At 36.7% G+C, this 288,358-nt stretch overlaps 1 protein-coding gene and 1 long non-coding RNA gene across 7 annotated transcripts; one reads left to right on the forward strand and one right to left on the reverse strand.

Moving 5' to 3' along the window:
- Positions 1-17,256: 17,256 nt before the first annotated feature.
- Positions 17,257-169,742, forward strand: LOC129048245 (uncharacterized). 3 transcript variants are annotated; one of them, XR_010141538.1, is made up of 4 exons: positions 17,257-17,279; positions 99,362-99,498; positions 152,566-152,725; positions 157,210-169,742. It is a non-coding gene; the product is annotated as an uncharacterized LOC129048245 (long non-coding RNA). The 3 variants fall into 3 exon arrangements; XR_010141537.1 differs by lacking the exon at positions 157,210-169,742 and having other exon boundaries at positions 152,566-153,938; XR_008510438.2 differs by lacking the exons at positions 17,257-17,279; positions 157,210-169,742 and adding an exon at positions 96,371-96,842 and having other exon boundaries at positions 152,566-153,938.
- LOC129048244 (uncharacterized) lies at positions 27,953-210,553 on the reverse strand. Of its 4 annotated transcripts, XR_008510437.2 has the most exons (4): positions 210,324-210,553; positions 67,026-67,259; positions 39,840-40,045; positions 38,281-38,858 (listed from the first exon to the last, which is right to left on the reverse strand). XR_008510437.2 is itself a non-coding variant. In XM_054522344.2 (2 exons), exons 1-2 carry the CDS (start codon positions 40,150-40,152, stop codon positions 38,515-38,517), a joined length of 657 nt encoding a protein of 218 aa, XP_054378319.2. In that variant the 5' UTR covers positions 40,153-41,824; the 3' UTR covers positions 38,281-38,514. The 4 variants fall into 4 exon arrangements, 1 of the variants encoding a protein (XP_054378319.2); XR_010141536.1 differs by lacking the exons at positions 38,281-38,858; positions 39,840-40,045 and adding an exon at positions 27,953-28,174 and having other exon boundaries at positions 67,036-67,259; XR_010141535.1 differs by lacking the exons at positions 38,281-38,858; positions 39,840-40,045 and adding an exon at positions 27,953-28,174.
- Between the last annotated feature and the right edge of the window lie 77,805 nt (positions 210,554-288,358).

A 288,358-nucleotide genomic window follows, 5' to 3' on the forward strand; every position in this document is an offset into this window, starting at 1 on the left:
TACCAGCCTTCAGAGGGGAAAAGGAAATGTGGCAATTTTTTGGGGTAGTAAATGATTTTCAGGGGAATTGAATGGAGGCAGAAGGCAGATATTGTCTTGTAAATGATCTCTTTGTAACCTGAATGAGCCCTAGATACAGACAATGTCTTGTCACAAAATCCATCCAGATGTGGTTACATTCTTCAGTCTTCTTTCTTCAACAGAAATGAAATGTCATCAGATGAGAGCAGAAATCATTGGGAAAAAAAGATAATGAAATTTCAGAGAGGGGATGGAAAGCAATTGTATTTTCTTTGGCAGATCCGTTGTTAAAACAGATAAGGGAATATGAGAGTAAAATTTTATCCTGTGCTGGGTGGGTAGGAGATGGGAAAGACAGGAGAGGTCAGAAAATCCTTGATTCAGAGGCAGTTTCTAAGGTCTATTTTAGTTCAAACTTTTCACCATGCTAAAGAGCCATACTTATAGAGTATCACTTGTTGAGCCCTAACATTCTGTAACAATTGTAACTTTTCTGTTTCAAAGCCATTTTGTTACAAACACTGACATAATTTTATATAAATTTAAAATCACAAGTAATGACATTTTGGTTAACTATAAAGAAAAAATTCTCCAAGAATAATATAAGAATAACTAGACATATTTCTGATGCATTCTAACGTTAAATAGTATTTTCATAAAAACTCAAACCAAAGGCAACATAATGCAGTAGATTAATTTTCACATAGGAATGGGTAGGGCCTATTAGAAACCTAGGACAGGTTATTTATGATAGAGCCATTCTTCATGTACTGTTGAAACTTAGTGCCAAGCCTTAGAATAGAAATAAAGACAGAAAAACCCAAGTATATTAAAGGATTGTATGCATACAGGTAAATATATCTAATTTCTCTTTTTTTCCCTTTCTGTTTTCCATATATCATCTCTTGGTAGCAAAAAAAAATAAGGCATAGAATGTTGACGATTTAATGAAAATCATTCCCCCTGTTAGCGGAGTTATTCAGATCCCTCTAAATGCAAGTTCAGTAGCCTTATGTCCATATGAGAGCTATTACATGACTCTACTTACAAGGGCTGTTTGAAATTAGAGTGAATGGCTGAAATTCACTCATGAGGGCTGCCCTTGAGGATGCTACAGCTTTGACAGGTACAGAGACAAGGCCAAACTAAAATAGATATTATTTGTTTATTAATTTCACAATGGGTTGCAACAGAATGGGAGGGAGAAAACAATGATTGAACAGTCTGCAAATGAAGGCAATAGATTAAAAGTTAGGAGTGTGATATCCTTGCTGGGAAGGTATTCTGTTCTAAGAGAGCACTGGAGGTGAGGCACAATGGGAAGGCTTGAGATCAAATAAGGCCTGGGTGACGTGAAAGGAAAATAAATCTCAGCACCCCAAGTTCCCTAAGCCAAAGGGAAAACTCAAGCTGGGAACTGGGTCACCCAAACCTGCATACAGTTTTTTTCCTAATAAAATAGCTACAAAGATAAAAAAGCTACATACTTCCCTCACAATTTGCTCACAAAGAAATTCCTTGTAGGCCCCCAAGATCTTTCCCCTAAAATGGTTCTGTTAAATTTCACTCTGACAATGTAAATTGACAACTTATCTTCATAGTCATGTGGCAGAGGACAGAACTAAAAGTCATTCCTCCACTCACCTGAGACAAATGCCTATCTAACTGCTTCCTCTACCCTATATTTATTTTATCTTACATAAAAGTGCAGATTCCCTGAGCAAGAGACAATTACATAAGTGACTATTCCTCTACTCCCTTTCACATGTAAAATGTGGATGCAGTGAAGACTGAGCAGACTCAAAGAAATGCAACTGCTTGCCTCTTTTATCTACTCTTTTTTTCCCTCTTTCCCTTAATACCCACTTTTTTCCTTTAAATATTAAAGTACCAGAAAACACAGATGTTTTCTGCGGTCTGTGTTCCTTTTATCCTGCACTTATCCTTAACCTTGGCAAATAAACCTCTAACATGACTGAGACTCGCTGCAGTAATTTTCTTTGATTTACATTGGTCAGATACTTATTCCATCAACCCTTGTTAGATTCTGAATAGTCACTTTACAAGGGTCATAAGGACATAGGCTGTATTGTTACTGATGGGGTTCAGAAAATGTTTCTCCACATATGACTGTAAGAGAGCAGTATATGCACCCCCAATTCACCTCTATGGCACAGGATTATTTTGTGTTGATAATTTGACAAACCTCAGACACAGAAGCAGCTCTGAAAGTTTATCCATTTATAAGAAAAATTGACATCTATAAAGAGATCTCCTGTTGTAAAAAGTGTTTCCCACTTTGCACCAGGAAGAGAAGACCAACTAAATCACTAGAGACTTTAGTTAAAAGAAAGGGTATATACTTAAATCTGCATAACAGACCTTATCCTTGTTTTACAGTTAAAAGTCCTGTCCCCACACCCCTCTTTCTTTGATTTTGAGAATGATTGTATTTAAGCCTGAAGTCTGAAGACAACTTTTTGAGATCTACTTTAGAGGTTTACTCATTTCTCTGAGTTGTCTCTTATGTGTACTGTCAGTCCTCTGAGCCCAAGCCTGCACGTATACATCCAGATTGCCTGAGGCAACTGAAGAACCACAAAAAAAGTGAAAATGACAGGTTCCTGCCTTAACTGATGACATTAACTTGTGAAATTCCTTCTCCTGGACAATGATTCTCAGAAGCTCCCCACTGGAGCACCTTGTAACCCCTGCCCCTGCCCACAAGAGAACAACCCCCTTTGACTGTAATTTTCCATTACCTACCCAAATCCTATAAAACTGCCCCACCCCTATCTTCCTTTTCTGACTCCTTTTTCAGACTCAGCCCACCTGCAACCAGATGAGTAAAAGCTTTATTGCTCACACAAAGCCTGTTTGGTGGTCTCTTCACACAGACATGCATGACATTTGGTGCCGTGACTCAGATCAGGGACCTTGGGAGATCAATCCCCTGTCTTCCTGCTCTTTGCTCCATGAGAAAATCCACCTATGACCTCGGGTCCTCAGACCGGCCCAAGAAACACCTCACCAATTTTAAATCGCGTAAGCGGCCTCTTTTTTTACTGTCTTCTCCAACCTCTCTCACTGTTCCTCAATCTCTTTTTCCTTTCAAATTTGGTGCCACCCTTCAATCTCTCCCTTCCCTTAATTTCAGTTTCTTTCCTTTTCCAGTAGAGACAGAGGAGATGCATTTTATCCGTGAACCAAAAATTCCAGCGCTGGTCACAGACTCGGGAAGACAGTCTTCCGTTGGTGTTTAATCACTGCGGGGATGCCTGCCTGATTATTATTCACCCACATTTCAGAGGTGTCTGATAACTGCAGGGACATCTGCCTTGATCCTTCACCTTGGTGGCAAGTACCACCTCCACTGGGTGGCAAGTACCGCCCCTCCCCCAACCCTCGCCGGCCATGTCTCTTCCCTCTCTTTTCTCTGGGCTTGTCTCCTTCACTATGAGCGACCTTCCACCCTCCATTCCCACTTCTTCTCCCTTAGCCTGTGTTCTCAAGAACTTAAAACCTCTTCAATGCACACCTGACCTCAAACCTAAATGCCTTATTTTCTTCTGCAATACCGCTTGACCCCAATACAAACTCGACAATGGTTCCAAATAGCCAGAAAATGGCACTTTCAATTTCTCCATCCTACAAGATCTAGATAATTCTTTTCGTAAAATGGGCAAATGATCTGAGGTGCCTGACATCCAGGCATTCTTTTACACATTGGTCCCTCCCTAGTCTCTGCTCCCAATGTGACTCATCCCAAATCTTTCTTCTTTCTCTCCTGTCTGTTCCTTGAGTCTCCACCCCAAGCTCTGAGTCCTTTGAATCCTCCTTTTCCAAGTAACCATCTGACCTCCCCTCCTCCCCAGGCTGCTCCTTGCCAGGCTGAGCCAGATCCCAATTCTTCCTCAGCCTCCACTTCCTGACCCTATAAACCTTCTATCACCTCCCCTCCTCATACACACCCAGTCCGGCTTACAGTTTTGTTCCACAACTAGCCCTCCCCCACCTGACCAACAATTTTCTCTTACAGAGGTGGCTGAGGCTGAAGGCATAGTCAAGATTAAGCTCTTTTTTCTTTAGCCGACCTCTCCCAAATCAGTTAGCATTTAAGCTCTTTTTTATCATATAAAAACCCAACCCAGTTCATGGCCCGTTTGGCAGCAACCTTTAGACAATTTACCGCCCTAGACCCAGAGGGGCCAGAAGGCTGTCTTATTCTCAATATGCATTTTATCACTCAATCTGCTCCTGACATTAGAAAGAAGCTCCAAAAATTAACTTCCGGTCCTCAAACCCCACAACAGGACTTAATTAACCTTGTCTTCAAGGTGTACAATAATAAAGAAGAGGCAGCCAGGTGGCAGTGTATTTCTGATTTGCAATTACTTGCCTCTGCTGTGAAAGAAACCCCAGCCACATCTCCAGCACACAAGAACTTAGGATCTTGCTTCAAGTGCCGAAAATTTGGCCACTGGGCCAGGGAATGCCTGCAGCCCAGGATTCCTCCTAAGCCATGTCCCATCTGTGCAGGATCCCACTGGAAATCGGACTTGTCCAACTCACCCAGCAGCCACTCCCAGAGCCCCTGGAACTCTGGCCAAGGCTCTCTGACTGACTCCTTCTCAGATCTTCTTGGCTTAGCAGCTGAAGACCTATGCTGTCCAATCACCTTGGAAGCCTCCTGGACCATAACAGACACTTTGGGGTAACTCTTACAGTGGAGGGTAAATCCATCCCCTTCTTAATCAATACAGAGGCTACCCACTCCACATTACCTTTTTTTCAAGGGCCTGTTTCCCTTACCTCCAAAACTGTTGTGGTTATTGACAGCCAGGCTTCTAAACCTCTTAAAACTCCAACTCTGCTGCCAACTTGGACAACATTCTTTAATGCACTCGTTTCTAGTTTTCCCCACCTGCCCTGCTCCCTTATTAGGTCGAGACATTTTAACTAAATTATCTGCTTCCCTGACTATTTCTGGGCTACAGCCACACCTCAAGAAAAGGAGGTTTATCTTCAATAAACATTAAGTTAAATCTAGCCTATTAAAAGTATTTAATAGATATGTTTCATTAAACTGTGTGAAATCATGAATAAAGTGGAAAGGGCTGTGGTAGAATTTTTGAAACTGCCTTTGCAAAATTATGACAGTAAGAGAAATCTGACATAGTTGACTCCATTTTGCTTCTAGCCTCCACGTTGTCCTTGGTCATTCCCAGGGGTAGGCCAAGCTAACTTTGGGAGAAATTTAGTTTATAGTTTAACTTGAAAGCAAGGATGATATTAGGGTTTTTTGTTCTTTGTTTTGAGATGGAATCTTGCTCTGTCACCCAGGCTGGAGTGCGGTGGTGTGATCACAGCTCATTGCAAAATCTGCCTTCCTGGTTCAAGCGATTCTCCTGCCTCAGCCTCCCGAGTAGCTGGGATTACAGGCACCTGCCATCATGCCTGGCTATTTTTTTTAATTTTTAGTAGAGACAGGGTTTCACCATGTTGGCCAGGCTGGTCTCATACTTCTGACCTCAAGTGATCTGCCTGCCTTGCCCTCCTAAAGTGCTGGAATTATAGGTGTGAGCCACCCTGCCCAGCCATGGATGATAATAGTTATTCCCAAAACCACCTTTGTAAAACTAAAGAAAGGCCACAAGGTTAGAATTATGAGAGGGATCAGCCATTCTTCTGGAGGCTACAGGATTTGTAACATCACTCACGATTACTCCTGTAGATAGCATTAGTATTGTAGAACCTAAGATTGACATTTTGAGATGTCTTTTCAGACTTTTGCATTTCTGAGGACTAGCTAGCTCCACCTGGACTCCTGATTCATGATACAGCTGGTCCTGTGGCCCCACCCAGAGGCCGACCCAGCACCCGTGGACCATTTTCCATACCCCTATGATGGCATCCCCAGCCAATCAGCAGCAACCATTTTCTAGTCCCCTCTGCCTACCAAACTATTCCCTCGAAGCCTTCAGGGAAATTTATTTGTAATAACTCCATCTCCTACATGGCTGGCCTCTCATCAATTAAACTCCTTCTTTACTGCAATGCTGCAGTCTCAGTGAATTGATTTTGTATGTGCAGGGAGCAGGACGAACCTGTCAGGTGATTCCATTTTGAATGCTTCATTGGTTTTTGTTAAGGAACAGAGGTTGACTGGAAATGTGTAAGGGTATTTTGCTGTTCTGTTTGTTTGTTTGTTTGTTGGTTTTGGTTATTTTTGTTGTTGTTTTTTGAGACAGAGTCTTGCTCTGTTGTCCAGGCTGGAGTGCAGTGATGTGATCTTGGCTCACTGCAACCTCTGCCTCCCAGGTTCAAGCGATTCTCCTGCCTCAGCCTCCCGAGTAGCTAGGATTACAGGCACATGCCACCACCCTCAGCTAATTTTCGTATTTTTAGTAGAGATGGGGTTTCACCATGTTGGCCAGGCTGGTCTCAACTTCCAACCTCAAGTGATTTGCCTGCCTTGACCTCTCAAAGTGCTGGGATTACAGATGTGAGCCATCAGGAACAGCCTTTTGCTGTTCTTTCTTTGTCTGTTTTGGAATGTTACAATGACTGATTTGTTATTGGCATTTAATGGGCAGCTTTTAGAGAATAAGCCTTCTATATGTTCACGACAGCCCTACATAATTAATTTTACCACCTCAATATCAATAGTGCTCCACTGAGAAATACTGGGCAATTTAAGAAAAGTTCACAAGCTAAAAAAGTTCCTGAAATGCTCTTTTTGATCAGATCATAATAGATTATGACCCAAAGACCCAAATGGAAAATTATTGGATTGAAAAGGCAAAACAGCTTTTTCGTGTAGGGCTTTAAAAGCCCATGTTGAGGGAAAGGAAGAACGTCTAATGAATATCCACTGGACATATGTCGGGTGCCTTCTTCATATTGGATAGTTTTACCTTTTCAACAATTTTGTGAGCAAGGGGAGTTTACCCATTTTTACAGACAAGAAAACTGAATCCAGAAAAGAGAATAACTTGCCCAAAGGCACAGAACTAGTAAGTAGCACATCCCAAGGTGATGAGAAAACATGGCCTAAGGGCAGAATTCTAGGCACTTTCCACCCCTTTTCACCCAGGGAAGCCCACTTAACATACTACATGTCTAAGTCAGTTTCATTTAAAGAAGTAAAAAGGGAACGCCAAAGCTAAAAACTTACTGGACCATGTTGTCTTGACTATGTGAACTAGCTTTGAAGTAGGGTTGTTTTTCCAATGGGAAAGTTGTCAAAGCATTTTGACATTTTATACCCCCATGAGGGGAATCTTGTTACCATGAAATTATTCTTTGTGATTCTGTTTTCACAATAAGCCAAAGTCTTTTTAATTCTCCTTTTTTGTTAGTTTGTTAATGTTGGTCAACACCAAACACTAAGAGAATGCTGTAGTTTTTATGCCAATCCTATAAACATAGTTACTGAAGAATTAGAAATGATTAGCCTCACAGCCATCAGAAAATGCACTTTTAAACAGTGAGAACTGATTCTGAAAGCTAGAAACTCTCATGAACAGCCCTTTACTATAATTGGCTTTTGCGCAACAAATGGAATATGTTCTTCAGAGGTTTGTAGAGAAATGAAATAAATTGAATACAAACCAGATTACCATTCCTTAAAGTACTATTAAGCACTTTGTGTAGTCTAGTATTTCAGAGATATTTTCCAACATCATGGCCCTTCCCACGCCTCATTTGTGTGTTGTTTTCCTTATGAAAATCTAGTAAACAGATCATTGAAGAACATCAGAGAGCCCTTACTTAAGTATTCACATTACTGATTCAACTTTACACTAAATGTAACATTACATTTGCTTCTTTAGCTGAGGGATGTAAGCCATTAGTTTATACTAATGTAACTTTCAGAATGATTCTTTAATCTTACAGTTTTAAGGCATTCTAATCCATTTTTACCATATACATCATCAATAATGTTTGCATGGGTATTATCCCTTTCTTATGAACAATTTATATGTGTAATCTGATGATTCATAGTTCCATTATTAATGACCAGGCATTCAATTGTCTTATTAACAAAAACAAAATATCACAGATGTACCAAAAAAAGAAAAAGTGGAGGACCAGTGAAGGAGACAGAAGATATAAAGGAAGGGGATATAGAAAGAGTATGTCACTCAAGTGATTTTGTAATTTTTTGTGTTATTTCAAGTTGAATGTGTACTTTGTTATATCAATAAATGTGTCCTCTGACTTGAAACTTGACAGTGGTGGTCAGAGAAATTTATCTCAACACTTACCCCATTTAGTCCTCAACACCCACTCATGACAGGCATCCTTCCTGACATGTACACCTTTACACTTCTCCCTCATAACCAGGAAAGCATTTAAGTGAGATTATACAGAACACTTTATTTTTCAACTTGGTCTGGTTTCTTAGTGAAAATTTCTCTTCATATCAGTATAGGTAATTAATTTTCATCCTTTTACACTACTGTATGATATCCTAGTAGCATGGCTGTACCTGAGTTTATAGAGATAGTCTCTTTCCAATAAAAATTTGAGTGATTTCAATTCTTCACAATTAAAATAATTCCACAATAGGTATCCTAGTAAATATATATTTGTGTACACGTCAAAATTAATGAAGGATCTAATTTTTGGAAATAAGTCCCATGCCCCACTCCAGACCTTCTCTTTCAAAATCTACATCTTAATAAGAAATCCCAGTGACTCAGATTAAAGTTTAAGTAGCAATTGTCATAAAAATTATATGTATAATTAAATATGAATATTTACTTTCAACATGAATATTATCAATCACTTTTTAATTTTGTTCAGGCTGATACTGTCTTATTTTAATTTTCACTTACTTGATTGCAAATAGGTTGAGCATCTTTCTTCATATTTATTAGCAATTTGTTTTACTCCTTGAATAGCAGATTCATTTAATTTTCTTTTTATTTCTATTTGTTTTGTCTTTATATTTTTCTTTATGGTATAGAAATTCTGGATCATGTTTAACAGGTTATACATTTTTTTTTCCAGCTGACTGCTTAATTTTATTAATTTTGTTGAAACATCTTTTTTTCTGAAAAATTTTGAAATTAAAATTTCAAGCACAATTAATTTATCAGACTTTTTTTGTGGTTTCTGGATTTTGTTTCTCCATTCAGATGGCCCATTGTGTCACAGTAATTATAAGTTTGGGTTTATTATACAACTATTTTTAATATTTCTGAAAGTTAGTTTTTTAATTTTGTGAATTATCCCACTATATTTTTTCCAAATGTTTATCCAGTTCTTCCCAAGCATTTATTGAAAAATCTGTTCACTTCTCTATTGAAAAATCCTCCTCTGTCTTGTACTGAATCCTCTTATATGGGTCTATTTCTGTATTCTGCTTCTGTTCCATTGATCAATTGCCCTTTTTATATTTTTATAATCATGTAGTAAGTTTAGATATATAATATGGAAAATCTGTTTATATATGTTTAATTTTTGTTTCATGGCAAAATTAAAACATTATTTACTTTCAGACAGACTTTTTAATTACTTTGTCTAGTTTTATCAAATAATATTTTTGGAAGATTGGAATGATAATTAATATAACAATAAATTTAGAGGGATGAATTATATTCTTTTTTAATCTACATAAATATATAATAGCATTGGTTTTATTAAATCCATGCATATATCCATTTTAGTTACTATAAATGTAAAATGATAAACATAAAAATGTAAATGAATAAATAAAATCACTATGCTCTTCTTATTTAAATGTAAACTTTGTTAATATCTGCTTTTTTTCTTAGAATATTATTTTTTAAAGACGTCTATAATTTTATTTATAAATTTATGTATGATATGTTTTGGAAGCAGAGGAAAGTGTAGATAAAATTAAATATTATATCATGCAGTACACCTCTCAGTGACTTCCAATTTTAACACTTAAAAAATATATATATATACACACATATATATACTTATATATATATAATTACATGTATACACACAAAAAACATATATATCCATTCATAACCTGTAGAAATACATAAAATGAACTTCTAAAATACATAACATGAGGATAGTTAATCCAATGCACAATCGCAAAGGATATGCTTATTGAAGTTCTAAAGGAAGAAACACATATTCCTAATAAAAATTTGAAAATATATTTTATGTAATCTTGTTCAGATAATAACAAATAAAAACCAAATGGAGCTGCCAGCATTCTTTATGTTTTGTTTTCTTTAGGCAGGAGCAAAGCTTATTTACTTTTATATATTTATACAATCATTATGTTGAAATGAAGTATATATAAAAATAGTGCAGACCATAAGTATACAGCTTTTAATAATTATAAAGCGGACACACATGTAACTAGCCCCTAATTCAAAAAATAGCACTCTAGAAGTCTTCTTGATAGCTATCTTTCAGTCACAACCCTCCCTAAATTCTTTGCCAGTATTTCTATTACCTTATTTACCTTTTTTTCTCCTCATATAGAAATTTTAAAAATAAATCATGGATATAATCCCTTTGTACTTTAAATGTATACATCCACTTTGCAACCTGCCTTTTCATTCCCTTAATGATGTTTTTGCTGAATTAACATTTTTGAACTTTTAAAGTAATTTCTAAGTAATAAAGTTCTCCTATTTTTTTCTTAAAAGTATTATTAGATTACCTTTTATGCTTAGTTCTATAATCCAACTACAGTTTATTTGTACTTATGGTGTAAGGTAGGGATAAAGAATTTTTTTTCTTTCTCATAAGAATGGCCAATTAACCAAACACCAGATTTTGAAAACTGCAGCCTTGCCTCATTACAGCTAAGTTTCAGGTAATAATAGATGAATTATATTCTGTTCCATTGGCCTATTTGTCTTTTCTTGTCCATTTTCATGCTGTCTTTGTTACTATAGGTTTATAAGTATCTTGATATTAATAGTAATGTACATTCTCTGAACTTCTTCTTTTAATTTGATTGTTTAAACTATTTTAGAATCTTTAGATTTAAAAATCAATTGTCAATTTTGACTTTAAAAATCTGCTAAGATTTTATTCTAATTATGTTGGATTTATAAATAAAGTTGAGGAAAATTGAGACCTTTACAGTATTCAACTTTCCTACTATAAAAATGGTATATTTCTGAAGATGGCATGAGCAACATGGCAGAACATAAGCCTCCTGACATCTACACATGGATCAGTTATCTCCAAGAGAAAGCCAGAGTGTAGTTGAAAGACTTCTACAAACTAAATGACTGAGAACACATCCACATCAAAATGGGTGGGAAAGACTGGGATTCATTCATGTACTAATGCCACACTGAGAACAGAGCCTTTCAATCAGGAAAGAATTCCCAACTCTCTCAGCCAGAGAGAGAAGACTAGAAAAAATAACTAATCCTTTGGTGCAAAGACATAGATGCACATCCACAAGAAAAAAATAGTAAACAGGCAACCATGATCTCCCCAAACAAAATAAGAAACCAATAACTGACCCTAACAAGACAATATGTGAGTGAGTGCTCTAACCAACAATTCAATATAGTAATTTTAAGGAAACTCAATGATCTTCAAGATAACACAGAAAAGCAATTCAGAAATTTATCATGGAAGTTTGGCAAAGAGATGGACATAATAAACAAAATCAAACAGACATCTTAGAACTTAGAAATACATTTGCTGAAGTGAAAAATTCATTAGTGCCTCTCAAGAAGAGTATGAATCAAGCAGAGAAAAGAATCACTGACCTCAAGGACAGTCTAATTGAAAATACACACAGGAGCAAAAAAATAAATGAAAAGCAATGAAAACTGTTTATGAGATACAAAAAATTACCTCAAAAGACCAAATCTAAGAATTACTCATGTTCAAGAGGGAGTTGAGCAAGGGCAGGGGACAGAAAGTTTATTGAAATGAATAATAATGGATAACATCTCAAAAATTGGGAAAGATATAAATGTCCAGTAAAGGAAGATCAGAGAACACATGACAAATTTTATCCAAATAGGACAACCTCAAGGCATATAATAATCAAACCTTGTAGGTCAAAGATAAAGAGAGAATCAGAAAGGCAGCAAGATAAAATAAGCAAATATCATAAGACTTCTCAATGGAAAGCACACAGGAGGGAGTAGAATGACATTTTCAAAATACTTAAAGGAAAAACAAAACAAAACCCCAAAATACCTGTCATTCAAGAATACTGTATCCAGGAAAGTTATTCTTCTAACATGAAGGAGAGATAAAGTATTTCCCAGAAAAACAAAGGCTGATACCACCAGATTGGTGTAACTAGAAATGCTAAAGGGAGTTCCTCAATGTGAAAGAAGAAAACACTCATGTGCAAAACCAAAAAATTTGAAGGTATAAAATCCACTGGTAAATTAAGTATATGAACAAACCTAGAATAACCTGTTAATAGATAGGTAACATAAAATATGGAAAGTGAAATAATTAAAAGTCAAAATGTTGGAGGGATGGAGTTAAAGTACAGAAGTTTTCTTCTTTTGTTTCTCTTCTTTTCTTTGTGACCTAAGAGAAGTTTTCATCTCTTTAAAATAACATTATATATTAATATGTTTCTTGTAAGCTTCATAGTAACCACAATGCCAAAACCTGTAATAGACTCACTGGCAACAAACAGCAATTAATTAAAAGATACTACCAGATAAAATCACTTACCAACAAAGGAAGATAGTAAGAAAGGAATAAAGAAAAAAAGGAGTTGCAAAACAAACAGAAACCAGCAACAAAATGGCAGCAGTAGACCCTTACTTATTAATAACAAAACTGAATGTAAATAGCCTTCAATTAAAAGGAATAGAATACCTGAATGGATAAGGAAACAAGAACTAACTATATGCTGCCTATAAGAAATCCATGTCACACATATAGACTGAAAGTGAAGGGGTGAAAAATGATATTCCTTGCAATTATAAACCCAAAATGATGAGGAGTAGCTATATTTATATTAGATAAAATAAACTACAAATCAAACACTTAAAGAAGTCAAAGGTCACTATGTAATGATAAAGGAGTCAATTCTAAAGAGGATATAATAATGATAAATTTCTATGTTTTAATATCTAATAGCAGAGCTCCAAATTATATAAAGTAAACATTAATAGATTTAGAGAGAGATAGAGCACACTATAATAGCAGTAGTGGACTTAACACCCACTCCTAGTAATTGAATCATCCAGACAGAAAATCAACAGAGAAACATAGCAGTTAAACTACACATTAGACATGAGAGGCCTAATTGATAGTTATAGAATATTTTTCCAAACGGCTTCAGAGTACACATTCTTTTCATCAACACATGGAACATTCTCCAGAATAAACCATATTTTAGGCCAAAATCACGTCTGACCAAATTTAAAAATTAAAATCATATCAAGTGCCTTTTCTGATATGATTTAATTTCTAGTTTTAATTTCTAAATTAAACTAGAAATTAATAACTGGAACCTCAGAAAAACCCATAAACACATGGAAATTAAACAATATGTTCCCAAACAACCAATGAGTCAACGAAAAAACTAAAAAGAAAATTAAAAATGGAAATACAACATATGAAAATCTGTGGGATATAGCAAAAGCAGTACTAAGAGGGACATTTATAGTAATAAACAATTATAACAAAAAAGAAGATTTCAAATAAACTAGGTGATGATACACCTGAAGAAAGTAGAAAAGCAAGAAGAAACCAAACCTAACATTATTACAAGGAAAGATATAGTAGAGATCATAGCTGATTGAAACTAAAAATAATACAAAAGAACAGTGAAATGAAAAGTCAGTTTTCTGGAAAAGATAAACAAAATTGATTAACCTTTGACTAGATTAAGGAAAAAAGAGAGAGGGCCCAAGTAGATAACATCAGAAATACAAAAGGAGACATAACTGAGACCACAGAAATACAAAGAACAATTAGAGACTATTATAAACAACTTTGCATCAACAAATTGGAAATTCTAGAAGAAATTAATAAATTTGTAAACACACACAACTTACCAAGACTGAACCACGAAGAAATAGAAAACTTCAATATACTGATAGCGAAGTAAGAGATCAAAGAAGACATAAGGACCTGACTGTTTCACTGCTGAATTCTAACAAACATATAAGAAGAATGAATACCAATTTTAGTCAAACTATTCAGATAAATTGAAGAGAAGAAGATACTTTCAAACTCACTTTATGAAGCCAGCATTATCCTGATACTAAATCCAGATGAGGACACCACAAAAAAATGAAAACTACAGGCCAGTATTACAGATGAACATACATGCCAAAATCCTCAAGAAAATACAAACATATCAAATTCAATAACACATTAAAAATATTATGTACCATGATTAAGTGAGATTCATTTCCCAGGGATGCAAGAATAATTTGGCATATAAAAGTCAATAAATGTGACATATTATATTAACAGAACCAAGAACAAAAATGATAAGATTATTTCAGGAGATGCTGAAAAAGAATTTGATAAAATTTAATATCCCTTTATGATAAAAATCTTATAAAACAGGGTATAGAATAAAGACACCTCAAAATAAGGCAGGTTATATATGACAAGCCCATAGTTAATACCATACTGAATGGGAAAAAATTGAACACCATTTTTTCTAAGATCTGGAAGAAGACAAGAATGTCCACTTCCATCTCTTGCATTCAGTATAGTACTGGGAGTCTTGGCCAGAGCAATAAAGCAAGGGGAAAGAATAAAGGGCATCCACATTGGACAGGAAGAAATCAAGGATCAGATGGCATGATGTTGTATTAGACAATCCTAAACACTCTACCAAAAAGCTGTTAGAAATAATGACAGATTTATTAACGTTCCATAATACTAAATCAACATACAAAAATTAGAGCATTTATATATGCCAACAGTGAACAATCTGAAAAAGAAATCAAGAAAACAATTCCATTTGCAATTGTTACAGACAATATAAAATATCCAGGAATCAATTTAATGAAAGGAGTTAAAGACCTATACAAGAAAAACTATAAAACATGGATAAAAATACTTGAAGAGGACCTAAAAAATAAAAAGGTATTCCATCCTCATGAATTGGAATAATCGATACTGTGAAAATAGTAATACAACTCAAAAAAATTCTACAGAGTCAATGCAATTCTCATCAAAATACTAATTACATGCTTAGCAGAAATAGAAAAAAAAGCTAACATTTATATGGGACCACAAAAGACCCTGAATAATCTATGCAATCCTGAGCAAAAAGGACAAACTTGAGGCATCACACTACCTGACTTCAAAATTTATTACAAAGCTATAGTAACCAAATTAACCTGGTACTGTTATAAAAACAGATTCATAGACTAATAAAACAGAATAGAGAACCCAGATGTAAATCCATAAATTTACAGCCAACTAATCTTTGATAAAGGTGCCAGGAACATGCAATAGGGGAAAGAATGGTCTTCAATAAATGGTGCCAGTAAAACTGGATAACTATATGTAAAAGAATAAAACTAACCCCTCCCCTCTTTTTCACCATACACAAATATTAAATCCAAATAGATTAAAGATTTAAACCTAAGATCTGAACGATGAAACTACTAGAAGGAAAAAAAATGGGGAAATGCTCTAGGACATTGGATTGGGCAGAGATTTTTTGTTTAAGACCTCCAAAGCAAAAATATATAAATGGGATTACATCAAGCTAAAAAACTGCATAGCAAAGGAAATAATCAAAAAAGTGAAGAGACAACTCACAACATGGGAGGAAATATTTGTAAATTGCCCATCTGACAAGGGATTAATAACCAGAATATAAAAGGAGCTCAAACAACACAATAGCAAATTTAATAATGTTATATATTGACCTTTCAACTTTCTGTTTCTATGAGATCTAAATTCTATTTAGATTCCACATATCAGTGATATTAAACAATATTTGTCTTTCTGTGCCTGGCTTATTTCACTTAGTGTAATGTCAATTTCATAGAAACAGAAAGTGGGAAGTTTCTTGGTACAGAAAGGGATGGGGAAAGTGTAGATGTTAATCAAAGGGTTCAAATTTTCAGTTAGAATGGAAGAATAAGTTTAAGTAAGCTACTGTATTGCATGGTGACCACAGTTAATAATAGTGTATTTTATATTTCAAATTTACTAAAAGCAGATTTTTAATGTTCTCACCAGAAAAAAAATAAGTTGATGAAGTGATGAATAGATTAATTATCTTGATTTAATGTTTCTGAAATGTTAGGTCAAAACATTACACTGTACCCCATAAGTACATACAATTATTATATGTCACTTGAAAAGATTTTTAAGAGGGGATACTTCTCCATTTATTTAGTTCTTAAACTATTGTCAATGATTTTTATATATTTTCATAGTGATATCTGACACAACTTGGTTAGATTTAATTCTAGATATTTATTTTCTTCTAAAATGCTTTTTAAAAATATAAACTTTTGAATTTTTTTTATTTCTAGTATAGAGAACACACTTCATATTTTTGTATTGATATAGAATTCATTTATTAATTCTATTAGTTTTTCTAAATATTTAAGGATTTATGATAAAATTATGCCATTTGCTAGAAAAAATAGACTTTTTTTTTCTTTCATGTTCTAATGCCTCTAATTTATTTATCTCACTGGCTGCACCACTCACACTCTCCAGTAGAGTGTTAAACAGATAGAGTTGAGCAAATAACCTTTTCTAATTCCTAATACCAAGGAAACTTCTAATAACGGCAAATTTAAAAAACTTTTTAAATTTTAAAGCTACAATATTCACTGAGGGTGATGATACAGATAAAAAAGAACAATCTGATACAGATGGGAGTGAAAACTGGTTTAGATATAAAGATTGTAGCACATCTCAAAATTTACAAGTATAATTTCAGACTTAATGTACACATACAGGCACTGCATCAATACTGATAATAAGCATGAATGGCAAGAGTTATTAAAAGAAGTATGTTCATATACTAAATAACATATAATTATTTAAATGAATGAAGTAGATTCATAACTACTACATGGGTGAGCTTAATATATATTGACATTTATTTTTAAAAGAGAGAATTTGAAAATTGTTTCTGTCAAAAATGAGTAACACAAATTTTTTTGAATTTACTCTCTTTCTCACCCCCACCCTATTATATACAGAGTGAAAAGTTGGGGGTTACCCCCTTGGAAAATGGAAAAGTAAGAAATCACTTTTATTGTGTATACTCTAGCATAATTTAAATGCTTTTCCAATAAACTTGAAGTAAACTTTGAAATATGGTAAGAAACTTAAAAAATTTGCACATCTGGACAGATAGCTTAAAATGTACTTACCTTCTAATTGTTAAATGTAGTTCTTCTGAGGTAAATCCTAAATATACCAGGAGGTGAAGATAATAGTTTTTCCTTAATTCATATCCATTTATCTAAATTCAGTGAAAAATTTTCCAGATTTTGACATGGGTAGTCTTAGCATTTCTGAGTTTGCTTTGATCCTTCATAATCTTTATTAACTTATTCAATGTTTTAAAGGCAAGTTGGAAAACATAATCTTTGTTTCTTTAGCCAGAAACAATTTTATACTTGAAGTCTGTTCAATATGTTTCTCCAGATTTCCTTAATACTGCATATATTGTCCAAGTATTTGTTTCAAATTTTGAAGAAGACTTTCAAATGTAAATGAAAGTTCAATCGTGTCTTACCACCAAAAGTATAATATTAAGGCATAATGATAAACTATAAATGATTAGCAAAGTACCTGCAACCAAGAGCCAATCCCCAGGCTTGTGTTTTGAAGCCTGTATTGGAGAATGTGTAGGCAGTGGGTGTATATTAACTTCAGGACTTTACTTGTGTTCATTACAGCTTACAAACATTAGTATCTACCTGGAAAAGTATGGCTGAGCATATATGTATATATATACATATATGCAACTTTCTTCTGTTGCTAATTTTGTAGGCACCAAAGTTTTGACAGGGTGGCTCTATACAAGAAACTCAGGTACCATTCTCTCTCTATGATTGTTATTGCTTGTATTCATCTTTTACATGCAGATCAATCTGCTTATTGATCTTAGAATTTCTATGTAACATTTTCTCAATTTTAGTTGGTAAATAATATACTCATATTTCTAAATTTGATCCTTAGGCTTGGAAACCTAGCATCTTCATTTTCATTGTGTAAATTTCCACTTGCTTGCATAGCAGGCTGATAATTTGTGAGAAAATGTCAGAAAAGCTCTCTTCCTAATTCACATTAAAGTACCCATAAATATTTCCAAGAATAGAAACATCTACAGAAGGAAGTTTAGTGGATAAAAATTACTGAGATTATGCCTGATTCTGGACTTTACAGAGTTAAAAGTGAAGATAAGGTACTGTGAACCACTGTGCATTCACACTAGGGGCTTTGATATAGTGCAGTAAGTAGGCAGACTTTCCAAATTATATTTAATATAAAATTATTTAACAAATCATGAATATAGCATAAACAGTCTACATATCTGTCTAGAAGTAACTCTTCATTATATCCATACATATTTCTTTGGGGAAAGGACCAAAGGCCACAGAACAACAGCTATTAGGTTCAATTATTTGAAGCTGCCTAAGCCAGAAACTCAACCTTCAAGCAGTTGGAGAGCAGAGGGTAATCTGTCCTCCTGAAATGAAGCCATGAAGGCTTTTCATGGTGCAGAAGATATCCCCTTGTGATTGTTTTTTCCTCAGAAGTGTTATAGCCACATCTTGTTGTGATTATTTGTATAGAAACTGAGGAATTCTGTTATGTTTATCATATTGTGATATGTTGGCCCTTCTACCCCCAGCTGACTGTACATAATATGCCAATTAAACAACTCATAAATGTTGACAGTGATAACATGGTGTTATAGTGTTCTATGGCTATAACAGGGCCTTAATTCAAATACCCACATTTTATATTTCCACATGGATGGGGATAAAGTGTAAACATTGTAGTAAAAGTATTAAAAAGCAGGAAGAGGATGTAGTTAGATGCAAATATGTCAATGTCAAATCCTAGCCTTGCCCTTTGTCAGGTCTTTCACTTTGGTATCAGTTTGACCCACATTTTAAAATCTGTAAAATGAAGATAATATTCTTCTTTCCCAAAGGATTATATTGGTTAAAAATGTGTTTATCTTCACTGGCTTTCACATAGTAGCTGTTAAATGAATGCTATTGTGTATCCTGAGTTGATTCCAAGTTACAAACAAAAATGGTATTACTGGATCTTATTTCTGCACTATCATTAATCATTTTGAAGCAAACCTAGAGTTAATAATTAATGAGTCTATGGACTCATTAATTATTAATTAATTAATTATTAATTAATCCTAAAATTCCTCCAAATTCAACATTATAGTTCAAAGGAACGCCACATCACCTGAGGTTCTCAACCTATGTTGTTTCTGAAATTTATAAATGTTGGCTTATGTTTTGTTCTGAATAGAGATAGAATTAGCATACCAAGACATTCACTATAAAGTATACAATTCAGTGGTTTTTAGTATATTCACAAAATTATGAAACTATCCCAATTGTCTAATTCTAAACATTTTCATTAACCCAGAAATAATCCCCATACCCGTTAGCAGCCATTTCCAGCACCTGGCAACTACTAACCTACTTTTTGTTTCTATTGATTTGCTTATTCTGGACATTTCATATAACTGGAATATGATATGTAGTTTTTAGAGATTAGATTTTCTCTTAGCATGTTTTCAAGGTTAATCTATGTTATAGCATGTATCAATATATAATTCCTTTTTATGGCTGAAAAATATTCCATTGCATGAGCATAACCCATTTGTTTATCTAGTCTTCAGTTGGTGGACATTTGAGTTGCTTTCAAGTTTTGACTGTTAAGAGTAATACTGCTATTAACATTCATATACAAATTTTTGAATAGATGTATATATTCAACTCTCTTGAATATATATTTAAGACTGAATTTGCTGATTCTTATGGTAACTCTATCTTTAACTTTTTGAAAAACTGGCAAAGTAGTTTTCATATGCCATATTATTTTAGATTTCCACTATCAGCGAGGGTTTCAGTTTCTCCACTTTTTTCCCAATACATGATCTTATCTTTTTTTATAACTATTATAATTGTGTATAGTTGTATTTCATTCAGTTTTGAGTTGTATTTTCCTAGTAACTAATAATGTTGAGCATCTATCCATGTGATTATTGGCCATTTGTACATCTTCTTTGGAAAAAATCTCTATTCAAGCTCTTTGCCCACTTTTAATTGGATTTATCTTGTTATTGAGTTGTAAGAGTCCTTACATATTCTAGACTCTAGACTTCTATTGGATACATGATCAGCAAATATTTTCTCTTATTCTATGGTTTGTATTTTTAATTTCTTGATAGTGAATTTTCATGAATTTCAATTTAATTATTTTTTCCTTTGGTTACTTGTGGTTTAAGAAGTCACTGCCTAATTCAAGTTCATAAATATTTACCCATATGATGTCTTCCCATAGTTTTATAGTTCAGTTCTTACATATTGATCTTTGATCCATTTTGAGTTAATTTTGAATATAGTATGAGGTAGGTCTCCATCTTTATTCTTTTGCATGTAGATTTCCAGTTGTTTTGGCACCGTTTGTTGAGAAGACTATTTTTTCCTGTTTAATGATCTTGGAAACCTTGTTAAAAATTCATTGGTATAGTTACATAGATTTAATTCTGAACTCTCTTTCATTTTATTTGATTTCTATTTCTATCTTTATTCCATTATCACACTGACTTGATTACTGTAGCTTAGTAATATGTTTTTAACTGGGAAAGTGTGAGTTCTCCAACTTTCTTCTAGTTCAAGATTGTTTTGGCTATCCTATGTTTCTTGTATTTTCATAAAACTCTTTAAAAAGATTGTTAATTTTTTTAAAAAGGCAATTAAAAATTTGAAAGGTACAACAGTGAACTGTAGATCAATCTTGAGAATATTATCAATTTGAAAAATGTTTTCTAATTCATGAATATGGGATATCTTTCATTTATTTGGGTTTTCTTTTTTAAAGCAATATTTTGTTGTTTTCATTGTACAAGTCTTGAACTTCCTTGGTTAAATTTATTTTTAAGTATTTTATTATTTTTGATGCTATTGTAAATAGAGTTGTTTTTCTTTAATTTCATTTTCAGATGATTCATTGCTGTTGTCTAGAAATACAACTGATGATTTTTGTTTGTTGATTCAATGTACTGCAACTTTGCTATACTCTCTTATTAGCTTCAATAGTTGTTCTTGTGTATTCTTTATGGGTTTCTATATATAAGATTACGTCATCTGTGACTAGAGAGAATTTTACTTCCTTCTCTCAAATTTAGATAACTATTTTTTATTGCTTAATTGCCTTGGATAGCATGTTTAGTAAAATGTTCGATAGAAGTGGTGAGAGTGAACATCTTTGTATTGTTCCTAAACTTAAGGGGAAATATTTCAGTCTTGCATTACTAAGTATGCAAGTATGGTGGGTTTTTCATAAATACCCTTTGCCAGGCTAAAGAAATACCTTTCTATTCCAAGTTTGTTTTGTTGTTGTTGTTTTGAAATCATTAGATAGTATTGGGTTGTGTCAAATATTTCTTCTCCCTTTAGGATGATCATTTGTTTTTCCTCTTTTTTCTATTATTTATTATATTGATTTGATACGTTGAATCAATCTTAATATACCTAGAATAAATCCCACTTGTGTGTAGAGTATAATCCTTTTTTATATGTTGTTAGATTTGTTTTATTTTTTAGTATTTTTTGAGGATTTTCAGATCTATAAGGGATAAATGTAGTTTTATTCTTCTTGTCATGTCATTGTCTGGTTTTGAAATAAAAGGAACACTGACTTCAGAAAATGAGTTGGGAAGTGTTCTCTACTCTTCTGCATTTTGTAAGAGCTTGTGAAGAATTGATGTTAATTTTCTTTAAATATTTGGGAGAATCCATGGAGGAGGCCATTTTGGATTAGGCTTTTCATTGTGAAAAGTGTTTTCTTTGTTTTTTGGGAATTTTTACATTACTATTTCAATTTCTTAACTTGTATGAGTCTATTTTGGTTTTACATTTCTTCTTGCATTAGTTTTCATAGATACATGTCTTAGGAATTTGTCTATTTCTTCTGAATTTTTTAATGTTATCTAATGGTGTTCTGAAGGACTCTGGAGGACTGTACTTAGCATTCTCTATAAGGCAAGCAATGAATTCTGTCAGTTTTTTAAAAATATAGAAAGGTCTTAATTTCTCATTTATTTTTAAATAACAATTTTGCTGAATATAGTATTATTTGTTTTATTCCTGTCTTTTCTTCTCCCTCCCTTTATTCCTTCTTTCCTATCCCTACTGCTTTCTGGCTTCCATAATTTCTGATAAAAAATCAGCTGTTATTCCTATTGTAGATTTCTTACACATGATCAGTTGCTTCTCTCTTAAAAATGTTGTTTTCAAGACTCTCTCTTTGTCTTTGTTATTTGACAGGTTACTTATGACATGTTTAGATATGTATCTTTTTGAGTTTATCCTACCTGGAAGTTGAGATTCTTCCATGTGTAGATTAATTTTTTAAATCAAATATGAGGAGGTTTTGGCTATTATTTCTCTTTAAATACTCTCTTCAGACTCTACTGTTTTTGAAACTCCTATTATGTGATGTTTGTATAGTTTTGGAATCCTGGAGGACTCTGAGCTCTGTTTTCTTCCTTCCTTCCTTCCTTCCTTTTTCTTTTTCTTTCCTCCATTGTTCATGCTGGAGAGCACTGACATAATCATAGCTCACTGTAACCTTGAACTTCTGAGCTCAAGTGATCCTCCTGCCTCAGCTTCCTGAGCCCCTAGGACTACAGGTGCATGCCACCACACCAGGATAATTAAAATAATTTGTAGAAATATGGTCTTACTCTGTTGCCCAGGCTGCTCTCAAATTCCTGAATTTCCTATAGTTATTTGAACGTATTAAAATAACCCATTAGATCTTTGCCTAGTAAGTGCAATGTCAGAGTCTCCATAAGTGACAGTATCCACTGATTGTTTTTTGTTTAATTTATAGATCATACTTCCTTGCTTCTCCATGTGTCTTATTTTGTTGTTGTTGTTGAATAACAAAGCGAATGGAAATTTTCAACCATATAATTGCAAGTCTAGAAACCAAATATTCCCCTCCCAGTTTTGTCATGTTTGCTATTACAGTTTGTTTTTAATTTAGCACCTTTTTAAAATGAATTCTTCAAAAGTCTATATTTCTCATATATAGGCACCGAAGTCTGTGTTTGGTTAGCTTAGTGGTCAACTAATAAATAGAAAGATATTTCCTTAAAACTCTGAAACTAAGTCCTATGTTTGCTGAAACTTTGTGTGCAAATTGGGGCATGCCATCAACACTCAGCCTCACAATTAGAAATTTTGCCTTCTATTTTTCTAAGGTAAATGAACACCTAGGAGCAGGAGTTATGGATCATATGGTATGTTTAACTTTCTAAGAAACTTCCAAACTGTTTTCTGTACTGGCTGTACCATTTTTCATTCCCAGCAGCAATAAATGAGATTTCCAGGCACTTGGCATCATCAGTAGTTGTTGGTATTGCCTGTGTTTATAATTATTAAAATAATATCATGTAATTGCATAATGTTATTATGATTATCATCCTTGGTGTTATTGTTCCTTAAATAACTATTCTCATATGTGTGTAATGACATATTAGTGTGGATCAAATTTACAGTTCCCTAATGATTATTTATGTCTAGCATCTTTTCACAGGCTATGTGCCATCCCATCCACGTATCTTTTTTTTTTTTTTTTTTTTTGAGACAGAGTCTCACTCTGTCACCCAGGCTGGAGTACAGTGGTGTGATCTTGGCTTACTGCAACGTCTGCCTCCTGGGTTCAACCGATTCTTGTGTCTTAGCCTCCCAGGTAGCTGGGATTACAGGCATGCACCACCACACCAGGCTAATTTTTGTACTTTTAGTAAAGATGGGGTTTCACCATGTTGGCTAGGCTGCTCTTGAACTCCCAACCTCAGGTGACCCACCCGCCTTGGCCTCCCACAGTGCTGGGATTACAGGCATGAGTCACCATGCCTGGCCACTGTGCATCTTCTTTTGTAAAATATTTATTCAGATATTTGCCCATATTGTAATGGGCTTGTTTTCTTGCAATTGGATTTTGACAATTCTTTAAATATTCTATCTATAAGTCCTCAATGGGACGTGTCATTTGCCAACATTTTCTCCCAGAGAAAATATTTTCTTTTATCCTCTTACTAGTGTCTTTGACAGAGCAAAAGATTTAATTTTGTTTCAATGTTTCTTTTTATTGAACGTGCTTTTGATGTCAACTTTACTTGTGGGAGGCAGAATGTGATGGCCAAAGATGTCCATGTCTTAATCCCTGAAACTTGTGTATGTTACTTTGAATGGCAAAAGGGACCTGACAGATGGGAGACTGTCATGGGCTACCTGGAGAGTCCAATCTAATTACAAGGGTATTTAAAATCAAATAACCTTTCCATGCTGTGATGTCCAGAAGGACCTTTTAGTATGGAAGAATGGTCACAGAGATGCAATGTTTCTGATTTTGAAAATGGAGGAAAGGGCCATGAGTCAAAGAATGCAGGTAGCCTCTAGAAGCTAGAAGAGGCAAGGAAACTGACTCTTCCCTAAAGCCTCCACAAGGAAATGCAGCACTGCCAGTGCCTTCATTTTAGCTCAGTGAAACCTGTATTGGAAAGTTACAGAACTTGGAACTTCTGAGTTACAGAACAGTAAGATAACAAATTCATGTTATACAAAATCACTAGCTTTGTGGTAATTTGTTATAGCAGCAAGAAAAAATAAATATACTTCATAAATTATATTAACTTTTCCCACAGCATAATAATGTACATTTTACCAGGAGATATCACAGAAATGTGATCTTTGGATTAAGACAGAAAAAATACTGCATCTGTTGTTTATTATCTATTACTTTGGGAAAAATATTAATGTCATGAGATTTAATTCCATAGTTTGAAAAGCTGGGAATGATAATCTCCAATATTTTAGATTTTTAGGTTAAGTTTTGAAAATGTATCCAAAGTGCCTTCAATACTATCTGCCACAAAGTGGATAAGAAAAAACAACATCTATTACCTTTGCATATACTTTCCCATTTTAGTCACTATTTTAAAACACAATTAAACATGTATTGAGTACCTGTACCATCGAATTTTCTAAAGTCATTAATAACCGAAGCTGTAAGCCCAAACCTTTCATTTTACAGCTAAGGAAACAGTACAAGGATGAGAAGTATTTTGAACATCTCATAGATTTTAAGCAGCAGATTCAAGATCAGAAACCCATCTTTTGTGTGGGTATTTTCATCTCATCTATAAAGAACATTCTTCTTTCTATTTCTTCTACTTATAAAGATTGGTGAAAATATTGGCATCCACTTCATATGCATTATTGGCACAACAGTAACTAACATTTATTACATAATCTTCTATGAAGTGCTCCAACTTTCTTAAGTATCAATTAAATAATTCTGAGAACAGTTTCATCAGATTAAAAACGATTATTATTCTTATTTTACAAATGAGGAAACAAAGAAATAGAGAAATTGAGTAATTTGTACCTTATCCCATAAACACTAAGTAGTGAAGCTGGGATTTGCACCGAGGAAGTCTTACTGCAAAAACCATCCTCTTAATCATTATTATTTAATCCATCTAGTAGCTAATGTAAGTAATTAGTAAGTAGTGCTAACCCTTATTGCACCCCTCCTCTGTACCAGGCACTATGCTAGGCCCTTTCTGTGCATTACTTCATTTAATTTCATCAACCTATGGAAAGTATGAAATCTGTACAATTATTGTCTTTCATCAGAAGAAGAAACTGTGACTCAGAAAGGCTAAGTATCTTTTCCAAATTTATATAGCAATAGTTGTATACTATTCAGCCATAAAGAAGAATGAGATCCTGTCATTTGCAACAACATGCATGGAACTGGAGATCATTGGATTAAGTGAAATAAGCCAGAACAGTGACAAACATATTTTCTCACTTATTTATGGGATCTAAAATTCAAAGCAATTGAACTCATGAACATAGAGAGTAGAAGGATGGTTACCAGAGGCTGGGAAGGGTACTGGGGGACAAGGAGGATATGGGGATGGTTAATGGGTACAAAAAATGAGAAGAATGCATAAGACCTACTATTTGATACCACAACAGGGTGACTGTAGTCAACAATAATTGTATATTGTGTATAGTTTCCAGGTACAGTACAATATTGTACTGTATACATCCTTTTCTTGATTCCATTGTACTTTCTTCCCCTTTATGCAATTGACTGCATATATTTGCTTATCCTATTACCACTAAAAGAGTTACATCACATCTTGGCTTTGAACAAGTTGATCGAGTTGATACTTTCTTTAATGACATCATCAGTGTATTTGGTATACAAATTCCAAAATCACATTACAGAATAGTGCAATCCTAATCAATACTTTAATTAACTTATTTGGAAACCTAAATATATACATATATACACACACACACACATATATATATATATATAAACTGTATTTGAGGAAAAGAAATAAATCAGAGGGGTGACTTCTAGTGCAAAATAACGTTTAGCTAGCTGACCATAGATATACATTCTGCTCCAATATTTATGAAGCTTCTGAGAAAGATAAAAATAAAACAGCCCCCAGGAGTAAGACCCAACTGCTTGTCTAAATCTGGGAAAAGTATTGACTCTACAGCTATGAAACTGAGATAAGGATTGCAATCAATCCCTTCAACAAGCCGTGTGAAACAAAATGGCAGGTTGAAAATTTTGTAAAAATGGTTTTATCCCTCGTTTCTGCCTCCACAAGTTGTTTCATCCCCAGAAACTGAGGGCTTGTACTAAACAGAAAATGGTAGAACTACCCCTACTTGCATGAGTGAGTGCTTTAGAAGCTGTTAAAGTCTCGCTATCTACTCTCATCTTCAATTGAACAGTTTTTATATTACAAATGGAACGCACAGTAGTGACATTAACTGAGATGCAGAGTATTGGAGAAGGGCAATTTCAGGGGTTGGAGGGAGAAAAAAGACAGAGACAGAGCAAATTTACTTTGGGATGTATTAATTTTTGAGAAGCTTATATGAAATCTAAAGGTGATATACAGTAAGATTTGTATGCTTGTTTCTGGATTACAGGAAAGAACAGGTATGAACTCCACAATTTATTTTGTATTTCTGCCTATATCAATCTGCTACATTTTCAGTCCTATCCATTATTCTACTAAAACTCATCTCATAAAGGTTATCAATTATTCCCTATGGATGAAATCCAATGACTGCTTCTCAATTTTTATCTTAATTACTGTCTCTTTTGTTTGTAAATTTTAAGGTCTCCCTGCCATATAAAACCCAACACTCTTTTGACCTACAAAATTAAATTACCTATTTCTAGTAAAGTTTACTCTGTGTGAATATAATGTATGCATGTATGTTGGTGTGTCTATATGTATGTGCATAGACATATGTGTACGTATACATGTGTTATAAAATATTTCCTTTCAACCTCTGTAGTAGCTGCTGTTTCTGCCACTGAAATTTGAAATTTTCCAAATTCTCCCCATATTTTTATCTTCTACTCTGGATGATTTTTTTTACAATAATTTTATTCAACTTCATGATTTTACCTATGTGTTATAATCTGATAATTTCCCAATCTATAACACAAGACTTCTTTCAAGTTAATATATATTTTCCAAGTGTCAGTGACATTTTCCTTTATATTTATATTTCTGGGGAAGCAAAAGCTTTTTGATTTATCCTGTTTGGGGGAACTGAAATAACTTTGGTTATTTTTCAGACCCAAGTAATGACATACAAGAACATTTTCTGCCCTTTTATGCTCACTTAGATATTATTACTGGCAATGCGACATGAGATATCCTGAAAATTCTCCCTTTATAAACATATTGAAAAGTTGTATCTACAATAACAAACTTTTCAATACATACTTGAATTTTTACCAAAATTAACAACTCCAGCAATCAAAAGCAAGGAGAACACAGAAATTCGGAGCAGTGGAGGAGCAGGCAATGCGGCTGGCAGTGCGTGACTCGGGAGAGGGTTGCCGATCTCAGTAACGATGCTGTGATTCCCACAGTCTCCTGTAGATAGGGAAGAACCCTTTATAAAGTAGGTAATTGGAACTGAATTTAACTAGGGCATAACTTACACATTTTGAAGAATGTGGATGTTCTGTTTTGGATATCATAATTGTTTGAGATTTGGGATGGACAGGATAGAGAGGAAGGAGAAGCTGTGTTATTTGCAATGTTCTCTGTCCACCTTTCTACTCGAGATCAGCACTTCCTTCAGCCTTTCTCTATTCTGTAGTGAAAGTTAATATTTCAGGCACTGTTTTAAGAACTACACATGTATTAGATCATTGACTTTTATAATAATGACTGAGAAAGACACTATTATTATTTCCAATACCAGGTGACAAGTATGAGGTACAAAATAGTAAAGTCCCCAGCCCAGGGTCATGTACATAAAAAGTAAAGCCAGCATTCAAACTGGGGCAATATAACTTCAATTTTTTAAAAATTAATTATTATGAGACATTTTGAACATATAGAGGAGTTGAAAGAGCAATACAATGAACATCCATATATCCACCACTTATCAACTACTATTAACATTTTTCTATATTTGATTTTTCAATATAATGTAGTACTTGTGTGTTTCATTGTTTTGTTTTCAGGGAGGTGTTGTGTGTATTTCTGCTGAATGATTTGAAAATCAGTTTCAAATATAATGACATTTCACCTCTAAATACTAGGGTATTCTCCCATGCACTATTATAACACTAGTATTAGACCCAAGGAAACACAGACTTACTAACATCCAGTTCATCCCCAAATTTTCCCAGTTGCTTTTGAAAATATATTTTAATAGTTGTTTTTTGAATTAAAATTCAATTAAGTTTCACACATTCCATTAGATTTAGATATCTCCTTAATCTCTTTGGAAGACAAATTCCACTCCTTTTTTTTTTTTTTTTTTTTTTTTTTTTCTTACAGTATTAACTTTCTTTTTTTTTTATAATTTTATTTATTTTTTCTTTTATTATTATTATTATTATTATACTTTAGGTTTTACGGTACATGTGTGCAATGTGCAGGTAAGTTACATATGTATACATGTGCCATGCTGGTGCGCTGCACCCACCAACTCGTCATCTAGCATTAGGTATATCTCCCAATGCTATCCCTCCCCCCTCCCCCCACCCCACAACAGTCCCCAAAGTGTGATGTTCCCCTTCCTGTGTCCATGTGTTCTCATTGTTCAATTCCCACCTATGAGTGAGAATATGCGGTGTTTGGTTTTTTGTTCTTGCGATAGTTTACTGAGAATGATGATTTCCAATTTCATCCATGACCCTACAAAGGACATGAACTCATCATTTTTTATGGCTGCATAGTATTCCATGGTGTATATGTGCCACATTTTCTTAATCCAGTCTATCATTGTTGGACATTTGGGTTGGTTCCAAGTCTTTGCTATTGTGAATAATGCGGCAATAAACATACGTGTGCATGTGTCTTTATAGCAGCATGATTTATAGTCCTTTGGGTATATACCCAGTAATGGGATGGCTGGGTCGAATGGAATTTCTAGTTCTAGATCCCTGAGGAATCGCCACACTGACTTCCACAAGGGTTGAACTAGTTTACAGTCCCACCAACAGTGTAAAAGTGTTCCTATTTCTCCACATCCTCTCCAGCACCTGTTGTTTCCTGACTTTTTAATGATTGCCATTCTAACTGGTGTGAGATGGTATCTCATTGTGGTTTTGATTTGCATTTCTCTGATGGCCAGTGATGGTGAGCATTTTTTCATGTGTTTTTTGGCTGCATAAATGTCTTCTTTTGAGAAGTGTCTGTTCATGTCCTTCGCCCACTTTTTGATGGGGTTGTTTGTTTTTTTCTTGTAAATTTGTTGGAGTTCATTGTAGATTCTGGATATTAGCCCTTTGTCAGATGAGTAGGTTGTGAAAATTTTCTCCCATTTTGTAGGTTGCCTGTTCACTCTGATGGTAGTTTCTTTTGCTGTACAGAAGCTCTTGAGTTTAATTAGATCCCATTTGTCAATTTTGGCTTTTGTTGCCATTGCTTTTGGTGTTTTAGACATGAAGTCCTTGCCCATGCCTATGTCCTGAATGGTAATGCCTAGGTTTTCTTCTAGAGTTTTTATGGTTTTAGGTCTAACATTTAAGTCTTTAATCCATCTTGAATTGATTTTTGTATAAGGTGTAAGGAAGGGATCCAGTTTCAGCTTTCTACATATGGCTAGCCAGTTTTCCCAGCACCATTTATTAAATAGGGAATCCTTTCCTCATTTCTTGTTTTTGTCAGGTTTGTCAAAGATCAGATAGTTGTAGATATGTGGCATTATTTCTGATGGCTCTGTTCTGTTCCATTGATCTATATCTCTGTTTTGGTACCAGTACCATGCTGTTTTGGTTACTGTAGCCTTGTAGTATAGTTTGAAGTCAGGTAGTGTGATGCCTCCAGCTTTGTTCTTTTGGCTTAGGATTGACTTGGCGATGCGGGCTCTTTTTTGGTTCCATATGAACTTTAAAGTAGTTTTTTCCAATTCTGTGAAGAAAGTCATCAGTAGCTTGATGGGGATGGCATTGAATCTGTAAATTACCTTGGGAAGGATGGCCATTTTCAGGATATTGATTCTTCCTACCCATGAGCATGGAATGTTCTTCCATTTGTTTGTATCCTCTTTTATTTCCTTGAGCAGTGGTTTGTAGTTCTCCTTGAAGAGGTCTTTCACATCCCTTGTAAGTTGGATTCCTAGGTATTTTATTCTCTTTGAAGCAATTGTGAATGGGAGTTCACTCATGATTTGGCTCTCTGTTTGTCTGTTATTGATGTATAAGAATGCTTGTGATTTTTGCACATTGATTTTGTATCCTGAGACTTTGCTGAAGTTGCTTATCAGCTTAAGGAGATTTTGGGCTGAGACAATGGGGTTTTCTAGATATACTATCATGTCATCTGCAAACAGGGACAATTTGACTTCCTCTTTTCCTAATTGAATACCCTTGATTTCCTTCTCCTGCCTAATTGCCCTGGCCAGAACTTCCAACACTATGTTGAATAGAAGTGGTGAGAGAGGGCATCCCTGTCTTGTGCCAGTTTTCAAAGGGAATGCTTCCAGTTTTTGCCCATTCAGTATGATATTGGCTGTGGGTTTGTCATAAATAGCTCTTATTATTTTGAGATACGTCCCATCAATTCCTAATTTATTGAGAGTTTTTAGCATGAAGGGTTGTTGAATATTGTCAAAGGCCTTTTCTGCATCTATTGAGATAATCATGTGGTTTTTGTCTTTGGTTCTGTTTATATGCTGGATTACATTTATTGATTTGCGTATATTGAACCAGCCTTGCATCCCAGGGATGAAGCCCACTTGATCATGGTGGATAAGCTTTTTGATGTGCTGCTGGATTCTGTTTGCCAGTATTTTATTGAGGATTTTTGCATCAATGTTCATCAAGGATATTGGTCTAAAATTCTCTTTTTTTGTTGTGTCTCTGCCAGGCTTTTGTATCAGGATGATGCTGGCCTCATAAAAGGAGTTAGGGAGGATTCCCTCTTTTTCTATTGATTGGAATAGTTTCAGAAGGAATGGTAACAGCTCCTCCTTGTACCTCTGGTAGAATTCGGCTGTGAACCCATCTGGTCTTGGACTTTTTTTGGTTGGTAAGCTATTGATTATTGCCACAATTTCAGCTCCTGTTATTGGTCTATTCAGAGATTCAACTTCTTCCTGGTTTAGTCTTGGGAGGGTGTATGTGTTGAGGAATTTATCCATTTCTTCTAGATTTTCTAGTTTATTTGCGTAGAGGTGTTTGTAATATTCTCTGATGGTAGTTTGTATTTCTGTGGGATCGGTGGTGATATCCCCTTTATCATTTTTTATTGCATCTATTTGATTCTTCTCTCTTTTTTTCTTTATTATTCTTGCTAGCGGTCTATCAATTTTGTTGATCCTTTCAAAAAACCAGCTCCTGGATTCATTGATTTTTTGAAGGGTTTTTTGTGTCTCTATTTCCTTCAGTTCTGCTCTGATTTTAGTTATTTCTTGCCTTCTGCTAGCTTTTGAATGTGTTTGCTCTTGCTTTTCTAGTTCTTTTAATTGTGATGTTAGGGTGTCAATTTTGGATCTTTCCTGCTTTCTCTTGTGGGCATTTAGTGCTAAAAATTTCCCTCTACACACTGCTTTGAATGCATCCCAGAGATTCTGGTATGTTGTGTCTTTGTTCTCGTTGGTTTCAAAGAACATCTTTATTTCTGCCTTCATTTCGTTATGTACCCAGTAGTCATTCAGGAGCAGGTTGTTCAGTTTCCACGTAGTTGAGCGGTTTTCAGTGAGATTCTTAATCCTGAGTTCTAGCTTGATTGCACTGTGATCTGAGAGACAGTTTGTTACAATTTCTGTTCTTTTACATTTATTGAGGAGAGCTTTACTTCCAAGTATATGGTCAATTTTGGAATAGGTGTGGTGTGGTGCTGAAAAAAATGTATATTCTGTTGATTTGGGGTGGAGAGTTCTGTAGATGTCTATTAGGTCCGCTTGGTGCAGAGCTGAGTTCAATTCCTGGGTATCCTTGTTGACTTTCTGTCTCGTTGATCTGTCTAATGTTGACAGTGGGGTGTTAAAGTCTCCCATTATTAATGTGTGGGAGTCTAAGTCTCTTTGTAGGTCACTCAGGACTTGCTTTATGAATCTGGGTGCTCCTGTATTGGGTGCATATATATTTAGGATAGTTAGCTCTTCTTGTTGAATTGATCCCTTTACCATTATGTAATGGCCTTCTTTGTCTCTTTTGATCTTTGTTGGTTTAAAGTCTGTTTTATCAGAGACTAGGATTGCAACCCCTGCCTTTTTTTGTTTTCCATTTGCTTGGTAGATCTTCCTCCATCCTTTTATTTTGAGCCTATGTGTGTCTCTGCACGTGAGATGGGTTTCCTGAATACAGCACACTGATGGGTCTTGAGTCTTTATCCAATTTGCCAGTCTGTGTCTTTTAATTGGAGCATTTAGTCCATTTACATTTAAAGTTAATATTGTTATGTGTGAATTTGATCCTGTCATTATGATGTTAGCTGGATATTTTGCTCGTTAGTTGATGCAGTCTCTTCCTAGTCTCGATGGTCTTTACATTTCGGTATGATTTTGCAGTGGCTGGTACTGGTTGTGCCTTTCCATATTTAGTGCTTCCTTCAGGAGCTCTCTTAGGGCAGGCCTGGTGGTGACAAAATCTGTCAGCATTTGCTTGTCTGTAAAGTATTTTATTTCTCCTTCACTTATGAAACTTAGTTTGGCAGGATATGAAATTCTGGGTTGAAAATTCTTTTCTTTAAGAATGTTGAATATTGGCCCCCACTCTCTTCTGGCTTGTAGGGTTTCTGCCGAGAGATCCGCTGTTAGTCTGATGGGCTTCCCTTTGATGGTAACCCGACCTTTCTCTCTGGCTGCCCTTAACATTTTTTCCTTCATTTCTACTGTGGTGAATCTGACAATTATGTGTCTTGGAGTTGCTCTTCTCGAGGAGTATCTTTGTGGCGTTCTCTGTATTTCCTGAATCTGAATGTTGGCCTGCCTTGCTAGATTGGGGAAGTTCTCCTGGATAATATCCTGCAGAGTGTTTTCCAACTTGTTTCCATTCTCCCCATCACTTTCAGGTACACCAATCAGACGTAGATTTGGTCTTTTCACATAGTCCCACATTTCTTGGAGGCTTTGCTCGTTTCTTTTTATTCTTTTTTCTCTAAACTTCCCTTCTCGCTTCATTTCATTCATTTCATCTTCCAGGGCTCATACCCTTTCTTCCATTTGATCGCATCGGCTCCTGAGGCTTCTGCATTCTTCACGTAGTTCTCGAGCCTTGGTTTTCAGCTCCATCAGCTCCTTTAAGCACTTCTCTGTATTGGTTATTCTAGTTATACATTCTTCTAAATTTTTTTGAAAGTTTTCAACTTCTTTGCCTTTGGTTTGAATATCCTCCCGTAGCTCAGAGTAATTTGATCGTCTGAAGCCTTCTTCTCTCAGCTCGTCAAAGTCATTCTCCGTCCAGCTTTGTTCCGTTGCTGGTGAGGAACTGCGTTCCTTTGGAGGAGGAGAGGTACTCTGGTTTTTAGAGTTTCCAGTTTTTCTGCTCTGTTTTTTCCCCATCTTTGTGGTTTTGTCTACTTTTGGTCTTTGATGATGGTGATGTACAGATGGGTTTTTGGTGTGGATGTCCTTTCTGTTAGTTTTCCTTCTAACAGACAGAACCCTCAGCTGCAGGTCTGTTGGAGTACCTGGCCGGCCGTGTGAGGTGTCAGTCTGCCCCTGCTTGGGGGTGCCTCCCAGTTAGGCTGCTCGGGGGTCAGGGGTCAGGGACCCACTTGAGGAGGCAGTCAGCCCGTTCTCAGATCTCCAGCTGCATGCTGGGAGAACCACTGCTCTCCTCACAGCTGTCAGACAGGGACATTTAAGTCTGCAGAGGTTACTGCTGTCTTTTTGTTTGTCTGTGCCCTGCCCCCAGAGGTGGAGCCTACAGAGGCAGGCAGGCCTCCTTGAGCTGTGGTGGGCTCCACCCAGTTCAAGCTTCCAGGCTGCTTTTTTTACCTAAGCGAGCCTGGGCAATGGCGGGCGCCCCTCCCCCAGCCTTGCTGCCGACTTGCTGTTTGATCTCAGACTGCTGTGCTAGCAATCAGCGAGACTCCGTGGGCGTAGGACCCTCTGAGCCAGGTGCGGGCTATACTCTCCTGGGGCACCGTTTCCTAAGCCCGTCGGAAAAGCACAGTATTCGGGTGGGAGTGGCCCGATTTTCCAGGTGCCGTCTGTCACCCCTGGAAGGGGAACTCCCTGACCCCTTGGGCTTCCCGAGTGAGGCAATGCCTCGCCCCTGCTTCGACTGGCGCACGGTGCGCTCACCCACTGACCTGCGCCCACTGTCTGGCTCTCCCTAGTGAGATGAACACGGTACCTCAGATGGAAATGCAGAAATCACCCGTCTTCTGCGTCGCTCGCGCTGGGAGCTGTAGACCGGAGCTGTTCCTATTTGGCCATCTTGGCTCCTCTTTTTTTTTTTTTTTTTTTTTTTTTTTTGCTTACAATATTGACTTTGGGAAGCATTCAGGACAGCTGTCATGTTGAATTTCCTATGTTCTGGATTTGTCTCAAATTTTCTCATGGTGTTGTGTAAATGGTTCTATAAACACTGGATTTTATCTACTATGTTATTTTTCCTTTCCTTTGGGGTCTGGTAATTAAGTCATTTGCCTCTTTCTCACTCTCTCACTGGGTTAGACTAATACCAAATTTAGGTTAGATAATTGGTGGAATATTACATTAACAAATATAAAATGACAGCTGAATATAAGCTATCACAATCGCAATAATGTCAGGGGTAAAATCATGCTTTGGGGTAGGAAATAGGAAGACAGAGAGAGAGAGTGAGAGAGAGACCTCTTTATGTTGCCCAGGTTAGCCTCAAACTCCTGGGCTCGGGCAGTCCTCAAACTCCTGGGCTCAGGCAGTCCTCTCACCTAGCCTCCCAAGTAGCTGGGACTACAGGCACAAGCCACCATGCCCAGCTATTTTTTATTCTTAAATAAGATGGATAATATCTAAATACCTAGGATTGCCTTTGGCAACTGCCACAGTTACTGATGCCAGGACCTGGTTTTATTGAGTATGCTGGAACTTTTAGAGTACAAATCAGTCTATTGGCTTGGCCTCATCTTTCCAAGTGATCATACTGGAAGGAGACAGTTCTGCCGATATGTATAGCATGTGAAATAACATCTGAATGGCTGTATGTCTGAGTGTGATTATGTGTGGGCATGTGTGTACATGTATGCATGTGCACTCACTCATTCCTTACAAAAACCTTATATTGTAGATATTATTACCTCATTTTAGGAATAAGAGTCATTATATAGGTATTTGAAGCCATTATTTACAAGAGGTTTGCTTGGATTTTAAAGCCTGTGAGATTTCCATATCCAAAATTATGAAACAATTTTACCTCTTATGCCAACTCTGATTAACTACTAGTGTATAAGTAGAGTCTAGTCTTGAGGAGGACTTGCTTCATTCAGTGAGAACTAATTCCATAAAAATAGTCAATATCTGCCAGGAACCCCAGAAAGGATGAATGTCAGTACTCATGTGAAATATTTGAGAATGCTACCTGGCTCACAATGAGCAAATTCCCTCAAATTCTAGCAGGCTTTTCTGGAAACACTCTATCTTTTCCCTTCCAAGACAGTTGTGATCCTCTAAGAGCTTATCGATACAAGGTATTAAGATACTGACTCTGCCAGACAACATGCATGTTAAAGTGTGGTGACATATGAAACAAGGTGGGAGACTAAGTGAACTTTATAACAGTTTCCTAAAGTAGATGACATTACTGTTTACACCTGACTAGAAATAATTGCTATGTAAATGGTCCCACAATGTTTCCTCTAACAAAGATTCTACACAAGAGAGCATTTAATGTGAAACAGCTTCATGGGCCATTTAGATGAAATCCCCATTTTTGCGACTAGGAAGTGCTGAATCGATGCTTTCTATTTAATTCTCCTAGAAAGCTCCACACCCATGGAAAGTATGGAACGAAAAGTAACATCCTAGGATGCCTTCTCCAGGCTTCATTTACCCCACTGTACTGAAGGCATTGTGACACTTCAGAGTCATTGCTTTGGAAATAAATGGTAATTCGAAATGGAGGCAGATGATTTGATTTTGTTATTAAGTTTAAGGTAATTAGAGATATAATTTGATTCCTTCTAATATGGCTATTAAGTACAAAGTCATCAACAAAGCCCAAGATGCTAGTATGAAAGAAGAGAGAAAATGCTGATAATTCACTCTCTACCCTTTTTTAAAATCCTGCTGCTGTCTGCCATTTCCTACCCTTGACATTATTGTGATAGCTTACATTCAGGTATCACTTTACATTTGTTAATGTGGTACTCTACCAATTATCTAACCTAAACTTGTGAGGTAGGGAAGCCCTAACCTAGTGAAGTAAAGAAGCTCTTTTCATACTCATTTTACATTTGAAGAAGTTGACATTTAGTGAGGTCAAATGACTGGGCCATTATCACCTGAATTTGAAGAGGCAGAGCAATATTAATAATAAAAAAACCCAGCTCTTTCTGTTTTTTTCTCTTACATTATGTTGCATCTAGAAGTCAACATGAAAAACATCACCTAGATAAATAGATGCTATCGGGAAATGCAATGGAATGTATTATTCCACATATCCTGCATTAATACTCAATATATTATTGTATTAACGTGATATTACACAGCTCCAAAAACTTTCCCCTTTTGTCTCAGTCTTGTTTATATATCCCCACTCATCCTCACAACCACACAAAGAATCTTTCTCTTTCATTTCAGCAGGTTTTAAGGACCCAGGACTTTTCCTTTTCATTAATTATTCCATCATCTACTGGAGTCATCGGTGTCCTGGTCACCCTTCCCATCACCAAAATGACCAAAAAAAATGAGCACCACTTATTTTAAGGATTTTCTTCCAGCTAAAAGAGAAAATTTTAAAATTATATGAAAGAATTACCTAAAGAACATGTTAAGATTACAGGTTCCTAGAATCTGTCCATAGAGAATGAAACTGTTAGTACTTCATTGGGAGCCCAGGAATATGTATTTTTAACAAGTACTGTAGAGAAATTTAATTCAAGTTATTTTCAGACCTAAGAAATATTGCAACTAAAAGGGTAATAGAAACAGCATAGTGGGAAAGTTACAAATGCCCTCAATCCTAAGAATTTTGTAGCTAGTGTCCTCTCTCTCTGTTTTTGTCTCTTCTATGATAAGATTCTTCCTCTCAATTATGTTCCTAAGGGACTTCTCTAACCTCCACATTCTGATAACAACTTAGGGCAGGCCATAAAGATGTGTCTAGTCATTACTGTATTGGACAACACAGCTCTAGAGTCTATGGACATGCCTGTCCATATACTATTAGGCTTTTATCCTTTACTAGATGGTGAGATGTAATAGCTCAAATGGGTACCTCAGTGTAAATCAGAAGTTCCCTTTTTTCTTCTGTTACTAATATGTGAGCTTCAGTTCAGCATTGTCATTTGTAATATGATATAATAAACCTTATTTGCTAAAGATTGTCAGAGGATCATTTAAGATAAGACATTTTCTTTTTAAGATAGAGTTTATTTTTAGAGCTGTTTCAGGTTGACAGAAAAATTGAGCAGAAAGTACAGAGAATTCTCATATATGTCCTCCCCCATCTCCTCTGCTGCCCCCACTGCCAGTTTCCCCTATTATTAATATATTCCATGACTGTGGTACATTTGTCACAATTGATGAAACAATAATAATACATTATTATTATTCACTAAAGTTCATACTTTACATTAGGGTTTACTTCCTGTGTTGTACATTACTGTGGGATTTGACAAATAAATGTCATGTATCCACTAGGAAAAACATCATGCAGAATAGCGTCACTGCTCTGAAAACCCCTGTGCCGAAATACACTAGAGAGCAACATGGCAGAATAGAAGGCTCCACCAATCATCCCCTCCCATGACACCAATTTATAACTATCTACACCAAAAGCACCTTTATAAGAACCAAAAATCAAGTAAGCACTCATGGTTCCTGGTTTTAACTCATTGTCCCTGAAGGAGGCACTGAAGAGGTAGGATAAACTGTCTTGAGTTGGCAGTGCTACTGCTCCTCCATCCCCTGGCAGCAGCAGCATGGCGTGGAGTGTGTTTCTGTCTGTTGGGAAGAGAGAGGGCGCAGTGATTGTGAGGTATTGAACTCAGTGCTGCCGTGTTATAGCAGAAAAGAAAATGGAACCAAACTCAGCTGATGCCCACCCATGGAGGGAGCCTTCAAACCAACCCTAGCCAGAGGGGAAACACTGATAGCAGTGGTGGGAACTTGAATTCATGCATGCCTTGCCACCTTGTGCTAAAGTGCTCTGGGGCCCTTCATATACTTGAATGGCAGTCTAAGCCACAATGACTGTACCTCCTGAGACACCAATGGGGTGGCTCAGGGAGTGCTGGAATCACCCCTCTCCTAGCCCCAGGCTGTATAGCTCTCAGCTCCAAAAAGAATTCATTCCTTCCAGTTGAGGAAAGCAGAGGGAAGATAGGGGAGAACTTTTTCTTACTTCTCAGTTACCGGCTCAGCTACAGCAGGATAGGGCACTGGGCAGAGTAGTAAGGCCCCCCTACCAGGTCTAAGCTCCTGGATGACATTTCAAGACATACCCTGGGCCAGAAGGGAACCCAATGCCTTGAAGGGAAGAACCCAATCATGGCAGGATTCATCACCTGTAACCAAAGAGTCCTTGGGCCCTGAATAGCCAGCAGCAATACACAGATACTACAGGGTCTTGGGTGAAATTCTGAGACTTACTGGCTTCAAGTGAGACTCAGTACATTAGCAGCTGTAACGACTATGGGGCAAGACTCCTTCTGCTTCAGAAGAGTAGAGAGAAAAGTAAAGGGAGTTTGTCTTGCACCTTTGGTGCCAGCTTGGCCGCAAGAGCGTGGAAAACTAAGTAGGCTCTTGAGGTTCCCAATTCCAGGATTTAGCTCCTGGATGACATTTATGAACCTTCCCTGGGATATAGGGAAGCCCATTGCCCTGAGGGAGAGTTGTAAGCCAGACAGCATTCACCACAAGTGGACTGAAGAGCTCTTGGACCTTAAAAGAACATTGGCAGTAGTCTGCCAATAATCCCCATACCTGTGTGGTGGTGATGGTCATAGGGTGAGGCTCTTCTGCCTTTGGAAAGGAGAAGGAAGAGTGGGAAAGATTGTGTCTTATGGTATGAGTGCCATTTCCCACAGTACAGTAGAACATGAGGTAGACTTCTAAGGTTTTTGACTGTAGTCCCTGGGTTCTGGAAATCACTTCTGGACCTATGTGGGGCCTTGGGGGAACTCACCACCCTGAAGGGAAAGACAAACGCCTTGTTAGCTTTGCGACCTTCTGATTGTAGAGCCCCAGGGACTTGAGAAAACATAGGCAGTAGCCAGGGAGTGGTTATAGTAGGCATTGGGTGAAATGCTAGCTTCAGGTCTGACCAAGTACAGTCCTAGTTGTGGTGGCCACAGAGATGCTTGTGTCACTCTAACCCTAGCTCCAGCAGGTCTGTTCCCTTACTTTCTCCAAAAGAGGGTCTCTTTCCATTGGGGAGAAAATAAGGGAAGAGAGCAAAAGTCTCTGCCTGGTAATCCAGGGAATTCATTCAGATCTTGTCTAAGACCATCAAGGTGGTACCTCTACGAGTCTGCAAGGACCAGAGTGTTAATTAGCTTAGGATTCTCCCTAAAATAGAAACAGCTTATATCACAACACCCAAGTCTTTTCAAGTATCTGGAAAGCCTTCCCAAGAAGGATGGGTACAAATGAGCCCAGACTATAAAGACTACAATAACTACCTCTTTAATGCTGATACACAGACAAACATTTACAAGTCTCAATACATTCCAGGAAAACATGACCTCAGCAGATGAACCAAATAAAGCTTCAGGAACCAATCCTGGGGAAACAGAAATATGTAACCCTTCAGATAGAGAATTCAAAATAGTGTTTTTTTGTTTTTGTTGTTGTTGTTTTGTTTGTTTTCTTGAGCAAAATCAAAGACATTCAAGAAAACACAAAGAAGAAATTCAGAATTCTAACAGGTAAGTTTGACAAAGAGATTGATATAATTAAAAAGAGTCAAGCAAAAATTTTGGAGCTGAAAAATGCAATTGGCATACTGAATAATGCGTCAGACTCCTTTAATAGCAGAATTAATCAAGCAGAAGAAAGAATCAGTTAGCTTAAACAGAGGCTATTTGAAAATAGAGAAGACAAAATAAGAAAAATAAAAACAAACAATAAGCACACCTACAGGATGTAGAAAATAGCCACAACAGAGCAAATGTATGAGTAATTGGCCTTAAATAGGAGGTAGAGAAAGAGAGGTAGAAAGCTTATTCAGCAGGATAATAACAGAAAACTTCATAAACCTAGAGAAAAATATTAATATCCAAGTATAAAAAGGTTATAGAACACCAAGCAGATTTAGCCTAAATAAGACTACCTCAAGGCATTTATTTAATAATCAAACTCACAAAGATCAAGGATAATGAAAGGACCCTAAAAGCAGCAAGAGAAAAGAAACAAATAACCTATAATGGAGCTCTAATATGTCTACCAACAGAGTGTTCAATGGAAACCTTATAGGTCAGGAGAGAGTGGTATGACATATTTAAAGTGCTGAAGAAAAAAATTTTTTACCCTAGAATGGTATATGCAGTGAAAATATCCAATGAACAGGAAGGAGAAATAAAGACTTTCCCAGACAAACAAAATGATTCATCAACACCAGAACTGTCCTACAAGAAATGCTGAAGAGAGTACTTCCACCAGAAAAAAAAAACAAACAGGATGTTAATATGCAATAAGAAGTAATCTGGGCTGGGTGCAGTGGCTCATCCCTGTAATCCCAGCACTTTGGGAGGCTCAGGAAGGTGGATCACGAGGTCACGCATTCGAGACCAGCATGGCCAACATGGCAAAACCCCACCTCTACTAAAAATACAAAAATTAGCCAGGCGCTGGTAACCCCAGCTACTCAGGAGTCTGAGGCAGGAGGATCACTGGAACCCAGGAAGCGGAGGTTGCAGTGAGTCAAGATGGCACCACTGCACTCCAGCCTGGGTGACAGAGTGAGACTCCATCTCAAAAAAAAAAAAAAAAAAGAAAGAAAGAGAAAGAAAAAGAAAAAGAAAAAAGAAAATGAAAAAAAGAAATCATCTGAAGAAACAAAACTAGCAGGTAACAGTAAGTACACAAAAAAACACAGACTATTATAACACTGTAACTGTGATGCATAAACTACTCTTCTTTTAAGTAAAAAGACTAAATTATGAAAAAATAAAAAAGTATCTTTTTTTTGTAACAGTACCATGCTGTTTTGGTTATTGTATCCCTGTAGTATAGTTTGAAGTCAGGTAACATGATGCTTCCAGCTTTGATTTTTGCTTAGGATAGCCTTGGCTATTTGGGCTCTCTTTTAGCTCCATATGAATTTTAAAATAGTTTCTTTCTGGTTCTGTGAAGAATGTCCTTGCTAGTTTGATAGGAATAGTGTTGAATCTATAAATTGCTGTGGGCAGTATGGCCATTTTAATGATACTGATTCATCCTATCCATGAGCATGAGCTATTTTTCCATTTGTTTGTGCCATCTCTAATTTCTTTGTGCAGTATTTAGTAATTCTCATTGTAGAGATTTGCCTCCACAGTTAGCTTCATTCCTAGGTATTTTATTCTTGTTGTGGCAAGTTTGAATGAAAGTTCATTTGTGATTTGCTTCTCAGCTTGGTTGTTGTTGCTATATAGGAATGCTAGTGATTTTTGTGCTTTGGTGTTGTATCCTGAAACTTTGCTGAAGTTGTTTATCAGTTGAAGGAACTTTTGGGCCAAGACTATGGGTTTCTCTAGATATAGAATCATGTCACCTACAAATAGAGATAGTTTGATTTCTCTTTTCATTTGGATGACCTTTACTTTTTTCTCTTGCCTAATTTCTCTGGCTAGGACTTCCAATACTATGTTGAATAGGAGTGGGTGAGAGAGGGTATCCTTTTCTTGTGCTGGTTTTCAAGGGGAATCCTTCCATATTTTGCCCCTTTAGTATAATGTTGGCTGTGGGTTTGTCATAGATGGCTGGTATTATTTAGAGATATGTTCATTCAATGCCTAGTATGTTGAGAGTTTTTAACATGAAGCAGTGTTGAATTTTATCAAAAGCCTTTTCTGCATCTATTGAGATAATCATGTGGTTTTTGTCCTTAGTTTTGCTTATATAATGAATTGATTTATTGATTTGCAGAGGTTGAACCAACCTTGCACCCCAGGGATGAATCCTTGATCATGGTGGATTAGCTTTTGGATGTGTGGCTGAAATCAGTTTGCAAGTATTTTGTTGAGGATTTTTACATAGACGTTCATCAAAGATATGGCCTGAAGTTTTCTTTTTCTGTTGTGTTTCTGCCAGGTTTTGGTATCAGGATGATGCTGGCCTCATAGAATTAGTTAGGGAGGAGTCCCTTTTCCTCAATTTTTTGGAATAGTTTCAGTAGGAATGGTACCAGCTTTTCTTTGTACATCTCACAGAATTCAGCTGTGAATCCATCAGGTCCTAGGCTCTTTTTGGTTGGTAGGCTATTTATTACTGATTCAATTTTGGAGCTCATTATTGGTCTGTTCAGGAAATCAATTTCTTTCAGGTTCAGTCTTGGGAGGAGGTATGTATCCAGAAATTTATCCATCTCTTTTAGGTTTTCTAGTTTGTGTGCATAGAGTTGTTAATATAGTAGTTTCTGATAGTTAGCTTTACTTCTGTGGGGTCAGTGGTAACATTTCCTTCATCATTTCTAATTGTGTTTATGTGGATCTTCTCTCTTTTTTTCTCCATTAGTCTGGTTAGTGGCCTATCTATCTTATTAATTTTTTCAACAAACCAACTTTTGGATTTATTGATCTTTTGATTTTTTTTTGTGTGTCTCCATTTCCTTCAGTTCAGCTCTGCCTTTGTTTATTTCTTATCTTCTGCTAGCTTTGGGATTGATTCATCCTTCCTTCTGTAATTCTTTCAATTGCAATGTTAGATTGTTAACTTGAGATCTTTCTAATTTTTTGATGTAGGCATTTAGTGCTTTGAATTTCAATAAAACAGAATAGAGAGCTCAGAAATAAGGCTGCACACCTACAACCACATGATTTTTGACAAAGCTGACAAAAACAAGAAATAGGGAAAAGACTCCATATTTAATAAATGTTGCTGAGATAACTGGCTAGCCATATGCAGAAGACTGAAGCCGGACCCCTTTCTTTCACTATAAACAAAAATCAATTCAAGATGAATAAAAGGCTTAAATATAAAACCCAAAACTATAAAAACTCTGGAGGACAACTAGGTAATACCATCCTGGACATAGGAGCAGACAAAGATTTAATGACAAAGACCAAAATCAATTGCAACAAAAGCAAAAATTCTCAAATGGGATCTAATTAAACTTAAGAGCTTCTGCACATGGCAAAATATACTATCAACAGATTAAACAGACAACCTATAGAATTGGAGAAAAATTCTGCAAACTATGCATCTGAGAAAAGTCTAATATTCAGCATTATATAAGTAATTAAAATAAATTTACAAGAGAAAAACAAACAACTCCATTAAAAAGTGTGCAAAGGACATGAACAGATACTTTGCAAAAGAAGACATACATGAGGGCAAAAAGCATATTTCAAAAAGCTCAATATCACTGATCAATAGAGAAATGCATATCAAAACCACAATGAAATGCCATCTCACACCAGTCAGAATGGTTATTATTAAAAGATAAAAAAATAACAGATGTGGCAAGGTTGTGGAGGAAAAGGAATGCTTATACACTGTTGGTGGAAGTGTAAATTATTCAACTGTTGTTGAAAGCAGTATGGTGATTCCTCAAAGAGCTAAAAGTGCAATTACCATTAGACCCAGTAATCCCATTACTGGGTATATTGCCAGAGGAACATAAATTATTCTACCATAAAAACATAAGCATGTGAATGTTCATTGCAGCACTATTCACAATAGCAAAGACATGGAATCACCCTAAATGCCCATCAATAACCAACTGAATAAAGAAAATGTGGTACGTATACACCATGGAATACTATGAAGCCATAAAGAAGGATGAGATTATATCTTTTGAGGGAACATGGATGGAGTTAGAGGCTCTTATGCTTAGCCAACTAAGGCAGGAACAGAAAACTAAATACTGCGTGTTCTCACTTATAATTGAAAGCTAAATGATGAGTACTTATAAATACAAAAAAGGAAGTAAAAGACATTGGAGTCCACTTGAGGGTGGAGGGTGGGAGGAGGGAGAGAAGAAGAAAAGGTAACTATTGGGTGCTGGGCTTAATTTCGGGGGATGAAATAATCTGTACAACAAACCCCTGTGATATGAGTTTGCTTATGTAACAAACCTTCACCTGTATCCCCAAAACTAAAATAAAAGTTACAAAATGACTACAACCACTTTACAAGACATAGACAGTACAATAAGATATAAATAGAAACAGGCTTGTTCCAGTTGCTCAGACCTGTAATCCTAGCACTTTAGGAGGCCACGGTGGGTCAGTCGCTTGAGTTCAGGAGTTCAAGACCAGCCTGGGTAACATGGTTATCTTCATACCCACAAAAAATACAAAACAATTAGCTGGGTGTGGTGGTGCATACCTGTAGTCCCAGCTACTTGGGAGGCTGAGGCAGGAGGATCACCTGGGCTCAGCAGTTCGAGGCTGCAGTGAGCTGAGATCATGCCACTGCACTCCAGCCTGGGTAACAAAGTGAGATCCTGTCTCAAAAAAAAAAAAAAAAAAAAGGATACAAATATATAAAATAGAAACAACAAAATGTTAAAAGGTAGGGGTGGTGGTGAAGTTAAAGCATAGAGTTTTTATTAGTTTTCATTTTGCTTGTTTGTTTATAGAAACAGTGTTAAGTTTTTATCAGCTTAAAACAATGGGTTATAAGATAGTATTTGCAAGCCTCCTGCTAACCTGAAACCAAAAAATATAGAATGAATAAACAAAAAATTATTAGCAAGAAACTAATATCACCAGAGAAAACTACCTTCACTAAAAAGAAGACAGGAAGGAAAGAAAAAAAGGAAGAGAAGACCACAAAACAACCCACCAGCAAATAACAAAATGGCAAGAGTATGTCCTTACTTATCAATAATAACATTAAATATAAATGGAGTAAAATCTCCAATCGAAATACACAGGCTGGCTGAATGGATTTAAAAAAAAAGAATGAATTGTCTGTTGCCTTGAAGGAACAAACTAAAGAGATGGAAATAGATATTCCATATCAATTTAAATCAAAAATGACCAGGAGCAGCTATATTTATATTAGACAAAACAGATTTTAAGACAAAAACTATACAAAGAGACAAAGTAGGTCACTATACAATGATACAAGTATTTATTCAGCAAATAACAATTTTACAGCTATAAGTGCCTACATCAAAAAAGAAAAGCTTCTAATAAATAACTTGAGGATGAATCTTAAATAATTAGAAATGCAAGAGCAAACTACACTCAAAATTAGAGAAAAAATAAAGATCATCTCAAATAAATGATTTTTAAATGAAGAAAACAATACAAAGATCAATGAAATGAAAAGTTTTTTTTTAAAGTTAAACAAAAATGACAAACCTTTAGCCAGACTAAGAAAAAAAAGAGACATTCAAATAAATAAAACCAGATGAAAAAAAGACATTACAATACTGAAGAAATTCAAATGATCATTAGTGGCTACTATGAGCAACTATACGCCAACAAACTGGAAAATCTAGAAGAAATGGATATATTCTGAGACACATACAATCTCCTGAGACTGAACCATGAAAAAATACAAAACCTGAACAGACCATAACAATTAACAAGATTGAAGCCATAACAAAAAGTCTCCCAGCAAAGGAAAGCCCTGAGCTCAATGGCTTTACTGCTAAATTCTACCAAACATTTACGAAGAACTAATAGGAATAGTCCTCAAACTATACAAAAAAATAGAGGAGAAAATACTTTGAAACTCATTCTATGAGGCCAGTATTGCCCTGAGACCAAAACCAAAGACACATCAAAAAAAGAAACTATAGGCCAATCTCTCTTATGAACATTGATGCAAAAATCTCAACAAAATGATTCCAAAGTGAATTCAGCAATAAGTTAAAAATATTTTTTGTCATGAGCACGTGGGCTTTATCCCTGGGATGCAAGGATGATTCATGATATGCAAATCAATCAATGTGATATAGCAACAGAATGAATGATAAACCATATAATGATTTTGATTGATGCTGATAAAGCATTTGATATAATTCAACATCCTTTCATAATAAAAACTTTCAAAAACATGAGTATGAAAGGAACATACCCCAACATAATTAAAGCCATATGCTAGCCCACAGCTAGTATCATACTGAATTGGGAAAAGCAGAAAGCCTTTTCTCTAAGATCTGGAACACAACAAGAATGACCATTAACCAATGGTATTCAACATAGTACTGAAAGTCCTAGCTAGAGCAATCAAACAAGAGAAAGAAATAAAAGGCAACCAAATTGAAAAGGAAAAAGTCACATTATTCTTGTTTGCCAATGGTATGGTCTTATATGTAGAAAAACCTGAGGATTCCACAAGAAAACTATTGGAACTAATAAACTAATTCAGTAACATTGCAGGATACAAAATCAAAATACAAAAATTAGCAGTATTTCTATATGTCAACAGCACACAAAATGAATAACAAATTTAAAAACTAATCACATTTACAATAGCTACACTTAAACTTAATTACCTAGGAAGTAACTTAACCGAAGAAGTAAAAGATCTGTACAATGAAAACTATAGAACACTGATGAAAGATATTGAAGAGGACAACAAAAAATGGAAAGATATTTCATGTTCATGGATTAGAAGATTTAATAATGTTAAAATATCCATACTAACCAAAGCAATATGCAGATTTAATGCAATCTCTGTCAAAATACTCATAACATTCTTCACAGAAATAGGAAAAACCATCCTAACATTTATATGGAACCACAAAATACCCAGAATAGACAAAGTTACCCTAAGCAAAAGAATAAAACTAGAGGAATCACATTCCCTGACATCAAATTATCCTACAGAGCTATAGTAATCAAAATAGCATGGTATTGGCATAAAAATAGACACATTGGCCAATGTAACAGAATGGAGAACCCATAAACAAATCCACATGCCAAAAATAAATTTATTTTTGATAAAGGTGCCAAGAATATACATTGGGGAAAAGACAGTCTCTTCAATAAATGGTACTGGGAAACTGCATACTCATCTACAGAGGAATGAAACTGGACATCTGTCTCTCACCACATACAAAAATAAAATCAAAATAAAGACTTAAATTTAAGACCTCAAACTATAAAACTACTGCAAGAAAACATGGGAGAAACTCTTCAGAACAGTAGTCTAAGCAAAGATTTCTTAACTAATACCCCACAAGCACAGGTAATCAAAACAAAAATGGACAAATGGAATCACTTCAAGTTAAAATGCTTTTGAACAGCAAAGGAAACAATCAGAAAAGTGAAAAGACAACCTACAAAATGGGAGAAAATATTTGCAAACTACCCATCTGACAAGGGATTAATAACCAGAATATATAAGGAGCTCAAACAACTATAGGAAAAAAATCTCATAATCCAATTAAATAACCTGAAAAGTATTTGAGTAGACATTTCTCAAAAGGAGATATACAAATGGGAAATAGGTATATAAAAAGCTGGTCAACATTATTGATCATCAGAGAAATGCAACTGAAAACTACAATGAGGTATCATCTCACCACAGTTTAAACGGCTTGTAGTCAAAAGGCAGGCAATAGGCCGGGTTCGGTGGCTCATGCCTGTAATCCCAGCACTTTGGGAGGCCAAACACTGGCAAATCACGAGGTCAGGAAATCCAGACCATCCTGGCTAACATGGTGAAACCCTGTCTCTACTAAAAATACAAAAAATTAGCCAGGAGTGGTGGCGGGCACCTGTAGTCCCAGCTGCTCGGGAGGCTGAGGCAGGAGAATGGCGTGAACCCGGGAGGCAGAGCTTGCAGTGAGCAGAGATCGCGCCACTGCACTCCAGCCTGGGCAACAGAGCGACACTCCATCTCAAGAAAAAAAGAAAGAAAAGAAAAGAAAAAAAGGTAGGCAATAACAAATGCTGGCAAGGATGTGGAAAAAAGGGAACCCTCGAACACTGTTGATGAGAATGTAAGTTAGTATAACTGTGTCCGGAATTGGTGGGTTCTTGGTCTCATTGACTTCAAGAATGAAGCCGCAGACCCTGGAGGTGAGTATTACAGTTCTTAAAGGTGGCGTGTCCGGAGTTTGTTCCTTCTGATGTTCGGATGTGTTCAGAGTTTCTTCCTTCTGGTGGGGTTCGTGGTCTCACTGGCTCAGGAGTGAAGCTGCAGACCTGCAGCTCATAAATGCAGTGTGGACCCAAAGAGTGAGCAGCAGCAGGATTTATTGCAAACAGCAAAAGAACAAAGCTTCCACAGTGCGGAAGGGTACCCAACGGGGTTGCCACTGCTGGCTGGGGCATCCTGCTTTTATTCTCTTATCTGGCCCCACCCACATCCTGCTGATTGGTAGAGCTGAGTGGTCTGTTTTGACAGGGCGCTGATTGGTGCATTTACAATCCCTGAGCTAGACATAAAGGTTCTCCAAGGCCCTACCAATGTACCTAGATACAGAGTGTCGATTGGTGCATTCACAAACCCTGAGCTAGACACAGGGAGCTGATTGGTATGTTTACAATCCCAGAGCCAGACACAAAGGTTCTCCACCTCCCCACCAGATTAGCTAGATACAGAGTGTCAATTGGTGCATTCACAAACCCTGAGCTACACACAGGGTGCTGATTGCTGTGTTTACAAACCTTGAGCTAGATACAGAGTGCGGATTGGTGTATTTACAATTCCTGAGCTAGACATAAATGTTCACCAAGGCCCCACCAGAGTAGCTAGATACAGTGTGTGGATTGGTGCATTCAGAAACCCTGAGCTAGACACAGGGTGCTGATTGGTGTGTTTACAAACCTTGAGCTACATACAGAGTGCCAATTGGTGTATTTACAATTCCTGAGCTAGACATAAAGGTTCTCCACATCCCCACCAGACTCAGGAGCCCAGCTGGCTTCACCCAGTGGATCCCGCAGGGGGGCTGCAGGTGGAGCTGCCTGCCAGTCCCGCGCTGTGCGGCACTCCTCAGCCCTTGGGTGGTCTATGGGACTGGGTGCCATGGAGCAAGGGGTAGTGCTTGTGGGGGAGGCTCCAGCGGCAGAGGAGCCCATGGAGGGGGTGGGAGGCTCAGGCATGGCGGGCTGCAGGTCCGGAGCCCTGCCCCGCAGCTAAGGCCCCGTGAGACATCCAGCGCAGCGCCGGTGGGCCTGCACTGCTGGGGGACCCAGTACACCCTCCGCAGCCGCTGGCCCGGGTGCTAAGCCCCTCATTGCCCAGGGCCAGCAGGGCCGGCCAGCTGCTCCGAGTGCGGGCCGCCAAGCCCACGCCCACTCGGAACTCCAGCTGGCCCGCAAGCGCCACGCGCAGCCTGGGTTCCCGCTCGCGCCTCTCCCTCCACACCTCCCTGCAAGCTGAGAGAGCCGGCTCTGGCCTTGGCCAGCCCAGAAAACTCCCACAGTGCAGCGGTGGGCTGAAGGGCTCAAGTGGGCTGCCACCAAACTGGGAGCCCAGGCAGAGGAGGCGCCGAGAGCGAGCGAGGGTTGTAAGGACTGCCAGCACGCTGTCACCTCTCATAACCATTATGGAAAACAGTTTGGAGGTTCCTGAAAAAACTTAAAATAGAGCTACCATATGATCTGGCAGTCCCACAGCTGGGTATATATCCAAAAGAAAGGAAGTAATATATTGAAGGGTATCTGCATCCCACGTTTGTAGCAGTACTGTTCACAACAGCCAAGATTTGGAAGAAACTTAAGTGTCTATCAACAGATGAATGGATAAAGAAAATGTAGTACTCATACAGAATGGACTACTATTCAGCCACAAACAAGAATGAGATCATATTATTTGGCATAATGTGGACGGAACTGCAGGTTATTATGTTAAGTAAAATCAGCCAGACACAGAAAACAAACAACACATATTCTCACTTATTTGCGTGATCCCAAAATCAAAACAATTGAACTCCTAGACATACAGAATAGAAGGATGGTTACCAGAGACTTAGAAGGGTAGCTGGAGGTTTTGGGGTATGTGAGGGCGGTTAATGGGTACAAAAAATAGTAAGAAAGAATGAATAATACCTAGCATTTGACAGCACAGCAGGATGACTATAGTCAATAATTCAACTGTTTATTTTAAAATAACTAAAGGAGTATAATTGGATCATTTGTAACACAAAGGATAAAAGCTTGAGGAAAGAAATAGTACATTTTCAATGATGTGATTATTATGCATTGCATGCCTTATCAAAATATCTCATGTACCCCACAAATATATACTCTCACTTTGTACCCACAAAATTAAATATTAAAATAAAAAAGCCTATGTTCGTTACCATTCATTCATCTTTACTCTCCCTTGAACTCCTGACAATTACTGATCTTTTAACTGTCTCTATAGTTTTTGCCTTTTCATGACATTTTCCAGAATGTCATTTAATTGCAATCATATAGTATGCAGCCTTTTCAGACTGGCTTCTCTCATTTAGCAATGTACAAGTTGCATAGGTTCCTCTATTTTTTTATGGCTTGATATAATAACTCTTTTGTTTTTGTTGACTATCAGTATTTAATTTTATAGATGTATCTCATTTTGCTTGTGAATTTATTTACTTATTTATTTTGAGACAGGGTCTCACTCTGTCATCCAGGTTGGAGTTCAGTGGCACAATCATGGCTTACTGTAGTCCCAACATTTTCTGGCTCGGGTGATCCTCCTACCTCAGTCTCCCAAGTAGTTGGGACTACAGGCATGTGCCACCACACCCAGATAATTTTTTTATTTTTTGTAGAGATAGGGTTTCATCGTGTTGCCCAGTCTGGTCTTGAACTCCTGGGCTCAAGCAATCTGGCCACCTTGGCCTCCCAAAGTGCTGGAATTACAAGCATGAACCACCATGCCCAGCCTGCTTCTGAATTTAATTAGCAAAGGATAACTTCATTGTTTCCAGTTTTGGCAATTGTGAATAAAACTGTTACAAATATTCATGTGCAGGTTTTTGTGTGAACATGTTTTCAACTCATACAGGAAAATACCTAGGAGTGTGATTCCTGGATCATTTAATAAGTCTATGTTTAGCTCTGTGAAAGGTGTAAAATTGTTTTCCAAAATGACTGTAACATTATACATTCCCACAAACAATAAATGAGGGTTCCTGTTGTTCTGCACCATTGTCATCATTTTGCATTGTCAGTGTTTTGAATTTTAGCCATTCTAAAGTTAGTAGTTAATAATTGTTTAGTGGTATATCATTGCTGTTTTAATTTGAATTTCCCTAATAATATATGTCATGAAGCATCTTTTCATGTGCTTCTTTTCCATGTGTTTCTCTTCTTTGGTGAGGTCTCTGTTAAGATATTTTCTCCATTTTGTAAGTAGTTTTTTTTTTTTCTTACGTTGAGTTTAAATGTCAGTCTCTTATCAGATAATTGTTTTGTAAATATTTTCTCCCACTCTCTGGCTTGTTTTTATTTCCCTTAAGCATGTCTTTCACAGAGCAGAAGTTTAATTTTAATGAGGTCCAAATTGTCAATTTTTCATGGATCATGTTTTTGGTGTTACATATAAAATCTCATCATCAAATTCAAGGTCACTTAGATATTCTTCTATGTAATTTAGAATTTTATATTTTGTGAATTACACTAAAGTCTATGATCCATTTGAACTTAATGTTTGTGAAAATATAAAGCCTGTGTCTAGGTTCATTTTTTCACATGTGGATCTCCAGTTGTTATAGCACTATTTGCTAAAAAAAAAAAAAAACTATCCTTTCTCTGTTTAATTGCCTTTGTTCTATAGTCAACTGAAGATCAGTTGACTATATTTGTATGAACTTATTTCTGGGTACAGTATTCTATTCCCTTTATATATTTGTCTGTTCTCTCACCCATACCATAAGACTTTGATTACTATAGCTTTATAGTATGTCTTGAAGTTAAATAATGTCAGTCTTCCAACTTTGTTCTCCTTCAGTATCATGTTGGCTATTCTTGATCTTTTGCTTTCCCTTATATATTTAGATTCTGATTGTTGATAGCCACAAAATAATTTGCTTGGACTTTGATTGAGATTGTTTTGTATCTACAGATCAAGTTGGGAAGAATTGGTCTCTTAATAATATTGAGTCTTCCTATTCATGAACATGGAATATCTCAACATCCATTTAGATCTTTCTTGATTTTTTTTTTTACTCAGAGTTTTGTGGTTTCCCCATCAATCTTATATTTTCTTAGACTTATAACTATTTCATTTTTCATGCTAACATAAGTGGTGGTGTATTTTAAATTTCAAAACCCAATTGCTAACTCTTGATATATAGGAAAGTAATTTACTTGTGTATATGGACTTTTACCCTGCAAAGTTGCTATGGCCACTTGTTAGATGAATTTTTTTTTTATTTTTGAGTTTTCTATAGATAATCATGCCATCTGTGAAAAAAAATTTTATTTCCTGTTTCACAATTGTATATCTTTAATTTTCTTTTGTCATTTATTAGGACTTCAAGTATAATGTTTAATAGAATTGGTGAAAAAGAACATCTTTGCCTTTTTTTCTGATCTTAGGAGTACAGCATCTAATATCTTACTACTAAGTATGTCAGCTTAGGTTTTTGATACATGTTCTTTATCAGGTTGAGGAAGTCTCCCTCTATTCCTAATTTCCTGAGAATTATCAAATGAATGGATGTTGGATTTTCTCAATCCGTTTTCTGCATTTAGTAATTTAATAATGATTTTTACCTTTAGTTTGTTGATATGATGGATTACATTAATTGATTTTCAAATGTTGATTAATACATTTTTTAGTGTACTTTCATATACTCAATGTAACATTTGAAGTCAAGGCATTGTTATGTGCATTTCCGTGGGCCAAAAAAAAATAATCAGATACAAACAGAAATGGGAATGATATTTAGGAAGGAGAGAAATCTGGAGGAAAGCAGGCTTCTGCTCTTGGTGAATGCCCTGCTTTGGGACTGTTTCTTCCTTTATGTTGAATAAAGGCAGACTTGTTTTTAATAGGCCAGTATAATTGTCTTTAGTCATTCAACACTCCCTTGAGAAATCCTACAGAATCATCTTTATAGTCCAAACTAATGGTGTGGGTCATTCAAAATCAGGGATGGATTTCCTAAGAAAAGAAAATTTGGTAATTGTATTGAATTTATGATGCCACACATATGCTTTACATTTTGCTACAAACTGTGAGATATAAATGGATTAAAAAAACTAAGATCGCTATTTTCATGGAGCTGGCAGCCTATTTAGAAAGACAAAATTAAATAACCAGGAGGAGACGAGCTTTATACCTTCAAATGCTGAATCACATATTACATAAAATAAACATTTTAGGGGATCAGGAAACTGAAACCAGAGTAGGCTGAAAAAGAGCAGAAAGACTGTATGAGAAATGGGGATTTGACATAGGCTTAAAGAAAGAGTAGATTTGGCATATGGCAAGAGAATCCCAAAATACTTGGAAAAAAATACAAAAAAAAACCCACATACAGGTGAGTATGACTCTTCTACACTTCTCCTAAAGCATTCCTCTTATGATTTCATAAATATCTTCATTTCATTGTGATTCACACCTTGTATCACTTTCCCCTTTTGGATATCTCACTTACCAAGTTTCTAATCACTCCTTTTTTTTTGTCTTTGAACCTGGCTCATGAACTTCTTCTCAGTCCTCACCTTCATCTTCATTCAGAGTGAATTCAACATAATGGTGCACATTTAATCTTTTTCTTATTTCCTGCGAGACTACTCGCCAGTGGCACTGGCAGCTGCAGCATTTACCCTGAGATAACTTTGCCAAGAAATATCTTACTTTATTACTATTTTTGCATCACTCTAGTATATTGACTTTGGAAACAAAAGACATCATTCTATTTATAAACATTCTGTCTTTAGTAGTGGTATTTCCATTTACAAAATACAGTAATTCTTGATTGCTGAAAATGTCAAATCCTAGAAAATATAGCATTACCACACATGATGTTAATATTGTTCTCCAAAAGTTGTTGGCCAAAGATTCATTTGATGAATCCAATTTTTCTGAAATAGATGATTCTGATGATTCAGATGATTCTGACATTAGTTCTGTTTAGAAATAATTCCAAGGACAGTTTTTTATATTTTCATACTGAAAATTGGCCAGATTTTCTTCAGCCTCAAAAAGTGTGCTAATGTAAAATTAAATGAGCATTAGCAGTGAACTGCACTTTTTTTTTTCTAACTGGGAAAAGGGTATCCAAAAGTCTAGAATTTTGCTGTAGAACCATCAACAATGTCTTCCTCTTCCACTCCATGTCAGTCACAAACTCTGTGGTCACAATCTCCTAAGCTATAAACAAATAACATCTCTCTGTCCACAGACCTTCACCTTCCCACTCTCTTGCTGAAGTGTCCCTGGGGCAACTGCTCTTTAAGTTCATAACCACCTCTCCATTCACTGTTTCACTTTATGCAGGGCCTCTCTTAGATTAACCCGTGGAGCTTGGGTTCCATGGCCCATTGTCACTGTTATGTTCCTGAAAGTCCTGAGTCCTTTGTAATCACCCACCTTCCCTCTACTTATGTCAGAACAGCTTTGCTTTGATAAAAAAGTTACAAAACCAAAGAGATTCTTAGTCACCAAAAATTTAAAATTATACCATCTTTTAGTATGTCCAGGAAATTGCTAGGGAAAGTCAGACTAAACTCTATTTGTAGAGGGCTTCAGGCAGGCTTGCCCTTATATACTTTCGAGTCTTAGAGACTAAAGTACAGAGAGAAATCCACAGAGCCCAGGTCTAAATATCTATGTTATAAATTCAGCTAACATACTAAATAAAATGTGGTATATCCTCTGCCTTAACAAATATATTTCTTCATAATGACCTGGAAGGCCAGGTTTCAATTTAGTATTTTTAGACTCCTTAGAATTCTGTGAGAACTGGCAACATAGAGAAAACAAACAACAATAAGACCAGCTGATGGCTTGCCCTGTTCTATTCTCAATAGCAGCTTGCTTCTACATGATAAGGGTCACCGGAGTCAGCATATCCACCTACCATGTTTATAACAATGCTCCCTGGTGTCTCCTAGGGCCTGAAGGTACACAAGATCAGAGCTTAGTCTGATCAAAGGAGGCTGGACATGGAGAAGGGTCACAAACAGCCCCATGAGGCAGGCTTGGACTATTTTGGCAGGGAGTTCTCAAATGCCAGGTATCCGAAAGCTGGTTTAGATCCAAAAGTCAAGTTGGACTTTCAGTGTGCAGTTTTCCTTTACCACATGGCTAAAGAGTGTGCCTGCTCAGCAAAGGACCAGAGCGAGGATATCTAATGCATTCAGGTGAAGGTAGAGGCCCTCTTGCCAGGGTCTAAGGACAATAGTGACTTCAGAAACCTCCAAGGAAACAGCTCATCAAGTAGACACAATGAGCTAAGCCAGTGAGAAAGCTGTTGTTGTTGAAAGATCACAAATTGTTGTTTTATTTTTTCAAACTTATTTTAAATTCAGGTGTACATGTGCAGTATGTATAGGTTTGTTACATAGGTAAACATGTGCTATGGTGGTTTGCTGTACAGATCATCCCATCACCCAGCTATTAAGCCCAGCATCCACTGGCCGTTCTTCCTGATCCACTCCCTCCTCCCACCCTCCAACAGGCCCCAGTGTGTGTTGTTTCCCACCATGTATCCATATGCTCTCATCATTTAGTTCCCATTTATAAGTGAGAATATGTGGTATTTGGTTTTCTGTTCCTGTGTTAGTTTGCTAAGGATAATGGCCTCCAGCTCCATCTATGTCCCTGTAAAGAACATGATCTTGTTCCTTTTTATGGCTGCATAGTATTCCATGGTGTTTCTGTACCACATTTTCTTTATCCAGTCTGTCACTAATGGGCATTTAGGTTGGTTCCATGGCCTTTGCTATTGTTAATAGTGCTGCAGTGAACATACATATGCATGTGTCTTTATAATAGAACTATTTATATTCCTTTGGGTATATACTCAGTAATGGCATTTCTGCCTCTAGGTCTTTGAGGAATCACCACGCTGTCTTCTACAATGGTTGAACTAATTTACACTCACCAACAGTGAAAAAGCATAACTTTTTCTTCACAACCTCACCGGCATCTGTTGTTTTTTGACTTTTTGTTAATAGCCATTATGACTGGTGTGAGATGGTACCTCATGGTGGCTTTGATTTGAATTTCTTTAATGATAAGTGATGCTGAGGTTTTTTTTAATGTTTGTTTGGCTACATATATATCTTCTTTTGAGAAGTATCTGTTCATTTCATTTGCCCACTTTTTAATGGGGTTGTTCTATTCATGTAAATTTGCTTAAATTCCTTATAGATGTAGGATTTTAGATCTTTTTCAGATGCATAGATTGCAAAAATCTCCCATTCTGTAGGTTGTCTGTTTACTCTGTTGATACTTCATTTTGCTATGCAGAAGCTCTTCAGTTTAATCAGATCCCATTTGTCAATTTTTGCTTTTGTTGCAATTGCTTTTGGTGCCTTCATCATAAAATCTTTGCCTCTGTCTATGTCCTGAATGGTATTGTCTAGGTTTTCTTTTAGGATTTTTATAGTTTTGACTTTTAAGTCTTTAATCCATCTTGAGTTGATTTTTGTATATGGCGTAAGGAAGGGGTCCAGTTTCAATTTTCTGCATATGGCTAGCCATTCCTCTCAGCACCATTTCTTAAATAGGGAATCCTTTCCCCATTGCTTGTTTTTGTCAGTTTTGTTGTACATCAGATAGTTGTAAGTGTGCAGTCTTATTCCTGGGTTCTCTCTTCTGTTCCATTCATTTATGTGTCTGTTCCTTTACCAGTACCATGCTGCTTTGGTTACTGTAGCCTTGTAGTATAGTGTGAAGTCAGGTAGCATGATGCCTCTAGCTTTGTTCTTTTTGCTTAGGGTTATGTTGGCTATCCAGGCTCTTTTTTGGTTCCACATGAATTTTAAAATAGTTTTTTCTAATGGTGCGAAGAATGTCAATGGTAGTTAATGGGAATAGCATTAAATCTATAAATTGCTTTGGGCAATATGGGCATTTTCACGATGTTAACTCTTCCTATCCAGGAGCATGGAATGTTTTTCCATTTGTTTGTGTCATCTCTGATAGCTGCACTCCTAGGTATTTTATTCTGTTTGTGGCAATCATAAATTGGAGTTCATTCATGATTTGTCTCTTGGCTTACCTGTTGTAGGTATCCTGAAACATTGCTGAAGTTGCTTATCAGCTGAAGAAGCTTTTGGGCTGAGTTGCTGGGGTTTTCTAGATATAGGATCATGTCATCTGCAAACAAGGATAGTTTGACTTTCTCTCTTCCTATTTGAATACCCTTTATTTCTTCTCTTGCCTGATTGCCCTGGCCAGAACTTCCAATACTATGTTGAATAGGATTGGTGAGAGAGGACAACCTTGTCTTGTGCCAGTCAAGGAGAATGCTTCTAGCTTTTGCCCATTCAGTATGATATTGGCTGTGGGTTTGTCTTATATGGCTGTTATTATTTGGAGATATTTTCCTTCAGTACCTAGTTTATTGAGAGTTTTTAACATCCAGGGATGTTGAATTTTATCAAAGGCTTTTTCTGCATCTATTGAGATAATCATGTGCTTTTTTTCTTTTGTTCTGTTTATTTGATGAACCACATTTATGGATTTGCATATGTTGAGCCAAACTTGCATCTTGGGGATGAAGCCTACTTGATAGTGGTAGGTAAGCTTTTTGATGTACTGCTGGGTTTGGTTTACCAGTATTTTGTTGAAGATTTTTTACATCCATGTTCACCAAGGATATTGGGCTGAAGTTTTCTTTTTTTGTTGTATCTCTACCAGGTTTTGTTATCAGGATGATGCTGGCCTCATAGAATGTGTTAAGAAGGAGGCCCTCCTTTTCAATTTTTTGGAAGAGTTCCAGTAGGAATGGTACCAGCCCCTCTTTGTAACTCTGGTAGAATTCAGATCACAGATTGTTAATGCATGTGTTACAAGAATACAGCATGAAGCCTGATACGTCCAGTTCTCATCTATTCCAGAGAAAGGAAAAGATTTTACACCCAATCTGAAATTTTCAGGAGCCTCTGCAAGATAGGGACAGAAGAAGCCATGTTTTGGGACCTTACTTACACAGTACTAACTCAAGATGAGAGGGCAAGTAATCACCAGATCTCTCTAGTTTCTTCTATCCCAGGGTCCTTGCAGTTTTGGTAAATGGGGGTTCTACTATATCCATGGAAATAGATGGAGAAAGACAATGGCAGTGAGGCCCACTGAGAGACCACAGTGAGTAGCAGACCAATCAGAGTCCCCAGAGGGCAGTAACGGCAACTACATCAAAAGAAACTTAGGAGCACTTGGGAAACATTCCAGGGACCTCCCTGTACTATTGTGGGGCAGTGCTAGTTCTTGCAGGGATTTGGACTTTCAGGAAACAGGTTATACAATAGAGCAGAAGCCAGGGGACATTTACAATTTCTTCTTAGTTGTTTTCAGTTTGTCATGGAATGGCTCTAGGATCCAATGGTTTATTACCAGAGTTATATAAGGCTGTACATGTTTGGGATAGGGAGAGTAAACAGATGAAGTCAGCTGGGTAGAGTATTACCATAGACAATAGTAGTGCTAGCTAAGTTTGCTCAGGAAAAAGGAGTCTCAGACTTTTGGTAATGTCTACCATGTTCCTGGCATTTTACATTTGAAGTTTAATTCTGAAAAAATCCAGTGAAATAGGTGTTATGTTTATAAGATTCTGAGGCTCATTTAGGTCAGAAATTTTTCAAAGATACATGGTAGACAGAGATATGGTCCCATAGCAATGCTAGTCTCTTTTGCTTTGCTGCTTTCTGTAATTACCAAAAATCTCTTGCTTAAGAAGAGTCTCCTGGCACCTTGGCAGTGAAGGTTATCTCATAAAGAAATGCTTGTACTCAATGTAAATAGCATCACTTTTATGACCTTGGCTGTCTCTCCTGTTTCATAGTTCTAGGTATTAAATTATATTTTATTATGTGTATATCCAAAATAATATTAGTTTTCTGGGTACAATATTAGAAGTTACCACAAAGGAGACTTGTGTATTAAATTGGTATGTCAAATCTATAAGAGACGATCATTTCCTTGTGAATATTTAATAAGTAATATTTGTGGGTAAAATAGAATCCAAGGGGAATATATATACATATATATATATATATATGAAATTTTCAGAACACCATTTACATCCACTTTTGATGTCCTCTCTACTTTTCTCTATTGAATCGCTTTTTTGTTTGTGCTACCCTTTCTCCAAATTTCATATTCAGAATTTGTTGCTTTTCAGACCTCCACAGGAAAAAATATGAAGCTGGCTCTCTCGGCCATTGCTGGTGGACAAAAATCTGGGTGATGACAGAAAATAATCATTTCAATTGCTTCAAATAATTTACATGCTTTAGAGCGGTGTGTATAAAAACTCTGGCAGCTGATTGAACTGTGGATTTTTGATGCCAATTTTATGAGGCTATGCAAACCCAATGCTAGTTTAGCAAAAGTTACCACCAACAGAGTGACTGCAATATGCCCATAGGTGAGGAGTAACATGGATTATACAGAGCAACTTGGTCATGAAATCTGTATTTATGATCACGTTCAGAAAGCCATGAACCTTTCCCACTTGCTATCATATTTTAATTCACTGCCACACTTGTGAGCACACATATAAATCAGTGTGCGTCTTTAAAAGATAAATCTCATACCAAATTCAGAGTGAACTAGTGCATCCTAGTTTGCAGAATCGATGTGACTTGACTACAAAGAGCATTTTTGATTAATCAGAACTAAGATTTTAATAAAGAAACAGCAGGTAGGCTAACCACAAAATTAAAACTCCCAACTGTCTCAGAGTAATAAAGTCATAAATATAAAAGTGCTCAAAATACCTCATTTGCATCTTTGAATAATGTCCTTGTTTAACAAGGATGGGACACTGGGTTGACCAGCAGAGGGCAGGTTCCTGTAGATGTTGGCACTTCCTGGTTTAGTCTTGTTGCTGTTTCTTCCTCAATCTTTCACTGTGTAATGGAGCAAGGCCTGTGTGGTAATTAATTGCCATCTGCGGTGTGTTTTTATCAGTGATTTTTACACCCAATTGCTCAATCGCAATGTCATATCAGCTGCATTTCAACACAACCTGGAGAGCACAAATGTGCCTTTGGTTTCCTAATCATGTTTGGTCAATTTAAGAATTCTTTTTTATTTTTTGTCCCCAGAAATGATATCAGTTTATCTCTTTGACAGTAGTACAGCCTCCCTGTTAATAGTCAAAATTCTGTGGCTTTTTGAAGAAGGCAGATCAAGGTTTGAAATCAGGCTCTGCTGTCTAGTGGCTGTGTGACCTTATACTGATTTTTAAAATTACTTGGTTACTTAAAGTGCATCTATTTTCTTATAGTAAAATATAAATATTATATCTCCAGGCCATATTGAGGTTTAATGGTCTTAATAATTCATGAAATATGTACTTGAAGATTTTCAGCTTACACATGTATTCAGAACATAGCCCCCCAATAAATTTACTTCAGGAATTTCTGAGCACCATAACCATGAGCTACACTAACTACCTGTATGCAAACAATTGAATCAAGAATACCATCTGCTGTCTTAGTGATTGTAAACATGGCACAGAAATAATAGCAAGTACATTTCATAGTTCATAAAATGTTTTTAAGTGCATTAGTTTTCTTCAACTTTTTAGCTCGGCAGGGCAGATATTAGGGTCCTCATTTTACTATGAGGAAACTGAGCCTCAGGAGATTATGCAACTTGTCCAATACTGCATGGAGAGTTGATGATAGATGTGGTGCTTGACTGTGTTCACTCGGAAGCCCAGTCCAGGGCATTTTCAACCCACAATCTGGTACCCCTCAGGAGTCAAAGCACCTTCCTTTCTCAGTCTCAGCCTCTACATCTGCAACAAAGAGAACTAGGCCCAATTACCTCCTAGTTCCTTTCCAGCTCTGACATTCCAAGATGTCCTAGGATGATTTTCATGAAAGGAATGGTTCTGACATCAGTAGAGAATTACCACTATAATCATAACATTTGTATCATCCTTATGGAATGAGGCTTTATGGCTTAGAAATATTGATACAGCTTCTTGGAGGAAAGAGGGGAAGTGAGGAAAAGGATAGTAAGGCCCTACTGGTCCCAAGGCAAGTTAATTATTAGATATTTAAAAATTTAATTGTTTCATTTTCCTTTTCTAACACCTATTAAACATCACCTAGCCTCATTCTAAATACCACCCCATAAAACAGTACACCATAACACAATTCTATCAAACTTCTTTCAAAACCAGTAAACTACAACGCATCAAATAAATGTCCCGTCTCTCACTGACATTCAAACACCAAACCTTAAAACCAAGCCAAACAACTTCAAACAACAGAAGTAATCATAGTAACAATAATAATAAAAATAAATATATATGTACTCTCTATGTACCAAAGCTGTGTTTAGTGCTTTAAAGGCATAAATTCACGTATGTTTTTTGACCTTTTGAGGTAGATACTATCCATGCTATTCAGCCAAGTAACTTGTTAAAGGCCTCCTCTTCATCTCATCTGCAGCATTTTTTGTCCATGCTATCATCATTTATTTCCTATTTACTGTAATAGGTTTTTACTGATCTTTTTCTACTCTTAATTACCAATATATCACTCTACAAAGCACTTGAACTGATCTTTTAAAACACAAATGTAACCACGACATTCTCATGTTTAAATCATTTATGAGATTTTCATTGCACTTAGAATGAAGGTTAACCTCCTCTGCATGCCTAAAAGGCATATCTGGTCATGATCTACCTTTGTAATTTCATATAATCTCATGCCCCTTCCTTTTTCTGTTATCATCCTCCAACCACTTTAAATTCTTTCCATGACTTGGCTAAACCAGGAATCTTCTCAGTCCACGGCTTTTCCCATGAGGTTCTCTGACTGGAATGCTTTCTTTTCTACTCTTTTGTTATTCCAATGCACATCTCAGAATGTCATTTCTTCAGAAAGCCTTTCCTGGACTACCTAATTTCAGGTAGGATACACTTAACTCTTGGCTCCATGCCCTACTCTTGAATTGTACTTAATGTAGTTGGTAGTAAGAGTTATGTGCATATTTACTATTGTGTGTGTTTTCATGGAGGAAGGGTCCATGTCTGTTTATCATTACAGGGCTTTTTGCAGAAAGTAGAAATGAATTAAATAGCGAAGCCAAAGACTGAACTTTTTCATTCTTATTAAACATCCTTATTCTTTTCACCCCAATTTCTTCAACCAAAAATGACAAGACATTTAAACAAATGATTTCTTAGATAAAAATAAAATTGAAAGAACATATAAAGCCATAATTTAAACAAAAAGAAATAAAAATTGCTCAAGGATAATAAAAGAATAAGTAGGGGTTATATGGATGATCTCCATTTTTATGATGTAAGAATTTCACTCTCATTTTATCTTTAAAAATAATACTAGTTTACGTGATGTTAACTTTCAGGTATTCTGGATCTAACTAAAAAAGAAATGATAAGAAAATTACTGGGGAAAGGGAGCTAATATCCATCCAAGAATTAGGAAGGTACTCAGGGATGAAATTGAAAAACTACTGGGCCCAACATTTAATCGGAAAGGCCATATGGTGTAAGTCATAAAGTCATAACTATATGGATGAGGTGAATAGTGTCTGGTTTACCAAACCCCGGAAAAGCAGATCTGGTAGACACCATCCCCAACCCAGAGCTTTGAAACTTGAAAGAATTACACATTACACTTAAGGAAAATAAAGTAACAAAGTTAAAAATAAAGATACATTTTAGAGATTTTATATAAACTCGTGGATAATAGTAAGATGGTATGTTAAGGGGAATGAGGCCATTGGGGATCCATCATTTAGCTTTTTAACCAGATGCCTTGGGCAAAGACAGGTTTGTCAGGAAACCATCTGTTCATGTCATACATTCAACACATATTTGATGTCAACTACTTTTTTCTTATTTTACTGAAATTGCAGAGCCATCTTTAAGTAGTGCCAATCTACCATTTGTTAAATGATTGCAGGATCAAATGGTCCTCTGGGGTGTATTACCTTCCCCCTAACTTTACCGTTTAGTCTATCTGAGCTGTCATCCCAGGAAGATGATTTCCTACTCCCAGCCCTAGTGGCAAACCACTAGACCTGTTCTTCCAAAGGCTTTGTTCTTACCTTACATCATTTATTAATTTGTTTATCAATAAATATTTATGAAAAACCTACTACAAACATCCTAGGTGCTACAGAAATAAAATGGAAAATATAGGAACACGACTTCTCATCTTGCAGTGCATGCAGGAAAAAGAAAAAAAATGAGTGATTACAGTACAACATGTGAAATGCTACAAGAGAGATGTGCAAGAAATAAGAAAATTGAGAATGGAAAGTCTTATAGAAAAAATGACATTTGAGTTGAATCTTAACAGGATAAGTTCATAGGGCAACCCTTGGGAGGTGGAAGGCAACACTTATAGAAAAGGTGAGAGGCATGTTAGAACATAACATGCTTAAAAAATGAAATTTATTTATGTGAAGAAATACCTGGAGAAAGAGGTAGGTATCAAGAAGTAATGTTTAGAATTTAAAACTCTGTTCTGGAGTGATTTGGGAACACTGAGAGAAAGGGTATTGGATTTTGAGAGAGATAAGGAAGCTAGGCAAACTTCCTAATCTCAAACCTATTCAGCTACATGGATTATAGTGACATACTCTGAGATGGGAAGAACAGGAGGTGAAACAGTTGTGTGTGTGTGTTTGTGTATGTATTAGAGAGGGAGAAGGAAGATGGTGTAAGATAATGGGTTCATCTTTGGACATGTTAATTTTGAGGTACCTTTGGGCTCTTTAGGCAGAGATGTATAAGAGGTAACGTGATCACACTCATGAAGATGAAGACCAGGCTTTTGTTGGAGATAATGACAATGACAAAATCATGCAATGGGAGTGAAAGCCATGCCATGGGTACGAATGTGCAGAAAGAACATAAGGAATGGCAGAAAAAAATGAGGTCATTTAATTAGAAGTTACAAAATGATATGACTTCCTTAGAGGGAGGCTATTTAATTCTGCTACAATGGTTTCAGTTTAGCAAATGGGAAAATGTGAGCACATATCAGTCCTTCCTTCAGTGAACGACTACTTACTGCTTGCCAGGCACCCCAAAAAAGAATAGGGCAGATTTATACAAAAGTTATGCAAGTTATTTTTTAAGCAAAATTAAGTCTAACTGAGATCCAAAGTGTGTTGATTTCTAATTGCCATCTCCTAAAAGCCAGAAAAAATAATCTTCTAGTTCCATGTTGCAATATTAGGAAGGGATATATAAGCAAGTATGACATTACATCCTTGGAAAAGCTGCATGAGAATGGAGTAGTTCTTTGCTTCTAATAATGAGAAGGGCAAGGTAGAGAAGTGGGAGAACTCTGTAAGACTGCTTAGAGGATATAAGTTTTGCCTTTTATATCTGGAAAGCTTGAAATATGCCTTAATATCTGTCTCCATAGAATAACTTGTGAAAGTAATTGAACCAGAAGCATAGCAGCTGCCAAACAATGGTCTAAAGGTAGCTGCAATATTGCATTCTACCAAAGGCAGGTGCCTGTATTCGGGAGTATCTTTCCTTGGGACCATAGAGGATATGACTTCAGGAAGTTGGTCATTTCTTCTTTCTCTGGCTATAGCTTCTTATTAGATAGAGATATAAATAGCTAAAGAAATAGATGATAGGTAGGTAGCTAAGCAGAGACACAGACATATACTTAACGTGAAGGAGCCAAGGATGAAGGAGGCTTGGCATAAGGTTGCTGCCCTTTACCCCCTTGCCCTAATCCCAAACATCTTCTGGGGATTTTAATATCTGATTTTTTTTATACCTAAGCATATTCAAACGATTAGATTTTTCATGGATCATTCTAAAAAGTAACCCAAGTAGAGATAAGCTTGGATAAGTCAGAAGAATCTGAATGAATGTAAAAGTAAGAAGTTATCTGGTTCAAGAATCATTAGAAACAATTGTCTTTTCATCAAAATAGACCCATGGAGGCCTGGTGCAGTAGCTCATGCCTATAATCCCAGCACTTTGGGAGGCCGAGGCAGGTTGATCACCTGAGGTCAGGAGTTAGAGACCAACCTGGCCAACATGGTGAAATCCTGTCTCTACTAAAAATACAAACTTAGCTGGGCTTGGTGGTGCATGCCTGTAATCTCAGCTACTCAGGAGGCTGAGGCAGGAGAATCGCTTGAAACCAGCAGGCGGAGGTTGCAGTGAGCCGAGATAGGACCATTGCACTCCAGCCTGGGCAACAAGAGCAAAACTCCATCTCAAATAAATAAATAAATAAAATAGACTCATGGAGCCCCTCAGTTTTTGAAAGCTTGAATATAGCATGGAAGTAGATTGGGGAGTTAACCAAAGACTTTAAATTCTGATTACTTGAAAAATAATTAAAATTGATTTTTAATAAATATTTTATTGTGCTGGGATTTTAGTCATATTTCAGGACCTCCTCATAACCATTTTTTGAATTAAATTGTGCCTGTGACAGAGTTCTATGTGCTTATGTGCCTGTGACAGAGTTCTATGTGCTTTATTTGATAATAAATATCAAAGCCTTCTCATGCTTTTTATTTCTTATTAACTCTATTAAAATTAAGCTATACAGTACATGTTATCAGCTGGCCATTAAGGGACTAAAATTTTTTAAATAGAGAGAGAAATTGACAATATGCCTTTATATGCACATAGCTTACCTTGTTGAAGAAAATAGGCAAATACATTTACTGTCTGTTTCAGTGGCAGAAAAAAATAATTTAGCATTATTGTCCACTATATTTTAGCAAATATCATGGAAAAGTAACACTCTGAGAATCAGCAGAGCTATGTTCTCACACAGACCTTTTTATAGCTATCACTGTCATATTAATAAACTATGCCCTCATTGCATCTCCATTTTCTCATTTCAGAAGTGAAATAATTAGACTTTCTCTTTAATATTTTGTGAGTCTACGAAATCAAAGTACCTAAGCAAACCTTGGCAGGAGAGAGGGGTGTTATCCCAGGCTCAGGCGGATCCATGCCCACTTGCTACAAAAGATGATGAAACATGCAGGGGCCAGTAACTTTTCCATGCCTGGTTGCAGGGATATTCGTATGGATCTCAGAAGCCAAAAGCTGGAAACTTTTCCCAGTTCAAGTAAGGCTTCCAGGTGAGCAGATTCTCTTCTGTAGACCATCTTTAGTTATCTACTCTGAAACTAGCAGAAGCAAAGACTTCAATCAGATACACATGGTTACCTGGTGCCACTGCTCATTATACAATTAAGTCTCTAAACAGCATTCCAGTCACAATGAAATCCGGATTGCAACTGTTGGTGCATCTCCTGGCTATCTGTGTGTTGAATAAATATTGTACTTCCTATGACTCAAGCTTGCTGAGATGCTCCTAATTATTTTATAGCATGAGGGTTTCCAACCGGGAACAATGTCCTGGGAAAGGGTGGCAAGCGCCATTGCACACCATTTCACACACCTGTTTTTGTTTTCATAAATTTTCAATTACTTTTCCTTCTAGCTTAAACAGGTTAGGGCATTGTCTTTCCCCTCCAGGTGTTACATAGGCCATTCCAATGTGAATCAGCTAAAATACCAGAATAGGTCAAATCTTTCACTTTTAACCTCGCTAGTGAGCCTAGTTTAACAGGAGCCTTTAAAGCTTGCTGAGTAACACTGCCTTCTAGACTCTGAGCAAGAAACCAGGAGAGTTAATAATGATCACAGTTGAGAATTCATTAAGCTGCTCTAATGGAAGTCTGGGGATGGGGGCAGGGTGGTTAGGCCCCTAAATTTGACCTGATTGGGCCTAGAGTCTGGCATGGAAAGACAACTAACACTTTGTGAAACATCTAAGAGCTACATGCTTAAACATATTATTTATCCTTATACCATCTCTCTAAGGTATAAATTATTATCACCACTTTACAGATGGCTCAGAAAGGTTAAGTAATTTGCCCAAGGTCACACATCTAATAGTAGAAGAGTTATGATTAGAATGCAGATCTGTCTGTTTCCTTTCTTGTTTCTTAGTCTGTTGGGGAAGAAAGTGGAGGCTTAGGGAAGTGTAAAGCAACATGAAGAATAATTTGGGGAATCAAATTGCCCTGGTAGCAAGAAGCTGACTACAGCCTGATGTCACAGGGCATGAGGCAGGAGCAGTGAATGAATTACAAGAAAGGAGGGTAGGCTGGGAGGGAAAGCACCCGGAGTTCTGGCTTTGCAGATAATTATCTGGGGTCTCAAGGATCTTTACAGAGAGGGCTCAACTTATAATTTACTAGCAATCAAGACCCTCCAAGGACCCTGGTCATGTTAGGGTTCCAACTTTACTACTCATTGCCAATCCTAACATTCCCCACATTACAGGCAAAGAGCGTGAAGAAGTGTGCCTCTTTGCTGAGCTTGCCATACCAGAGGGTTCTCCCTAGGCTCTGCAGATCTGCCTCTTCTCATGCACCTATTCCTTCATATAACCTCTGAGTCCCTCAGTTGAAAGTGAGTCTCTGGCTGAACTCCCTTAACACGTTTATCAAGTAATAACCAGACGGTAGTTTCCATACAATCCTTGTATTCCCTGTTAGAGTCTCCTGTTCCTAAAGGTTAAAGCAAGAAATATGGTAGATAAAGTACATACTTTTGGTTTGAAAATCTTTCCTTCCCCCTACCCCAATCACCTGCACAAAGACAATGCTCAGAAAATATGGGTGAAATGAAACAGCTAACTGCCATCACTGTGCTTCCTTTTCTTTTCTTTGGTAGAAACCACTGATTGCCCATTGAGCAAGTCTTTCTTTATTAAGCACCAACTCTGTAGATAGTTCTGTGTTGGACCAGGTAATCTAAAGCTTTTTCTGTCATGCTAAGATACCATGTTACCCTCCTTTGGGGGAAAGCATGAATAGGTATGGAGAAGGGAAGTAACATAATTAGACTTGTTTTTCAGAAAGATATTTCTTGATGCAATGTTAAGCATTGAATGGCAGGAGTCAAGCAGACCGGAGCCAGAATAGAGGATGTTGGCGCCATGTAGGCAGGAGATGACAGTGGCTTAAATCCATCTTTACAACAGAGAGCAGGACTCATGGCATAATATAACTGTGGGGCTTCATAGCCCCTTTACAGCCCAGTGGCAGAGAAAGATTAATTTAGGATTAATTTAGCATTATTGTCTACTATATTTTAGCAAATATCATAAAATAATTACATTGTCTGTAATCATTTACAGATAATGTTTAGTATCATTCCCTCCTTTCCACTCCATGGAGTCTTACTTTTGTTCTTTGTAGATTTGCCAAACATGATAGAAAACATATTACTAAGAGAGAAAAAAACACATATTACTTTATGGAATAGATTATTTATAGCATTAAGCAGAAATGAATTGAATTCCTGAATGTGATGGTTTCAAAACACTGTCATGAAATAGCCATGCACCGTACCTATTTTGCTAATGCTGCTTACCATAGATGCCTATCCATCAGACTACAGCTAGAAAAGGGAATATAGAACCGGACCAGGTTATATATATATATAAAATCTAAATATATAGATTCATCATCCCTGACTCTGAAACGTACCCATCTTTGTTTGGGTGAACTTTATAGTCTACACAAATGAATAAGTTTCACCAAGATGACCTCTGACTACTCACTCATGGGCAACTCTGAGCATGAAAAATAGGAGTGTTTTCTTCAGTATTGTTCATGCTTATTGAAATAGGAGACTGGATCTGTCCAGTTTCAGTTTAACCAGGGAGGAAGAATACTCCCTCCATACCTGCCTCTAGATGTCTAGGACCAGACAACCCCATTCCAAGATGGTGACAATGCCCCAGAAAGCTGAAGGAGGATTTGACCACCAGGGGAACAGATGGGAACTGAACAATGATGAAATATTTTTAAGCTATCAACCTTCTGGATGATCTACAGGCAGTGTGGTAGCTGTAAAGATTACTGGGAGTCCTCATATCTGCAAAGGAACAACCAATTTCTGTCCTAAATCGAGGCAGTATATATTCCATGTTTCAACTAGATAATATGGGAAGGAAGACTCTCAGAGACAATGAGAGTTTCTAGTGCATCCTTCACAGGATATGGTGTATATATACAAGGAATCCTTTATATACAGACACACACGACATGCAACTTTTACCCCCTACAGTTCTAACATGTGTGCATATAGTTCTTTACTTTTTTTTTTTTTAACTTACATTTATCTTGAGGAATGTTTTCTATCAGTATACAAAGAACTTCCTCATTTTCTGGCATTAGAGCTGCATATTATTTCACATGTAGCCATTAAACAAGACACCTGGTGATATATGTTTAGATTTTGGCTAATTAGGGTTTAACAAATTATTGTAAATATGCTGTGATATGTATACAATTTTTTGTATTTGTGGGAGTGTCCATTTCTGATAAAATCTCCAACATAGTGGTTATTAGATGCTGTGTTGTCCAACAATCTGAACATTTTTAATAGAAAGTGGTGTCTTAGTGACCTTTAAAAATTCATATTCATCTTGTTATTAGAGACTAAACAGTATTTTACATGTTAAAGGCAATTGGCATTACTTTTACCATTCATCTCCTTTATTGATTTTACTAACTTGTTCTTTATACATAATAGCAATTAGAACTTTGTGACTTTTATTGCAAATATTTTGCACATTTTTAAAAATGTGGTTTTGGCTTCATATATTGTATTTCTTTCCCTAAAGACATTTTTAACGTGTTTGTTTTCATGTTATTAATCTTTTATGGCTTCTATATTTGGGACCATACTTTCTAATTTTTTTAACATATTTTCACCACACTATATTAAAATTTCATTTTTCTTTCCAGATAGACAAAACCTATAATGTTTTGTGCCATACTTTGAATATCCTTCCCATTCAAAGATATTTTGTAAGACCCCATTGTTCTACTGTTTTATTTTCCACTCCTGTTATGTTTTTTCCATTTAAATATTTTATCTAACTGCAATTTATTTTCCTTATAACATATGAGATATAAATTCAATTACTTTTTTTTTTCCAGGTAGCTACCTGGTTTTACCAATACAATTAATTAAATATATTTTTCTCAGTGATTTGAAATTCAATCTATATCACACACTACATTCCCCAGGGAATTTTTAGGCATTTCTATCCTTTTTTCTTTCATTGTTTGTCTATTCATTTGCCACTCTCACAATGTTTTGTTGGCTTTACAGTACGTATCAGTATCTGCTTGAGTTTGTTCTTACTAATCGCATGAGATCTCAGAATTTTCAGAATTATACTTGATTTTTTATTTTTCAATGTGGACTTCAATGTTTGCTTTTATGGTTACACAATGGTGAAAGCAAAATAACATATAAATAATATATGAGGTCTATAATTTTTTTTATTATTATACTTTAAGTTCTAGGGTACATGTGCCTAACATGCAGGTTTGTTACATATGTATACATGTGCCATGTTGGTGTGCTGCACCCATTAACTCATCATTTACATTAGGTATATCTTCTAATGCTATCCCTCCCAGCTGCACCGCTGCCCCCACCCCGTGACAGGCCCCGGTATGTTGTGTTTCCCACACTGTGTTCAAGTGTTCTCATTGTTCAATTCCCACCTATGAGTGAGAACATGTGGTGTTTGGTTTTCTGTCTTTGCAATAGTTTGCTCAGAATGATGGTTTCTAGCTTCATCCATGTCCCTACAAAGGACATGAACTCATCCTTTTTTTATGGCTTCATAGTATTCCATGGTGTATATGTGCCACATTTTCTTCATCCAGTCTATCATTGATGGACATTTGGGTTGGTTCCAAGTCTTTGCTATTGTGAATAGTGCCGCAATAAACATACGTGTGCATGCGTCTTTATAGCAGCATGATTTATAATCCTTAGGGTATGTACCCAGTAATGGGATTGCTGGGTCAAATGGTATTTCTAGTTCTAGATGCTTGAGGAATCACCACACTGTCTTCCACAATGGTTGAACTAGTTTACAGTCCCACCAACAGTGTAAAAGTGTTCCTATTTCTCCACATCCTCTCCAGCACCTGTTGTTTCCTGACTTTTTAAAGAGGATCTTTGGAATCAATGAGAACAAAAACACAACATACCAGAATCTCTGGGACACATTTAAAGCAGTGTGTAGAGGGAAATTTATAGCACTAAATGCCCACAAGAGAAAGCAGGAAAGATCTAAAATTGACACCCTAACATCACAATTAAAAGAACTAGAGAAGCAAGAGCAAACACATTCAAAAGCTAGCAGAAGGCAAGAAATAACTAAGATCAGAGCAGACCTGAAGGAGATAGAGACACAAAAAACCCTTCAAAAAATCAATGAATCCAGGAGCTGGTTTTTGGAAAAGATCAACAAAATTGATAGACTGCTAACAAGACTAATAAAGAAAAAAAGAGAGAAGAATCAAATAGATGCAATAAAAAATGATAAAGGGCATATCACCACCGATCTCACAGAGATACAAACTACCATCAGAGAATACTATAAATACCTCTATGCAAATAAACTAGAAAATCTAGAAGAAATGGATAAATTCCTTGACACATACACCCTCCCAAGACTAAACCAGGAAGAAGTTGAATCTCTGAATAGACCAATAACAGGAGCTGAAATTGTGGCAATAATTAAGAGCCTAACAACCAAAAAAAGTCCAGGACCAGACGGATTCACCGCTGAATTCTACCAGAGGTACAAAGAAGAGCTGGTACCATTCCTTCTGAAACTATTCCAATCAATAGAAAAAGAGGGAATCCTCCCTAGCTCCTTTTATGAGGCCAGCATCATCCTGATACCAAAGCCTGGCAGAGACACAACAAAAAAGAGAATTTTAGACCAATATCCCTGATGAACATCGATGCAAAAATCCTCAATAAAATACTGGCAAACCAAATCCAGCAGCACATCAAAAAGCTTATCTACCATGATCAAGTGGGCTTCATCCCTGGGATGCAAGGATGGTTCAACATATGAAAATCAATAAACATAATCCATCACATAAACAGAACCAAAGAAAAAAACCACATGATTATCTCAATAGATGCAGAAAAGGCCTTTGACAAAATTCAACAGCCCTTCATGCTAAAAACTCTCAATAAATTAGGTATTGATGGGATGTATCTCAAAATAATAAGAGCTATTTAGGACAAACCCACAGCCAATATCATACTGAATGGGCAAAAACTGGAAGCATTCCCTTTGAAAACTGGCAAAAGACAGGGATGCCCTCTCTCACCACTTCTATTCAATATACTGTTGGAAGTTCTGGCCAGGGCAGTCAGGCAGGAGAAAGAAATAAAGGGTATTCAATTAGGAAAAGAGGAACTCAAATTGTCCCTGTCTGCAGAGACATGATTGTATATTTAGAAAACCACATCGTCTCAGCCCCAAATCTCCTTAAGCTGATAAGCAACTTCAGCAAAGTCTCAGGATACAAAATCAATGTGCAAAAATCACAAGCATTCTTATACATCAATAACAGACAAACAGAGAGCCAAATCATGAGTGAACTCCCATTCACAATTGCTTCAAAGAGAATAAAATACCTAAGAATCCAGCTTACAAGGGATGTGAAGGACCTCTTCAAGGAGAACTACAATCCACTGCTCAATGAAGTAAAAGAGGATGCAAATAAATGGAAGAGCATTCCATGCTCATGGATAGGAAGAATCAATATCATGAAAATGGCCATACCGCCCAAGGTAATTGATAGATTCAATGCCATCCCCATCAAGCTACCAATGACTTTCTTCACAGAATTGGAAAAAACTACTTTAAAGTTCATATGGAACCAAAAAAGAGCCTGCATAGGCAAGACAATCCTAAGCCAAAAGAACAAAGCTGGAGGCATCATGCTACCTGACTTCAAACTATACTACAAGGCTACAGTAACCAAAACAGCATGGTACTGGTCCCAAAACAGAGATATGGACCAATGGAACAGAACAGAGCCCACAGAAATAATATCACATGTCTACAACCATCTGATGTTTGACAAACTTGACAAAAACAAGAAATGGGGAAAGGATTCCCTATTTAATAGTGCTGGGAAAACTGGCTAGCCATATACAGAAGGCTGAAACTGGATCCCTTCCTTACACCTTATACAAAAATTAATTCAAGATGGATTAAAGACTTAAATGTCATACCTAAAACCATAAAAACCCTAGAAGAAAACCTAGGCAATACCATTCAGGACACAGGCATGGGCAAGGACTTCATGTCTAAAACACCAAAAGCAATGGCAACAAAAGCCAAAATAGACAAATGGGATCTAATTAAACTAAGGAGCTTCTGCACAGCAAAAGAAACTACCATCAGAGTCAGCAGGCAAACTACAGAATGGGAGAAAATTTTTGCAACATACTCATCTGACAGAGGGCTAATATCCAGAATCTACAAAGAACTTAAACAAATTTACAAGAAAAAATAAAACAACCCCATCAAAAAATGGGCAAAGGATATGAACAGACACTTCTCAAAAGAAGACATTTATGCAGCCAACAGACACATGAAAAAATGCTCATCATCACTGGCCATCAGAGAAATGTAAATCAAAACCACAATGAGATACCATCTCACAGCAGTTAGAATGGCGATCATTGAGGTCTATAATTTTAAAATAATAAGCAATATATACAAAATATCTCTATTGATTATTTTTGCATTTGCATTGATACATATTTTTGATGTCAATTTTTGTTGTATATATATTTATATATATTTTGGGTAACGTATATATTGATATATATGGATATTGAATTATTTTATATATATACTTGTATATATACTGATCTATCCACCCATCTATCCGTAAAAAATTTGAAATATATTAAAGATATGAAATAATGGAGAAAACTGCCATCTTTATGATGCTGTATGTTCTACTTAAGATTATAATATCATTTTCTATTTCTCCCTTTCATGTCTCTCAGTAGTATTTTAGAGTATTTCCTTTTTACTTAAAGGAGACTTACTTATTGAACTTTTGGGTGGGAAGTTCTACATTGTACAGGACTGCTACATATAGTCAGCATTTTAAGCTGTTATGGCAACACATTTCCAAAAATCCTCTGGGACAAAGAATCCCTTTTTAAGCTTTAGAGTTTAAAACCACTATTATATAACTTACAATTACTCATTAAACTTATCTCTCTTCTTTCTCTCTTCCTCTTCCTCTTTTCCTCCCTCCCACCCTTGCTCTTTCTATCTGTCCCTCTGTCTATCTAGCTTATTTCACTTACCATAATGTTTTCAAGGTCCATTCATGTTGTAGAATATATTGAAACTTCACTTGTCTTTGGCTTGAATAATATTTCATTGTGTATATACCACATTTAGTTTATTCATCCATCTAATGATGGGCACTTGGGTTTTTCTCACCTCTTGGCTTTGTAGTAAACGTTGCAATGAACATGGTCATACAAACATTACTTTGAATTTCTGCTTTCAGTTCTTTGGGTTGTATACCTAGGAGTGGAATTACTCAGTCATACAGTAATTTTATACTTAGTTTTTGAGGAACCACCAAACTATGTCCCAACCAGATGCAGCTTTTTACATTCCCACCAGCAATGTACAAAGGTTGCAATTTCTCCACATTCTCATCAGCATTTGTCATTTCCCATTTTGTTTGATTATAGTGATCCTAGTAGGTATTAAGTGATACATCATTGTGGTTTTAATTTGTGTTTCTCTAATGACTATTGATGTTTAGTATCATTTCTTGTGACTACTGCCCATTTGTATATCTTCTTTGGGTAAATGTTTTAGAATATACTCCTTCTACTTATTAAAAAAAAACACACACACACAAACTTATCTGTAAAACAGCCTCAGGCAGTCCTTCAGGAGGTATTCTAGAAGAAAGCATTGCTACTATAGGAGATGATAGCTCCATGCATGTTGTTGCCACTGAAGAACTTATAGTGAGACAAGATGTGGAGATGGAGGGGGGTGATATTAATGATCCTTATCCTGTGTAGGCCTAGGCTAATGTGTGTGTTTGTCATTTAGATTTTTGAAAAAAGAAGTTTAAAAAGTAAAAATAAAACAGTTTTAAGTAGAAGAAAGCTTACAGAGTAAAGATGTAAATAAATAAATATTTTTGTACAGCTGTACAATGTGTTTAAAGCTGTGTTATTACAAATGAGTCAAAAACTTTAAAAAATTATAACGTTTGTAAAGTAAAATTGTTACAATAAGCTAAGGTTAATTTATCATTGAGAAAAAGCAAAATATTTTCGTATACATTTAATTTAGCCTAAGTTTATAATAGTATAAAGTAATGTCCTAGATCTTCACACATTCACTCACCACTCACTCACTGACTCATCCAAAGCAAGTTCCAGTCCTGCAGGTGCCATTTATGGATAAGTACTATACACAGATGTACCATTTCTTTCATTCTGTATTTTTACTGTATTTTTCTATGTTTAGATAGGTTTAGATACACAAATATTTACCACTGTGTTACAATTACCTGCAGTATTCAGTACACTAATGAGCTACACAGGTTTGTAGCATAGGAACCATAGGCTATCCTACTTACCATGGGTATGATGTAGTAGGCTATAACATATAGGTTTGTGTAAGTATACTATTATGTTGCACAATAACAAAATCACCTAACAACACAATTCTCAGAATGTATCCTCATTGTTAAGTCATGCCTGACTACACATTGTGTGTCTAATAACATAGATTTATCATTATTTTTCTGGATTTAAATCATGTAGAACATAAAAAGTAAAGTTGTAAACAAAAGTACACTTTTCAGAAACAGAGTCCTAGCTCACAAGGTCCAAAAGAGGAATAACTGAATTGACTTTTGAGAAATCAAAAGAGAAAAAACTTTCCAATCTCCCAGCAGCACAGAAAAAAAAAATATTTACATTATTGCAAAACCTGAGCCTTATCACAGGTCATAATTGAGGCTCATTTCAAAGGCAATTTTTAACTTATTCTAATTTTATTGCTTTTAGATATAGAGATTGATTCTAGGCCTGGATATATTCACAGAAATGTTGGAAAATGAATGAGACCAGCTCTGCATCTTTTAACTCAGCACCACTTATTTTTTTAAGTTAAGCTTTTCATTTCGAGATAATTGTAGATTCATATGCGCTTATAAGAAATAATAGAGTGCAATCAAACTAGAACTCAGGATTAAGAAACTCACTCAAAACCGCTCAACTACATGGAAACTGAACAACCTGCTCCTGAATGACTACTGGGTACATAACGAAATGAAGGCAGAAATAAAGATGTTCTTCGAAACCGACGAGAACCAAGACACAACATACCAGAATCTCTGGGATGCATTCAAAGCAGTGTGTAGAGGGAAATTTATAGCACTAAATGCCCACAAGAGAAAGCAGGAAAGATCCAAAATTGACACCCTAACATCACAATTAAAGAACTAGAGAAGCGAGAGCAAACACATTCAAAAGCTAGCAGAAGGCAAGAAATAACTAAGATCAGAGCAGACCTGAAGGAGATAGAGACACAAAAAACGCTTCAAAAAATCAATGAATCCAGGAGCTGGTTTTTTGAAAGGATCAACAAAATTGATAGACTGCTAGCAAGACTAATAAAGAAAAAAAGAGAGAAGAATCATATAGGCGCAATAAAAAATGATAAAGGGGATATCACCACTAATCCCATAGAAATACAACCTACCATCAGAGAATACTACAAACACCTCTACGCAAATAAGCTAGAAAATCTAGAAGAAATGGATAAATTCCTCAACACATACACCCTCTCAAGACTAAACCAGGAAGACGTTGAATCTCTGAATAGATCAATAACAGGAGCTGAAATTGTGGCAATAATCAATAGCTTACCAACAAAAAAAGGCCAGGACCAGATGGATTCACAGCCGAATTCTACCAGAGGTACAGGGAGGAACTGGTACCATTCCTTCTGAAACTATTCCAATCAATAGAAAAAGAGGGAATCCTCCCTAACTCATTTTATGAGGCCAGCATCATCCTGATACCAAAGCTGGGCAGAGACACAACCAAAAAAGAGAATTTTAGACCAATATCCTTGACGAACATTGATGCAAAAATCCTCAATAAAATACTGGCAAACCGAATCCAGCAGCACATCAAAAAGCTTACCCACCATGATCAAGTGGGCTTCATCCCTGGGATGCAAGGCTGGTTCAATATACGCAAATCAATAAATGTAATCCAGCATATAAACAGAACCAAAGACAAAAACCACATGATTATCTCAATAGATGCAGAAAAGGCCTTTGACCAAATTCAACAACGCTTCATGCTAAAAATTCTCAATAAATTAGGTATTGATGGGATGTATCTCAAAATAATAAGAGCTATCTATGACAAACCCATAGCCAATATCATACTGAATGGGCAAAAACTGGAAGCATTCCCTTTGAAAACTGGCACAAGACAGGGATGCCCTCTCTCACCACTTCTATTCAACGTAGTGTTGGAAGTTCTGGCCAGGGCAATTAGGCAGGAGAAGGAAATAAAGGGTATTCAATTAGGAAAAGAGAAAGTCAAAATGTCCCTGTTTGCAGACGACATGATTGTATATCTAGAACACCCCATTGTCTCAGCCCCAAATCTCCTTAAGCTGATAAGCAACTTCAGCAAAGTCTCAGGATACAAAATCAATGTGCAAAAATCACAAGCATTCTTATACATCAATAACAGACAAACAGAGAGCCAAATCATGAGTGAACTCCCATTCACAATTGCTTCAAAGAGAATAAAATACCTAGGAATCCAACTTACAAGGGATGTGAAGGACCTCTTCAAGGAGAACTACAAAGCACTGCTCAAGGAAATAAAAGAAGATACAAACAAATGGAAGAACATTCCATGCTCATGGATAGGAAGAATCAATATCGTGAAAATGGCCATACTGCCCAAGGTAATTTACAGATTCAATGCCATCCCCATCAAGCTACCAATGACTTTCTTCACAGAACTGGAAAAAAACTACTTTAAAGTTCATATGGAACCAAAAAAGTGCCCGCATCACCAAGTCAATCCTAAGCCAAAAGAACAAAGCTGGAGGCATCACACTACCTGACTTCAAACTATACTACAAGACTACAGTAACCAAAACAGCATGGTACTGGTACCAAAACAGAGATATAGATCAATGGAACAGAACAGAGCCGTCAGAAATAATGCCACATATCTACAACTATCTGATCTTTGACAAACCTGAGAAAAACAAGCAATGGGGAAAGGATTCCCTATTTAGTAAATGGTGCTGGGAAAACTGGCTAGCCATATGTAGAAAGCTGAAACTGGATCCCTTCCTTACACCTTATACAAAAATCAATTCAAGATGGATTAAAGACTTAAATGTTAGACCTAAAACCATAACAACCCTAGAAGAAAACCTAGGCATTACCATTCAGGACATAGGCATGCGCAAGGACTTCATGTCTAAAACACCAAAAGCAATGGCAACAAAAGCCAAAATTGACAAACGGGATCTAATTAAACTCAAGAGCTTCTGCACAGCAAAAGAAACTACCATCAGAGTGAACAGGCAACCTACAAAATGGGAGAAAATTTTCGCAACCTACTCATCTGACAAAGGGCTAATATCCAGAATCTACAATGAACTCCAACAAATTTACAAGAAAAAAACAAACAACCCCATCAAAAAGTGGGTGAAGGACATGAACAGACACTTCTCAAAAGAAGACATTTGTGCAGCCAAAAAACACATGAAAAAATGCTCATCATCACTGGCCATCAGAGAAATGCAAAGCAAAACCACAATGAGATACCATCTCACACCAGTTAGAATGGCCATCATTAAAAAGTCAGGAAACAACAGGTGCTGGAGAGGATGTGGAGAAATAGGAACACTTTTACACTGTTGGTGGGACTGTAAACTAGTTCAACCCTTGTGGAAGTCAGTGTGGCGATTCCTCAGGGATCTAGAACTAGAAATTCCATTTGACCCAGCCATCCCATTACTGGGTATATACCCAAAGGACTATAAATCATGCTGCTATAAAGACAGATGCACACGTATGTTTATTGCGGCATTATTCACAATAGCAAAGACATGGAACCAACCCAAATGTCCAACAATGATAGACTGGATGAAGAAAATGTGGCACATATACACTATGGAATACTATGCAGCCATAAAAAATGATGAGTTCATGTCCTTTGTAGGGTCATGGATGAAATTGGAAATCATCATTCTCAGTAAACTATCGCAAGAACAAAAAACCAAACACCGCATATTCTCACTCATAGGTGGGAATTGAACAATGAGAACACATGGACACAGGAAGGGGAACATCACACTTTGGGGACTGTTGTGGGGTGGGGGGATGGGGGAGGGATAGTAATGGGAGATATACCTAATGCTAGATGACGAGTTAGTGGGTGCAGCGCACCAGCATGGCACATGTATACATATGTAACTAACCTGCACATTGCGCACATGTACCATAAACCTAAAGTATAATAATAATAATAATAATGAAGAAATTTTTAGGTTAGAAATTTCTAAATGTTGAGATTTTCAAAAGTGACTTTAGAATCAGCTATTTCTATCTTTAATTCTATCAGTTGTGCTTCATGTGGTTTTACAAATATAATTTGTATATCTTGTACTTGAATTGACATTTTTATCGTTATAAAATATTCTTTTTTTATCTCTGTCAGCTAACATTGCCTTAAGGTCTATTTTATCTGATATTAATATAGTTATCACAGAATGTGGGGCTCTTTAACTCTTATTCTCTGTTTTCTAGGGCTTACTCTTTATTTGCTAGCGACAATCAGCCTTTTTATGCTGATTGTCCACATAATATGTCTTCTGTTTATCATTTATTTTCTACCTATATTTGCTTTTATAGTTAAGATATTTCTTGTACACAGTATGCAGGCAAATAATGCTTTTTGTGACCATTTGACAATCTCTGCATTTAACTTTGTAACATTTAAATAACATTTAAATAATATAAATAACATTTAAAATAATTAAACATTAATAATAATAAATATTTTATTAAATTATTTTATAGTTCACATATGTTGTAATATTAATATTATTTTAATGATTTTATGTTAATTGTAAAATAATTAAACAAATAATAAAACGTTTAAAATAAACTAGTAATATTCATTTTATTCTTTGTTTTCTTAGATTTCCCTTTCTCTGTTTACCCTTGGCTGCCTTTTGAATTGTTTGACTCTTTCTTGAAATTTCATTTGAAATTATTTATTGCGTTTTGCCACACCTTTTTGCATTATTTTTCTAATGCTTGACATAGGCAGTAATATGGGTTAACTTTTTACAGCTTATTTAAAGCTAATATTGAACCACTTCAAGTAAACAGGGGAAACCTGTAACCCTGCATGACCATTTATCTCCCCACAAAATTTTGCACTAAAATTGTCATATGTATTATCTTTACATAAATAAAATAGTTACGTTACAATGTTAGTATTATTGCCTATACCTATATATAGTTATTCATCTTATTAACCCTATTTTGTATTCATTAAACTTTTTAAATTTGTAAATTTATGCTTTTCACCAAATTTGTAAACTTTTTGGCCATGTTTTCTTGCCACATTTTCTCTTTTTTCTTTTCTGGGACTCCAATTACCGGTATGTTACATCTTTTTAAATTGTTTCACAAGTACATGAAGCTGTGTTTCTAGGTATCTAGTCTTTTATCTTTTATTCTGTTCTTCAAGTTTGATACTTTTTATTTAAAATCTTCAAATTTTCTTACCATTTGTTTTGTCATCCTAATTCTGATGTTTACTAAATTCCAGTGGGCTTTTTGCGAGGAAGACTTTATCACAGAATGTGGGGCTCTTTAACTCTTACTCTCTGTTTTCTAGGACTTACTCTTTATTTGCTAGTGGCAATATTTGCCTCAAACTCTGGTTTTTCAAGTCAGTAAGACTACACATTTTCTTCACAGTCTGAATCACCGTAGAAAGCATTGGCTATGGCCTACTCTCAAGCTACAGTCTGTAAAAAATAAATCATGGAATTTCATTCAATTTCATTTTCTTCTTTCAAGTGCCAACACTCCTCCAATGACTACAGATATTGTTCACTCTCTGTTGCCTTCAGGTAGATATGTTACTTTTTTCCAGAATTTATAGTTATTATTTATCAGAGAGTTGGTGTGATAGGAACTTTCTTGGTCATACTGGAAACAGAATAGCACAACTTTTTAATATATATTTTAAAAATACAGTTGAAATATCCTCTCTGATATGAGACTTAATATATATACACACATTTCCTGTAATTCTAATGCTGGCTTCATTTTATTCTAGTTTTCTTATAATTTTTAGTTTTATTAAATTGTGATCAGAAACTTTCATGTATACCATTTTATTTCATTTAATTTATTGACATTCACTTTGTTGTCCAGAATGTGGCCAATTATTGTAAATGTGTCCTGAACTCTTGAAAATATAAAGTGTATTCTCATACATTTATTGCAGCACTATTTACAATAGCAAAGACATGGAACCAACCCAAATGCCCATCAATGATAGACTGGATAAATAAAATGTGGTACATATACACCATGGAATACTATGCAGCCATAAAAAGGAATGAGATCATGTCCTTTGCAGGGACATGGATGAAGCTGGAAGCCATCATCATAAGCAAACCAACACAGGGACAGAAAACCAAATACCTCATGTTCTCACTCATAAGTGGGAGGTGAACAATGAGAACACATGGACACAGAGAGGGGAACAACACACATCGGGCCTGTTGGGGGATGGTGGTTGAGGGGAGGGAACTTAGACGACAGGTCAACAGGTGCAGCAAACCACCATGGCACACGTATACCTATGTAATAAACCTGCACGTTCTGCACATGTATCCCATTTTTTTGAAAGAAGTGTCTTTAAAAATTTGCATAACAAAAAGAAAATAAAGTGTATTCTGTGCTTCCACAGTAAAAATTATTATATAAGTACATTTAATTCTTATATGTTGTTAAATATGTTGCTTTGTTTTCTATATCTTTATATGTTTACAGACAAACTAATGTATCTTTTTTTATGTTTATATATTTTTTCTTTAAGCATGTATATTATTTTATATAATCATATATATATATACACATACATATATATAATCAGTTTTTTTTCAATTTTTGGTGCCAATAATAACTTATGTTTTATTTAACGATTTTTGAGTCAAATCAGCTTTTCCTATTGTTAAGACTGCAAACCTTCTTTATTAAATTTTGTATGTAGTTGTCCGCATCCTATGGTCAAATTTTATATTTTATTTGATTCTAAGGCAAATTGTTTTATGTGTATCTATTTTACATGACTTCAAATTGAAGTTTTTCCTTGCAACTTAATATAAATTATTTTACTTTATAGAGAAATTTGTCATATTTACATTAAGTGATATTAGATATGTTTTCTTTTAGTTCAGTAATGTCACTTTGTGTTTTATTTTCAGATTTGTGTTATTATTTTGACAATGGAAAGTTTTGGCCACACACAGTGGCTCACACCCATAAACCCAGCATTTTGAGAGGTCGAGGCAGGAGGAATTCTTGAGCCAAGGAGTTCAATACCAGCCTAAGAAATATAATGAGACCTCATCTCTACAAAATATATTTGTTTTTAAATTAGGCATGGTGGCATGTGCCTGTAGTCCCAGCTACTGGGGAGGCTGAAGTGGGAGAACTACTAGAGCCCAGGAGATCAAGGCTGCAGTGAGCAGTGCACTCCAGCCTGGGCATTAGAGCAAGACCCTGTCTCTCAAAAAAAAAAAAGAAGGAAGTTTGGTATATTGTTCTGGTATATTATTATACTTTTATATAGTAGCTCTAACTCTATTTTTTTTTCTTTTTTTTGAGATGGAGTCTCGCTCTCTTGCCCAGGCTGGAGTGCAGTGGCATGATCTCAGCTCACTGCAAACTCCGCCTCTCAGGTTCATGCCATTCTCCTGCCTCAGCCTCCCGAGTAGCTGGGACTACAGGTGCTCGCCACCACGCCTGGCTAATTTTTTGCATTTTTAGTAGAGACGGGGTTTCACCATGTTAGCCAGGATGGTCTTGATCTCCTGACCTTGTGATCTGCCCGCCTCGGCCTCCCAAAGTGCTGGGATTACAGGCGTGAGCCACTGTGCCCGGAAAAACTCTATTTTTTAGAGTATATCATCTACAAATTAATGTTTTATCTTTCTTTCTGTTTCTTTTTACCTTTAATTTCACCAATCACCTTTACCGTATTAATTTCATCAATTTTCTTAATGTTTATCTTTTTGTTCTTAAATTTGCTCATACCCAATTCTTGTTTGAGTCCTAAGTGTACTTATGAGTCCTAAGTATTTGTATTTATACTGCCTATCAAACTCAATTATCCTTTTCTTCAAAACTCACGTTAGGGACAATTTACATAAGTGAAAATGCCTTTTTAGACACTAGACACCAGAAAATGAAGTCCAGTGGTCACTAGGAGATGGAAAATCAATGAATGGGTCCTCTTATTGCCCATGCTTAATGCTTTGAGAGCATTTCCATGCCATAGTGAGGGACTGTGAAGCCAAGAATACCTGGAAGAATTATTAAGCAGAGATGAAATTCAGTCTAAGAAAACTACAATGGCTGAAGCTCACTGGACACAGTATAATAAGGCGATACAGAGCAAGGCTCTGTAGAACTGCACAAGATTCTGCAGAGAATTTCTATATTCAGCAAAGTACTGGGTAATATAATACATTCATATCAGAAAACTATTAAGACTGGGAAAAGAATCACCTGAAATAAATTAGAGGGAGCTGTACCTGTTATACTAAGAGAGGAAAGACTAATGCCTGTTCCCACCAGCTAGACTGGAAATGAAAGTGCTGAGTTTTACCTGAAGCCAGCAAGTTTCAGAGGCTCACCCAAGGCCCTCAATATAGGATCTGGGTTTTGCTGCTGGTTATTCAGGGCCCAAGGGCTCTTTAGTTTTCAGATGCTGAATGCTGCCAGCACTGGGTCCTTTCCTTCAAAGCAGTGGGTTCCCTTCTGGCCCAGGGTGTGTCTAGAAATGTCTGGGAGGTAGGGTCTGAAACAGGGGCTTCACAACTCTGGCCAGTGCCCTATCTTGCTGTGGCTGAGCTGGTATCCAAGATGCAAGACAAAATCCTCTCCTCTCTTCTGTCTCCTCTCCTCAAGCAGAAAGATGAGGTCTCTTTTGGAGCCATCAGCTTTGCAGCATGGGATAGAGGAGGGACAATGCCAGCACTCCCTTGGCTGCCCCAGCTGGTGTCTCAGTATGTCTCATGCCCGACTTGTCCACTGTCTCTGGGCCTAGTTCAGCACCAGGCCATGCCTAAGAGTTGCAGTCCTTATGGCCAAGACTGCCTTTCAAATTTTCTTGGAGACACACAGTGCTGTAGCCCTCAGTGGCAAGGTTTGCAAGTACTATTGTTCTGGCCACTGGTATCAGCAATTGCCCTCTTACTAGGGCTGATTTTAATGCACCCTCCATGGACAGGCATCAGCTGAGTTTGGTCTGGTTTTTCTTCCTGCTCTATAAGGACAGCACTGAGTTCATTGCCACACAATTGCTGTGTTCTCCCTCCCCCAGGGCCCAAAGAGGCTCTCTGTACCACGCCAACCTCTGTGGAGGACATGGGAAGGAGGGGTGGTATTAGAGATTCAGGACTGTTTTTTCTATCACTTCACTGCATCTTGTAGTGATTTGAAGTTAAATCCAGGTGCTATGTGCACTCACCTGATTTTTAGTTCTTAATGAACCAAAATCTATTCTGTATAGATTGTTGTTAACTTGGTGTCCTTGCAGGGGAGATGATCAGTGGAGCTTTCTATTCCACCACCTTGTTCTGTCCCTGTCTGGAAAGTTTTCTTAAATGATATAGTTCAAGATAAATTTAATTAAAAAAATTTTTAGTTATCCGATTCACGCATTTTTGATATCTCCCTTGCCTGTTTTCATTTTTTCATAATGCTTTAAAGAACAGTTATTTAGATCCATTTTGATGCCATTTTTTTAGCAATCCATATTCTCCTATTATTAATTTTGACTTTATATCTGTGATTGTTCTTGTCCTTCTGTTTCTTTTCCTATATCTTTTATCATATTTTATTCTATTCTAGTTTTGCCATCTTGTCCTAAGTTTCTGTGTCTGCCTATATCTGCTTGATTTTATTGACTTTTAAATTAAATTTTAAATTGCTTGGTGAAATACTTGTTTAGGACTCTCTATGCCATTATTATTAATATTGTTATGGTGACTAAGCTTTCCATGCACTTTAGCTTTACTTATTATTTTTCAGTCATCTTTCATCCTGTGATTATTCTTTTTTGATTACATATTTCTGAAGGAAGCAATTTATTTTCTGAAGTCATTATTTTTACCAAGTTTATTGAATGAAAGGCTAGATCTGTGCCTCATATTAACAGACATGTTGCCTAAAAATCAAAACATTGCATGTGACTACTTTTGTTTTTTGTGTGTAACCAGTAGATGGAAACAGGTAGAAGGTTGAAAGACTAATTATAAATTCTTTCTTATTTCTTCATTTCTTTTGACATCCTTTCCACAATGGCCAACATTTTTGGAAGACTGTGTATTATTATTCTCATTAACTTTATTGTTTTGGCATGGTTTCCATTGGACAATAAAGAAAAGGCTATTTTATATGTCCAACTTCAAATTAGAACTTCACAAGAATCATTTACAAGTTTGGGGAATATTATCCTGTATTCTTATAAATATTCTATTCTTACAACTAGGCCACAAATTTTGCAATATAAGAAACAAGATTGTGCTGTTGTGGCAATCTAAATTTTCTGAGTATCCTGCCTAAAAGAAGGAGGGGAATGTCTCACTGGCCTATGGGTAGGAGAAAATGTGATATCAGATAAACATACTTGCTTGTATTTTAAAATAATTTCTCACATGGTCTGCAATTCCTTTTCTATTTTTTTTTTCAACTTTTAAGTTCCAGGGTACATGTGCAGGATGTGCAGGTTTGTTACATAGGTAAACTTGTGCCATTGTGGTTTGCTGTGCAGATCAACTCATCACCCAGGTATGAAGCCCAACATTTATTAGCTATTCTTCCTGATGCTCTCCCTCCCCCACCCCCCATACTATTATTTTTCCAAGAAGTGATGAGCAAGAGAGCTGAGGAGAAGCTGTCTATCTAGGCCTCAGGCATAAAGAATATCAGATTGGCGGCTGACATTTTAACATCTGTTGATATCACAAGAACAACAACAAAAAAGTCAGACTTAAAATATTGTAGTAAAGGCCCCAGGAAATGATGCATTATTCTGTATCTTTTGTTGATATATCTTCTTAAGTTTCCTTTTGGTTGAGATCCAAGGCAAATTCTGTGGCCCCAGATATCAATTTACCAGAGAACATAGCTAGCTGAATGCATCATACTAGGCAATCAAAATGGAAGGCTTTGCTGTGCATGCATTTGGGGGTGTGTGTAAGCCGATCCTTTGAAATAGGCCTTGAGGGATACTCTCATAGATTCTAAAGAACACACTGATGGATAAAATGTGGGTGGAGAAGGAAAATTGGAGAATGATGCCTAGATTTCTTGTTTGAACAGTGGAGTGGATAGTTATATCTTTTAGTGAAATAAAAAATACGGAAGTGACAGCAGGTCTGAGAGTATAAAAAATGAGTAAAGCTTTGGACAAGGTAAATATCAGGTGTCTGAGGGATATCATGGTGATATCCAGTAGGCAGTTGGATATATGGTCAAGGGCTCAGGAGGGGGCTGTGGGCTAGAAAAGAGATTTGGAAGTCATCAACATTATGTCAAGGGCTTGTCAAATAGAAATCCAAGCAAAGGCCCTAAGATTCATTCTGTATCCAACAGACCAAATAAAATACCAGGAAATTCTTTCTTCAAACAGTGCATTTCTCTCTGAGGAAGGACATTTTAATAGTGGGAAACTTTAGGGTTTTAAAATCCATTGCCATCCCCTTGTGAGGTGTAGCTTTTGATAAGTGATAATATTATCTCTGTGACTGTAACATAAAAATCTATAGTTAACCAAGTAAAGTCATAATGCAGATAATAAAGAGAAACCAGTATACAATATTTTAATTTAATGAAACCAGCTTAAGTATTTCATCCTGGTCTCTGTAATTATTGACATAACCTTTAAAGAAAGGAAGTTATGGGAAAAAGTGGGAAAAGGAAGACCTGAAATTCGTGTATATGTGTGTGTGTATTTATTGTGATAAAATATAAATAACATAAAATTTATCTTTTTAACCATTTTAATTTCTACATTTAGTGGTTAAGTATATTCTTAACGTTGTTCAACTGTCACCATTATGAAAAATTACTGCTAAATGGGTAGAAAGAGTCCATTTGGCCTCCTCCCACAAAGAAAAAGTTCTGAAACTAGATAGTGGTATATGTATTTTAGGTAAAGTATTATTTTAACAAGAAGCAACGTAAAGTAAAAATTTATGGCCTTCAGAATGGAGAGGTTTGAGATCGAATCCTACCCCTTCAAGACTGATCTGCCCCTCTGTGTGAGGCATCTCTCAAGGCTTCATTTTATCTTCTATAAAAAGGGAATAATAGTATCAAAACTATAGGTTTGTTATGATGATAAAATCAAATTGTGTGTACGTATGTTTATTACAAAACAGGCATTTAATACATGTCAGCTTATTTCAACCACTTGCCTCTGCCCTTAAAGCCTAAAGGGGAGTTGTGTGTGTTTCTTGATAACTGTATAACAGCCAGTCATCCCCTGGCAGTGCCCTGTTCTTGAGAGTTTGGCATCTCACAGGCAAAGGAAAATAGTTGAATCAAAAGAAGCAGTCAAATGAATGGAAAAGGTTTACCATGCCCTAATGGCAGAAAAGCAAGTTCATAGAATATTATGTAAATAAATTTTGAAGTGTTGCAAAGAGATTTAGATGATCCACAGAATTCCGGGAGAAGTTGCTGAAGAGGTATGGAATTTAATCATTAGGAGATAATGAGGCTACAGTTGAGAAGTCTAAAGAAGGATTAGATATCTTACTGACGAATTAGGAGAAAAAGAAAAGGCAGAGAGGACAGAGAGACACAGAAACAGAGATTGATTTAGACAGATTTAGGCACACATGCAGTCTGTTTTTCTAAAGGAAGATGCAATATCATGTTTATCCAAAGGCCAGGGAAATGGGTTAATCAGGATAGGGGCCTGGCTTTTCAATTTCCTGGAAACACAACTTTAAGAAAGGAGAGGTCTTGGAGATCTTGGGGGCTTGGAGGAGGGTGGTGACTGCATCTCCAAGAAACAAAGAGAGAAGAAATGTTACCTACTAATCACAAGAGTGATTTGTTACAATGCTGCCCCTCACTGTTTGGAGTTAAAAGAGTAAGTTTTAAATTTGCTAAAAAAAAGTCAACTTTTCTGGTCATCGTTCATTCATTCATTCACTGATGCATTAATTTATTTAATCAATAATTAAAATTTGAAAATCTACTATATGCAAGATCAAAGATATTCCAAAACTTTTCATTAGGTATTGGGTAATACAAAAAAATAGGAAGGAGGAAAGACAAAATTTTAGTGTGAGAGAAAGGGTCAGGCACAAATGTAGGGAATTCAGAAAATTGAATCTGTTTTCAGATATACCTGAACGTGAAGTCAGGAGACACAAATGAGCTTCCCCCAGTGTACAGTTCCCACACAGGTATATCTTACTTTTAATAAAGGATCAGTTATAAAGCTTGGCTATATGTGTTTTCAGGCTTAACTAATATTTCCTCAAAAACACAATGCCATGAATGGTAGATCATTTCAATGTTTTCTCTATAAATACCTTATTAATCCCCTATGTGTCAGGAAACAAAACTATTAGTGGTTCTGCAAGTATGCAGTGCATCTTCCTGTGATGTCCCCAGGGCTCTGATTTAGAAATACTGCCTTAATTGGGTTACAGTGAAGTTACATTTAACTGTGGAAATTCAACTAAACAACTCATGGGAAAAGGTTGCCGCGAGCCAAGATCATGCCATTGCACTCTAGCCTGGGAAACAAGAACGAAATGAGAAAAAAAAACAAGTTAAAGAGTGAGGAAGAAAGAGAGAGAAAAATCTTGAACAGCTAACATTGAGCCCATCTGATATTTTACTTGGGGAAATTATGTCCAAGAGTGAGCATGAGATGGGGGCATGAGATTGTAGTACCCTCACAGGTCTCATCCCCAAGTATCTATTGTTCATAGAATGAATGGCAGTACTTTCACTGTTAAAAGTGATTCCTCAGTTAAAGATTTAGGAGAAGAGAGGAGGTTCCAAGATGGTCGAATATGAACAGCTCCAGTCTACAGCTCCCAGTGTGAGCGACACAGAAGGCGGGTGATTTCTGCATATCCAACTGAGGTACTGGGTTGATCTCACTGGGGCTTGTCTGACAGTGAGTGCAGCCCATGGAGCAGGGCAGGGCATTGCCTTAACCAAGAAGTGCAAGGGGTCAGGGAATTCCCTTTCCTAGCCAAGGGAAGCCATGACAGACAGTACCTGGAAAATCGGGACACTCCCATCCTAATACTGCACTTTTCCAACAGTCTTAGCAAACAGCACACCAGGAGATTATATCCCGCACCTGGCTCAGAGGGTCCCATGCCCATGGAGCCTAGCTTACTGCTAGCACAGCAGCCTGAGATTGAACTGCAAGGTGTCGGAGAGGCTGGGGGAGGGGAGTTTGCCGTTGCTGAGGCTTGAGTAGGTAAACAAAGTGGCCAGGAAGCTTGAACTGGGTGGAACCCACTGCAGCTCAAGGAGGCCTGCCTGCCTCTATAGACTCCACCTCCGGGGGCAGGGCATAGCTAAACAAAAGGCAGCAGAAACTTCTGCAGACTTAAATGTCCCTGTCTGACAGCTTTGAAGAGAGTAGTGGTTCTCCCAGCACAGAATTTGAGATCTGAGAACAGACAGACTGCCTCCTCAAGTGGGTCCCTGACCCCCGTGTAGCCTAACTGGGAAGCACCTCCCAGTAGGGGCCGACTGACACCTCATATGGCCGGGTGCCCCTCTGAGACGAAGCTTCCAGAGGAAGAATCAGGCAGCAACATTTGCAGTTCTGCAATATTTGCTGTTCTGCAACCTCTGCTGGTGATACCCAGGCAAACAGGGTCCGGAGTGGACCTCCAGCAAACTCCAACAGACCTGCAGCTGAGGGTCCTGTCTGTTAGAAGGAAAACTAAAAAACAGAAAGGACATCCACACCAAAACCCCATCTGTACGTCACCATCATCAAAGACCAAAAGTAGATAAAACCACAAAGATGGGGAGAAACCAGAGCAGAAAAACTGAAAATTCTAAAAATCAGACCACCTCTTCTCCAAAGGAATGCAGCTCCTCACCAGCAATGGGACAAAGCTGGATGGAGAATGACTTTGACGAGTTGAGAGAAGAAGGCTTCAGACGATTGGTAATGACAAACTTCTCCAAGCTAAAGGAGGATGCTCGAACCCATGGCAAAGAAGCTAAAAACCTTGAAAAAAAATTAGACGAATGGTTAAGTAGAATAAACAGCATATAGAAGACCTTAAATGACCTGATGGAGCTGAAAACCATGGCACGAGAACTACGTGACACATGCGCAAGCTTCAGTAGCTGATTCGATCAAGTGGAAGAAAGGGTATCAGTGATTGAAGATCAAATGAATGAAATGAAGTGAGAAGAGAAGTTTAGAGAAAAATGAGTAAAAAGAAACAAACAAAGACTCCAAAAAATATGGGACTATGTGAGAAGACCAAATCTACTTCTGATTGGTGTACCTGAAAGTGACGGGGAGAATGGAACCAAGCTGGAAAACACTCTTCAGGATACTATCCAGGAGAACTTCCCCAACCTAGCAAGGCAGCCAACATTCAAATTCAGGAAATACAGAGAACACCAGAAAGATACTCCTCAAGAAGAGCAACTCCAAGACACATAATTGTGAGATTCACCAAAGTTGAAATGAAGGAAAAAACGTTAAGGGCAGCCAGAGAGAAAGGTTGGGTTATACACAAAGGGAAGCCCATCAGACTAACAGCAGATCTCTCAGCAGAAACTCTACAAGCCAGAAGAGAGTGGGGGCCAATATTCAACATTCTTAAAGAAAAGCATTTCCAACCCGGAATTTCACATCCAGCCAAACTAAGCTTCATAAGTGAAGGAGAAATAATACCCTTTTCAGACAAATGCTGAGAGATTTTGTCACCACCAGGCCTGCCTTACAAGAGCTCCTGAAGGAAGCACTAAACATGGAAAGGAACAACTGGTACCAGCCACTGCAAAAACATGCCAAATTGTAAAGACCATTGATGCTAGGAAGAAACTGCATCAACTAATGAGCAAAATAACCAGCTAACATCATAATGACAGGACCAAATTCACACATAACAATATTAATCTTAAATGCAAATGGGCTAAATGCTCCAATTAAAAGACACAGACTGGCGAACTGGATAAAGAGTCAAGACCCAGCAGTGTGCTGTATTAGACCCATCTCACGTGCAGAGACACACATAGGCTCAAAATAAAGGGATGGAGGAAGATCTACCAAGCAAAAGGAAAAGAAAAAGAAAGCAAGGGTTGCAATCCTAGTCTCCGATAAAACAGACTTTAAACCAACAAAGATCAAAAGAGACAAAGAAAGCCATTACATAATGGTAAAGGGATCAATTCAACAAGAAGAGCTACCTATCCTAAATATATATGCACCCAATACAGGAGTACCCAGATTCATAAAGCAAGTCCTTAGAGACCTACAAAGAGACTTAGACTCCCACACAATAATAATGGAGACGTTAGCACCACACTGTCATCATTAGACAGATCAACGAGACAGAAAGTTAACGAGGATATCCAGGAGTTGAACTCAGCTCTGCACCAAGCGGACCTAATAGATATCCACAGAACTCTCCACCCCAAATCAACAGAATATACATTCTTCTCAGCACCACATCGTACTTATTCCAAAATTGACCACATAGTTGGAAGTAAAGCACTCCTCAGCAAATGTAAAAGAACAGAAATTATAACAAACTGTCTCTCAGACCAGAGTGTAATCAAACTAGAACTCAGGATTAAGAAACTCACTCAAAACTGCTCAACTACATGGAAACTGAACAACCTGCTCCAGAGTGACTACTGGGTACATAAAGAACTGAAGGCAGAAATAAAAATGTTCTTTGAAACCAATGAGAACAAAGACACAACATACCAGAATCTCAGGACACATTTAAAGCAGTGTGTAGAGGGAAATTTATAGCACTAAATGCCCACAAGAGGAAGCAGCAAAGATCTAAAATTGACACCCTAACATCACAATTAAAAGAACTAGAGAAGCAAGAGCAAACACATTCAAAAGCTAGCAGAAGGCAAGAAATAACTAAGATCAGAGCAGAACTGAAGGAGATAGAGACACAAAAAATCCTTCAAAAAATCAATGAATCCAGGAGCTGGTTTTTGGAAAAGATCAACAAAATTGATAGACCACTAGCAAGACTAATAAAGAAGAAAAGAGAGAAGAATCAAATAGATGCAATAAAAAATGATAAAGGGGATATCACCACCAATCCCACAAAAATATAAACTATCATCAGAGAATACTATAAACACCTCTATGCAAATAAACTAGAAAATCTAGAAGAAATGGATAAATTCCTCGACACATACATGCTCCCAAGACTAAACCAGGAAGAAGTTGAATCTTGAATAGACCAATAACAGGCTCTGAAATTGAGGCAATAATAAATAGCCTATCAACCAAAAAAAGTCCAGGACCAGACAGATTCACAGCCGAATTCTACCAGAGGTACAAAGAGGAGCTGGTACCATTCCTTCTGAAACTATTCCAATCAATAGAAAAAGAGGGAATCCTCCCTAGCTCCTTTTATGAGGCCAGCATCATCCTGATACCAAAGCCTGGCAGAGATACAACAAAAAAAGAGAATTTTAGACCAATATCCCTGATGAACATCGTTGCAAAAATCCTCAATAAAATACTGGCAAACTGAATCCAGCAGCACATCAAAAAGCTTATCTACCATGATCAAGTTGGCTTCATCCCTAGGATGCAAGGCTGGTTCAACATACACAAATCAATAAATGTAATGCATCATATAAACAGAACCAAAGACAAAAACCACATGATTATCTCAATAGATGCAGAAAAGGCCTTCGACAAAATTCAACAGCACTTCATGCTAAAAACTCTCAATAAACTACCAATTGATGGGATGTATCTCAAAATAATAAGAGCTATTTATGACAAACCCACAGCCAAGAGCATACTGAATGGGCAAAAACTGGAAGCATTCCCTTTGGAAACTGGCACAAGACAGGGATGCCCTCTCTCACCACTTCTATTCAACATAGTGTTGGAAGTTCTGGCCAGGGCAATCAGGCAGGAGAAAGAAATAAAGGGTATTCAATTAGGAAAAGAGGAAGTCAAATTGTCCCTGTCTGCAGATGACATGATTGTATATTTAGAAAACCCCATTGTCTCAGCCCCAAATCTCCTTAAGCTGATAAGCAACTTCAGCAAAGTCTCAGGATACAAAATCAATGTGCAAAAATCACAAGCATTCCTATACATCAATAACAGACAAACAGAGAGCCAAATCATGAGTGAACTCCCATTCACAATTGCCTCAAAGAGAATAAAATATCTAGGAATCCAACTTACAAGGGATGTGAAGGACCTCTTCAAGGAGAACTACAAACCACTGCTCAACAAAATAAAAGAGGTCACAAACAAATGGAAGAACATTCCATGCTTATGGATAGGAAGAATCAATATCGTGGAAATGGCCATACTGCCCAAGGTAATTTACAGATTCAATGCCATCCCCATCAAGCTACCAATGACTTTCTTCACAGAACTGCAAAAAACTACTTTAAAGTTCGTATGGAACCAAAAAAGAGCCTGCACTGCCAAGACAATCCTAAGCCAAAAGAACAAAGCTGTAGGCATCACACTACCTGACTTCAAACTATACTACAAGGCTACAATAACCAAAACAGTATGGTACTGGTACCAAAACAGAAATATAGACCAATGGAACAGAACAGAGCCCTGAGAAGTAGTACCACACATCTACAACCATCTGATGTTTGACAAACCTGACAAAAACAAGCAATGGGGAAAGGATTCCCTATTTAATAAATGATGCTGGGAAAACTGGTTAGCCATATGCAGAAAGCTGAAACTGGATCCCTTCCTTACACCTTATACAAAAATTAATTCAAGATGGATTAAAGGCTTAAATGTTAGACCTAAAACCATAAAAACCCTAGAAGAAAACCTAAAACCTAGGCAGTACCATTCAGGACATAGGCATGGGCAAGGACTTCATGTCTAAAACACCAAAAGCAGTGGCAACAAAAGCCAATATTGACAAATGATATCTAATTAAACTAAAGAGCTTCTGCACAGCCAAATAAACCACCATCAGAGTGAACAGGCAACCTACAAAATGGGAGAAAATTTTTTAAATCTACCCATCTGACAAAGGGCTAATATCCAGAATCTACAAAGAACTCAATCAAATTTACAAGAAAAAAATCAAACAACTCCATCAAAAAGTGGGCAAAGGATATGAACAGACACTTCTCAAAAAATGACATTTATGCAGCCAACAGACACATGAAAAAATGCTCATCACTGGCCATCAGAAAAATGCAAATCAAAACCACAATGGGGTACCATCTCACACCAGTTAGAATGGCGGTCATTAAAAAGTCAGGAAACAACAGGTGCTGGAGAGGCTGTGGAGAAATAGAAACGCTTTTACACTGTTGGTGGGACTGTAAACTAGTTCAACCCTTGTGGAAGATGGTGTGGCAATTCCTCAAGGATCTAGAACTAGAAATACCATTTGACCCAGCCATCCCATTACTGTGTATATACCCAAACAATTATAAATCATGCTTCTATAAAGGCACATGCACATGTATGTTTATTGCGGCACTATTCACGATAGCAAAGATTTGGAACCAACCCAAATGTCCATCAATGATAGACTGGATTAAGAAAATGTGGCACATATACACCATGGAATACTATGCAGCCATAAAAAAGGATGAGTTCATGTCCTTTGTAGTGACATGGATGAAGCTGGAAACCATCATTCTCAGTAAACTATCACAAGGACAGAACACCAAACACCACATGTTCTCACTCATAGGTGGGAATTGAACAATGGGAACACTTGGACACAGGGTGGGGAGCATCACACACTGGGGCCTGTCGTGGGGTGGGGGGAGGGCGGAGGGATAGCATTAGGAGATATACCTAACGTAAATGTCGAGTTAACAGGTGCAGCACACCAACATGGCACATGTATACTTATGTAACAAACCTGCATGTTGTGCACATGTACCCTAGAACTTAAAGTATAATAAAAAAAAAAAAAAGAAAAGAAAATAGCTTTAACTGAAAAAAAAAAAAAGATTTAGGGGAAGCTCTCTGAGATGGGAGTGTGAAGGGAGTTCTACAGTGTATGCAAGTCAGAGTCACTGTCCCATCTCCTTGAGCTGCTTTAGTCCTTAAGATTTATCTTTGGAACTATTGGCTTCTTCTGTAATATAATGGGTTTTCCAATGAGAACACCTCTCTACTTCTCCCTTAAAACTCCCACTTTTCTCCTTGATGATCCAACCTTCCTGATCTCTGTCTCTGGATTCTTAGTGCAACTAGGATTCTGCTGCAAATCTCTGGGTGGCCCTGCCTGTGCTCTTCCCTGTCAGTGACAGCAGCCCGAGGTAGGACTCTCCTCTTGTTTCTTTTAGTATTTTTTTTTAACCACATAGGTACAAATTAATATTATTTCAGCACTAGAGATTTGATATTATCACTATATCTACAAGATGACTTTGATAGATATTTGATGACTAAAGTTTTTTTTTGTTTTTTTGTTGTTGTTTTTTTTTGTTTGAGACAGAGTCCTGCTCTGTCGCCCAGGCTGGAGTGCAGTGGCGCAATCTCCGCTCACTGCAAGCTCCGCCTCCCGAGTTCACACCATTCTCCTGCCTCAGCCTCCAAAGTAGCTGGAACTACAGGCGCCCGCCACCACGCCCAGCTAATTTTTTGGTATTTTTAGTAGAGACGGGGTTTCACTGTGTTAGCCAGGATGGTCTCGATTTCCTGACCTCGTGATCTGCCGGCCTTGGCCTCCCAAAGTGCTGGGATTACAGGCATGAGCCACCGTGCCCGGCCCTTAGGACTAAAGTTTTTAACCCATAAAATGTACATCTTTTCTATGAGAAAATGCATTTTTCTTCAGGAAATTATCTTCTCTATTAAGTGGCAGGGTCCACTTGTAAAGACTTCTGTATGAAAATAGACTCCAGTTTAATCACTGAATTATTTTGCTCATAATAGCCGAAAAACTCCAGGAGCTATAAGCAAAAGTATACCCACTGTAAATAATACTGAGAGGACTTTATTTTGGTTAAAGTAAAAAGCTTTGGCTTCTGATGGGAGAAAAACATTACATACTACTAGATCTGATACATGCTTTGTCATTAGCACATACTGCATTGAGGGATCATTGGCTTGCGTGAAACAGGAAACGCTGGGAGAAAAGAGGCCCACATATTTCTTTATGTGAACTACTATCTTTTTTGAATTTAAGTTAGTCCAGGCATGGTGATACATCCGTAATCCCAGCACTTTGGGAGGCTGAGGTGGGCGGATCACCTGATGTCAGGAGTTCGAGACCAGCCTGGCCAACATGTCAAAGCCCTGTCTCTACTAAAAAAAATAAAAACAAACTAAAAAAAAAAAAAAAAAAAAAGCTGGGCGTGGTGGCAAACGCCAGTAATCCCAGCTACTCGGGAGCCTGAGGCACGAGAATTGCTTGAACCCACGAGGTGGAGTTTGTAGTGAGCCGAGATCTTGCCACAGCACTCGAGCTTAGGCAACAGAGTGAGACTCTGTAACAACAACAACAACAACAACAACAAAAGAATTGAAGTTACCATCTATTATAGCACCATTATTTTATGTATTACTGAAGAAAAAAAATGTAGTCAAATTCTGACACTGTGCTTTCTTATGTAGAAATTTTATTTCAAATATATTTAGACATAGAGTTCTGATATATATCATGCTCCTCAATTCCATAACTTTCTGAATATACAGTGTCTTTTGTTTTAAGCCTTGTCATCATGTATTCTTTTTAAGGACATTTTAAATGGCAGCTAAGCTTACCACATCTAGTACCAACAATGTGCATAATACAAAGTCAAAGCTATTCACATGATACTGTGAATAGCTATGACCAAGTTGCCCCCATCAAGCAATAACAATCTACCCCACAAGTAACTTCTGACCTGCTGTTTGGCTGATGTGGATTGAAATACTCCACCAACTCTAAGCAGATTTCATAAATTGGTACTATGTAAAAATAATGTGCATCTTGGAATTTTTGAAATAGTACTCATATAATAGAACAAGGTATCTGCTTTGATTGTGGTGAACTTCATAAACTTAAAGGTAGCTTTGCTCCAGTCAAATAACGTACAGATAGGTGGGACAAGAATTAATGCTGAGGAAATTGATTCCAGCATTTAGAAATTTGTCACCGTTGACAGGAAAATCATTACCCCCAAGGGATTTGCTGTCTGTACCTGGTAACAGATACTAAGCTTGCCATTATAGAAAGAATATGGTGATGTAGTGAAATCTTGAGAACTGAGAGGACAAGCTGCTTCCTGGTAACATTGGTGGCTAACACTTGCTTAGGCAGGGATTGTCATGCATTCTTTCTATTAAACTTCATAGCAATCTTTTGAGTTAAGAGCCTTGTTAGCATATTTTATTGATGAGGAGCTGAGACACAGAAAGGATAAATAATTTGCCTGATACTCCAAAGCTAGTAAATAGAAATGCAGAATTCAAAAGTAAGCAGTCTGATGGCAAAGCTCAAGAGTGTTTTCTACTCTTCTGTACTGTCTGCAGGCAAGTTAGCCTGGGCCAGTAGCTGTTCTCTTTATGTGCCAGGTGTTCATAAATTAGGCGTTTGTGAGTTGGGAAGTAGCTCTGCAACTTTGACTTTATATCAGAAACCATCACAACTCTCTACTGGCTTTGCTGAGGAATCAGTCAATGCAGGTGCACTTGGTATTGGAATGATTGAGAGTGGATTCAAAGCACTCATTTGTTTTTTTTTAATATGTTTTTCCTAGAAATTTTTTGTTTATTGCCTTTTAAAATTATTTTTTAATTATAAAATTAATAGAGCTCGTTGCTGATTTTTTTTTTTTTTTTTTGAGACTAGGTCTCGCTCTGTCACTCAGGCTGGAGTGCAGTGGCATGATCTTGGCTCACTGCAACCTCTGCCTCCTGGGTTCAAGAAATTCTCCTGCCTCAGCCTCATGAGTAGCTGGGACTACAAGCATGCACAACCACATCCAGGTAATATTTGCATTTTTAATAGAGATGGGGTTTCACCATGTTGGCCAGGCTGGTCTCATTGCTAAAATTTTACACAATATAGAAGGATGCAATGTAAGTATGAGAGATATTCCTTCTCCCCTTCTTCACTATTCCGAGGGTAACTCAATGTTATCACTTTTCTATTTATCTTCTATGATGACTTTTATATTCAAATTCATATAAATTTTAAGTTTTATTAAAATTATATCAAACTATTTATATTTTTGTGAAACTTGCCTTTCTACTCACCAATATAGTATCGAAAGAGAAACTCAGTTGGATCCTTCTCAGGTAATAATGGAAATTATTGGTTCATGTATTCCAAGCAAAGATTGAATGACTGAGCGATAAGAAAAGAAGGATGGAGCTGGGCCTCATATCTCCTGGATCCAATACTTTGAACATTCCTCTCTAGTCTCAGATTCTCACAGATTATCAGTTTGATTGGTCTCTTTTATTGGAAAGTAGATTACAAGATGAAAAATATAGCTACCAACAATTCCCAAGTAGGGCACTGAAGAAAGCCAGTCATTCTTTCTCAGTTACACTTCAAAAAGTCCAAGGTATGACTCAGATTGATTCAACTTGGGTTAGGCATTCACCTCTGTGTCAATCAAGTATATGTAGGAGACTGGAATATCATGACTGGCACACCTTTATTCAGGTACCCTATCCTGGAACATTCAATAGCAGCCTAAGGAACAGTATCATTGCAAATATCCTAGCTTCCACTCAGTATCTACAAATCTGCTCTTCTTAAAGGTTTCTTCTTGGTGTTCATGTATCTGTCTGTCTACACCATGGCATTAAATAATCCTTACAAGACAATAAAGTGGGTTGATTATCTTGTGTTTTATATTTCTTCCTTATATTAATTATCTTGAGTGATTCTTCCTCATCTCTGAATCCTGCCTCCAAGGATAACAGCAATAAAAAAGTTAAATAAATTGCTAATTTATACGATGACCTGTTTATGTATTCAATTTAGAGTTAGTAAATGACATCAAGAAGGATGAGTACCAAGGCTTCCCATCTCCTCATTTCTCATGGTTTCAATGTATGTGCATTAATTTGCTGCTCGAGTTCCGAGTTGTCCAGGAACATTGACATGTACAGAGATTTGTTTTTATCTGTAAGTAGCTCTTGTTCAGCTCTTTATAGTCAAAGAAATAAAACTAATATGCTTTATTCTCTGTAATTTATTTCCATGCTTAACATGTTTTAAAACTCCTTATGTTTCAGGTCTTGTTTTAGGTATGGAAATGTAGGAATAAGTAGTTTGTGGTTATTTATTTGTGGTTTTGCTTTCCATAGTTTCAGTTACCTGTTCCGCCATGGTCTGAAATATTAAATAGAAAATTCCATAAATAAACAATAGTTTTAAATTGTGTGCCTCTCTGAGTAGCCTGATGAAATCTCACACCCTGCCACTTCTGTTCACAAGGGAGGTGAATCATCTCTTTGTCAAGCGTATCCATGCTGTATACACACTACCTGTTCCTTAGTCACTTAGTCACCCTCTCTGTTATTAGATAGATCACAAGAAGAAAAGGGGCAAGTGCAGTACAGTAAGATATTCTGAGAGAATAAGAGAGAAAAACCACATTCACATAATTTCATTACAGTATACATTTTAAATTTTTCTATTTTATTATTAGTTTTTAAAATCCCTTAGTATGCTTAATTTACAAATTGAAGTTTATTATAGGAATGTATGTTCTCCTACAATATAAGAATAAAGTTAGTACACACAGAGTTCAGTACTGTCTACAATTGCAGGCATCCAATGGGGTTCTTGGAATGTATGTTCCACTGATAAGAGGGGGCTACTGTCCATATAAAAATGAGCCATTTGTCCTAGAAGCTCCTGAGCTAGTTGAAGAGACCAAGATGGAAACAAGTTAACAGGGCATGATGATGTTACAGCAGAGGCATGTGCAAAGCTTGGTGGGGCCACAAAAGAGATAATGTTCCTCCAGGTTTGAAGAGGCTAGTATGTTTTTCTAATATGTTTCTACTATGTTTTTCTAATAGTGAAAACACATTGTTTGTGGTCAGAGAATGTTCTTCCTTAAGGCCTTTTAATGCTGTTAAGAAAAATTAGCTAATGTAACCCTCCAGGATCTGGCTCTCCCACTTCAATTCCCATGCTCTGCTTCCTATACTCTAACTATATTGGTCTTCATTCAGTGCACTAATAATTCACTGCTTTTACACTGCATGTTGATTGACATTGCCTGAAAAGCTTGTTCTATGCCTTACATTCTTTACTTGATATTTCCACCTCTACATCTATCCATCAATCAATCCATCTATCTAATAGTTACATTAGTGCTTAGAAGTTCTTCCTCAAGAACTTCTTCAGTCTACACAAATAAGTCAATTCGCCTTCTTTTAGTAACATCTATCATGTGATTAGCTGAATTATTTGTCCAAAAAGTCTCTTTATCACCAAGTCACCAAGTCAAAAGCTCTTTGATAGGAAGACAATGTTCTTTTCACTTACCACAGTATAACCTCTGTCAATTATGATGTCTAAGACATAGTAGAATCTCAAAATATAGTAAAAAATTAAAAAATATAAATAAATGAGCTGGGTAATATGAGACAGATAGAAATAGGAAGAATATTTTAGGGGGAAAAGAGGATATTATATTCAATGTCTTGAAAAAATAAAAATTATTCCATGTCTTAGAGATTGTATGCAATTTGGCATGTCTTAAATTTAGAGTGTCAAAGTAGAACCAAGAGAAGATAAGGCTGGGGTGGGGTTTATCATAAAGATTCTTGAATGACAAACCAAAGAGCTTGCAATACTTTTTCTGTTGACAGAGGATAACTACTGAAGGATTTTAAAGAGAAGTGGTATAAACTTATTTGGGCTTACAAAATAATACCATTACCAAAACATAAAGAAATTTCAGGAAATAGAAGACATTTGAAGACTAGTAAAATTACCTATGTAGTTGAGGCAGACTCTAAGTACTTGACTATTCATGTAGATAGGAGGAATGGGTATAATGTTAATAAATGGCAAGACACTCTATTTTCTGATTTGAATACCTTACAGCCTGATTGCTTTAAAAATAGAATAGATATTATCACTCTAAAGATAAGTGTATGAGCCTTTTCTCCAGTATATGAAAGAATATATTATTGTGTCTTTAATTTGCATGAGAAACCTGGGGCCACAGGACATTATACTAAAATATACTGGTGGAATTGACTTCTCAAGACAGTATCAGGATTTCTGCTGAATCACTCCCCAGAAAAAACTAGCAGAAAATTGTTTTTTAAACAGCAATGTAAAGCCTTTGGACATGGTGCAGGAACAAACAGCAAATGAAGAATCATATATTAAAGAAAATTTTTAAAAGTTTAATAAGAAAAGTGAAAATTTGTAGTAATTGAAACAAGACTCTTTCCTTCCTCCCAGCTCAGTGAGATGGAGATTACACTCTAGAAACTGTAGCCAAGAGCACAGAACACTCTGTCCCAAGCTCCCAATCAGACTTTCTTCTTAGGAGGAGCAGAATGTCAGCATTTTTCGTCTTTCTCCCAGTTATCTGTTTCTGAGGCTAAATCTGAGTGAGTGCAGTTAAGAGGTGGGGGCTCCCTTCTTCCACCAGCTTCTTGCCTTGTGAAATGGAGTCTGCATCTTGAATGCAGGATGCTGAGATGTAGGAGCCCTAATCACTCTTGATATAGTATGAGAGGTGATGGTTCCATGCTATCAGAAGCAAGCCAAGAAGACCTCAGGCAGCTCCACCCCATTCCTGCCCAAACCCTCAGGTCCTAGAGTAGGGACATCAGAGAAAACTTGGCCATTGTCCCTAACTAACTTTAGAGCTTTGGCCAGAAACTTTGATATGGAGATGGGGAGAGAATAGGACCTTAAAACAGATAGTTCCTAATCTCTTTCTCAATAACTGACTTCATTTGCAATTGAGTGTAGAAAAGGGCCCTCTCCAAGAGAAGTTCTTTGGTGAAAAGACAATGTTCCTTTATTCACCACAATATATCCCATAGAGGTTGTAGAAAAAGGTGAGAGTCAAGATACAGGCTAAACTGTGGACTGGGTAGTTTTCAAGAGAATACTGGAGAATAATATGACTGGGAGGAATCTTTCTGAGGTCAGAAAAAATACCAACCATTGACCTCAGAACATATTCCTTCAAAGGGACCTGAATTTGATGGGATTCGTTTGCAGAGGGATTTATGTTCCAGGGCAGTGTCAAAAACAATAGTAGGAATGATATGACAATTGGTTGGAGTTTAACAACTAGGTGTGGTCGGGGAAAAAGAGGAATAGAGCCCTACCAAAATGACTCTATTTCAGGGTAACTGAATATATCTGAAGATGTGCTTCCTTGAAGAGCAATGTAGAGGGCTTAATACTATAGGAGGGAGGAAACCTGACCCATAAAGCAGGAGAAAAGCAGGTAACAAATTGCCTTCAAGAGCTACCAGATGTTGATATTATCAGCAAAAGACTAAACATGTTCACAGGTCTAAAGAAAACCATGATTTAAAAAGTAAAGTAACATATGATGACAATGTTGTACCAAATAGAAAATGTCAATGAAGAGAAACTATAAAAAAATACTGAGATGGAAATTCAGAAGTTGAAAAGCACAGGAGCTGAAATAATAATCTCACTTGAGGGGCTCAGATTTTAACTAGTAGAAGAAACAAGCAAGCATAAAGGTATATGATACAGATTATGTAAGCAGCAGAATAACAGAGACAAAAAAAAAAAGAAGAAAAATGAAGGGTGCCTTAGAGAAATGTGAGAGACCGCTAAGCACACCAGCATACACATGACAGGCCCTCTAGAGGGAAACAAGAGAAAGGAGTAACACATATATAATTTTTTTAATGATGAAAAACTTACCAAATTTATTAAAAAATAATAACCTACATATCCAGGAAGCTCAAAAAACTACAAGAAGAATAAATGCAAATAAATTCACTAACAGACACATAGTAAATGTCAAAAGTCAAACATAAGGAAAGAATCATTGAAAGAAACAAGATAAAAATATTCATTACATATGAGAGAATAACAGTAAGATTTATAGCTAATTTATTAGCAGAAGTAATAGGGACAAGAGGTTATGGGATGACATACTGACAATGCTCAAAGAAAACCTTGTCAACTAAGAGAAGTCTTATCCAGCAAAGTTTTCTTTAAAAATTGAAGGAAAAATAAAGACTTTCCCAGACAAACAAAGAGAATTTGCAACTAGCACTGGTGGAGGTAATTATATAATTATAAAAGACAATATAAATGCACACATTTTCTCCATTCTTCTAACTTATTTAAAAAGTAATAAAATAATATGTATATAATGTATATTTGGAAATATAATATGTAGAAATGTAATGTATATGTAATATATTTGCCAAAAATAGCACAGAGTGATGTGGGAGCAAAGCTGCAATGGGATAAAGAAATAAATACAGATGGCAAAGTAAAATTATAGCAATGTATATAATTGGGTTTGTAACAGTGAATATAATATGTATAATAATAATAATACCACTGAAAGAGCAGAGGTAAGGAATAATAACATAAAGGAGTAATGCTTCCATATATTACCAAAATTAAGCTAGTAAAAACCTGAAGCTGATTCTGATAGGTTAAGCTGTATATATTAAATCCTAGACCAACAACTAAAAATGAACTCTACATATATGCTGAATAATTATTTAACAAATTAATAGGTTTCATTAGAAGATATTTATTTAATGTAAAAAGAGCAGTAGAAGAGGAATAAAGGAACAAAAAAGACAGAAAAGAAAAAGCAAAATGGCACATGTGAATCCCACTATATCAATAAAGGCAGAGATTGTCAGAATGGATTAAAAAACATGATCTCACTGTATTCTGTTCATAAGAGACTTGCTTTGTATTCAAAGATACAAAAGATTGAAAGGAAAATAATACAAAAAATACATCATGCAAAAATCAATCACAAGAAAACTATAGTAGCTGTACTGGTAATCAGAGAAAATAGACTTTAAAATTTTTTTAAGTTATTAGAGATTAAAGATACATTTTATAATGATAAAAAGCTGAATTTGGCCGGGCGTGGTGGCTCACACCTGTAATCCGAGAGCTTTGGGAGGCTGAGGCGGGTGGATCACCTGAGGTCTGGAGTTCCAGACCAGCCTGACCAACATGGAGAAACCCCGTCTCCACTAAAAATACAAAATTAGCCGGGCGTGGTGACACATGCCTGTAATCCCAGCTACTCGGAAGTTGAGGCAGGAGAATCGCTTGAACCCGCGCGGCAGAGGATGCAATGAGCTGAGATCGCGCCTGTGAAACTCCAGCCAGTGCAACAAGAGAGAAACTCTGTCTGAAAAAAAAAAAAGTTCAATTCATCTCACGCCTGTAATCCCAACACTTTGGGAGGCTGAGGCAGGAGAATCGCTTGAACCCAGGAGGCGGAGGTTGCAGTGAGCCGAGATCACACCACTGCACTCCAGCCTGGCGACAGAGAGAGACTCTGTCAAAAAAAAAAAAGGACTATATAACAGTTATAACCACATATGCACCTAATAACAGTTTAACAAAATATATGAAGGAAAACTGACAGAAATGGAAAGAGAAACAAAATTCAAGAATAATAGTTGGAGCCTTCAAAAACCCACTATTAATAATTGGTAGAACAAGTCAACAGATGTTTAACACAGAAATAGAAGGTTAGCACAACCCTATAAACCAACTAGACCTTACGGATATCTATAGAAAGCTTTATTAAACAACAGCAAAATATGCATTTTTTTCTTAAATGCACATGGAATGTTAAGAAGGCTTCAATAAATTGGAAACGATAGAAAAAATACAGTGTATTCTCTAACTAGAATAAAATAGCACTAGAAATTGATAATATGAAAATTTCTGGGAAATCCACAGATTTTTAAATTAAATAACACACCTCTAAATAGTCAATGAGCCAAAGAAGAAATAAAAGGCAAATCAGAAATACTTTGAGATTAATAAATATGAAGAGAGACCATATCAAAAATTATAGGATGCAGGTAAAGCAATAGAGGAAAATGTAGAGCTTTATAACAACAGAAAAAAAAGAGTAAACAAAACTTAAAGCAAGCAGAAGATAGGAAATAATAAATTTAGAGTGAAAATAAATCAAATAGAGAATACAAAAATAGAGAAAATCAATAGAACTGAAAGCTGTTTTTTGAAAGGCTCAACAAAATTGACAAAACTTTATTTAGACTGACCAAGAAAAAAGAGTAAAGATTGAAATTATTAGAATGCGAAATGAAAGAAGTGTTATTACTACTGATCTTACAAAAATAAAGATTCATAAGCCAAAACTATGAACAATTGTATGTCAATAAATTAGATGGTAGAGAAAATTGACAAAATCCTAAAATGACCTAAACTATAACTGACTAAAAAAGAAAAAAAACTGAACAAACTTTAACAAATGAAGATATTAAATTAGTAACCCAAAACACATACACACACACCTCCCCGCAACACACACAAAACACATGCAAAGAAAAGCCTGCAAAGATGGCTTCACTACTGAATTTTACCAAACCTTTAAACAATTAATGCCAATTCTTCATAAACTCTTCTAAAAACATAGAATAGAAGAAAACACATTTCAGTTGGTTGAAATTTTCTGCCTTTCAACCATGTTAAGAATCCAGTATTGCCCTGTTGCCAAAACCAGAGAGAAATATTACAAGAATAAAATATCGCACAATAAAGTGTCTTTTATAAAAGACCTTGTATTGTAAAAGACATTTTATTATAAATAAATTATAAAGAAAAAGCTGCAATTATCTCTATTCACAGATGACATGATCTTGTATATAGAAAACCCTTGAGGATCTGCTACAAAACTGTTAGGTCTAACCAAAAAGTTCATCAAGTTTGTAAGATAACAAACAATGTACGAAAATTTACTGTATTTATATACACTTGCAATGAACAATCTAAATTGAAATTAAGAAAACAAGTCCATTTACAATAACATTTGAAAGAATAAAATACATGGAATTAAATTTAATAAAAGAAGCACAAACCTATGTTTTGAACACTACAACACAGTTCTAAGACCGAATAAATAAGACTGAAATAAATGGAAAATTATCCCATGTTTATGGATCAGATTTAATATTATTAAGATGGCATACTCCCCAAACTTCTTACAAAGCAAAGGCAAGTAAAACAGTGTGAAACAGACACAAAAACAAACATATAGTTTAGTAAAATAAAATGGAGAGTCTGGGAATAAACTCATGTTTCTATGATCAACTGATCTTTATGTCAATGAAGGGTGGGGTGGGAATTTTTTTCCACAAAGGACACTAGGGCAACTGCATGGCCATATGCAAAAGAATTAAGTTGGATCCTTACCTCACACCCTTTACAAATATTAGCCTAAAATGCAACAAGGATCTATATGTATCAGTGAAAAACATTTAATGTTTAGAAGAAAACAGAGGGATAAACATTCATGACTTTGTATTTGGCAAATATTCTTATATATGACACTAAATCACATGCAAAAAATGTTTAATTAGACTTCAGCAAAATTAAACTCATTTGTGCTTCAAAGGACACCATGAAAAAGTGAGAAAACAAAGCACAGAATGGGAAAAAGCATTTACAAAACATGTATTCATCAAGAAACTTGTATTCAGAATATGTAAAGTACACTTACAATTGACTAATATGAAGACAGATAACCCAACTGTAAGTGAGCAAAGGATCTGAATAGACATTTATTTCAAGAAAGGGATACAAATGGCCAGCAAGCACATTAAAAGATGTTTGACATCATTTGTCATCAGAGAAATACAAATCAAAGCATGATGAGCTATCACTTCACCTTCACTAGGATCAATAAGCCAGACAATAACAAACATTGCAAAAAATATGGAGAAATAAGAACTCTCTTCATACAATATGTCTCAGTAATTCTGCTCCTAAGCATACATCAGAGAGAAATCAAAATATGCTCAAACAGAAATTGTACTAGAATTTTTACAACAGCATTATTTATAATATCAAAAAGGTGGAAACAACTCAAATGGCCATCAATAATGGATGGATTAATAAAATATGGGGTTTAGTAATAAAGTATTTGCCTTGGCCAATGTCCAAAAATGTTTTTCCTAGATTTTCTTCTATAATTTTTGTAGTTTCAAGTCTTAGATCTAAGTCTTCAATCCAGGTTGAGCTAATTATTGAATATGGTGAGAGACAGGAATCGAGTTTCATTCTTCTGCATATGACTATCAAATTTTCCCAGCAGCATTTATTGAACAGGGGGTCCTTACTCTAGTGTACGTTTTCACCTGCTTGTCAAAGATCAGCTGGTTGTTGGTATTTGGCTTCATTTCTAGCTTCTCTATTTTTTTCTATTGGTCTATGTTTCTGCTTTTATATTAGTACCATGCTGATTTGGTTACTATAGCCTTGTAGTATAATTTGAAGTAGGATAATGTATGTCTCCAGATTTGTTCTTTTTGCTTAGGATTGCTTTGGCCATTTGATTCCTTTTTTGGTTCCATATAAATTTTAGGGTTTTTTTTTTCTAATTATGTGAAAAATGATGTTGCTATTTTTATAGAAGTTACATTGTGTCTATAGATTACTTTGAGAAGTATGATTATTTTCCTGATATTGATTGTTCCAATTCACGAGCATGGGATGTTTTTAAATTTGTTCATGACATCTATGATTTCTTTCATTAGTGTTTTTTTTTTTTTTTTTTTTTTTTTTGAGACGGAGTTTTGCTCTGTCGCCCAGGCAGGATGCAGTGGCACGATCTTGGCTCACTGCAAGCTCCGCCTCCCAGGTTCACGCCATTCTCCTGCCTCAGCCTCCCGAGCAGTGTGGTTTTTTTTTAATTTTGAATTTTTAGCTTTAGTGGGTAAATAGTGAGTGTATATGTCTATAATGTATGTAAAATGTTTTGATATAGGCATGAAATGTGAAACAATCACATCACGAAAAATGGGGGATTCATCTCCTCAAGTGTTTATCTTTTGTGTTGCAACAATCTGATTGCACTCTTTTAGTTATTTTTAGTTCTTATAATCAATAATAACTTAATTGTACATTTTTAAATAAATAAAGATGAATAATTGTTGTGCTAAAATAGTAGGTCTTATTCATCTTTCTAAGTATTTTGTTGTGTACCCTTTAACCATCCCTATCTACGCTTAAACCCCCAACTACCCTTCACAACCTCTGGTTACCATCCTTCCATTCCCTATATCCAAGCGTTTAATTGTATTGATTTTTAGATCCCACAGATAAGTGAGAACATGCAATGTCTGTTCTTCTGCACCTGGCTTATTTCACTTAACATAATGATCTCCAGTTCTATCCATGTTGTTGCGGATGACTGGATCTTATTCTTTTTTTATGGCTGAATGGTACTATATTGTGTATAAGTACCACATTTTCTTTATCCATTCATATACTGATGGACACTTAGGTTGCTTCCAAATGTTGGCTATTGTAAACAGTGCTGCAACAAACATAGGAGTGCAGATATTTCTTTGATAAACTGATTTCCTTTCTTTAGGGTAAATACCCAGCAGTGGGATTGCTGGATCATATGGTAGCTCTATTTTTAGTTATTTGAGCCACCTCCAAACTGTTCTCCATAGTGGTTGTACTAATTTACATTCCCACTAATAGCGTATGAGGGTTTCCTTTTCTTCACACCTTCACCAATATTTGTTATTGCCTGTCTTTGATATAAGCCATTTAAACTGGGGTGAGATAATATTTCATTGTAGTTTTAAATTGTATTTTTCTGATTATCATTGTTGCTGAGCACCATTTCATATGCCTGTTTGCTATTTGTATGTCTTTTTTTGAGAAATGTCTCCTCAAATTTTTGGCTCATTTTTCATTGAATTATTCGATTTTTTTCTAGAGTTGTTTGAGTTATTTTCATATTCTGATTATTAATTCCCTGTGAGATGGGAAGTCTGCAAATATTTTCTCCCGTTCTGTTGGTAGTCTCTTAACTTAGTTGTTTCCTTTGCTGTGCAGAAGCTTTTTAACTTGATGTGATCTTGTTTGTCCATTTTTGCTTTGGTTACCTGTGTTTGTGGATTATTGCTCAAGAAACTTTTGCCCAGACCAATGTCCTGGAAAGTTTCCCCAATGTTTTCTTTTAGCAGTTTTATAGTTTGAGATCTTAGATTTAAGTCTTTGATCCATTTTGATTTGATTTTTGTATATGGTGAGAGACAGGGGTCTAGTTTCATTCCTCTGCATATGGATATCCAGTTTTCCCAGCACTATGTATTAAAGAGACTATTTCTTTTTGTTGTTGTTGTTTTCCCAGTGTATGTTCTTGGCACCTTTGTTAAATATGAGTTCACTGTAGGTGTGTGAATTTGTTTTTAGGTTCTCTATTCTGTTCCACCGGTGTATTTGTCTGCTTTTATGCCAAGATCATGTTATTTTGGTTACTATAGCTCTGTAGTATACTTTGATGTCAGGTAATGTGATTCCTCTAGTTTTATTCTTTTGGCCTGGGATAGCTTTGTCTATTTTGGGTCTCTTATGGCTTCATATTAATTTGGGGATTATTTTTTCAATTTCTGTGAAGAATGTTATGGGTATTTTGATAGGGATTGCATTAAATCTATAGATTGCTTTGGGTCATATGAACATTTTAACATTATTGATTATTTGACTTTATAAATATGGAATTTTTTAAATTTTTCAACGTTCTCTTTAATTTCCTTCATGAGTCTTTTATAGTTCTCATTGTAGAGCTCTTTTACTTCTTTGGTTAATTCCTAGGCATTTATTTTTATTTGTCACTATTGTAAATAGGACAACATTTTTATTTCTTTTTCAGATTGTTCATTTTGGCATATAGAAATGCTACTAATTTTTGTGTAAGGATTTTATATTCTGCAACTTTACTAAATTTGTTTGTCAGTTTTAATAGTTTTTTTGTGGATTCTTTAGATTTTTTCAAATATAAGATCATATCATCTGCAAACAAGGATGGTTTGACTACTTTCACTACAATTTGGATGCCCTTTATTTTTTTCTCTTATCTCATTGCTCTAGCTAAGAATTACAGTACTATGTTGAATAAAAGTGGTGAAGGTGGTCATCCTTGTTGTGTTTTAGATTTGAAAGGAAAGGCTTTCAGTTTTTTCCCCATTCAGTATGATACTAGCTGTGAGTCTGTTGTATATGGCTTTTATTATGTTATGTTTCTTCTATTCCCAGTTTTTTGAGGTTTTCTTTTTATCGTAAAAGGATGTTGAACTTTTTCAAGTGCTTTTTCAGCATCAACTGAAATAATAACCTTCCTTACATCCTGGAGATACATCCCTCTTGGTCATAATGAATGATTTTTCTAATACATTGTTGAATTTAGTTTGCTAGTATTTTGTTGGGGATTTTTGCATCAATATTTATCAAATACATTGCCCATAGTTTTTCTTCTTCGTGTCTTTGGTTTTGGTATCAGGGTAATACTGGCCTTGTAGAATGAGCTTGGAAGTATTCCTTCCTCCTCTATGTTTCAGAATAGTTTGAGTAGAATTGAGTAGCTCTTCTGTCAATGTTTGGTGGAATTCAGCAGTAGAGCCATCATGTCTTGGGCTTTTCTTTACTTGGAGACTTTTTATTACATTCTGAATCTCGACACTTATTTGTTTTTTCAGGCATTTGTTTTTATTTGTCGCTATTGTAAATAGGACAACATTTTTATTTCTTTTTCAGACAGTTCACTTTATTTGATGGGTTGTATATGTTGTATATGTCTAGAAATTTGCACAGTTTTTCTAGATTTTCCAATTTCTTAGCATATAGTTGCTCATAGTAGCCACTAATGATAATTTGAATTTCTGCAGTAGCAGTTGTAAGGTGTCCTTTTTCATTTCTGATTTTTTTAATTTAGATCTTCTCTCTTTTTTTCTTAGTCTGGCTAAAGGTTTGTAAATTTTGTTAATTCAGTAAATCAATTTTTTGTTTCATTGATCTTTTGTATTGCTTTCTTCCTTTCAGTTTAATTTACTTCCACTCTGATCTTTATTATTTCTTTTCTTCTACTAATTCGGGTTTATTGCTCTTGCTTTTCTGGTTCTTTAAGATGCATCATTGGATTGTTTATTTGAAATTTTTCTGTTTTTTGATGTGGGCACTTATAGCTACCAACTTCCCTCTTAGTGCTGTTTTACTGTATCCCATCGGTTTTGGTATGTTGTGTTTTCATTGTCATTTGTTTCAAGAAGTTTTTCCATTTCCTTCATAATGTCATCATTGACCCACTGGTCATTCAGGAGTTTTATTTCCATGTATTTATGTAAACTTCCTCTTGTTATTGATTTCAAATTTTATTCTATTTTACTCAGAGAAGATGCTTGATATTATTTCAATTTTTTGAATGTTTTAAGACTTTTTTTGTGACCTAACGTATAACCTGTCTTTAAGAATGATCCATGTGCTGAGGAAAAGAATGTGTATTCTGAGGCTCTTACATGCAATGTTCCTTAGCTTGAATTTATTTGCTCCGTAGAACAGATTACGTTCAATATTTTCATGGTGATTTTATGTCTGGAAGATCTGTCCAATGCTAAAAGTGTGGTGCTGAGGTCTCCAGTTATTGTATTGGGGCCTATCTCTCTCTTTAGCTATAATATTTGCTTTATATGTCTGAGTCTCCAGTATTAGGCACATATATATTTAAAAATGTTATATCCTCTTGCTGAATTGACCAATTTATTATATAGTGACCTTTTAAAATCTCTTCTTATAGTTTTGGTCTGAAAATATATTTTGCCTGATATAAGTAAAGCTACCATTTATCTTTTTTTCCCCATTGGTATGGAAAATCTTTTCCCATCTCTTAATTTTCAGTCTACATGTGTCTTTACAGGTGAAGTATGTTTCTTGTAGGCAATAGACCAATGGGTCTTCTTTCATTCATTCAGTTACTCTGTGTCTTTCAATTAGACAGTTTAGTACATTTACATTCAATGTTATTATTGGTAAGTAAGGACTTACTCCTGCCGTTTTGTTATTTTTTTTTTCTGGTTGTTTTGTGTTCTTTTTCTTCTTTCTTTTCTTCCTGTCTGCCTTCAGAGACAGTGATTTTCTCTGGTAATGTGACTTAGTTTATTGCTTTTTATTATTTGTGTATCCATTGTGTGTTTTTTGGTTTGAGGTTGTCATGAGGCTTGCAAATACTATCTTATAACCCATTATTTTAACCTGATAATAACATAACAGTGTTTGCATAAACAAACAAGCAAAAAGACAACTAATCAAAAACCAGATGCCTTAGCTTTATCCCCCACTTTTTAACTTTTGTTGTTTATACTTATGTCTTATTGTACTGTATATCTCTTGAAAAGCTGTAATTATTATTTTTGTTTCATCATTTAGTCTTTCTACATAAAATAAGAGTTGTTTATACACCACAGTTACAGTGTTATAGTATCATGTATCATGTGTTTTTTTTCTGTTTATTTATTATTACCAGTGAGTTTTCCACCTTCAGGTGATTACTTATTGCTCATTAATATCCTTTTCATTCTGATTAAAGTACTCTCTTTAGCATTTCTTGTAAGACAGGTCTGGTGTGGATGAAATCCCTCAGCTTTTGTTTGTCTGGTAAAGTCTTCATTTCTCCTTTATTTTTGAAGGATATTTTTGTTAGATATACTATTGTAGGATACAAGTTTTTTTTTTTTCGTTCAGCACTTTAAATATGTCATGCCACTCTCTCCTGGCCTGTAAGGTTTCCACTGAAAACTCTGTTGGTAGACATAGTAGAGCTCCATTTGTTTCTTTCTACTTGCTGCTTTTAGGATTCTTTTCTTTTCACTTGCTGCTTTTAGGATTCTTTTTCTTTATCCTTCATATTTGGGAGTTGGATTATTAAATGCCTTGAGGTGGTCTTATTTGGGTTAAATCTGCTTGGTATTCTATATCCTTCTAGTACTTTGATATTGACATCGTTCTTTAGGTTTGAGAAGTTCTCTGTTATTGTCCCTTTGAATGAACTTTATATCCCTATCTCTTTCTCTACCTCCCCTTTAAGGTCAATAACCCTTAGATTTGCCCTCTTCAGGCTATTTTCTAGCTTCTGCATGTGTGCTTCATTGTTTTTTGTCTTTTTTTTTTTTGTCTCCTCTTATTGTGTATTTTCAAACAACCTGTATTCAAGCTCACTAATTCTTTCTTCTCCTTGATCCGTTCTGCTATTAAAGGACTCTGATGCATTATTCTGTATGCAAATTGCATTTTTCAGCTCCAGAATTTGTGCTTGATTCTTTATAATTAATGCAATTTGTTTGTTAAATTTATCTGATAGAATTCTGAATTCCTTCTTTGTATTATTTTGAATTTCCTAGATTTTCCTCAACACAGCACTTTTGAATTATGTCTGAAAGGCCACATATCTCTGTTTCTCCAGAATTGGTCTGGTCCCTGGTGGCTTATTTAATTTGGTGAGATAATATTTTCCTGGATGGTGTTGATGCTAGTACATATTCTTTGGTGTCTGGGTATTGAAAAAATCACTACTTATTGTAGTCTTCATTATCTGGGCTTGTTTGTACCCATCCTTCCTGGGAAGGTTTTGCAGATATTTGAAAGAACTTGGGTGTTGTGATCTAAACTATATCTCCTTTGTGGGACATCTCAAGCCCAATATTGTTTTGGTTCTTATAGACTTGTAGAGGTGCTACCTTGATGGTCTTGGACAAGGTCTGAGTGAATTCTTTGGATTACCAGGTGGAGACTCCTGTTCTTTTCCATTACATTTGCCCTAACAAATTTGAGTTTCTCTCTGTTCTAAGACACCTAAAGCTGGGGGTGGAGTGACACAAGCAGCCCTCTGGCCACCACTACTAGGACTGCACTGGATTAAACCTGAAGCCACCACAACACTGGGTCTCACCCAAGACCTGCTGTAACGAGTCTTTGGCTATCGCCTATGTTTGCTCAATGCCCTGGAACTCTACAATCAGCAGATGGAAAAGCCAGTCAGGCCTGTGTCCTTCCCTTCAGAGTAGCAAGTTCCCCCAGGCCCTAAGTTGGTCAAGAGTTGCTGTCAGGGAGTCAGGGACTAGAATCAAATCCTTAGATGTCTACCTCATGTACTATTGTACTGTGGCTAAGCTGGCACTGAAACCACAAAACACTGTTCTTCTCACTCTCCTCTCCCCTTTCCAAAAGGAGAAGAGCCTCATCTTGTAGCCACCACCACTGCCACCACCACCACCGCCACCACCACCACCACCACAGGCCACAGGAAGTCTTGCTGGACTATCTGTGATGTTCCCTTAAGGTCTAAGGGCTCTTCCTGGGACTCATCCTTCAGTGCAGTGGGCTCCCCTGTGGCCCATCACAGCTTCAGAAATGCTGTCCAAGAGTCAAGTCCTGGAACTAGGGACCCTAAGTGCCTGCTTGGTGCTCTAACCCCTGTGGCTATGATAGTACCTAAGGTGCAAGACAAAGTCCCCTTTACTTTTCCCTCTGCTTTTCTCAATCAGAAAGAATTTTGCCCTGTAGCCACCACAGGTGGTAATGTGCCAAGTCTCACCTGAAACTAGCAAATCTCAGAGGTTCACCCAAGGCCCTCAATGCAGTACCTGGGTATAGCTGCTGGTTATTCAGGGCCCAAGGGCTCTTCAGTTGACAGCTGCCAGGATGGGGGTCCTTCCCTGTAAGGCAGTGGGTTTCCTTCTGGCCCAGGGTGTGTTTATAAATTTCATCCTGGAGCTAAGGCCTGGAATGAAGCCCACATGACACTGACTGGTGCCCCATTTTGCTGTCACTGAGCTGGTATCCTAGATGCAAGACAAAGTTCTCCCCACTCCTCCCTCTGCTCTCCTCAAGTCGAAGGAAGGGGTCTCTTTTGGAGCCAGAAGCTGTGCAGGCTGGGGCTAGGGGAGGAGTGATGCCAGCACTTCCTTAGCCATACCAGCTGGTATCCCTGTAGATCCTGTGTCTCCCCAGCCCAATGTCTCTGGTCCCACTTCAGTAGTAGGACTTGCCTAAGAGTTGCAGTGCTTATGGCCTAGACTGCCTTTCAAATTGACTTAAAGGCCCAGAGAACTTTAGCCTGTGGTGGCGAGACTTCTAAGAACTCAAGTTTAGACTACTGGGCTTGGGAATTCCCCTCTGGCTGGGACTGGTTTAAATGCTTCTTCCATGGGTGGGCATCACCTGAGTTTTGTCCGGTTTTCCTTTCTGCTCTATCAGGATAGAGCTGAGTTCAATGCCTCACAATTGCTGTGTTCTCCCTCCCTCAGAGCTCAGAGATGCTCTCTGCACCAGGCCACCACTGCCAAGGGTGGGGAAAGTGTGGCATCATCAATTCATAACTGTTTTTTTTCTACCTCTTCAGCCCCTCTTTCAGTGATAGGAAGTGAAAAGCAGGTACTTTGAGGGCTTACCTGATTTTTTGTCCTTATGAAGGTATTTTTCTCTTGTGTAAATAGTTGTTAACTTGGTGTCCTTGTGGGTGGGACAATGTTTGGAGCCTTCTACTTTACCATCTTTCTCTGCCTCCCTTCAGTCTACTCATCAGTGTTTTGAATTATCCTTGTAGAGATCTTTCACTTCCTTGGTTAAGTATATTTCTAGGTGTATTTTTTTTCTTTTTTCCCGCTATTGTAAATGGGACTGAGTTCTTAATTTGATTCTCAGCTTGCTCATTATTGATGTATAGCAGTGCTACTGATTTGCATACATTGATTTTGTAACCTGACATTTTTCTGAATTCATTTATCCAATCTAGGAGTCTTTTAGAGGAGTTGCTAGGGTTTTTTATGTATCAGATCATAAGGCTTTATGACTAAGACCCCAAAAGCAAATGCAACAAAACTAAAAATAAATAAATGGGGCCTAATTAAACTAAAAAGCTGCTGCACAGCAAAAGAAATAATCAAAAGAGTAAACAGACAACCCACAGAGTGGGAGAAAATATTTGCAAACTATGCATTTGACAAACAACTAGTATCCAGAATACACAAGGAACTCAAATCAGCAAGAAAAAAGCAAATAATCCCATGAAAAAGTGGGCAAACAACATGAACAGACATTTTTCAAAAGATATGGCTTACAAACACATGAAAAAAATTGTTAACCTCACTAATCATCAGGGAAATGCAAATTAAAGCCATACATATACCATGGAATACCCCAGTCAGAATGTCCACTATTAAAAGATCAAAAAACCATAGATCTTGCTGCAGATGCTGTGAGAAGTGAACGCTTATATGCTGTTGGTGGGAATGTAAATTACTACAACCTCTATGGAAAACAATATGGCGATTTCTCAAAGAACTAAAAGTAGGTCTGCTATTTAATCCAGTTATCCCACTACTTGGTATCTTGCCAAAGAAATAGAAGTCATTACATCAAAGAGACACCTGCACTCATATATTCATTGCAGCGCAATTCACAATGGCAAAGGTGTGGAATCAACCTGAGTTCCCATCAACCAATAAGGGAATAAAGAAAATGTGATGTGATGTGTGTGTATACATATACCATGGAATACTATGCAGCCATTAAAAAGAACAAAAAAATGTATTTGTCAGCAACTTGGATGGAATTGGAGGCCATTATCCTAAGTAAAGTTAACTTTACTTAGTAAAGTAACTCAGAAATGGAAATACTGCATGTTCTCACTTATATTTGGGAGCTAAGCTATGGGCATACAGGGGCATACAGAGTGGTAAAATGGACATTGGGAATTCAGATGCAGGGAGAGTGGAAGGGGGGCTGAGGGATGAAAAATTACCTGTTGGGTACAATGTACACTCTCTGGGTGATGGCTACACTAAAAGCCCAGAATTCACAATTACACGATTCATTCATATAACCAAAAACCACTTGTACTTCTAAAGCTATTGAGATTTTTAAAAAGTAGTATATCCATGCAGTGAAATATTATTCATTCATAAAATCAGTTAAGTGCTGGTACATGCTACAACATGAATAAACCTCAAAAAATAAATGAAAGAAGCCAGACACAAGAAACCACATAATATATTATTTCATTCATATCATACGCACAGGTCAGTTTAATTTACAGAAACAAAAAGTAGATTAATTGTAGTTTAGGACTGGGGATGTGATGTAGGGATGTGGTGGGAATGGTAGGGAGATGATACCTATGAGTCTGAATTTATTGTTTGAGGTGATAAAAATGTAAACTTGACTGGTGATGGGTTCACATATTTGTAAACATAATAAAAATGATTGTATTATACACTGTAAGCATATGAATTATATTGCATGTAAATTATATCTCATTGAAGCTATTTTTAAAAGTGAGAAAACCACTGTTGATCATCTCCAGCCTTCATAGGTAAATGTCTTGGTATGACCTCAAAAGGAGTCCTTGTTTTGCATTTCTGTGCCATATTTACGCTATAGCTGGGCCACATGAAGTTATTTGCTATCTGGGTTTGCAGTCTTTCTAGTTCAAGAAGCTTGTCTCCAGTGACCTGAAAAGCTTCCACCAAAGTTAGCTTGTCTCCTTCAAATAAATCCCACTGGCATGGTAAGATTTTCATGTTTTATTTTACTTTTTTTCTTTACTCCGTTATTTTTCCATTTTTTTTCTATTTCTTTGTTCGTTCTTTCTTCTGCTTTTCCCTTTTAATTTAACTAGTTTTTTAATTTGAATTTTGTCTGGAATTGTGTTTTGACTTCAGCAGAAAGATCAGTTTGGTAGCCTGGGAATAATTTTCACTTCAGATAATTTGGACCCAATTTCTCCTCAACTTTCCCTAATTTTAAGCCTATCCTGGGTCACCCTGACCACAAGCCTAGTAGCTAGCCTAGCATATTGTAGGGCTTCTTGGCCATCTCTGCTGAGGAAGAGACTATATTGACAACTATCACTCCTTATGATCATCACCAAGGGGATCTTGTCCAAGGTGAAGTTGGCCCAGCACATCCTGACTGGAAAAGAGGGATCCATGACTTTCAGCCTCTACAAAGTATCCCATGAAGTGGGAATCATGAAGGCTTTGAATCATCCCAACGTAGTTAAATTATTTGAGCTGCCCAAGACTGAATAAACACTCTTCATTGCCATGGAGTGCACCAGTGGAAGAGAGATGGTTGATTACCTAGTGGTTTGTGACAATATAAAAGGAAGAGAATATGGAGTCCAATTCTGCTAGTTACGATCTGCTGTGCAGTACTGCGACTAAAAGTGGATTGTTCATAAAGACCTAAAGGCAGAAACTCTGCTCTTAGAGGCTGACATGAACATCAAGTTTGATATATTTGGGCTTTGGCAATGATTTCACCTTCGGTAACAAGCTAAATACCATCTGTGGCAGCCCTCTGGGAGTTTGGCCCAGAACTCTTCCAGGGCAAAACTTATGATGGACTTGAATAAGATTTGTGAAGATTGGGAGTCATCCTATATGTACTACTAATCTGAGTCCTGACTTTTGATGCACAGAAATTCAAGGAATCATGGTAGCAGGTACTGGGTAGAATATACCATATTCTCTTCTATTTGTCCACAGAGTGTGAAAAAAAAAACGAATCAAGAAATTTTTCATTCTTGGTCTCACTGAAAAGAACATCTTGTAGTACACTATGAAAGAGCTATGGATGAATGTGGGCCAAAAGGATGAAGGGCTTATGTGAGCCATTCCCTAACCACAAGGACTTTCAGAGGACTGAGTTGACTGTGTCATTGGAGTATAACTGGAAGAAATTAAGGACTTACTGATGGGCCAGAAGTACAATAAGGTGACAGCCACCTGTCTGCTCCTGGGATGCAAAAGACCAAAGCTGGAGGGCTTCCCCATCACCCTGAGTCCCCAACATTCTACTCATCTGACCAATAGCAGCACTCCTTCCCCATCTGATAAAGGACAGTATAGTGTCCCTGCCAACCCCAATAATTGTATTTTCAACAAACGTGCTAGTCCTGCCATTTCCATTCCAATTCCCAGAATACTAAGAGTAGCAGTGCAGAAAATCAGCAGCTGCAGGAGATCTACGAATCAGAACAGAAAGTCAGCAGTGTGGTCCCCATGCTTGCCCCTCATGCTTGCCCCTCCTTATCTGTGTTGCTGAGGAAGAGTATAACTCCTGTCTTCTCCATGAATAGTGGCCTTTCCACCAGCATAAAACAGATCTTTTAGAAGCATAAATCCCTGCTTTTAGAGAGGACCACCTTTGACCAGTGCTCCATCCAGACAGCAAAAAGCCTAACTGTGCTAGGATATGGGGCTTCCAGGGCTTCTGCTGCAGACTGCCTGGCCTAACCCCGCCTGTACTAGAACCCCTTTGTGAAGCCCAGCCAGGCCTCTGGGCTTGGTCCTACAAACAGTAACTGTGAGATGTTTCCATGCAGCCCCTTCAGTGTGTCCTTGTTGCCACCTTCCCAGCCTACAACATCAGCAGCAGTGGTAAAACCCAGACTAAACACATTTCCATCTGCTTGGCATCCAAATGAAAATTTTTTCACACCGAGCAGCTTCGGCAGGTGTGCAACCAGCAGAATTTGCCCTATGTGGAGATCCCAGCCTTTCTTTCTGGCAATAGCCAAGGCTGGCAGGGGGCCACTGGGAGCTTCTTCAGCAAGTCAATGCTCAAGTTTATATGGAGACATCTGTATTTCAGGTTGCCAGAGGAACCTAAATGAACCTGAAAGCAGAAATCTAGTAAAGATTTTCAAGCCACACATCATGAGCAGCAGAGACAGTGATAAAAAAGAAACAATGAGATTGAGTGGATTTTTTACTCACTACACTTTAGATGGAATATGAAGTTCACAACCTCCATGGAGCCTACTGCAAAATATCAAGGTACTGGACATGAATGGCTGCCAGTGTGAGCTAAATAAAAAACACATGCTCCTATGCATGCACTACACACCCACCAACACCACGCTGTGGAAAATGGAAGTTTGCAAGGTGCCAAGAAGGTCTACATTAGTCAGCATTCTCCAGAGAGACAGAACCAATAGAATAAATAGGACAGATAGAATAGATAGATAGATGATAGAGAGATAGATAGATAGATGTGTGTGAGAGAGAGAGAGAGAGATGAGATTAGCTCACATGATTATAGTGGTTGAGAAGTCCCACAGCAGGCTATCTGCAAGCTGGAGACCCTGAGGTGCCAGTAGCATAGCTCAGTCTAAGTCCAAAAGTGACAGAACCAGGGAAGTTGATGGTGTAACTCTCAGTCCAAGGCCTAAGGAGTAAGAACCAGGTGCAGTGTTGGGGTGGGGGTGGGGCAGAGGTGGTTGGTGCAAGTCCCAGGGTCCAAAGGCTGGAAAGCTTGGGGTTCTGATGTCAAGGACAGGAGAAGAAGGGTGTCCTAGCTTCAGGAGAGAAAGAGTGAATTATCCTTTCCTCTGCCTGTTTGCTCTATCCAAGGCCCCCAGCCAATTGGATGGTGCTCAATCACATTGAGGATAGATCTTCTCCACTTGGTCTACCTACTCACATGCCAATCTCCTCCAAAAACATCCTCACAGACACACCCAGATATAATGTTTTACCAGCTCTCTAGGTTTCCCTTGATCAAGGTGAGTTGGTATCTAAAATTAACCATCACGAGATCTCTCAATGGGGTTCCATTTAAGCAGATATCTAGCATTTCCATAGTCTTCAAAAGCCTTGCCTCCAAAGTAACTGCAACTTAAACTTTAAAAGGCCGCTAGCATTTCCCGAGGAGACAGGAGGAGAGACTTCCTGGCACTAGCTGCCTCGTTGGCCATTTTGCCCTCACCTGAGTGCAACTACAGAGACTGGACTGATGTGGTTCCCCTGGGGTGCTTCTCCCCTTCCCTGACCTTCTGTGTATTTTTTCTCCTTTTGTAAGAAGGAAGGTGGTTCTACAGAAATAAAGGCAGATGATAAAGGCAAGAACATGCACCCATATATATCCTTGCATTCTGCTTTTAGCTAATAATGTTTATTGGCATTTTTTCAAACTGGCTAAAGTAAGTCACTCTTTAAAATAGACTGCATATAGCACAGTAACTGTGGTTTTGCCATGCCCTCTGGTCCAAAAGGGAAGCATATAGATTTGAAAATCTCTGGGTCAGATGGTTTAAACTGTAATCATTTAAAATCAGGGATGACATGAGAAGACAGGAAAGCACTGAGCTACTTCTTCAAAGAAAATACATTTCTTTTCTCTGGAATAAGACAATAAAGCTCAACCAAATGACCTCATGCACATAAATGTTTTCCAGGCAAACACTATTAAATGGTAAGATGAACATATGTAACCTGTTGCAATAAAGCTGTTCAGTGGTAAAAGCCCCTGGATTCTGTAGCTCTAGGATGGATTAAATATTTTATCCTCTAAGCAACAATAGTCAGATAAGGAGGGTGAAGGAATTGTCTTTATTTGCTATTCAATTTACGTTCCCTGCCATTTCAATAAGTCACCATTTGGTGTTGGTTTTCAATTCAGCTGCTTTTGTAGCACCAGAATCCTGAGCGATGAAAATAAAAGGGTGGTTTTATTTAGAAGAAGTAAATATTCCGGTGGTTGTGAACCAGGATTTAAAAATCATTCTAACTTGCTGAAAGTAAACAGCCCCAGCACAGAGTCAAGAAAAATGGCAGAAATACCTGTGTGAGTCCAGTCCCTGCGTATAAATGTTTAGCTGGTCATTGGATTGCCTCCTCTTTACTGTTTGCTTCTTTCCTCGTATTCTCTAGGACACCCTTAACCATTGCCTTTCCAAATTTGCCCCTATAAACCAAATTATTCTTCCTTTCTATTACTTCACTCATTTAATAAATATTTACTGAGTGGCTGCCATGTATCAAGTAGTATGCTCCCATGAAAATACAATAATTTAAATCACTTACAGAAAGCAAATGCATAGACAAAGACACTGTGCTAAGTGCTATTTTAGGGTATCTCCGAGAGCTGTTGGAACCAAGATAGTGGTGTAATTAATTGTGGGTGGAATTATCAATGGGTGAGCAGAAATATGAGCTGTAAAAACATATGGAAGTACATTCTAGGCAGAGAGAGCTGGGGCAAAATTACAGAGTCTTGGAAGGTTCTCTAAGTTAGGTAATGGCAAAAATCAGTTGTAGGGAATGTGGCAGGAATGATGGGAGACGATAAAGAAAGATAAATTGGGATCAGATTCTGAAGAACCCTGAAGAGCTGAAGAGTGTGGTCATTATTCAGGAGATGAATTTTCAATGATTGCCATCAGATGAGGCATGTGTTTTCGGATGATCACAGCAGTTACAGGTGGGGAAGAATTTGCATTGAAAATTCCAGTTTCTAGATTTTCCCACAATATGTGGAAAAAAAATTTTAGATTAAAGTTTTTGTATATACATCTCAACTGGTAAGGCTATTGCTTTTAAAACAAAGACACCTTTTTAGTGAAATTACTGGTGAGCAGAAGTCTCTTCACTATCCAATAGGCTATAGGAAAATGAGTTTATTTCCATCTTGAAATTAAAGCAGAATGTAATGTGGTGAGTAGGAAAGCTCTGAATGTCTGACTCTCTTTTGATCCTCAATGATGAAACTCACCAGTAGAGAAGGAGGCTGAACTAAAACCAATACTCAATGGGAAATAGCTATCTACAGGAGACATAACAAGAATGTTGTCCCAATTCTAATCCCTTCTCTGGTGAACGTTCATGTGTACAGATTCTGTGGAAAGATCTATATTTGATACAATAAGGATCTATCCCCAAACTCTGGCCTAGATAATCAGAACAATGATACACACATGACCTAAGACAAGCAAGCCATTAAATTGGCCTAGTACACCTATTACTACCCGAACTATGATATACGGACAAGCATTTTAGGCATGGCCAGGTAGCTTGTTAGAAATGCAAAATCTCAGACTCTATCCAAAACTCCTGAATCAGTCTGCATTTTACTGAGGTTCCTAGATGATTCGTATTCACATTACATTTTAAGAAGCATGACTCTAGACCAGCAGGTCTGACTGTCTTGAGGATTTGAGCAAGAAACATGGAAGACACATGAGTTATTGGCATAGAAAGAAACAGACATACAGGTGATAACTGTGTTCATATTCATGGCCAATTACTGGAATGGAAATCCCATGGCTCTTTTTGCCACTGAGGTACTTGGAGCAATCAGATGTCTAGATTCTCCTTCTAGTTCCAAGTGTTCAGATTGCTCCTGTAATGTGTCTGTTCTTAGATTTCCGTAAGAGCACCATCTTTCATGTGGACACTTATACCATCTCCTTCTTGGAACCAGCTTGAGATTCTTTGCTTGCTATAGAAAAAGTTGCCAAATAAAGCACTTTTTGTAGTAACAATCACTGAGGAGTTAATGTGAGCAAATCTCCAATTCAACCCAGCAGCTCTAGGAAGAGCAACAATTTCTTTGGTGCATAAAACTGGCAGCAATTCATTTTCCCAGCCAGAGTGAGTCACTGAGGGAAAAGCAGAACACTCCCATTCAGGACACACAGTAATCCCCTCAGGCTAGAAGGATGACACTCCTTGTACAGAAAATGATTATTTAATCATGACCTGAAGAAGGAAAGAAGCCACATCAAAAGAAGATTGTCCTCCATTTTCACAGGCAGAGTTTGCAATATTTGTTCAGGGTTACTTGGGGAGAAGATGAGAGGGTCTGATATAGATATTCTAATTTTAAATTCAATATTTTTGCCTTATTCACAAGAACAGTGCCAGGAGAGTCAGCCTCTATATTCACATTTTCTCTTTTGTTTTCATAAACATCTTCAAAGAAAGTAATATCCACCATGAACATTCTGTCTCCATTCCAAGATATTTGACCTTGAGAAAGTTATTGAAACTTCTGCTTCCCTATTTCTTTATTTATGAAAGGGAGATATAAAAGGCCTTTCATTACTCCTATAAGATGTTAGGTAATAATAATCCAATCAAATTATATATATATATATATATATACATACATATATATATGTATGTATATATATATATAGAGTAACTTTCCATGACGGTTGTATAAATGCTAGATATCTTACAGTTTTCTATAGTGTCTTAGTATTTTAGCAGTGGAATGTTTTGTTCAAAGAGAATATTGACTGCAAAATGTAAGAGCTGGAGATCTGGTTGAAATAGCTGGATGGTGATGAGGATGCCTGGTGATCTGAGAATCTGAATGTTTAACACTGCAACTAAATACAGGGTTTCATAAAGAATAGTGTGAAAATCAGATTTATGTATAACTTAAGATATCGTATATTCAATCAAACAATTATTTATAGAATGCCTGAACACTCTATGGAGAACATGCAAAAAATACAATTTGTTTAGCTGGGAGGTAGATTTAAGAAAAAAAGAACAAGACATATATAGTACTACATGGTATGTATTGCTAATTAATTTTTGAATAAATGTTTCTGAAGCACAAATCTCATTGATTATCTCAGCCTAAGGAAAATGGGGGTAAAATTTCACCTGTCTTGTGAAGGTTGGAAAGAAGAAAAGTGAGGTTATATTTAACCTAGGCCTTTAAGAATTTGTGCAAAATTTTGTGTGAAATAAGTAAGGAAAGAGTGCTCCACGGAAAGAAAGGCATAGGTAAGTAAAGCCACAGTGATCTAGGTGAGTGGCTTCAAAAACATCACGTATTCTTATAAGATTGGAAGCTTAGTTTATGAAGCTGGGCAAGAGGGTGAAAAAAAGATAAGTTGGGAACAAGTTGTAAACAGCTTTGACTTTCATGAATTCCTTTGTTTTGGGCAGTAAATGTTAATGGGAGGCACCAGCAGAAGGCTGGTAGGGTGGAAGAGAGAGAGACATCAGGTTATTCCTCCTTGCCTTCCAGCTTTCTCCTTTCTGGTTCAGCCTCAGTGAGCTGCATTACTGTACAGATCCCGTAGTGTGGCTTTTTTCATACTTTGGTAATCATTTCTCCTTTTTTCTTCTCCCCTCTTTATTTATATATTTATTCCTTATTTACATCTATCCAGACTCAGGCATTCCCAATTTATTCAATGGAGTTACATTCTGTTACCATCATCATTTATTTTTCAAATTGTCACAATCTTGGCCTCTGAGGGCCCTGCAAGTTGGCTCTAATGTCCTTCTGCCATGTCTTACCATTCTTTGAGCACTCCCTTATTTTGAGACTCAACAAAATTTTCCAGGCTTATCTTGTACTTATAGTGCCCAGGCCTGGAATGAGCCATTTCTCCATTGAGTTCTGGTTCCTTTTAGTGACATAGTTCTGCTCATTGCTATTGTGGTGCTGCTTCTAGACTCAGTCAGCAAACAGACCAAGGGAAGGTCAACCAATTCCTAGTGATAACTCCACATCTAATCTAACACCCTAGGATTCATCCTAGTCTTCCCCTTGCCATAGGTTTAACTCCCTTCTCCAACTATCAGAAACCTGGTTGCTATTATTCTTAATATATATTTATTTATTTTCCCAATTCTAGAATACATGTTAATTAGTTTTATAATTATCAATTCATACAACTGGAAAAAAAGCCACTTCAGGTTTAGGGATGTTAGTAGGTCTCTGCTGTCAGTAGTCCTGGGATATGGCACCATTCTTTATTGTTTTCCCTAAAACTCCATGACCCCCTTGCTAATAGTCTTTTCATTAGACACTTTTATGTATCCAATTTGACTCTGCCATCTGCTCTCTGCTGGGATAATAACTGATAAAATAGGCTAGAGAGTAACTACTTACAAGGAGGTTACAATATGTAGCTAGAGTCAATCTGCCGTAGCTCTGCATCTGCAAGCACTGAGCATTTTGTGTTAGCACCAAAGGACTTATTCAGGTCCTGAATTAATCATAAGCAAAACTATAGTGAACCATACAAGAAGAACTTCATGAGATGTATGCAGACAGAAATCTGGAAAAAATGAATTCTCCATTGTTATATTTTAGAGAAATACATACATAATGTTTTAGACCACCAAATTATTCCTACTCTGATTAATGGCACTGTTATTTTGGTTTCTTTACTGGTATATAATCTGGGGATAGCTACCTCTCCATTGGAAGACACATGAGTTAATTTCTACAAAAAGCTATGTCACAATGTGGCAGAGAGACATTTTTGGCTGTAAAACCTAAAATTTCTTTAGTAACAATGTGAATATGCACATTACCATCCTGAGTGCTCCTAGACATTTCTGGAAAGAAGAGAAATCAGAGCTGAGATCCTAACATTGAATAAATGTTATGTAGTGGAGTAATCAAAGTTTATACTATGAGATATGATTTTTCACATATTATATGTTACAAGAAATAAAAATAATATATTGATGATGATAATGGGAAACATGGAGTTCCTAAGTGCCACAACTAAGAATTTAGAGTGCTACAAACTTTTTTAAGGGAAATGTCATTGTTTTACACTCCATTTGTTATAAATTGTTTATATTATTTGATTCTAAAGAAACAAACTCTTCCCTGGTTTATTCTGTAAAAAATCATGAGAAATGGCCAGAGACTGGTGTTAAATTATTTTCACAACACAATTACATTTAATAATTAAATATAACAATTATCACATTTAATAATTACATCTTAAAATCTTACAAAAAATATATCATTGCTATATTTCTTAAATCTACTGTGATAAAGCTTTTATAAAGTTTTAATTGGGTTCAATGAATAATTGTGGGCAATTACAACATGTAAAAAGATAAAAGCAAAACAACATGGGGAAATCAATTAACTCATATTAAGCACATTAAGAATTAGGGACACAATCCATTAGAGTTTGTAAAGCAATGTTATAAAATATAAATTAAAGAAAATTAGTTGGTCAATTTGGGAATATGTTAGCAAATCAACTTACTATTTTTAAAAACTGGTAAATAGAATACAGAATTTGTCTACATCTTTTTCATTTAAAAAAATACCATTGGATAACCAAATATAAGTTTAGGGAAAGTTTTATTTATAGAAGCAGTCCAGGTAATACATTAAGAAAAGTAATATAATTGGATTATCATCATTTGGTCACACTTAATGAATTAATGAACCTAAGTGTTGTCCTTCAATGGCTGCTGGTACCACCAAAAGAACAATGGTTTGGCATTATGCCTGGAACCATGGAGGAACACAACACTACCCATGAATATAAAGTATTTTCACCCCCTCAGAAAACATCAAACCTGAGTTAAATCAAGCCTCTAGACCCAAATGTTAATTTAAAGGACATACAGGTGCAGAGGAGCACGTCCAATAACACTTTGATGATACAATCATTTTACAATCTCCATGGTAATTTTTTTCCAAAAAGAAAATTGCAAGAAAGTGAAAAATAATGGAGATGGGCACATATAGATTAAAAGAGATTTAAGAACACTTTCAACCAATTGAAAAAAAATGTCATTTTTGCTTTTTAGATACTGATTCAAGCTACTAAAAATTATAACATGAGTCAGTTGGAGAACTGACTGAATTTTTAATGACATAAAGAGATTATTGTTTTAACTTTAGTTGCACAGTAGTTTGGAGACTATGTTAAAGAAAGATTTTTTTAATCTTTTATTGAAATAAGTACAGATAAAATGATATCTGGAATTTGCTTCAAAATAATTTTGGTGAGAAAGAAGTTGGTAAGGGTTTATAAGAAACACAACTGGCCATTAGTTGATAATTGTGGAATCTAGGTAATAGGTACATTGAGGTTAATTATACTAATTTATCTAATTACGTATATGATTAAAATTTTCCATATTAAAACATAAAAAGAAGTAAATAACAAATGTACAAGGTAAATAAAATGTGTAACTCTATTAAAGAGATTCAATAAAGAAGGAAAAATCCTTCATGTTTTTCTCAAAGTGAGCAAACTTGCTAATTTTAAAAATTCCTCCTTTCTTCTGGCCCTGGAATTTTCAGCACCCAAAACTTCAATTGCATTTGCTTTTCCTCATTTTTCTATCAGAAGTCTAGACAAACCAAGAAACTCAGAAAACTTATTACAGGATTTATGATGACCATACTCAAATATCAAGATTTCTGCCTTTTTGCATCATAATTTCTAACTGGTTAGAAATATATACATATATATTACATACATATATATGAAGGGCATCAACGTTATAATATAAGCAAAATTGAATTTTCTCAGTGGTTTTCTTTCTTTTTTCTTTCCTTTCCTTTCTTTTTTCTTTTTTTCTTTTTTTTTTTTTTTTTTTTTTTTTGAGACAGGTCTCACTCTGTTGCTCAAGCTGGAGTGCAGTGGCACAACAATTGCTCACTGCAGCCGTAGCCTCCCAGGCCCAAGCAATCCTACCACCTCAGCCTCCCGAGTAAATGGGACTACAGTTGTGCATCACCACACCTGGCCAATTTTCTTCTTTTTTTTCATAGAGACAGGGTCGCACCATGTTGCCCAGGCATGATTTTCTTTCATAAGAATTTTTTTCAATTGATTCTCCTGAATTTCTAAGGTAGACATTACTGACAACTGCAGCAATAAAATATTTTTCTTATTTTTTTTTGGTATTTATACTTTCCATTTTATACATTTCTCTGCTTTACATGTTGATTGATTTCTGATTCATGTGAAATGTTAGTGAAGACAATAACCATTTTTGTTTGTTCTTCTCTTAACTACTGATTTTTTGAGAGATTGTGCATCTATATTTTAAAATAATATTTAATATTTGAAAAATAATATATTAATTTTAAGAATACTTTTAAAAACATATATTTTTTTCTGTTTCTGCAAGAGGTTTTGTTTTACTAAGACAAGAATGGTGATTTTCATGAAATGACTTTCCAAAAAATGTTATAAATTATTTCAAACATGCCAAGAAATGCATATAAACTATAAAAATTATCATCATCATGATGAAAACACTCGCCTAAATACCAAACACTCAATTAAGAAATAGAATATTATCTTTGAAGCTCATTCAAATGACTTTTCAACACCTATATGCTGCATTTTCTGTTTTTTGTTTTTGGTTATAGATTTTGTTTATGTTCATAGATTTTGTTTATGTTCATTAAAAGTAATCTTTAAAACACCAAAAAATATCAAGAATAAAATGAGCAATATGAAATTTCACCACCTAGCAATGATTATCCTTAGCCTTTTATACACGTTCAATGTTTATTATATGTGGCATTTTTATGTGTTTACAAAATATAATATTTTAACTTGGGTTTTAAAAAATGCTTATGAATATTTTGCTATTAGAAATATTATTGAAAGTTATATTTCTGTGAAAATCACTGGTTATTTTCTTATCAAAGACTTTTTATACTGAAGATAGTGGATTAATGGATGCAAGCATTTTTTAGCTACTAAGTATTCCTAAATAGCTTTTTAGAAAGTTGGAACGCACTTACATTTCAACAAGGATATATTCTGGCATGCATTGTGTGCTAATTTCTTACATATAATAACATACAATGATTTTTAAGTTTCATAATTTATGCATGTAGTGATATTTTAAATACTCATTTGAAACATTCACACTGTTTCCTTAGGCTACCGACAGATTACTACATATATTTCTTAATTTAAGTTTGTTTTTATTCTACTTTCATCAACATTTAATTCACAGTTAATAAATGATGTCATTTTCTTGTTAATGATTACGCAGTACAAATAAAACTGAAAAATCAGTTAAAGTCTTTATGCTTTCAATGTATATGTGAAATGATGGATTTTTGATAGTTTGGCTGTTATTTTAGGTCAGACTTGACAGAGTCAATTAAAGTTTCACAGAAGATATCAAACCAGGTGTACTGTAATTCCTCAATATCTATACTGTACCTCATACTTGTCTGTGTTAAAATTCTATCCCACCATTTTTTCTTTTTTTTTTTTTTTTTTTTGACTAACCATCACTCTCATCTTTATTCATGTCTAGCCACTTTTGATAACCAAGGACATAAAAATATTTCATATAATCTCTACAATGCATGTATATATGCATATATGTATCAATACCCTATTTAGTTACGTTTCTATATTTCATATGTAAACATATTTCATACAGTTAAATATGATACATATTTATTGATGTATCGGGCATTTACATATGCATATCCATTAGGTATATGTCTGTGTGTGTAGAAATACTCTGATTACTGGCTTGATTTAGAATTAGTTTTATGGTGTCCTTTCACTTGAATTAAGAAATATTTTTTTTTTATTTTATTTTTTTTCTTTTTTTTCTTTTTTTATGTTTCTTTTTTTTCTTTTATTATTATTATTATTATTATTATTATTATTATTATTATACTTTAGGTTTTATGGTACATGTGCCCAATGTGCAGGTAAGTTACATATGTATACATGTGCCATGCTGGTGCGCTGCACCCACCAACTCGTCATCTAGCATTAGGTATATCTCCCAATGCTATCCCTCCCCCCTCCCCCCAACCCGCAACAGTCCCCGAAGTGTGATGTTCCCCTTCCTGTGTCCATGTGTTCTCATTGTTCAATTCCCACCTATGAGTGAGAATATGCGGTGTTTGGTTTTTTGTTCTTGCGATAGTTTACTGAGAATGATGATTTCCAATTTCATCCATGTCCCTACAAAGGACATGAACTCATCATTTTTTATGGCTGCATAGTATTCCATGGTGTATATGTGCCACATTTTCTTAATCCAGTCTATCATTGTTGGACATTTGGGTTGGTTCCAAGTCTTTGCTATTGTGAATAATGCGGCAATAAACATACGTGTGCATGTGTCTTTATAGCAGCATGATTTATAGTCCTTTGGGTATATACCCAGTAATGGGATGGCTGGGTCGAATGGAATTTCTAGTTCTAGATCCCTGAGGAATCGCCACACTGACTTCCACAAGGGTTGAACTAGTTTACAGTCCCACCAACAGTGTAAAAGTGTTCCTATTTCTCCACATCCTCTCCAGCACCTGTTGTTTCCTGACTTTTTAATGATTGCCATTCTAACTGGTGTGAGATGGTATCTCATTGTGGTTTTGATTTGCATTTCTCTGATGGCCAGTGATGGTGAGCATTTTTTCATGTGTTTTTTGGCTGCATAAATGTCTTCTTTTGAGAAGTGTCTGTTCATGTCCTTCGCCCACTTTTTGATATGCACCCAATACAGGAGCACCCAGATTCATAAAGCAAGTCCTGAGTGACCTACAAAGAGACTTAGACTCCCACACATTAATAATGGGAGACTTTAACACCCCACTGTCAACATTAGACAGATCAACGAGACAGAAAGTCAACAAGGATACCCAGGAATTGAACTCAGCTCTGCACCAAGCGGACCTAATAGACATCTACAGAACTCTCCACCCCAAATCAACAGAATAAACATTTTTTTCAGCACCACACCATACCTATTCCAAAATTGACCATATCCTTGGAAGTAAAGCTCTCCTCAATAAATGTAAAAGAACAGAAATTGTAACAAACTGTCTCTCAGATCACAGTGCAATCAAGCTAGAACTCAGGATTAAGAATCTCACTCAAAACCGCTCAACTACGTGGAAACTGAGCAACCTGCTCCTGAATGACTACTGGGTACATAACGAAATGAAGGCAGAAATAAAGATGTTCTTTGAAACCAACGAGAACCAAGACACAACATACCAGAATCTCTGGGAGGCATTCAAAGCAGTGTGTAGAGGGAAATTTATAGCACTAAATGCCCACAAGAGAAAGCAGGAAAGATCCAAAATTGACACCCTAACATCACAATTAAAGGAACTAGAAAAGCAAGAGCAAACACATTCAAAAGCTAGCAGAAGGCAAGAAATAACTAAAATCAGAGCAGAACTGAAGGAAATAGAGACACAAAAAACCCTTCAAAAAATAAATGAATCCAGGAGCTGGTTTTTTGAAAGGATCAACAAAATTGATAGACCGCTAGCAAGATTAATAAAGAAAAAAAGAGAGAAGAATCAAATAGATGCAATAAAAAATGATAAAGGGGATATCACCACCGATCCCACAGAAATACAAACTACCATCAGAGAATATTACAAACACCTCTATGCAAATAAACTAGAAAATCTAGAAGAAATGGATAAATTCCTCAACACATTTTTTCTTAAGTTAGACATATTGAGAACCACAGAACAAAGTTAAAATGACAGATATTTATTAAACGTCTGGCTGCTCTAGCTAACAGGGCTCAGAATGTATTGGATTTCTAGTTTCAACTGCCAGTCACCAAGCAAGTGATTCTATGATAAAGAGTGGCTTTGATGGGGAAGAAGAGAGGAGGGCAATAAGATTTGGGGAAATGCACAAATTTAATGGAGAGCTGAAAGGAAATTTTAGAGCTGGAAGGAAAATGCTTTCAGAGTTTATTTGCCCTCTTAAGTTGGATATCATTACCACCTTCCTCATCAAATGTGGCAGGAGGAGGTCAAGAAATGCCAGCCCTCCCACAGATGCAGAGCAGGCTTTCAACAAGTTGAAAATGTGAGTGATTTGGCAGAGGAGTTTAGATGAGAATATGGGGAAAATTCTTTGAGAGGCTCTTCTGACCTCGTATTTTTAATATTTTATTGTACTGAATTAATAACTTTTAAAATCTTTCAACTAGGCCCTCTATGGTTCAAAAATGAAAAATACATTGAAAGTCTGACAGTAAGACAAGTTTGGGAAGACTTCATTAAACTTTTTAGGCCAGCCCATATCTGGTTGAATAGCATCTCTCTCGCCATCAGCATGTCATAACATGGCCCATTTGACCTCTCAGCAAATATGCTGCCCACCTGGTTCAATCAGCCCTCTTTATGCATACCTGAGCGCAAGTTTCCCAAGCTCAAGTGGGCATTGACTCATTTTTCTGAGGCTTATTTCATGAAAGCATAGCTCAGTCTCTAGTTCTCTACTACTATCCAGTTTTTTCCTGACATATAATCCAACCCTAAATTTAACTTTTATAATTATTCTCAACAGATTTTAGGATCAATTTAACATGCATGAGTGTTTTTTTTAAATCTTCTTGAAAATATGCTTAAATTATCACCAAGAAGAATCGCTGAGCATGGTATACCTGCAGATCCTGCATTGCCCTGGTGGTTGTTATCTCCATAAGCGCACCTGTAGCCATATTCCCTCCTTGACCTTCCCAGGTGTGTGTACACCTCCCTGCCATTTGTGGACCACCAATGGTGTCTCCTATGCAAGGCACACAAGACTTCTTTTTCCCTGTCATGTTTAGCCTGACTTTTCCTTCAGTGCTTCTGTCTCTCCCCACCTCCTGCCCTTACATAATTTTATGCAGGAACTCGGGTTCAATAGAACTTTCAATCACCTTTTGATTTATACTGGATCACAAACTTTCTCTGAATATATCTTGGATTTGAAGATAAAAAAGATGTGAAACAACCTAAGAAGTACTAGGGTAGGACTCCGGGTAAGTGAGTCCTAAAAATGAACAGTCAATCCTCTTTCCTTTCTTGACATATAATTTAGTTCTATTCGTATGCACCTTTACTTTGGACACTTAGATATTTTTACATAAGGATTTTCAAAAGGCCTCAACAGTCAGACTCATCAATAACTGGGACTTTTCTTAGACAACTTGACTTTAGAAGCGAATATACTTTTATTTTTGAAGACATTTTAATAACACACTGGCATTTTATATTCAACACGAAGCTGTTGAACAGCACTAGAACTGGATGCAATTGCACGTTTCTGGGTCCGTTTTATAGAAGCTTGTACCTTGGAACTTCTAGCCAAAGTGCTGACATTTTAGCAAAATTTTTCAACAGTGTTGCAATTTTAAAAGGACTCACCTAAACTCTAAACCTAGCAAGAAAATCTTTGAAAATTTTATTTTGTCATTAATTATCTAATAAGTATCCAAAGTATATTCCTTTTGCAGGCAATTACAATGCAGTAAGAACAATACAACAAACAAAATTACATTTGAAGCCAGTGAAATGTAATGGAAAGTGCCAGAAGCTCATGTGTTCATCTACATTTTATATATTCGATCAGAGATAGAATACATGTAGGCATTATTTAAGCACTACATTTCTGTGTAAACACGAATTAATATTATTCATAAATCTGAAGATATTTGGAAAGCACTTCCAGCCTACAAATAATAAAACATTAAGTGTGGGATGTAGGTTTTCCTCCCAATACTATGGGAAATTTTGTATTTGTATTTGATCAAGTATATCAAATTGGTTTCCTTTACCCACATTTTAAAAATGAATAAATTGCAGAGATGTCCAACTTAAACAAACACACATAACCAATAGTATAGGAACGCTAATTTAAAATAATATATTTATTACCCTATTAAAAGGAACTACATGGAATATATTTTCCTCTCCCTGATCTCTACTCAACCATCCAGTGAAGTAATAGCAACAAGCACTCATTGAGTGCTTATTATAAGTTCTATGAAAATATGTTATGTATTATATTGTTTTTTAAAGTCCACACGTGCCACAAGCATCAAATTGTTTTTGCCTAAAGTAGTGTCGTTGGGGCAATATGAAAATATAGACCCAGGATTCTTTCATCCTCCCCCCACCACCCCGTGCAAAGTAGTAGATATTGGAGAAAGCAGATAAAGAATATCCTAAAAAAAAAAAAAAAAAGATTTTCTCAAGCAATGCCTCATTTAGAGAAGTAATGCACAAAGACAAGCATGACTCAAATATAGCAGACAGGGAAAACTGCATTAAATGACTCAATTCCATTGTGTAAAAATAAAAATAGGGCCGGGCACGGTGGCTCACGCCTGTAATCCCAGCACTTTGGGAGGCCGAGGCGGGCGGATCACTTGAGGTCAGTATTCGAGACCAGCCTGGCCAACAAGGTGAAACCCCGTCTATACGAAAAATACAAAAATTAGCCGGTCATGCTGTTGCGCCCTCCTGTAGTCCCAGCTACTCCGGAGGCTGAAGCAGGAAAATCTCTTGAATCTGGGAGGCAGAGGTTGCAGTGAGCCGGGATCGGGCCACTGCACTCCAGCCTGGACAACAGAGTGAGACTCCGTCTAAAAAATAAAATAAAATAAAATAAAATGCATAACGTTAACAAGATATTTCTTCTAGAACTCCATGAATTAATTCATTAAGCCAATAATTATTCATTAAGGCTTCTGAACATCACACCCATTTTAGGTGTTTTTGTGGATCCTTTGGATAGAGTTTAAATAAGAAAGTATTACTTATATGGAAGATGCATTTTAGTAATGAGATTAGTATTGAATGAAAATAGTCTATAGAACACTATCTAAATTTAAAATGTGTAATATAACAAATATTTTTCAAGAAAATGTGGAAAATTTTCTTGAAAATTGAACAGTGAAATAGCCATAAAAAATTAACTTTAATAAACACCATGTACTTCATTTCACATGGTTAACAAAATTGTGTCATCAGTATGCCTGGTAGTAAAATATCCTATGATATCTGAATGTCTTTGTGGCTTTTTGTGATAAAGTAAAATAAAAATGTATTTTATTCTTATAGGACAAAATAGATTCACACAGACACTTAAGGTATTGTTTAACAAACCCTTAATAAAGCAATTTAACAATTTTATGTAACAATTTTATGTAACAATTTTATATTTAAAAAATATAATTTAGCAATTTACAAGGACATTTAAAACACATTAAAATCAGCCTGGAATTAATTTATAAATCTTAAATCACAATAAATTACAAATAATAACAGTCACCCATGTATTCATTGCAAAAATGTATATAAGTCGACTTATTAATCTTTGCATTGTATAAATTTTAAATTAAATAAACAATATTGCAGATAAATCTGAAGCCTCTTTTTTATTCCCTCTAGCTCCATTCTCTTCCTTCTTTTCCTCAAGAGCAAATATTGTTGTGTACTTGTTTTGTATAATTTTGGTCCATGTTTTAAAACGCTATTATATATTTGTATTCATAATTAATATACCTATCTCTTTTAATTTATGTAATTTTAACTTCCCTTTTTTATATAATATAGTTTTGAGATAAAGTTGATATAATAGTTCTATTTCAATTATTTAAATTTTGTTTTGTTTTGTGAATACATGTTGATTTATCTATTCTTCTTTTTACTTATTTATTTATTTATTTATCGACAGAGTTTCACTCTGTCACCCAAGCTGGAGTGCAGTGGCGCGATCTCAGCTCACTGCAACCTCTGCCTCCCAGGTTCAAGCAATTCTCCTGCCTCAGCCTCCCTGAGTAGCTGGGATTGCAGGCACGCATCACCACACCAGGCTAATTCTTGTATTTTTAGTAGAGACAGGGTTTCACCATGTTGGCCAGGCTGGTCTCAAACTCCTGACCTCAAGTGATCCACCCGCCTCGGCCTCCCAAAGTGCTGGGATTACAGGCGTGAGCCACTGTGCCCCGCCAAGACATTTTTAATTGAACAGCTTTCACCTCTAGTTCTCCTGCTTACTGCCACCATGTTTTATCATAGTTAGCTGGTGCAACCCAGAACTAGGACCATAAATCTATCCATTTAAATAATTAATATCACAATTTATATTTCTAGGCTGTAAGTTGCCCTACTCTCTGGCCTACTTTTTAGGTGTATGTAATTTTATCACTTTTGAGTTATCTGAAATTCAATCTTCTGCACATTAGTATCATATAATGAGAATATCTACCTCAAATGAATCCTCCTAAGACATTGCTTTTATTGTGCCACTTCTTAATTTTAAAAACCCATGATAATTTTGTATTAGGTTATGTTTATTCAACCTAGTATTTGAAGCCTTTTATAATTTGGAAACTTCTCTCTACCCATTTGTCCCACTTTTCCTAAGAAATAAAGTTTTGTTTTTTTTTCCAAAAGGCAGATTTGTTTCCTTGAGATCTTTTCAGTGTATCATTCATGTTTCTTTCTCAAGCCAACCATTTCCTCTGATTTAAATATCTCTGTCCTATTTTTCCATTTATCCACACCGTGACTCTTCATTATAACACAGTCAAAATCCAACTACTTAAAATTTCTAGGTCTGGTTTTTGTTTTTTTTTTAACCTAGAACACATTACTTGTTTATTTTTAAAGTCTATTGATCTTTATTGTTATTCTTTTTTTATTATACTTTAAGTTCTAGGATACATGTGCACAACGTGCAGGTTTGTTACATATGTATACATGCGCCATGTTGGTGTGCTGCACCCATTAACTCGTCATTTACATTACGTATATCTCCTAATGCTATCCCTCCCCACTCCCCCCACCCCATGACAGGCCCCAGTGTGTGATGTTCTCCTTCCTGTGTCCAAGTGTTCTCATTGTTCAATTCCCACCTATGAGTGAGAACATGCGGTGTTTGGGTTTTTGTCCTTGCAATAGTTTGTTCAGAATGATGGTTTCCAGCTTCATCCATGTCCCTACAAAGGACATGAACTCAACCTTTTTTATGGCTGCATAGTATTCCACGGTGTATATGTGCCACATTTTCTTAATCCAGTCTATCATTGATGGACATTTGGGTTGGTTCCAACTCTTTGCTATTGTGAATAGTGCTGCAATAAACATATGTGTGCATGGGCCTTTATAGCAGCATGATTTATAATCCTTTGGGTTTATACCCAGTAATGGGATGGCTGGGTCAAATGGTATTTCTAGTTCTAGATCCTTGAGGAATCACCACACTGTCTTCCACAATGGTTGAACTAGTTTACAGTCCCACCAACAGTGTAAAAGTGTTCCTATTTCTCCACATTCTCTCCAGCACCTGTTGTTTCCTGACTTTTTAATGATGGCCATTCTAACTGGTGTGAGATGGTATCTCATTGTGGTTTTGATTTGCATTTCTCTGATGGCCAGTGATGATGAGCATTTTTTCATGTGTCTTTTGGCTGCATAAATGTCTTCCTTTGAGAAGTGTCTGTTCATATCCTTTGCCCAATTTTTGATGGGGTTGTTTGTTTTTTTCTTGTAAATTTGATTGAGTTCTTCGTAGATTCTGGATATTAGCCCTTTGTCAGATGAGTAGATTACAAAAGTTTTCTCCCGTTCTGTGGGTTGCCTGTTCACTCTGATGGTAGTTTCTTTTGCTGTGCAGAAGCTCTTTAGTTTAATTAGATCCCATTTGTCAATTTTGGCTTTTGTGGCCATTGCTTTTGGTGTTTTAGACATGAAGTCCTTGCCCATGCCTATGTCCTGAATGGTAATGCCTGGGTTTTCTTCTAGAGTTTTTATGGTTTTAGGTATGACATTTAAGTCTTTAATCCATCTTGAATTAATTTTTGTATAAGGTGTAAGGAAGGGATCCAGTTTCAGCTTTCTGCATATGGCTAGCAAGTTTTCCCAGCACCATTTATTAAATAGGGAATCCTTTCCCCATTGCTTTTGTCAGGTTTGTCAAACATCAGATGGTTGTAGATGTGTGGTATTATTTCTGAGGGCTCTGTTCTGTTCCATTGATCCATATCTCTGTTTTGATACCAGTACCATGCTGCTTTGGTTACTGTAGTCTTGTAGTATAGTTTGAAGTCAGGTAGCATGATGCCTCCAGCTTTGTTCTTTTGGCTTAGGATTGACTTGGTAATGAGTGCTCTTTCTTGGTTCCATATGAACTTTAAAGTAGTTTTTTCCAATTCTGTGAAGAAAGTCATTGGTAGCTTGATGGGGATGGCATTGAATCTATAAATTACCTTGGGCAGTATGGCCATTTTCATGATATTGATTCTTCCTATCCATGAGCATGGAATGTTCTTCCATTTGTTTATGTCCTCTTTTATTTCATTGAGCAGTGGTTTGTAGTTCTCCTTGAAGAGGTCCTTCACATCCCTTTTAAGTTGGATTCCTAGGTATTTTATTCTCTTTGAAGCAATTGTGAAAGGGAGTTCACTCATGATTTGGCTCTCTGTTTGTCTGTTATTGGTGTATAAGAATGCTTGTGATTTTTGCACATTGATTTTTTATCCTGAGACTTTGCTGAAGTTGCTTATCAGCTTAAGGAGATTTGGGGCTGAGACGATGGGGTTTTCTAAATATACAATCATGTCATCTGCAAACAGGTACAATTTGACTTCCTCTTTTCCTAATTGAATACCCTTTATTTCTTTCTCCTGCCTGATTGCCCTGGCCAGAACTTCCAACACTATGTTGAACAGGAGTGGTGAGAGAGGGCATCTCTGTCTTGTGCCAGTTTTCAAAGGGAATGCTTCCAGTTTTTGCCCATTCAGTATGCTATTGCCTGTGGATTTGTCATAAATAGCTCTTCCTATTTTGAGATACATCCCATCAATACCTAATTTATTGAGAGTTTTTAGCATGAAGGGCTGTTGAATTTTGTCAAAGGCCTTTTCTGCATCTATTGAGATAATCATGTGGTTTTTGTCTTTGGTTCTGTTTATATGCTGGATTACATTTATTGATCTGCGTATGTTGAACCAGCCTTGCATCCCAGGGATGAAAGCCCACTTGATCATGGTGGATAAGCTTTTTGATGTGCTGCTGAATTCGGTTTGCCAGTATTTTATTAAGGATTTTTGCCATGATGTTCCTCAGGGATATTGGCCTAAAATTCTCTTTTTTTGGTTGTGTCTCTGCCAGGCTTTGGTATCAGGATGATGCTGGCCTCATAAAATGAGTTAGGGAGGATTCCCTCTTTTTCTATTGATTGGAATAGTTTCAGAAGGAATGGTCCCAGCTCCTCCTTGTACCTGTGGTGGAATTCAGCTGTGAATCTGTCTGGTCCTGGACTTTTTTTGTTGGTAGGCTCTTAATTATTGCCTCAATTTCAGAGTCTTTTATTGGTCTATTCAGGGATTCAATTTCTTCCTGGTTTAGTCTTAAGAGGGTGTATGTGTCCAGGAATTTATCCATTTCTTCTAGATTTTCTAGTTTATTTGCATAGAGGTGTTTACAGTATTCTCTGATGGTAGTCTGTATTTCTGTGGATCAGTGGTGATATCCCCTTTATCATTTTTTATTGCATCTTTGATTCTTCTCTATTTTCTTCTTTATTAGTCTTGCTAGCGGTCTATCAATTTTGTTGATCTTTTCAAAAAACCAGCTCCTGGATTCATTGATTTTTTGAAGTGTTTTTTGTGTCTCTATCTCCTTCAGTTCTGCTCTGATCTTAGTTATTTTTTGCCTTCTGCTAGCTTTTGAATGTGTTTGCTCTTGCTGCTCTAGTTCTTTTAATTGTGATGTTAGGGTGTCAATTTTAGATATTTCCTGACCGTTTGCACTTCCTGGGTGAGGCAATGCCTCACCCTGCTTTGGCTCACGCTTGGTGGGCTGCACCCACTGTCCTGCACCCACTGTCCAATAAGCCCCAGTGAGATGAACCCGGTACCTCAGTTGGAAATGCAGAAATCAACCATCTTCTGCGTCGCTCATGCTGGGAGCTGTAGACTGGAGCTGTTCCTATTTGGCCATCTTGGAACCGCCCCTTTGATTTATCTGTTCTTCTACTGATGCTCTTTTTGCCAATTGAAATGAGGTTTTCAATGTTTTGCAAGACATAATTTATCAGACTGGGAATTTTTCTTTTAATTCTATTTTGCTGAGAATATTTTAAAATAATATGTGGCTATTAAAACTTACATATGTATCTTGGGCTTCTCTAATTGTGTTAATTAACCAGCAGTTTGGTCAAATACAATTGTCACTGATGGTCATTTTCAGTATCATATAGCAAAAGTAATAAATATATACATTATCTTTTGTGCAACCAATTTCTCCAAATAGAATTTTTTTAATTAACAACTTTATTGAGATAATTTACATACTCTAAAGTTCATGAATTTAAAGTGGTTTTTAATGCTTTTTAATAAATTTGCAGAGGACTATAACCACCACCAAATCTAATTTTAAATTATTTGTATCATCCCCAAAGTAACATAGTAATTATTAAGAAATAATTCCCACCCCCCATATGTTCTTTTCCACTCACTCAGTTCCCACCCAGCCTTAGGAAACCATTAATCTACATTTAGTGTCTATAGATTTGCCAATTCTAGACATTTCATATCAATGTGAATTTCATATCATGTGTAATATTTTATCTCTGGCTTCTTTCACTTAGCATATTATTTTATGATCTTCAAATTCATCCATGTTTTATCAGTACTTCATTCTTTGCTATTGCAAATGAATTTCACTGTAGAGACATGCTATATGTTGTATATTCATGGATTGATTGATGGACATTTGTGCTATTTTCACCTTTTGAGTATTGTGATTAAGGATACTAGGAACATTTGTATATAAGGTTTCGTGTGGATGTATGTTTTGATTTCCCTCAAGTAGGGAACTAGGAGTGGAAATGTTGGGTCATATGTAATTCTATATTTAACATTTTGAGGAATAGCCAAACTATTTCCCAAATGGCTCTACCATCTTGAGTTCTCTCCAGCAGTTTATGAGGGTTCAAACTGCTTGATATTCTTGTCAACACTTGTTACCATCTTTTTAGTTATAGCCATCCAAGTGTTTGTAAAGTGATAGCTCATTTTGGTTTTGATTTATACTTCCATGATGACTGATGGTATTGAACATCTTTCCATGTGCTTATTTGAATTTCTAAACTTCTTTGGAGAGGGGTGTATTTAAATCCTTTGCCCACCTTTAAATTTGATTGTCTTTTTTCTTGAGTTGTAAGTGTTTTAAAAATAAATACATTCTGAATGCAATTATCATCAGATCATAATTTGCAAAGAGTTCTTCTACTCTGCAGTTGTCTTTTCACTTTCTTGATAGTGTTTTTTGAAGTGTAAATGTGATTTTTATTAAGTTCAACTTAATATTTCTTTTATCACTGTTGCTTTTGGTATCATAACTAAGCTATTACTGTCTAATTCAAGATCATGATTTACTCCTGTAAATCCTTTTCTTCCAAAAAATGTATAGTTTTAGCTCATACATTTAAGTCTATGATACACATTAACTTTTATGTATGGTGTGAGATAGAAGACCAAATCAATGCTTTTTTATATGGAGATCCATTTGTCTCATCTACTTGTTTTTTTTTTCATATCTTACCTCTGCCTCTGTGATCATCATATTTATTTTCTTTAAATCTTAATGGAGTGAATTATATTGATATTTTCTGGTATTGTACCATCCTTCTACTTCTGCTATAAATCCAATTTGGTCATAATTCTTTATTTAATACAATAGTGAATTCCATTTGTTAATATTTTATTGATGACATTTGTTATTTTTCATCCATGTTTATAAGTAAAATCATTTTGTTGTAATGAAACTATCCATTGTATTTATTGTACTAATCTTGGTCAGACATCAATTATAAGAGCTCATTAAACAAGGTGGGTAATTTTCTTATTTTTTTATTTCTGCAGCAATTTTATTTATTGATATTCAATAAAATGTTAATTAATGAAGTGACTTTTCCGTGTGTGTGAGAGGGAGAGAGAGAAAGCGAGAGAAAGAGTTATAGGAGGGGCTAAAAGGATTTTTACAAATAAAATAACTATTAAAATTATAATTAAAATTTTTATTCCCTTAATTCATTTTTGTTGTTTCCCTAATACCATTCAATTTAATATTTTTCAAATTTATTGAAATACATGAGTATTTATTATTCTAGATGATGCTCATTCAACATAGTTTTAATTTTTTTAATTCTTTCTTCAGTCTTCAAATGCTTGTATATTTTCAAAGTTTTTCTCAAGATCCAGCTCTCAGTTTTGTCTATTACTTCTATTATTGATTTTTGTTATTTTGTATTACACTAAGTCCTACATGTTTCTTTTTTTATTTTTTGAAGTTTAGTTAAGATGATTGATGAAAGTCACTCTTTGTCAATCTCTTTGAGTTGATTATTTCAAATGGTACATAATTTTTTTTCTTATATTTAACTGAATTTAATGCTGGAATTTCTGTATTGCTTTAGCTGCAAGTCACACGTTTTTGACATTACTTGTGCTGCTCTGTAAAACTAGACATTTTATAAGTTTTAATACACTTTCTTCTTTAAACCATGGGATAATTTAAGTTATCAATCTGGAGAGTTTAAATTATCATTTAATTGTTGATATCTAATTTATTTTATTGTGATAAAATAGGTAGTCAGGATAGTGCTGATTCTTTGAAATTAGTTGAAACTTCACTTACAGACTACTCTGTTGTCATTTCTTAAAGTGTTATATCTTTTTTAAAATAAGTTTATTCTTTAGGATTATTAATTGTCTAGCTTTATTTAACTTTACTTTTCAAATCCCTTTTTAAAGTTACTGCAACTTCAAAATGTATAAGCCTGTGAGCCATTCTGGCCTCAGCTTCTCATCTTTGCCCTGATGTTAATAATTCTCTTCATTTATTATACTTGGTTATTCCCATCTTTTAACTCTTAATGCTACTATGTACACCAAAGTAACTTTTATTATATTTATCCAGTTATTATTTGTTTGAGAAAATCATTTTGAAAAATAAAGATTCTAGAATAATCAGATTTCAAAATAGTCATAGAATAATGAGGTCAGATCTGTTCTCACAGATATTAAGTCATGTGGGGGTTCTCTAATTTGTGTACTTTGAACACAATTATTCTACACACACTGTTACCCTTAAACTGCAACTCAGTGGCCAAATCCACACTTTCCTGTAAGAATGGTCTAAATAACATTGTGATTCATTATACAGAGGTATTCTCTGTGGTGTTTTTATCAAGTCTAGCAGTATCCACACTTTTGTACAATATTATTTGCACAGTAGTTAAGATAATTTACTTGCTTTTTTATAATAAAAATTATTGCAGACTAAAAATGTATGTTTCAGAGCCTTAACGTTGTTAAAGTGATGATGACAATCATTGAATGTAGAAAAATAACTGATCTTATAGCCATTGGAACTACAGTCTTGGTCTTATACCCACTGGATTGAGGTTGATTTACTATTATTCCTAAAGATCCAATTTCAACAACAAGCAACTGGAATGGACCTTTTCATACACTGAGCCCTTGAAGTTAGAGTAAAGCTGGGGTTGGTGCCTCTCTCACTTCTTATGCCTTTACACTTGCTTATCTTCTGCCTTAAGGATAGGGGCTTCGTTAGTCTACTTTATATTTCTATTTCTTGCTCCTAGAACAATGTCAGGCACAGTGTGTACTCACTGAAGACATGCAAGCACAGGGGATGGATAACCTACTTGGTGTCTTGCATGGCACCATAGTATGCTGAGAACTGGGGATGGTGTGAAGATTGGACAGAAGTTGAGGGGCTAGTGAATGGGCAAGAAGAGGTATGTTGAAGTCCTGGTCTGTGGGAGGGGCCATTTCAGCTCTCTCAGCCTCATTTTCTTTCTTTAGATCAAGGACAGGAAAGCAGGGCTCACAAGGAAGGCCATGAACAGGCTGCTCACTAACATAGAGCATCGTAGTTTGAAGACTCTGCCCAGAACCAATCCTGGAGGTGTCCTAACAAAATATAAAATCTCGTATCCACTCTTGATAGTCCTGATGGTGGCCATACAAAAGGAGCAGGGGAGAATACTGCCAATGGAGCCCATCACAGTGGTCCAGCAGCCTGTGGTCATGTGATTGCTGCTGACAGTGATTATGTCAGTGTGAGTTCACCTTAGAGCTCTGTTCTAACTGAAGAGGGGCAACAAGAGGAAGCCAACAATTTATCAGCCTGGCTGAAGGAGTGATGTGTGGAAATGTTAACATTTACTGGCTTTTCTGAACCCATTGTATCTCCTCACTCCTCTAGCCTGGGAAAACACCTGTTATGCTTCCACAGAGCTGGCCAATTTTTTTCTGCTTTACACGTGGAAATGCAATTTCCTTTAGCCTTCAGAGTCAACATTTGTAGGGAAATCTCCTGCTTGTTTTTCTCATCTCTGTTTCCATTTCAAAATGTCTCAGCAAGTTTTTCTCAAGGCAAACTGTGCATAAATGAATGCATAGCAGCATTTGCTACACATTAGAGTCCAGGGTATTGTGTATACATCGAATAATTTTATAGAAGAAATCCTCTAGCTTGAAGGCAAGAGCAAGCTAAGGCAGGCTCTGAGGATTAAGACCTGCAAGTATGTCATTATCACACACTGGCTGACCCTGTGGAGCCCCATTCAAAAAGTGAATATACATTCAAATTGGTAGGAAGGCTTTCCCACTAGGAAGAGATTTCAGACTGAAGGGGAGCAGTTACAGACTGGGTTTATCTTGTTACACATCAGCAGGGCAGGGAAGAGCTGCAGCAGCAATTCCTCCTTAACGAATTGGGGCAGGGAAGGAGAGCTGGAGGCAGTTTGGAATATCTTCCTTTACAATGTCACTAAAGTAAGCCAATAAGAAGAAATTAATTTATAGAATATTATAACAGGATTAAAATGTTTTTAGAAAATTTATTTTATAATATATAACACTTTGCAAATAATTTTGGTAATTGCAAATAGGAAAGCACAATTTTTGCTACTCTATCACCCATAGCTGACTTTTCTTATATCTTGGTAAATTTAATTCTATGGCTATTCTCTACTGATTGTCTCAATCAAAAGAAGCATAATTTATATGTAAATTTATACCCCCTTTTTAGCCAATTTTCTCTAACAAATATTTATCTATATTTCATAAGATACAGTCTTCATAGCCATTATTTTACTGGATGTGAATGCTAAAAAAGGGGTAGTGGAGCTTTAGTCCACCCCTCTTATTTGATAAATGAAGAAGCTTGGTGATATTGTTTGGGTCTGTGTCCCCACGCAAACCTCACCTTGAATTGTAATAATCCCCACATGTCAAGGGTGGGACAAGGTGGAGATAATTGAATTATGGGGGCAGTTTTCCCCATGCTGTTCTCGTGATAGTGAGTGAGTTCTCACAAGATCTGATGATCTTATAAGGAGCATCCCCCTTCGCTCAGCACTCATTCTCTCTTCTGCCGCCCCGTGAAGAGGTGCTTTCCGCCATTATTGTAAGTTTCCCAAGGCCTCCCCAGCTGTGCTGAACTGTTAGTCAATTAAACCTCTTTTCTTTATAAATTACCCAGTCTTGGGTATTTCTTTCTATCAGTGTGAGAATGGACAAATACACTTGGGAACCTCAAAGAGCAGTGACCAGTGCAAGACCTTGCAGCTAATGACAACTGCAAGCCTAAAGCTCATTGAGGGTTCTTCCATTCAGGTCACATTCTCTGAGACAAGCAGGAGGAGAGTGAATTGAACAGGTGGGATAGTGGCTCCGACAAGCTTAGGCACTCTGCGTAAATCAGAGCGTGCTCAAGGCAGAAACAGTGACCACATGTTGCAAAATCTGAAGGCACTCAGAGGAATTCAGTTGATGGATATCATAAAATATATATTTTTAAGTATTCAGTAAAGTGATTACTCCTCATGCTTAAGCCAGATCAAAGGTGATCTCTTAAGGGAAGCCCTGCTGAGCAGAATAATTTTCTCCTTCATTTGCATTTCTATATCACTTTGTTCATAACTATATTATGACATTTACCACATTTATTTTCATTATCTGTTCAAATGTCACCCTCCAACTATACTGGGAATATATTAAGCAGGGCATCATTTTTTAAGTAGTTTTTCTAGTCCTAATATTTAACTCTGACACATAGTAGGGGATTAATATATATTTGGTGAACTGAATTGCTACATAGCATTATAATAGGCAGCTTTAAGCATCTAGTTTTTTCTATTTTGCAAAAGCATGGATTGGTTGAGTTTCTTCCAAAAGAGCCAATTAATAAATACTAATGTTTGCTCTTTGTCGGGGATTGTGCTAAGACTAAGGATAGAAAAGATACACCAGTGCTAGTGTCTTTGTTTTCAGTGGGCTTTCCTTTTAATAAATATAGAAAAAAATAAACAAAGTATGATAAAACTATAATAAAAAATATATAGCCAAAGGACAGGCACTGACTACACAGAGGAGCTCTCCTAGTAAGCTTTCAAGAAAATGATAAAATATAAGGTGAGCCTTGGCAGACAGACGAGAAATTCAGTAGTGAAGAATCTTTCAAACAGGAAAAAAATAGTATATTTCAAAAAGGACACACATTAATGTGGGTGGTAAGGAGGTGGAAAAAGAACATTGAGGCTGGAACAAGTTAGTCTGAGAAGTCAGTGTTAACGACAGAGAAGAGAAAATCTTGTCACAATGAGGAATGCAAGAGTAGGGAGTGGAGATAAGCCTCCAGATTTTTGGTAGGAGTGTTGATTTCTGATCTCCTAAAATTAGCTATGAATTTTTCTTCCTAGGAAAGGAATAAAAACTTTCCAGAACTTTTTCCTACATCAATCTGCCCCCATCTTAATATGTGACACCATCATCTACTTAGTCTTGATGGAAACCAATCAAGATCACTAGTGTCTCACTTTTTCTTACCCACTTAGCCAAACACCTTAAAGACATTCACTTCTCCATATCTCCACTGTCACCATTCAGGTCTGAGCTTTTTTTCTCTAACCTAGACTACTTTGTTGTCATCCTAACTTGTCTCCCTGTTTCCATTCTTACTTTACTTTAAATAAATTTCTACACAATAGTCATGGTCATCTCCTAAATATGTTGATAGAAAAATGCTTCTCTACCTCCTCAACTCTTCAATGATTTCTTAATTCTTGTATAATAAAATTCAAGCTCCTTACTTGAACCTACAACTCTCTGCAGGTTGTGGCTCGTATATTTATTACCAACTTAATTTCATGGCATTATCCCCCAACTTCATCCTACTGCAGCAATAGACCTGCTTTCAGTTTTCCCACATCCATTTATTCTTATCTTTTCATATTCTTCAAAGGGATGGCTCACTCTCATCCTTCGAGTCTAATCTTAAATCGGACACTTTTTGAGATGTCTTCAAACATGATATATAAAGAAGTTTCTCTTTTTTAATTTTTAAACTTGTTTTATCTCCTTATTTTAAAATAAAATATAGATACAAAAATGTCTATCAATTGCCTTCCCAGCTTAATTATTAAGAGGCTAACAACTGTTACAAGAAAACCTTTAGACAAATTAAATGTAGCAGAGTTTATCTGAGTAAAAATGATTCATGGATTGGGCAGCACTTAGAACAAGAGGTTCAGAGAGCTCTGCTTTAGCAGCATGACACACTGAACATGGAAGCAAAGAAATTACTTGATTGGCTACACTTTGCCTTATTTGAGCATTAATTTGCTATAATTTGCCTTATTTGAGCATTTGCCTTATTGGAGTATGATCTGGTGCCTAATTAGAGAGAGATTAATTGTCAGTTTATGATTGATTAAGCTTAAGTTTCATTACATTGCTTACACTGGGCTTCAGTTTTCTCATGTAGAAACCCAAAACACTGAAGTTGTCTTAGCCTAATGGTCTCCTACTTAAATTTTCTCTTAACACATCTTTATTACCAACTGACCAATTAAGTCAAGAACTATTGCTAGCTACTCCAGAATCCCTGCAAAATGCCTTGTAAAGCCCTCCATTCTCCTTAAGCAAATATTCTCTTCACTTTTAGTAATAATTTCCTTGCAGTGCTTTTGTTTTACCACACATGTATGCATACCAAAAGCCTATGCTTTAGTCTTGTTTTATCACACATGTATGCATCGCAAAACCCTATGCTTTTATTATTGTTTTTTAATATATTTTTCCTGTGCATTTTGATTTTTAGGTTCCAATTCTGTTCTTTTTTATATAGGTTTTAATGTTTGAAGTTGACTCAATTTACATAAAAGACACAGATTTTAAGTGTACCTTTCAGTAAGTTATTCCAAATATATGCATCCTTGTAAGTACTAGGTTATCAGCTCAAAAAACCTTTTTTGTCTTTCCCTCAATCCCATTTCCCAGATGCAACCATTGTCTACTCTTTATTACCACGGTTTTTTGTTTGTTTTTGTTTTTTGAGATGGAGTCTCACTGTCGCCCAGGCTGGAGTGCAGTGGTGCAATCTTGGCTCACTGCAACCTCCACTGCCTGGACTCAAGCAACTCTCCTGCCTTAGCCTCCCGAGTAGCTGGGATTATAGGCATGTACCACCAAGCCTGGCTAATTTTTGTATTTTTGTTGTTGTTGTTGTTGAACGCTATATAAAGGGATTGATGCAGTGTCATATAAAGGGAATCTTTTGTTTAAAGGTTCTTTCACTCAGCATAATGCTGATTCATGTATTATTAATTTGGTTTCTTTTACTACTCTATAGGATTCCACTATATGAATATGTTACAGCATTTTAAAATCCATTTCCTTGTTCATGGACACATGCGCTTATCACAGCTTTGGGAAAATATCAATAGAATGTGGACATTCTTATATAGATCTTTTTGTGACTATGTTTTCATTTCTCTTAGGAAAATCCCTAAGTCTGGAATTACTGAATTGTGTAGTAAGCATATGTTAAACTTTCTAAGAAACCACCAACCATTTTCCAAAACATTTGTACCACCTTTCCAAACAGTAATTCATGAGCCTATAAATTGATTCCCACCTTTGCCAACAATTGGAATTATCCATAATAGTCAGTCTAGGGAGTACGTGGTGATATCACACTGTGGTTTATTTTATATTTTCTTGATGATTAATTAGGTTGAACTTTTTTTTTTTTTTTTTTGAGACGGAGTGTCTCTCTGTCGCCCAGGCTGGAGTGCAGTGGTGCGATCTCTGCTCACTGCAAGCTCCGCCTCCTGAGTTCATGCCATTCTGCTGCCTCAGCCTCCCAAGTAGCTGGGACTACAGGCACCCACCACCACGCCTGGCTAATTTTTTGTATTTCTTAGTAGACATGAGGTTTCATCATGTTAGCCAGGATGGTCTCGATCTCCTGACCTCGTGATCCGCCCACCTCGACCTCCCAAAGTGCTGGGATTACAGGCGTGAGCCACTGTGCCCGGCCACGTTGAACATTTTATCATGTCCTTTAGAGAAACTTATTTGTAAAGTGTCTGTTTGAAGTCTTCCTTATTTTAGTTAGATATTGGATACTTTGTCTATTTTTATGTTGTAGGGGTGCTTCACACATAACACACATGTCATATCTTATACCCTCTAATCTGTTCTACTATTCTATTTTTTTAACCCTTAGTCCAATACAACTGTCTTGAGACCTCCAGATTTCTTCTTCTTTTATGACTTTTTTTTTGATTTATCAAAAAGCTGCCAGAATTTTGGCTGGGAGTATATTAAATTTTTTGATTGCTGTTTCTCAACTTTATTATTATTATTGTCACCTTGCCCCATGGGGAAAAATAAATTGTTTAAATTATCTTTAACCAGATAAATTAAAAAATAAGGAAAAAAATTTATCAGGCAGGTATGAGTTTTGGAAAGTGAAAAGCCATTGTAATATCTAAGGGTTTTTGCCCCCTGAGAACCAATTTTCTCCTTTGAGAGGTGGTATTGCTACTGTTGAGAACACAGGCTTTAGATCAATGTGGGAAAAATCTTAGCAATATTCAGTCTTCCATTCCATTAGCTTGCTATCTCTTCCCATTTTTTAGATCTTTAATTACTTTTGACATGGTTTTAGTGTATAGATATTTCACATAGTTTGCTAAATTTATTCCTAAGCAAATGATTTAGTTTTCTTATACCATTAAAAAAGTACTTTTTTTATCACTTTTTTTGCATATATAGAAATGCAATTAATCTTATATTGACATTTTAACTTTTATTTTATTTATTTATTTTTTTTTGAGATGAAGTCTCACTGTGTCACCCAGGCTGGAGTGCAGTGGTGCTATCTCGGCTCACTGCAACCTCCGCCTCCCTGGTTCAAACAATTCTCTTCCCTCAGCCTCCCAAGTAGCTGGGATTACAGGCATGCACCACCACACCCAGCTAATTTTTATATTTTTAGTAGAGACGGGGTTTCACCATGTTGGCCAGGTTGGTCGACAATGTAACTTTTGTAACTTTTATTTTGAATTCTGGTAATAGTTTTTATTCCTTTCTGATGAACTCTATACCTCAACCTTGAAGTTGCTGGCAGATGAAGATGACTTCCTTTCTAGTCTTTGTGCGTTTCCGTGTTCATTTAGTAACACCTTCCTGAGTGGAGGATTATACAAACTTAAGTGAGAAAATACTTTATAAAGGGAAAGTATTTTTGTCGTTGTTTTCCACTGTTGGTTACCTCTCAGTATTAACCAGTAGTGAACCTGCCACAAACCAGTGTGCTCATTATTGTCTTTTCCTTCTCAGGAAACAAGATCTCTGCCAGGATAGATGGACTGATTTCCTAGACTCTCATAGGAAAGATCACAAACAAAAGTCTTTCTTTCCTAGAAGCCAGCTGAGGAAAGCGGAGCCTTCCCAGCTGGCCTTTAAAAGAGAACACAGCAGAAGGATTTGGCCAGTGACTGTAAGTTTGTCCCAATGGTGCTTTCTTCCAGCCCTGCTTCTGAGAAGCTCTCTCAAGTATTTGTTGGCCGTTGTGGTCCATAGCCAAAGTGTTTCTCAGGATAGACAAATTTTTATATCCCATGAAGCATATAAAAACTGGGGTCCTGGCTGAGCTAAGGTCATGAGAAATGAAAAAAAGCAATTAAAGTGGAGACATATTCTATTTTTTTTATCATTTTGTGTTTGTGTATGGCTGTGTTAGCTTCAATATTATGCAAACTTGATAATTAGTTCCTTGGAGATTTGTTGTACTGCCTTGAATTAAATTGAGGAAAAGACTTTCATCACATATCATCATATCTAGATATAGAAGAATTGATGTGTAATATAATGGGGAAAAGGAAAAACAGAAGTAAATAAATAAGAGACTGGAAATAGTGAGTTGGTAAAAGAGAATATACAAAAGGAAAGAAAGAGCTCATAGAAATTTTAAAAACACATCTTGAAAATCTATTCTATATCATACATTATATATTTTTTTCTTTTTATACAGTTTAAATAAAACTTAGACCAAATGTAATATATACTCATTGTTTGCAAGTTCATTAATTACAGTAAGTTTGTCAATTACAAAGGCATGAAAATTACCAGAAATCCCCATCATATCATAGTTAATATAATGTTGTATTCCTTTTTACTCACTCTTTGACATTTATCATCTCTATCATCTATCTTATAGAATTTTAACCAGAAAGAATAAGTTATTCCATATCTTACATCTTATTTAACATTATGCATTTTAATTAATATTATCAAGGTATAATTTATGTAATAAGAGATCCATTCAAATGGATAGTCTGAGTACTGAAAAATGTTAATTTTTAATTAATTTAATTAAAATCTTAATTTTAAATTTTTAATTAATTTTTAATTAAAATTCAACAAATTTTAATTTGTTAAACATAGCTTCTTCAAGATACAGAGCACTTCAATTACCCCAGAGAGTTACCTTATGGCTTCTGCATGCAATCATCCCTAATTTATGCCTTAGACACCTGCCGATTTCTAAATCTATATATTAGTTTCATACATTAACTATGAATATTTTATGTACATTTATGAATTAAGCATATATGAGTTTTATATGTTAGTTTTGCAAATTCCACCATTTTATATAAATCAAACCATACTGTAAGTACTTTTATATTGTTTCTTTTGCTCCACATGCTCTTTTTAAGATTCAACCGGCCGGGAGCCATGGCTCATGCCTGTGATCCCAGCACTTTGGGAGGCTGAGGTGGGCGGATCACAAGGTCAGGATATCGAGACCATCCTGGCTAACACAGTGAAACCCCGTCTCTACTAAAAATACAAAAAATTGGCCGGGGTGGAGGCTGAGGCAGGAGAATGGCATGAACCCGGGAGGCGGAGCTTGCAGTGAACTGAGATTGTGCCACTGCACTCCAGCCTGGGTGACAGAATGAGACTCCATCTCAAAAAAAAAAAAAAAAATGTTCAACCATGTGTGGTTGTATGTATGTGTATGTGTGTGTACATTATTTTATTGCTGACTTATATTGTTGTATGGATATATCACCATTTCATTATTCACCTGCAGATGGTTAATTTAGAGCTATCATGAATAAAGCATTCCATTTTAAAGATCAAATAGAATATTATCTATAGGTATTTTGTAAATGCCACTATTAAGTTGAGGAAGATGCCTTCTATTATTACTAATTTGCTGAAAGTTTTTGTTATTGTTGTTGTTTGTTTGTTTTTTATTTGAGACAGAGTCTCACTCTGTCGCCCAGGCTGGAGTGTGGTGGCGTGATCTTGGATCACTTCTACATCTGCCCCCTAGGTTCAAGCGCTTCTCCTGCCTCAGCCTCCTGAGTAGCTGGAATTACAGGCGCCCACCACTATGCCCGTCTAATTTTTGTATTTTTAGTAGAGATGGGGTTTCACCATGTTGGCCAGGCTGGTCTGGAACTCCTGACCTCAGGTGATCCACCTACCCTGGCCTCCTGAAGTGCTGAGATTACACGTGTGAGCCACCATGCCCGGCCTGCTGAAAGCTTTTTAATCATGTTGGATTTTAAATTTCTGCCTCTATTAAATAATTACATAATTTTTCTTCTTTTTATGTTAATGTGGCAAATCATATTGCTTAATTTTCAAATGTTGAACCAACCTTGCATTATTAAGTTTACCTTACTTGATCATTTTGAAGTATGCTTTTTATATAAGTGTATACTTATTTGCTAGTACTGTATTTGATGTGATTTTTTAAATCTATTATCATGACTAATAGTGGCCTATAATTAAAAATGTCATAATGTCTCTCAGTTTTTGGTATTAGGATTTTGCTGGCTTTATAAAGTGATTGGAGAAGTGTTCTCTCCTTCTCTACTTTCTGAGAAACATTGCATAAGACTGATATTATATTTTTCCCAAATACTTAATAGAATTAACCAACAAAACCATCTGGGCCTAGAGTTTTGTTGTGTTCGTGTGTGTCTATGTATGTGTGTGTCAAAAATTTTGATTATAAATTTTTTAATAGATATAGGGCTATTTTAATTTTCTATTGCTTCTTGTGTTACCTTTGGTAGCTGGCATGTTTTAAAGAATTTTTTATTTCATAAAATTTTCTAATTGTAAAATGATGTTCATTATTATCCTCTTATTAGGTATAGATTCTGGAGTAATTTTTTTTTTTTGGTTGTTTTGGGTATTGGTAGTTCATATTTTTTTCTTGATCTGCTGTCCTTCTAAATTTTGATAAATTGTATTAATCTTTTTTAAAAATTAGGACTTTGCTTATTTTTTTTGCTTGTCTGTTTTCTGTTTCATTAATTTATGCTCTATCCAGTATTAATTATTTTCTTCTTCTTAACTTCAATTTAATTTGTGCTTTTTCTTCTCAGATTCTTAATGGGTAAACCTAGATTATTAATTTTAAATCTAAAAATTTAACCTACATCTTCAAATTAAGATTTCTTTTACTGCATCAAATTAATTTTGATATGATACACATCCATTATCTTTTTAACATTTTTTCTAATTGCTTTTGTTATTTATTTTATGTTACACTTATTTTTAATTTGTAAAAATATAATTTTAAATATTTTGCCATTTTATATATGTATTATTATTAATGGTTTCTAATGAAATTTAATTATGGTCAGAAAACGTAGTCTTATTAGGTGTACACAGATTTAGGATTACTACATCTTTCTGATGATTTGTATTTTTATCATTGCGAAAAGTTTTTCTTTAGCTCTTATAATTTTCTGCCCTGAAGTTTAATGTGTCTGATATTGACACACCTATACCAGCTTTCCTACGTGTAGTGTTTACATTCTATATCCTTCTACTGTCCTACTTTCAGACTATTTATCTTTAAAGAAAGGGAAATATTGAGTCTTTTTCACCTCTGTATTTTAGTTAACACTGTCATTTGATGTAATTATTGATGTGGTTGAATTTATGTCTACCATCTTGCTATGTGTTTCCCATGTGCCCTTTCTAATTTTTCTTTCTCTGTTGCTCTTTTCTGACTTATTTTGGGTTAATCAAATACTTTCAGTATTCCATTTCTTTTCTTTTCTTTCTTTCTTTTTTTTTTTTTTTTTTTTTTGAGACGGAGTCTAGCTGTCACGAGGCTGGAGTGCAGTTGCTCAATCTCGGCTCACTGGCAACCTCTGCCTCCTGTGTTCAAGCGATTCTCCTGCGTCAGCCTCCCGAGTAGCTGGGATTACAGGCACACTCAGCCACGCTAATTTTTGTGTTTTTAGTAGAAACAGGGTTTCACCATGTTGGCCAGGATGGTCTCAATCTCCTGACCTCATGATCTGCCCACCTCGGCCTCCCAAAGTGCTGGGATTACAGGCTTGAGCCACCGCGCCCGGCCTATTTTATTTTCTTTATTACATTCTTAGCCATGTTGCTTTTTATGGTTTCTCTAGAGCTAAAAACATGAATTCTTAACATATTAAAGTCTATTTAGAGTCAATACTGTATGAGTTCATACCTGACTCACACTTTTTACATTACATTGTACAGTACACTTTCAACATCTCACTCTGTACTTGACATTTGCTACTTCACAAATACAATAATTATACTGCATTATTTTTGCATTTGTCCACCTTCTTCATTTGGGTAATTGTTGATGTATGTTTTATTTCTAAATGTTTATTTCTAAAATGTTATTATTTTTGCATTATAGCTGTAGTTCTTTCAGAAATTTAGGATATCAATAATACTTTATATTTATATTTATCATTCTGATTGTATTTTTTTCTTCCTATAGGTCAAAGTTTCCATCTGGTATCATTTGCCTTAAGCCTGAAAAATATACTTTAGAATTTGTCATAATTTAGCTATGCTGATAATTTATCTGAAAGTAGTTCTTGCTTATCTAAAAATAGCTTAACGTCATACTTCCTTTTTGAAGGATATTGTCACCAGATAATTCTGTCTTGTTTTTTCTTTCAGCACTTGAAAATTATTGCACCAGTATCTTTTGGCTTTTACTGTTTATGATGAGAAATCAGTATTTATTATTATCATTGATCTCTGTATATAATTTTTATTTTGTACTCATCACTGATAAGATTTTCTTTTTATATTTGGTTTTAAGCACTATGAGTTGGATGTATCATGTATTTTTTGTTTTTTGTTTGTGTTGTTTTTGCATTTATCCTTCTTGATGTTTCTTGGCATTCTTGGGTATGTAAATAAATATTAATAACCAAATTTAGAGATTTTTCGGCCATTATTTATTTCAATTTTTTATATTATCCTTGCTGTCTTATTATTCTAGAATATTTATTACAAACATGTTAGACCATTTGATGCTGTGCCTCAGTTCCCTAATACCCTGTTCATTATCCTTCAATCACTTTTTCTGTTTTTCAGATTAAATAATTCTATTGATTTATCCTCAAGTTCACTGTTTCTTCTTCTATATTAAAATAGTTCTTAAGACTATTTAGCAAGTTTTTAATTTTTGTTATTGTACCTTTTAGTTCTATAATTTTCATTTGGTTTTATTTTATATATAGTTTTTTTCAAGTCTCTGTTCATTTGTTAAATTTTTGACTTTTTTTTTTTGCTCTTTGACTATTTATTCCCTTAGTTCTTTGAAAACATTTGTAATTAATAGCTGCTTGAACATTTTTGTTTGCTAATTCAACACCTGGCCATTTGAGGTTGGTCTCTACTATATGCTTTTTTTCCTGGACTCTACATTATTGTTTTTATACCCCCATGCATGTCACGTGTGTGTGTGTGTGTGTGTGTGTGTGTGTGTATTATACTGGACATTAATTCTTATTCATTGTAGATACTAAAGATTGTGTTGTCTTCCTCAAAGGAGTATTCGTTTCTGATCTGGTAGGTCATTCAATTACTGGTTGATCACCTTGAATTTGTGTGTGGTGGGGTTTTGCTCTTTGTTGAGACAGATCTGTAGAAAGCCCAAATTATTTTCTAAGTCAATCTAACTTGGCAGATTCATCCTCCAAACTCTATCGGCTCATTAGCTCTTGTTAGGGTCTGGCTTAGACTCTTTTAGGACAGGTCTACAGTAGACTTTATTTTAGAATATGGTTCTTGCTTTTAGGTTGTGGCTTTTCTGGTGTCTCAGATAGATGCTGGAAAGTTAATGAGGTCTCTCTACTCTAGATATACTGGACCATTAACGTCCCCAGCATGACTCAACCTTTCTCTGTTACATTTTCAATGCCACACCTTTTGGTATGCACAGATTGTATCTTTGACAGAGTCATTAGGCATCACTACACAGTCTCCTAGTAATCCATCCTTCATGGTGTTATATCTGCCAGGCTCCACACTTCAGCTGTCTCAATCCTCATGTCTCCCTTTTGTGATGTCTGCTTAGAATCAGAAAAATGTCCTCAGGCAGTTCAGAATTGAATTTCTGTGTTGCTTTTTGTCTAATGTCTGCATATGGTCATCCCATGGTTGTTAAATCTGGCACTAGTTATTCTATCACAGCTTGAAGCAAAAGTCATAATATTTTATTTGGAACACAAAAAAATTATTGTACCTCTATTAGTCAGTGTTCTCCAGAGAAACAGAACCAATAAGAGAAAGAGAGAGAGAGAGAAAGAGACTGAATGGGCATAAAATATCACTGGGGCTGGCAGGGGCAAAATCTGTAGGACAAGTCTACAGTGTGGAAATTCAGGTAAGAGCTGATGGTGGATGTCACAGTCTTGAGTCAGAAATCTGCAAAGCAGGCCAGGCAGGCTAGAAACTCAGGCCAGGTTACTATGTTGCAGTCTTGAGTCCAAATTCCTTCTTTTTAAGGAAACTTCAGTCTTCTCACTTTAAGGCCTTCAATTGATTAGATGAAGCTCACCAACATTATGGAAGGTAATCTGTTTAACTCTAAGTTTCATGACTTAAATGTTAATCCCATGTAAAAAGTACCTTCATAACAACATCTAGGCTGGTATTTGAACAAACAACTGGGCACTACAGCCTAGCCAAGTTGACACATAAATTTAACTAACACAGTACTCAAGATTTTTTTTTAGCCTCTCTTTGTGATCTTCAGCTGCCTACAATTTATTTTATTACTCATTTCTCAGAATTTTCATTTATTTCCTCCTTTTCAATTATTTTATACAAAATATACTTGTTCATATGTCTTTATTTGAAACACTGATTATTTCCTGTGGACAAAGTATAGTCCTAATTAGAAGTATTAAGTCAAATAATTTAAAGGCCATTCGTATATGTTACTATTTGGCCCTCAGAAGAAGTTTAGCATCTTATACATTACCACTATAAATGTATGAGAGTGTCGATATCCTCCCTTGATGGAAAATGCTCAGTGTTTTAAATATTTTGTATTGACTTGAGGAACATTAAATTGTTGGTGTTTGAATTTGTTCAAATGTAATTCCAAGGAGTTTACACACTTTAAAATTATTTTATTACCAATTTCAACTCTTATTTTGAATATTTACGTTGGGCTTATCAGCCTTATTTTTGCAAATTTGTAATAGACAGTTACATAGTTTGGATAAATCTGCTTGGTCTGCCATCTATATATTTCCCACTTTATTAGTTGCTATTTTTTATAATTAAAATAGGAATAAAGCTTTAAGAGAACAATCTAATTTTTAGCATGGTAAGTTCTGCAATTTCTCAGATACCGGATTTATAAAAATTTTTGTGCATTCCTGTTTTTAAGTAATATTTCTTACATGGTATTTCATGGTAGAGAAGTATTTTTTAAGAAATTAAATTATTTTTATTTGAAAAAATTCCAAGTATTAAATTTGCCATTTTTTTGGTTTTTATATTACTTAACAGTGGATACTATTTATAGAATAAAGTGTTTTTCTAGCTCCATTATAATCCATACAACATCAAAAAGAATGCCTCTGTCAAAGCCCTAGAAAAAGTTCATACATTTTTTTCTCAGTGTACTTCATTGGATATACCCTCTATGTTTTGATATGTAGTTTTCTTACAGTCATTATTTTGGAAATAATAAAAAAAATTCACATTGGATTCTTAATTCAGGAGAATTACAAAAATAACTTCTTATTTCCAAGGGCCTGAGAGTTTTGATTTTGTTTGTGTTTGCTTTTGTATTTACTTCTAATTCTGTATAGTTTTGTTTTTATGTATTTAATAGTATTTGAACACCAGCAAGATGGTGTAATAGCAAGAACAATGTTGGAAAGACAGATGTTGCCTGCAAGAATGCTGCTTTCTTCTCTGCTTTTATTTCAAAATTCTAAACGTGTGGGGAGACTGTGTTGAACATCTAGGTATGATGTAGAACAGAGTAATTTTCTGTAAGCAGACTAGAAGAGACATAAAGAGAAATTCTTGTGGATAAAAGAGATAATCGGAGCCTAGAAGAAGCAGAAAAGAGGTCCATGATTCCTCACAGGGGGATGTATCCTGCTGTCTAATGCTGCAGAAGATGAAGAGACGTAAAAAAAAAAAGAATACCTATGCGTTTTCTGGCTTTACCTATATCTCCTCTTTTCTCAAGCAAAAAGCCCATTGGCTTGAATAGAAAGTTAGAAAATTTTACATCTGATGGTTGTTATACTGATAACTGATAACTGCTATGCTGATACCTGAGGACCAGTGAAGCCTTCCAAATTTATGGAGGACAGGTAAGTTCTCAGAATATCACAACCTGAGTGCTAGAAGACCCATAGGAGTCAGATGTTGAATGATTAACTCACCATACAAACTAGAGCTAAGAATCACAGTTAGCTAATTCTCTGAAAATAAATTACTATTTCTTAAAATTTGTAACTATGCACTAAAATTTATAACAGTTTTTATCTAATAAGATTGTTTCTCCATATATTTTACTTTTAAATTTTGTTAATACCTGATATGCTAAATAAGTCTACCATTTTAATGGTGTTTCTGTTCCTCTCTCCTTTATTTTCCACAGCTTTTTTTTTCTTGTATTTTGATATCTTGTTAAATGAAAGAATATCATTACAATGTTTTCTCTGTGGATTTCACATTTTTGTACATTTATATAACATTGCTACTTTTACTAATACAAAATAACTTTCATTGGTTAAATCCTTAGACTTTACCTTGTTTGTTCTTGCCTGAACTTTATCTATTTTTGGTCATCTGTTATGGTAGCACAGTTGTTTTTCTACAGTAATCATTTAATTTATGTGTAGTGTATAAACAACATACAATAAAAGTTTTTTATTCAAAGATTGTCTTTATCTTGGAACATATATTTCATTTCGATTTATCAACTTAACTAATAAGTTTGAATTTTAGTCTTTAAAAAAATCCTTTATTTCAGCCATCTACATTCTAAAATCTGTAGCTCAAATTTGGTCCAGCACCTGTTTTTTTGTGAGCTAAAAATGTTTTTACATTTTTAAAGAGTTACCCCAAAAAAAGGAAGAAGAAGAAAAAGAAAAATACGTGACAAAGACCATATGTGGCACACAAAGCTTAAAATATCTACCATCTGGTCCTTTACAAGAAAAAAATGTTTGCTGACCCCTGCTCTGTTTTATTTCAAAACACCCTTTTAGCAGATGCTCTCTCTAATCCAATTGCTGGTACATGTGACTCCTTGACTTAGAGAGTGGGGGTTCTATTTGCCATCCCCTGTGGCTAGAGCAGGCTGTAAGTGCCAAGGAAAGAATGCTTCCTGGCAGAAGTCCTCAAGCAATGGCTGTATAGTTTGATTAACGGGTGAGTATCCAGCTCCTGCTCTTCACATGGGAGAGCCCTGAGGCACCTGTATACTGGTTTGCAGAGTTCACCACCGTGATCAAGCCCCAGGTGAGTGCAGGGGTGCTGTACCTGATTGCACATACTTTTTGGCTTCCCTTTCTTACTTCTTTATCGTGCTTTCAGTGTTTCCTGGCATTCTGTCCCAAATACACTATTTACACTCAATCATTGCCTAAAATGAATATTTTCTATTTTTTTCTGCTTCCTTGAATTTGACAGAGCTCCTTAATTTCATCCATAATGCATTCCTGAAAACATGTACTAGTTAAATATGTATAATTTGAAAAGAAGGCCTTATATTTTATATATTCTCAGAGAGCCAAATATATGATTTAAAATTTCTCATGACACTAGCCTTTGGTCACAAATTTCCAAGACACATTTTAAACATATTAAATCTAATTATTAATTTTTAAACTTATGCTTTTGCACAATTTTTTGCATGAGCTGACCATGTTTGTCCAAATGACTGATGGATTTTAAAGACTCATCTCATTAGACACACAATAGTTTCCATCCTTGTCTGAATTTGATTATGGTATATTTGTGCTGCCTTTGACTGATAACTTCATTTTTATTTTTTTCTCTTTCTACTTTTTCAATAAATCAGGTCAAAATGAAATTAAGTTTTCAAATAACTGCAAAAAACTGTTCTTCAGATAAAGGTAACAGTGCTGTTGCTAAAATGTACCTTTGGCAAACAAGCAATTTTACCTTGAAATATTTCAATGTCTTTATTCATCAGATGAAGAATGAAAGCCATAATTGACTGGAGAAAGATATTTCAGAGCTAACAATGTATGAGTTTTCTAAAGAATTCCATGCATACAAAGAAAGTTTTTAAAAAAGTAATTAAAAACTGTCTGGTAGCCGTTTTCTCTGCCTCCTCCAGGTGTCCCTATAGTTTTGAACTGCAGTAGCTCAATTCTAGTGATTTTCCTTGCTCTGGTTATTCTTGCAGAATGAGACAATTACTTACCCAGCATTTATTTATGGCAGTGGTTCACAGCCATCACTGCACAATAAAATCCAGGGTGCTTTAAAGACAGTAGGGAGATCTGGGTCCCACCTCCAGCAATTCTGATTTAATTGATCTGGGGCGTGGCCTGCTCACTGGGAATTTTGAAGTTTCCCAAGTGATTTTAATGTGCGGTCGAAACCGAGAACCATATAAAGCATCAGGGAGGAGTTCAGATGGATTCTGTTGGACTTTGGTATTTCCTTGTTTGAATGTTTTCCCTAAGGAAAAAAAAAATGATGTATATAAATGCACAGTATAGTCCTAGTGGGGGTTCTGTTCCTTTTCTGAAGCACGTCTTAGTCTTGTGCTTTATTTAGAAGGAGGGCATTGCATGTTCTCAGTTCTTTGTGAGATGGCCAGGTGCTCACTTGCTATCACTTTGTCTTCCAGGCTGTCCCTGTACCCCTAGTTCATTGCTCGGTGCTGCCATCCTGGGTACAAATGGACTAGAGGATTCCTAGCGTCACTGCTGTACCACAAGAGTTGAGCTGGAATCTGGACAGATTCCAAACTTCCTTCTCTCCTCAAGTTCATCACTTCCTCTCTCTCTCTTTCTCTCTGCATCTCATTATTATAAGACAGCTCTCATAGACAGCAGAGTAGAAGAGTTTTGCCAGGCTCATATCCACTAACTCTTTGATTATTTAAGGCAGAAGTGTTCCCAGGCTTTTGTTTTTGAAGAAGATAAAGGCAGCCATACCATTTGAGAGGTCCCTTTCTGTGTCTTTTTGTATATAGCAAGCATGGTGTTATTACCAGTTTCAAATGTTTACTTTGGATTTAGAGAAGCTCATAGAGATTGCCCTTATGGTTTTGGGTAAGATTGCAGATCTTCTTTCAATTTCATCTGATCATAATTTTCTGTCAATATATTTTTTTTGGTACATGGCTCCCAAGATTTCCTCATTAATAATGCAATGAAGGTTCTTTATTTTCACCCTTATATTGTTCATTTCAATCGTGACCTAAAAGTTGTGAAATAACTGTGGCTGTTCTTTTACATTCTGTGAAAGATGTAATTAGTAACTTTTGATGAAGCATATTGGGTGGTCAGAGTACTCTCCTAGGGCATAGTACTCTGTCAATGAAGCCAATGGTCTTGGGTTCATCCTGAGAGAATAGACTGTTCTAAGATCAGAGTAACTGCCAACTGATCATATACAGGTACAGTGTGAGAGATAGAACTTTCACTCCCACCTACTGCCATCTGTGTGACCCAAGTTATTTCATGTAGCTGCCACTGCCCTTTTTACCATCAAAAAGCATCGGGCTAAGCAAGCAAGGACAATAACAATTCATTTGATAAGCACAGTTCAGTGGTATATGGACAAGCACCTGACATAAGTTGGACCAATCAGAAACGTCCCCAAGACATTAACAGAGAGGCAGAGCCTTAATCCTAGTCTCTCCAGTGATGAAACTTGGACACCTCAGACAGAGGCGGTATCAGTGATCTTACTGCTTGATGTGTGGATGAATCCTTTAGACAAACTGATGCTGTCAAGCCAAGTGAGAAGGAATGGAACTCAGAGAACGTCCTGGGCGTGTTCAAGTTTTTGAGGCCCAGCTAACCAGTAGAATCTTAATTTCCATCTTCCTTAATTAAAACCAGGAAATTCCCCTTTTAACTAAAATGAGTTGGGTTTTTGTCATTTCCAAACCAAACAGTCCTGATTAACAACAGCATGAAATTGTAGTCAGAAGATTTGAGTTTTAGATTTGGCTCTGATTCTGAGAATTTATAGGCATGCCTATGAAATGACAATAACAACACCAGCACATTAAAGAAAAAAAAAAGAAAATTTCTGTCTTGGTATCTGGCATATAATAACAGAATAGAGTAGCATATAAAATGTGTTAATTATTCCCCTTTTTCTTTCCACTCCTGTCCACCCACCAGCAGCAATGAGATCCCAGAGACATCAATAAAAGTGTCTTTCCTTACTTTTAGTCCTCTATGAAAGGGGCTGGTGCGTATGTTCTATTTGGGGGTTCAATATAGTTTGACTTGAATCAAGCCCGTACATCACTGAAGACAAATCTAAAAGCAACTATTTCTGAGGATTTTCCTTGCCCCAGAATCCTTACATTTCCCTCTCTCTGAACAACGACATGATTTTTCTTAATGTCTGTGATAATATGAGTATCACATGTCTAGGGACTTAACAGATCTGCAGGTGATTAACCTGCTCCTCTTGACTAGCTGTTCGGAACTAGGAAGTAAGCCATGGTAAAGTTTTAAAATACCCACAGAAGTCAGACAATGTAACAGTCAACAGAAAAATAAAAGAACATTTCATGTTATTCAATTTCAACAATCTCTGTAAACATCTTGAGGAAGCCAAAGCCTTCTATTGATCAGTTTAGTATGTCATTCTACTCCAGAGTAAAATGGTAATAAAATGAACACATTAAGTGTTCGGAGACTGCATCACAATATACTATGTGTGACAGGCCCCTCTGTGCTCAGAATGTTCCACATTTATAAATAAAAATTGTCTTCTTCGCTTCCTAAAATTGTTCTTTGTTATAAAATTATATCTGTGTAATTTTAACTTTCAAATTCTTATCTTGTTCTTATTTGTGCATTTGCCTCCTGCTTCCAGTTTAGGGAGGGTGATATATTTATATCCATACTTTGAGTTCAGAGACAGCAGAGAGAATTGGATAAACACACCAGGGGCCGACGGGGCCATAGAATGCCTCACTCTGTTCCTGTACACTCCTTTTATTACAGAAAGGCAACTTGTCCTTGGAAAATATCTGTTTATGTCATATCTTTGGGCACGTCAATGTCTTAATGCCACTCTATTAACAAAGCTCCATCAGATTAAAAAAAAAATCTAAACCAATGAAAACAACAAGACAGGATTTGGTGTCTCAGAAAACATGGTCAATTAACATGGACCATCATTACTTTGCATATGAATATAAACACCCTGTATATAACTTGTGTTTTTTGACCACTCATTTTTTTTTAAAGAAAAAGTAGGAGCCTATGGTCAATAGATAATTTTGTTTATTTTCTGTCGACTGATTATTTTTCTCTAAGATAAAACAGTTTATCCCTCTGAGCTTATGTACCTACCTTTCATAAAATAGGAATACTAATAATACATAACCAATAGTTAGTTTAAGGTTAAAATTACATAATGTATGTGAAATAAAATACAAAGCATTTTTTCAAATATTGTACATTAGAATCGAATCAACTCAAGAAAAATTTCCAGAGGGCTCATTGATATTGTCTTCTGGAAAAATAGCCCTGACAAGACAAGTGTCAAAGTGCTTCTTCTTAGGGGGAGAAATGGGAAGTTAAACCACATAATTAGACATCTATGTGTTGTTTGTTTTGTTTTTTCCATCACTCTAAGTCTTATTTTCCAGTGATGTTTGAATGACCTAAGTAAGACCAGCTCTCTATTTCTAATGGGAGACAGGTATTCAGATGACTGCAGTAAAATCACCTACTCATCCCTCTGCATTTTAAGACTGTGACAGAGCTGTTGCTCATAATGATACCAGAATCAAGAAGAAATGCCCTGTGTATCCATCAGATGGAATTCTTACTTGGCATGGAATTAAACCAAGGGAGCTCTTGAGACTTTTAAGTAACCATTTTCAAATTTATTGCATGCAGGCTTGACAGTCTGCAATATGGGATAGTAGAAAGTCAGAGTGATGCTTCCACAACCCAAATACTAAGCATGCTATTTATCTGTTCTGTGCTTGAAGTGACTCCCCATGTAGGCCCTGATTCTTCTGAATGATATCCGCAACCTTTTTATGTGGCTTCATTCTCTCCCCTCTCATGCCTTTGTTTCTACACACCTTCACTCCAGACTGGCCACTACAAGTTTCAGTGATCCTCAGAGTCTAGGTGGTGTGTGGAAAAAGAGATTGGTTTTTGTGTGTGTGCCACATAAGCCTGTATTTTAATATCTCTAAAACTACATTTTCCCAGTAGAAAGTGACTAAGTGCTGATGACGGAGCCTGTGAGGGCTGTATATTCTGTTTCAATGTGAAAAAAATCTCTTAAGAGAGTTAAGATTAGATTGGGCACCTATTTTGATTTTCTTTTGCCATGTGGCTGTCAGCAAGGTCATTTGGGCTGCTCTAGCTTTCAGTGAAAAGTAACTCTCCATCAGGCAGTTGTCATTGATTTCGTGATCCTTTCTTATGCCATAATTTTAACTATCATCATGCAGCAAAAGCAAGGGATTTGGATGTTTAACCATTTCATACCAAACCAAGCCAGGTAGTCATTTGTAAAATGTGAAAAGCTACAAGAGTGGCAGGATATGATTCAGAAAAACATAAATCTTTGGTTAATGTTTTGAAGGATGCCATACACTTGAAAACTGTACTAATTCACTATAGACTCATTGAAATTTTTATTTCCAGTGATGAAAAAAATAGCAGAGAATACTATACATAAAATCAACATTTCATGAAGCAAATAGATGTATTTCATTACGAACGGAAATAACTCAGTAAATTCAGAAATGGTTATGGAAAAGATTGTTGCTTATACTGTGGTCATCTTACATTTTTTAACAGAGATGTTTTAGTCTGGGGTACAGATGTGTTCCTAACTAAAGTATGAGATTAGCAACAATTGCCTCATAGGGCTACTGATGTTCTGATCAATTCTAAATCTAGAATATATAGATATTTTATAATTCTATGGAATATAATGACTATGTTAGCAGCTTTCATACCACATACTTGTATTTGTTTCAAATTATTTCTCTCTAAAAGAAGATTTAAATCAATGTATAGTTGAAGCTGAGTCCTATAAAACATATTTGGTGGGCCTTACACTGATGAGAATAAAAATGTCAAAATTTCATCAAAGCTCTAAATTTAAATGGTTCAATGCCTTTCTGCTTGATTAGCAAGAAATCCATTCTTAAAACTACCCAACTACAGAAAATAAATGATGAGAGAAGACAAACGACATACAAAACAACCAGAAAACAATCAATAAAATGACAAGAGTAAGTCCTCACCTATCAATAATAATCCTTGAATGTAAATGGATTAAATTCCCCATTTAAAATGTATAGACTGGTTAAATGGATTAAAAAAACAAACAAAGAAAAAAAAAACAACTACATGCTGCCTACAAGAAACTCACCTCTCCCATAAAAGTATGTAGACTGAAAGTGATGGCATTCAAACAGAAACAAAAGTGAGCAAGAGCAGCTATACTTATATCAGACAAAATGCACTTCAAGTCAAAAACTATATGAGGAGACAAGAACATTATATGATAATAAATGAATCAATTCAGCAAGAGAATATAACAATTGTAAATATATATATGCATCCAACACCAGAGTTGCCAGATCTATAAAGCAAATATTATTAGATATGAAGGAAGAGATGGACCCCAATTCAATAATAGCTTGATACTTCAACACTCGACTTTCAGCATCGGAAAGGTCTTCAAGACAGAAAATCAACAAAGAAACATTGGATTTCAACTACATCATAGACAAAACACAGCTAACAGACTTGTATAGAACAATTTGTCAAACAGCTGCAGAAAGTACACATATTTTTTCATCAATGCATAGAAAATTCTCCAGGATCATTCATATATTGGAAGACAAAACAAGCCTCAAAAAACTTTCAAATTTGAAATCACATCAAGTATCTTATCTGACAATAACAGAATAAAACTAGAAATAAATAACCGAGGAACATTTGAATTATACAAATACATGGAAATTAAGCAACATGCTCCTGTACAACCAATAGGAGAAAGAAGAAATTAAGGAAAAAAGTTAGAAATTTCTTGAAACAAATAAAACAAAAAATACAACATATCAAAACTTATGGGATATAGCAAAAGTAGTATTTAAAGGAAAATGTGTAACAATATATGTCTACATCAAAAATAGAAAAATTTTAAATAAACAAACTGACAATGATCTCAAGGAACTAAAAAAGTAAGAGCAAACCAAACCCCACATTAGTAGAAGAAAATAAATAATAAAAATCAAAGTGTATCAAATGAATGAAATTAACACTAAAAAAATACAAAAGGTAAAAAAAAATTTTAATGATAAATAAAATTGACAAACTATTAATCACACTAAGAAAAAAAGACAAATAAAATTTGAAACCAACAAAAGATTTCACATCAGATACTACAGAAACACAAAGGATCATTAAACTGCTAGCAGCATTTATATGCCAATGAATTTGAAAACCAGGAGGAATCTGATAAATTGTTGGACATATACAAGTGACCAAAATTAAACCAAAAAGATATAGAAAATTTAAACAGTCCAATAAAAAGTAACAAGATTAAAAAGTCTCCCAACAAATAAAAGTCCAGGAGTAGAAGGCTTCAGCAATTCCACAAAACATTAAAGAATATTTAGTACCAATTTTTTCTCACACTATTCCAAAAATGTTAAAGCAGAGGGAACTCTTTCTAGCTCATTCTATGAGACCAGCACAACTCTGATACCAAAACCCGACAAGCACACAACAATAAAAAGAAAACTACAAGGTAATATCCTTGATAAGCAGAGATTTTAAAATCCTTAACAAAATACTGGTAAACCAAATTTAACAATACATCAAAAAGATAATACACCACAATCAAGTGGGATTTGTCCTAGGAATGCAAGGATGATGGACCATAGGCAAATCAATAAAAGTGATATATCACATCAACAGAATGAAGAACAAAAACTATATTATCGTCTCAATATGTGCACAAAAAGCATTTTATAAAGTTCAATGTTTTTTTTTTTTTTTTTTTTTTTGAGACAGAGTCTTGCTCTGTCGCCTAGGCTGGAGTGCAGTGGTGCGATCTCAGCTCACTGCAAGCTCCACCTCCCAGGTTCACGCCATTCTCCTGCCTCAGCATCCCAAGTAGCTGAGACTACAGGTGCCCACCACCACATCTGGCTTATTTTTTTGTATTTTTTAGTAGAGATGGGGTTTCACCATGTTAGCCAGGATGGTCTCGATCTCCTGACCTCCTGATCTGCCCGCCTCGGCCTCCCAAAGTGCTGGGATTACAGGAGTGAGCCACCACACCCGGCCCAATGTTTCTTTACAATAAAAACTCTCAATAAATTAGGTATAGAAGGAAAGTACCTCAACACAGTAAAGGCCATATATGGCAAACCCACAGCTACATCATACAGAACAAGGAGAAGCTAAAAGCTTTTCCCCTAAATACTGAAACAAGACAGAAATGCCCACTCTCCTCACTGTTATCCAACATAGTACTAGAAGTCCTGGCCAGAGCAATTAGACAAGGGAAATAAATAAAGCCCATCCAAATTGAAAGGAGGTAGTCAAATTGTTCATTTCCACGCAACAAGCTCTTACCTAGAGAAAAACCTAAAGACTACCAAAAAACTCGGAATTGATGAAGTCAGCAAAGTTGCAGGTTACAAAACTAACATACAAAAATCACTAGCCTTTCTACACATGAACAACACACTAGCTGAAAAAGAAATCAAGAAGACAATCCCATTTACAATAGTTACAAAAATAAAATAAAATACCTAGGAACACATTAAATACAGGAGGTAAAAGACATTTACAAGGAAAACTACAAAATACTTAGAAATTGAAGAGGATACAAACAAATGGAAAGACATCCCATACACATCGATTGGAAGAATCAATGTTGTTAAAATGACCATGCTACTCAAAGCAATCTACAGATTCAATGTAATTCCTATCAAAATCTTAATGACATTCTTCACTTAAATACAAATTAAAAATTATTTAAATATGTATGGAACCATAAGACACCCCAAATAGCTAAAACAATCCTGGCAAAAAAAAAAAAAAAATCTGGAGGCATCACACTATTAGACTTCAAAATATACTACAATGGTGAAGTAGCCAAGATAGTGTGACACTACTGCCAAATAAACCAACAGTGAACAGTGAACCCAGAAATTAATCCACTGTATCTATAGCCAACAGTATCTACAGCTAACTGATTTTTGACAAAGCTGCCAATAATACTTATTGGGAAAAAGAGAGTCTTTTCAATAAATGGTGCTGGAAAAACCAGGTATTCATATGAGGAAGAATAAAACCAGACCCCCACCTCTCACCCATAAAAACCAAGCCAATGTGGATCAAAGACCTAAATGTAAGATCTGAAACTATAAAACTACTAGAAGAAAACATAGGAGCAAATGCTTCAGAACACTGTTTTGGGAAAAGATTTTATAAATAAGACCTCAAAAGCACAGGCAACATGAAACATAAACTAATGGGATTATATCAAACTAAAAGTTGTGCAGTAAAGGAAACAGTCTGCAGAGTAAAAAGACAACCTACAGAATGGAAGAAAATATTTTTAAATTATTTCTCTGACAGGGAATTTATATCCAGAATATACAAGGAACTCAAATAAACAATCTGATTTAAAAATGGGCAAATAATCTGAACAGACACTTCCCAGAAGAAGGCACAAATGCCAACAAATAATATATGAGAAAATGTTCAACATTACTAATCATCAGAGAAATGAAAATCAAAGCCACACTGATGTATCATCTCACCCTGGTTAAGAAGGCTATTTAAAAAAAAATAGCAAATGCTGGTGAAAATGCAGAGAAAAGAAAACTCTTATACACTGTTGTTAAAGTAAACTAGTACAGCCACTATGGAACAGTATGGAGGTTCATCAAAAAATTACAAATAGAGTGCCCAGATGATTCAACAATTCCACTACTGGGAATTTATTCAAAGGAAAGGAAATCATTATATTGAAGAAACATCTACACCCCTATGTTTATTGAAGCACTATTCACAATAGCCAAGATAAGAATTAAATCTAGGTTGATTGGATGATGAATGGATTAAAAAAACAGATGAATGAATAAAGAAAATGTGGTATACTATTCAGCCATTTAAAACAAAGAATGAAATACTGTCTTCTGAGGCAACATGGATGGAACTGGAGGACATTACGTTAAGTGACATAAGCCAGGAATAGAAGGTAAAACACCACATGTTCTCATTCATATGGGGAAGCTAAAAAAATGTTGATTTCACAGAAACAAAAAGTAGAACAGAGGATACTAGAGGCTGGGAAGGGTAGCAGAAATAAGGGGTAGGGAAAGATTTGCTAAAGGATACAAAATTATGTCTAGACAGGAGGAACAAGTTCTAGTATTTTATACCACTATAGTATAACTAGAGTTTCTAATATGTTACAGAAGCATGGTATTGAATGTTCAACAAATAAATGATAAATGTTTGAGATGATGGATATGCTAATTAATTATAACGATTTGATCACTATACATTATGTGTATTGAAACATCAGTATATACCCCATAAATATGTGTAATTATTATATTTAATTTTTAAAGTTAAATAAAATAAACAAAAAGAAAAAAAGAAATCCAGGCTCTCCCTGTATCCTGCTCTTTCATTTTTCCCTTTGAGGTAGTGCATGGTGGTGTGGGAAACTGATGCTTGCCTTTTTAGGATTCTCACATATCCTCAAATCCACCATGGGTGGGGATCTCTCTGCTTCCCTAGAACCTGAGGCTTTTCCCACTCTGTGGCTCTGTTGGAGATACAACCCCAGAGTTCTATAATGCTGGCTGTACTCCTTTGGGATGCTGATGCACTCCATCCTCTCTGCCCAGCAGAATAGTTGTTTCTTCTCCATCTTTCCAGTTATTGTTTTTATATGAAACTACTTAGGAACAGCTTCCAACAAAGGGCTATTGAGTGCACAGTGCTCACAGGTATTAAAGAGAAGAGGTAATCATGGTTGGATGTGGTAGGGAGGCTTGGCTGAGCAGAGAATGGTCAGGGAAGCTTCATACTAATCTGAGACTTCATCCCAAGGGATTAAGAGCCGAGGCCACAGAATCAAAAGTCTTGGCTTTAATCCTAATTAACTAGTCTGTAGCCTTCAGTACCCAACTTAATCTCATTTTTTTTCCAAAGGAAAATGAGAATAATTCAAGTTCCTGCCTGATAGCCTAATCTGGAAGTACCGAGCCTCATTATTAGTACAAAGTAAGCATCCTCTGAAAGTCAGCTTGACAGAATAGCCTTCAAAAGTCAAGCCCTGTGATGGTGGTATACCCACATTTTAACCATTACTGATCCATCAGTAATCCAGATTTGGTCAACATTTCTTTCTTATAACGGGCCAAATATAGCCTTTCATTAACTTTATCCATGAATTCTGCCCTTAATTTCTGTGGTATATAAGGGTTTATGCTCTTCCAGTTTGACTTTTTAAAAATCTAAAGATAACTGTCCTTCCTTCTTAAGTTTTCACCCGTCTAGGATAAATTGGCCCAGCAATATCAAAATAAGTAAAATCCTGAAACCATGTTGTTCTCTTTCTCCATATACACTCTAGTTTATCAGTAACTTATTAGAGGTTATGGCCCAGAATATTGCAACTATGCTTGGAAATACAAAGTTCAACCAAACTTCTCAGAGCACATGGGCTTTTTCAGCATTCCTGGCACACTGATGATGCAAAGTCAGTTTTAACTCACCTAACCTTCTGGAGTTGTTTACATTCTTGTATATCTTGCATTTGCGCACCTAATTTTTTGAATTTACATACTGAATTTATACTCACATTGGTTAAATTGCATTTATTACATTCAATAGACTCAGCTCCATAATATCAATGTGCTGATAAATTTTGAATCTCTGGTTTGATTGTTCAATATTGTATATTTCTCCCACCTTTCTGTTGCCTTCAAATGTTACAAGCATGTCATGCATTTTTATTATGCCATTTATTAAAATGTTATTTCCAGCTTCTGGCTAAATCTGATTAATTACACATGATTATTTGTCTCAGCTCCTTTGTAAAAATCTGTTAAAATGTCAGTTGATGAAGAAAATATATTAATCCGTAACATTAATCCATAAGGTAAAGAGAATTAAAGGGGAAAGATGTCAGCAAATTTTTGGAAGATAAACAGTGGATGAAAGAATGGTAGTTGACTCAGAGGGAAGAAAGTGAAAACTGAAATGTTTTGAGAGATAGTTGCCTACAAGAAACAAATTTATACCTGCTACAGAACCTTAGGAAAGCTCTGTAACTGGAAACATCAGATAATCTGGAAGGCTATGGGCAGGCTAGGGGCTAGAATACAGGAGTATTTTTCTTTCTTTTCTTTTCTTTTCTTTCTTTCTTTCTCTTTTTCTTTCTCTCTTTCTTTTTCTTTCTTTTCTTTCTTTCTTTCTTTCTCTTCTTTCTTTTTTTTTTTTTTTTTTAGACGGAGTCTCACTCTGTCACCCAGGCTGGAGTGCAGTGGCGCCATCTTGACTCACTGCAAACTCCCGCTCCCAGATTCAAGCAATTCTCCTGTCTCAGCCTCCTGAGTAGCTGGGACGACAGGCATGCACCACCACTCCCAGTTAATGTTTGCATTTTTAATAGAGACAGGGTTTTACCATATTGGTAAGGTTGGTTTCAAACTCCTGACCTCGGTGATCCACCCACCTTGGCGTCCCAAAGTGCTGGGATTAGAGCTACTGCGCCCGGCCAGTAGTATTGTTTTAATTCCACATAAGGGTCAGTGTGACTTTCAGATCTTCCTCCTCCTATCATCTATCCTGGTGATTATCTCTCTAACATCCATTGCTCACTGAATTCAATCTTCTGTTTCTCCATATAAACTACAGTGTATCAGTAACATATCGAAGTACGTGACCCAGAAAATTCAAATTCGAAGTCCAATAAGTGTTCCAAAGAACACTTATTTTGGAGACACAGAATCAGAGTGGTCCAGAATTTGGAAATAGTATGGGCAATTAAGGGTGGAGTTAGGGTGCCATACTGACAGCAGGAAGATACTGTTAAAATTGATAAACCAAATTATTAAAGCATCCCCCACCCACCACCCAAACACCATTTTTTCTCTCAGGTTTAAAATGTTGAAGTGAGATTTCTCTCTTCAAGCAGAAAATTAGGAGATTCCTCTACAGAGTACTGACTACCACAAAAGAAAAAGGTTTAGAGACTCTGAAACATAAAGTATCCAACCGTGCTTCTCAGTGCCTTACTCTAATATGAATTAACAGTCTAGAATAAAGTATGTACCAAAATCGATGGCATGAAAGATAAGGACCAATAAAAGTTTTTAAAAGGAATAAATGTAACTCAAAGAAAGCAGAAAATACAGTATTAGCATTTTAAGTACATCTAATTTATTACATATCCATATTATCTACAGTGATGATGCAGTGAATCCATAAAATGAGAAAATGCAGAATGTTAGAAAAAAAACAAAACAAGAAAGAGTTCTTGCAAATTTATATATATATGTATATATTCATATATAGACAAAAAATTTTAAATTGCAGTAGAAAGTTTGAAAGTTAAAAAAAAATCTGTAGAAAGTAGAACAAAAGGACAAAATATGTCTCGCAACTAGCAAGAGGTCCACAAAGATAAGAAGAAAAGGAGGGTGGGGATTTTAAATAAATAATAATACAGGATAATTTCCCATTAATAAAAAAAATACCCTGAGATTATGGTGAAAGGACTCAAAAACTGTCTAGCTCATTAAATGATTAAATGTAAAAATAGCACATCAAGACATATTATCATGATATTTCAGCATCCTGGGAATAAAGATCTATTCAAGTCCCAGAGTGGGAAAGTAAAGGCAGGTTTCCTAGATCGGTGGTGAGGTTCATGCCACTGAACATCTCTATGTGCTAGATTTTCTGGAACACTTGAAGCAAAAGAATGATAAAGCAACACCGTCAAAATTCCAGGAGAAAATGATTTTCAAGCTAGAATTCAAATTTTCAAAAACTGACCCCCAAAATGAATACAGTCTTTCTCAAAAAGAGCATACCAGAGGATATGCTCTTGCCAATGGAAAGAATAGCCCAAGAAAAGGAACCCGATGCAACTGGCTGATCTAGGCTGGGCTCAGCAGGTTCACTCTGCTGCAAACTATGGACTGGGCTCAGGTTTGCTCTATGTGTGTTCATTCTGAAGCTCAGGGTGAAGGAGGAGACTGCCAGGGGAAGTTCTTTTCATGCTTGGACACCATAGTGTAAGAGAAATAGCCCCATCATGCAAACAAGATTCAAGCCTCTAGTTATGCCAAGCCCATAACATACCATTGATCCAGTGGTTCTAAACAAGGTAAATTTTATCCCTTGCCCCAGAGGATATTTGGCAATGTCTGGAGATATTTTTGCTTGCCACAACTTGGAGGGAGGCAGGGGTGCTACTGGTAACTAGTGGGTAGAGTTTAGTGGTGATGCTAAATATCAGTCTTCCACAGCAAAGAATTATCTAACCCCAAATTCAGCTTAGTGCTGAGACTGAGGAACACTTTATTAACCTTATCAAGTCCTATACACAAGTAAAATGTCAAGGGGTGAAAAAACACTGACCAAGAGGCTAGGGTAAGGACATAAATGTATAACACAGCCTCAAGAAAGTGAAGAATTGGGCAAATGACTTGATATGCTGTATCAGTGATAATCATGTGGACAAATAATGTGGACAAATTTTTCCTGGGAAGTGGGTGAGTGGGTGTGGCCTGTATTTCCTGGAAAGGAAAAGAGCGCTTAATACTGCATTTTATTTATTCCAAGATGCATATTTCTTTTCACATTCTTACATCTCTGAAGTAACAAAACATCTTAAGATCAATGTGATAAGAAAGTGTTGCATTATATTTTCATTGACATATTAAAAATTTTCAGTAGAACATGAAATAATGGTGTCTCTTATTACTGATGATGTGTAGATTTAATGAAACACATTAAATGCTTATCATATACTTGCCCTGTGATAGGAGGCAAATTCAAAAGTACTGTTGGAGGTAGAAATAACTGTATTTTGCAGATACAACTAAGGCTCAGAGCCCCACTACCACCGAATCTCTGTGCCTAAACAACAGCCTGCCCTTTCACACAGCTTGTAAGAGACAGAATAATAATACAGACATTGATCTTTCAGCCGTAGAGCTACATTTAATAGCAATTGGGGACACTAGAGCACAGTGGTAAACAATATGACTTTTGGCTTCTGAGGTTAAGGGGAACAATGAATGAAAACACAGAATGATATTTGACATATAATATATACACAATAAATATTTATTGTCAACAATATGTGCCTGGTACTTTGATAATTGTTTCATATGTGTTATTTCATTTAAATCTCCATATATTCTATGATATGAATCATTTATGTTTTTCAAAGATGGCACCGAGATAGCTAGAGATTAAATAACCCAAAATGACACAGCTGAAAGTGATGTCTTGGGGAGTAGGGTGGTCGGAAGTGGGATTTGAAAATCACATCTGTGATTTTAGTGACTGTGCACTCCTCCCCTTCCTTTTCTTTTTGTGATTATATTTCCCCTTTGAGTCTCTCATCATGCATAACCAATACAGGGGAACTATTCTTCCACTTTTACATATAATGAAAACAGCTCTATCAATGGTTTCTTGAATAGATTCCTTCATTCATTTATGTAGAAGACAAAAAGGAGATGACAGTGGGCCATACAAAGAAAGAAAACAATTGATGGTGTCCTTTCTAAGTGCTGTAACTTACAAAAAATATTGATGAAAACAATGATAGACTGGATTAAGCAAATGTGGCTCATATATACCATGGAATACTATGCAGCCATAAAAAATGATGAGTTCATGTCCTTTGTAGGGACATGGATGAAGCTGGAAACCATCATTCTCAGCAAACTATTGCAAGGACAAAAAACCAAACACAGCATGTTCTCACTCATAGGTGGCAATTGAATGATGACAACACGTGGACACAGGAAGGGGAACATCACACACTGGGGCCTGTCATGGGGTGGGGGTGGGGGGAGGGATAGCATTAGGAGATATACCTAATGTAAATGACGAGTTAATGGGTGCAGCAAACCAACATGGCACAGGTATACATATGTAACAAACCTGCACGTTGTGTGCATGTACCCTAGAACTTAAAGTATAATAAAAAATATATAAAAAAAGGAAATAATAAGCACCTAATTCTTTCTCGTTCAGCTTCTTAGTGAAATGCCCAAAGTGAACTTTGAAAGTATCTATTTAAGCAAACCATGAGACAGCTTAGAAAGTATATTCAATCTAAGACAAATGTTAACTAAGCATAGCATTACATTGGCTAGTCCTCAACATTAATTTAGTACTAGATATTTGTGCAACATTGAGTAGATAATAATGTTCTCTGTTCCATCAATATAAAGTGAAGAATTTCACTTATTTTCTAGCTTTAACTTTCAGTGTTTGATAGGTGAACAACTCTGTAGAGGAGCTGTACTTTTTATTTGATTTGATATATCTCACTAGGCACACTGATAGTAATTACAGTATTTTTCAGTTCATTAATATATTGTCAAAAGTTAAACCTATGACTTCATAAAATTGAAACAATAAGCTCAGTTAATTATTAGGTGGACAACATTGAAGTCATAGAATCTCTATTTGGTTTTCTCACCTACAAACTGAGGACACTGGTTTCTGTACTTCTAAGTCTTACATTATATAGAATAATACCTACAAAGTGGCTTATCACTTTTGCACAGAAAACATACTTGATAAAATGCTACTAAGATATATCTCACATGATTTGGACCCCTGGCAACTATGAACTAAATTTAGTAGTCTGATATTTTCATTTACTTGTAAGTCTTGTGCTTAATGCACATTTTCTTTAACATATATAAACACAGTAGGCTAATCATTGCAACTCTTTTAGAGTTCAGAAACACATTCATAGAGTAATAGTGGAGTCAGCATTTGCAAAGGGAGGTTGAAAAAAATCTTGTGAAATATTTAAAGACAAATGAGTAACACTTTAGCTGGCTTCAATATTTATTCCTCTAGAGCAAAACTTACATCAAACCTCCCATTAAAATTTCCTGTGAGCATCTTATATATTTGTTAATATGGAAATACAATATTTCCTCATACTCTAAATAGTCATGAATATAAATACATATTATTATAAATAGATAGATCATGGAAATTGACTGCATTTGTAAAGGGGAAAAATCATGTAACAATAAACTCCTATTACTATGGCTGTGGAGGAAAGAAAATCCTATGTTACTATGGTAAAAGAGCAAAATTATATTTAGTGATGAAAGATAAAAGAAGTCATGAGGGAAGCTGCCTCTTTCCTCTCATGATGGATGTTCCAGCCGTATCTTATATTTGTGTGTTTGCAAGATCAAATTTACTTTTAGCACATTTCTGTTTCTGAGTTAACATTTTAAGATTGACTGTGACTTGGATCATCTGCCTTTCCAACTAGCTCTGGGGTGTGCAAGCGCATACCAATGAAAACTGACAATTCATTTCAGTTAGGCACAGGGCCATGGCAGCAACAGTCCAGGCCATCACAGGAAGTGCCTGTCCTCTGTTGGGATCATTCCCTCTGTCAGTTGGCCACTGAGTTACCATTAGTACAATGCACAGAGTCCTGGCATTGTGGAGGGTGAGAGGAAAACATGGCTGGCACCATATTGTGATTATTGTAATATAGCTTCAGTTCTTAAGAATACAACTTTATAGGTTTATCTTCGTATATTGAACCAGTGCAGTCTGCCAACTTAAGAAGGATGCTCCTAATGATTAAATGATGCACTCAGAAATACTTGTTCTTCAGGGCTTTCTTTCAAATTTCAGAGGACATGGTAATGTCATGGTATCCTAATTTTGGCCATGTAATTATATCAAGCTTTCAAGACAGGCCCAGAGATAGTGTCATTGAATACAGAGAACGAGTCATAAATTAAGAGAAAAAAAAAACTCGGTTTTAGTTTTGACTGTGTGCCTCAGGACCGCAAAGGTCTTTAAATTACTTAACCTCTTGAGATTTCCAAAATTTGGTTGACGCAGTGACTATCCGTCCTGGGTGCACATTACAATCACCATACAAGTCTGTAAAAAATGCTACTGCATGGCCACTCCCAAGCCTTTTGGTGAGAATCCTGTGGGGAAAGCTTGACTGTCTAAATTCTTTGAACACCCCCCAGGGTGTTCTAATGGAAATAACGATTAATACCACTGTGCTACCTGACTCTTAAGAGCCTTTTCATGCTACTCAGTGTGTGTGTGTTTGTGTATGTACGTGTGTGTGTGTTGGGGAGGATTTAGCCTGTCTTCCTTCTTTTATGTTTTTCTACCAGTTCTTTTATTTTATTCTTTTCTTTTTCTTGTTATCTGACTTACTCAGCAACCAGAAAGAAATAAAAGTATTTTATCCCAAAGTATATTTCTTTGACATATTTTGAGATGGTTGTCAGAGAAACAGCAACAGATGTAGTCCTGAAAATCTGTCTTTTGTGGAGGAAATTAGCATCTATAGAGAATCTCCATGATACAGCCAGGCCTTCCCTTCTCTGGTTCTAGGAAAGATGAACTGAGAGTCTAACATCTCTAAACATCTGAAGAAAACATGTATCATTTATTCTTTCTGCAGGCTGCTACCAGTGAGGTTTCATTGACCTATCAAGAGCACCTTTGCTAGTCAAGTTTTTTCTCCCTCCCTTAACCTATTTGCCACTATAACTTAATTTGACACCATCACCTGTGATATGGTTTGGATGTTTATCCCCTCCAGATCTCATGTTGAAAAGTGCTCCCCAGCTGGGCATGGTGGCTCACACCTGTAATTCCAGCACTTTGGGATGCCAAGGCAGGTGGATCACCTGAAGTCAGGAGTTCAGGACCAGCCTGGCCAACATGGTGAAACCTCATCTCTACTAAAAATACAAAAATTAGCTGGGCATGGTGGCACATGCCACTTTCCCAGCTACTCAGAAGGCTGAGGCAGGAGAATCCCTTGAACCCAGGAGGTGGAGGTTGCAGTGAGCCAAGATCGTGCTGCTGCACTCCAGCCTGGGCGACAGAGTGATAGAGAGAGACTCTGTCTCAAAACAAAGAGAGGAAGGGAAGGGAAGGGAGGGGAGGGGAGGAGAGGGGAGGGGGAGGGGGTGTGAGGGGGTAGGGGAGGGGAGGGGAGGAGAGGGGAGGGAAGGGGAGGGGAAGGGAGGGGAAGGGAAGGGAAGGGAAGGGAAAGAAAAGAGATCCCCAATGTTGGACATGGAGCCTGGTGAGAGGTATTTGGGTTATGGAAGTGGATCCCTCATGAATGGCTTGGCATCATTCTTACAGAAGCGAGTGAGTGCTCCCTATCAGAACCCATGAGAACTGATTATTTGAAAGTTCCCTAACTCCCTCCTCCCTCGTTCTTGATTTCTCTCTTGTTATGTGAGGGCTGCTACCCTTTGCCTTCCATCATAATTGGAAGCTTTCTGAGATCCTCACAGAAGCAGATGCTGGTGAAATCATCCATACAAAATAATAACAATGAGAGAAATCTAACATAACTGACTCCATCTTGCTTCTAACCTCATAACTGTCATTACCTATTCTTGAACTTAGGCCAGGCTAACTATGGAAGGAAATTAGCTTATAGTTTAGCCTTACAACAACAAGAATAGTAGTCCCTTCCCCAAACTAACCCTCTCCTTGTTCAGGGACAAAAACTGCCTTTGTAAAACTAATGCAAAGCCACATGGTTACAATAATGGTAGAAACCTAAATTCTCTTGAGATATAGGTATAGTTAAGCAGTGACCAGCCATTGTTCCCTAAACTGCCTATCTAAAATTGCTGACCACCTAGGAGTAATGTAGCCAGTGGTCACAAGATTTGTAACTTCCCATTTGCTCTTATAGATAATATTGTTATTGTGAAACTGAAGACTGGTGTTTGAGACATTTTTAAAATGTATTCTTGTGGACCAACTAACACTACTTGGATCAGTGACCCATACCTGGAAACTAACTCAACTTGTCCTCTGACCCCCATTCTAGTACTGACTCAGCACATAAAGACAATTTTGACACCACTGTGATTTCATCCCCGACCCAACCAATCAGCAATGTTCATTACTTAGTCCTCTCTCTGCCAAACAATCCTTAAAAACCCTAGCCTCCAAATTCTTGGAGAGGTGAATTTGAGAAATATCTCCTATCCTCCTTGCTTGGCTTCCTTCCAATTAGTAAACACTTTCTTTGCTGCAATACCTGCTCTCTGAGTGAATTGGCTTTTTCTGTGCAGTGGGCAAGAAGAACCCACTGGTCAGTGATGTAGTTGAGATGTTCGTTCATTTTCTCCAAATCTCATGTTGAAATGTGATCTCCAATGTTTGAGGAGGGACCTAGTTGGAGGTGTTTGGGTCATAGGGTGCATCCTTCTTGAATGGCTTGGTGCCCTCCTTTTGGTAATGATTTCACACAAGATCTGGTTGTTAAAAAGAGCCTGGCACCTCTTACTCTTTTCCTTGCTTTTTCTCTAACCATGTGACATTCCTCATCCCTCTTTCACCTCCTTCCATGAGTGAAAACTTCCTGAGGCCTCACCAGAAGCTTAAGGGATGCTGGTGCCACACTTGTACAGACTGCAGAACAATAAAACAAATAAGCCTCTTGTCTTTGTAAACTACCAAGTCTCAGATATTCCTTTATAGCAGTACAAAATTAACTAATACAAAAATTAGTACCAGGAGTAGGGTGTTGCTATAAAGACACCTGAAATTGTAAAAGTGGCTTTGGAACTGGGAAAAGGGCAGATGTTGGAAGAGTTTGGAGGGCTCAGAAGAAGAGATGAAAATGAAAGAAAGTTTGAAACATCTTAAATACTGGTTAAATGGCTGTGACCTAATGTTGATAGAAATAGGAACAGTAAAGACCAAACTAATAAGGTCTCAGATGAAAATGAGGAAGTCATTGAAAACTGGAGCAAAGGTCACCTTTATTATACTCTAGCAAAGTACTTGGCTACATTGTGTTCATGCCCTAAGGATTTGCAGAAGATTGAACTTAAGAGTAATAACATAGGATATCTGGAAGAAGAAATTTAAGAAATAACTTAAAGTTGGAACTTGTAATTAAAAGATAAGCAGAACATAAAAAATTAATTAATCCACAACCTGGCTTGTGGTAGAAAAGAAAAGAGTATTTTCAGATGAAGCATTCAGGGGGCCTACAGAGCAACCACTTGCTAAAAAGATTAGCATGACTAAAAGGGAGCCAAGTGCTAATATTCAAGATGATAGAAAACAGGTCTTAAAGACATTTCAGAAATCCTCTGACAGTCTATTTTATCATAGGTTGAGAAGCCTAAGAGGAAAGAATTGTTTCTGGGGCCAAGCCCAGAATGCAACTCCCCAGTGCTACCTCTGGACACTATTCCCTGCATCCTGGCTGCTCTGGCTCCAGCTAGGGTTCTAATAGCCCCAGGTGAAACTCAGGCTGCTGCTTGAGAGAGCAAAAGCCATAATCCTTGGGAGCTTCTGTGTGGTGTTAAGTCTGCAGGTATGCAGAGTGCGAGAGTAAAAGAAGTTGGCAGCTTCCATTTGAACTTCAGGGCCTGTACTGAAAAGCCTGGATACTCAGTGAGCCTCTACTAGGGCAGTGCCAAGGAGAAATGTGGATTAGGAGCCCCCATAGAAAGTCCCCACTGGAGCACTCCCTAGTGGATCTGTGGGAATGGGGCTGCTGCCTTCCAGACCCAGAATGGTAGAACCATAGTCAGCATGCTCATGCAGCCTGGAAAAACTGCATGCACCAGAGTCCAACCTGTGAGAGCAGCCACAAGGGCTGCATTCAACAAACCTATGGGAGTGGAGCTGCCCAAGGCCGTGAGAGCTCACACCTCATACCAGTGTGCCCTGAATGTGAGACATGGAGTCAAAAACTGTTTTAGAGATTTAAGGTTTAATGTTTTCACTTCTGGGTTTCAGATTTGTGTGGAGCTTGTTGGCCCTCGCTTTTGACTAATTTCTCCCTTTTGGAATGAGAATGTTTACCTAATTTCTGTACTATCATTGTATCTTGGAGGTAAATAACTTGTTTCTGATGTTACAGGCTCATAGGTGAAAGAAGCTTGCCTTGAGTCTCAGTTGAAACTTTGGACTCTGAGTTTTTGAGTTGATTCTGGAAAAATTAGGACATTTGGGGACTACTGAGAAGGAATGATTGTGTTTTGCAATGCAAGAAAGATATGAGATTAGAGGAACGGGTGAAATAATATAGTTTGGATGTTTGTTCCCTCCAAATCTCATGGGAAATGTGATCCTTAATGTTGGAGGTGGTACCTAGTGGGAGGTGTTTGCGTCATGGGGGCAGATCCCTCTCAGATGGCATGGTGCCCTCCTTGCAGTAATGAATTCATATAAGATCTGGCTAATAAGTTGAGCATAGCTCCTCCTCCTCCTCCCTCCTCCCTCCTCCTCCTCCTCTTCCTCCACCTCCTCCTCTTCTTCTTCTTTCCGTCTTCCTCCTCCTCCTTCTTCTTCTTCCTCTTTTATCTCTCTCTCTTGCTTCCTCTCTCACCATGTGACACACCTGCTCCCCCTTCACTTTTCTTCATAAATAAAAATTTCCTGAGGCTTCATCAGAAGCTGAGAAGATGTTGGTGCCATGCTTGTACAGCTTGCAGAGCCGTGAGGTAGATAAACCTCTTTTCTTTATGCATTATCCAGTCTCAGGTATTTCTTTATAGCAATACAAATGAACAAATACAGTCTGTAACACTGGCACCATGCTTCTTGTACAGCCTGCAGGACCATGAGCCAAATGAACCTTTTTTCTTTATAAATTACTCAGCCTCAGGTATTTCTTTTTAGCAGCACAAAACATACTAAGACAACCTATTCTTGGCCATCTGCTGAACCTTAGTTTACTCTGTTAACCTCAAGATAGTAGAAAAGCTTCTGCATCATCTTAGGAGGTGGGCTGCTACTCTGCAGTTCTCCCCATGTACACTGTAGTAATTTAGTATGCCTTTTAAGCAATTAATCTGACTTTTGTGAGTTGATTTTTCAGCAACTTTTAGAGGGCAAAGAGGAAGTTTTCCCTTGTCCCCTACAAACCCAAATTCTAACGTTGTAAGCCCATTTTCATGATGGGTGGCAATATTAACTCGAATGTGCTGTAAACTCAGGTAAAGCTTTAAAGTTGATATTTTCTTCATATGGAGGCAGACAGCAGAGCTGAGTTCAGTCTAAGAGAAATCATAGTTATGTGGGAACTGGGAAGAAATAGCCATGGTTGTCTTTTGGGTGCTTTCTGAGTCTTCTGATAGATGAATTTCTTGGGGAGAAGAAAAAGGTACGTATTTGATAGAATAGCTATTTCTTATTGAAAATTTTTTCTTCTATTTAAAAAAAACTCTACTCCTTAAAATGAATTATTTTGGTTATACTGCACTGCTTATGAACTGTGCTTGTGAAGAGCACAAGCCCCACACAAGAGAGATTTCTCAATTTCTCTGACTAAAGAAATCCTGCAGCACATACCATTTTGTATTCCAATGGTGAGAGTCTGAGTTGACAGTCTGGATTAATTCAGCTTTCAGCATCCATCTCAGGAGATTAGCAAATTGTAGGGAAGCTGTGATTGGTGGATAAAACATTGCTATCTGATGTGCTCAAATTGACACCTGGTGGATAGATTCTTTTTCTGTGTCATTGCTTATAAAATTCTTGTAGATAAAAACTCTAATAAAGAACTCGCTTTATTATTTATTTTTGCTTGACTTTACCAAATTTACTGCAACCAGTCATCATCTACTTCATTTACTTCTTTACAGCTCAGAATGAATAACCCAAAATTAATAAACTGATTACAAATTCCTTAATTCTATGCAGCCCATTTCTCATTCTTCTCAGTTCTTTTAACAAGAATTAAGGATTAGACTCATGGGTCTATGCTGTCAGTACTGGCTAGGTGTTAAGTAGACAGAAACCTACATTGCTTCTACGCCTCTGGGGAGTTTCCAGGGAGGACAAAGTTACATTCATTAAATATCTGAATTACTTGGAAGGTGAATAGGATTCTGTCTGGCCTCCCCCTTGAGAAGTTCACATTTTTATTGCCTAAATTTCTCTTCAGTGGTTCTTTGAGGAATCAGAAAAAAAATCCAATATATCAACCCTCTCTTCGGGCTATGTAATCACACAGAGCATAAGGTAATTAACTCATTTATTCATTCATTCAAGGAATATTAATAAGCACCTACCATGTGTTAGGCACTGTCACATGTTTGGAGGATAAGAAATAAACATAACACTTTGATTCTGGGATTCTGCTGGTAGAGAGAGGTCAAGTGGTGCTGAGTACAATGAACTAAAATAAAGTAGGCAATGGTGAAAAGAAGAAAAGTGCTGTTTCCTGTGTACAGTAGTCAGGGAATTCCTCTCTGATGCAGTGACCTTTGAGGAGTACTTGAAAGAAACAAAGCGATAACTTAAACTGGTATCTGGGGGAAGTTTCAAAGCAGTGGTAATAGAGAGTGCAAAGGCCCTGAGGCAGGAGTGTCCTTGTATGTTTGTTTAGAGAACATCAGTAAAGTTGATGTGGCTGGAACTGAATGATGAAGAACCAGGTTTGCAGCAGAGAAGGTCAGATGGTCAATAAGGAGTGGGTCCCTTAGAGCCCTGTAGGCCATGGTGAGAACTTTGCCTTTCATTCTGAAAGCTATTAGAGGTTACTGAACAGACCTCAAGACTGTTTTCAAAATATCATTGTGGTTTCTGAGATAAAAATCAGCTTTGTAGGCAAACTTTTGGCAGGGAAACCAGTGTGCAGGCTTCTGACATAGTTCAGGTATGAGAAGATAATGGCCTGGCTTGGGGAAGTGTGATGGAGGCTGTATGAGGTGGTCACAATCTGGCTCATTTTGAAGACCGAACTAAGAGAATTCATTGACAATTTTGGTTTGGCATGAGACAAGAGAAGTCAAGGATGGTTCTCAGTTTTTTCTATAGATCATTGTCTTGAGCTATGTTTTGAAACTATTTCAGGCTTAAGAATGGGTGAGAATAGGATTCAAATTTTTCTACTAACTGATGTTCATAAATGTTATGAGTCTCAGTTTCTTCCAAGGTATGTTAATAATAATGTTATCTAGTACATTAGTGTACCTTCAGGGTTGAAATTAAGTAATAACCATAACTATGTTACTCTATTATTACATCTTAATTTTCACAACAACTTTGTGAGAGAAGTGATCATGTTATTCCATTCATATGGATCAATAAGCTAATATATGATGATATTACAGAATTTGCTCAAGGTCACACAGAGCTGGATTTGGAACTGAAAATTAAGTAAGTCTGTTTGACATCAGAACCCAAGTCCCCAAACACCATGTTAACAACCACAAAACAACAATGATACTAATAATATAAATAGCAAACATCAGACAACATGCTATGCTTTTTGTTTAATACCTCACATACATTATATTATTCTTTTAATTTTTAAAACTTCCTAGCAGGTATTATCTTTATTTTACAAATGAGGAAGTAAAGGCTCACAGAGGTTAAGTATCATGTCCCTGCCACAGAGGCAAGCAGCCAGCACACCTCGAAGCCTGGTTTAAAACTTGGGTCAACATCACACACAGCCGTCTGATTGACTAATGCCCAAGGTGCTTCTCTACACCAAGGAATTCAGTGTGTAAGGTTGTACTCCTCTGGCAGATGTGGGGTGGGGCAAGGGTAGTGAGTAGGGCTGAATCTAGAGATTCTTATGAATGCCCCTAGATCTCTGAGGAACAGCATGTGCCTGCACATCTAAGATGCCAGAGCAATAAGCAAGAACTGACCAGTTTCACTCTCTGGCACATTTCTCTGAAGTTAATATTGCAAGATGTTAGTCTACTTCTTCCTCCATAAACAGAATTTATTGCATTTTTTATTGCTTTCATTTTTCAGAGATGATGAAGTATTTATCAGAAGGCACGCTTTTGCAATTCATAAGTGCTCTTCTTTCACCAGCAAATTCAATCATTTCACGTTAAAAGGAAAAAAAAAGAGTACGAGTAAAAATCCGGCTATTTTTAGAAGTCTTTTTCCCCCCTCAGAGAAATGAGGGCAAAAAAAATACATCAGTTATTTCGAAGACAAAATCTGAGTGCATTTTGGAGGATTATAAGGAAGAAAAATGTAATTTATTATAAAATAACAGTGATAGAGGGGTTTTCTTTTGTTTTAACTTCAGTGGTTAAGAAGTCCCAACATAAACCAAATGGAATGCTTTTTCAGGGATCTTGCAGTTTATTTTTGTCAAAATTTGGTCAAAAATATCAAAGAAATTAAATCAGTCCTTTGTAAGCTCACTTTTAGAAAAACAGAGATTAGGCGGTTCCAGAGATAGCAGTGGGCCGAATTCCTCTTTATAACTGCCCTCGGTAATTTAAGATGGAGAAATCCATTGGCTTTCATGGTGAAATCTAGGACACTATGGGCTACAGGGCTATTTACGTACCTTCTGCAGCACTGTGGAAAAGGCTACAAAGAAAACAGGCACTATGCCTAATGGCAGTCAAATTATGGTATCTTGATTTTTAGAAAATTAAGGTTGCAGTTTTTGAACACCCTGAGTGTGCCTCAATGTGTGACACATGGCTAAACATTCACATATGCTAACTAGTCCTTACAACCTCTACCTGAGCAAGATAGGTCTTGTCATTTCCATTTCATATATGAGAAAACACAGTCTCAGATGATGTCTAAAACATCTATCTAACACATGGAGGAGCTAGTGGGATACACACCCACATCTGCATGACTCCTATACATGGCTACTGTATATTACATTGCTTTCTCTTAGTATCCAAACCTCCACCTTCTCCTCTGTAAAATGGGAGTATGTATTTTCTAAAATAATTCAGTTTTAAATAGCACATATAAAAGCATCTAGTCTACTGCCTGGCATATTTTAGAAGGTTATTTTTTTATTCCATTTACTAAGAATGCTTCTTTCTATTTCACAGTTATTCAAATGAAGTATGGAAAAGCAAACCATCAGAATTCTTAATGGTCTCCTGATAAGTAGTGTTTAATATATACATGTATATGTATGTACATTATATATATATATATATAGAGAGAGAGAGAGAGAGAGAGAGAAAGGGAGAGAGAGACTTATTTCAAAAAATTGGCCTACATAATTGTGAGGGTTGGAAAGTCCAAAATTCATGGGGTGTGCCATCAAGCTGGCAATCTTCAGGCTGCAATTCACATGTAGAATTTCTTCTTCCTCAAGGAAACTTTGCTTTTCCTCTTAAGGCCTTTCAACTCATTAGAATTGGCCCACTCAGGTTGTCAAGGATAATTTTTACTTAAAGACGACTGATTAAAAATGTTAACAATATCTACAAAATACTTTCATTGCAATACCTAGATTCATGTTTGACTAAGTAACTGGGTGCTACAGCTCAGTTAAGTTGACATGTAAGGCTATCCATCACAGTGCTTATTTGCTATACTATGCAACAGCAATTTGGTAATCAAAGATCCAGCCTATTATTATTTCTTTGATTATCTCCAGTAAGGGTGAAGAAACTGATGGAGGAGAAGCACTTGGCTTTCCCCTATGCCTGGACATTTTTCCTAAAAATTAACTATTGTAGGATTTGTTCTTATATTGAATTATTTGCAAAAAGCTCTAAATTCAATATTTTCCTGAGGGCAAACACTTGTTAGATTATTCATAGTGCTACTTTCTAAGAAAAATTAGATTACCTGCTTCCTACACCAGCTAGGAGACTGTAGCAAATGAGAATGTACAATATTATACGTACATTTTTTCCTTGATTAATCTAGCCTGTACTTGAAAGGGGGATAGGATCAACTCTCAAAGCAATTTATGGAGTAAGCTTTCTGGTGATGGAAATTCAGATTTTAGAAAAGTTGATCAGGGAAAGCCTTATTGACAGGTTGATATTTGAATAAACATCAGACAGAAATGAGAAAGACAGCCATGCAGACATCTGAGCAAAAAGCATTTCAGGCTAAGTCCGTATGATAGGAGCATGTCTGGTGTGCTCTGAAAAATATGAGGCAGTAGTATGGCTAGAGGGGAATTAACAAGATGATGGTGGTAATAAGGTAAGAGAGGTAAAGAAAAGCTTGATTCATGTAGATGTGTATGTCCCATATTGTTTAATTAGATTATTCTTATTATTATTTTACTTTAAGTTCTAGGATACATGTGCAGAATGTGCAGGTTTGTTACATAGGTATATATGTGCCATGGTAGTTTGCTGGACCTATCAACCTGTCATCTAGGTTTTAAGCTCTGCATGCATTAGGGATTTGTCCTAATGCTCTACCTCCCCTTGCCTCCTATCCCCCAACAGGCCCCAATGTGTGATGTTCCCCCTGCTGTGTCCATGTGTTTTCATTGTTCAACTCCCACTTATGAGTGAGAACATGGGGTTTTGTTTTCTGTTACTGTGTTAGTTTGCTGAGAATGATGGTTTCCAGCTTCATCCATATCCCTCCAAAGGACATAAACTCACTGTTTTTTATGGCTGTATAATATTCCATGGTGTATATTTTCTTTATCTAGTCTATCATTGATGGGCATTTGGGTTGGTTCTAAGTCTTTGCTACTGTAAATAGTGCTGCAATAAACATACATGTACATGTGTCTTTATAGTAGAATGATTTATAATCCTTTGTGTATATACCCACTAATGGGATTGCTGGGTCAAAACGTATTTCTGGTTCTAGATCCTTGAGGAATCACCACACTGTCTTCCACAGTGGTTGAACTAATTTATACTAGCACCAACAGTGAAAAAGTGTTCTTATTTTTCCACATCCTTGCCAGCATTGGTTGTTTACTGACTTGTTAATGATTGCCATTCTAACTGGCATGAGATGGTGTCTCATATGGTTTGATTTGCATTTCTCTAATGACCAGTGATGATAAGCTTTTTTTGGTGTGTTTATTGGCCAAGTAAATGTCTTCTTTTGAGAAGTGTCTGTTCATATCCTTTGCCTGCTTTTTCATGGGGTTGTTGGTGTTTTTTCTTGTAAATTTGTTTAAGTTCCTTGTAGATTCTGGATATTAGACCTTTGTCAGATGGATAGATTGCAAAAATTTTCTCCCATTCTGTATGTTGTCTGTTCACTCTGATCATAATTTCTTTTGCTGCGCAGGAGCTCTTTAGTTTAATTAGATCACACTTGTCAATTTTGGCTTTTCTTGCCATTGCTTTTGGTGTTTTAGTCATGAAGTCTTTGCCCATGCCTACGTCCTGAATAGTATTGCCTAGGTTTTCTTCGAGGATTTTTATGATTTTAGGTTTTATGTTTAAGTCTTTAATCCATCTTGAGTTAATTTTTCTATAAGATGTAAGGAAAGGGTCCCAGCTTCAGATTTCTGCATATGGCTAGCTAGTCTTCCCAGCACCATTTACTAAATAGGGAATCTTTTCCCCATTGCTTCTTTTTGTCAGGTTTGTCAACGATCAGATGGTTGTAGATATGTGTTGTTATTTCTGAGGCCTCTGTTCTGTTCCATTGCTCTATATATCTGTTTTGGTACCAGTACTATGCTCTTTTGGTTACTGTAGCCTTGTAGCGTAGTTTGGAGTCAGGTAGTGTGATGTCTCCAACATTGGTTTTTGTTTGTTTGTTTGTTTGTTTGTTTGTTTCCTTACTATTGTCTTGGCTATATGGGCTATTTACTATTGTCTTGGCTATATGGGCTCTTTTTTGGTTCCATATGAAATTTAAAGTAGTTTTTTATAATTCTGTGAAGAAAAATCAATGGTAGTTTGATGGGAATAGCATTGAATCTATAAATTACTTTGTGCAGTGTGGCCATTTTCACGATATTGATTCTTCCTGTTCATGAGCATGGAATTTTTTTTTCATTTGTTTCTGTCCTCTTTTATTTCCTTCAGCAGTGATTTGTAATTCTCCTTGAAGAGGTCCTTTACGTCCCTTATAAGTTATATTCCTGCATCATCCTGATACCAAAACCAGGCAGAGATACAGCAGAAAAATAAAATTTCAGGCCACTATCCCAACAACAATGAAAAAATCCTCAATAAAATACTGGCAAACCAAATCCAGCAGCACATCAAAAGCTTATCCACGACAATCAAGCTGGCTTCATCCCCGGGATGCAAGGCTAGTTCAACATACGCAAATCAATAAACGTAATCCATCACATAAACAGAACCAGTGACAAAAACAACATAATTATCTCAATAGATGCAGAAAACGTCTTCAATAAAATTCAACACCACTTCATGCTAAAAACTCTCAATAAACTAGGTATTGATGGAACATATCTCAACATAATAAGAGCTGTTTATGACAAATGCACAGCCAATACCATACTGAATGGGCAAAAGTTTGAAGCATTCCCTTTGAAAATGAGCACAAGAGAAGGATGCTCTCTCTAACCACTCCTATTCAATATAGTATTGGAAGTTCTGGCTAGGGCAATCAGGCAAGAGAAAGAAAAAAAGTGTATTCAAACAGTAAGAGAGGAAGTCAAATTGTCTGTTTGCAGATGACATGATTATACATTTAGAAAACCCCATCGTCTCAGCCCAAAAACTCCTTAAGCTGATAAGCAATTTCAGCAAAGTCTCAGGATACAAAATCAATGTGCAAAACTCACAAGCATTCCTATACAACAATAACAGACAAACAGAGAGCCAAATCATGAGTGAATTCCCATTCACAATTGCTACCAAGAGAATTGGATTATTTTTAAATAACCCTCCCTTCCCTACTTCCATTGGAGGAAAAACATTCTTGCCCCAGTGATGTTGGCTTGGGAATGTGACTGGCATTGCAGCCAAGCCAATGTGCTGCTCACCTCTTCTACAAAGGAAACTGATGATAGGGGTGTAATTGGACCGAGAGCCCTGACTGCTATCCCTCTGATTCATCACCATGTCCAGCTACAGACTATGTTTCTACTGTGTTATTACTAGCCAGTGACTGAGCATTGCATGGGCACTACTGCTGGCACATTTTTATGAAATGCAAGTTCCCTTTCATGAGACTCAAGGATTTGGCATTGTTATATGGCCAAAACTTGCAACTCCACCGCAATCTAAGATTCATCCTACCCATTTCTTCTTCCTTTCCCCTTGTCAGGCTTTCACTGTAACTGCATTGAAAGTTCTTCCTGCCTAATATGGCCTACCCCTTTTGTCTTTCACTGACCTTTGCCCCTTGAATCTTTTGGGTATCTAATCCTTTCATAGCATTTGTTTTTGTTATCTAAAATGACAGGCTAGACTTGGTATCATTTTGTTGTATTCTACTTTTTGCATTTTGCCTTTGACTTGTCATGCAGCTTCACTGGTAATGATAGAGTGCAAGAAACAGAATTGGACCCAATCTACATCTTGAACCAAGTGCAAACTGAGCTTAGATGGTCACCATCGAAGCTATGGGCATAAATAAAGTGCTGTAGTTTTAAGTTGTTGAAATTCTGCATCATTTGTTACCCAACATGATTATGACAGTAGGTAATGGTTACACACAGTAAAATTTTGTTGTTTTTCTAAATTGGGTGAAAAATTATTGGGGAGTTTGGAGCACAACATGCTATGATCTGAATTATCATATTTTAATAGATTCACTTGTTCATATGTTGATAATAAACGGAAAGAGTTTTATTCCCTTTTAGAGCAAAAAAGAGAAATTCACTATTTGGCTTCTGAAATAATCCAGTCAAGAGAAAATGGTACTTTCAGCCAAGATGAAGAAAAGTGGTAGAAATCTATCTTTTTCAAAGATAGAAAAGACAGGACTGATTGATAAGATGATGTTTAGTGTGTCATAAACAGGAGAAAATGATGACACCAAGAGTTTTGACCTGAGCAACTGGAATGATTGAAGAGTCTTAACTGAGAGAAGAAACAATTTAAAACCAGGCTATACAGATCCTTGCACTTTTCAGTTACAGTCATCTGTACCTTCATCACACTTTAAACATCGTCCCCCATAGTTATTTTCTGGGCCTTATTATCATCAATAAATGCATTACTTTTAGCATTTAGATTTTTGGTATGTCCTATTCTAGTAAGTATCTCTTATTTTTCAAATTTACTGAATCTTGTACGCTACTTTAAAAATGTTTTAATGTCATCAAGTACTAAAAAATTGTATGCTGCCAACATCATAATGATTTTCCCTCTTATGACATAGGACATCATGCTCTTTTACTAAAAAGACTCTCACTATAAATTTTCCTCAGGACTATTCACCCACCTGGCAAAAATCTCAATCCTGGTTATCTGCAATTGCTATCATCTAAGGCCAGTTTAATCTCCCACGCTCATTGTTCCTGCAATTGTCTACTTTATCTACCAAATGACTAGTTTCTGCCTTGCTACTAAGTCTTTTCCATCAGCATACAATGATGCCTCAATAGATCCATGTGCCTCTTTCTAAGCTAGTATGAAATATTTGCCTCTCTCTCCACCACCCAGGATGCCCCATAAGTGGGGACATAGTTCAAACCAACCACATGACCACTGACTGCCACCCAGAAAAAAGTTTGGGACCCATGAGTCCTATGTACCAGAAGTCCCTCGTCTTCTCACGCACAGACAATGCCAACTGCAGTCTATGGGCTACTGATCCTTCTGGTTCAGGCAACAATGCTCTCCTATTACTATTCCATTGCATATTTCAGATCAGCTTGTTATAACACTGATATCTGTGAATGGTCACAGATACGAACCCAGAGCTATCATACTGCAGAACAACTTACTGGAGCTCCACTTATTATATCAGTAAAACGGGAAAAATAATATAGCTTCAAAAATTGTAAAGATTAATTGACTCATGCACAGAATAAACTCCTTTCTATTTTATTTTATTTTAGAAACACCTATGAAGAATATACCATGTTTAGATTTCATTAGGACACATGACCAATGACTCTAGTGATCATGTGAATAATATATCCAGCTTAACATTGGGAAATATGCTGTAATAGATACATGTAAAATAGAAATAAAATTAACAAATAAAATGGAATATGTAGAGGCAAACGGATATTACAAAATAAGGAACATGTTCTCAGGAAATATCTCATTAAGATGTAATCAGATTCAAATTAACACACGGATACAAATAGCAATTATTATTCTGTTATTTAATGCAATACAAAAACGTCTAAACATCATGGCTACTAGATGAGACTCATGGAAAATATGAAAATATTTATGACCAAAGAATAACGTAATAAGTCTCATAAAATTAGGGGTTTGTTGGCCAGGCGTGGTGGCTCACGCCTGTAATCCCAGCACTTTGGGAGGCCGAGGTGGGCAGATCACAAGATCAGGAGATTGAGACCATCCTGGCTAACATGGTGAAACTCCATCTCTACTAAAAACACAAAAAATTAGCTGGGTGTGGTGGCAGGCGCCTGTAGTCCCAGCTACCTGGGAGGCTGAGGCAGGAGAATGGCGTGAACCCAGCAGGTGGAGATTGCAGTGGGCCAAGATTGCACCACTGCACTCCAGGCTGGGCAACAGAGCAAGACTCCGTCTCAACAACAACAACAACAACAAAAAAAAATTAGGGGTTTGTTTATATTGGAGATTCATGCCTAAACTGAATTTATGTAAGATGTGAAAGTATTATTTAAAATTATAATTGAATCAATATATTTTCTCATTAATATAATATTCATAGAATTAAAAATAAGTGAAAAAATGTATAACTATATCAATATATGCAGAAAAAGCATTTCTTAAAATCAAATTTCTAGCTTAAGTAGGAAAAGACTAAAATTTCCTTAGCATTATAATAACTACCTACTAAAAAGCTATAATAGATTTCGTGCTTAAATTTCACACTGTAGAACTATTCCACTTTGGAAAACAATTTAGCAATCAGCTTAAAATTGAAAATACACATATCCTAATACCTATGCACATCAGTAGTCATTGCTTCTTAATATTATTCAAAGATAAATACAAGGTGGCAAGTTCATATGATAGGGTTCAGTGTGTGTCAAACCTCAAAACACAATTCTAGGTAAGGCAAGATATTTAATTGATTATGTTCCAGTTTAATTCAAATGTTTCCAGGCTGCATTTCAAAGTAACAATACTGTTACTTAAGTAATTTAAAATTAAGAATCTATGGTTCCTTTACTTTATTTGGAACTATGAGAAATTAATACTGTCTTATGCAAATCTGAAAACAGAAAAATTAAATACTGCAAATGTGACAGGTCTTCAAAAAGTTTTTGACATGTCTAATATTCTACAGCAAAGTTTAGCAAACTTTTTTTCTAAAGGGCCAGGTAGTAAACAGTTCAGTGTTAGTAAGCCACACATGATCTATATTACACATTTTTCTTTGTTATTTTTTCAACCAGATAACATGTTAAACAAATAAATAAACAAACATTCTTAGCTCTTTTATACTGATCCAGTGTAAAAACATACAATAACTCTTTGGGCTGCGCAGATAGAGCATTCAACATACTTAGTGACTGATTGTTTTATAGGCTTTATTTTGATAAGCAAAACTCCTCCAAGTTCAAGATGGGAACTATTCATAAGTCAGTCCTCACAGAACATATGTTCAACAATCATAATAACTTCAAATAAATAACCATTGTCCCTTTTGTCTGATATGTTATATAAAATGCACTTGACTTCAGAAATTATGATCTGAAAAAATGCAATACAAGGTCATAGCATATTAACCACTGCTAAAATAGTTACTTTGTCCCTTTGCAAGTTCTCTTTCTGCCACCTTTATTCTCCTCAAAACCTTTTGTCAGCCCAATTTAACAGCACGAATCACTTCTTTACTGGCATCATTATAATGTTTCCATGTCTCTTCTACAATATTTTAATAAAAAAGAGAGAAATAAACAAACATGAATGGTGAGACAAGCTTTGATTTTTGCCCTCCCTTGAAGAACTTACCAGTGAAATCTTGGGATTTATATTTTCTAAGGTTGTTAAATATTTTGTAAGTACATGTATTTACTTAAATAAAAGAATGATTATGTAACGTAAATACAGAAAAAAGTGTTGGGGATGTATTATTTAAATTACATCCTGGAGGTATGCTAGTCCACAGCATACCTCCAGACCAATAGCAAGACAATTTATTTTCCCATTAGGGAAAGAGACACATATTTATTGCCTACCAAATATTTCAGGAGATTTATATATGGATTCTCACTTGCCCTAATGACAGCTCATGAAATTGGCATTATGAAGATATACCATATCTGACAGCTGAAGAAACTGAGTTTCCAAGAGGTTAAGTAACTTAACTGAGGTCTCTCTACCTCTCAGACTTTTCTCTCTTCTCAACTCAGCATCAGCAAAATGTTCTGCACATAATTGGAGCTATAAAGATGGAGATGAAACTCAAGAGTTACAGTGCATTGTGGACCGGGAAACAAAGTGAAACTTAAAACTCCATAAAAAATGAGACAAGAATAAAAAAACACATTCTTCGTTATATAAATCTCATATCAAGTCAATCAATAAATAATGTTGCATTACCACTATATTCTAGGACAATGTTAGGCTTCAGCTTGGGTAGGTAAACACTGCCTCTGACTCAAGGAGTGTATATACAATTTGGTAAGAAAAAAACAATAAACACAGACAATGGATAATTCAGGGCATTATAAATCAACTTGGTTGGAAATAAAACAAATGTTATATGTTCATTTAGGACATTACACAAATTGCCCTCTGAGAATAAAACTTTCACATCACTTGCTTTTTGCTATGTCAATAGATATAGAATTTGAGCAGAGGCAAAGTAAACGAAATGTTTGACATTCATTTAAATAATAGAAAATTTTCCCTTTGGAAAGAGTAGAGAATAATGTTGCTATTCAGCCATGTGTTCAAGAAATGTTTAATATCTGCTGACTTGAGTTATTTTTTCCCCACATCAATGGATTCTCTGATTCTCCAATATCATCTGGGTATCCACAAATGTAATTCAAATCTGGCACTAGCTATCCAGAGTTAGAAAAGACCCCACAGGTTAAGGCCTGAGTCCCTCAAGACTGCCCCAACTTCAGATGCAAGTCAAAAACAGGGTTCCCAAGCTACCCACATTTCTGCTGGAACAACTATAAATTCAGGGATTCTCACAATGTCCCTCATCAGTGTCAGTCTAGCACAGCTCATAGAATTCAGGAAAGCATTTAACTACCATTGCCAGTGTATTATAAAAGATACAACTCAAATAGCCTGATGGAAGGTGTATTAGTCCGTTTTTGCACTCTATAAGGAACTACTTGAGACCAGGTAATTTATAAAGGAAAGAGGTTTAATTGACTCACAGTTCCCACATGGCTGGGGAGCCCTCAGGAAACAAGGGTTTCCTGAGGCAGAAGGCTAAGGGGAAGCAAGCACTTTCTTCACAAGGTGGCATGAGAGATGGAGAGTGACCGGGGAACTGCCAAACACTTTCAGAACATCAGATCTCCTGAGAACTCACTCACTATCAGGAGACCAGCATGGGGGAAACCACCCGCTTGATCCAATTATCTTCCACCAGGCCCATCCTCTGAAATGATGAGATTTGGGTGGGGACACAGAACCAAACCATATCAACAGGGATCCATAGAGCCAGGTATGGTGTTAGGGAGTGTGGAGCTTCCATGCCCTCTCCAGATGCACTCCCTTCCCAGCATCTTCATGTGTCCCCCCACTTGGAAGCTCTCCAAACTTCATTGTTTAGGAGTTTTTATGAAAGTTTCATTATGTAGGCACAATTGTTTAAATCACTGATCATTGGTGATTGAACTCAACCTCCAGCCTCTTTTCCCTCTGGAATTTAGGGTGGCAGGGGCTGAAAGTTCCAAACCTCTAATCATATAGTGTGTTCCTCTGGCTACCAGTCCCCATCCTGAAGCTATCTAGGGGCCCACCTAGAGTCACCTGATTACCAAAAACTCAGGTATGGTTGTTAGGGAACTCATTACTAATAATACACAACACTTGTCACTTAGGAAATTTCTGGGGTTTTAGGATCTCTGTGACAGGAACCAGAGACAAAGATCAAGTATTTTTTATTATACCACATGACTGAATAGTAAATCTTTAGCTCAACTCTTTATTTATTGTCAAGTTTATTAAACAATGCAGAAACAGCTAAAGCCTAGAAGACACCCTTTTTGATAGCTAACGAAAAGAAACTTGCAGTTCTTATGGGGCAGGCAAATGCATTCAGGTTTGAGTTTGAGGATGGGGTGATGTGTCCCTATCTTATATAAGTCAATATGTGTCCAGGCAGATACATATCTTTCTGTGTGGATTTCAAAAGGAAAACTTTTTTTGTTAGTAAGTTTTCGCCTCTTGGCAATTTTCACTGATGGAAAGTTAAAACATTTTTGCAATAGAAAGATAAAACTTAGGACCAGTAAACCAAGAAGATTTGTGTGCTACAATATCCATGTTATTCTGGATAAATCTCTGTACTTTTCTCACTGTGTCTATGCTGAATAGAACACAGGTATTTTTTCACATTTTTGTAGACTGCCAAGTTTACCAAATTATAACTGAAAGCATTCTTTCTCTCCGTGTTACAAGTACCTAACTGACTAAATATTTTTCACTTAGAAAAGTGTTTGAGATTTATAGCAAGAGGCTTTTAAGAAATGAAGTAAACAATTTTAGGATAACTAAATGTCTGTTTTATTGTTTTCTCATTATCATTTTTATGGAATTTTTTATAATGTGAATCTCAAATTTTAAAACAGATGGAGCTGCATAATGACCCTAATAAAATTCTTGTTTCAAAGGTTCATGGGTTCTCAATTCTATTAAAAATTATCTATCATCTCTAATATAACCTATATCAATATTTGATTTTATATTATCCAAAACATGTAAAAATTTCATAAACTTGTTGAAAGGTATCTTATTATCACATTTGGTGCTCACTAGTTGGAAGGAGGCTAAATTTCTAAGAAAAATATGATTCTCCATATTGTGGAAGGAAGGAATCTTGTGCTATGCCTAGGTGCATGGTCAGGTAAGGATGTCCAAATTCAGGAAAGGAGCCAACTTCAAGTAGGACTGAGAGCCTGAGTTCAGAGACTGAGCTTCTGGATGCTGAGTACTGAATAGTTTAGGCTAAGGTGGAGTTCAGCAGAAAATAATGAAAGGAAAGAGGTTTAACCATAAAACCAAACAAGTTTTTCAAAAGTTTAATTAGAATAGGACCTATCCTAGTAATTTTATGAGCATATTCCAAAGCTGAGACCCAGGACAAGAAAACCCACTAAAAACCGAAGAGAACCAGGTATCTTCAGAATGAGTTTCGGAAATGAATCTTTCTCAGAGAAGACCTGAAACCCTCACTGACAAAGCTTCTTCATAATTTGAAATAGTATATTCTCACACAAGCCTATAAATTTGACCACATTCAGGAATTAGGATAACCAACACCAAAGTTACAATAAAGAAAATATTCATCATCCCTTAAAATGCTCTCATACTGATGCTGTGTATTCAAACACTCTCAAGAAGGAACATAAAATCAGAATAAGCCTGTATCCAGTAAGATATTGAATCTATAACTTTCTTCTAAGGAATATTCTCTATATATGTGGTCTTACCAATAAATTTGAAACATGAAATAATGCTAATATCACATAAACTCTTCTAAAGAAAAGAACCAGAAAAAGTTCTTCAATTAATTTTATGAAGTCGGGCTAACCTTGATAACATTGCAACCAAGGAAAATTGAATGAATTCCCACCCTGCACTATATGTAAATACTACAGAAATATTATTATCCCACCAAGTCCAGTAACAGTACAAAAAACAATTTATATTTATTTCTAAATATTTAATATAATAATTCTAGTAAAAGGACTCTATATGACAACCAAGTTAAGTTGATTCTGGTACAACAAGGTTGATTTAACACTTAAAAGTAAATCACAAAAATTCACTGCATTAACAGGACACATAGAAAACAGCATAAGCTCATTAGCTGCAAAAAAAAAAACAAAAACATTTTTTGTTAAAATTCAACACCCATTCATAATGTGAAATTTTGGAAAATAAGAAAATTAGGACTAGAACAGAACTTTCCTAATCTGGTTAAAAAACAAAGTATGCACAGACAGCATGATCCTTAAGTTTAAAATGTTGAAAACTTTTTTCTGAGTCCAGAAATAAGGCAGAATATCCATGTCATGTTAAATCAACATCCTCTTAGAGAATACAGCTGGTACATTAAGACAAGACAAGAATTAGAACTAGAACTATTTAAGAACTAGAAAGAAAGAAATAGAAATCATTACTTCTAGACTATACAATTTATTATACAGAGGAAATCCAAAATAATTTATATATACATATAGTCTATTAAAATTAATTAGTGAATTTAGCATATTTGTAGGTTGAAAGTCATATCAAAATCAATTTTATAGTTACATAAGCAAGAAATAGAAATAATTTTTCAATACTTTGTGTATTATTAAAATCTACTATTATTAAAATTGTGAATTCTGTTTGATATCATCTAGTAATGTTAATAACTACGCCCATGTGTTAATAACTGTGGCAGGGAAATACTGTGGTGTTGAGATTTAAAAGATTAAGTTTCAGAATCATCCAATGTGAAGTCTGATGACATAAGCCTATTAACTGAGCTCAGTAATAAGAGCCACTGAGTGATCACAACCCCTAAGAAGGTACAGTGATAAAATCAAAATGAGGTATTGCTACTTCTGTCCTTTTAGCGTGAGTATCCTTAAATACAAAATTTAAAAAGGAAATTAGAATATATGAGGCAAATTATGTGAGGCATCCAAGATTCAGTCTACGAATAACTTGTGCAATTTCTCCTTATCATCTTCAAATGTTACTCTCTTTGAGTATGTGTTCTTTTAATGAAATCAATGACGAGCAATTATTACCTCTGGAAGTGAAAAGAGCTGTGTCTTCCTTCTTAGTGATAGTGTCAAAGAAAAAACAGAGCGAGATAGTGGTTAAAGTGGTAAAAACAGATTTTACTCAGCACTATTGCAATGGGGGGAAAGAAATCTCAGTGTAGAACCAGGCTCAATTCTGAATAAAGCATGGACAAGTGCAGACTCAGAGCCAAGGAGCAGGGTGAGGGTCAGCAGATAAAAAATTACCAAAAGGAAATCTCAGGGGGAAGAGGGATTCTGGCTAAACTGACCTGAGTATTCTTGCCAAAGGCAGACCAGTGTGGTCAGACCTGCAGGATGGTAGAGGATGAGAAACCTGATGGGATACTGGGGAGGTAGGGATGGGGGGCCCTGGTTAAATTGACTTAGCACAATTTTAGTTAAAATCGGCTAATGTTTACATGAACACAGAAGTCCAAAAGCTGAACCTATTTGAAAAGTTCAAGGGAGTCTGAATAGAGTTTGGTCAAGGAAAGTATTTTTGTTGACAGGTTAGTAGAGTTTCAGTAATAAATAGGATGTCCAGTGAGGGGTTCCTGGGCTAACCCTGCATCAGAGGCTGTTAGGTGACTACAGGTGATTATCTGAGGATTTCATGACCATAGGTCGTAATAGATGCCTTGACATATGAAAGCATTTGATTTTGTTTCCCTTGCATTGAAATATGACTATATGATGTGAATATGGAACACACATTTGTCATTTTATATTGTGGCATCTATTTAGAAAAGTATTTTAGATATTTACTAAAAGCAAAAAAAATCTATTTCATATAATGCCAATTTTGTTCATTGATTCTTTCACTAAACATGAATGGGCACATCTATGTGCCAAACACTATTCTAGGTGTTAGAGATACTACACCTAGAACAAAACAAGACCAAAAAGAAAACAAAACAACAACAAAACCCCTCTACCTCTAAGGAACTTAAATTCTAATAGAATTATAATTTAATTCTAATTCTAATGGAATTCTCAAATTCTAATGGAATTTTTAAATTCTAATGCTAATGAAATTCTTAAATTCTAATGGAATTAGAACGAAGGAACTTAAATTCTAATGGTAGGGGACAGAAAATAAACAAAATAAACATGTAACACTTTTAGTATTGGAGTTGGTGATAATCCTACATTATTGTGCAAGCCGTTTCTACAGTTCACTCATGTGGGAACATAGTATTACAGACTGAGGCAGACCAATTGAACCTTATGAAAATTAAATCACTCTGAATTAGAAAAAAAACAAAAACATCCCAATCATTGCACGGCCTCATACACAGTTTATTTACTTACGCCAATCATCAGAACTTAGTAACTAGAATCATCAAGGACTTTACAAGCAATGCAGATTAATTTTAAAAATGAATTTTATATAGTCAGTACCTAATAATTAAATAAGTTTAAAACCATGACAGAAATGCCTATGAGGAAAGAAGAATTTCACAAAGGCACACACTAATGTGGGTATAAGACAAAATATGAGACTGTGAAGAATATAAGTTCCTTCACGTATAACTTTTCCCTGGGACAGGATGGCAAATCGGTTTCATTTTTTTTTTTTTCTGGTCCCAACCCCGATTGCTTGAAGCACTGTGTTTCAGGAGTCAGGCCCTTGGTTGAAAATCTTTGCATGATGGGTTTAAAGCCTGACCATTAGCAATTACAAAGACTTATCCATCAGGCCTCAGGAGGGAAACTGACCTGCTCTCCCTGCATTAGATTTGCTCACAGCCAGAGCGCTGCAGTCTCTGAAGAGAGCTGTAGGTGAGAGCACAGGGCCTTTGCGCTACTCATGCTCTTTGCATGTTAGCATCCTGAGCCTCAGCACCTTTATTACTAGGTCTCATCACGGGAAGCCTTAAACAGAGGTCCTCTTAAGACGCCTCTGCTGAGACCGCCTTGTGGGAGGGCGGGGGAATCTTGAAGACGTCACTCTGACTCGGTACCCAATATATTTTAAAACCTACTCTTCTCCCCTTTCCTTCCTCCTTGGCCCCTCATCCACACAACTGCAAGAACTTTTGTTTGGGATTCCTTCAACAGTTAGACAACTCTCTCCTAGTTTTTGAGGAGAGAGCATTTTCAAGGAGAAAAATGAAATGGAGGCAGAGTCGGGGGAGTGGGTGCCTTTCCTAGTTTTAGCCTCTTGCTTACACTCTTGCAGCGAGTGATGAAAGGCTTCACAGTTACCTTCATTGCAGCTTGTTGTGGCTTTCACTGACCATTCCAATACCTAGCAGCCTCTCCTGCTCTGCTGAGATGCTGACAATATTCAGGAGTGTGAGGCCAAGGCACCCTCAAGCAAACAGTAGTTTCTTTTCAGTGACCAGCACCTGCCTAAATCAAGTCTTGGGTCAACTGGTCCCAGTATATGAGACCACTCAGGTGGCCCACAGGGTGGCATGGAAATCAGGCAGTTACCACTGTCCACCCATCCACATGGTCTCAACTCTACCTTTACACCTTTATGTCTGCATTGTTTGGATCTAGTGAAAGTTCTCATCTGGGGTTCCTCAAAGTTCAACACTATCCAAAGCCATACTCTTCTCATTCAGAAGGAGACTGCAGAAAAAACAAGTTCAATTACCCAGTACTAACAATAATAACGAGGAGGTGAGTATCAGAAAAGAGAGACGAAGCACTGTGCAATACCAGGCTTATAAAATGGCATTTGCTTTGTCTACATCTATACAAGTGCCCCAAAGTGTCACCTACTATCACATAGAAGATGAGTGGTGGCTGCAATGTGCCCTGGGCTTTCAATTGTAAGGGGCTTTGGCCCCTCTGGGTCTAGCTCTGTGCTGAGAAATCAGAGCAACCACAGCAAGACTGACAATTTTATCAATTGCCTAGACCTCAGACAAATTCACGGATTAGGACCACTGGGGTGGTGATTACTTGGATGTAGATAGTGAATGTTCTATAATTATTGTTACCAGATTAAGAAAGAAGAGAATTCCTTAAGGACAGATCATTGGTTTAAAAGTCAAATATACCCAAACTAAACTCCCAGCTTTGTTTCTGTGTAACAATCTGACATAGGCAAATTATTGTTTTATAGCTGTAAGTCTTCATTTCTATAATAAGAAGAATGCACCCAGTACCTACCAGGCAGGATTATTGATGATTAAAGAAGTTCGTGTATTTAAGGGTCCTAGTCCCCCAATTGTCATAGAACAGATATTCAACAAGGAAAAGTTACCTTCCCCTCCTCACAGAAAAGTAGAGCTGGGGCTCAGAAAATGATACCCCAAAATGAAGACCTTAGAAGCAGCCTGAGAAGCAAAAGTTTCTCTCTGAGTTCCTCCTGTCCTCCTGCCTCTGGCCCCTCATTCTCCCCTGAGGCTAGTCATGGAAGCCAGAATCTCTTTTCTCCAAGTGGCTCATAGAAAGCAGAACTCCTTTCCCTCAAAGCCAGGCATAAAATCTAAAAATATTACTCTAATTTTCCCCATGTCTTTCTGTGTAAAACTGGCCAGAACAAAATGATCTGACATACCACGTTTGACTGTCATAAGATCCCCATTCCAGAGATTCCTTCCCCATGCTCAAAAAGAAGGAATGCTACATAGGGAGGCCAAGAAGAATCTAAACAGAGAGGCCTTGCTGGATTTCCCCATTAAGTCAACTCAGATTAGATCATACCCCTTTTGTCCAATCATATTTCTACAGAGTTGTCCATACCTTGTCGAACCTAAGCAGAAAAAAGGACAATTTCCCTGTACTTTGGCTCTTAATTCGAAGGCTACTATGTCACATAAAACTATGATCAGATAAATTTGTATGCATTTTCTTTTATTACTCTGCCTCTTGTCAGTGATTTTTAGTTAACCTTCAGAGGGTGAAGAGAAAGTTTTTCCTTGTCCCCTATAATAGGTACAAAAGGGCTGGTCATTGGCAGAGGCAGCTGAAGAAGCTGAGTTTATCTGGAAACTCTCAATGGAAATGTACAACTGTCTGCCCTTATCCATGAAGGATACCTGCCAAAATCCCCAGTGGATGCCTGAAACCATGGAAAGTACCGCAGCCTCTGTACATTGTGTTTTTCCTATACACACAAAGCTATGATAAGGCTTAATTTATAAATTAGGCACAGTAAGAGATTAACATTAATTGACAAAATAGCACCAGTAAAGCAATATATTGTTCATAATTTCAGAGATAGAAGACTTATTTTTACGTAGATCTTAGCAACCTGAACATAAGATATTTTTCTTTCCTTATTAAGTTGAGAATTTTCACCTATTCACTTAAAGAAAACATTTTATGGCTTATCTTTGGCATATTGGAATTGTCAGCATCATTACTCTTGTGCTTTGAGGCCATTATGGAGTAAAATAAGAGTTACTTGAAACAGGAGCACTGTGATACCATGACAGTCAATCTGATAGCTGAGACAGCTACGGCCTCACGGGCACGTAGCATATACAATGAGGAGACCTGGACAAAGAAATGATTCACTTCTCGCGTGGGATACTCACAATACATGGTGCACAATTTTAAATTTAGGAACTGTTTATTTCTGGAATTTTCGTTTAATATTTTTAAATGACTAACCACAAAGTAAAACCATAGATGACAGGGAAATATGGTATAAGCTCCACATAGGGATATTGTGTTCTAAATGGGGGACTAAGCTGGCTTTGTGGGGTCTTCAAGGATCATTCCAAGATGGCCAGCTGTGGAAATTATTCTTGGGGAGGTATATGAAAGTAAAGGATTTATTATCTCATAGGTCGTAGAGACAGAGGCAGGGTGTCCCAAGGAGCAGCTCAACCAAGCAGGTGGAGAGAGTAAGAACCTGTGGGCAAGTGCCTTTATTGGGATTAGAGTAGAGTACACAAGCAAAAGGCAAGAGAGTATTTTATTGTTGCACTAGAATGTCTCTGGGTACAGTCAAGTGAGGGCAAGAAGGAGAATTTGTGGCACGGACCAGCCTTATAACACTGGTGCAAATGGTTACCTGGCCAAGGTGCTCAACAGCCAGTTCATCAGGATGTTGGGGCATCAAAAAAATACGAATGTTTAAAAAATTACAATACAGTGTTCTTCATCACCCCAAAGCAGGAAATGTAGCTGAGACGAGCAGTGATTGAAACAAAAATAGATGTATTTATACGAAATAGGACAAAGCATCTCCTCCTTTCTGTCTTTTTTTTCTGGGGTTGCATAGTCTGTCTGTTTCTCTAAGCTCCTACTTCAATGCATTTCTCTTTACACTTTTAGTAAAATGAATTTTTCAGCTGCATCAAAATATCTCTTCAATCTACCCACTAAGGAGAGACTCAGCAGCCTCTATAAGAAGTCTGTAAATCTGAATTATCCAGTACATCTGATTGATTTCATTTGGATCAGATGCCCATGACTAAACCAATTAATATTAGCCTAGGTAGTTGCATTGTATAACTGTAGGTGCAGCTTTGGCTCTAGTTGCACCGTGCCATGGGAGAGGACATGGAAATACTCAGCAAAATGAATACAGTGGAAGTAGGAGGAAAAATAGGCGTCTCTACTACAGAAAAATCACCAGTATTTTATTTCCTACTAATCTAATTATGTTAATCATAATTTACATTTTTATTTACATTCTAACTGTAGTTCATTCTCAATGAACTACATACAGTGTGTTGATTATGAGTACTACCCTGAAATAAAAACAAATAACAAAAATAACCAAAACACAAAGGTAAAATTTCTGTATAGGAGCTGTTAACTGGTTAAAGATGGGGAGTGGGGCTACTTCAAAGTCACATGCACAGTCATGGGCCACATAATGACTTTTCTGTCAAAAGAGACCTTGTATATGACAGTGGTCCCATAAGACTCTAATACCATATATTTACTGTACCTTTTCTATGTTTACATATGTTTACATAAATACTCACCGTTTTCTTACAACTGCCTCAGTATTCAGTGCAGTAACAGGCTATACAGGTTTATAGCCTAGGAGTAATAGACTATACCATACAACCTAGGGGCACATAGACTGTACCATTTAGGTTTGTGTAGGTACACAACAAGGAAATCACCTAATAACTCATTTCTCAGCCCATATTCCCTCGTTATGTGAAACGTGACTGTGTCCTTTTAAAAATTGAGAAAATGCTAAGTGTACATTTAAAGAAAGGATGGTTTTCCTCCAAAAAAGCAAACTGTGGGTATGTTAAAAGCAAACTCAATCTCCATGCAATTCATTTATTGATATTGCTGTTAAAGAAAATCACACAGTAAAATGAGGGCCAAAGATAATAATACAATAATCTTCAGAGGTCTCTACATACCTTGTAGAAAAATAAATATAATTTTGCACGAGGACTCACTTTATCATTTTGTGATTACCTTTTTTAACAAATATATATGTGCATGTATATATATGAAATTAAATTGTATACTTTATAAACTGCTCATGCTACACATATAAAAAATGTTCATTGGGTTTAAAAGCAGGATGTAAAATATTTAAAAATGCATATAATACAGATATGTGTGGATGTGTTGTATAAAATTACATAAATAATAAACAGTTTAATTTCTAAAAAATAAGCTTGAACTACAAAATGCAAATGAACTTTCCAGAATAGTACCTTGAATTCAAGGCACTACTAAAGAGCTCAAGATTTCCTCCATGTTATGAGATATTTGAATATTCCCTAGGACATTAAGAATGTATTCTTTTATATTAGTTAATTAAATTTTTAAATGTTTAATGTTAAAGGTAATCTCATCTTTTCTCTTAATTAGGCTTGAAAGTAATACATTTTTATTGGATTAGTTTTCTAAAGAGCATGCTCTGGGTATTTTTATAAATTCTACTCAATATCTCTTTGCTAACTGTGCTCTGCTCTTAATGATTTCTTCTGATTTTCATAAAAGTATTAATTTTTATTTTACAAAAGCTTTACATCAAATTCCTTGTTTAATTTTATTTTTCATATTTAATGATAAATAATTTATAGGTATGCATTATCCACTAATGAAAAGTTGGGCTATATATCTTACATTTTGGTAGAAAGTGTTTTTATTATATTTATTTTGTAACTGTATTATAGTTCCTGTTTTGATCATCTGTTTTTCCTAAACTTTGTTTATAGACCATCTTAGACAATATTATAGCATTCAAAATTTATTTAAATTCTTATGCTGATTCTTAGCTTTATTACATTTTTATCATTCAATATGGCTTTAAAATTTAATTATACTAATTAAGACTTTGTTTATATCTTAATATAGAATTGGTGTTCTTGTATTAGCAACTGGACTGAAATATCCACAAAGGGTGGATTTATGAGCAATACGGGAATTTGAGTAATAATCTTCTTACCTGAAAATGTAAAAATTATCCAGAATCAAGAAAGAAAATAATCAGCCCTGTTGAGAATCAGATTGTAGCCGACACAGCAGACACAGACAAAGCGGCTGGCAAAGCCAACATAAAACAATACTACTCCTAAAGCCACGCTACAGCTGCAAAATTGCTTCATGAATGTACACAATTCAAAGCTGATCCTCCCATCTCTATTTCAGAATCACCCAGCATGAGCTCAAACTCCATGAAAATCCCCTTCCTACTGAAATGCACCATGATTCTCTTTGTCCATCCTTCCTTGTTACAGCAATTTAATAAACCCAACTCATTTAACTACAGGTCTGTTCTTGGTGCTCTTTATTTGATGGATTTATCACTCATTATTCCACAAAAGCACTGAAATTACATATGATAAAATTATTACAAAACATAGAAATATAAATAAATCTGAATAGGTACTATCTATTGATAGGGAGAGAAGGCAGAGAAATTCTAGGCAGAAAAGGGCAAATCCCTGGCAAAGCCGCACTCTCAAGCCAAAAACTCTGAGACCACGGCCCAAAGTGAGAACTTATATCCCTGTTTTGCCAGTTGAATGTTGCCTTTTCCTCAACTACCTATGACCTGCCCCACCCTCCATTGTGTGCCCATAAAGACCCCATACTCATCCTGCATGCAGAGAGGAGAAGCAGTTGGATGTCAGGGAATATGGCTGGACATCAGAGAGAAGCAGCTTGACTTCAGAGGGACAGCTTGACAGCATAACTTTGGAGAAGAATCTGGCCAGAGGCGGCCGGACTTCAGGGGAAGATTACCTTCTTGCGCCGTTTGCTTTTTGGTTCCTCTTCCCGTGAAAAGCGCCACTTTCATTGGCAATAAAATCCCCCACATTTATAATTCTTCAATTCATTCGTGTGACCTCATTTCTCCTGGATGCCAGACAAGAGCTGAGGAGCCACGAGTGTGGATACAAAATGCTGTCACACCGACCCTTCGCCCTCGCTGGCAGAAGGCAGCCGCCTCACGTGTAAAGACAGAGGGTCCACTGAGCTGTTAACACTTAAGCCCTCCGCAGACGACAGAGCTAAAAGAGTATTGTAACACTCCCTTCTGGGGCTTCAGAGATTGCAGGCACTCCCCCTAGATGCTGCTGCAGGGCCCACATGGAGTTTGCTTCTGTCAGCGCCCAAAAACGCTCTCCTCAGCTCCTGCACCCACTCACCTGTGTGTTTCCTCCCATGAGGGGTGGAGTGCAGCGGGTCCGGTCCGAGTGAGTGGAGTTAGCTCCTGCTGGGGCCGAAGTGGCCAGCTCATTCCAGCACTTGTGCACTCCAATTCTTGCCTCATTCACTTGCGCACTCCCTCTCGCGAGAAGTTGAGAGCTGCAGGCTAAGTAAATGAGGCACCCGCTTCGCGAGTCCAGGAAAGGGGTCAGGGAAATATCCTGCTTCATCTGGGGTCCTGTCTGAGATATGTCAGAAGGATGAGTAAATGCTGATCTGCTGGATCTGTCCCTTCATTTTTCCCAAGACTTCTTGTCCTCAGGCTTTCCTCTGAGGTATGCCACTTGCAGGGGTCAGAATGCAATCCTGCCACCTCTCTCTTTCTTTCAGGTGAAAGGAATGTTGGCTCTGTTTCCCATGCAGAGGTCTAGCCATCACGTGGGACTGGAATAAAGTCCTGGGGCGATTGAAGGCATCTGGTCAAGACCACTTCTTGGTGTTGCCAGAAAGTGCCTAGACTGGACCCTGTCCCTGACCTCACATTATAGCGTCAGCCAGCCAAGACCCCCAGACTTTTCCATGGTACCTTTCCCTTTCTTCATTCACAGTTTGAAAGGTCTCCTATTTCTTCTGTTATAATGTTAAGAGTATTGCTGCAAATTGCAGAAATATTACTAGGTAGAATGAGCATTTGGCCCAGCCATCAGATACACAATTTAGAACAATGTGATTTCCATCTGTTCTTAGAGGTGCCATCCCCATCCCCACCCCAACAGCCACAGGTACACAGCACACAGCAGCCTCCCTCCTCTCCCTTCCTGGCTGGGGCACTTGAGCATGTCCACAGCACGCACTTACCACACACCCAATGGCTACGTGGGGTGGGAGAGAACCAGGCTGCTGTGCAGGCCCCAGAGCAGTCCTGGGCACCAAGGGCCTCATGTAGCCAGTTGACCAGCATTTCCCGCTCATTCCCTCCCACCACATGCCCATAGAGTCTTTATTCCTCCGGCCGAGGGGTCCAGTTCAATCCAAAGCAGGGGAAGGATACAGTAAATAAAGGAACCTATTTGCACAGAACAAGATATTCTTCCCTTCCTTAAGCTGTTTTTTTTCTTATTTTCTTTGCTCTGTAAGAGGGTTCTTTTTCTCCCTCAGCACTCTGCTTATGATAGGGAAGCAGCAGAGGCATGACCCCACTGGCTAATAACCGAGAATTTGGCAAAACCTGCAAGAGATTTCATCTAAATGAATCCATGCACCCCCTGAGACACCTTTTTGTCCCAAACTCAATTCCAAACTTCAAGTTGAAGCCCTAGAAAGAAAAAACAAATCTAAGGGGTCCAAAGAGAGGCAACAGGCACAGTGTCAATGGGCAGGAATAATTCCTGCCAATTAAGCCCTTGCTTCAAAGAAGGAGGACATGCTCCATGGCATATATAAGGCCCAGAGAACTTAAAGGCTGCCAACAGTAGCAGGGATGGAGGCAAAGGTAAGCATGGATAATTCCTATTCTCTAGGCCCTTCCTTCTTCATGGGTGCAGGCCACAATGGTTTCCATGTGTGGTGTCCATCTAAGGTCGCCAGGACTTGGGGATAAAAAAGATAGAAGAGAAAAGGGGGCATCCCTTTTCTCTCCCCATCACAAGCCAAGTTTTCACTGAAAGAGGGAAGGGAATTGAGGGATGCCTATTTCTCTCTCTTTCACCATTGTCAGTCTATACTTTTCTGGAGTATATCCTGAAATATTGGGACTGCTTTGACCCCTCATGTTTTGGAGGAAAAAAGCCTCATAGCCTTTTGCATAAAATTTTGGCCAAATTATGATCTGCAGGAAGGATGGGCCTCAAAAAGGAACCATTCATTTTGATACCATCCTGCAATTGGACCTTTTCTATAAACATGAGGGCAAACGGTCTGAGGCCCCATATATGTGCAGATTTTCTTTACCTTGCGTGGTAATCCAGACCTTTGTCAACAGTGTAGGATTGATCCAGCCCCCTTGTTTGCCATCTCAGGAGAGGCTGCAAGAAGTAATCCCAGGGAACTAAATAAACAAACCCCAGAGGCACTTCCACCAGGGGAGCCAGCTTTCTCCAGCCCTGCTCCTCTGGGTCCACCTTGACCTCCCTATCCATTTTCTCTCTGTTGCTTTCCCGCTTTTAGAAATCCTCACCCTAGACAAGGCTCAGTCTCACTCTTGCCCTTCCAACAGATGTTTGGTGAATTTGGTCCCAGTAAGGTCCAGGTTCCCTTCTATCTATAGGACTTAAAGCAAATTGAGGGGGATCTTGGCAAGTTTTCAAATTAACCTGACAGATATATAGAGGCTTTCCAGAATGTAATCCAAGTATTTCAACTTTCCTGGAAAGATGTTATGTTATTTTTTTAATCAAACCCTGACTAATACTGAGAAGCAGCCTGCTCTGCAAGCAGCAGAGAGATTTGGGGATGAGCTTTGTATCACTGTAGTGTCAAGGAAGGGGTCAAACTTTATCCATCTGGAAAAGAAGCAGTTAGCATTAGATGACTCTAAATGGGATCCCAATGACAAGAAGGGAGAATGGAAGAGGAGATACTTTCAGCTGTGCATAATGGAGGGCTTATGTAGGACTAGAACTAACCCTCTCAATTATACCAAGCTATCCATGATAGACCAGGGATTTTATGAGAATCCCACTGCCTTCCTGGAAAGGCGAAGAGAGGCCTTGGTAAAGCACACCTCTCTATCTTCTGATTCAATTGAAGGACAACTGATCCTAGAGGATAAATTTATTTCTAAGGCATACCCTGATATCAGGCGGAAGCTACAGAAACAGGACCTGGGACCAGGTAGTGCTTTAGAGAACCTCGGTCTTTTATAATAGAGATAGGGAGGACTGAGTGAGAGAGAGGAGACACAGGAAAGAAGTAGAGGCTTTAATGGCTACCATGCAAGCCCACAAACCCCAGAATCCCTGAAATGTGCCTGTTAACTGCTACAGATGTGGTAAGCCAGGGCATTTTAGGAAGGATTGTCCAGGCAGCATTAGGAACCCACCTTGACCTGTCCAATCTGCAGCGGGGACTATTGGAAGGTGGACTGCTCCTGGGGACACTGGTTACTGGGTCCAGAGCCAATCTCTCAAATGGTCCAGCAGTATCAAGGGGTTCAGAAACTCCTCTCTCTGGCTCTGGTGATCCAGACCACCATTACCCTCCAGGAGCCCTGGGTAGTTCTGTAAATTGAAGGGTGGAAAGTGGATCTTCTTCTGGACCCCTCAGGTATTTGAGGTACATGCTAGTCTCTCAGTTCTCCTTTCCAATCCAGGTCCCCTTTCCTCTCTTAGCATGACTATAAGGGGCATCTCAGGAAGGCCTTTAACCCAATAGTTTTCCCAATCCCTTAGTTGTAGATGGGGAGACCACTTGTTCACCATGCTTTTCTAATTATGCCTGAAAGCCCAACTCCTCTGTTGGGCAGGGATATTCTGGCCCATATTGGGACCACCATCTTGATGGCCCCAGAACAAACTTCTTTGTCTTCCCCTAGTGGAGATTGATATTAACCCAGAAGTTTGGGCAATTAAAGGGAAAATTGGCTGAGCCACAATCACCATACTGGTCCAGATCCAACCTCATTTCCTAGCCAGAAACAATATCCCCTGAAACCAGAAATTAGGAAAAGACTAGATGCCTTCATTGATAACTTAAGGTTGCAGGGCTTCCTTAAACCCTGCAACAGCCCTTGTAATACCCTGATATCGGGGGTACAAAAACCCAATGGGGAATGGAGATTAGTCCAGGACCTCCACCTTCTTAATGAGGCTATGATTCCAGTTCACCCAGTAGTTCCCAATCCATATACCCTGCTAGCTCAAATACCTGAGGGGACTAAATGGTTCATAGTCCTGGACCTGGTCCCTCTAACCAAACCACCTAGTTAACCTGGACAATGTTACCTCAGGGATTCCAAGTCAGCCCCCACTTGTATGGGCAGGCATTGTCAAGAGACCTCTCCAAGTTCCTTTATCCTCAAGTTCAAGTTTTACAATACATAAATGACATTCTCCTCTGTGCTCCAACTGAAGAAATCTCTCAGGAGGGCAGTAAGGCTCTTCTTAATTTTCTGGCTAACAGAGGATATAAGGTTTCAAAATCTAAAGCTCAGCTCTCTCAGACTTCATTGAAGTACCTAGGTCTGGTCTTGTCAGAGGGTACCAGGGCATTGGTTGAACAAGGGATTAAACCCATCTCCTACTATTCCCTCCCCAAAACCCCCAAGCAACTGAGGGGATTCTTAGGCATTACAGGATTCTGCAGATTATGGATACCTGGGTATGGTGAAATAGTTTGTCCCTTAAATCACCTAATAAAGGAGACTCAGGAAGCTAAAACTTACTGTCTAATTTGGGAACCTGAGGCTAGAAAGGTCTTTGACCAACTAAAACAAGCCTTGCTTAAGGCACCAACCCATAGTCTTTCCATAGGGAAGACGTTTAACCTTTATGTGTCAGAAAGGAGGGGAATGGCCCTGGGAGTTCTAGCCCAGGCCCAGGGTCCAGCCCAGCAGCCCATAGGCTACCTAAGAAAGGAGCTTGATTTGGTAGCCAAAGAATGGCCAGCCTGTTCCTGGGCAGTTGCGACAGTAGCCTCGCTGGTACCAGAGGCTACTAAGTTAACCATGGGGAATAACTTAACCATTTACACTCTGCATAATGTGGCAGGACCGCTGTCTTCTACGGGGAGTCTCTGGCTAATGGAAAACCATCTCCTCAGGTATCAAGCTCTGCTATTAGAGCTATCTGCAGTCTAACTAAGTATGTGTCCTTCCCTAAATCCAGCCACCTTCCTCCAAGAGGAGGCTGGGGAATTTGTACATGTCTGCAAACAGATAGTAGTACAAACCTATGTGGCCAGAGAGGAACTCAAGGAAACCCCCTTAGAGAATCCACACTGGATTCTCCTTACAGACAGAAGTTCTTTTGAAGAACAAGGGATCCATAAATCAGGGTATGCAATAGTTACTCTTAATATTGTTGGGAGTGCATCTCTCTCCTCGGGCACAAGTGCTCAAGTAGCCAAACTAATTGCCCTCACAAGGGCACTTGAATTAAGCAAAGGGAAAACAGTTAACATTTATACTGATTCTAAGTACACTTTCCTAGTCCTCTATGCCCATCTCATTATCTGGAAAAAAAGAGGAACTTCATCACAGATAATGGGTCTCCCACCAAATACCATCAGGAAATTGACAGACTATTATCCTAGGTTTTCATCCCATGGGAAGTGGCAGTAATTCATTATAAAGGCCACCAAAAGGGGATGGATGAAATAGCTGAAGGAAATAGGTTGGCAGACCAAGCAGCTAAGTCAGCAGTGAGAGGACCCCAGGTTTCTGATCCACTTGAAGCCCCACTGATCTGAGAGGGCCCCATAAGAGAAATAAACCTCAATATTCTCTTGTGGAAATAGAATGGGCCACCTCTCAGGGATATATCTTTTAGTCCTGAGGATAGCTACAATCAGAGGACAGCAAGCTTCATCTACCAGCTGCCAACCAATGGAAAGTTCTTAAAAGTCTTCACCAGGCCTTCCACCTAGATAAGGATAAAACCTATCAATTGGCCCAGAGATTTCTCAAGTAAAAACCTGATACAAATGGTTAAACAGGTCGTTAATGCTTGTGAGATCTGCCTTAAAAATAATCTGCTCAACCAATGGCTTATTTCCCCAGGAATCCAAAGGACAGGAGGCTACCCAGGGAAAGACTGGCAAGTGGATTTTATGCCAAAGTCAAGGGGCATCCAGTACTTCCTAGTATGGATAGAAACCTTCACTAACTGGGTAGAAACATTTCCATGTTGAACAGAGAAAGCTTCTGAGGTGATAAAAATACTAGTTGATGAGATAATTCCTTGCTTTGGAGTCCGTAAGTACCTCCAGAGCAATAATGACCCCTCATTTAAGGCAGCTGTCACCCAGGGGGCCTCAAAGGCACTAGGCATATAGTACCATCTTCATTGTGCCTAGAGACCACAATCCTTAGCAAAGGTAGAAAAGACAAATAATATTATCAAAAGGCACCTCAGGAAACTGTCTCAGGAGACTCATCTGCCCTGGTCCACCCTTCTCGCCATAGCCTTGCTATGTATCAGAAGCACTCCTTCAAGGCTGGATTTGAGTCTCTTTGAAACAATGTGTGGATGGCCTTTTCTCACCAATGATTTCTTGCTAGATCAAGAAGCCTCTGATTTGATTAAATATGTAACTTATTTGGGCCATTTTCAATAGGAACTGAAACAACTTTCCGAGGCCCAATCCCATGAACTAGGACCAATGCTCTTCAACCCCAGGGGAAGTACCAGTAAAGGTACTTCCTCCCCTTTCTACCTCTATAAGTCTGAATTGGGAGGGACCTTATACTGTACTTCTTTGTATTCCTATGGCAGAGAAGGTTGCTGGAATAGATTCTTGGATTCATTATAACTGAGTAAAGGCCTGGGAAATTGGCAGAGTTACCTCTGTCAACCCAAAAGAGCATCCAAAATGCTACTGTGAAGAGATTGGGGACCTCAAGCTAAAAATCACAAGATAAGTGTTAATAATTAACTTTCCATGGATATCCTCTTTATAGTCTTACCTATGCTTGCTGTTTTATCTTCATTCTGTTCTACACCACGGGGTATAATATTGTTTTCAGAATGATTAATATATTTCACTGCTTATTTCTGTAATCTTTGGCACTATAGTCTTTCCTTTTAACCCCCTTTTTTTTGGTATAATATACATATTTGATCTGTGCATACCTAATCTTGTAAAACTTGTTTTTTCTTGTCTAGAGGCCAACACACTCTAAATGTTCAGGCAACTGGGGCCTTGGAAAATGGTTCCATTTTGCTAGGGACTCTTAGGTAGACCTTTGGGAGAAATCTGACTGCTGCCCTTACCAAAACAATGCCTCCTGTCAGCAGGGAGTAGCTAAGATTGGTCATTGTCCACATTCTAGCAGCGGTGAGATGTGCCTCCTCAGGGTGGGGAAATGATAGGGACAGGAGGCAGAGAAATTCTAGGCAGGAAAGGGCAGGTCCTTGGTGAAGCCCCACCCTCAAACCAAAAACCCTGAGACAGTGGCCCAATGTGAGAGATTATAATCCTGTTTTCCTGCTTGAGTGTTACTGGCCCACTCCCACCCCTCCCAATCTATGCCTGTAAAGACACCAGACTCAGCCAGCAGAGAGGAGAAGCAACTGGATGTTGGAGAGTACAGCTGGAAGTCAGAGAGAAGCAGCTTAACTTCAGAGGGACAGCTTGACAGCACAACTTCAGAGAAGAATCTGGCTGGAGATGGCCAGACTTCAGGGGAATATTACCTTCCCGCCCTGTACCCTATTTAGCTCCTCTTCCTGCTGAAAGCCCCTTTCATTGGAAATAAAATCTCCCACATTTATCATCCTTCAATTTATTCATGCGACCTCATTTCTCCCAGATGCCAGAAAAGAGTTTGGGAGACATGAGTGCAGATACAAAAGGCTGTCACACTGGCCCTTTGCCCTCGCTGGCAGAGGGCAGCTGCTCATGTGAAAAGGCAGAGGGCCCACTGACCTGTTAATACTTAAGCCATCCGCAGATGGCAGAGCTAAAAGACCACTGTAACACTCCCTCTGGGGCTTCAGGGGTCGGGGGCACCCCACCCAGAGGCTGCTGCAGGGCCTACATGGAGTTTGCTCTTGCTGGCACCCAAAAGCACTCTCCCTGACCCCTGCACGCACCTACTCACCTGTGCGCTCCATCCTGTGAAGGGTGGAGAGCAGTGCATCCGAGTGAGCGGAGTCTGCTCTTGCTGGCACCAAAGTGTCTGGCTGGTTCCAGCATTCATGTACTACAGTTTCCACTTCCTTTTCTCACACACTCCCTCCGGCAAAAAGCTGAAAGCTGTGGGCTGGGTAAATGAGGCACCCCCTTGCAAGTCCTGCGAAGGAGTCATGGAAATATCCTGCTTCACTATGATGAAGGATTCTAAGAATCCAACACATTTTAGAAATGTGTATTCTATAACATAACGGTGGAACAAAGCTGCAGGAAGACAGAGAGTGCATGTTAGGAACTCTTCTTGGTGTTTTCTTTTGAGCTTCATAAAAACTCTGTGTGGCAACAAAGGTGGTGCTTCAGTGGTGGTCTCTGAGCACAACTTCTTCTTTGTTTATTTCTCTACATCTGAGTATCTTGCAGTTAAATTTCAGCTGTGCCTTTTACCTTGTGACCTTGTGACTTCAATTCAATGTTCTCAAATTAAAGGGATAATACCTATCTCAAGTCGGTTTTGAAATCAAAAGGAAATTGAAACTTTCAACTTGCTATGTAACAAGTGTCCATTATTATTACTTACATTATTCTTATCTAGATAGATAAAGGAACTAAGGTCCAAAGAAGATGAGAGACCCGCCTGTTTTCTTACTTACCAGCATCACTTGCCTTGGAAAGGTGACTTTCTTTGTTTTGACTCTGAAATGTGAAATAATCCTGCCTAACCCATAGCAGTGGATGAATTACATCACTGGAGTTGCATGCAATGCATAGGAACTGCCTGGCCACATAACAATTGTTCAATTCACCTTAGCAGTTATTGCCTGGCAAGGGCATCTTAGCATCAGATTCTGATTCCAAATCTGATTCTCTTCTGCTAACCTCTTACCTCACTTTGGAAATGAATGGGAATAGGTAACATATTAATTTGTGAAGTGTCCTACACTGGTAAACATTGAAGGTAGGTTAGTGACATCTTTGCTGTTATCACATTTGTTTGGACCCTATTCTATGCATATAAATTTTTTTATCTTGTAGAATTCATTTTAGAATAAAAAATTTTTATTTAAATAACACACTTTCATAAGAATAAAGCACTTTAAAGGCAGCTTTTGTCCTCTTCAGAACCTTTAACAGTCTCTGGTTTAGTTGGCTCTAAGTATCACTTCTGCTACTATGGAGATGTCTTCACATCTCCTAGCAAGATTTCTCAGCAAATATCCTAACAGTTATTCTCCAGTGGTTTTAATACCTTAGCTAACAGATAGGAGTCAACTTAAAGTAATCCAGTATCAGAAGAAGAAAAAAAAATGTTGCCTGTACCTGGCAAATTGTGAGCAGCATAACTATTAATGAATCCTAATATTTATTATGGTTTTGCCTCTTATCAAAGTTCCCTAAACATTCAATGAGTTCTTGTTATCCACATGTAAATTTTACTTAAAAAAATCCCACAATTAGGGGTCACTTAAGGTTCCAAGTTTTCTCTCTCACACACGTTTTGCTGGTCATCTAGATATTAGGTACAAACCAAACAAAGTTGACTTTGCTCAGGCCACATTAAACGAACAGGGAAGCAGGGAGATTCGTGTGAGAGACACCAGAGAGGAGCACTCTGTTCAGGCAACTTGGCAAAATAATTTTGGCTGCAATTGCCCTGTGAGTTGTGGATGTTTTCGGTAGTTTTCTTTAACACCACCAGAAGACAGTCTTTATCTGGAAACAATAATGACAAACCAGGCCTCAGATGCTAACACCTGCCTGGAAAGTAATAGAATGAACTGGACATAATCTATTTCAGTTATTTTCTACTTAAACAATGTACAACTAAAATGCAATGCGACTCTAATATTAACTCCAACCCCACTTCTTTGGGGGATTGTGGGAATTCTGAGCCTGGCGTACCTGAGGGAAATTCCACTATAATAATCGTATTTGGGTCTTCACTTTAAAACTGACTCCTCAGTGACTTTTAAGACCACTGTGATTGAAGGCTCAATCACCAGGCTTTTTTTTTTTAATGTTTCCCATAGAACATGTCCCTTTACTTCCATATACTTCCAAGATTCTGCCTCCCAAAGGCCCTGACCCATCTTCAGACTGCTTTTTTGTTCTCTGCCTGCCCCCTCAATCTTACTGAGGAAGTTTTGCAGGCCAGTTGGCCAGCTTGAGGCCTGGATGCAGCCTTCACACCTTGGTGGTATGTTCAATATGTGTCTCACTCCTCTCTATGATCTCTTCTCTGAAAGCCACCACACAGGGCTAGGCCTCCTGCTGGCATTGTCTTCCACCCTGACAGTCTGCAGAGGCCCCTGCCATTCCACATTCCACACTGATCCATGTCAGTTTTCCCCCTCATGCAGAGGTTTCTCAGTCTGACTGCAGATGCCCAAAATTCAGATGAACAATAAATAACGCTGCTAGATAAAATCAGGATGCCCAGTCAAATTTGAATTTCAGATTTAAAATATTTTCTAAATTCTTCACTGTTTAACTAAAAAATATTAAACATTTACTCAAATTTCAAATTTAACTGTATTTTTACTTGCTGAATATGGCAATCCTAACTATAAAATAGCCCCCTTTTGATAGCACTAGCGACTGCTCTCCCAAATTGCCTCTGAGATCTGGAAACTAAGGAAATGAAAGTCTCTTGATTCCACACAGCAGGTCATTGTGGTTGGCAGAGGTTGAGTCCCTGTTTATGGGCTGTAGCATGGTTTATGAGGGATTCTCATCAACCTTTCTGGATTTTTCTCAGAAAAAAAAATGTTCATATATTTGATATCTCCCTGTAAACATCTGCCCCACTGCACAGAATATGTTTACTCTAAACTTATTTCAATGTACTATCATACTATCTGTTATGTTCTAAATGTTTATTCCTCCCCCTCCCACATTCGTATATTGAAATCCTAACCTTCAAGGTGATGGTATTGGGAGAAGGTAGGTCCTCTGGGAGGTGATCGAGTCATGAGGGCAGATTCCTCACGAATGGAGTTAGGACCCTTATAAAAGATACCAGAGGAAGCTTATTCACTCCTTCCACCATGTGAGGACACAGCAATAAGGCACTGTCTATGAATCAGGAAATGGGTCCTCAGCAGGCATTGAATCTGTCAGTGCTTTGATTTTACATTTCCAGCTTCCGGAACTGAGATAACTAAATTTCTGTTGTTTATAAGTCACCCAGTGTATGGTGTTTTGTTACAGCAGCTCAAACAGACTATGACATGCTCCAATGTCACCTTCACTTACACACCTTGGAATGTGTAGTGTGTTAGGGCCCCAGTGTCACTTCCGAACTCACAGGGCAGAGGCGGGGATCGCAGTGAGCACCTCTGACTCGCCTATCAGTCAGCTGCCTCAGTTCAGAATACCTGTAAAATTTGAGGTTTCTTCATGCTGTTGTCATCTCTCCTTGCTGCTCAAAGGTTTGTGTTTGTTTGTTTGTTTCATTTTATTTTCATTTCCTGGAACAGACATGTTGTGTCATAGGCTTCTGTATTTCTATGTATTGGGCGCACAGTCTAACATAAATTTACTATTTTGTTGTTTCCTACCTTTCTTTTAACCCTGATTAAAGTAGAGGATCTCACTCAAGCTAATGGCACGATTTCTCAGTCTCACTAATGTGTTCTTTCTGCTACATGTCTTCTCTCTGCTACATGTCTTCCTCCTCCCCCACTTCTTTCTTCTTTTTCTTCTTCCTCTTTTCTTCCCTCTACTCTTCCTCCTCCATCCAAAAACTATGAACAGCAGGAAATTTGTGGATTTTTCCATAAAATAGATGTGATTTTCGTTCAATCATTTACTAAACAAGGCCTTGGGAACATTGCCTGGTCTACGTCTTCCATCTGGAAATGAAGGTAGTATAAGCATACAACTCTCACATTGCTGTGAAGATTAAATGAGATAATATGTAAATAATTTCTGGTATGTAGTAGTTGCTAAATGAATACTGCTTTCTTTCCTTTCTGACCAGCAACACATAGAATAAATGATATTAGTATATAAAAGTGCTTTGCACACTAATATGTGAACATAGCTAGGTAGCTCTTGGGCATGCTTGCTCTTTAAGAATATAGTATAGGTTCATGGGAATATTTCCTGGGGTCTCCACTTTCTAGTTCCAAATCACCTTCCTTTCAATTCGACAGTCTTTTGCCCTACCACTGTTGTCTCCTAAGTGCTTCGATTATACTGCCACAGTTAAGGCTTGAACAGTGTGAAGGCCAATAACTTCCTTCGGCCCTCCCATTCTTTTTGTGCTTGCTGTCTAAAAAGTTCCTCTCTTCTCCACCTGTTACTCCAATCATATCCTTACTTAGAAAACTTTACTTTTTCACTCTTGCCAGTGTGCCTGGTACCTCAATAATTCAGAGATGCAAAAAATAGTTTGCCTTTGAGTGCAAACCTGCCTAGTAAGATATCTGTACCAGGAGAAGTGCTCAGTAAATATATCTAATCCATGAATGTATAAATGGCTATGCCCTATCCCTCCATGTAGAATCCTTCAGTATCTTCTTATCACTCTAAGGGTATAAACAAGTTTCTAACACAGCCTACAAGATCCTGAGTTTTTGGGGCCCTGGGACCTCCCAGCATTAGCTTGTACTATTTATTCATTCAGTCAGCCAGCTAATGAATATTTCTCAAGCACGTACTGCATGTCAGAAAATGTTCCAGGGTTGGGTGTGGTGGTACACACTTGTAGTCCCAGCTACTTGGAGGCTGAGGCAGGAGGATCATTTAAGGCCAGGAATTCAAGACCAGCCTGGGAAACATAATGAGACCCCTTTCTCTTAAACAAGCAAAAACAGAAAATGTTTCACAAATTGAATGTAGAAGTATGGGCAGCAGAGAAATCAATTTCCTGATAGATCTTAAATATAGTGAGGATAGACAAGTAGTAAAACACATAATTCAATAATAAATGTAATATGTTTATAGTGTAAAGTTCTGAAGAAGAACGAAGCAGAAAATGAGGTGTTTATAATTCTGTTACTCTGAAGAGTACAGGCTTCTGGATCCTTTTCTTACTTTCTTTGTAAATGTCATTCTTTTTGCTTGGAATGGCATTTTCCATAAGGCTTTGCCTAGTTTTCTTCTACTCCTCTTGCATTATTTCAGCTCCTGTGTAACTTTCTCATGTCTTCAGGTAAACCTTCCCTGAGTGTCCACTTTGCCACGCCATGCCCCCTCTCACCCTCCCATGTTGCCAGATGGCAGTTCCCAGTGTTCTGTGCTTTCCTTGGCTGTGATTGATTTCTCCAGAGAACTTTGTTTTTAGTTCGGAATTATCTATTCTTTTCTTGATCAGTTATTTAATTTTTGTTCTCACACTGGAATATAAACTTTGTAAGAACAGGGACAGCGTCTGTTTTATTCCCCCCTCTTTATCCTTGAAACCTAGAACAATTTTGCCTGGGGTCAAAACTGCTGCAAGAAATGCTAAAGATGTCCCACTACTTTCCAGGTAGAATTTTGATATATGGTCATGTGCCATATAATGATATTTTGGTCAACAAGCTACCACATATATGACAGTGGTCCCATAAGATTAAGGTCATGATGCCATATTTTTACTGTGGCTTTTCTATGTTTAAATAAATACTTACCATTGTGTTACAATTGCTTACAATATTCGGTACAGTAACATGCTGTACAGGTTTGTAGCCTAGGAGAAATAGCCTATATCATATAGCCTAAGTGTATAGTACTTTTTACCACCTAGATTTGTTTAAGTACACTCTGTAATGTCCATACAATGAAATCACCTAATGATGCATTTCTCGTAATCCATTTTTGTCACTGAGCACCACATGACTGTATGTAAGTTATAATCAATAGGGGATCAGAAAATGTCTTTCACTTACTCTGTAGAGCCAAGAATTGAGATGAAATAAATATGGCATAGATACTGCAAATGTTTCTTACATGGGAATTTCCTGCAAAATTTTCTTACATGGGAATCATATCCAAATGCCTAAAAAGAGGTATAAATTTACCATCTGGAATTCTTGTCTAGTTGATGTAGTTGATGAAGTTTTGTTTTGCTTTACCAGAAAACTTTTTCCACCCTGGCCTGTTCCCTCTGTGCATTGCTAAAGTTGAAGAATGTATTGTGCCTTCTGCTGCTTTCATTTCCCAGGTCCCAAGTCCTGTCTCCAGAATAAACTCTTTATTTGATGCAAAGACACGGGGAGCTTGAGTGGTGCTGGCAGATCTGTGATTCCTGCTGAGGAGGAAATGGCCATCTTTCCCAGGTAGGACAGCAGCTGCCCAGGATGGCGAATCACCCTGACACCATCTGCTTGGCTGACCCACTAATCTGCCAGCCGGTTTTCGTGAACACCAGAATTGTTTCCCATTGGAGATTTCTTCAGACATCTCTTACATCAATTAAAGACTAAAGAACAGATGGTGATTTCTTGAGACAGTGAGGGATTTTACTGATTCATTACTCATCTAGGGAACAGTGATAACAACCAATTCAGCATCATATGCTTTGACTTACTTTTCTTTTAGGTTGTCAATTCCCAGTGTGTTAGGAGATTACAGATTATAGGAATGTAAATGTGCTTCTATGCTTCTAATTATGAATATTTAACAGGATGCTTCAGGAAGTCAGCAAGCACAGGGATCTGTCCCAGTACTGTCAATGTCAGGGCCTTAAATCAATGGAAAGGGTGACCATCACCATTCAGATACCAAAGCAGCACCAAAAACACTCAGCAAAACTAGTAAACACAATAAAATGTGGTAATGTTTGACAAAGCATAATCCTTTGCCTGGCACACAGAAATAGCTCAGCAAACCATAGTTGACATTATACTGCTAACAACAGAAATTCTAGGAATTTAATGGAAGTTTTATTGACCTAATCATTTTGGCATACTATTAGATAGATATGCCTATATACCTTTAATAATTTTACCATACTCCTAACTCTATTTTTGACCCTATCTTGGTGTTCCCTTTGGTTTTCTTCCCTTCACTCTTTACCCATTCCCTCTTTCATTTACAACAAAAACTCGTCAAGAGATAGAATTTGATGAGACATATCATTCACTCTTCATTGTTAGAGCACACTGACTGAGCATTCTTGTGCCAAGCTACTCCTTAAATTGGCCCTTAAAACTAACCAATCACTACTTCTCTTTGACCCAAGTGTAGACTCCCGGTGCAATGCATTCTAGCCAGGTTCACAGGTTTGCATTATAGAAAGCATGAGGAATTATGTGTAAGGATCACCTTGGGGCACTCTGTTTAGAAGTCCATACTGAGTTGTATGGATTATTCAATACACTAGGAATTCAATTTTCTTTTTCTCTGGAAACTAGTAATAAGGTGCTTTTTATATTGAGTTTAAATCTTTAAAAATCTTTCGATGACCACAAAAGGTTTTGCTCAGGAAGTGGTTGAGTGATGACTTCTTCAGAGCTTAGGGAGCTATTTGGAAAATTTGCAATGATTTTAAAAGAATCTTCCCATCACACATGTCTCCAGGCCTCTGTGGCCTGGCTGAACAATGCCAGTTCAGTTTGGAAGTAATTTCATGACTAAGTAAACACTCACTGACTTCTGGCAAGGTGACACAATTTAGGGAAAATTAGAAAGTAGATTGGCCATAGTTCAAATCTGTCAGCAACTAACTAAGATGTCACTCCACCTCTCTGAGATAAAGTTTACTCATCTGTGAAAGGAAATTGGTACACAGTGTATATGCAATAATGTATACAAAACACTTGGCACAGAAATTGGAGCTATGAATATTAGTTATTGTTCCCCATGAGGCCTATTCTGAACTCACTGAATAGGTCTTCCAGCCTCCCTCTGCTGGTTAGGCAGTGGTGGGCAATTTAGATGTTTGTATTTACCTGGCTCACACTCTGAGGATGCTCTGTGGAGATATACATTCACACTTCATTTTGCGAGGCTGGCAGTGCAGTTTCTGCTGGCAGGAAGTCAGCACACTAAGCTGCAAATGAGCAAACGCCAAAGGATCCATGTGATGCATGTATGGAACCCTGGTGGAGCGTGGGATCAGATCTTGGTGGTGTCAGTCCTTGGACGAGTTGTGATACCTTCCTGTATTAGTCAGGACTCTCCAGAGAAACAGAACCAATAGGTTACACACACACGCACACACACATGCACACACACACATACATGCTCTCTCTCTCTTTCTCTGTATATGTGTGTGTGTGGGTGTGTGGGTGTGTGTGTGTGTATCTCCAATAGGATATATATAGGATGTGTGTGTATGTATATCATGTTGTAAAAAGAAGATTTTATATGGTGATATATATGCACATATGAAGTTGATATAGACATATATAGAGATAACTACATAAAAATTTCCATAACCCCATAAGCCTACATTGTCCCATGAGCCAATTCTCATAATAAATCTTATACACACACACACACACATAGATATAGATCAGTGGATAAATAAATATATAGATATAAATATATGGATATATATGAAGTTTATATGCCTATATCTCTCTATATAAAGATTTATTATGGGAATTGGCTCACATGATTATGGAGGCCAAGAAGTCCCATGATCGGCCAAATGCAAGCTAGAAAATGAAAAAAGCCAGTGGTACAATTTAGTCTGCATCCGAAAGCCAAAATGAAGGGGAGGGAGGAGCTGATAGTGTAAGTCTAGGATTGCATCTGAAGGCCCAAGAACCAGGAGCCCTGGTATCCAAAAGCAGGGGGAGATGAATATCCCAGCTCAGAGACAAAGTGTGTCCTATCTTTACAGTTTTGTTCTATTCAGGCCTTCAAGGAATTGGATAATGTCCACCCACATTGTGGACTCTGGTTCTTCTTTATTTAGTCTACTGATTCTGATCCCAATCTCTTCAGGAAAACTCTCAGAGACACATAAATCATGTTTTACCAACTATTTGGGCATCCCTTAACCCAGTCAAGTTGGCACACAAAGTTAGCCATTACACTCCATTGTTGATTCAGTAAAACCCAGCATAAAAGTCACAACGTGACAGACAGCGTGACCTTGGTGATGAATCACTCACTTTCTACCTGCTTGGAGCACTTGCTCCCACCCTGACTGTTTCCGCAGGCATGGATCTTGCTGATTTGAAGCCTATCTCCTGCCTCTGAGTCTTTCCTCTTCAAAATAAATTGCATACTCGAATCTTAAGATTCCTGCTGACCCCATCAACCTCTAAGTAGCGTAGTTTTAGAGATCAAAACTTCATACAGCATTCCCAAATATCAGTGCCTGATGTTAAGGCTTTGTTATTTAAACAGAGGCAGGCTGTTTACACTTTAGCTTATGCAGATGCTAACTCCTATTAGAGTGTATTTATACACATTCCATGCTATAGTGTTACCTATGTATAAATAGAATACAAATTAATAGATTTTTTGATGATACAGTTTTAAATTTCCTGATTAAAAATACATTTCTTGAAAAAAAAATTAGACTATTTCTTATGTGCTTTTGAATTTTTTCATTGGTGCTACCTTAAAGACTAAAACATATTAGGTCCTTGATATATGTTTGTTTAATGAGTATACTTGGTCATTTTACAAATATATAGCTGTTCTTGGTATTAATAACCACCCCAGAATATTACTTCTACACAATACCATCTGCTTAAATTACGAGGAATTCTGATTACATCTTCCTGGGTCATCTAATGTCTCATGTTCAGGAAGATTTTAAAGTACTAATTCTGCTCCAAATTTTAGGCTTTTCTACTCTCAACTTCTCTCTGAACTCAAAATTGCAATGCACTCCCATGAATCTGAGAACAATAAGATTTGCTTAACAAAGTAAGCAGGAAGAAATAATACAATTTGGATGCAGAATATCATTTAAGAAAAACATAGTAAAAGTTACAGATAAATATAATCACTACTCATTTGCAAAACTGAATAAAATAGATCTATGGTAACTATTTTAAACAAACAAACGAAAACAAGAAATATAAATGCTCTAAGGAGGAATGAGCAAACAGACATAAAATAGATAAAGATACAGCATTTCCAAATTCTTTTCAAAAAAACACTAAAATTGTAAATGGGATGAAGATAGAGCAAAGTAAGAAGACACAAGACCAGTTTTCTTTTATATCAAGATACAAAATTCTAAATAATAAAATATCAAATATTATCCAGCATTTTGTTTAAAGAATAATGACAAACATGGTTTATTCAGAGAATGCACATATGGTTTGATACTGAGTATCCTATTAATATATCTAATCACAGTTATGGGTTAAAGAACCTAAAATTATTAATGTAATCCCAATCTCAGAAAGAAATAAGCATTACATTAAAAAATACATGGCCCATGAAGATATTGACAGACTTGACTACATACAAATTTAAAACATCCATATATTTTCCTGTAATAACCATCAATATCAATTTGCTGTGCATATTTTTAGATTTTTTTTGTGCCATGTACATCTATTCATACATGTACATGCACCTACAGCAAATCTGGTCAATTTTTATGTATTATTTAGCTTTTACTGTCTTACAGAAACTCCCAAACTTTGTTTTTCAAATATAATACACATTTATTATTGCTCAAGAGTCAACAGGTCCGTGGAAAGTAGGGGAGGTGGCACTGCTGAACTTATTGAAGCTTTCCTGAATATGAAGGAAACCAGAAAATGTCACCCTAAAATATGTCTTACTGACATAAAAATTACTTTTGAGCTAAAGGCAATTAAGAAGCCTTCCCCCTTTTTTGCCTGAAGACAGAATATAAATTTTCCCATACTGTAGACAACTCATCAGCTCAGAGATGGCACCAGAGTAATCTACAAACAACTCTTACCCCATTAGTTTCTTCCCAAGCATTTACCTTCCACAGTTCCCTGCTTTGGGAGGCCCCAAGCTGCTTTTCTTTGTCCTGTCATTTCTCCATTCATTTATTGTTCTTTGTTGACAGTGCTACAGAAGCCAAGTTTCTCAGTCACTGTTTTGAGTTATCCTCCTTTGAGGTTTCTCCTACGTGATGTGCACTGCACACATTAATAAATGTATCTGTTTTTCTCTTGTTAGTAAGTCTTTTGTTACAGGGGTCTGTCCCAACTGCAAATTTATGAGGGTTGAAGAGAAATTATATTTCCTCCTGGACACATGTTGGAGGATTGCTTGGCTGCAGACTGGTGTTAAGATTGTCTTTCTTGTGCTCTACAAAGTTACATTGTAAAGAGGGATCCATAATAAGGGGGTGGAGGAGGGGGCGGGGGTGGGGGAGGAGGCGGTGGGGGGGAGGTTGTGATAATCACAGGCATCTTTTTGTTATACAAGCTAACTAGCACAAGAGCCAAGTAAAATACTCTATCATATCCATGTATTCTGATAAGATTTTCATGAAATTCAATGTCCATATGAAGAGAAAAATAGTGCTTAGTGAGATAGCAAGAGAAGTATTTTTGTAAAATAATAAAAGACATAGAATTCATGCCAATAATCAATAACATTTTAATGGTATTTAAGTTGATTCCTACTAGAATCAACTTAAGACAGGGATGCCCTCTATCATTATTATAGCAGAAACAGGCAGATGAATAGACTGCTGGAGCACACCCTCTACTTGTCCCTCCTACCTGCATTTTAAGGGCTAATAAACCATGATTTAAATAGATTATCTATAGAGAGTAAAGGAGATTCCCAAATGGTGAGTTACTAGTAAGATGCCAATAAACAAGAGTGGCTCTTAGGAATTGGTTCCATTAGCAGAATGAGAATTGGGGAATAATGGTACCAGTTTTATAGCACTGTCAGCAGTTGCTTCAAATAGAAAATTTGTTAATTCTAATGGCAGCTTGATTTTCTTATTCAGTATATGGTATTACAGGAAAGATGGGAATTTTATTCTGTTGAATATGAAACATCTGACATTATTGTTTATATTATTAAAAATGCAGGTTAAAAAGTCCTACACTGAAGACAAGGTGATTGGTTTGTGTTGATGATATAAATACAAATCTTGGTGGAGCACAATATTATGGTACAAACAAAGCTCTTACCTAATTAAGAAACTTTTGGATTGAAAACATATTTGGAATTGGCTATGGTAGAAATATAATTCATAATTTCATCCAAACAAGCTTCAAACTTGTACCAATCCAAATAGGAGTTATAATTGTAGAAATTTACATGTATTCTATATAGACACATTTAGAATAACTGTAAAACTTTTATGATGATACAAATTTGAATACACAAACATATGTGAGCAGCTTAGTACATGATTTCTGTCTTTGCTGCCTATTATCCTTGGGATGCTAAAATTGTTAGAAGCTTTAAAAATCTACTTTGTAAATCAAACTAAGTTTCTTAAATTCATACTAAACTAACATTTTGGTGAGCCAGCTACACTTTGATAGCAATTTCCTTTAATTTTATTGAAAATGTTATTCAAAAAATACTGAAAATAATTGTTGGAAATATAGCTGGCAAACTACAATGTATCTCCCTTAAAACACTAAGGAGAAAATGAGCACGTGAAACGATGAAAGCTCAAACAGTTCATAAGGTTTTGAAATTCTATCATTAAATATTGTATTAACTTAAATTTTTTATTGCATTTCTATTTTAACTGGATTAATTTTTATTTTGTATCATATTTAAATGAATTGAGAAGTGCCACAATTTTGCATGCATTTACATTTGATGAAATATTCAAAATAATAATTTATATCAACACTGTAATTATTGAGATTGTTGAAGAAAGCAACTCTGAATGGAGAAAGAAAGTAATTGCTTTTCAAAATACGTAGGGAAATGTTTTACATTTACATAAGAAAATAAAATTAAAAATTTTTTTTGCTTAATGAAATTTCATTTGAACTTACAAGATTTCTCAGCATCTATGTAGGATGTTTTCTCAATTCAAATAATCTTCAGACAGGTTGTCATTAAAGGTGCTGACAATTTTACATTTATTAACAATAAAGTAAAACCTCAAAGATTTCAGAAAATTTATTTAAAATTTAATAATAGTTATTACAGTAAGGTATTTTTCACAACATATAATTAACAATATTAAAGATGGATACATCATAAAGTATATGATATGCATTATTAAAAGTTTTTTTAATTTTTAATTTTCACTAACTTTTATTTCAAGTTCAGGGGTACATATGCTTGTTTGTTACGTAAGTAAAGGTGTCCTTTTGAAAATGTCTGCTCATGTTCTTCGCTGAATTTAAAAAAAAAATTTTTTTAATTGTAAGTTTATTTAAGTTCCTATGGACGCTGGATATTAGACCTCTGTCAGATGCATTATTTGCAAATATTTTTTTCAATTTTGTATGTTGTCTGTTTACTCTGTTGATAGTTTCAATTCTGTAGGTTGTCTGTTTACTCTGTTGATAGTTAACAGGTTGTCTGTTTACTCTGTTGATAGTTTCTTTTGCTGTTCAGAACCTCTTTTGTTTACTTACATGCCATTTGTCAATTTTTACTTTTGTTGTGATTGCTTTTGGCATCTTCATCATGAAATCTTCGCCCATTCCTGTGTCCAGAATGGTATTGCCTAGTTTGTCTTCCAGGATTTTTATAGTTTGGGGTTTTACATTTAAGTCTTTAATGCATCTTCAGTTGATTTTTGTATATGGTATAAGGAAAGGGTCTTGTTTCAATCTTCTGCATATGTCTAGCCTATTATCCCAGCACCATTTATTAAATATGGCATCCTTTCCCCATTGCTTGCTTTTGTCAGCTTTTTCAAAGATCAGATGGTTGTAGGTGTGCAGCTGCCTGTTATTTTTATTTTTATTTAATCACTATAAAACAATCTTTAAAATGTTGCTTTAATTTATAAATAATTTTATTCTTAAAGATAGCTTTTGAATAGGAATAGAGAATTCCACTAACACAGAGTAAAGACTAGTTTGCCATTTAATAAATATACATTTCAAGAAACTAAATAATCTAAATTGTTTTCATACTCCCTCTTATTCCTAAAGTGCCCTGTTGTGGAAGATAAATTATATGATTATCCTTATTCGGAATGCCAAACAGCATAATTAAGAAAAAAACCGAGACTGAGATACATTGCAGTGAAATTTAAACATCCACAATTATACATTTAAAACACCTATCATCTAAATATGGGGGACAAGAAACATACACTTCATGCATAAAATGCCACATAGATTTTGCCACAAAGAAAACAAAATTAAAGACATTATCAGTTGGGTGACTCTAATAACAAGAGATATAAATTACTAGTGCTAGGAAAGATTTGTAAATTAATGAAAACGGAACAACAGTAAAATTTGTTTTTGTCTTTCCAAATAACAATGAAAGAAATGAAAAAGTACCATATTTCAGAAAGTATAAGATTAAAATGTTTTTCATATATCAAAGTTTCTGAAATTTTAGTAAGTCTCATAATTGCTTTTATCCAGGAAAAAGCCATTATGTAATTGTCACTGAGCTTATGCTCAGCTTGGACGTAGCTCTTCATGCTATCATCATATCAGTTTAACTATGTGCATTGTTAATGTTACACATGCAAAGTTAAACTGTTGTTTAAAATGGCTTCTAAATGGATTAACATGATTTTAAGTCATAATGAAAATATGTCATGTACTCAGAAAGGCATAGAAATACAGCATTAGTTTATAAATTGGACATTGTTAAAGCAAATATTCCTCACTGGAAGACTGACAACACTCTCATACATTCCTGTTTCAAAGCAGCAAGCAAGGACTTTACAGCAAATAAGAAAGGAAGCTGCGCACCAGCAGAAGAAACTGTATTACTTTTGTTCCTGAGATTCATGCAGACGATTGACTAACGCAAGATAAGTAGATAAGTATGCAACTAAAGCCTGAAAAACTATTAAATCTCTGGAGGTATTGGATGAAATTTTTAATCAAGGAGACATATTAAATGATAAATAAGAGAAGGAACTGTAGAATGTTGGGGAAAACATACAACAGTCACTGTCTTTTATAGAAGACTGTATGGCTATTGACAAGTTTAATATTAGAAATGTTCAAATATAAGAAAAATGAAAAATTGAGATTCTTTTAATTTTATTAAATTCTAAATATTTTTAAATTTTACATTTTTTTCTCCATGACCCCTGAAATATTCAGAATTGTCAATTTTATTATATGAATGTGTGAAGTTGTGTAAGCCAGGGTCCTGGCTACAAACAGATCGTTCAGCAGTAATTGGAAAGAATATTTAGAATTTATGTTTTGGAGGTAGGACCCAAAAGAGACATTGGTAAACTGGCTTTAAATTCTGAGATAAAGGATTAAGGATAAATCTAAAATTATACTTTCTTGAGGAAGTAGAAAAATGTCATTGCCAATATGTGAGACAGTGAAAGATAAAGCAGGTTTTGAAGAAAAATCTGAATTTTAGTTTATATCTACTGAATATGAGATGTCTATTAGCTACCCAAATGAGTATGTCATAGGCATCAGATATACGAATCTCACATTCAGAGGAGCACTTTGAGATGGTGACATAATAATTAGCATCTTTCTAGTTACGTTGGTCTTATCATTGATATATTTACGACTTTCCTTTGGCTCATTTTTTAAATCTTTAATATGTGGACAATAATACATACTTGAGAATACTTTTGTGATGCTTCAGAATATTGATGCATCACAAAAATATTCTCAAGTATGTATTATTGTCCACATATTACAGACTTTAAACCACATAAACAGACTTTAAACCAACAAAGATCAAAAAAGACAAACAAGGACATTACATTATGGTAAAGAGTTCAATTCAACAAAAAGCTCTAACTACCATAAATATATATATGCACTCAACACAGAAGCACCCAGATTCATTACACAAGTTCTCAGCAACCTTCAAAGACCCACATATGCAATAAATATGAATTTTTAAAAATTCTTCTTCTTTTTTTCTTTCCTTTCTTTTTCTTTTTAAATCAAATCAAGAGCAGGTCTCCTCCATAGTGAAATGTATCTTTCTTATAGAAATCTCCAGTCTGGACTGAGAACTCATCCTGCTCCTTAATTAGTGATGCACACCAGGCAAGTTATAATTAAATACATACTCCCGATCACTTGCAGGTTAAGTACGTGGTTCATGGAGTCGAACAGGAGGAGACAATTTATAAATGGTGCTCCCAAGAGTAGTTCGTTTCACCATAGAAATTTATTGCCAGGATGAGATTGATCCTGGTAACATAATTATAAGTTAGAAAAAATGATAGGGCAAACAGCTAAATGTAGAGCATATGCCATTACTGGCATAATCGGGGTTGACATCCTGACAGGTATCTCTACTTGTATGACTGAAGTCCCCTGACCTCTGCTGCCACTTTGTCTCGCTCGTAAAATTATTTCACCAGATGTAACTGGGTGATTGAATTCTTCCCAGTAAGCAATGACCTTGCTCTTTGAATAAGGGTCTTAATTTGAGGAAGGTGAGTCCCTAATTCTCAAAAAGTGCATCAAGGAAAAAAATTGTCATTGGGGCCCTCTTCCTATACCTAAAAATTAGAAGTGCTTCAGAGGAGATCCATTCCCCTGTCTCAATTATGTATAAGAACTAGAAATTGGAGAGGAGAAATCTATGTGGCAGGGTATAATTTTCTTTCATCACGTAGGTAGCAGAAACATTAGAAGAGAGGGCAGATGAGGGCTCCATTTCTGACAGTGCAGACATGCTCAAGAATGTTTGCAATGTCCTAGTGACAATTATAAGAGGAGGAATCATTTAAGACAGTGGCAGCCCTAGTCCAATAAAACAGAAGAAAGATTGAACCAAATCCTCATTTTACAATCTTATATTCATAGTGTGCATAATATCTCCGGACTTTCTAAAGAGGGCCTGTTCTGGGTGCTAAGTTGGGCCTTAATTACATGTAATACATCTTTACCCAAAACTCAACGTGACTCAGACTTCATCCAAATCAGAATACCCCTTTCTTTCTAATATGAAGTTTGGATTTTGTACTTGTTCAAAGCACAGACAATGATGCTTATGAGCCTTATGAAAGAGCAATGTCAGAATCCAAATCTGCCTCAGGTACTAGGCACAATGTCATAATTTTTAACACTGAATAATACATCTAATAGGACTAGATTCCAACACAGAAAAAAGTGTGGAGGTAGTAGTTTTGTATATGGTGTACTAGGTGGAATTGAAAATTATAAGAATCTCTTAAGTGACATCAGGCTAGCCATTTAGTGCTCAATATAAGTGTGATCATGGTCAAACTCCATCAGCTCTCAGAGAACATTCTTCCTGTATGATTCCATTATATCTTTGTGACACCTCAGCTGACTTCCAGGGGCATTATTTTGATTATGTAACGTAATGATGCTTTATTTATCTGACTTTTAGACAGTCTGTAACAATGGCTTATCATGATGACTGGTTCAAATCCACACATATGAATACTAACCTTAAATGTAAATAGGCTAAATGTCCCAATTAAAAGACACAGAGTGGAAAGCTGGATAAAGAACCAAGACCCATCAGTATGCTGTCTTCAAAAGACCCATCTTACATGCAGTGACACAACAGATGTACAAAGAACAGCTGGTACCATTCCTACTTAAACTATTCCAAAAAATTGAGGAGGAGGGACACCCCCCTAACTCATTCTGTGAAGCCAGCATCATCCTGATACCAAAACCTGGCAGATATACAATAAAAAAGAAAACTTCAGGCCAATATCCTTGATTAACAGGGATGCAAAAATTTTCAAAAAATACTGGCAAACTGAATCCAGCAGTATATGAAAAAGCTAATCCACCATGATAAAGTAGGCTTTATCCCTAGGATACAGGTTTGTTCAACATAAACAAGTCAATAAATGTGATTCATCATATAAACAGAACTAAAGACAAAAACCACATGATTATCTCAATAGATGCAGAAAAGTTTTTCAATAAAATTCAGCATACATTCCTGTTTAAAAAAAAGCTCTCAATAAAGTAGGTATTGAAGGAACATACCTCGAAATTATAAGAGCCATCTATGACAAACTCACAGCCAACATCCTACAGAATGGACAAAAGCTGGAAAAAGTCCTCTTGAAAACTGACACAAGACAAGAATACCCTCTCTCACCCCTCTTATTCAACATAGTATTGGAAATCCTGGCCAGGGCAATCAGACAAGAGAAAGAAATAAAGGACATCCAGATAAGAAGAGAGAAAGTCAAGCTATCCCTGTTTGCAGATGACATGATCCTATATCTAGAAAACCCCATAGTTTCAGGCAAAAGCTCCTTAAAGCTGACAACTTCAGCAAAGTCTCAAGATACAAAATCAATGTGCAAAAATCACTAGCATTCCTATACATTACCAACAGTCAAGCTGAGAGCTGAATCAGTAATGCAATCCCATTCACAATTGCCACAAAAAGAAGAAAATATCTAGGAATACAGCTAACGAGGGAGGTGAAAGATCTGTACAAGAAGAACTACAAAGCACTGCTCAAAGAAATCAGAGATGAAACAAACAAATGGAAAAATATTCCATGCTCATGAATAGGAAGAATTAACGTCATTAAAATGTCCATACTGCCCAAAGAAATTTATAGATTCAATGCTATACCTATTAAACTATCGACGTTCATCAATGAACTAGGAAAAACTATTTTAAAATTCAAATGGAACTTAAAAAGAGCCCAAATATCCAAAGCAATCCTAAGCAAAAAGAACAAAGCTGGAGGCATCACACTAGCTGACTACAAATTATACCTCAGAGCTACAGTAAACAAAACAGCATGGTACTGGTACAAAAAACAGACACATAGACCAATGAAACATAATACAGAATCCAGAAATAAGGCCACACACCTAAAACTATCTGATCCTCAACAAACCCAACTAAAACAAGCAATGGGAAAATGATTTCTTATCCAATAAATGGTGCTGGGATAACTGGCTAGCCATATGCACAAGATTGAAATTGGACTCCTTCCTTAGTCAAATTATAAAAAAATTAACTAAAGGTGGATTAAAGACTTAAATGTAAAACCCAAAACTATAAAAACCCTAGAAGACAACTTGACAATATCATTCAGCACATAGGCGCAGGCAAAGATTTCATGATGAAGATGCCAAAAGCAATTGCAACAAAAGCAAAAATTGACAAATGGTATCTAATTAAACTAAAGAGCTTCTGCACAGCAAAAGAAACTATCAGCAGAGTAAACAGACAACCTACATATTGGGAGAAAATTTTTGCAATCTACTCATCAGACCAAGGGCTAATATCCAGAATCTACAATGAACTGAAATAAATTTGTAAGGAAAAAAACAAACAACCTCATTAAAAAGTGGGCAAAGGACGTGAACAGACACTTTTCAAAAGAAAACATACTATGCAGCCAACAATTATTTGAAAAAAACTCAACATCACTGATCGTTAGAGAAACACAAATGAATACCATATCACACCAGTCAAAATGACTATTACTTAAAAGTCAATAAATAACAGATGCTGGCAAGGTTGTGGAGAAAAAGGAAAACTTATACACTGTTAGTGGTAGTGTAAATTAGTTCAATCATTGTTGAAGACAGTGTGGTGATTCCTCAAAGACCCAAAGACAGAAATACCATTTGACCAAGCAATCCCATTACTGAGTATATACCCAAAGGAATATAAGTTGTTTTATTATAAAGACACATGCATGTGTATATTCATTGCAGCACTATTCACAATAGCAAAGACATTGAATCAATCTAAATGCCCATCAATTATAGACTGCATGCAGAAAATGTGGTAAATGTATACCACGGAATACTATGCAGTCCTAAGAGGAATGGGATTATGTCCCTTACAAGAACATGGACAGAGCTGGAGGTCATTATCCTTAGCAAACTAACGCAGTAGCAGAAAACCAAACATTGCATGTTCTCACTTACAAGTGGGAACTAAATGATGAGAACACATAGACACATAAAGTGGAACAAGACACACAGGGGCCTATCATGGGATGGAGGATGGTAAGAGGGAGAGGACCAGGAAAAATAACTAATGGGTACTAGGCTTAATACCTAGGTGATAAAATAATCTGTACAACAAACCCCATGACACAAGTTTACCTATGTAACAAACCTGCACATGTCCCCTGAACTTATATGTTAAAAAATATGTATTTTTTATTGAAGACTTCCGATTTTATCTCTGACTTTCAAGGAGCTTAGAACTTGTCATTCCCATACTTGGAAGAAAAAAGCTGGGCAAACTGAAAACCAGTGATTTTTTATCTTAGACTCATCTGAGAACTAAGGTTTTAGGGCAGATGACTACCCTAAAATCTGGAGAGATAGGCTTACCAAGAGAGACACAGTTTAGATCTATGTACCTTGAGAAGAAGCTGCTGAAGCCATAACTCCATGTTACAAACACTGAAATGTTAGTTTTAATGAATTGCTGGATGTTGAATATGAACTAATAAGAGAGTGAGAAATTCCTTGGGGACTATAATCCTAGGAGATGGCCCATGATTTTGTGGGTTTTACCTCCAGGAATACCACCAGATTCTCACCATGAAAATCTGAAGAAAATACCCTCCTGGATCTGGAAGGATGAGGAGAAGAGTGAGTAATCATAGTTAAATAAGCCCAGAGCATTCTCCACAACACAGGCCTACTTTGCAGGGGAAAAGACTTCACAGATCTTACCCTACCAGAAGGAAGGACATTTACACAACTCCAGCCTTCCTGTGGCACCTAAGAGGTGACAGGGGAAATACACTTACAAAGGTTACAGCCCAGAAATACAAGCACACTAAACACTGTGTTTAAATTACAAGATTATAAAACACTTTCTCACCATCCACTTAGCAACCGCCACACAAGGCTCCAGTCTAACAAAGGTTGATTATAACTGAAGAGTTGCCAGGTGCAAATTATTTAAAGAAAGTTATTAAGGAAGCTTAAAGATACCAGGGGAGACAGTGGCAAGGACACTAGGGGAATTTGAATACTCTAGTGCCTACAGATACAGGAAGCACTAAACATAATCCAACTCTTAAACAGATTAATATAAAGCCTCTTACTAACAGCCTATTTATCTCGGTTTCTATTACCTAATATATCTGGCTTTCAACCAAAATTTGGAAAGCATGCTGAAAGTCAAGAAAAAGTAAGCATCAGAACCAAACTCAGATCTGACACAGATTATAGAAATAATCAGATAGATAATTTAGAATAATTATGATTACTATCTTATGGGCTCTAATAAAAAAGAAGGCAACATATAGGACAGATGGATAGTATAAACAGAGTTAATGGAAGGTTTAAGAAAAGATGAAATGCAAATCCTAGAAATAAAATATACTATATTGTAAATTTAAAACTGTCTTAAATGAGTTCATTATAGGACTGGATACGGTAGGAAAAAAATCACAGAACTTAATGATAAGTTTACTAGAAACTTCCAAAACATAAATACAATGAGAGAAAAGAATAGGAAAAGAAAAAAGAAAGAAAAGAAAACAGAACATCTAAGAACTGTGAGACCATTATAGAGAATGTAACCTACATGTAACTAGAATGATAGAAGGGAAAGAAAAAGAGGAAAAAGCAAGAAAACAAACAAAAACCAGGAAGTAATAATGGCTGAGAACTTTCCAAAATAAATGACAGAAACCAAACCACAGATCCAAGAAGCTCAGAGAATACCAACTGGGATAAATAATAAAATATCTACACTTAGGCTTGTCATATTCAAACTGCAAAACTAAAGACAGGGAAGATTTTTTAAATGAAGCTAGAAGAAGAAAAGCATCTTACTTATAGAGGAACAAATCTAAGAATTATAGCAGACTTTTCATCAGAAACTATGCTAACAGAATAGAGTAGAGTAAAATATTTGAAGTGTTGAAAGAAAAAAAACTTAGAATTCTATATTCAACAAAATTATTCTCTGAAAGTGAAGATTGAACAAGTAAATTCTGAGAAAAACGAATCCTGACTGAATTTATTGGCAGCAGATCTGCACTGAAGAAGAATTAAATAAACTTCTTTAGAGAGAAGAAAAATGATATGTCAAAAACTTGAATCCACATAAAGAGATTAAGAACATTGGAAAGGAATATATAAGGTTATAAAAATATTATTTATAATTGATCTCAAAAATAATAACTCACCCAACAATGTATTAGGTGAATATAGTATATGGATAGGTGAAATGAATGACAGCAGTGTCCTAAAGGAAGGAGGAACAAATTAAGAATACTTTGATATAACGGAACTGTACTATATGTGAGTGGTACAGTGTTTGTTGAAGCTGGTCTTACAGTAGCTATAAATGTCCATTAAAAACCTTTTGACAACTAAATTTTTTAAAAAGCATAGTGGATATGCTAAGAGAGTAAATAAAATGTAATCATATAAAGTGTTAAATGTAAGACAGAGAATGCAGAAAAATAAGCAAAATAAAGAACACGGGCAATACATGGAAAACAGTTACAAATACAGTAGATATTAATCCAACAATATCAATAACTACTTTAAATGTAAATTGCAAAAACATTTTAATTAAAGGGACTGTCAGAATGGATTTAAAAAAAAACAACAACTAAGAGTCAATCCTATGTTGTTTACAAGAAACTTAATTTAAATATAAAGACCCATGTAGGTTAAAAGTAAAGGGATAGAAAAAGACTGAGACTAATCAAAGGAAAGTTGGAATAGGTATATTATTTACACACGAAAGAGACTTCAGAACAAAAAAATACCAGGGTTAAAAAGTGATATTATGTGATAATAAAGTGCTCAGTTCTACAAGACATAACAGTTCTTAATATGTATACACCTAAAAAAGAAGCACTGAAATTCATGAAGAAAAAAGTGAAAGAAGTACAGGGAGAATAGGCAAATGTTCTCTCATAGCTGGAGACTTCAGTAATCTTCTTTCAGTAATGATAGTTCAAGCAGCAAAAATTAGTGAGGATATGGTTCACCTAAGCAACACTATTAACATGATCTGATTGATATTTATGGAATACCCTACTAACAATAGCAGAATACATATTTTTTTCAAGCTCCCATAGAATATTCACCAAGAGAGACCAGAATCTGAGCTAAAAAATTTTTTGAAATTTTTTATTAGAATAAGATATCTACAAAGTATGCTTGCAAAAAACAATGAAATTAAACTAGAAATCAATGACAGAAATATAGTTGTGAAATGCCCAAATTAAACAGCATACTTATAAATAACAAACAGAACAAGGGATAATCTCAAGGTAAATTTAAATAATATTTTGAGCCAAATGAAAATAACCATGAAATTCATCAAAATTTGTGGGCTGTTGCAAAAACATTGGCTTAGTAATTAAAAGTATTAAATACATATATTAGGAAAAAAGAAAAATATCTAAAATCAGAATTCTAAATGTTCATCTTCAGAAACAAAAGAAAGAAGAGCAATTAAAACATATAGCAAATATATAAAAAGACATAACAAATATTAGAACAGAAATCAATAAATTAGCAAACAGGAAAACAGTAGAGAAATACATCAAAACCAAATGTTGGCTCTTTGAAAAGACTAAATAAAATTGATAAATCTTTACTCAGGCTAACTAAGAAAAAAAGAAAGAAAAATCAACCATCAGTATCACAAATTTAAAAGGGGCATTGTTACTGATTCTGTGAATGTCAAAAGGCTAATAAAGGAATACGATGAAGAATGCTATGCTCACAAATTTGACAATTAGATGAAACAATCCAATTCCTTGAAAGACAGAACCTACCAAACTCATTCAAAGACCAATAAATGTCTCAATAGGTATATATCTATTTATTTTAATGAATCAATTAATAATAGCCTTCCAAAAAAGAAATCACCAGGCCCGAATGGTTTCACTGGAGATTTCTATTAAACTTTAAGATAAAAGAGGTACTATTTCTCTACAATGTTGTTCAGAAAATAGAAGCAAAGGCAGCACTTTCTAACTGATCTGTTGAGGTAGTTTACAAGGAACAAGAATTTATTTCCCACAGTTCTGGAGACTGGGAAGTCCAAGATCAAGATGTCAGCATTAGGTGTCTGGGGCGGATTTCTTGCTGCATCTTAACATGGCAGAAAGTAGAAAGGGAAGTGGGGCCAAATACCAGGCATCTTCTTTTTAAAGACTTAATCCCACTTATGAGGAAGAGGCCCTCATGTTTTAATAGTGTCTTAAAGGCCCCACCTCTTAATGCTTTTATATTGTCAACATGTGAATTTTGGAGGGGATACATTCAAACCATAGCAGCAGTCAAAATACAGAGCAAAATACAACACTGCCATATGATGCAACACTAATTGCACTCTTAGAAATTTACACAAGTGATTTGAAAAAGTATGATCACAAAAATTTGTAAATGTGTGTTTATAATAGCTTTATTTATAATTGTCAAAAACTCAAAGCAACCAAGATGTCCTTCAATTGGTGAACTGAAAAACAAAACTGTTGTAAATTCATATAATAGAATATTATTCAACAATAAAATGAGATGATGTATGAAGCTACAAAAAGATAAGTTTCAATTTTTTTTTTTTTTTGAGACGGAGTCTCACTCTGTCACCCAGGCTGGAGTGCAGTGGCATGATCTCGGCTCACTGCAAGCTCTGCCTCTTGGGTTCACACCATTCTCCTGCCTCAGTCTCCTGAGTAGCTGGGACTACAAGCGCCCACCACCACAACCAGCTAATTTTTTTTGTATTTTTAGTAGAAACAGGGTTTCAGCGTGTTAACGAGGATGGTCTTGATCTCCTGACTTCGTGATCCTCCCACCTCGGCCTCCAAAAGTGCTGGGATTACAGGCGTGAGCCATCACGCCCAGCCGATAAGGGTCAATCTTTAATATGTATTGATAAGTGAAAAAAGCCACTTTGAAATAGCTACATACTATAGTTTCCATTTATGTGATCTTTTGGAAGACATAAAACTTTGGATGCAGTAAAATGATCAGTGCCCCACATGCCAGGCATTTGGGGGTTGGAATAAAGATTTAGTGGGGGAATCATGGTGAATTTCATTTTAGGGCAAGGAAGCTATTCTGTATAATGCTGTAATTGTGAATATATAATCTTATGCATTTGTAAAAATCCATATAATTTTCTAGTACAAAGTGTGAACCTTGATGTACACAAATTAAATATATATATTATATTTAATATATTAATTATTATATTTAATATATTATATTTAATATATTAATATATATATTAATATATATATATTTAATTTGTGTACATCAAGGTTCACACTTTGTACTAGAAAATATATATATATATATTTAGGGGATCAGGGAGAATGTACTAAAATAACCTAACTCTACTATCCAATTATGAAGCAACCTCACTGAATGAGGTATATACAGGTAGGCAGGAAGTTGCTGACCTCAGTAACTTTGGAAATGAGAGGAGTTTATAAAACTAAAGTAAAAATGCACTGTACATAAACCTTGTAATCTGGTTAATAAAGTTGTTTTCTACACATGGATGGGTTATAACATTCCTGTATTAGTATACAATGTACCGGAATATAACACGTAAGTAAATAGAGGAATAAAGTCAGAGCCAAGCTTCTCATTATTGCAATGCATGTTTACAGATAAGCAAGAGGAGAAGCCTAGACTAATCCAAGTTGTTCATGAAAAAAGTCAAACTCTAAAACATTTAAAGAGGTTTATTCTGCGCCAAATATGAGTGACCATGGCTTGAGACATAATATCAAGAGGTCCTGAGAACATTTACCTGAGGTGGTTGGGTACAGCTTGGTTTTATACATTTTGGGGAGGAGACATAAGACATCAGTCAATACATGTGAGGTATACATTGGATAGATATAAAAAGGCTGGACATTTCAAAGTGGGGGCTTTCAGGTCATAGGTGAATTCAAAGATTTCCTGATTGGCAGTTGGTTGAAGGAGTTCAGCTTAAGATAAGGAGGGATGTGGAAGCCCAGGTTCTCGCTGTGTGGATGGAGCCTTCAGGTAACAGGCTTCAGATATAATGGATGGTAAATGTATTTTGTCAGGTTTTAAAAGATGTTCGACTTTTAGTTAAATCTCTCCTGTATCGGGAAAAAACCTGGAAAGGTAAAGATATTCTTTACAGACTGTAAATTTTCTCCACAGAAGGGAGCTTTGCAGCACCATTTCACAATAATGTTAATGTTAATGCTAGTCAGTTGTACCTGAACTCCAAAAGGAGGAGAGTATGATGAGACATGCCAAACTTCTTTCCTCCTTCTGTCATGACCTGAACTCACTTCTCAGGTTTCTTTGGGTACTCTTGGCTAGAAGGGGGGTCCTTTCAGTTGGTTGGGAGGCTTAGAATTTTGTTTTTGGTTTAGAAAGTGGTAATAGGTTAAAGTTACAAAGATCAGTATGAACTCATGTTTAACTTGTGGAGGCTATAGGCTGTTGGCCCCCTAAAAGTTAACTAAAGAGTCACTGACATGTGGCAGATTGATTTAATAGGAGAAAAAACATCAAATGTACTTAACTTGCATACTCAGGAGCCTTCATAATGAAAACCCAACTTGCCAATGCATGACAGAAATGCATATATCATTTTGAAGTTACAGAAGGAATAGGGTCTTAGGTTCTGGTAAAATGGGTTATGGAAGGAGGAAAAGAGGCTTGGCTACCAAAGATGACCATGTTATGTGGACGAAGACTCCCTCAGAGAGAATAGGTGGTAAATGTTTCTTTTCAGACTTTTAAAGTAACAGACTTTCAATTTCTCCTGGATCTGTGGAAAGTCATAGAAAAAAGAGGGTTCATGGCTGCATTAGAGTTTTCTACAGATTCAATTTTTCCCCAGTTAAGACAGCTTTGCAAGACCACTTCTGCCTCCTGGCCAAGCACCAGCCATTTTGAAATGTTATAGAAATATAGTTTGGGGTAAAACATTTTAATTTTCTTCAAACTTAATACAGATACAGATGGTTACATATACAATATTTATAGATATAAATATATAAAGATGTTAGTATACATACATATATTCCCTTGCTTTATCAACAGAGGAAACTTAGATAAAATGGCACCCCAGTAGCAATAAACACACTTGCTGCCCGTATCTTGGCTTCTAATACAATTTTTCAATAAAGGGAACCAAAGATCATTAGATAAATGGTTGATTCTGGCATTGGGGCAGGAAATACACAAGATGAATATTGAGTATTTTACAGTGCCAGAAAGTAAGAAAGTGTTCAAGAAGAAAATAATAATCCATTATAATGAGAATTTTTCAAAAGGACACAGAAGCTAGAAAAGCTAGAGCAATTTGAGCAACAAAATTAGAAAGTAGTATTGGATATAACCAAAGTATAAAATACTTATCCATGAGTCCATATTGCTATAATAAGTGATTGGTGGGTAAATAAGAAAAGAAAAAAGACAAATTTCTCATGCAAGAGAATTCCAAATAATTTATTAAGATACTGCATTCTCCAGAAGATGGAGACTAACTTTCCTCTCCTTCAGTGTGGACTGTGGTAGCGACATTCTTCCAAAGAGTGCAAGATAGAAGGGAGGAAAAAGAAAGTGACTTTACAATGAATAAAGTTGACAAACACTATCTCAAGCTAAGCAATCAAGGTTAACATCAATATCAATAAGCCATGTTGATATGTACTCTAGATATAATGTGATGAAATTGGAAATTTACCTCTGTGGTCTTTCTCGCAAAAAACCACCAACCTCATCTAATCATGAGAGGAGAATCAGACAAATACCAAGAGAAGGACATTCTACGCAGTACCTAACCAGTATTTTCTCAAAATTTTCAAGGTAATTTAGAACAAAGTAAGTCTGAGAAACTGTCACAATTTAGAGACATCTAAAGAGACATGAAAAATAAATGTATTAATAATGTGGTATCTTGGATGGGGTCCTAGAATAGAAGAAAGGCATTAGGTAAAAACAAAGGAAATACAAATAAAATAGACATTTTAGTTAATAATAAGGTATCAATACTAGTTTATTAATTGTAAGACACATACCATACTAAAGTAAGATGTTAAAATAGGAGAAACTGGGTACAGGGAATATGAAAACTTTCTGTACTACCTTTTCAATTTTTCTGTTGTTTAATCAAGTTTAGCCTAAAGCTGTTTCCTCATATATTTTAAGTTCAGCCTAAAGGTTTCTCTGTACATAGTGAACTATAACTTAAATAAAGATGTAAACAGACTACAACCTACTCTTGTGCTAATCACTGAGTCTTGGCCAATCAAAGGGGGCTAACTGTCCAAACCCTGTTGAAATAAAGCATGTCACGCTGTAACCAGTCTGGCTGCTTCTGTATCTCACTTCCATTTTCTGCACAGCACTTTCCTTTTTCTGTCTATAAACCTTCCACTACAGGACTACATTGGAGCCCTACTCTGGCTCTGGAGTCTGCCTGATTTGCAAATCGTTCTTTGCTCAATTAAATACTGTTAAATTTAATTGGCTACTGTTTTCTTTTAACATTGTAATCTTAAATTCTTTTTTTAAAAAAAAAAAGTCTATAAGAATGAAATGTAGTCAATTTGCACAGGAATGCAAAATGTCAAACATTCAAATATTCCAATATCAAGCAGTTTGTTGTAATTTGTGACAGAGGTTTTAAAAAGTATATTCACAATTGATTGGAAGAAGTAGAATACATTATTAGAAATGTTTCCAGATTCAAGGTTTTTTTTGAATATCAAAACATAAAGAAGAAACCCTTTTAAAAAGCAGGTTTTGGCCAGGCGCGGTGGATCATGCCTTTAATCCCAGCACTTTGGGAAGCCTAGATGAGAGCACTTCTTGAGCCTGGGAGTTTGAGACCAGCCTGGGAAACATAGCAAAACCCAGTCTCTACGAAAAAAATGCAAAAATTATCCAGGTGTGGTGGTGTGTACCTGTAGTCCCAGCTACTTGGGAGGCTGAAGTGGGAGGATGGCTTGAGCACAGGAGGTGAAAGCTGCAGTGAGCTGTGATTGCGACATTGCACTCCAGCCTGGGCAACAGAGCAAGACCCTTTCTCTCCAAAAAAAAAGAAAAAAAGGTTGCGAATCCTGTGCATTTGAGAGAGAGAAATGAAGATGACCAAGAATAGTTTGTTAAAATAGCTAGTATATGTGTGTTTAGATATAGATATATGAAAAGATAAATAAACCTTTTTTATAATTGAGTTTTTAATTTTCTAATTTGCATTAAAGCCATGCTTGGTATTTACGTATCTTGCCTAAGAGATTTGGAGTTTCCATGCTCACCACTAGAAAGTTCCAGAAATAACATGTCGAGAAAGTCTATGTCATTATAAAGCTTTTTTGTTGGTGGTGGTGTTGCATTTCCTTGTCTTGCAAGGAGAATTAGAGAAGTTAATGTAGATTCTGCCACTTACTAGCAGCCCAATCCTCATCAACAGTTTTATAGCTGTTAGAAGAGAAAATAGTTTTGTATTCTGCTACCCTATAGGCTTGCTCTGAGGATAAAATGAGTATACGTATGTATGTATATGCATAACGTATTTGTATGTATTAACATAAATGTGTGTGTACACATCAGGTGCAACAAGAACTGACTCCATCTCTGAAAGCTCTCTAATTATTTTCTTGAATCTCTAATCTAGTTAGAATGATCTAGATACAGCTTCAACATTATTCAAAATATTATTCAAATCATAGCATACTTAGAAAATAGTACAGGGCTGATAGCCAAGGCTCTTTAGAATCAATGTACAAAGCTCCATTTTCCTATGGGCCCTAGGGCCTGAAAACCATAGGCCATGCCCAAGTGTAACTAAACAGCATCTGGGCACAATTGTGAGCCAGTCTCAGGCTGCCAGGATGCTAAAGAATGCTGGATAGAAAACTGCATCCTTGAACACCTTGAATTTCTCCCCCTCAAGACGTTTTATGAATCTATTCCCTTTGCCTAGAATGCTTCTCTCTACTCATGGGTTGCAAATGTAATATCCACTGCTAAACTCCAATTTTTATTTTTTTGTGTTTCTTCCTAAATACTTAACCAAATATACTTTATTTATTTTCTAGATTTCCATACTACTGGCAAAGATCTCACTAATTAGCTCTCATATATTCACTTCAGTTTTCATTTTTCTTCTTTGTAAGTACATAGTTTTAATTCTCCTAACTAAGCAAATCTCGTAGAAAGAAGAAAAGTTTGTGTTTATACATCTTTAGATGTTCGCATGGCTTATTCTATAACAGACATGAAAAGTTTTTGGAGAAGGTTATTTTAAATGTAACCTCACTATCTTAAACTTGTAGCTGTGTGTGAAGGGTATTTCTATGAAGACAGGCATCATTACCTAAAAATAGAAATCTATAACCTATGAATTGCATATGTGGACAGCAACTCTGCCTTCCACACTTGCTCCAGTAAATATCATAACGGTGTGTTTTTAAAATCTCTGCCTGCTAAAATCTTACAGTGTAGAACAGTGATCAATAGTCTTCACTGTATGACTTTTATCAAAATCTGTAATTTTGATTTTCTGGATGAGAGATGAATCATATGCCATAAGATGTCACAAATTGTCTTAATGTATCAATTCAGATAGCATAGAGAAAGAGACATTTTACTTGTTGCCCAGAGTCCCCAAAATCCGACAAATTAAGGACATGGCACGTTTACAGATTAAAGTTCTGACAAAACGGAAGGAGCAGTATGGGATGTATTTAGAACACATGTTTATACTTCCATCTATGTTCAAAAAAAAAAAAAAAAAAGAAAAAAGAAAAAAGTAGGGCAAAGCCATGGCATTCAGGAACTGGAATGTGGAAATCAGCCTTCAATTAGAATGACTATATGAGACTTTTTTGTTGAAGTACACAAAAAAAAATCATATTTGCATTTGCAGCGTGAAATGTTATTGAAACGAAACCAGATGTTACATTCATATTCAAAGCTGTGAAGTTTTCCTAGCAGTGACAGTGCATTAGCAAACAAAGTAAAATAAACAGTATGATAATGCGGGAATGTTCAGCTTGCTGTCAACAAAGGTGAAACATAATCTCAAAGAAAATCACCCAGAATAAGAAAACCAGGGAAGACTGTTATTGGTATTTAACTGAGGAAATCTAGATAGATTGAATATAGGTATGGCTCCAAGGAGAATTTTCCCTAAATTCAATCCAACCAAGATAATCTAAGTCATGTTTTATTTTGTTTTCTGACATGAATGTTCAGAAACCTTTTTCAGTGGCCTGAGACTTTAACTTAGCCCTTAAGAACAAGTAAAATTAAAAAATGCGTTTCATAAGCAGAATTCAAAACATTAAAATACTTTGTTCATATACTGTACTTTATTGTTTACTAATATGCTATCTGAGTATACCTGGGGCAGGAGTCCAGTGGGGAAGATATGGACTTTGGGGTCAGTTCTTAGTCCACATCATAGTCTAAAATGTGATAGTAAAGTAAAACCAAGTTTCAGTGGTGTTCTTATCCTTAAAATGGAAATAAGAATTACCTTATAGAGGTCGGGCACGGTGGCTCATGCCTGTAAACCCAGCACTTTGGGAGGCCAAGACGGGTGGATCACCTGAGGTCCGGAGTTTGAGACCAGCCTAACCAACATGGCAAAACCCCATCTCTACTAAAAATACAAAAATTAGCTAGGCATGGTGGCAGGTGCCTGTAATCCCAGCTACTCAGGAGGCTGAGGCAGGAGAATCGCTTGAACCCAGGAGGCAGAGGTTGCAGTGAGCCGAGATTGCACCATTGCACTCCAGTCTGGGCAACAAGAGCAAAACTCTGTCTCAAAAAAAAAAAAAAAAGTACCTTATAGAGTAAAATGAAAGTGTCTGAAAATGATGCCACATATAAAGAATGTCAAACCAGATGCCTGGCACCCAAATGACACTAAATGCTGATTTTTTTTAAATTATTGTTTTCAGTAAAAAATTAGAGCCCAAAAAAAAATCGCAACAGAAGTAACTTAGCAGGCAAAGAGATGTAAACACACAAAACCCTTTCACTGTCCAGCAAGTTTCTGTGAGGTGTCCATGGTACCCTACTGGGAATGTCTCCTCTGGAACAAGGGCCCAAAGCTGGGTTATCGTGTTTTGCAAACTGATGCCCCATTTTGTGTGTGTTGTATTTGGAAATATTTAGTGGCGCTGCACTACAAGATTAGACATTTATTAAACCAGTACTTTAATATTTAAGTTAAAATAAATCACCCTTATACATAAGGTTGGTACATAAATCTGGGGGAACTTAGTGAGAAGCAAAGCTGAGGGAATTGTTATGCCGTACGCAGAATTCCTCTCTACTCCTGGGGCTTAATTATGGTGTCAGCCTCATCATGCCTGGCTCTTACTCCTGCCACTGTTAGCTAAAGTTGTTTCTCAACAAACTCTTCAGTCTTTCATTCAAATAGGCATTTATCTGGCATTCCCCTCCCTCAGTTCAAGTGATATGTAAGGGATTTATTTAAAATCTCTGTTTTAATGATCCACACCAAGAATATGACAGTTAGGAAACTTCATGTAAATAACAACATACTGTAACAATATGGAATGTCTAAAATGCCATATGCATAAAAAATGACAATTTGCTGATAGGTAATATTTATTGGGTACTTACTAAGTGCTACATTTGTATTAAAATATTTTGTTCTTATAACAACCACATAAGGTAGGTATTTCACTTATTTCTATTCTATAGCTACAGCATAGAGAAGGTAATGTAAGTGCCATTAACTGAATTGTGTCATCTGAAAATTTAAATACTGAAGCTCTAAACCTCAATATGACTGTATTTGGAGGTAGGAAATAAGGCCTGTACAGAAGTAATTAAGGTTAAAAGAGGTAGGTTAAATGAGGTCATAAGAGTGGGACCCTGGGGTGCTAATACAATAGTATCAGTGGCCTGATAAGAAGAGGAAGACAGAGCTCTTTCTCTGTGTGTACATGCCCCAAGGAACAAGGGAGCACACAGCAGAAGGTGGTCGTCTGCAAGCCAGGAAGAGAGGACTCATCAGAAACTGAATTTGCTGGCACCTTCATCCTGGACTTTTCAGCCTTCAGAAGTATGAGAAAATGAATTTAAGTTGTTTAAGCAACCCATTCTATGGTATTCTGTTATGGTAGCCCAAGCTGACTAACACAGTAAATGAAACCCAGGGAGTCTGACTCCAGAACCTGATGTCTTAACCACTGTGTGGTGCTCCAGTCATAGCATAACCCTTCAAAACACCATGGTAGAAAGTGTGTAAGTCACAAATGTTCCTTCCATTTTTTCACTTTTCTTAGATGCCTTTTAACTTAGATAGGATCATATAACTACTTCTGGCAAATTGCCAGTAGGCAGAAATGTGGGACATTACCTCCAGGTTGAAGTACGGAAGAGGCTGGCACATCATCCTTCAGCAACATCTTACCAGTCCCATCAACTGTGAGGGCCACATGTTCCACATGGTGTTGCCACAAGAAGGCAGGCCTCTCCAACAGGGTCTTGAGTGGCTATGGTGGAGCTTAGACAGAGCATATTAGACAGGAGATACAAAGGAGAGAGAAAATGTTGAAAACTTTTTACCTCAGCATATCCCAGCTTATCCTAAATAAAACACAGTACACTTTCAAAATTGATAAATCTTTTAAATAAAACAGCATGAGTTTTGTTTTATCTTTCTGTCTACCTATCAGCCAAGTGTATATCTACAAAATAGAATATACATTGCAAATATTCACAGAATATTATCTGATCATAATAAAATAAAATAAATACATGAATTCAAAAGGAGAATTTCACTGGCTCAAAAAGAAAAACTATTGCAAAACTAAAAACCAAAACTAACAAATTTAATCTCAATCACATTGCCTGTTAAAGTAAAAACAAGTTGAATACAGGACTCTAGCCTATAATGTAAATAGTCTATTCTGGATCTGTTTTCCAGATCTCTAATATTTTCTCACATATTTTCTATCCATATTGTAAAAATTTTCGTACATTTATATATTAAAACACTAATTTGATCCGACACATATTTACTTTCAATCTGTTATTTCATCCTTTTATGGATTTAAAAATTGTATATTTTGATATAAAATGTGATATATATTTTTTAAATTTTAGGAACTGTAATTTTTGCTTTTTGAACCAATTCAGTACTGACTTTTCTTTACAGAATATTATTGCATTTTGTGAATATAATACTCTTTGTAAATTTTCTGATGATACTAATTAGAAATATTTAAAATTCCTTTTGTCTTTATGGGAATTTCTTGTATCCTCCACTGTCAGGTGATAGTTTGTTCATTTTGGTCCTTCTGGTCCTTCTCATTTTTTTTTTTTTTTTTTTGAGATGGAGTGGAGTCTCGCTCTGTCGCCCAGGCTGGAATGCAGTAGCCAGATCTTGGCTCACTGCAAACTCTGCCTCCCAGGCTCATACCATTCTCCCGCCTCAGCCTCCCGAGTGGCTGGGACTACAGGTGCCCGCCACCATGCCTGGCAAATTTTTTGTATTTTTAGTAGAGACGGGGTTTCGCCGTGTTAGCCAGGACGGTCTCAATCTCCTGATCTTGTGATCTGCCCACCTCGGCCTCCCAAAGTGCTGGGATTACAGACTTCAGCCACTGCACCTGGCTGGTCCTTCTCTTTTATTGATGTTTTTCTTAGATATCAATTGATCCTTGATGAGTTTCTTCATTAATCACATATTAATTTCTATCATCTAGAAATTTTTTATTTTCCTTTGCAGTCTTCCACAGATATCTTTTTCTGTTTTTGACACAGTTGTGTGTATGGTTGTTTTTTTTTTTCACATTAACTTTTTTGTGATCCAGTGTGATTCCAGGAGAGAACATTAAACTTGTATGTTCACTTTACCATGTTGATCTAGAGTTCTGCTTTCAACTCCTTTAGGGTAAAATGAATCCTGCTTTGTATCACAGATTTATCCTCAATTGATTGGTGATTCCAGCCCTTTGGTCCAGCACTCAAGCCTGGATCACTCAGCCATCATCTTTATCCACTAACTGCTGAGCTCTAATGAAAAGAAAGCTCTTACCTGCCAAGTTTATTGCCTCCAAATGTACCAAGATACATTTCTCTCTGACATTATTGCCTATACATCTGCCTGTAGAACTCAATAAATGCCTAAAAAATTAGTGCTAAATGGCAGCAACTAGAGTTTACTTTGAAACTGTTTTATTATCCTTCATTGTGTATAATTCACTGAGAAAAATGACACCTGGATGGTGCCCTTTTCTTGTTTTATAAATTTTCATTTCTTCCTGGTGATATAAAAAAGGTTGAAATGAAAGTTTCAGGTTTTCCTGGGGAAAAGAAAGAATGACAATTTTCGATTACTGTGCTGCTTATCACAAAAGAAGTTTCATTTGCCTGATGGCTTCATTGACCAGTGTCAGGATAATGCCAAGTAGAGTGTTTTGCTAGCTTAATGCCACCCACAGACCTAGACAAAATATTACTTTTCACATGCATTATGAAAATAGTAGCTATTAATTGTGCTGCTCAACTGTAAGCTTATCAAACTGCAGAAAACAAGAAATGTGGCATTTATGATTTAGGAAGGCACTTTTCTCAAATTTCCAGTCATTAATTTACAGCTTAAATCTTGGACCTGAGAATAACAAATTCCTTTAAGTCTCCTGATCTACTGAATATTTACTTATTGTTATGTCAATCAAGTAAAATTCTAAGGAGATTTGAGACTGAGATTTATTATGGCATTATAACTCAATATTCTGTTTTTCTACTACAGTTTAATGTTTTAAAAGGTTAAATAAGAATTGGTATTTAATGTTAACAATAACCATACCTGTTCATAGACCATTTTCATCAACACTTAAGTATAGGTACTTATGCCATATCAGGCACTGTTTTAGGCACCACGGAGTATAAAAATGGTAATTTTAGAATTGTGTGCTGAAGTTTTAAATCAAGACTGGAATTTAAGATACAAAAAGTATAATGACAAAATTTTCTGGAAAAGTAGACTGGGACTAGATTATGAAGACCTTGAATGCAAGGTTGTGGAATGTAGATGTAGAAGGAGCCACTGCAGAAATTCCCCAGGAGAGTGGCAGAGCATGTCTATTCTTTAGAAATGTCATTGTGGTCACAATGCAAATGATTGCTTGTGTATGAGAGGAGCCTAGTGCAAGAGGAGCAGAAGTTTAGAATGTGCAGGGCTGCATTGAAAGTATAGAGTGTGTAGTGACTGTGAGGATGAACAGCAGAAAGTATAGTCACTAGCATAGAGGCAATGCAGGGTTCTCTTACATGACAATAATGGTATCATTATTATTATTAATTACCAATAATAGCTGTCTCCTATAATTGGAACAGGACCTCTTTAGATGGTCCTGATAGCATGATCATAAATGATCTGGGAGATGACTCAAGCAGTCTATGGTCCAACCCAAGGTCCTGCATTCTTTATCTTCTTGAAGCTATAATGTGTAAGAGTGACTTGAGGGAGGGTGGGAGAGCGACAAAGTTGGCCCCCAGATATCATGAAAGGCATGTATTAGATGCCACCTCTCCAAGCCTTTCAAATATCATGATCTTTCATCTTCATACAACACTTCTTTCCAAGGTCAGGAGGGGTCAGTGTGGTAACTCACCATGTAACACAGACTGAGCCTGAGATCTAGAAAGTGACTGGTCATTGATCATCTAACATATCTTCGGAGGTGGATGAATCCAACAAGCAATGTAGTTTTTGCAACTGACTATTGGCCTGAAACAGGAAGAGATGAATAAATTTTTATTTAAAATCATGGCAGTTTATTTGATCTGTCTCTTGAGAATTCATTTACTTTGGAATTCGACCATCAAACTTCTCAGCTGACACCCTTCAATAATTGTTATGAATAGGCCCCTCAAAATCTGGCCATAAACTGGTCCCAAAACTGGCCATAAACAAAATCTCTGCAGCACTGTAACATGTTCATAATGGCCCTAACGCCCAAGCTGGAAGGTTGTGGGTTTACGGGAATCAGGGCAAGGAACACCTGGCCTGCCCAGGGCGGAAAACCACTTAAAGGCATTCTTAAGCCACAAACAATAACATGAACGATCTGTGCCTTAAGGATGTACTCCTGCTGCAGTTAACTAGCCCAATGTATTCCTTTAATTCAGCCCATCCCTTCATTTCCCGTAAGGGATACTTTTAGTTAATTGAATAACTATAGAAACAATGCTAATGACTGGCTTGCTGTTAATAAATATATGGGTAAATCTCTGTTCAGGGCTCTCAGCTCTGAAGGCTGTGAGACCCCTGATTTCCCACTTCACACCTCTATATTTCTGTGTGTGTGTCTTTAATTCCTCTAGCGCCGCTGGGTTAGGGTATCCCCGACCAAGCTGGTCTCAGCAAATAATAAGAGCTAGTATGACACACAACAGATGAAAGGAGATTAATATAGTGGTTATCTTAATAAGAAATCCTACAAATAATTAGTGTGGTAGTAAAAGCATATATTTGTAGATCTCAATTTAAATTCTGGGTCTGCTATTGTAAGTCAGATGACCTTAGCAAGTTACTTTACCTTTCTAACCTCAGTTTCTTTACTTTCTGTCAGTAAGATATGAATGCCAACATGATAGAGTTGTTTTTATATTAAAATGAAATGCTATACACTTAAGGCAGGTTCTGGGAAATAATAATGGCTCAAAATTTTAGTCATTATTATATAAAAATGAATTGCAAAGTCATTTTATGGGACTCTATTTTCAACTTTTATGTGGAACTGCATTGTATGAAACGGCAAAGTACAACTTAGTATCTATTTTGTAAACTCAGCTGTATGGCATTTTTTTTCTGATTATTAAATAAAGTACTAAGGACAAATCTTAACCCATATAGTCTCTAATATATTAACATTAATATAATAAGTAGTCCATTTTATTGTATGTGCTTTTTATTGATGTTTTAGAAAATAAAGTATTTGTAAATAAATAAAATTCCAACAAAATGTTTACAGAATCCGAGAAGAATTCCTGAGGAATTCCAATCTTTTCTAGAATACAATTTTTAAAAAATCAAACAAGAATATAATATAACCCCTGCACTTCTCATTTTGTAAATGAGAAACACCCTGAGAAAGATTAAATGACTTGCTCACATGAACAGAACACATCAGGTCAGTGGCAAAGCCGCAACTTGTTCTCCTTTGCTCTTGGGAACAGACAGAGCTAGGAAACGGAATACTCTTTTTTTTTTTTTTTTTTTTTTTTTTAACGTAGGGTCTGGCTGGTTTACCCAGGCTGGAGTGCAGTAGTGTGATCTCAGCTCACTGCAATCTCCAACTCCTGGGCTCAAGTGATCCTCCCACCTTAGCCTCCTGAGTAGCTGGGACTACAGGCACACACCTCCATGCCCAGCTTACTTTTGTATTTTTTGTAGAGACAGGGTTTCACCATGTTGCCTAGGCTGGTCTGGAACTCCTGGGCTCAGGCGATCTGCCCTCCTCGGCCTCCCAGAGTGCCGGGATTACAGGCATGAGCCACTGCACCTAGCCATGAACAGTATACTCTTCTGATCACTAAGACACACTCCAGGCAGAACCTACTCTGTGTGTTCAGCTTGCTATCAAGACCACTCAGTTGTCTTCATTTCATCTTTCTTAGCAAAGCTATGGAAACAATCACGAATGATGTAAGCAAAACCTATAAATACAGATATTCTTGAAGGGCAGGGTTTTCAACAGCTTTGTTCACTATTCAATGTCCAATGCCTAAAACAGCCCTGCTCATTACTATTTTCTTATATCTATGGAATACATTCCTGTTTTCTGTACCATGATTGGGACTATGGGTGGGCATGACTTCCATAATAATAATAATAATAAAGATAATGATATTAATTAATAAAGATTTACTGTATTATAGACAATATCCTAAGCATTTTATATATAATAAAATATTTCATCATCTCAGTAGACTTACCAGGTAGGTGTTTTCATCTGCATTTTACAGATAAGAAATTTAAGGAATGCACAGTTTAAATCATTTTTCAAAGTTGCAAAGCAAATGAATGGCAGAGCCAGTATTCAAACTAGATAGTCTGGTGCTAGAGTTTGCAGTCCAAACCACTTGAAAATGACTATAAGATAAAGTATGCAGTTCATTTTATTTCTGTGAGTTTATTGTTGTTTCAGAATGAGATTATGTTTGAAATTATATATGGATACCACATCCAGAGGGGAGAGATGCCAGTCCCTGTAGGAAACTTGGCGAAGAAGTCAGAACTGGTACCGGATCTGGGCCAGGGATGACCTAAAGTGTCTGATTATCTGCCCGTGGTAGTTTTAACTGTATTACCACAAATTATTTGGTACTTTTCCCTTCAAGAGGTGGAGCCTTACTGTCCTCAGTTTGAGTGTGGCTGGACTTGGTGACTCACTTCTAGTGAATAGAATGCAGCACATCTGCTGTCGTCACCTGTGAGCGTAACTTAGAGAACGACATGGCTTATGTCTTGGATACCACCTCTGTCCTGTTCACTTGGCCTGAGGAAAGCAAGCTGCCATTTTGTGAACAGCACTATGGAGAGGCCTACATGGCAAGAAACTGAGGTATTCAACCATAGCCAGTGAGGAGCTGAAGCCTGCCTATGACCACTTGAGTGAGCTTGAAGCTCATCCTCCGGTTCTGAATAACTGCAAGCCTAGCCAAGAGTTTGACTATGATCTTGTGAGAGACCTTGAGCCAGAACCACCCATCTAGGAAACTCTTGGACTCCTCCTGCCCCAGAGGAAGAAAAAGATAATAAATGTCTTAAGATGCTATGTTTTGGAGAAATTGTTGCACATCTGTAGATAAGTAATATACTGACCTCAGTTATCCAGAGAATGAACTATATAACAAGAGTTGACATAAGGCAATATTCTTTCTGATTTTTAACCTTTAATCTCCTTGATATATTTATTTAGTCTATATCATAAAGTGTGAACATTCACTTCTTAGAAGGGGCCTTCATCAAACTGAGTCATGTGAATACCCCCTGTGGGGGTCTTTACTCATGCCCCATACAGAGCCTGAGATGGGCACCTAAGAAGCACTTTTCTGCCCCATTTGCTTTATTTACTGAAATCTCAGAGGCCCAAACCATGTCCATCTTAGTAATTATTTTCCATTGTGCCATTAACAAAAGAAAAAGTACTTGCTGGTCTGGCAGAAGACTAATTGATAGGGGGAAAAGAAATAAACAAATTAGAGCTGGTAATTCTATTGTGATAAAATGCCTTAATGCTAAAATTACAATGTGAAGCTGGATCATATAATTTCTGGGGGAGGCTTTTTAATGTACATTGCACATTAAAATGCATTTGTATGTGCATTTTAGTTTGATGAACAGTGACACCTTCCCATTCAAAATGCCAAGTAGTAGTTGACAAAGAGTTCAAGAGGGACTGAAACAAACAAAAGGAAAATGTCTGTGTAAACATTTTGATCCCCTATCACATCATGCTAAGGTCATACTCGGAAAATTTTATTAAAGTACAAAAATTAGTGTCTCATGCAAAACCAGACACCAGGCCTTATGCAGTCTGTATATGTAGTCATAGTCAATTTTTTTTTAATTTTAAGAAAAACGGCATTCCAAAGCATACTGGAAAATTTAGATCCTAGCTGATGGTAGCAGAAAAAAAGTATTTTCTTTTCTATGTTCCATTTGCCTGTGATGATAGTGACTTGAACTACAGTGATAGTTATGAAGGCTGTGAAAAGTAAAAAGTCATTGGGACCAGGATATTTTTGTAAATAGAGTTGGCAGGCTCATGGGTCGGAGGTGGAGTGTGAGACAATAGAGTGATAAACCAAGATCAAAATCAAAGTTTATCCTGAGGAATGGAACAAGCAGTACTATTATTAACTGTAATTCAGAACACTAGCAGGTTAACAGATAGGTGGTAGTGAAGGGCAGTGATTCGGGAGTTTCATTAAGCTAGCACTGCTTATTTACACCTAAGTCTAGATGTCAGCTAGGCAATTGTATTTAGGAGTCTATATTTTAAGAAAAAAGTTGGAATTGAAGATATAAATTTGGGTATTATTAGATTATAGATGTGATAGTCAGCCTCTAAAATGGCCTCAAATGTTTCCTGCTTACTTGTATTCACAGCCTCATTTGGTCCCCTCATTCATTTTACCAGGTTGGTACATGTGACTAATAGAAAATGGCAAGAGAGAGGCCATGCCACTTCCAAAATTAGGTTATTGTATCATCAGGGTTCTCAAGAGAGACAGAGTCAAAAAGATTTATGCATGTGTGTGTGAGCGCATGCACGTATGCGTGCACACACGTGTGAGCATACACAAAGAGAGAGATATTTATTTTAAGGAACTGGCTCATGCAGTTATGGAGGCTGGAAAGTCCAACATCTGCAGTGTAGGTCATTAGTATGGAGACCCAGAAAGAACCATGTCCAAAAGCCATTTGTTGGTAAAATTTGTTCTTGTTCAGGGCAGGTCACTCTTTTTGCTCTCTTCAAGCCTTTAACTTATTGGATGAGATCAACTCATATTATAGAGGGCAGTTTACTTTACTCAAAGTTCACAGATTAAAATGTTAATCTTATCCAAAAACACTCTTACAGAAAAATCCAGAAAAAACAAGTGGCCAAATATCTGGACATTGTGGTCCAGCTAAGCTGACACATAAAACTATCCATGTCAATTTTAGAAGACATATGGCTTCATTCTTGCTCTCTCAGAACACTTATTTTGGGAGAAGACTGCTGGCATGTCATGGGGATACTTAAGCTCCCCTCTGGAGAAGTGCCTGTGGTAAGGAACATTCTTCTGCCACTTAACTGAGTCATCTTGGAAGCAAGTCCTTCATACCAGTCCAGTCTTCAGGTGACCTCAGCTGTAGTCAAGAGTTTGACTGTAACCACATGAGGGAGCCAGAATAAATCCACTCAGCTAATCTGCTCCTGGATTCCCAACCCTCACAGAAGGTGTAATACATACACGTTTATTATGTTTAAGCTGCTAAATTTTGGGCAATTTGTTATACAGCAATAGAAAACTAAGGCAATGTATTTAAAGCCATTGGTCTGGGGTGACCTTCTAGAGTGTGGATGCACATAAAGAAGCATGGTGTCAGAAAACTTACACCCATGGCCTGCCTGTGTTTAAGTATGAGGAGCCAGGGGAAGAGAAGATACAGCTATATGACTTTGGCAAATTACTGGCATTTAGTTTCCCAATCCATCAACTAGAGATAAGAACAGACTACACTGATCTGGGAGAAAATTAATGAATTAGCATCAGTAATGTATATAATATGGTGTCTGCAAAATAATAGAGTCTCAATTGGTGTTACTTTTCCTCTTCCTTATTCCCTACTTGTGGTGGTTTTAGGTTTTCATTCTCATTGACAAGACGAATCTCAGATGCTTGCATAAGCATTGTGAAGTGTAAAAAATTTTCAGAATTATTTTAAAACTAGGTTTACCATACTTTTAAAGATATCTTCCTTTCTCTTCAAATTAATGCCTTACAAAATCAGTTTTCTAAGGTTGGTAAAATCATTTTATCAAAATATGCACCTATGCCTTTAGAATTACAGTAAGTCCGCACTTAACATCATTCATAGATTCTTGGAAAATGCAGGTTTAAGCAAAATGACTATAGCAGATTCTCTAATATTGTTTCATTCAATATTGTTTTTAGTTATAATTCTGATGAGAAATAAATTGGTTCCATTATACATCATTTAGCTAAAGATGCAGGATCCAAGGATGTATGAACAATGCTAAGTGGGGACTTATTGTATATGCAAGAAATATTTGTGAGGAATGGGCATATTAGGGACTTACAGAAAAATTTAAGTTTTACTTTTAGTGTTATTCATGTTTTTCAAAAATTATTTTATATATCTGAATGTTGTGAAATTGTTTTCAATAGCACATTTTTTTCTGGATATAATATCCTGGGGATATTTTTAAATAATGAGAAGTTAAAAGGTATCTATTCAAAGACAATGAGTATAAAATATATTTTCCTCAGAATTATTTAATGTCACATTTAGAAATACTATGTAGCTGAAATTTGAGATTAATAATCAAGCATTTGACAATATTCTTCCTTACTTGGCAGTCAAATGCTTTGAAAAAGACTTAACAATCTCTCATTTCATAGCATACTGGAAAAATTAGGCTATTATTGATGGATGTAGAACATGGGAGAAGTTATTTATTTTGTTAGACTCCCTTAGAATTTTGGAATGAAGATTCTACAAAACTGTTTATTACATTGTTGTGAAATAAACATACTGACCAGATCAAAAATTCCATTTTAGACTATGCTGCTTGCATTTCCAAAATTGTGGGTTCAGAATACATTTTAAAATATCTTTTTATGTAAGCCTGCATAGAAAAGGAAATGTAACTTCGTCTGGGTAATATCCTGTAGTAGTCTGTTCTCACACTGCTATAAAGATACTGCCTGAGACTGGATAATTTATAAAGAAAAGAGGTTTAATTGACTCACTGTTCTGCATGGCTGGGGAGGCCTCAGGAAATTTACAATCATGATGGAAAGCAAAGGGGAAGCAAGGACCTTCTTTACATGGAGGCAGGAGAGAGAAGAGCATTGAAGGAGGAACTGTCAAACACTTACAAAACCATCAGATCTCGTGAGAACTCATGCACTATCATAAGAACAGCATGGGGGAAATTGCCCCCAGGATCCAATCACCTCCCACCAGGTCCCTCTCTCAACACTTGGATATTATGGCCATTACAGTTCTAGATGAGATTTGGGTGGGGACACAGAGCCAAACCATATCAGATCCCAAGTCTTAAATGAGAACATGTCTACTACATGGGCACAGTGCATTTGCATAGCTAAAATTTTTGTCTGTTGCCTTTGAAATTAATTCTGTTTGACTCTTTACTGGTACTTGGAGCATGTGGAAAATCTATTACAATCATTCACTTTTTGCTTCCTAAAAAATAAGTTTAATTGCTAGAAATAAATGTTTAATGAGAGAAGATCATGGGGACTTATTCAATGGTTACTGTGTCCTAGGTCTGGGAATCTGAACACACACTCAGAGATGAAGATTTATGTTCAATGAGTTTATAAATTTTTTCCACAAAATTACCTGTAAGAGGCAGGGAAGGAAGATTGGGCAGAGAATAAATTAACCTGAAGGAATGTAGCAGAGGGATTCTAGAGCTGGATTAGACCTTCATATTTGTTCCAGTACCCCTGAATTGAGTAGTCACTCAATACAGACTGCTCCCAAAGAGAGTAATGTAAGCCTATAAGTCAGTGGAGTATTGGAACCTGTTTATACTGGCTCAAGAGAGCCAATTATTAAATACCCAGTACTTCGCTACCTGGTTGTTAAATTATTGATACCTTAAACTAGGCCATGGTAGAAACATTTACATGAGGGCTTACTTTTGAACAGCCAGTGTAGTCACCAAAATACTAGATGTATCCTTGGTCAAGGTGGTTTCCTTCAGCAAAAGTTAATGTCTGGAGAGGTACTCAGCTGTGAGCCATTAGTAGGCAGCAGTCCCAGAAGCTAGAGGAATGAGTATCTCAGTCACGAAAGGAGAGATTAGGGCAGTGAAATATGACGTACACTATCGTCCACAACATGGGTCACTCGAGTTTGTGTAGTAAGTGCATTCGTCTAAGAAAGGTTCTTCCAGAATTCCAGTTGATCACTTTTCCTTGGGTAAATTAGAAAATGAAAATTTTTTAGCAGGCTTTGCTGTACTTATTCAGTTACCATAAACATTGAGTAAAGAATTACCAAAAGACTCCTAAATGGATCTTCTGGGCACTGAATTTATTCATTCTTACTCCTGTTAGCCCTAGTACCCAGTGATGATCTGGGTGAATTACCCCAGGCCGAATGTTGACTTCTCTCTTTCTCCCTGGTCTCTCAGTGCAAAGAACTTGAAGTGAGCAAGAAAAAGCCTGAAAATAAAATCAAAGAGGATTCTAACTCTGGGACCTGGCAGAAGTGTTACTCCTCTGGGAAAAAGAATCTCTTAATCCCCAGATTCTAAGGTAGTAGAGAATGGAAGCACAAATTTCCTACCTAAGTTATTGGGATTAACCATAATTACAAGCTGCTACTATTTCTACCTCTGTACTTTCTGGATTTATTTATTCCACCTACTAGAGATTTTACATGCCACCATTTCCAAGCTGATACCTCAGCTGTGCCTTTAAGAGGCTAGTCCCTTGCTGCATTAGGGCAGCAGCTTTGCGGAGGCATCATATGTAATATGACACCCATGATCATATGCCCACCAACACATCTCTTTTGGTAAAAGTTGATCCCTTGGTCTGCTCTGTTGTTATACACAATTCATTGTTGATGCAGATACATCAAATATTCTGAATATTCTTAGAAATGTGCTATTTGAGGCCCTATGGGCGAGAAAGGAAAATTCATATGCAGAATATATGTTAATTCCAGTCAAGATGAACAGCTGCTTTCTAAGGTAGAAGAGGTCTAATGTACTAAGATTGCCATTTCTGGTGAATAACATCTTCTTGGGGTGTAGAGTGTTAGTTTGTGTTGTGGCAAGTTAGACATTCATCAGAAGCAGTAGCTAGATCAGTCTTAGTGAATGGAAATACATGCTTTAGGGACCATGCTCAGCTTCCATCTCTGACACCATGACTACTGCATTTCTGAGTTCATCATATTAGAAATGGGAGGTAGAACACAAGGGCTGACTGATGCCAAATAATTAGTTACTTGGACTACTGTATATTTCAGAATTCATTCTACTGTTCATGCTTTCTGATAGACATTAATATACATTACAAAGTCTTCAAACTTTGTGACTACTTCTAATATGATCTGGCTCTGTGTCCCCACCCTAATCTCATGTTGAATTGTAATCCCCAATGCTGGGGGAGGGACCTGGTGGGAGGTGAATGGCTCATGGGGGCAGATTTCCCCCTTGCTGTTCTCATGCTAGTGAGTGGGTTCTCAAGAGATCTGATTATTTAAAAGTGTGTAGCATGCCCCCTTCCCTCTCTCTCTCTCCTGCTGCCATGTGAAGACGTTCCTCCTTCCCCTTCACCTTCCTCCATGATTGTGTTTTCTGAGGCCTCCCCAGCCATGCCTCCTGTACAGCCTGTGGAACTATGGATCAATTAAACTTCTTTTCTTCATAAATTACCCAGTTTCAGGTAGTTCTTTATAGCAGTATAAGAACAGATTAATACAAATTCTATTCATGCATCCATATGTATCTTTTCCAGATCCCTTTATCATTAATCTTTTAACTGTTCTCCTTCTAGGCCCACAGAAAACCAGCCAATCATTTGCCATTGCTTGTTTGTCCATTTGCATTCTTATCTTGCACTACTTCTCCCTTCACACAACGTGGATAGCCATATATCTGAAGTTTGGCCTTTTCCTCCTCTATCAGATAGTCAAAAAGACTCCATCCCCCCATAGGCGTGAATTGAGGGAAAGGTACCAACACAACATTAGTAAATGATGTGGAGGTCTGGGCTATCTGCTCATGCAGCTATGCCACCGTATTTATGTTATACCTGGACTTACCACTTCTATATTACAATGAATTGTTGAAGTGGCCAAACCCATGACTTCATGAGTTTGACAGACTGTAGCTATGGCCAAATGATCAACTGATGTCCATAGCCAGACCCTCTATCACAATGCAACAGCAAATTAGTAGCACTGTGTCAAATGGTGTCTAGTTTCCCACTGCAAGGCAGGAACTTCCATGGAAGTCTAACTATGATTTTCCTATTGAGGCATTTAATAAATGTGTCCCTCCAGAATATTTTTTGACATAAGATGGAAAAGTTAACATATAACTTAGGACAAGACTGTAAGGTACACTATTTTCATCCCACATTGATATGAATTACTTCTTATTCTCCATTCTCAAAAGATTGGAAATTTAATCCATTTCCTCAATCAAGGGCTACATACCGTGTCCCTGTGATTGTGTTAATCAGTTCTAGAAAAGACATCATATTTGGCAAAGTAGTTGTAATTGGAGCTACTATTTAGTCATGTTTAGAGTAGTGCATCATTAACTGGAACAATTGATCTGATTTTTGTTAGTGCCAGATAGTGAATTGAATGGGACTATCATGGAGACCACCATTTGTATCACATTTAAATTACTAAAGTTGGAACCAATCTCTACCTTTTAAGTGTACAATATTGTTTCTTAAAACTTATCATTTTGATACAATTTAAAATTAACAGAAGAGTTGCATAAATCATAAAAATTTCCTATTACAAATCACCTATTTTACATGACTTTATTAATATCATGTATAGCCATTAATCAAACTAAGAAATTAACATTGGTACAACATTATTATCTAAACTGTAAACTTTATTTAGATTTCACCAGAATGTTTAAATAATGTCCCTTTTGTTTGTTTCAGGACTAAATCCAGCATTCCACATTGCATTTAGGTATTATGTCAGCTTAGCTACAAAAATAAAGAAATAATCAAATAAACAAGTAAGCAAAAACTGTTGTTAAAAAGAACAACTCTGGGAGGTGGAGCAAGATGACAGAATAGAAAGCTCTAGTCATCATTCCCCCTAGCAAGGACACCAAGTTATCAACTATCTACACAGCAAAAATGTCTTCATAAGAACCAAAAATCAGGTAAACATTCTTAGTATCTGGTTTTAACTTCATATCACTGAAAGAGGCACTAAAGAGATAGGAAAAACAGTCCTGAATTTCCAACCACCACTCCTACCCCACCCCCCACCAGCTGTGCAGCAAGGTGCAGAGAGCATCTCCGGGCAGTGGGACCAGGGAGAACACAGCAATTGTGAGACATTGAACTCAGTGCTGTCCTGTTAGAGCAGAAGGGAATACTGGACCAAATTCAGCTGATGCCCACCCACAGAGGGAGCACTTAAACCAGCCGTAGCCAGAGAGGAATCTTCCATACCAGCAATCCAAACTTGAGTGTCTGCAAACCTCGCCACCGAGAGCCAAGTGCTCTCGTCTCTAAGTAAACTTGAAAGGCAGTCTAGGATATAAGGACTGCAACTCTTAGGCATGTCCTAGGGCTGAACTAGGTGCAGAGACAGTGGACTGATGGGGCATGCAGCATACTGAGACACCAGCTGGGGAAACCAAGGGAGTGCTGGCGTCACTGCCCCCACCCCACCAATAACCCCAGGATGTGCAGCTAATGGCTCCAAAAGAGAACTCTTCCTTCTGCTTGAAGAGGGAAGAGTGGGGAGAACTTGGTCTTGCATCTTGGATACCCCCTCAGTCACATAAGGATAGGGCACTGGTCAGAGTTATGAAGCCCCTGTTTCAGGCCCTAGCTCCCAGATCACATTTCTAGGTACACCCTGGGACAGAAGGAATCTGCTTGCCTTGAAAGAAAGGACCCAATTCTGCTTGCATCCATCACCTGCTAACTAAAGAGCCCTCGGGCTCTGAATAATCAACAGCAATGCCCAGGTACTACATCGAGAGCCTTGGTAAGCCTCTGAGATTTGCTGGCTTTATGTGAGACTCAGCACATTATCAGCAGTGGTTACTAGAGGGCAAGACTCCTTCTGCTTGAGAAAAGCAGAAGGAAAAGTAAAGGGGACTTTTTCTTGTACTTTAGGTACCAACACTGCCACAGTGGGGTAGAGCAACAAGCAGGCTCTCGGGGTCCTCAACTCCAGAACTTGACTCTTGGATGGCATTTTGAACCTGCCTTGGGCCAGAGGGGAGCCCACTGCCCTGAAGGGTGAGTCCCAGGCCAGTCAGCATTCACCACAAGCTGACTTAATAGATCTTAGGCCTTAAGGAAACATTGGTGATAATCTGGCAGTAGTCCTTTTGGCCAGGGGTAGCAGTGGCTACAAGGTGAGGCCCTGTGCCTTTGAAAAGGGTAGGGAAGAGGGGGAAGGACTGTATCTTGTGGTTTGAGTGTCAGCACAGCCACAATACAATAGCATACCAGGTAGACGTCTAAGGTTTTTGACTCTAGTCTCTGACCCCCAGATAGCACTTCTGAACCAACTCAGGGCCTGGAGTATCTCACCAACCTAAAAGGAAGAACGCAGCCCTGGTTGGCTTTGCCACCTGCTGATTGTGGAGCCTAAGGGCCCCGAGTGAACATAAGCAGTAGCCAGGGAGTGGTTATAGCGGGCCTTGGGTGAGACCCAGTGCTGTGCCGACTTCAGTTCTGACCCCGCACAGCCATAGTGGTGATGGCCACAGGGGTGCTTGTCACTCCACCTCTACCTTTAGGTGGCTCAGAATGGAGAGAGATACTCTATATGTTTGGGAGAAAATAAGGGAAGACAACAGGAGTCTCTGCCTGATAATCTAGAGAATTCTCTTGGATGTTATCCAAGACTATCAAGGCAGTAACTCTAGGAGTCTGAAAGAACCACTGCATTACTGGGTTTGGTGTGCCCCCTGAAGCAGAACCAGCATAGATCATAACACCCAAGTCATTTCAGTTATCTCAAAAACCTTCCCAAGAAGGAAGCTGCAAATAAGGCTAGACAGTGAAGACCATAATAAATACTTAACTCTTCAATGCTCAGACACCAAAGAACATCTACTAGCATCAACATCATCCTGGAAAACACAGCCTCATCAAATGAACTAAATAAGGCACCAGAAACAATTCCTGGAGAAACAGAGATATGTGACCTTTTTGACAGAGAGTTTAAAATAGCTGTGTTTAGGAAACGCAGAGAAATTCAAGATAACATAGAGAAGGAATTCAGAATTCTATCAGATACATTTAACAAACAAATTGACATAATTAAAAAGAGTCAAGCAGAAATTCTGGAGCTTGAAAATGCAATTGGTATACTGAAGAATGCATCAGAGTCCTTTGATAGTAGAAATGACCAAGCAGGTGAAAGAATTAGTGAGCTTAAACACAGGCTATTTGAAAATACACAGTCAAGCCTGGACGAGGTGGCTCATACCTGTAATTCCAGCAATTTGGGAGTCTGAGGCAGGTAGATAAGGAGTACATGATGAGCCTGGCCAACATGGTGAAACCTCATCTCTACTGAAAATACAAAAATTAGCTGGACATGGTGGCACACACCTGTAATCCCAGCTACTCTGGAGGATGAGGCATGATAATTGCTTGAAGCCAGGAGGCAGAGGTTGAAGTGAGCTGAGATCATGCCACTGCACTCCAGCCTGGGCAACAGAATGAGACTCTGTCAAAGAAAGAAAAGAAAAGAAAATACTCAATCAGAGGAGATGAAAAAGAATAGAAAACAATGAGAAAAATGAAATAACATACAATGAAGCTCCAATACATCTGGCAGCAGACTTTTCAGTGGAAACCTTACAGGTGAGGAGAAAATGGCATGACATATTTAAAATGCTGAAGGAAAATCAAAGTAATAAAAGTTTCACTCTAGAATAGTATATCCAGCGAAAATATCCTTCAAATATGATGCAGAAATAAAGACTTTCCCAGGCAAACAAAAGCTGAGGGATTTCATCAAACCAGACCCTTCCTACAAGAAATGCTAAAGGGAGTACTTCAATCAGAAAGCAAAGGATATTAATGAGCAATACATAATTACTTGAAGGTACAAAACTTACTGGTAATAGTAAGCACACAGAAAAACACAGAATATTATGCCACTGTAACTGTGGTGTGTAAGCTACTCTTATGCTAAGTAGAAACTCTAAACCATGAACCAATTAAAAAATAATAACTACAACTACTTTTCAATACATAGTCAATACAAAGATATAAATAGAAACAACAAAATGTTAAAAACAGAGGGAATGAAGTTAAAGCAAATTACTATGGGGTATTTTTGCTTGTTTGTTTATGCAAATAGTGCTATGTTGTTATCAGGTTAGAATAATGGGTTATAAGATAATATTTGCAAGCCTCATGGTAACCTCAAACCAAAAAAAAAAAAAAAAAAAGATACACAAACAATATAAAACAAGAAACTAAATTGTATTACTAGAAAAAATCATCTCCACTAGAGGAAGACAGGAATGAAAGGAAGAAGGAAAAGAAGACCACAGAACAACCAGAAACCAAATTTTTAAAATGGCAGAAGTAAGTCCTTACATGTCAATAACATTGAATATAAATGGACTAAACTCTCCAATCAAAACACGTAGACTGGCTGAATGAATAAAAAATAAGACCTTTTAATCTGTTGACTACAAGAAACACACTTCACCTATAAAGACCAACCTGAGTGTCCATCAACTAATGAATGGATTTAAAAAAATGTGGTACATATACACAATGGAGAACTATTCAGCAATAAAAGAAGAATGAGTTCCAGTCATTTGCAACAACATGGATGGAACTGGAGATTATTATATTAAGTAAAATAAGCCAGGCATAGAAAGACAAACATTGCATGTTCTCACTTATTTGTGGGATGTAAAAATTAAAATAATTCAACTCATGGCCATAGAGAGTAGAAGGATGGTTACTAGAGGCTGTGAAGGGTAGTTGCAGGGGTGTCGGCAGGTGTCGAGAGGTGGAGGTTGGGATGGTTAATGGGTACAAAAAATATAAAGAATTGATAAGATCTACTATTTGATAGCACAACAGGGTGACTATAGTCAATAATAATTAAACTATACATTTTAAAATAACTTAGAGTGTAATTGGATTGGTTGCAACTCAATGAGTACATTCTTGAGGGGATGAATACACCATTCTTTATGATATGTTTATTCCACATTGCATGCCTGTATCAAAACATCTCATGTACCCTGTACATGTACACGCCTACTATGAACCCACAAAAGTTAAAAATTACAACTAATAAAAGGGAAGAAAATTTTAATATACCTAGAGAAATAACAAATCTGGAAGATTGACATTACTTTATTTCAAAATGAATTGTAAATCCATAGTAATTGAGCAGGTGTGTTTTTTCTGTTTATAAATATACAGATGAATGGAACATAATACAGAAAATATTAGAAATAGGCCCATAAAATATGTTAAGTCATTTGCAGCATGGGTTCTAAGGTAATTTAATTCAGAAAGGATAGCCAACAAATGGTGCTGGAACAACTAAACATATATATGTAAAATGTAAACCTCAGCACAACATAACCTTTATTACAACATAAAAATTTAACTTAGATTGTACAAGGGGACTTCAAAAATTCATGGAAAAATTGAATTAAAGATAAAATTAAAAACTTTCTTGACATAAGCACAATCAAATTTAAGACATTCTTTTTTACATTACTAACTGAAGAAAAAATGGGTACCCTTCAAAGATTATTTTTAAATTGGGAAACAAAAAGAAGTCAGAAGGAGCTAAATGGGGACTTAAGGTGGATTACTGATAATTTCATATCAAAACTCTCACACAATTGACCTTGCTTGGGGAGAAGAATAAACAGGAGCATTGTCATGATGTAAAATGACTCTGGTGAAGTTTTCTGGGGCATTTTTCTCCTAAAACTTTGGCTAACTTTCTCAAAACATGCTCGTAATAAGCAGATGTTATCATTCTTTGGTCCCCCAGAAAGTCAACAAGCAAAATACTTTGAGAATCCAAAAAAAAAAAAAAAAGTTGCCATGATCTTTGCCCTTGATGAGTCTGCTTTTGCTTTTACTCAACCACTTCCATCTCTTGGTAGCCATGGCTTTGACTGTGCTTTATCTTCAGGATTGTACTGATAACACCATGTATCATCTCCTGTTAACAATTCTTTAAAGAAATGCCTCAGGATCTTGATCTCACTTCTTTACAATTTTAATGGAAAGCTCAGCTCTTGACTGTAGCTGATCTGGCACAACGGTTTTGGCACCCATCAAGTGGAAAGTTTGCCCAACTTTAATTTTTTAGTTAGAATTTTGTAAGCTGAAACAATTGAGGTGTCTACGGTGCTGGCTATTGTTTTTGCTGTTAATCATTGTTCTTCAACTGGGGCCAAACAAGATGGATTTTTTTCCTTACAAATTGATGTCAGTTGTCTGCTTCTGTGGGCTCCATCTTTAACCTTGTCTTGTCCCTTCTTAAAATAAGTTATATATTTGTAAACTGCTAATTTCTCTGGGCATTGTCCCCATAAATTTTTCATAAAGCATCAATGAGTCACCATTCTTCCACCCAAGCTTCACCATATATTTGGTATTTGTTTTTAATTTTAGCACAATTTATGTTGCTCTGATGGGGCTCTTTTAATTGACATCTTAAACTTCTTAGTTCCTCAAACTAGATCCTGTTAAGACATGTTATAAAAAGTTAGTATGAGCTTATTTTGGTATGAAAAAAATTTAAAATTCACGCACAGATTTTTCGTAATAGTCATTTTCTTTGAAATTTTGTAAGACCCCTCATTGATCTAAATGCAAAAGATAAAATTATATAACTTTTAAAAGAAAACTTAAAAGAAAAATTTTGTGCCCTTGGGCTTAGTAAGAATTTCTTAGCTTAGAATTCAAAAGGTGCAAATCATAAAAGAGAAATTGATAAATTGTACTTTAAAATAATATAGAATGTTGGCCTGTTGAAAGACATTGTTGAAAAAAAGTGTTAAGCCCAAAAGTGAGAGAAAATATTTGCAAACAGATATCTGACAAACGACTTTATCAGAAAGTATATAAAGAACTCTAACAATTTAATAATAAGAAAACATACAATCTAATTTTAAAAATGGACAAAAGATTTCAACAGACACCCCTTTCACCAAAGGAGACAAATGGATAGCGAATAAGTACATGAAAAGACGTTCAACATCATTTGTTTTTAGAGAAATATAAATTAAAACCATGTGGATGTACAAGCCAATAGAATGGCTCAACTTGAAAAAACTGACAATACCAAATGTTGACAAGGATGAGAAACTACTGGAACTCATATATAACTCTTGGAAATGCAAAATGGTACAGACACTTTGAAAACTGGCAGTTTCTTATGAAGAAAGGCATAGTACCAATCAATCTGAAGCCAAGAAAAATGAAAACATTTGACCACGTAAAACCTCTACTGGAAAGTTTATAATAGCTTTATTCATAATAGCCCAAAATTAAAAACAGCTCAAATGTCCATCTACTACTGGCTAATGGACAAACAGATGGTGGTACACCAATGTAATAAAATATGGTTCAAAAAATCATAGACTACTAACATATGCATAAATATGGATAAATTCCAAAATAAAAAACTTTATACAAAGAGTACATATCACATAATTGCATGTAGATGACATTATGGAAAAGACCAAACTGTTGGAACAGACATCAGAACTGTGGTTGCTATGAGCCAAGGGGCAGGGAAGTGAATTCATCACAAAATGGAGGAGAAGATTTTTTGGAGTGATAGAAATATTCTATATTTTTACTGTGGTAGTAGTCTTTATATGACTATATATGCTTGTCAACACTCATCAAATTAAAATCGAGCACAAATTTAAATTTTATTATATAAATTATAACATAATAAATCTGGCCAAGAAAAAAGAAAACATGTGGTCATCCCTACTTGTAGATCAGATCTTTATTCCTTAAAATTTGAATATTTCAAAGAAAGGACTAATACATCTTATGAAAGTAACAATCAGAACACAGCAAAATACAGTGGTTAAAAGCAAACGTTCATTCTGCTTCTCTGCCTCCTGGAGCACAGATAGCCTTTCTTCAAGGTTCTGAGGAAGCTTATGCTCCTAAAGCCAGTAATTCCATATCATTTGACAACGGAGGACTTACAAGGTCCTGGTGCCCATTTAGCTGTCTCATTAGTCAAATTTTGCACAGCTTCAAGGGTTGTAGGAAAGGTTTATTAAGGTCAAGAATACTTTCTGTTCAGCTTTTGATCCTATTGTTGGATAAAAGCTGCAAAAGGGGCCGGGCGCGGTGGCTCATGCCTGTAATCCCAGCACTTTGGGAGGCCGAAGCAGGCGAATCACAAGGTCAGGAGATCGAGACCATCCTGGCTAACACGAGGAAACCCGGTCTCTACTGAAAATACAAAAAATTAGCTGGGCGCGGTGGCTGGCGCCTGTAGTCCCAGCTACTCCGGAGGCTGGGGCACGAGAATGGCGTGAACCTGGAAGGCGGAGCTTGCCGTGAGCAGAGATAGCCACTGCATTCCGGCCTGGGCGAAAGAGCCAGACTCTGTCTCAAAAAAAAAAAAAAAAAAAAATTTGCAAAAGGTTCCCCCATCCCTGAATAGGGCAAACATTTCTATCCCCGCTACTCCACTGAGAACACAGAAAAATCGTATTTCTGAATTTCAGTGACAAAAGTCCTGGAGAAGCTGGACTTGATTTAATATTTGTTAACTATTAAATATTTTTAATATTTAACATATTTAATATTTTTAATATTTAACAAATATTAAATCAAGTATGAAGCAGTGCTCAAATGTACCTACTGACATTCCAGTTTGGTTCATCTTTTAACAAATATTAAATCAAAAATCAAAGATGATCTCCCAGGTTAGTGGGACCTCAACTTCTGCCTGCTATTTTTTCTATGCTACGGGCCATGCCCACAGATGAATAATAATGTGGTAATTTGAAGTTTTAAAGTCAAATGGCACTTATAAGGCTTCATATAGTTATGGAATTCTGAACATTTTTGATAAAAGAAAGAAAAAAGTTTAAAGTGAATCGGAATAAAATAAAATGTGATTGATTTGAGATATGAAACCTTCTGAATGGTAAAGATTGCACACTATTGATGTATTGCAGTGATGGCAGTGGAGAGAAACTACAGGTTTCTTGATCTTATGGAAGAGTTTGTGCCTAAAATTTAGAGGGAAATCTCTTTGTCGTAAATTTTTAACTTGGGAAAATTACATACTGTAGTAATTCAGAGTTTGCGTTTTAGAGAATGGCAGACCTTGTTTGAAATCTTAATTCTGCCACTTGCCAGGTAAGTGACCTCAAACAAGTCATATAAGCTCTCCAAATCTCTATCAAATCATCTGAAAATGAGGAAGATGAACATTATCTAACAAGGTAAGCTGAAGAAAGCATAAGAAAATATATGCAAAGCACCTAACATGGTGTTGGTCATAGCAATGCTTAAGAAATAGAATTCAAATTGTTCTCATTATCATTATCATCATTAAATTTTACCTGCAAAACAGGAAGGATGCAGACACCCAGTTTTCAGACATACACCTGGTAGCACTGAATATTTTTGTTTTTTAATGAGTATGCATAAGTATGTTTGTGGATGTTTGCATTTCTAGGTAAATGCTCATCTACATCACCTAGGATCTACTAAATTAAAAATAAAAACTATTTCTAAGAACAAACAAACATTTGAATATTGAGATTACAGAAAATGAAATGCCTGGACTATAAATACTTTATTCATGGTATATTAAAATCAATATAAATGAGCATAAATGAGTTATTTGTCACACCAATAAATTAAAGAAACACAAAATACAAATATGAACTGTTAAAATATTACCAGCAATACTGAATTACAAGAAAATACATTTTCTCTTTATTTCTCACAGTCCTCCATATAGTCAAACTATTAACCCACAAACTGGTTTTCAAAAAAGAGATCACTATATATTATCAGTAGAAATTAGAGAAAGTCTCTAAAGTGTCACACAGCAGGCGGGCTGAGTCCGAAAAAGAAGTCAAAAGCAAAGGGAGATAAGGGTGGGGCAGTTTTATAGGATTTGGGTAGGTAGTGGAAAATTATAGTCAAAGGGGGTTTTTCTCTTGCAGGCAGGGGCGGGGGTTACAAGGTGCTAGGTGGGGAGCTTCTGATACTCATTGTCCAGGAGAAGGAATGTCACAGGGTCAGTTGATCAGTTAGGGTGGGGCAGGAACAAATCACAATGGTGGAATGTCATCAGTCGAGGCAGGAACTGGCTATTTTCACTTCTCCTGTGGTTGCTCAGTTGCTCCAGGCCATCTGAATGTATACATGCAGCCTTGGGCTCAGAGGCCTGACATAAAGGAACATTTTTTAATTTGTATTTTTATTTTTTTTGCCTTTCACAAAATTTAAATTGTGAGTATTTAAATTTGTGTTCCCATTTGAGATTATGCTTTGAAAATTATTGGGTTTCCATAATAGGTATAGGAGGAAACTTTTCAATTAAAAACTATATTGTAGAATGAAAACATAAGTGAAGCATCTAATTAGATGTCTCCCTAACCCACCACCATTAAACTCCACATATATTCAAAAGGAAATTTTTATATCATCACTAGATGTTTGATGCCAAAACATCAAACATTTTCTCCACATATAACAGAGAGCTATTAGAGTGGTAACTTTAACCAGGGTCTCATTTACACCTCCAACTTGCCAGGAATTAGTAGAGGAGATTCTTGGAGAATCTCCATACAGTGTTTAGTCTTGAGAGGCAAGAGTTAAAGGAGAGGGCAGATGGAAAGAAGAGCACTTGAAATCCCCGACAGCACTGCTGTGCTGTCACTCAGGTGAGTAGCTCCTTTGGGGCAGCTCATGTGCATGGTTGGAACTGCAACCTCAGTCACTGGAAGCAGTCCTAAGCTGGGCATTTCTCTCATGTTGTGGCAGCAGTTGACCAGAAGGGATGCCATCATCCTAGTCAAACAAAAGAGTTAACTGCAGAAGTCAGCAGGCTCAGAGGCTTTTGAACAAGAAAAACCAGAGGGGAGGAGCTGCCCACATAGCCTGGCCCTTCAGTATACCATTTCTGGATCTCAGAATTATCTGTGTAAATTTGCATCAACCTGCTGTTGAGCTTACTGCCTGATCGAAGTATACTATCAGAAACTAAGCAGTGCTGAGAAAAAAAGAAAGAGAAAAGGAAATGAATACACCCAATTTGTGGGCAAACACTTAGCTGATCCGGATGGATATCCCCTCACTACAGTAATCATGTAGACAAAAACTGGCTTAATAAATATATATATATATAATTAATATATATAATTATATATGTATGTATCTCTATGTCTGTATCATATCTATATTTATGTGTATATTTTCATATAGATATTTATCTAACTATACCTATATACCTAATTATAAAAATTGTGAGCCTTATTCAGTTTTGTGTGCTTAATGAGATTTCTGAAACTGAATTTTATTGGAAAAGGATATGAAACACAATTTTAAGATTACTGATAATAGATACATAGACAAACACATATCAGCATCAGACAAGATGCTCCTGGTTGGCATCCCAGTGATACATATCCTTCCAGAAGGCAAGCCGCCAGTTCATACAAAGTAAGTAGTGCTGTGTGTGTTTATGTGTTTGTGTGTGTGTATACATATAGAGACCACAATTATTTATTCTCCAAATCAGTAATTTACAATTACCTGCAAATTGTGTTAGCATACCTTGACACTGTTTTCTTCTTGAATTGTTCCCTGTTGTAGTTCAGAATTTTTTTAGGGCAAGAAATTGTTTCACAGTATGGTCTCTTGCATTTAGAATTATTCTTGTAGAGATACAAGATAGCATTGCCGTTACAGCTGGCTTTAGTACATTGTTTAGTTTCTATTTGAAAAACAGTAAAGGGCAAGTGGCCAAACATGTTAGCCCCTCTCCACTGCTGTGTCCACCACATATGGATTTTCCAAAAGCAAAATGTAAATATGATCAATCCTTTAAAGCAGGGCTGGCAAAACTTTTTTCCTGTGAAGGGCCAGATAGTAAATGCTTTAGGCTCTGTATGCCATATGGTTTCTGTCACAACTATCATCTCTGCCACCATAGGGCAAACACTGCCACAGACAGCTTGAGTAAGCAAGAATAAGCATGAATTAGCATGACTGTGTGACAAAATCAGGCGGCAGTCCAGATTCATCTCTTGGGCTGTAATTTACCGACCCTGAGTTAAGAAAATGTATAGTCCTCATGGTCCAATTTAATTTCAAATGAGGACATAAGCATATCTGGTATATAATTTCCTGTGCTTTTCTTTATGTTGCATGCTTCAGGATCAAATGAAGTAAACCAATTTAATTCAAAGAAAACTAATAATACAGAAATCTATTGTGTCTCTCCTCCTTGCCAGTCTGGTCAACAGAGCCCAAATTCTTTTACCCAAAAGGCATTTGCTGTATGACTCAAACCACCTATCCAGCTATCTATGCACTAGCTTGGTCTCTTGACCTGGCCCAGTGTTTTTGAAGGTATATTCCATAGAAGGAATTCCTGAAAGACATTCAAAACAAAGGTACCCTCTGGTTAAAAAATCAATTAAAAGTGCAAGCTATAGGTGTCTCTTGGATGTGCATTTTATTTGTCATATTAAAGGAAGTGAGAAATTCTGCAGTAAGTAAACCTATTCAATGTATTATATGGCACTTTTTGTGTCATATAATAGATGCTCAAGAAATGCTATCTGATATCCTGGAAATAAAAGTGAAAAAAATGTAGACAAAGCAAAAAAAAATCAATGTGGAAATCAAGCTTGAAATATTCTCCCAAGAGTATAATAGGGGAGGAAATGAAAAGCGTCTGGTTAGTACCATTAGCCTCTTTCAAAGTAAATGCATGTGAATCATCTTTAACTCTGTCATGCAATTTTCTTCTTCACACATTGCCCTCATTTTTATCTAAGGAGACTAGCACTTAAAGATAAGTTAATCAGGAGTTCAAGTGTCAAGTGTCAGAAGAATCTTTTTGAAAAACGCAGAGTTTTTACAACTTATAAGCAGTTTCCAAGGTTTGAAACATGACTGGCCTAGCACCTGGATGAAACTCCCTCAGAGGCACGTACTATTCAGGCCACGGGTGAATGCTTCCAGAGAGGTGAAAGTCCCCACAGTCTGCCTGTAAGTGGGAGCTAATGGGCTTAGGAAATCTGAAATTAGCTAAGCTGTAATTGTTCAGAACTTTATTATTCTTGTTTACCAGCCCTAGTTAAAAGTATATTGATTCAAATATTTTCTCCAGTTACCTCAGCCTCACCTTACTTTGTAATTCCTTTTTCTCACCCAACAATTTCACATTTCACTTTTAAACTACTATGTGACAAATACATTCTCTTGGGTTTTTTTTGTTTGTTTGTTTTGTTTTGTTTTGTTTTTGAGAAAGAGTCTTGCTCTGTCACCCAGGCAGGAGTGCAGTGGCACAATCATAGCTCACTACAACCTCCTCCTCCAAAGCTCAAGCTTTGCCAAGTATCTGGAACTATAGGTGCATGCCACCACACCTGGCTAATTTTTTTATTTTTGGTAGAGACAAAGTTTGTCAGTGTTACCCAGGCTGGTCTAGAATTCCTGGGCTCAAGAGATTCTCCTACATCAGCCTCCCAAAGTGCCAGGAATACAGGCATGAGCCACTGTGCCAGGCCATTTTCTTATATTTTCAATCTCTTCATAGAATTTTTCCTCCAACTCCATGCTTTTAGAAAAGATCTTCCATGGCGTTGCTTTTCCTCTCCTGTTCTCTCAAGTAGATTATGTGCATATCACACACCAGAAATCACTCAGGGTAGAGAGGTGAGTTTGGTGTTATGCCATTTTCCTGGCCCTTTCTTTCTTCACACTACATTATACTCTCTATAGCTGGCAGTTCATGCCAGACTACTAGAGCAGCTGCAGCCTCTCTCTACTGTGGCCATCTATTCACCTCTAGTTCATGTCTCTTGATCTTTTCTCCCTTTGTCCCTGCCCCTCTAAGAGGCTGGAGTAGGTTTACTTCCAGCTTACTCTCACTGAATCATATAATTTTCCAAAACTAAATCAACATATGATTCTGGGTCTACTGATGTGTATTTTTTAGTAGAGTGTGGCTCCTTGAGAGTAATTATTATCTTTTTAATGTCATTATTGTGCCCTAATATTTGGCACTATGCCCCCAAATTTTGCTCTATTAAATATTTGTTGAAGAACAGAATGATTATAGGATGCTGCAGGACAAGAAGATCCCAGGCTTCCTCTCAAACACATCATTAGTGATGTTGATATTTTTCAGCATGATCTTCAGGTCTCCATTCTAATTGCCAGTAGCTGCTGTGTTTTCTGGGCTTTTGCTCATTTATATTTCTCAGAGAGCTCATTATAATCATTCTTTTTTTTCACTAATTCTCTGGCTCCTGGTTCAAGCTCTATGCTTTATCTAAGGTGAATTATCAGTAATCAGAAGGTAGGGTAAAGAAGAATATTTAGGTGGATAACTATCCATTTCCATTCGGCTTAGACAGGATACGGAACCAAGTAATCTAGAAATTTTTGCTGCCTCTCATTACTATGGAGAAACCTTCAAATTTGCTGCCTACTAACCCCACTTACTTAGAATCATATCATCACATTCCAACCTCAATACCTGGGCTCTGATACCATCAGTACACTAGGTCACTTCACCTTGAATGTATGGGGTGTTTGAGTTTCTGTTTTGGTGCCAGATGAATAATTGATGAATGGTCCCATATTAAGAACTTTGGTTCATAAAGACTGTTTGGTATCTTCCTCAACCTACTACTGCTGGATAGTCCTCCTAAATCTACATAAGTTCTAGGATCACCCAGGCTACTTTCTAGAAACTTCAAACTGTAATGCTATTTTAATTTGCCACTGCTCTGACCCCCACATCTGCCTCTTCAATGCTGAGTAATCTTTCTGTAAAGTTACCTAGAGTCCCTACCAAAGCTTACTGTTGATCAAGTCAGCCCATTGAAACAGCATTTCTTCCTAAAGGACCAGAGATTTCAAACTATTTTCCTTTTACTTGAATCTTACCTTGATTCTAATGACCCTGGATTTGGCTGAATTTCAGTTAAAATTCTACAGTTGAAAATTCACTCATTTATAATTTTTCCTAAGCTGCTGTAAGTCAATTTAAATTAATCAAATTAAATCAATTCAAACACTCTTAAACTAAAGCTGTTCAAATAACGAATAATTATAAAATGGCACAAAAAGCCTAAATTACCCTATAGTCCTATCTCCCCAAATGAAATTTATGTACTGGGAGCACTTACCCTCTCTAAATATATGGCAATATATGTTTCAATTCCCTTGGCCCATCCTTGACCACACTGGGTCTATCCAGTCATTTTTCCTAGAGAACAATAAGGAAGAAAGTAATGTCTCAAGTTTTTTTTCAAATGAGAAGTTTTCACACACACACCCATTCTTACAGATTTGCTCAGCAAATTGTTTGCTACCCACCCATTCCTAATTTAATATTTGTCATCATTTGATTGAAATATTCTGTTTACAATGCCATCTGCATATGGTACTTTTTTGCTCTTTACACAGTGTTTGTTGTGCATAATGTTGAAGCATATATTTTTCTATCCATATCACATGAGAAAACAATGGATATACTGAGAAACCGTACTTGCTAATGAAATTGTCCCTTTGCACCCCCTGAGCTACAGATCAGATTTTCCCCCAATCTGTTTATGAATCATTTGTCTCTAACTTATTACATTCAGATGGACTCTCCTCTGGAATTCAATGAACTCAGTCACACATTCACACTCCGTGCTACCCCAGACATACCTGTTGTTCGATAAAATTCCCCCTGAAAAATTTGTTCTCTTCTTCCCGAACAGCCAACACACTTACATTCCAGAACTGGCTAGGATATAAATATGCACCACTTATATTCTTAAAGAGTACCACTTGTGAAATAAGGGCTTTAAATCATTGTCAAGAGGAAGAACCTTCTATTTTAAAGCCAAACATTTAACTGCTTACTGTATATAAGCATTCTACGTAGCTTACATCATGGCAAAACCTTTTATAGTAGTGTGTAGAGGTTGGTGTATTTCAAAATCTATTCAATAGAAATGTTTCTGGACAAGTCATAAGAGAGACAGAACTAAACAAAACAAAAAATCTGATAGGAAGACCTTGGACATATATGGAATGTGGTAAATCTTATACATTGCATCCCAACACAGGGGCAAGGTCAGTGTTTTATATATATAAAGCCACATTCATTTGAAATTAGGTCTGGTTTTGAATTGTAGCTCTAGCTAATTAATGATGTGACTTTGGGAAGATAATTTAACTGCTTTGACCTGTAAAAGAAGGAGAGATAAATCCGCAAAAAGTGTGTAACAGAGTTGGTTCAGCTATCAAAAAAAAAAAAATTCTGTGAACAAATCTAGCTGAGTAGTTAGCACATATCAGATGATCAATCACCATGGGCTTTTCATAGGACATTAACTGCAAGAAGAAAATCCTTGAATATATTTCTTAGAAGGCATCCTTATTTGGGAGAGAGTCATTAAAATGGATAAAAGAAGTATATGAGAAACATAAGCAGAGAAACATGAATTTATGAAAATAATGCCTATATATATTTTTCTTAAGCCAGTGTAAACATACATTTCCAGTTCTTCCTACAAAATAGTCATCAGCTCAGAAACCATGGGATAGTAGATACAGAAAAACACATGGAACAAGGAAGCTTGACTATGTCCTAGATGTAATCTGAACCTCCATTTCCTTATCTGTAACGTATGTAACTCACTGTTGTCTTGACTAGGAGTTAAAGGTACCGAATAGTAGGTGATAATAGTTGCAAACCATCAAGTTCTGAACTATGGAAGTTATCACTTAGTCAATCTATCAACAAGCATTTAGCAAGTGCCTCTTTAGAATTTAATTTAATTCTAGGCTTAGTTCTGTTGAGGATTTAGGTGAAAATGCCACCAAGGTAAAGATTCTGTAATTTTAGCATATGTTTTCCATTGGAATATATGATTAGTCAAAAGTTATGTAAAATGTAGCGCATTTATTAGTCTAGCTAGAACCAGGCCAAACAGCTGACACGTAAGAAGAGGAGTAGTCACTCAAGGCTGAAGTATGTCGATGTATCCCCACCCCTGTCAGATGCTTCAATATGAACTGCTCATTGTGGGTTACAAATAAAATATTTTTTCATATCAATTTTTCAATGAAGAATTCACACTTTGGCACCTCAATTTTGTGTCTAATCTACACCTCATCCACACTGATCATAATTTTGTATAAACAGCTTCAACTCAAAATACTTTAACGTTTTTTCTTTTTCCAAATAAAATGAATGCTATTCAGAAGTTCCACACTATCACCTCTATAAAGGGCTAGTGACATTTCTTTCCTATTAAAGTCAGCTATTTGCTGTTGATTTGAGTGACAGCAAAAGAACATCAAGGAACGAGGTAATTTTGGTCACATTTGCCTCCTTTATAGATCCTAAAGGCAACTTTACAAACCTAAGCTAAACATTTGTTTCAATGCTTTGTAAAAGACCTTACACACCTTCTTCTAATGGCATCAGGCCCTTGAGAGAGTTTTTAATCATGTCCTTGAATTCCTACATAAAACTTGACAGCAACTTCTAAGGAAACCAAAAACACACAGACAATATTCAAAACAAAACTAGATATCAAGGTATCCCCATGCCCCGCAAAACACACCAATAGCCACAAAATAGACATTATAGCCACTCTTTATGTGGCAAGACAAAGGAAGCAATGACAGTGGCCTCTATTGGAACTGAGAACAGAAAAAAACTCCAAAGAAACAACGGATGTTCTCTGTGAAACTTAAAGGCGAACTGGAGAACAGCATCTGAAACTGGGAATAAGTTTTCCCTCCATAGAACCAGTGAGTGCGAGGGGCCCAAAGGAAGAAAAACTAAAGAATTGGAGCAGGCTATGCCCTAAGAACTCCCCAGAGAGACTCTCCAGCCCTCCCTTTTAGGACAGCTCCCTCACTGAGCAGAAACTTTTGGGAGCTGAATCAAAAGAGAGCAGGAGAGGACAAGAGAAAGGAAAACATGAGGTCTACACAAAAGTGGGAAAAGGAAACACAAGGACAGGGAATTCTCTCCTTCCAAATTCCCACAGTTCAGAAAACAATTGAAGTAGCTTTAGAGGAACTTGCAGGTGCAAATCTGGAGGTTTAACAAGAAGAACAAAGCTACCCCAAGGAGGTAGTTCAAAGTTGGCGTTCAATTTACAGAGAGTCCTGAGTAACAGTCATGCACATGATAAAGACTGTAAATGAAAGAAAGGCAGGGGAAAGAGGAAACAGGAGAAAAAAAGAAGGAGGAGATTTTTATTTTCTATCTTCTCAAATGAGATCCCAGCAAACTAAATTCCCTTAAATGTGCACTCTTAAACATGAAAGCCACTCAACATCCACACAGAGAAGTACATATTTGCTCAGCAAATTGTTTGCCACCCACCCATCCCTAATTTAATTTTCTTTCTAGTGTTGATCTTATTAGCTCCTTGAAAGTGCACATGAGAACATGACACTTTTTCATTAAATTGAGCTTCATAGCACTTAATAAAAATAACTTCTGGCAGAAAATGAAATGGCAAACTCTATGTGCTAAATGTCACTTAAATAAATCAAAAAGAGTACATGCATACTCAAAGATGATGTTTTTGCACAAGTAAAGGCTCATCATTTTATTTTCTACATTTTATATTTTCTTCTGCAAAACCTAAGTAAATCTAAGCAAGTTTTCTTTAGTGGAAGACATAGCTGACCTTCAACAGCTAAGGCAGCAGTGAGAAGAGACAGAGAAAAATCTTACATACCAGTTCATGCTACGAAGGTTTAATGCAGATTACTGTGGTGTACAGATTACTTTAAGGCTAAATCCCTTGAGATGGGCAAAGATTGCATACCTGCTATTTTCTTAACCTTTTACTTGTGGAAGCTTTTGAGAACTAAGGATGGAGTGCTTGGTGGGCAGCAATTCAGAGCACTGAGATAAAGATATAAAGAAGGGAGATTTTCATTAGTGGTCTGGAAAGACACCGGTCAGCCTACTTGGTTCAAATTATTTTTTAGGTGAGAAAACTAGGCCTAGAGAAATTAACATACAGAGGCTTACATGGTAAATGGCAAGTTCCTCTGATTGTTTTATGGTGGTGTAGATGCGTATTTATAAACACAGAAATAATTCCAACAAGAGATTAAGGGGTATGTTCATGATAATTCTGGAAAGAGATACATCAAAATGTTTTCCTGAGCCCCTTTGTAGTTTTTAGGTAAATATTTTATCATTTATTGTTCGATTTTGTTTGTTGTTATTTTCTGAGGGTTGAAACAAATATGCATTACTTAAGTAATGAAAGAAGAAAAAACATATTTGGATATGGTATTCTTCATCACTTATGAAATTAGTGAAGTTGGAAATAAGTTTAGACTGGCCAACCTGATGAGGCTGCAGTATAAAATATCTGAGAAGCAATTTGTACAGTGGGCATTTCATAAGGCTTTTGCTTAGAGCTGGAATGTTCCACAGGGAGAAGACGAGGTATTAGTGCTTTGTACTAAAAGCATGGTCCCTGTAGTAGATGCGGGGCATTTACCTAGGAGTTTGACTAGAAATGCAGAAGATCTGAAGTCAGCCCTACCCAATCAGAAACTTCATTTTAGCAAACTCTCTAGATAATTCCTAAGCACAGTACAGCGCCAGAATCACTATTCTAGACTACAGTATAAACCTTTGAAACAGGAGGAGTTCCCTTATCCCCCTCACAGAGCGTGCGACAGGGGAATGTCTCACTTCTTTGTAGCATGCAGATGGGCAGCTCATGGGGAGCGTCTTTGGGCTCCGACTCCACAGCAGCGTCTGGGATTGAGTGTTTACAGCTCCCAAAGCCGCAGTGGGCATGTGTTTCAGTGTGCTCTTTCAGCTTTGCTATCTGCAGGCGGCTTGTGTTAATCAGCTCAATTAGATCCTCTCTGCCTTATCGCAAGGACAGAGGGCTTTCTGTATCCCAGGGTTCCTGCCCTAGTGTACCAGAAAAATTGGATCACACGTGGACTTGGAGGATGGGTGCAAGGTTTTATTGAGTGGTGGAAGCAGCTCTCGGTGAGATGGGTGGGGAGGCCGGCAGGGGGATGGAATGGAAAGATGGTCTTCCCCTGGAGTTGGGCCGCCCAGCCGCCAGACTCTCCTCTGACTGCCCCCGACAGAATTCCACATCCTCCCGCTGCCAATGGCCTGCAGGTGTCTGCTGGTGTCTGTGATTTTCTGCTCCTCTGGGCCTCTCGAGGTCCAGCTACTTGTATGTGTTCCTGATAGGGTCTCTCGGGTTTATATGGGCACAGGATGGGGGCATGGTGAGCCAGAGTGGTCTTGGAAAATGCAACATTTGGGGATGAAAACAGGAGTGCCTGTCCTTGCTTAGGTTCATGGGTACAGGCCTGAGGGTGGAGCCTTGGCCAGGGACCCCGCCCTTCTCTACCCAGCACTTCCCTGCCCCCCTCCCGTATCACCTTCACTGCATCTAATCACTGACTGAGTTTGGGGAGGAGGCATACAGAGCAGAGGCATAGAAAAAAGCTGTGTGATACAGAACTGGGGAAGAATAAATGCAGTCATAGGTGATATGGGTTAGATTTCCATCCTAGCTCAATCTATATGACTCCTTTAACCGTTTCTTTATTTGTAAAAGAGACTAACAACTTCTTCATTTTATGAATATTTTGAGCATTAAATGAAGTAATGTATACTGAACATACAGCAATATACATGACGTGAAACATAAGGTTTCATTCAAGCCATTTTCATTTTTCTTACTGTGAAAGTTATAGGGTCACGTTTGGTGGTTTTATAGTCCTGCTGCAAGTAGAGGATATTAAAATACAACTAAGAAGACATATTATGTGGCTTCAGGCTGCAGCTCCAAATTTATTAAGTGTCTGTGATAGTCTGATACAAAGTCTTGTAGAACTCAGACCTTGACAAGAAGGGCTTGGACACTTTCCCTTCCTAAAAAAAAGGACGTAATGATGAGGTTTAATTGCAATACAATTAGAGCTTTTGATAGCAAATTAATTTTCATTGATAGCGTTGGTCTTGGCAGAGAGTGTAGAATTTATGAATTAAAGCCCCATGAGCATATATACAGTCTCTTATAGCTTTTCATGCAAATTGAAATTCGTGCTTCATTTTCCATTTCTGGAACCAAAGATTAAGGATAATAAAGCTTTTTAACTTAGCTAAATTAGTTAAAGACATTTTATTGTATCAAACCATATTTTATCGAAGGCCACACTTGACAAATTCTCTCCACTTTAAATAATTACTCACAATAAATTTATAAAATTTGTTTGTGTAGAAAGATAATCTGGAGGTATGGTTCTCTTACAGTTTTAATAAATTATTGTGCCTATATCTTACCTGGTACCATTAATGTATTTACTAATCCCACATGGTTTAACTAGCATGAATACTGAAACAAAATCTTATTTTTAATGGTTAATAAAAATATTTTGTATTTATGCCAATGAAAGCAAGTATTTTGGACTATAACACTTGTTGCAGAAAAAAAAGAAGCAACGCATTTTTGAGCCAATAGAATCAGTGCATGTCCAAAATTCAGATCATTTAATTAAGACATTAATATCGTCAGAATAAATATGATTATACATAAAGCCAATAATTAAAATGATAAATATGGACAGCAATAATTCAGTATAATATTGAGATGTAAATTCCTCTCCAGTAGAATAGATATTTGTACTGAGGTTCCCAGTGGGACACTATTTGATAACAAGTATGAAGACTTTGAGATTTTTTTTTCTCCTTATAGAATGATAAAATTTTATTTTTTCATTTGATTTCATCTTTCTCATCTATTTTTCTCTTCTATATTTAAATACCTAACACAGTCCACACAGCTCAAAATCCAAAATGTGCAAATGTATACAGTGAATGATTTTGTTCCTACCCTGGCAACACACTAACAAAGTTCTTCTTAAAAGTGTGATAAAAATAGTATTTGTGGAACTTTTTTGTGTGATGCAGTTCTAAGCATTTCAAATCAATTAACTCAGTTAATCCTCAGTACAACCCTTTAGGTAGCAACTGTAATCTCCCCATTTTACAGACGAGGAAACTGAGGATCTGTTGGGTTAAGTAATTTACTCCTGTCGTTACAACTATTAGTGACAGAGTTGAGATTGGAACTCAGGAAATCACAGAGCAATGTCTATGCTCATGACTACTTAGCTCCTAACTATTAACAGTTTCTTACCTTTCCTTTCAAATCAATATATGTAAAAGTTAAAAGGGGTACACTTTTATAAACATTATCATTTCCATGTAACTACATATCTTAAGGTATTCAAAAGCATTGTATAAAGTGCTTCTTTATTCTTTTATGATTCAAGTATTCATTTAAATACTGTTATTTTATTTATTGTTACTGTTAGAGGACTGTTGACTCAACCAGTCCTCTTTGGATAAAAATGAATGTGTCTTTGGCCTTTTCCTATTAAAAAAGATGCTGCAATGACTATCCCTATACATGTGCCATTTTGCACACATGCAAGTGTAATGGGAGGATAAAATTCCATTTGTAGAAAGGCTAAGTCAAGTGGTTTTAAGTTTCAATTTAAGGCTTATATATTAATGGACCTCATAGAAATTTTACCAATTTTTACCCTCCACCAACAATGTATTAAGGTTTCTGTTTTCTCATACACTAACCAGAATTGTTATAAAACTATTGGTTTCTTGCTGGGATTATAAGTGAAAAAATATATTTTCTAGTATTTTTAACTTTTAAACTTTAACTTTTCATTTGGAAAATATTTAAGATGTAAAAAGTGTTGCAAAACATTACTAGAAATTCTGGTATTCCCATCACCAATATTCCTCAAATATTAACATTTGTATAAACACAGCACATTTATCAAAATCAGAAAATTAACATTAATAAAAGACTATAACTTACATACCTTACCAAAATTTCACAAATTACTCTACAAATGTCCTTTACTGATCTAGGATTAAATTCAGGTTCATACATTCTACTTAGTTGACCTGATACCTTGGGGGGTTTTTTATTTAACTTTTATTTTTATTTATCTTTTATTTCAGGGGTACATGTGCAGATTTGTTATATAAGTAAACTTCTGTCATGAGGGTTTGCTGTACAGATTATTTCATCACCCAGGTATTAAGTCTAGCTCCCACTAGTTATTTTTCCTGATCCTTTCCCTCCTCCATACTGCACCTTCTAATAGTCCCCATTGTATGTTGTTTCCATCCATGTGTCCATGTGTTCTCACCATTTAGCTCCCACATAAGTGAGAACATGAGGTATTTGGTTTTCTGTTTCTGTGTTAGTTTGCTAAGGATAATGGACTGCAGCTCCATCTATGTTCTTGCGAAGTACATAATCTCATTCTTTTTATGGTTGCATAGTATTCCATGGTGTATATTTACATTGTTTTAAATCCAATCCACCATTGATGGGCATGTATGTTGATCCATATCTTTGCTATCATGAATAGTGCTGCAATGAACATACATGTGCATGTGTCTTTGTAATAGAACTATTTATATTCCTTTGGGTATGTGTCTAATAATGGGATTGCTAATTAGAATGGTTTTTCTGTTTTTAG

Source organism: Pongo abelii, chromosome 8, assembly GCF_028885655.2.
Source record: "Pongo abelii isolate AG06213 chromosome 8, NHGRI_mPonAbe1-v2.0_pri, whole genome shotgun sequence".
In the NCBI taxonomy this organism is placed as follows: Eukaryota; Metazoa; Chordata; class Mammalia; order Primates; family Hominidae; genus Pongo; species Pongo abelii.

What these genes read in the sequence shown, in the direction of transcription:
- LOC129048244 (XM_054522344.2), bottom strand. Translation starts at nt 40,152, where the DNA reads ATGCCTACTATAACCACTCCCTGGCTACTGCCTATGTTTTCTCAAGTC. An exon ending in TGACCATCACCACCACACAG is followed by an intron (nt 38,859 to 39,839) that starts GTATGGGGATTA and finishes TCTTCCCAACAG; the next exon opens with ACAGAAACACACTCCACGCC.